The 222608-nt window shown below is 31.5% G+C and overlaps 7 protein-coding genes across 10 annotated transcripts; 2 read left to right on the top strand and 5 right to left on the bottom strand.

Annotated features, from left to right (window-relative positions):
- Positions 1–891: 891 nt before the first annotated feature.
- On the bottom strand, positions 892–10871 carry LOC145328278 (ER membrane protein complex subunit 8/9 homolog). The gene is made up of 8 exons (XM_080171904.1): positions 10737–10871; positions 5631–5721; positions 4386–4454; positions 3255–3311; positions 2482–2568; positions 1707–1794; positions 1340–1392; positions 892–1002 (listed from the first exon to the last, which is right to left on the bottom strand). Exons 1-8 carry the CDS (start codon positions 10847–10849, stop codon positions 955–957), a joined length of 606 nt encoding a protein of 201 aa, XP_080028030.1. The 5' UTR covers positions 10850–10871; the 3' UTR covers positions 892–954.
- Positions 10872–11184: 313 nt separating this feature from the next.
- Positions 11185–27325, bottom strand: LOC145328277 (uncharacterized). Its single transcript, XM_080171903.1, has 13 exons — positions 27139–27325; positions 18493–18876; positions 17957–18062; positions 17347–17471; positions 16854–16896; positions 16152–16215; positions 15284–15336; positions 14602–14648; positions 13991–14037; positions 13254–13323; positions 12710–12816; positions 12318–12411; positions 11185–11912 (listed from the first exon to the last, which is right to left on the bottom strand). Exons 1-13 carry the CDS (start codon positions 27262–27264, stop codon positions 11802–11804), a joined length of 1377 nt encoding a protein of 458 aa, XP_080028029.1. The 5' UTR covers positions 27265–27325; the 3' UTR covers positions 11185–11801.
- Positions 27326–29229: 1904 nt separating this feature from the next.
- On the bottom strand, positions 29230–50194 carry LOC145328276 (uncharacterized). Of its 3 annotated transcripts, none has more exons than XM_080171899.1 (15): positions 49652–50194; positions 48639–49135; positions 48086–48246; positions 47452–47659; positions 45942–46066; positions 45302–45347; positions 45056–45119; positions 44401–44453; positions 43014–43060; positions 41123–41169; positions 35838–35907; positions 34268–34374; positions 33862–33952; positions 29910–30653; positions 29230–29490 (listed from the first exon to the last, which is right to left on the bottom strand). In XM_080171899.1, the coding sequence occupies exons 2-14, from the start codon at positions 49081–49083 to the stop codon at positions 30540–30542; spliced, it is 1578 nt and encodes a 525-aa protein (XP_080028025.1). In that variant the 5' UTR covers positions 49084–49135; positions 49652–50194; the 3' UTR covers positions 29230–29490; positions 29910–30539. The 3 variants fall into 3 exon arrangements, with proteins under 3 accessions (XP_080028025.1, XP_080028026.1, XP_080028027.1); XM_080171900.1 differs by having other exon boundaries at positions 48639–49126; positions 49652–50122; XM_080171901.1 differs by lacking the exon at positions 29230–29490 and having other exon boundaries at positions 29910–30090; positions 30344–30653.
- Positions 50195–51599: 1405 nt separating this feature from the next.
- LOC145328274 (centromere protein L-like) lies at positions 51600–55822 on the top strand. Its single transcript, XM_080171898.1, has 4 exons — positions 51600–51758; positions 52339–52550; positions 53451–53663; positions 53990–55822. Exons 1-4 carry the CDS (start codon positions 51640–51642, stop codon positions 54727–54729), a joined length of 1284 nt encoding a protein of 427 aa, XP_080028024.1. The 5' UTR covers positions 51600–51639; the 3' UTR covers positions 54730–55822.
- On the top strand, positions 55809–74335 carry LOC145328273 (uncharacterized). The gene is made up of 24 exons (XM_080171897.1): positions 55809–55862; positions 56217–56435; positions 56820–56997; positions 57243–57332; positions 57681–57741; positions 57931–58027; positions 59209–59323; positions 60794–60877; positions 61405–61575; positions 64609–64710; positions 65057–65217; positions 66116–66234; positions 66799–66924; positions 67406–67509; positions 67897–68006; positions 68216–68282; positions 69248–69682; positions 70167–70361; positions 70878–71050; positions 71602–71718; positions 72027–72200; positions 72456–72540; positions 72957–73087; positions 73471–74335. Exons 2-24 carry the CDS (start codon positions 56223–56225, stop codon positions 73738–73740), a joined length of 3378 nt encoding a protein of 1125 aa, XP_080028023.1. The 5' UTR covers positions 55809–55862; positions 56217–56222; the 3' UTR covers positions 73741–74335.
- A 7783-nt stretch (positions 74336–82118) lies between these two features.
- On the bottom strand, positions 82119–139593 carry LOC145328271 (uncharacterized). Of its 2 annotated transcripts, none has more exons than XM_080171894.1 (13): positions 139376–139593; positions 137573–137740; positions 129613–129694; positions 121017–121129; positions 110392–110474; positions 109843–109919; positions 106422–106479; positions 98980–99075; positions 98454–98561; positions 93592–93715; positions 87586–93415; positions 86805–86937; positions 82119–83730 (listed from the first exon to the last, which is right to left on the bottom strand). In XM_080171894.1, the coding sequence occupies exons 5-13, from the start codon at positions 110455–110457 to the stop codon at positions 83632–83634; spliced, it is 6591 nt and encodes a 2196-aa protein (XP_080028020.1). In that variant the 5' UTR covers positions 110458–110474; positions 121017–121129; positions 129613–129694; positions 137573–137740; positions 139376–139593; the 3' UTR covers positions 82119–83631. The 2 variants fall into 2 exon arrangements, with proteins under 2 accessions (XP_080028020.1, XP_080028021.1); XM_080171895.1 differs by lacking the exon at positions 139376–139593 and adding an exon at positions 138449–138568.
- A 39901-nt stretch (positions 139594–179494) lies between these two features.
- Positions 179495–190043, bottom strand: LOC145328272 (salivary protein Tsal1-like). The gene is made up of 20 exons (XM_080171896.1): positions 189964–190043; positions 189239–189299; positions 188956–189011; positions 188192–188258; positions 187676–187754; positions 186914–186992; positions 186471–186500; positions 186336–186388; positions 186038–186147; positions 185867–185926; positions 184994–185108; positions 184724–184765; positions 182554–182598; positions 182242–182300; positions 181626–181734; positions 181152–181276; positions 180833–180882; positions 180467–180531; positions 180002–180149; positions 179495–179644 (listed from the first exon to the last, which is right to left on the bottom strand). Exons 1-19 carry the CDS (start codon positions 190022–190024, stop codon positions 180018–180020), a joined length of 1398 nt encoding a protein of 465 aa, XP_080028022.1. The 5' UTR covers positions 190025–190043; the 3' UTR covers positions 179495–179644; positions 180002–180017.
- Positions 190044–222608: the final 32565 nt, after the last annotated feature.

Genomic DNA, 222608 nt, shown 5'->3' with positions numbered 1-222608 from the left:
AAGTTTGAAAATTGGACCAAAAACACCAAATATATGGGGAAATATTTAAAACATATAAAAATAGCCAAAAACCTGATAAAAGGCAGTCTGACCGCCATGGTTGTTTTCTTTAAACGACGGGAAATTTAATTTTGATATCTATAACTGAAAAAATTTTGAAAATCGGACCATAAACACTGAAGATAAGGAGAATAATGTGATAAATACAAAAATAGCCTAAAACCTGCAAAAAGGCAGTCTGGCCGTCATGGATGTTTTCTTTAAACGACGGGAAATTTAATTCTCATATCTATAACTGAAAAAATTTTGAAAATAGGACCATAAACACTGAAGATAAGGAGAATAATGTGATAAATACAAAAATAGCCTAAAACCTGCAAAAAGGCAGTCTGGCCGTCATGGATGTTTTCTTTAAACGACGGGAAATTTAATTCTCATATCTATAACTGAAAAAATTTTGAAAATTGGACCATATACACTGAAGATATGGTGGAAATGTGAAAAATACAAAAATAGCCTAAAACCTGCAAAAAGGCAGTCTGGCCGTCATGGATGTTTTCTTTAAACGACAAGAAATTTAATTCTCATATCTATAACTGAAAAAATTTTGAAAATCGGACCATAAACACTGAAGATATGGAGAAAAATGTGAAACATACAAAAATAGCCTAAAACCTGCTAAAAAGGGGTCCGACCGCCCTTGCTGTGTTATAGTTAATTGTGCTCCTTAATAATGGGAATATTGTCAAACAATTTCAGCTGTCTATCTTTAATAGGAGCCAAGAAAATCACGTTTCCCCTATTCTGTCTTACACGGACGGACAGACGGACAGACGGACGGACGGACGGACGGACATTTCGAATTATAGAGTAGCTTCGCTACTAAAAAGGAAACAATAAGAATTTAATCTCGAATAAGAAATATAAATAAAATGAGTAGGAACAAATAACAAATTACAAGCAAGAATCAATCTTCATGTTCAGCTCAACGTTGATGTAATCCTAAAAACATAAAATTCATTAAGTAAAAAATTAAATACTTCCTAGTCATATATCAAAAGTTTTTTTCCCCATTTTTTAGAGGTTTTAAATGTGTCTTTTTTCAACAACTGTGAGCTTTCAATGATTTACACATCTCACCAAGTAGCAATAAAAAATCCCATTGATTGCACGGAACTTGCCTCAAAGTTTTCATCGTTTTTGACAATGAGTTGCACCTGTTATCATGTCTATGTGCCCCATCCCTCCATCTTCATTTTTTGTCACGTGTATGTAAATGCAGCAACAGCATGTAAAAATTTTTAACGTCTTTACTATGACAGCAGGAAGAAATCCTTACCTGTGTAATATCGTCGAGATGATTATCAAAATCAACCAATTCACGAAAGATACCTGAATTGAAGAGAAAATGTTAAAACAGTTTCAATAAGTGTGAAAAAAAGAAAAATATTTTGTAAAAACTTTATATTTAGGTTTTTTGATACCATAAAAGTTTTATTAGTAAAAATAATTTTTAGTAGGAAATTTTCAATAAAAAATATGACATCTTTGATCTTAACAATTCATTTCTTAAAAGTCTTAAAATATGATGATAGCAAAATATTTCATGTTTTTTTAGTTTTGGTAATGTTCTGCGAGAGCCGGACGGACGGACGTACGGCCACACTCTAGCTAGGTGTAGAGTAGCTGCGCCATTACAAACTGACCTTCTCTAACAAGAGCCGAAGCACAGGCCAGTGTTATTGATTCATGCTCCAATTTCAACTTCTTTTCGTTTATTTTCCAGTTTCCCTCCTAAAAAAAAATAATGAATCAAAATGGACTAATCATATCGAGAGGCAGTGTTGGTGGTGGGGGGGGGGGGGGGGTGGAATGTCTAAAAATCTCATTCTTGTTAACACCAGAAAGTGATTTATTCCTAGTATTCCTATTTTGATAAACTGACTAATAATACATGCAAGGGGCGTCGTAGCTTTGTGGTAACGCACTGAGTTACGGTGATGAGAGTTCTAATTCTAGTCCCCATGTGGCAACTCGAATTTCTCAGTTGAATACATTCACGCAACTTCCCCTGGTTGTGTAAGAAGGAGATTATTGAGTAAGTTTGGATACTTAATAGTCACGTACATAATATCAGTACTACCCTTATCCCAAGCTCCTCTGCGGAGAGCGTCATTCATTACGGTGACTTAATTTGGGACACCTGCCATACTCGGCGAGGTTGAGGTAATAGTGAGTAGCTCTCATGAGACAGCGGGTCAAGTCATAATGTGCTTGAGCGTGGATCTTGATAGCCCTAGTAGCTATACAAAAGTGTCTCAGCCTACTCCATGACTACTTAGGTCCAAACCCTGAGAAGCTTGGCTAATCAATCAATCAAGTTAAAAATGCTCCATAATGTTGGAAATATTACATAAAAAGGTTCAGCCATCAACAATTTCAAATTAAAGAGTAGCTTCGCTACTAAAACATATATTTTACCGTATTTCTATGTCTGACAATAAGACCATCATTCTGAATCTTTAGAGCGAGTCTCTTGCTATCCACAGTTAACAGCAGAGCTCCATCCTATAAACATTAATATTATGTAATATTTGGATATTGGCATTGCAAAGTGCCTAGGGGCTTAGGACAAAATCTTAGTACCTACTTAATATCATTTGTTGTATCTTATTTGTTTTAAAAAGTGCCCATTCAGCCCTCTCTCTTATATAACATTTAGAAAAATGAAAAAGGGGAGTGGGGTGTATATTCTGCTAAAGGGGGGGGGGGGGGAGGGGTAAAAAATATAAATTAAATATGTTTTTGGTGAAAAAAATGAAAAAATTAAGAGAAATGTAAACATTTTTTTCCATTTTTCTCCCCTCCTTGGTGAAAAATTAAAATAATGCATGTAAGGGGGGATAATATAAATAAAATAAAGATTTCTGATTTTTTTTTCAAGTTTTTGCCCCTCACTTGCTTGAAAAAGACCAGAAGGAGAAAAAAAAAAAATTGCAGCAGGGGAAAAAATGAATCTTGTGCAGAATATAAACGTATAAACCAAAAATAAAAGTTGCGGCACTGAAATTTGTCACAGCCATTGCTTTCATATAATATAATATTGAACCGTGAATTTTAAATTTGAGACAAGTTTCTTTATTCAACAACCTTAATTTTCACTTAACACTTGTAATTTTTTGTTACGTATTTAAAAAAAAATATATTAAAAATTTTTACCTAGTTTATTGTAAAATAAAATGCTGAAATAGTACCTGATTATCAGCAACTTTATCGGCAATCTTTTGTGAGAAAACATCTACATGGTTATCCTGGATAAGATAAGATTTTAACTTTTGTAAAATAATAAGTATTCTAGTCTAGTTTATTAACTTAGGTACCTAGACAATTAAAAACAAAGATCGATAAAAAGAAAGTATCTGCGTTCCTTTAACACAAATATCAGTCATGGTAAAAAATATAATGATTATTTTGCCTAGGTATACCTACGTGGGTGGGTAACTTAAAAATTTTTTTTTTGAAGATTTTTATTGTTTGAATTGTCACATATGAAATTTTTTTTTTTATACATGTTTACATTGACTGGAAAATTGGTAAAAATGTATTAAGGCAAATAAATCAATATTCAATATACACCCCCCCACCATGATGATATACAAAACTATCCCCCCGGCAGATGTGTCACTTTTTGAAACCAAAAGTAAAACGCCCATGTTCTCAGCCCATAAAAGAGTTACAGCTCTAAAAATCAGCACAGCAGTTGCTTTTGTGGAGAACAATAAAAAACAACTGTGAAGAAACGGCGGCGGAACCGCCGCTCCCGCCTATAACCGCCGAATTTATTGCCTTTCCTCGCCATAATTGACAATTTTCAATCATCTGAGATAAACTTTTTTTCATAAAAACTCCCCCTATATTTTCACTTTTAATATTGACATGTTTGAAATATTACGTGAAAATATAGAGGAAATTTCTATGAGAAAAAAAGGTTATCTCAGTGTAATTTGGCAAAAAAAAGCAAAAAAAAAATTCGGCGGGAAACGGCGGTTTCGGCGTGAGCCGCGGTTCCGCCGCCGTATCTTCACAGTTCCATGTTCTTCTTCACAAAAGCAACTACTATGTCGAAATTTAGAGCTGTAACTCTTTTATGGGTTGAGATCATGCGTGTTTTACTTTTTGTTTCAAAAGTAACACATCCGCCCCTCCCCTTATTGTTTGGAAAGATTGGATACAACTAGTTTGGAACCAATCATTCTAAATTCAATAAAAGTACCCAAAGTTTCTTGAACCAACGATCAGATAACGTGGTTATATAACTTTGGGTACCAGTAAAATCTACCGTTCAATATCCTCTCCTTCCCTATGTAAAAAATATTTTTCTCTACCTTCAAATTATCATGAGCATGATAAACTCCAGATATTACAAGACCTGCCGATTCAACCATTCCAGAAATCTTAATATAAAAGATACTTGCTTTTCGGCCAATCAAATTGATCATAATTGAGACAAAGTGTACTGTTTGTATTAATCTCATTATGTCTAGTAGAAAATAAGGGGGGGGGGGGGGTTAAATGCAATTATCTCGTAATCAATGTGTAAATGGTACTTAGAATTCAAATTTCGATCTGAAATTTTGCTTGAGTAATCCTTCGTAGGTCTATTTTCCCTAAATCGAACAAAAAGTTGGAAAAGTAACGGCTACTGGCTGGAGGCTTAGCCGATTAGCCATTTTTTGGCTATTTTCAAAGCAAATCCATAACGAAACCTATCTCCACATAATACTCTTTGCCGATCCAAAACGTTTCCAAACGGTTTTAGCCGGTAGTTGCTAGTACTAGAAATATAAAAAAATGTTTTTTTTTTTGTATCATTTCACATGATTAAAAGCAAAAATATGTTGCAAAAAGTTAATTCCTACTTAACTTATGACAGATTTTCCCTAAAAATAGCCAAAAAAAAACGGCTAAACGGCTGAGCCGTTAGCCGTTACCTTTTCAACTTTTTGTTCGATTTAGGGAAAATAGACCTACCAAGGATTACTCATGCAAAATTTCAGATCGAAATTTGAATTCTAAGTGCTATTTTCACATTGATTACGAGATGGCATTAACCCCCCCTTATGTTTGTAAGAATCTCTAATTTGTTATTGGCGAAGGAAAGTTAAAAGTTCAATTCTCCTCAATCTACATTCTTTCGATTAAACCAAACTTTTGCAAGAAAGTTGTCGTTATTTTACGCAACGACAGTTGTCAGTAAGACAAACACTATTATAAAGAGTAGCTGCACTGCACTGTTTATATGAATAAAAACACAGAAATGAAATTTTAAGGGTTTAATAAAAAATTATCAGTAAGGCTTCGAATCCGATTGAAATCCGCTGGATTATAACTGGTTCTGAGCCCAACGAAAAAATCAGGTATTGTATTGTATTATAGACAATTTTCCACGAATAATAAAATAATTAATACGAGTTTTGCTTGCCGGGGCCTTCGGAATTAATCTTATAATTTTTCATTTTACTATCCACAAAAAGGGATCTATAATATGATGTAATAAATAAGTATATTTGAATTTGGCACGTTGTATATTAGTCGAGAGAGAGGAGGAAGATAAGATTCAAAATTGGTACCTGGGCTAAAGCAATCTCTGGAACCAAACTCAATCCAGTATTCAAATGACACATGGGCACTGCATCGCTAAACTTTGTCGGCTTACCATTCCTTAACAAACAAAGGTAGAATAAGTTTTAATATAAATTAGCGTCTACGCCCCTAGAGTTCTCTAGAGACGATCGACCCTGTAATTTCAGTTTTATAAAGAAAAATATTTGCTTTTAATTAGGTATGGGGACCGGGGGGCATTTATTCCTAGTGCAATTTCTCATGGGAGGGAGGTTGTAACCTATCCCAATCTGGACATATGAGAAGCTTTATTGTAAAGAAAAACAATAACAGTTCAGCGGTTTGCGACAAAAAAGTCTGAAAATCTATTATATTCACGGTTGGACCCTCAGATGTCAAAACTTTATTTTAGTGTTTGGCCAAAATGACTTTGCAATTGTATCTGTAAGTACGTCTAATAACACCCTTTGCTATTTTTAAAATCCTAGAAAATTTTTTTTGCAAGAAAATTGCATAAATTCGCAACCTTTTTTAGAACCACTTCATAACTCGAGTTTTAAAACTTTTTATATAAAATCCTTTTTACAAAAAATATCAATAATTACTTAAAATTAAACCTGAAAGAAAAAAAATCTCATTACACGTGTTAATTTGCATGTTTTAGGTCTTTTTTTGAGGAAAGTATAACTTCCACATTTTTGACAATAAGGGGGGGGGGAAGTTCTGCCACTTTCGCGTAAACAGTGTGCTGTGGACTAGGTATTGATTTTATATTATAGGTTATTTAGGATAAAAGTTTACTTTTGGGTATTAGTTCACGTATATTTAATCATTTTTTGAATTGGTCTCCAGGTTCAGGTGCTGCAGGCTGGAAGGTCGTTTCTGGACAGGTAAAAAAATTAAAAATTTTTTGTTTGAAGAGTTAGAGAGCAACTTATAAAAAAAAATATGCTTCTTTTTGAATGTTATTAACATATCTGCAGAAAAAATTAAATTCGGCCTCCAGGTTCAGGTGCTGCAGGCCTCCAGGTACACTCTGGACAGGTAAAAATTTAAAAAAATTATTTTAAGAGTTAGAGGTACACTTATTAAACCAAATATGCATCTTTTTGAATGTTATTACCATATTAGAAGAAAAAATGACAATCGGCCTCCAGGTTCAGGTGCTGCAGGCCTCCAGGTACACTCTGGACAGGTAAAAATTAAGTTTTCTTATTTGAAGAGTTAGAGGTACACTTATTTAACCAAATATGCATCTTTATGGATGTTATCATCATATTTGCAGAAAAATTTAAAATCGGCCTCCAGGTTCAGGTGCTGCAGGCCTCCAGGTACACTCTGGACAGGTAAAAATTTAAATTTCTTATTTGAAGAGTTTGATGTACACTTATTTACCCAAAGATGCATCTTTTTGGATGTTATTACCATATTTGAAGGAAAAATGACAATCGGCCTCCAGGTTCAGGTGCTGCAGGCCTCCAGGTACACTCTGGACAGGTAAAAATTAAAAACATTTATTTGAAGAGTTAGAGGTACACTTATTAAACCAAATATGCATCTTTTTGGATGTTATTACCATATTTGAAGGTAAATTGACAATTGGCCTCCAGGTTTAGGTGCTGCAGGCCTCCAGGTACACTCTGGACAGGTAAAAATTTAAATTTCTTATTTAAAGAGTTAGAGATACACTTATTAAACCAAATATGCAACTTATTGGATGTTATTACCATATTTGAAGGTAAATTGACAATCGGCCTCCAGGTTCAGGTGCTGCAGGCCTCCAGGTACACTCTGGACAGGCAGTTATAATATTTTTTGATACTTTTTGATTTGGACACCTTACCTGGATCCTGGTGACCACTGGTGACTGCTTGTGGCCGCTGGCAAGGTAAATTCCAATAAAGGTAATATTTGATATTAGAGGAAAGGTTTTTAAATAGAAAATTATTAAAATATAATAATATGACAAAATTTATTAAGTAAGTCTTCTATTTTTGTTCCAGGCAGGCTCTAGGTAGCCTCCAGGAGCCTGCTGGACAGGTTTAAAAAATCAATTTTATAATTTGTTTTATTTAGATGAAAGGTGGCCTCCAGGAGCCAGCTAGATAGATCTGTATTTATTACTTTTTGTTTATGTATGGTTTTCCACACATATGCAAAATATAATTCTGTCTAAGATATAATATTACAGATACTCAGAATGGGGAATGCAATTTCAATAGGATTCAGATTATAAAGTATAGATGCTAGTGAAATAATTTTAAAATTACTACTGAGAGAGGTTAATTTTATCCAGATGTCATTCAGAGCTACAGATTCTCCATCCAGGTTAGTAAAATATAAAGAAATTCTTAGATTGTATATTCAATCCACGTCTAAAGAAAAAGGCAGGAATTCCTGACACTTTTTGTACATATTTTAAAAAAGATAATTTGATCTGTAAAATATTTTTTTCAGAGTTCTAAAATGAAGAAAAATTTATTGTTCACTGGAAATAAGTAAATGACGAAAGTTATGTGAATATTATTTAGGATAACATTGCAAATTTTATGCTCTAATTTTTTATTTAAAGTTTCTTTTCTATTTCTACATAGTATACCTTTCTTTTAAATAAAAGATTACACATTTGATTTACCTGTCCAGCAGGCTCTTGGAGGCCGCCTACAGCCTGTCTGGAGCCTTAAATGCTATATTATACTAAATTATTATAATTTAGCCATTTTCTTTTTAGACACCATTCCTATAAATTCAAAAATAACCATTTAGGATTTTTTTAACTGGCTACCAACAACGAGCAGTCAACAGGATCCAGGTAAGGTTTCCAAATTAAAAAGTATTAAAAAATATTTTATCTGCCTGTCCAGAGTTGACCTGGAGGCCTCCAGTACCTGAACCTGGAGGCTGATTGTCAATTTATCTTCAAATATGATAATAACATCCAAAAACACGCATATTTGGATTAATAAGTGTACCTCTAACTCTTCAAATAAGAAATTTTAATTTTTACCTGTCCAGAGTGTACCTGGAGGCCTGAAGCACCTGAACCTGGAGGCCGATTGTCAATTTACCTTCAAATATGGTAATAACATCCAAAAAGATGCATATTTGGTTAAATAAGTTTACATCAAACTCTTCAAATAAGAAATTTTAATTTTTACCTGTCCAGAGTGTACCTGGAGGCCTGCAGCACCTGAACCTGGAGGCCGATTTTAAATTTTTCTGCAAATATGATGATAACATCCATAAAGATGCATATTTGGTTAAATAAGTGTACCTCTAACTCTTCAAATAAGAAAACTTAATTTTTACCTGTCCAGAGTGTACCTGGAGGCCTGCAGCACCTGAACCTGGAGGCCGATTGTCATTTTTTCTTCTAATATGGTAATAACATTCAAAAAGATGCATATTTGGTTTAATAAGTGTACCTCTAACTCTTCAAATAAGAAAACTTAATTTTTACCTGTCCAGAGTGTACCTGGAGGCCTGCAGCACCTGAACCTGGAGGCCGAATTTAATTTTTTCTGCAGATATGTTAATAACATTCAAAAAGAAGCATATTTTGTTTTATAAGTTGCTCTCTAACTCTTCAAACAAAAAATTTTTAATTTTTTTACCTGTCCAGAAACGACCTTCCAGCCTGCAGCACCTGAACCTGGAGACCTATTCAAAAAATGATTAAATATACGTGAACTAATACCCAAAAGTAAACTTTTATCCTAAATAACCTATAATCTAAAATCAATACCTAGTCCACTGCACACTGTTTACGCGAAAGTGGCAGAACTTCCCCCCCCCTTATATTTTTTTAACATTTCAAAGTAAAATATAATAAAACTTAAACGATTTTTCTTGAATTATCAGTTGAAAATTTCATCAAACATGCAATTTAAGTGATGAAAATTTAATAAAATCATTTTTTGAATGTTTAGAATTACCAATTTTCTACATTTAAAACAAAATGTTAACAAAATTTAAAAACATTTTAACATATAACTTCAAAAATCAATAACATTTTATAAAAAGATGTTTCAAAAAATAAATCATTAAAAGGTATTAAAATGCATTTGAAATTACTTAAAATTAAAACGAGAACATCTTTTTACACTGTATTCTGTGTGATAGAGTTTAAATGACATGATTATTGAATGAAATATTTCCTAAACTCATTAGGCCTTTTTGTGACTATATTAAAAATAATTTATTTTGTTTTGTATTGTTTTTTTATTCAAATATTTGCCAGATTTTCCCTACGTCAATAAAATAAAGTCAGTTTTTTACTGTTTCCAGGTTTTTCTTTATAATTATAACAATTAAATATAATATAAATCTTCATTATCTTTTATTTGAATTATCATACACATTAAAATGTAAAGTATAAGCTAGAATAGCACTTTTTTCAACGAATATTTTAATGACATTATATCAAAATAATTCCTCTTAAATATCACACAACATATGATTGGGAAGTATAGCCATTTCTTGGAGGTATAATATTTACAAAAATACCATTAATTCTGTTTTTATCAGAAGTTAAAAAAATTGAACAATTCTAAAACAATAGTTGGCTGTCTAGATATTGAGTACACTAAGACTACGGCTCTGTTCTATTGAAATAACGTTGCAAAAAGAGGGGTTCTGAAAGTAATCTACCTAATTATTTTTAAAGAACCAACAAGTACTGTCAGTATCTTTTTTCTTGTAATCTAGCAGACAATCAAATCATAACACAATTTTCATGATAAAATATTCAGGTTTCTACTTCACATTTTAAAAAATATACTAATCAATAAAATGTTCAAAATTTTACTTTGTACTAATTGAAAAAATATGTTGTAATTCTTATTTTAAAGTTACATTTTTATCCCTGACAAAATCATAGACGACTTTTAAAGGCATCTTATCTAAACTTTTTGAAGAAAAACTTAAAAACGTTAATTAAGTATTAAAACTATTTTCTTCGATTTTTCTGAAGTTATTATCGCATTCTATGGGTTTTTTATTATCATTTACTTAAATCGAAAGTGCCAAACATTGTACCCTAACTTATTCATTTAATAAAAAACCAAGCGTGTATTGTTAATCATTTAAACCCAATGTAATGAAATGAAACTTACTTTAAATCAGATTTATGGGTTAGCAGGACACCATTCAAGCTACAGCTGGGATACTTGGCACAGTGCATGATAATCTTACAGTAAGCACGGGTGCAAATCTCAGTCTCGTCCATTTTATAATTCTTCTATGTATCTGAAATAAATAAATAAACAAGATCAGTTCTCATGAAAACTTGCGCCTTTTTTAATTAAAAAATATACCGTCCTTTCATGCACTAACAAATCCTATAGAACGTTTAGAATGTGACATTATACTAATTTGTAATATACATACATTCAATTACTACATGAAATTAATAGGAACAAGTATAACTTTTACCTAGAAAGTCCGGTGTTAATCGGCTAAGAATTAAGATTTGCCAAATCAATGTACATTTTATATTTTATAAATAAGTTTCATAATGTAAAAAGACAAAATATTCTAAAAGGAATGATTAAATTAAAAACATTTTAACATTTGATATATCTAATTCATTATCCATTATATGTAAGGCACACATTACTGACAATAAATCACATAATATTTTAGATAAAAGTATACAATAAAATAGATATTATGATAGTGGATAAATGATATAATGAAAGTTAAATAATAAAAGGATACATATGAAAATGAATAAATGAGATGACAAGAAGCATTTATGAAGTAAATTTTGATTTTATATGTTTTTTGCATTGCATTGGATTAAAATTCTGTGAAACCAACTTTCTCTTAGTGATTTTGTAAATTTGTATGCAACCTCATATTTTAGACACCAAAACGAACATTATTCATAGTAAAAATGTAATAGATACAAGTAAAAATAAATATTGTGTAAACACATGAAATTTTTAAGAATAAATTGAAAATAAACATCCAATTGATATTATGATGATGATAAATAAAGTGATAACGTAAAATAAACTTTTTGAGCATAATTCCCAAATATGATTGTGCAGTATAAATATCTAAAAATGATTTTTATTATTTTTTCAACATTGAAGCAAGAAAATATAAGCGGATTATAAATAATATCTATCTTGACTACATGTCTATTGTTTGACTAGGACAAAATGTTGCCAAGCTCAAAATTGCAATTCATCAAAATAATCTAGCTCAAGTTTTTGTTTCCATTCATTTGCTGCGGTTGAATCCGCTCCATAACTGTGAATAGCTACGCTTAATCCACGTACGACCTAAATAGACAATCTTTATATATGATTTAGATACCACATTCTAATATAAAAGTAACAGGATAAATGTCCATTAGATTTTTTAAACCGCTGGACCGATATGGTTCTCCTTTTCAATGAAGCTTCTTATAGGTCTAGAAAAGGTTAATAAGTAGTTTAATTAGGAGGAGGAATCCCACGAAGAAAATTCGCCACTAGAAAAAATACCCACCCACCTCCCAAACTATTTTACTTTAAAAAAAAGTTAGAGTGGAGGGGGTCTACTTACCACGACATCCTTTTCTCTTAAGTGCCCCTAGAGGTCTCTAGGGACGTACCCGCCAGTATCATATAGAGTAGACAATTAGGTAAATCAAATTTACAACACCATTACACAGCGTAGCTATTATAGGCATTAAGTATTTCTACCTGATAATACCGTTCTACTCTATCAAAACTCTTTTGACAAAGCTCCTCGATAATACACAATTCGTAATAAGGCTTCACTGCAATCTCTTTGCACCTAAAATATTTCAATAATACCTAAACACATACATAACTTTTCCGCAAGTCAAATTGAATGAGAGTCAACAATTTATCATATTTTTTTTTGATGATAATGACAAAAAATTATTATGAAAAATGAAAATCGAAGTATGCCAAACTTTAAAAAGTGTGTCACAGACAAACTTCTTGCAGACCATTGTTCTGGAGGTCCTTGTGGCTATTCAAATGACGCGAAATCATTAGATATAGTTTTGGGGGAATTGGCGACAAATACAAAAAAATAAACTGTCATAACTTTAAATTAAAATGCTTACAACTTCAGTAAATGTTCCAGCTCATTGGTTGAAAGATTTTCAATACCAACACTCTGCGGTTCTTTAATTTCTTCTCTTTCAGCATCATTCTCTTTTAGTGCATCGCCCTGAGCAAATAAAGATTAGGAAAAAAAGAAAATAACATTTAAGTCAAAATACACATCATTCAATTTATAAAGAAACTAAGACGTTTTCTGAAAGTATCATGTGCAGCACAGAAACTCCCTCTTTATTTTTTAAAAATTATTTGATAAAAGGGGGTGGGTAGTTTATCGCTTGTTTGTTTATTACTTTAGGTCACGTTGTGATATATTGGGTACTGTGTCTGTAACCCCGAATGGTTAGAGCATCGCCTATGCAGGCCCCTCAGAGTTAATGCTCTCTCTTAGGGGTTAGGTATAGCAAAAGCAATAAACCCTCCAGTTCAGTGCTCGATAAGCACTTTGAGGGAAAGCATATAAAAGTTTTTTTTCTTAAAAAAACGTTTCTTTAAAATCTTAATAAAATGCCACATTTTGAACTTGAAGATATTTAGTAACTATACCTGTAAATTGCATTCTATACAGGTGCAGTCAAAACCCCAGCAGGTCTTCAGTTTCTTTTGCCTTCTTTCTCTAAAATATTTACATCATTACGAATTGATGTACTTTTGAGTAGTGATCATTTAAGGGACGTCCAAAGGGGGGGGGAGGGGTAATTACTCCCCAATTTTTGAAAAATCTTTTACCCACCCCCCCGAAAAAAATTTAAAAAAATAAAAAACCTTGGACGTCCTTAGGTCCTTCAAAATTTTGTAGAATATGATGAATATAGGTTAGCAATAAAAATATTCGAAAGAAAAATTAACTTTTACAAGGCTTTTTTTGAGTTGATATTAAAAAAATGTCTAACTTTTCTTTAAATATTACTAGGTATTCCAGGAAAAATATTTTAAGCCTAATTTACAAGAAAGTTGTGTAACATTTAATATTTTAATTTAGCACTAGGAATAAGCATAAACGAAAGAGTGTCTGCTTGCTGTTGGGTTCGAGCCAAAACAAACATTTATTGTGATGCCTTGGTCCATAAACAGGCGCACCTCATTACCATGAACAGTTAGGACTTCTCAGACAAAGGTCATAAAGGGTTAGTTGTCTGTTGGATGTTACTTAACCCAATATCCTTGGGTGTTAGAATATTACAAGCAGATGATGCTCTGGATTATCTCGATGATCACTTAAAAATCGGAAAAAAATCACGTCCATACGAGGAAAAAAACTATTTTAAATAAAATTAACAAACCTAATATCTGTTCCTTCCTCATCGGATGGCAAGTAAGAAATTGTAATCTTAATACAAAAATAATCATTTTACATGGGAATAATAAGTTTAAATCTTTAAACAATATAAAAGTATTTGTTATGAATAATATAACGATTAATGAAGTTGATAGCAATATGAAAATGATAATGATTAAATGTGGATTCATATGAAAATGATTAAAAGTGGATTTATAAAATGTATACATGTAAATGAACAATCTCAAGGTTTATTTTTCATTTTTTAAACTTTTATTCTTTATGAATTTTCAAACAAAGTAAAATTCATTTTATTAAATAAACCTAAAGATGAAGCCTTATGGAAAATTTAAAAGGAAATGTAATTGCCATAAAAATATTTCCTTTTAATCTTTCAATATGTATTACAAGGGTGGCCATTGAAATTAAACAATCAAACAAATTTTTCTGACTTTATGTCTAGTTTAGAAATGGCGAACCTTATAAAATAACATGAAAATTAAATGTTAAATAAGCTGATATTTATAAAAAATACTAATCCATCTAAATCTCAAAAATACAAACCCTTTTTTATTCTATTTAATTTCGATATTATACAACACGAGTTTTTTTTACCTCTTCTCCTTTCTCAATGATAGACAAAGCAACTAAATGTTGTTCTCCTAGGGATTACAAAACAAATGCAGGATTAAATTACATTTCATCAGTAAAGGGGTAAAACTTTTAAGCAAAGATTTGAGCACTGAATGTTGGACATCATAAGTTGCCTTAATTTTTCTTTTTGTTAATGGGGATGGGGGGTATGGATGGGCTAAAAATTGGTCTAACATAATAAAACATTAAAGGGTTATTATTGCAGAAATTTCGCAATTAAGTTATGAAGAAAAATCTTTAAAAAATTCAAGTTGCGAAATTTCTACAAAAAAAAACCTTCTTATAAAAAAAAAAATAATAAAAAGTTACTAAATGAAATAATGAATAGTGAAAATTTATATGCTATTGGGCATATTTTAAAACATTAGATTAAAATGAAAAGTAATATATTAAAAAATCTGCCCAAAAATAAATAATCAAATGAAATGTAAATAATGAAATAAATTACCTAATGAACGAATGAAATGATAAATAATGTAAAAAGGTGCAAAAACAAAGTAATAAAATGTAAAAAATGATAAAAAAATATCTAATTGTGAAATAAAAAAATAGAAAGATACCTACTTACAATTTTTTAAAATTTGCTATTAAAAAATTAAAAATTGCATTAGAAATTATTCTATTTTTAAGAATAAATGCTTACCTTGTTCTTTACAAGTATAAAAATCTGCATTAGGGCGGCATGAATGATTTGTTCTGAAAGGAAAAGTGTGATGATTATATAAACCTTGTTTTTTTTTTAATTTAAGCCAGGTATATTTTTGTTAGCGAAAATACTCTACAATCAAACATGTCTGTTAGTCCATATAATATGTCAGCTACGTTTACTCGGCTTCTTTTCAAAATAAATTACACAATTTGTTTTGTGAAGATTCCCTATATCAATGAGAATCCAATTTATGAGAGTTATTCAATTTCTATAAAAATAGATTGATTTACTCAGATGCTATTATAACTACTTGGATGATGAATTTTTTGTGAAGCTTCTCATGACCAATGTGCATCTACTCCGTCCTTCAAGGTCTGTAATGCACAAGAGCACATACAATTTCTAAAGGGGAATCTTCTGCTATTTAAGGCACTAGCGGCTTCCCCCCTAGCCTCTAAGGGCTTTGCACCATGAGGTAATAAAAAAAAAAAAAATTCTGGTGCTGCGCCCATAATTTATGGGCAGTACCAAATTTTTTTTCTTTTTTTTTTGGGGGGGGGGTTTCAATTTTGGGGGGGTTGATGATGTCCCACCACCCAAGAAAATAGCTTAAAACCACCACAGGACCAATAGGTACATACCCTGACGAGTAGAATCCGATCGGTTCAGTGGTTACCGAGATCTTAAGGGGCGGACGGACGGACTGACAGACAGACATCGTTCTACTTTGTATTATAGATAACACTGACTTTTTCTGTAAAATTTATTCAGTCCGATTCGCATCTACCCAACTACATTTCATTTCGTCCGTAAGTCTATCGGTTCTGCTCTAAAATAATTTAATAAAATAAAATAGACAAACCTTGCCATAGTAGGACAAAGGCAGTAATCACCATCCCATTCCATATCGTTCGTATAGAAACGGCCTACAATGAAATGCTATTTATTTTTTATATCCAAGTGTTTAAATAGATAAGAATTGTTAGCTTCGCTTCTTTGCAAATGAAAGGAAATTATTCTGAGTGTAAACCACAGTGCGTTCGAAGGTGCTTTGACTTTTGTGTCAGCTTTGTCAGTTGCTTTGCTAAGGTCACGGAAATTTAGCCTTAAAAAATCATACCTATATAGAGTGGTTTTATGGAAGACTTCATAAAAGCAAACTTGTTTAAAATTTTAAACAAATAATCTTTGCTTTTCTTGTCATGATTATGCGCTAACTCCTAAGGGATAAAAATTGAACTTGAAATTTTCAAATCTATTTCTCAAAAACGGCTGCATTTTAGATTTTATTGAAAAGTGAAATGAAGTTACCTAACCTAGGGTAATGAAATGCACGTTTTCCCAATTTAGGTTCTGACACAAAAGTCAAAGCACCTTCGAACGCACTGTGATAATGAAATGAAGAGAAAAAGATACAAAGTTTTTAGGAAGTAAAAAAGGGTTGATTCAATGAAAATAGTCAAGAAGGTTACACAAGGATTTAATGATGATTGATGTCTAGAAAAATGCACTGATAAGCATTAATATTTTATTTTAACTAATTAGCGACTAACTTAAAACTAACCTGTATAAGAATTTTCATTTCCTCCATAGGAACATGACAAAAACTAAATAAATATTAAGTGTTTATAACAGGAAACATTTTAAGTAGGTAGGGGAAAAAAATTCAATACTGATTTTTAAAATATAATGTAATAATGTCTTTTATCATATCTATTTGAATAATAAATATCATAGCACCATGAACAAATATTTGCACTATGATTTGATGTATATCATTTGATTATGATTTTAGAAAAGTTCATTGTTATCTTTTGAAAAAATAACGTAGTAATAAATGTTAAGTGATAGCCTCAGAATCAAAACCGGTTCTCAGTCATGTTAAAAAAACATGTAGCGCATATATTAGACAATTTTCTATGAGTAATAAAATGAAAATCATAAAATTGATACCAGTTTTGTTGTCCAGGGCCTTCGGCCCCTTAGAGCTACCAAAATTCATTATTACATCAGCGGAAAGCTGTCAATAATACGATACAACAAATAAATATTCTTACCCTCATTCTATCTTCCATTGACATTTTGTCCACAACCTTATCAAGATATCTCTCGCACTTGTCCATATCATTGAATGTAGCGGCATTCATTGTAATCAACGGGATTTCCCTCAGGATTATCTCCCCTAAAATAAAGTAATAATGAGTCATGTAATTAAATTAAAATCAGATAGGAAAATTTATTTATGGGACATTGGACCATATATTATGTGACCCTTAAGCGTCTAAACTTTTACTATAATGGAATAGGGCATCAATTTAACAAACATTTTCTTATCCCTTCTAATCCCTCAATTTAAACCAAGAATTTCTGTGGCAAAAGTAAACAATTTTTTATTTTTGCTGATAGTATGTCATGTCTATTGCAAAGGATCTCGAAAACCCCTGAACTTATATAATTCTCCTTTACATTGCCGAAAGTTTAAAACTATTTTGCGGTTGTGTACCTCCACCTTCACAAGAAAAGTAGAACTTACGTTTTAAAACATTCTCCCTAAATATTTTTACTTTAGATGAACTAAAATTGAAAGTAGACGGTCAACTCTTTCAAAAGTACCCCAAAGAATCTTAGTCTATAAGGGCATAGCCACTTGGCAGAAATAAATCTAACCTGGATAAATTCTCCTAGTAGAGAACATCCCCTTGCCCTTGCCAACAATATCTTTGATTACAAAGCTTTCTTTCTCCTCCCGCGTGTCCTTAACATTGTAGCTCTCCTGCAAAAACAAATTATAATTTAAATGTGTTTGTTGTGTACCTAGTGATAAAATTAGTGTATGCATGCTTAGGCATGAGAAACAACCAGAAGCGTGCACGTTTTTTTGTCATGATGGTTTAAAACTTGGGAGAGAGAGGGTGGACAAAAGGGAAAAGCAGGCCTTATAAATTTCAATGGATATAACTGAAGTATCTTAGGCTCTTAGGAAAATAAAATTTCTTCTAATATCATAATGATAGTCTGGTGGTTTCACTAACTGTGCCTAGACGATCATAAACACCGTCCCTCCCCCCCCCCTCCATGAACTACGAAGGAACACAACTATAAGCTTTTATGTTATGAAGGTTGCAGATTTGAGCAAAATAACATTAAAAACTTTTGCATTACCACCCATGAAAAATATTGAATGAAAGGAAAATTAAAGTCACCTGATCATTAGAGTAATATCCTTCATCAGAACCAGCATAATCAACATCAGCAACTTCAATCTGATCATCAACAAAACTCAGATTCTTGAAATCATCAATCAGTTTTTCTATTTCATCAATACTATTCTCAAATCCATGAGAATTGTTGATTTCATTATTGACAACCAAATTATCTATGAAATCTCCATATTCAGCTGGAGCAATGATCCCAACAGCAGGACTCTCAATGAGAACAATTCCAGAGTCTGTGAGAATAGCTGCAGCACCGTCAAGTCCATCAACGCCAATAACTTCTTTAATATTGCTCTCCACAGCCAGAGAAACTCCATCAACCACTGCTACTCCTTGCTCAACAATATCTTCAACCGTTCTGTTAATGATTGCTGTCTTAACCTCTTTTCGAGGAAGCTTTGTGTTTATCAAGTTCGAAATTAAATTCCTTATCATTAAACCAAAAACAAAGCGCAAATGTCGTCTTTTAGGGCTTTCCTTTCATAATGTGGCGCGGCATAGAGTGTTTGTTTATTTTGGATGCGCACGTTCTTTACTTTTGAATGAGATATGAGAGTGTGAAGATTTCGGAGAACAAAATTGGGCCTATCATTGGTCTCATTGTGTGTGAACTACCCTAGTATACCAGGGATTTGAAACCATAAGAGCTTCAGGTAGAATTTGTTAATTTGATTAAGAAGTATGGTGTATAGGACGATTATATGTAGTTTTAAAAAGGCTTTAGCCAGCTAAGCATGAAACTTAATTATGTTTAATATATGTTTTAGTAATTTTTATGTGCCTTATTGTTGCATTTAACAATGATTTATTAAACCAAATAATTTTCCTTTAAAGCCAAAGTTTCCAAAGATTTTTACCGTAGAGAAAAATGATTTTTAAAAAGCAAATAAGATTACGTGGTTATAAATAACTGGAATTATGAACTAATTGATATTGTAATTTCAGGTCTTTGAAATAATTTCATCAATAAATCTATATTCAAACCTGCTGTTGAAACTTGATGGTTCCTGGTATTGGGGGTTTGTATGTTCGCCAACTGATCTCGTGAATTTCCCGCTAATTCGGAAGTCAAGCTCAACCAAAGTGTCATGGTTGAGACAATTTCAAAGTATCTGATGAATAGGCGTTAGCATTCATCAAGAGATCAATAGCATCCAGTGAATTATTGATGCAATAAACTGTGACAATTTTTCTGTGAAATAAGTACCTAGTGAATCAATATGCCACTAACCAAAAAGCAGAAAATTGAGCGAGCTATCGCTATTGGCAGTGAAAGGCTAGAAGTTTTTGATGAACAGTTAAAAGTGTTTTATGACAATCTAAAAGCCTGCCAAAGTTTTAGTTCATGTGAAAATGTGACTGTAAAATCAATTCGTGACATTTTTAGTGAGGTCAAGGACCAATCTGACCTAATAAAAAGTCTAAAACCTGCCGTGGAGACTAGTGAGCTGCGCGAGTTCAAGCGTGATTTGGATGAAGCTAGTGAGCAGAAAACTGTTGCAGATAAAGTTTATGCGTCGTTGGAGCAGTGTACAAAAATTCTGTACTGGCTTGACAATGATTCAGATGACGCGAGGTCAAGCACTGTCGCCAGGAACCTTGACGTCATTGAGAAGGTGAAGATGGACATGGGAGTGCTTAAAATTTCCGTGGAGTTGCGCCAAGAAGTACGTGATATGTACCGAAGGCTTAGAGAGATGGAACATCGTTCATCTAATCTGGATGAGAGTGGGACACCTGCCATGCTCTCCAGAAGTATGTCTGCTGTGGATATTCGGAGTTCCAACCCGCAGTATGGGCGCTGGGACAACAGTTTGTTGCCGTCGTTCGACGGTACTGACACGGATTACCCAAACTTTAAACAGGTCTTTAAGGATCTATGCTCTGGTTATGGATTTGCTGACCAGAGGTTAAGTCTGATGTTGTGTATGGAGAAGGTGATAACCAACCCGGAACTACGCAAGCAAGTGTCAGCGATTAGAGATCACAATGAACAATGGGCGTTTCTTGACCAGATGTTTTTATCAAACACTCGCCGGTTCATGAGGATTTTAACTAAGTTGAACAAGATGAAACCTGTGGATAAACCTGTGGACGTGGTTAGCGCAATTGCTACCTTCAAGAGCATGATGCAGGAGGTAGAAGCCATCGTTGGTTCTGCAGCTAAGGATTACAACCACCTAACTCTCATTCATATTTTTAAAGACAAGTGCCCTGAAAATTTGAGAGACAAAATTATGATGGAGCTAGGTAGCATGAACCAACCAAACATCCCGAAGATTGTTGAACTGCTGGAGAGGACCAGGGGTGCCATGTTGGCCGGTGATATGTCCTATGACAGTGGCGCCGGCAAGAGAAATCGTGACAGAGCTGCCGCCGCGCAAGTATCTGGCCGCAGCGACAATAAGAATGGAAAGGCTGGGAAGGACAAGGCTTCCAAGTGGAACAGTGCATGTCCTGTGGAGAGCTGCAAGGAGAAGCACCCGATTTTCCGTTGCCTCACGTTTAAGAAGATGGATGTGGTTGACCGAAAGAAAGTTGTCCAGCAGAAGAAGTTATGTGAACTCTGTTTGTGCGACGGCCATACTGCTGACAAGTGTAATAAATCTGATAAGCTTGGTGTTTGTGGTACCAATAATTGCGACAGATACCATTCCAGGTTACTCCATGAGGCTAGTGCTGGTGTGAATACAGTCTACAAGTCAAGTTCTGCACCCAGCCCCTGTACCTTCTTACTTCAGTTAGTTCCTGTTGTAGCACCTGGCGGCGGCACCTGCCACGCCACGGTAATGTTTGACTCCGGGGCAAATTTGCCACTTGTGTCTGAGAAGTTATCCAACAAGTTGAAGCTGAAATCTACTGGCAGATATACAACTATTTCTGTAGCTGATGGCAGTGAGTCTTCCTGCCGCAACGTTGTGTTTTATCTGAAGGATAGGGACGGCAATCTGAGGGAGTTTGAGGCAGCTGTCATGCCTACCCTCGGCGGGGCCAACGAGATGCGCTCGGTCCACCCCGAAACTGCCGCCGAGATATTTAAAATGCCGCCAGAAAGGTTTACATATATTAGTGGAGGCTTAGATATCATCATTGGAAATACACATCCTGACGTGTTTCCTTCAACCTACCAGAAAGTGGGCCAGTCTATGTTGTGGCGAACCATTTTTGGTAGTGGTTTTATCTGTACGAGTGCTGATGGTGGAGCTGGAGATCAAAAGTCGGCTTATAAGGCTGTCAGTGTCAGTGGAGGCACTTTGCCAGACTTTCTGACGTCTGAATCGTTTGGCGTACAGCCGCAGGCACTTTGTCCAGGATGTACTGCTTGTCAAGAGTGCAAGGCTATGGCCGACGGCACTACCTGGGACCAGCGTGAGAGGCAGAGGATAATTGAGGCAGGTTTAACACTAGACTTGCAGTCCAACAAGTGGACAGGTCAATATGCTTATATTGAAGATCCTCACACTTTACCTTACAATGAGAGTTTAGCCCGCAAAATTGCTGAAAAGGATCGTGCCAGGATGGTCAAGGAAGGTACCTATGGAATGTATGTGGAGGTATTCAACGACGCCATAAGAAGAGGCGTTTTTCAAAAAGCCACGCCTGAAGAATTGCAGTATGAAGGACCTAAGTCTTGTTCATCAATAGTGGTTGCTTTCAAGGAGGATTCAAGTTCCACACCCATGCGATTGTGTGCAAATAGTTCTCTGACGTTCAAGGGTACCAGTTTTAATAACATAATGCTGGGAGGCCCACCGCCAATGCAGAAGATATTTTATCATTTGATGCTTTTCCGCGGTTACAAGGTTGGTATAACCGCGGATATCTCCAAGTTTTATAACTCCATCCTGGCCACAGAGTTCGACAGCCAGATGAAGAGAGTTTTATTTTCCCCGACGCCAGATGGTCCACTTGAAATTTACCTGACCAAAGTTGTAAATTTCGGCGAGTTAGCTGCGGGAAATTTGGCAGTTACAGCCCTGAAGTTGACATCCCGCCTGTTCGGCGGAAAGAGTGAAGCAGAGGTCAAGGAGATGTATGGAGAGGGACAAATAAACGGTAGTGAAATTGTTGCCAAACCTGAATTATGGAAGGAGCCACAAATACCTACCTACCCTGATGAGGAATTCAAGTTACCTCAGATTCCAGTTGCAGTCAAGCTTGAGAAGCACAGCTTCATAGATGACGTTATTTCGGGAGCAGGATCGAAGCCAGAAGCCAAGGAGATGATGAAAGAGGCCGACAGGATTATCGGCAAAGGTAGTTTTTCCTTCAAACAAGTCATTTATTCTGGAGATGATTGCCAGCCTACCAAGGTTCTCGGGCTGATATGGAAGCCAGCCACCGATGTGTTGTCCATCGCCACAAGAGTCAATCAAGATGGTAAAGTCAAGGGAAGGAAGGTGAAAGAGGATGCTGATTTGTACAACCTCCAGGACGCCTTGGACGAGAATCTGACAAAGAAGATGGTCCACAGGTTCGCCGCCCAAACCTTCGACCCGATCGGGCTTTGCAGCCCTATTCTGTTGAGAATTAAACTTGTCCTGCGGAAAACATGTTTGCTGAATTTGGGCTGGCAAGATTTCATTCCAAAAAGTCTACGGGATGAACTTGTTCAGTTGCTGGAGGACAGAGCTGAGGTCGCTAAATTGGAGTTTGACCGTTGTGTGGTCCCGGATGAACCAACTGGCCTTCCATCCTTGATGATGTTTTCGGATGGGTCATCAGAGGCTTATGCATCTAATGCATATTTGAGGTGGCCAACTAGACAAGGATTTGAAACGTTTCTGCTAGCCACTAAGTCAAGAGTTGCGCCGGTCAAGTGTGAGTCAATTCCACGCCTTGAATTGATGGGGTGCCAGATGTCCACAAGGTTGGCAAAGTCCGTCAGAGATGCCCTGCCCTTTGATGTTATCAGAGTGATGTACTTTACTGATTCATCGTGTGTTTTATCACAAATAGTTTCCAACAGTGCTATGTTGAACACATTTAATTCTCATCGTATTGGAGAAATTCAATCTGCGACCAACAAGGATGACTGGAGGTGGGTCCCCGGGACGCAAAACGTTGCAGATTTGGGCACCAGAAGCACCTGCAAAGTATCAGATTTGGGACCAGGTTCCAGGTACAGATTGGGCCCAGAATGGTTGCGCCAGGATGAAAGTGCGTGGCCGGTGAAAACTGCCGAAGAAGTCAAGCAGGTTTTACCCCCAGAGGAGTTGAATACCAAAATGGTTAAGTTATGTTCAATGAAAGTTGCCGGAGAAGCCGCTGAAGATGTCTTTAGGTTTAAGCACAGGAGATCATTTGGACAGGCCAAACGTATTATGGCAGCTGTCCTGCAAGTTGCGAACACCTGGTTGAAGAAGCTAAAGAGCAGACAAGAAGGTAAGGCTACAGCCGCTGGTAGTCATGTAGCAGCCGCAGATTCTGTGTACAAGCCGTCTTTGTACAATTTTATGGCGGCGGCGGAACTTTTCATTGTGTCACGAAGCCAAGAGGATGAGTGGATAAATGACGCTAAAGGCAATTATGCGTCATTAAATCCATTAGTGCATGAAGTATCATTGACCTGGCCTGTCGTTGGTCCAGGTGGAAAGTATGTGACCAGGGAGATGAGGATTCTTAAGATGGTTGGTCGTGGACAGCCAGTCATTGACGCCATTACTGGTGGCCGTAAAATGATATTTGAAGACATGCCAGGTTTAATAATTTTGGAGCCTGGTAATTGGTTAGCTGTTGTTTTTATGAGAGAAGCACATGTTGAGCTTCACTCTGGTGTCCGTGGAACTTTAGCTGAGAGCCGCCGTTGGTGCTGGATTGTGAAGGCAAGGAGGTTGGCCATCATGGAAGTGAAGAAGTGTTGGCCCTGCAGTGTTGAGAGGGCTAAGGAATGTCGTGCTACCATGAAGGAGGTGTTACCTGACAAGTTGGTCCCGAGCAGGCCTTTTGAAGCTGTGCAAGTCGACCTGATGGGTCCGCTGGTTACGAGGAGAGCTGCCGCCAAAACGAGGAGTCAGACAGCAACGAAGAAGGTGTGGGTGTTCGTGGTGGTCTGCAGGTTCTCAGGGGCGTTGTGGTTAGATGCCTTGGAAAAGTATGATACCAGCAGTATCCTGTTGTCCCTGCGCAAGTTGGAAGCTGTTCATTGTCTGCCGAAGATCATAGTAAGCGACATGGGCACACAATTATCCGGTGCTCGCAAGGTTTTAGAGCAGAAGTTGGGCAGCCAGGTAGAGTTTTCTTGGTCTCAGATCCCGGCCCGAGCCCACCATTATATTGGGCAGGCTGAGAAAATGGTGGGATTAACCAAGAGATTGCTGTCCAAAAAGTTGGTGAATAGTTCTGTTAATTTCAACGAGCTCCTGGTGCTGTTGGCGGAGGTCAGCAAAATTATGAATAGCAGACCACTGACGATTGAAGCTGCGAACGACGTGGAGAATTGGCGGCTGATTACCCCTGGCCAGCTGCTGGGAAATGTTGACCGCCAGCCGTTGTGCAATGTGGCGATGAAACCGGAGGACCAAATTTCCTCCAGGTTGAAGTTGTTGGAAGATTTATCTGCCCAGTTTTGGACTGCCTACCGCCAGGAGATCCTACCGAAGATATTACGGATGTCCAAGTGGAAGGATGAGATGGCGGAGCCACTAGCTGACGGAGATATAGTTCTGGTTACGAGTACCAATCCACTGATGAGATGTTTGAGGATGGGCCGAGAATTGAGGATGGAAGAAAGACTGCAAGAGTCTTGTTCAGACTGACAGATAAATCTCCCCTAGAAGAACATGCTGTATCAGTCAGGCAGTTGTTAAAAATTATGATTAATAATTGATTCTTATTTTATGGAAATTGAGTTTTTTTTTTAGTAAAAAGCCACATTTTTCATATGCCTATTTTATGCCTAAAATAAGAATCAAATGAAATGCGATTAAATATTCTTCTATTTCATATGCTCAAATTTAATTTTATTGAGTTTAATTTCTTTTCAAAAGTACAATTCATTTTAAAACTTACCTGAAAAGTTTAACAAAAAGGAATAAATGTGTCGAGGTTGCGTGATTCGATATTTATTCTAAGAAAAAAATCAAGTATTTTTTTAGCAGATTTTTTTAAAATTATATATGAATTTCAATCAAGTAAAACATTTTTATTTAGATCAAGGAATGATTGAAAATTCATATTTAAAGTCTCATATTTTTTACAAAGAAAAATTGGTATTTTTTCATAATTTCAATGAAAATTCTAACGAAGATATTATTTTGCTATTCTTTAAGTATTAAAAAGTTTTATTGTTGATTAAGATATTACAGTTCTTATTCATTAGGTTTGAAAAACTTTCTGCCCAAGGATTTTGAAAAATTTTTTCTTACTACTCTTTTTGATGCTTAACAAATTTAGTTTTAAGTACCTATAAATCTTAATTTTCTTGTCTAAGATTTATTTCGTTTTATTTTTACCATTATTGTTTACATTTACATTTCAACCTGATTTCGTAGGTACTTATTGATTTATTAATAATGATTTATTACCTATTGATTATGAAATGATTATTATTAGTGTAGTTGTTATATTTACAACATCATGATTAATAGGATTATCCATTTTAGGATTGTGTATGTGATCTTGTGATTGTCATGTGCATGGAATGTTGTATGGTACAAACCAATCCCCATCCTTCTATCCTAAAATGTGAGGTATTATGAGTCCTAGTGAGGAGTATAATATTGTGTATGCATTTCACGGGGTTTCATTTAGTTAGGAGCAAAATTGTCACGTTTTCGGGATGTGGCCATTCTCATGTGATTATGGTGAGTTGAGTTTAGTGAGAAATGTTGCTAGTGCTCAGCGCGAAAAAAACCTTGAATCTCGTTAAGGAAGTTAATTTGACTTTCAAACGGGGGGTGTGTCTTAACCTCTTTTCGAGGAAGCTTTGTGTTTATCAAGTTCGAAATTAAATTCCTTATCATTAAACCAAAAACAAAGCGCAAATGTCGTCTTTTAGGGCTTTCCTTTCATAATGTGGCGCGGCATAGAGTGTTTGTTTATTTTGGATGCGCACGTTCTTTACTTTTGAATGAGATATGAGAGTGTGAAGATTTCGGAGAACAAAATTGGGCCTATCATTGGTCTCATTGTGTGTGAACTACCCTAGTATACCAGGGATTTGAAACCATAAGAGCTTCAGGTAGAATTTGTTAATTTGATTAAGAAGTATGGTGTATAGGACGATTATATGTAGTTTTAAAAAGGCTTTAGCCAGCTAAGCATGAAACTTAATTATGTTTAATATATGTTTTAGTAATTTTTATGTGCCTTATTGTTGCATTTAACAATGATTTATTAAACCAAATAATTTTCCTTTAAAGCCAAAGTTTCCAAAGATTTTTACCGTAGAGAAAAATGATTTTTAAAAAGCAAATAAGATTACGTGGTTATAAATAACTGGAATTATGAACTAATTGATATTGTAATTTCAGGTCTTTGAAATAATTTCATCAATAAATCTATATTCAAACCTGCTGTTGAAACTTGATGGTTCCTGGTATTGGGGGTTTGTATGTTCGCCAACTGATCTCGTGAACTTCCCGCTAATTCGGAAGTCAAGCTCAACCAAAGTGTCATGGTTGAGACAATTGCATTTGCATCAAATTGATCATCATTAAATCTAACTTGCTCAAGTTGTACAACCCCAGCGCCCTGCAGGGGCTGGGTCAAGTGGATATTTTCGGCTATGGCCATTACTACATTGGCTGAGAGAACCATGTTGATCAAGTTTAATAATCTTATATAATGTGAACTAAATTTCTAGAAATCAATATTAATTTCTCTTAGGTATCTCCTAAACTTTCTAATTCTAGTTAAATATAGGTATAAGTATTTAAAAATACAAAATAATTTTCCTAAAGCCAAGCATTTTAAAGACTACTTTCGTCTACAAGAAAGTGTACAAATTATCTAAAATAAGGCCCAAAAGTGTACAATGAAAAGGCTGGTTTTAGGAAACTAGTTTAATATTGTCATTCAACAACTTGTACATTTAAGAAAGTTGGAATTGAACAACTCTTCACCGTACTCTGTGGTAAATCAAATTTTAGGAATTTTTGAGAATTTATATAAATCTTAAATCAAAATAGAATGGACCCAATGAAATTATATGATTACCTAGTTAAAAGAGAAATTTTCCTGTAATGGTATTTTCTTCCTTAATAGGTTTGTATTTCTTAATCTGTTTTCTTTTTCTTTTGATGGTTTGCAATCTTATAGCTTCAGTAATATCACAAAGTATCACAACAATTTTAAATATTGATATGTTATAACTTTTTAAAGATATAAAGTACTTAAAATCCTTTCACTATGATTAATAAAAATCTTTGAATTATTTTTCACTATGATAAAGGATGTAGTGGATTTCTTGTTGGTTGTGGCATCAATACCTCCCATCATGAGTAGCACAAAACTTGAAACTTCAATAATAAATAAAAGAAAACTCTTGGTGGGTCTGTAGATTTCACCACTGTAATTTGGAATCCTAAAAATATTAATTCTATGTAAAAAAAAAAAAAAAATGCTGAAAAAAGTCTTAAACTTGCAGAAAACTTTCCCTAACATTTTTTTGCGATTCTATTGCTTAGAATAGGAAGATTTTATTTGATGATAAACATAGAGGGATTATGAAATAAAAATCTATTTTCTAAATTTGTTTTATAGCATGAAAATCTTTAAAAACTAGCACCAAACCTACATAAGGACAATACAAAACTTTACCCTAAAAGGGGACTATCCACGAACAAGAGCACGTGATTTTAAGTACCTTCCAGCATTGATCCTGAGTATTTTCTTTCAGAATATAATAGGTCACTATGAATAATTAATATATTGACGAGAAAATTTATGTTTCACCACTTCAGATTGGAGAAAAGTAAAAAAATGTCCAGCATTTTTAGTCAAAATTATATCAAACGTTTTGTTGAGTTCGGGGTGTCTTTAATTGTCCATGTTGTCAAATGATAAAAATTTAAAAAAGTCAAAAGCACATTTACTATATCTCATATGTATGTTTAGATAATGCTAATATGGATTAATTTACAATCTATATAACACGAGTATTCGCATATGTATCATCATATATCCATTTCTTAAAAGAATTAGCTTCATAAAAGTTTTCAAAATCAATTAAAATACCTAAAAAAAATCATGGTGAAACATAAATTTTCTCGTCAATACATTAATGATATATGGTGACCTATTATATTCTGAAAGAAAATACTTAGGATCAATGCTGGAACGTACTTAGAATCATGTGCTCTCGTTCGTGGATAGTCCCCTTTAGAAAGTTTCTTAAAAAGACTTATCTATTATAGTAGTAAGCATTTATTGTCTATAACAAAGGATCTCGCTTACCGCTGAACCAATATGGTTCTCATTTATAGTGATTCTTCTGGTTGGTCTATGGAAGGTTTTTTTAACAACTTTGAGGGAAAATCTCCACCACCCTCTCAATAAAAAATGAAACCCCAACCCGAATTTTATAAAAAATTTCTTTTTAAAACTTCAATTATCAATGTTCCCCTAGAGGCCTCTAGGGGCGTAGCCGCTGGTATAAAGAAAAACGTAAAAAAAACTTTAATATTTAGATTAAAAAGGTACCTACCCTTACAAAATTTGATATTAGAACCAGTCACAAAATTCTAGCAATCAACACGTTCATTTAGAATTCTAAAAATAATATCTGAAATAAAATCAAAGATTAGACTTACTGAAAATATTTAGGAATAAGCAAATAAAATAAATTTCAATTTGTGTAAAATGTAAATAAATAATCTTCAACAATATATTTGAGCTGGCAATGAGTTTAGAAAATGAAAATTTTATTGATGAAAAATGTTGAATGAAAAGTAAATTGATTAATATGAAAGTGAACCTAAAAATGATATGGAAATGATTTTAGGCGAAGTGATAATGAAACATGAGTTAATGTATTTATGGGTACTTACAAGATTTAGGTTATTCTTAACAACTTTGCCTTTTGAATTTAAAAAGTAATCTTTGAAAATATTGTGCACCTATATAAATATTGTAAACTACCTATCCTTTTAAAATTGGACAAATGAATGTTTTGGCAAGGAGGGAGGGGACATTGGACTATAAATTACATTGGTACCCAAAGTTTTATAACCACGTTATCTTATGCAATGGCTTAAGGTAATTATTTTTAAATACTTAGTACCTAGTGTCCAAACTTTTGAACCAATGATATTGATATTAGGATAATTATGTTTATAATAATTTGGGATATATGTATGTTAGTTTATCGTCCATAGTCTTATCCCTCAAGATCCCTTATAATTTGGGGACTGAAAATACAAGTTTTTATGGGCTTAAGGTGATTAAGAAAAGCCTAATCTTACAAGACAGATGAATAGTAAATACACTTTGAGTCTAAATCACATTAGTTGACAGTTATCACAACAAACTTAACTTTTCAAAAGCTGCTTTCAGTGCTAATGACATATTCAATAATTAATTAAATCAAATATCCAGCAGTATGTCTCAAACGGATGGACCAATAGGTTGTTCTCTTCAAGAAAGCTTCATATAAAAATGATATAGTTTTAGCCTCATTTGTAAAACATATCTTCAAATGCTCAAAAACCTAGAGGCTAGTGGCGACAAACATTCATAATACAAAATAAAAATGTATTGGTAGCAGAAGAGATCTCTAAAAAAAATCTAGGAAAAATAATTGCAGAGAAATTACATACTGAGATACCATATTACTTTGCAAAAACAAAAATGCTCATTGAAAAAATAAAATTACAAATTTAAAACTATATCATCATACAGTCTACAGTTCAATGCTTAGATAAATAAAATGATTACTTTCAATTGTGAGAGGTAATTTTTGCGCTTTTATTTTGAAATAATATTTAGCATTTTTAGAGTTATTTTAAAATGTGCAAATAAATTCTAAAATTTAAGGCATTTTCGGCAATAAACGGTGTTCAAAATATCTTCAAGCTTTAGGCAATATTCTGTGCTTAGAACTCCAAGTTGTCAAATTCATCCAATTCCAATTTTTCTTGCCAATTTTTGGCCACGCTTGATCCCTCTCCGTAGCTGTGTAGGGCCACACATAAAGCTCTGACACACTGTAGGATGAAATACACATTTTTATATAGTAGTACTAGTAAGGTATTTATCATCTTTCAATGATGCTATACTGAGGCCCAATTCAAAGAAAAATGAAAAACCATTGTGCGTGGCCTACGCTCTGAAAAGAAGAGATAAATGGCGATGATGATGATGACTAGTAAGGTATTTTTTGTCCAATGCTTAAGATTTCAATAAGTACTGAACAGATTGAGTTCTCCATGTTATGGAAGCTCATTTAAGGTCCCTGCATAGTTTCAGGCTATTTAATTCTTATATATAAGTTTAGTTTTAGGCTATTTTCCTAATTTCATTACTCCTTCGAATAAATAGATCCTAGATGCTAGTAGTGCAGCCGCTATTTTTTTAAAGAGCAATACTTTTTTTCATTATTTTTTGTCTAAAACTTAAGATTTCGTAAATTATTTGTATGATCTTGTGATGATTTAAAAGGAAGATTTATAAATGTTTTTGGATGGTTCGTGGCTATTTATTAAACTTACAATCTCCCCTATAATTTAGGAACGAAGCAGAATTTTGAATAAATAAAAAGATCTGATTCTAAGGGATTAATTTTTTTTATTAATTTGAGTTTTTATTGGATAAAACAAATTACCACCGAGCTACAGCTCCGAATTTTACGCATAATGAAATTAAAATGTATTTTTAAACATTTAAATACTTAGCGTACACTTTAAACTATTCAAAAGAAAGCAAACTTTTTTAATCATTTAAAAAGTTAAATTCAATAATGGGAAGAATGGAAAATTCTATTCCAAGTTTTTTGATTACATAAGCCAAGGTAATACTCATCTCATTTTCCAGATAATTGTAGAAATGAGATGAAACCAAAAGTTTCTAGGGAAGTGCATACTCATAGTAGATAATACAGGTAAGGTGTACAATTTTAGGCACTTTCCCATAAAGACTATTAAAAATCAACATAAGCCATAAAGTACCGCCGTCCTGCGGAAATTAAAATATTTACGACTTTCTCATCATTAGAGTAAAACACTAGAGGGAGAAAGGGTTAAATATCTGAATCTCCCCATCGCAACCACCTTGTGCAACTTTTCTATTGGGTCATTGAAAATCAACCAATGGTGTCGCTTATATTAACACAGCTAAGTAGCAGAAAATAATTTAGAAGCAGACGAAAGAGGTCTTTAAAAAGGAAGGGAGGTAGTAGTCTGTATAGACTTCTATACTATAGATCTGTTTTGTCATCTCTTATTAATAGATAAAAACCTTCCCAGGACCAATGAGAAATATTGCACAGAAAAACCATATTGGTTAAGCGGTTAGCGAGATCCTTCGGTACAGACAAACACAAAGAGATCCTGATACTTTTATATAAGGATAAAGCAACCATGCAATGACTTCTACCAAATTTTCCTTGGAAATACCAATGTTCTTACAAAAAATACCTTTCAACCCACATCATATTTCCTTTGTTTCTGTGAATGCATCACAAATTCCAGCCTAAGATTCTTCTAGCAAAGAGATGGGTACTATCCTTCAAGTGCGTTTTGGACACCTAGCCCCCCTCTGCTTATTTTTTAATAACCCCTTTGTAGGGCCTAACCCTGCGGAGGGGGAACTATCCATTGTCCAATATAACCTAACCTAGCCTTACCTAAAGTAATAAACAAAACAAAAATGAAATGAAAAACTACGCTTATTTACCTACTATTTATTTTCAAAATAATGGAGGGGGCGTTTTGATACTCAACAAGATACTTTAAGAAAACTGCCAAGAGATGGTCTACCAGGAAAATTAAGATTTGAAGGTAACTTGTAAGTAATCTTTTCATGGTACGTCTTACGTTACCAAGAGGTAATTCTTTCAGATTTAATTGCCGAAAAAAATATTCATTTCACGTACATTTTAAAGGGGGGGGGGGGGGGGGTTAATGCAACCATCTCGTAATCAATGATTAAATCGCACTTAGAATTCGAATTTCGATCTGAAATTTTGCATGAATAATCATTGGTAGGTCTATTTTCCCTACATCGAACAAAAAGTTGGAAAAGTACCGGCTAAAGGCTGGTGGCTCAGCCGTTTTGCCATTTTTTTAGATATCTTAAAAGCAAATTAGCCACGAAACCTATTTCCCCGAATCCACATAATACATTTTGTAGCTCAAAAACCTTATCAAACGGTTATAGCCGGTAGCTGTTGGTACTAGAAATATAAAAAAATGGTTATTGCTATGATTTAACATGAATTAAACCAAAAATATGTTTTAAAAAGTTGATTCCTACGTAATTTATGATGAATTTGCCCTGAAAATAGGCAAAAAAATGGCTAAACGGCTGAGCCGCCAGCCGTTACTTTTCCAACTTCTTGTTCGATTTAGGGAAAATAGACCTACCAAGGATTACTCATGTAAAATTTTAGATCGAAATTCGAATTCTAAGTGTCATTTAATTATTGATTACGAGATGGTTGCATTAACCCCCCCCCCCCCCTTATATGATTGATGTAATCAATATAAGACGACATGCAAATCGCTTAATTATGAAAACATTTTTTTAACAAAAAACTTTCTTGTTATATTCAGACACTCAAATAACTCAATGTTTTTATTCTTTATCTATAACAGAAGGTATCTTTGTTTTTACAACCGTTTTTAAGCATATTATAAAATTTTTTTAATGCATCCAAAAAAATATGGAAATTAACTCTACTTTGCACTTGAGATGATACATAATGTGTTTGAAAGTTATTGTTTGTCTTTTGGATTAATTTTAATAAATGCAAATATAATGGGTAAAAGAAAGGGATATAAGAGATTAATACAAGAATGAGATATTCCACAAACGCTGAGCTTTAAAAAACTATACCTCTCAAAATGTAACAAGGATGACAAAATTTACAAGTGGCGAAGCACTAGAAGTTATTGATGAGCAAACGGATAAAGTAAGTGAAATAACAGATGTTCAGTAGTCATAAAAAAGGGAGAAATCTTTAAACATCAATGCATTCTTTAGAAGCATGACCGACAGACAGACAGACCAAGTAAGCTGTATGCTTGATGCTCTGGTAAGGGGTATCTTCAGAAAAGAAGTCTATATTAAATAGCATGCAAGAAAATCACGTTTCTTACATAGCTTTACCGACGGACTGACAACCGTACAGAAAAAGTTAATTAATTTTAATAGGTTTGAAATCAAAGGGATAATTCTAACTCAATGTGTATTTCCCTGATAATATTTATCTGCTCTGGCTTTACTCTTATTGTAAATCTCCTCTAAAATACACAACTCATAGTAGGGCTTCACTCCTACCATCATACATCTAAACAAGATATAAATTATTCATAAGTTAATTCATTTGTGTAGCGCATTCTATAACTATAAAATGTCAATCAAATCATTTATATTTTTGCTTGTTATAAAAGAAAGAGTACCTATCCATCTATGGATTGGGTACACTGCTTGGTTCAAACTAACAGTGCCCGAACTTTTCAACCACTAACTAAAATCTAAATAATAAGTAAATTTGCCTCCCTAAAATTTTTAGCGATAGAAGCCGCCATTTAAGAGATCTTACAGGACAATAAGACAGTCACACATACAACTTACTACTATAGGATATGAAATAAATACTTACAGCTTATACAAATATTCTAGCTCTGGTATGGAAAGATTTTCAAGTTCAGGACTTTGTATTTCTTTTATCTCTTCTCGGATACTTTCATTTTCTTCCAGTTCTTTATCCTGTAAAGAAAAATACAATTTTTAGTGTCTAGCAAAGATACTCTATAATTCAAAATACCTTCGGTAAGCTACGTAATCTAGACTGTTAGTCAAGAAAGACTGCTGATTTTTTTAAAGATTGCCTTTAACAATGAGCACCCATATAAATATAGGAAGGGGGGGGGGGGGTTAATGCAACCATCTCGTAATCAATGAGTAAATAGCACTTAAACTTCAAATTTCGATCTGAAATTTTGCATGAGTAATCCTTGGTAGGTCTATTTTCCCTAAATCGAACAAAAAATTGAAAAAGTGACAGCTGGCGGCTCAGCCGTTTAGCCGTTTTATTGTCTATTTTAGGGCATCATTAATTACGTAGGAATCAACTTTTAAAACATATTATTGGTTTAATTCATGTTAAATGATAGCAATAACCATTTTTAAAATTTCTAGTACTAACAGCTAGAACCGTTTGATAACGTTTTGAGCGGCAAAGAGTATTGTGTGGAGATAGGTTTCGTGACTAATTTGACCTGAAGATAGCCAAAAAATGGCAAAAGGGCTGAGCCGCAAGCCGTTAGCCTTTACTTTTCCAACTTTTTGTTCGATTTAGGGAAAATAAACCTACCAAGGATTACTCATGCAAAATGTCAGATGGAAATTCTAATTCTAAGCGCCATTTACTTATTGATTACGAGATGGTTGCATCACCCCCCCCCCCCCCCCCTTTACTTGTTAGGCTATGAATTTGAAGTAAAAACTGAACAAAATTGTTTTAACATTTGTTGTATGCATCTATAAATGCTGTTTTATTGAATAGCAATAGTGCTTCTATGCATAGGGATGAGATACAATGGGGATGTTGCCGTTCCTGCAACTGGCAGAAATACAGTGGATGTATTTTTGTCAAAATTGTTTGTCTGGATGTAAATTCGACAGTAATTTGCTATATATCGTAGGTATGCTGACAAATATACATCTAACACTGGCATTTAAACATCCAAAATTGTCAATTATACATCTATTTCTTGCCAATTTCACATCTAAACTTTTTTATATGTCATAAATACATCCTGTACATTTCAAGACGATTATTTGAGAAAAAAAAGATATTGGATCCCATAATTTTTTAAAGAAAAAGAGGCAAAATTATAATTATGTTTTAAACAAAAGTAATGAAATTTTTAAAAAATACAGAAGAAAAGGGAAGTGAGAGACAGGGACATTTAATCTTTAAAAAATAAAGAAAATATTTAAGCATAATGTTAAATCGTGTATTGTAATAAACCATGATGACAAATCTGACAGGTGCCACAGTAAGGCGGGAACTCTAACCTTCACAGAATAACAACAGGATATTTCTAAAATCTTATTTTTGCCCCTGAGGATATTACTAAGACTAATATATGTCTTTAAATATGCACCTTTTTATCATTCATTACATGCAAAAAAAAAACTCAAAATGAAATTGATTAGGTAGGTACCTTTAAAGTACATTCTATACAAGTGCAGAGAAATCCCCAATAGGTCAACAAGTAGTTTTGTCTTCTTGATCTAAAAAATAATATTTCTTTTATTTCTATTCATTTATTTATCAACTATCAGCAATTGAGGATTATACATTGCAGTATTTGAAAAAAAGAAAAAATTATGGATTCTTTTGTTTGGGGGAGGGGGGTATTTTTTTCTAGTGGCGATTTCTCGAAGGTTGTTGAAGGTGACTACAATAGTTTTTAAAAAATTCCTAAGCCAATAAGAAGCTTCACTGTAAAGGTGAAACATATTAGTACAGCAGTTAGCGAGATACTTCGGTACAGACGCACAGAAAAATAAACAAACATCCTTGTTACGAAAGGAGACTTTCCACGAACAAGAGCAAGTGATTCTAAGCACCTTCCAGCATTGATCTGTAGTATTTTTTTAGTGAATATAATAGGTTTATGTTTAATATTTGCTTCATCGACAAAAAAATTAGGTTTCACCATGGTTTTATATGAAAAAAAAACTTTGAAATGTTAAGCATTATTTGGTGCAATGTCATCAAATGTTTTGATGAGTTCAAACTGTTTAAACAACAGTGTTGACACAAAAGTATATTATTGTGAAGAAAAATGTATATTTAGAAAAAGAGTTGGTAACTTGTAATATTGTAAACAGTTTACTTAATGTACTTTTGCAAATTACTGCATTTGATGCTTTTCTGTCGTGTTATTTTATTCAATCCTTTGAACTCAACAAAGCATTGGATGATATTGCTTTAAAAAATGCTTTACATTTCAAAGTTTTTTTCATATAAAACCATGGTGAAACCTAACTTTTAAGTCGATTAACCAAATATCAAACATAAAACTAGTATATTCACTAAAACAAGGATGACAACATCCATAAGTAGCGAAGCACAAAAAATTGTGGATGGGAATACGTAGAAATAGATTTAAAGTGTATTTATTAAAATCAAGAATAGATGTATTGGAGAAAATAAACACGAAACCTTGTTTTATTTTGTATGATGAAGACGGTTAAAGTAAATTACATACTAGATGCACATAACAATGGGGGAAAAAATTTGAAACTGTTAATGCAAAAAAGTTTTAAAATTGGACCAAAAATACCAAAGATATGGGGAAATATGTCAAACATAAAAAAATAGCCAAAAACCTGCTAAAAGGCAGTTTGGCCGCCATTGTTTCTTTTCTTAAAACACCAGAAATTTAATGTTAATATCTTTAACTGAAAAATTTTTGAAAATTGGACTATAAACACCAAAGATGTGGGTAAAAATGTGATAAATACAAAAATAGCCAAAAACCTGCAAAAAGGCAGTCTGACAGTCATTGTTGTTTTCTTCAAATGACAGGAAATTTAATTTTGATATCTTTAACTGAAAAAATTTCGAAAATCGGACCATAAACACCAAAGATATGGGGAAAAATGTGAAAAATATAAAAATAGCCAAAAACCTGCAAAAAGGCAGTCTGACCGTCATTGTTGTTTTCTTCAAATGACGGGAAATTTAATTTTGATATCTTTAACTGAAAAAATTTTGAAAATCGGACCATAAACACCAAAGATATGGGGAAAATTTGCAAAGTATAAAAAATAGCCTAAAACCTGCTAAAAAGCAGTTTGACCGCCATTGATGTTTTATAGGGTAGTGCGGGGTTATTCCGGTCAATTTTTTGCTTCAACTTAAAAAAAATCATACTTCCCAAAAACTTTTTCCGGTTTTTAAGAGTGCAAATGAACGATATGGCAATAACGAAGAAGCCTGTCTTGGTCCCATTAAGATCTTGTAACTAGAAGTCGGTCAAAAATCGGTTTTAAGGGCGGCGGTTGGCCTATACCGGAATAACCCCACCGGTGGGGCTATTTCGGTCAGTTGACTTTGGGGGGGTGGAACACCCCCTTAAAATATTTTTTTTTAACATTTTAAACTATGAGTAGAAAGCTGAGGTCATTAGCTTTCTAACGGTACTAGTCGCATGCAGATCAGACAATTTTTTGACCACATTTTGCCCATTTTAAAAAAGTCGGTAAAATCGCAAAAAAAAACATCGATTTTTTTCATGCAAACTTTTTAAAAAAAATCATAATTTTTATTTTATGATTAGGTTTTTTTAAGCTTTATACATAAATTAGAGGCAATTTCTGATTCGCAGGTCTTGGAATTTCTTGAAAAAAGTGATTTTTTCCCAAAAAATTTTTAATTTTAAAAATCCTGCCAGTTTTGACAGCAGTTTTTGATACATTTTTTCTTGTCTCAAATTGGCTAGGATTGACCTACAAGGGTGGTTAAGGTGTCTAAAGATGCAAAATTACATGCCTGACAATTAACTCGAAATGATATGGGGTCTAACTCTAATATTTCAACACATTTTATGCAACAGGAATTTTGAAAATGCAAAATCTTGAATATGTACTCTAAATCTTGGAGATAGAACCCATATCCTGGGGAGCTTTTGTTAGGACATGCAAAGAGCTTTCTATAGACACCTTAAACACCTTTCTAGCTTAATCCTAGCCGATTTGACATAAAAAAAATCCAAACCGCGCAAAAATCGCGAACACCCTCTTATACGAAAAAGATGCAAGGGTTTCATATGGAATTTTAAATCTTCTAGCAGTCTTTCTAATAGACATACCCCTTCTTACATGAGCCAATGCAGCTGATACATCTTCAGGAAAATATTTAAGGCGTTCCTTTGGGTGATATACTCTTCCCATTACTATAAAAATGTGTCTGAAAAATTTTTAATGTCTTTACAAATTGAAAAGCTTAGGCAACAAAACATGACATAATACAAGCAGTAAAATGACTAGTTATGTACATCACACAACAGGCAAGGCAATGATTAAAGCTTAGGTCATGCATTTAGGTTGTTTATGCTTCCAGATCACCTAAATAAAACATTAGGGTATTATACAGTAATAAAAAAAAGTAAAAAAAGTGACCGGAATAGACCCTTTTTTTGAGACGAAAAAAAAATTATGAAAAAATCAAGTTAGAACAACGCCTCCAATTGCAAACGATAAATGAATGCCATATCTTTCATTTTACAAAAACCCGGGGGTCGATAGGACTTACCATTTTTTCACAATTTTAGATTGAACATGGCCTATTTTGAAATTTTTTTTTGCAAATTTTTTGCAACTTTTTGAGGGCAAAAAAATCATAGAAGGAGTGATCTGACAAAAATTTGCTGAAGTAAGAAATGAAAGTATAGGCAATAAACTACAACTTTTCTGAAGATCTCTCGCAAACGTTAAGAACACCGTTAAAAAACGGTTTTTAAAAAGTTGGTCGAGTGACCGGAATTAGACCCCCCTACCGCATTAACCCCGCACTACCCTAGTTAATTGTGCTTCTTAAAGATGAGAATGTTGTCAAAAAATTTCAGCTCTCTATCTTTTATAGGAGCCGAGAAAATCACGTTTCCCCCAATTCATTAATTACGGACGGACAGACGGACGGACAGACGGACGGACGGACGGACATTGTGAATTATAGAGTAGCTTCGCTACTAAAAATACTATGGATCAATGTTAAAAGGTGCTTAGAATCACTTGCTCTTGTTTGTGGATAGTAAACTTTAAATCAGCGGCGTGTCGGAGCCGTTTAATTTTGATGCGGCTCCGGCTCCTGCTCCGGCTCCTACCTTAAAATTAATATATTAATTTTTGTTCATTATTGAATTTGATAAAATAAAATAAATAATATAAAATATTTTGCTTTTATTAAATTAAAGCTATATAAAAGTAGAAGGATGTGTGTCTATTTGTTAAATAACAATAGTTTTTCCGTTTATTATATGGAAATAGACTATTGTCAAATTATAATATTACTTTAAAAAATCATTTTTAGCTAATCTGGAGCCGGGGCCGTTTTAAACGAAAAATACGGCTCCGACTCCACTGAAAATGTTGCTGCTCCCGGCTCCGGAACACTGCTTTAAATAGATAACCAAATGGTTTCACAAAAGTAAGATCACAAAAATTCGATTCAAAACTGTTGAAGCATCATTTTTTAGACGGCGGCCAATAAACTTGATAAAAAGTTTAATATTCAGTTTCAGACGTATGTATATGGAACGAAGAAAGATGTTTTTTTTATAATATCCTTTTTAAACAAGTATTACTAGTTTATAAATATACAGGGTTGTCAGATCAAATTGGCGCGAATTTGAATGCAAAAAAGTACCTAATTTTTTATATCAGATCTCTTGGTTAACTTTATTATTAAGATATTGATTCACAAAACTTTGTAATTTACTTCAAATTTATCTGTCTGAAGCAGTGTTGCGGAGCCGGAGCTGTAATTTTCGTTAAAAAACGGATCCGGCTCCGGACTGGACAAATAAAGAGATCTTTTATAAAGGGGGGGTTTTTTAATGCAACCATCTCGTAATCAATGATTAAATGGCACTTAGAATTCGAATTTCGATCTGAAATTTTGCATGAATAATCCTTGGTAGGTCTATTTTCCCTAAATCGAACAAAAAGATGGAAAAGTAACGGCTAACGGCTGGCGGCTAAGCTGTTTTCCCATTTTTTTTGCTATCTTAAGAGCATATTAGTCACGAAACCTATTTCCACATAATACTTTATCTCGCTCTAAAACCTTATCAAACGGTTCTAGCCGGTAGCTGTTGGTACTAGAAATTTAAAAAAAACTGTTATTGCTATCATTTAACATGAATTAAACCAAAAATATGTTTTAAAAAGTTGATTTCTACGTAATTAATGATGAATTTGCCCTGAAAATAGGCAAAAAACGGCTAAACGGCTGAGCCGCCAGCCGTTACTTTTCCAACTTTTTGTTCGATTTAGGGAAAATAGACCTACCAAGGATTATTCATGCACAATTTCATATCGAAATTCGAATTCTAAGTGCCATTTAATCATTGATTACGAGATGGTTGCATTAAACCCCCCCCCCCTTATAATTTGGTAACTCATGTGCAAATGCCCCTTTTAAGTTTTTCAAGTCCATTTTTATCAAAAATTGAACTTTTAAAACCTTCAAAAGTCAAAAATAGACGTAGGAAAAAAAATATGTCGAATTTTTCTTGATTTTAGATCGGAGCCGGGGCTGGAGCCGCCATCATAACAGACGGCTCCGCAGAGCCGGAACCGGAGCCGCACCAAAATCTAACGGCTCCGCAACGCTGGTCTGAAGATATTGATCTTAATTTATGTGAGAGTTTTGGGCATTACTGTCTTTAATGAACATAAAATTGCATTGACCATTAAAGATATCAAAAATACAAACCTAATATCTGTTCCTTGATCAGCTGATGGTAAATATGAGATAGTTATCTAAATAAAAATAAAAATATAGATTGAAATTATTAAAAGGGGGCCATGTACGAACGAGAGCAAGTGAAGTAAAACACTTTCCAATATATTTAGTTTCCGTTAAATAGGCCTATATGGACGGGGAAAAAACAAGGTTAATACAGTAATCAAAAAAACTCTAAAACGTAAAACGGGTTGCGATTATAAATCACTAGGTAAATGACGTAAGATTAAAGAACTTTTGACATTTTTTGACATTGTCCTTCGTATTCACATTTTGAACTCCTCCAAATTTGATAATATTTCATCAAAAATCGTCTAACATTTCAAGTTTTTTTTCATATATAAATTCGCTGTGGAACTTATTTTTTTTGTTTATTTAACAAAAACCTAGTAGTCACCAAAAAAATACCCAACATCACTGCTGGGAGGTGTTAAACATTACTTGCCCTCGTTCGTGCACATTCCCCTTTGATAATGCTTTGCAATGAAAATTAAACTTGTATCTAATACACTGACAAAAAAAGTGTTTAATACAATGTTTAATATTGATTAAGTAACACTTGAAGTATTAACTGAATATTTCTGGTAATTTTAGGTTTCTAAATGCATAATGATAAATTCTAATTGCTTTAATGACAGAATCTTTATTTATGTAATATTTGTCAGCAAAACCTATGTACATATTTTAAATTTTAAGTTATGTCATAAAATTTGTAAATATTCATTTCAAACTAGATATAAGCAAAGTATGATTTTGAAAAGGAGAGAAATACGTTTCTGCCATTATATCTCTCCTTTTAAACGAATAGGTAAGTATTATCAATGGGAAATTACAATAAAATTATAATTTATAATTTTAATCATCGATTAACATTATTAGAGGATTTTCGGGGTATTTCTTACAAAGTGATTAAAATTAAATGACATCATAAATAATTTAGCAAGTAAAATGGTTAATTTACGTATATTGCTGTGTACATTATAGAAACACAACCGGAGATGGAAATATTGAAAAAAAATCCTAATTTTAGGACACTAATAATTATCACAGAAAGCCAAAAGTTCTTATACAACTTGGAATAAATAGAATGACAAGCACTCTACAACAATAAAGGGGGGGGGGGGGGGGCGGATGTGCCACTTTTTGAAACCAAAACTAAAAGTCAACAAAGGAACTAAACTAAAAAAAGAGTTACAGGTCTGAGATTTTGCATGGCAGTTGCTTTAAAGGAGAACAATATGAAACTGTGAAGAAACGGCGGCGCAACCGCCGGAAACCGCCGTTTCCCGCCGAATTTTTTTTTGCAATCTCTCGGCGGTTTTCGGCTGTTGCGCCGCCGTTTCTTCACTGTTCCATATTGTAACCCTATAAAGCAACTGCCATGCAAAATCTCAGACCTGTAACTCTTTTTTTAGTGGAGTTCCTTTGACTTTTAGTTTTGGTTTCAAAAAGTGGCACATCCGCCTCCCCCCTTTAATTTTGGTACACTTTGCAAGAAATACCCTAACCTCCTCCACTCAAATGATAATGGTTATGATATGTGATGATGTTTGGTGTTTTCCAACAAATTGCTTATCAAGCACTAACACCCCTCCCCCCTTATTTTTATAAAAAAATATGAAAATCTTGGCGGGGGGGGGGGGGGGGAGAGTTATTTTTTTCTATGCCCCACCGTTACGGGGCATGATATATACCTGCGGTGCTGCATAATATACTTAACCTAACCTAACCTAAAGAAACAAACAAACTAAAACCTAACACCACTCCCCTTATTTTAAACTACTTCTAAATAAGCAGGGAGGGGTGGGGGGGTGTTTCGGTGCTCAATAAGCAACTTTAAAGGAAAACGCCTGATGTTTACCTCTGCTCCTTCCTCAATGATAGAAATGGCAACTAAACGCTGTTCTCCTAATAAGCACAGACAGGTACAATTTTGGTTAGGGGGCAAACTTGGGCATTTACAAAAACTGTTATCAGTATATTTCAAAGGGTTTAATATGTGAACCACAGAAATCACCTCTTTGTGAGAAAACAAGCAGGTTTCCAACCCGTAGCCGGCCAATTCTAATACTTAATAACCTATAGGTATTAAGGATTTAAAATAGGTTTTTCACTCTCAAAAATCAAAAGGGTAGATTTTGTTGGTTCACTCATTGAAACTTAGAAAACTGCTAACTGTTTTATACATCAATACTTAGAGATTGCTAATGTTAAAATGTAAAGGGAACTATCCACGAACGAGAGCAAGTGATTCTAAGCACCTTCCAGCTTTTTTTTAGTGTATATACTAGGTTTATGTTTAATATTTGGTTTATCGACTAAAAAGTTAGGTTTCACCATGGTTTTATAAAACTTTGAAGGGTAAAGCATTTTTTGGTGCAATATCATCAAATATTTTGATGAGTTCAAACTGTTTTTTAAAAGCTTTGACACAAAAGTATATTATTTTGATTAAAAATGTATATTTAGAAAAATGGTTGGTAACATGTAATATTGTAAACAGTTTAATTAAAGTACTTTAAGCAATTTACAGCATTTGATGCTTTTCTGCCGTGTTATTTTATTTTGATCTTTGAACTCAACAAAGCATTTGATGATATTGCATCAAAAAACGATTAACATTTCAAAGTTTTTTTCATATAAAACCATGGTAAAACCCAAATTTTTAGTTGATAAACCAAATATTAAACATAAACCTAGTATATTAACTAAAAAAATACTATGGATCATGCTGGAAGGTGCTTGGAATCACTTGCTCACGTTCATGGATAGTTCCCTTTAGAGGGTTTGTTTAACCATTGGTAAAAAAATATTAGGTAGTTTTTCATTAAATAATAACCCTATCAGCAAAAAATGTTATGATACTGAATGGCTAAACTCTATTAAAGATACCTAATCAATATTGTATGATTTAAACTAAAAATGTAAATGAACATAAAAAGTCAAAATGTTACAATTAAAGGGATGAAAATATAATGTAGTTTTTAGAGCATATCTTACTAAAAGCTTACAAAATAAATAATGATAATCTAAAGATATGCACTAAAACGAAAATGAAGCAAAATGCATCAAAAATGAAAAAATGGGTAATAATATAATGAAACAAATGAAAAAAAAAGATAGTAGGTAAGTCTTGACAATATAGGTTTAAAAATAAAAATCATACTTACATGTATTAGGTTCATATAATAAACATCATTAGTTATATAATATTTTTTCTATTGTTTAAATTTTGGTTAAATTATTACCTAACTCTCTTCTGGTGTAGAAATCAGCATTTGGACGGCAGGAATGGTTAGCTCTGAAATTTGTATATCAATAAAAGGAATCTTAACAAAGTTAAGAATGTTATAAAACCATTTAAATAAAAACAGGATCCATGAAAAGGACAACATTTTAGCTGCTGGACATAATAATCCTAATGGATATTGTATAGGATATACGTGGATATTTTGTTGCTATTTAAGCTTGCTAATATGGACCTCATTTATTGGTCAGTTCGTTCATCCAGTAGGTGGGGAGATTGGGGTAATGGTACTATATAGGGGTATAGTTATTTGAGCTAGCTGCGATTATCACTTTATCAGAGTACATGAAAATCTGGTGCAACATCCAAGTAATAAAATATCGATTGTAATCCTTCAAAGTCGAAAGATTAAGATTAGTCTAGGTTGGATTTGATGATGAATAAAACCGATCGAGTTCTCCATTTTCGGAAAGCTTCAAATAGGTCCAGGATGGTGTTAGGTTATTTTATTTTAATATTTAAGTCTTCGAATAGTTTTAGGCTATTTTACTGCCTGTCCATCCCATTTGGCCCTTAAGTGCAAGGGTCGCAGTCCCTAGTTATCAATAACACAAAAAAAATATAATAGATAGGTATCATGAGAATAAGTATAATACCTGGCCATAGTTGGACACACACAAATATCTCCATCCCAATCCATATCGTTGGTGTAAAAGCGACCTTAACATTGAAAATACATTTTAAGGCAAAGAATTAATAATAAAAGGGTTTTTTGAGATAGATTTTTCTTGAAAACCTACTGCTTGACTTAAATATCATTGACATAAGGCTGTATGAATGTGTCTATAGTTACACTATACAGAATAGACATAGCTTTACGTTTTAAAGGTTTTCTATCTTACCAAGATAAGTTGGGTCTTCATTTCGTCCATCCCACAGTGACAAAAACTGAAAAATATTTAGATTTAATCCTAGTTTATAAAGAAAGTAAGGTTTTTTTTCTAGTCTGAAGATTAAGATTAAAAACTACTGAACTAATCGAGTTCTCCAATTTTAGAAAAAAAAACTTCGTGAATCATATTTTGATAATTTTAGCCATTTTTTTTTTAATTTTAAGCCTTGGGATGGTCTTAGGCTATTTTTCTGCTTTTTTGATTAGTTCCTAGATGCTAGGGGCGCATCCGCTAGATTATAATATAAAGGAACTTAAATTCTAAAAGAATAAAATGAATGGAAAATTTTAGATAAACAAAAGTGTGCAGCATGGGGTAAAATTTAATCTTGTGCAGAATATACAACCCTGCCGTAAACCGTGAGTAAAATGGTCTAAGTATTGAGCTAGAACTTTACAAAATAATACAAAAGCCTAGTCCAATAGGTACTACATCTAAAAATACAACAACAAAAAAATTTAGGTTAGGTTAGGTAAGAAAAACATTCGGAAAAGGGGCTTTTATGCCTTTTTTGGTAAATCTTTGTTTAGGTAGTACACCTGCCATATCCAGGCTAAAGTTAAAATAAATAGGTAGGTATTTAACTTACCCTTCTTCTCTCAAAATCATTCATTTTGTCCACAACTTTATCAAGATGTTTTTCACATTTTTCTGAATCGGAATAAACTTCATCTGGGACAATCATCAAAGGAATTTCTCGCAAAATTATCTCTCCTGAAATATTTTTTATCATAAAGATTTTTAATTAGTACCTAGGTAGATTCTAGGAGAATCAAAATGTCAAACCCAAGAAAAAAGTGATTATTATTCAATAAATGGGGGGGGGGGGGGGGTTAATGCAACCATCTCGTAATCAGTGAGCAAATGGCACTTAGAATTCGAATTTCGATCTGAACTTTTGCATGAGTAATCCTTGGTAGGTCTATTTTCCCTAAATCGAACAAAAAGTTGGAAAAGTAACGGCTGGCGGCTCACCCGTTTAGCCGTTTTTTGCCTATTTTCAGGGTAAATTCATCATCAATTACGTAGGAATCAACTTTTTAAAACATATTTTTGGTTTAATTCATGTTAAATGATAGCAATAACCATTTTTAAAACTTCTAGTACCAACAACTACCGTCTAGAACCGTTTGATAGCGTTTTGGAGTGGAAAAGAGTATTATGTGGAGATAGGTTTCGTGACTAATTTGCAATATAGATATCCAAAAAAAGACAAAACGGGTGAGCCGCCAGCCGTTACTTTTCCAACTTTTTGTTCGATTTGGGGAAAATAGACCTACCAAGGATTACTCATGCAAAATGTCAGATGGAAATTCGAATTCTGAATGCCATTTGCTCACTGATTACGAGATGGTTGCATTAACCCCCCCCCCCCCTTATTTGACGTTGCTACTAAAGACTTTTTGTGTTAGACTACAGATCTTTGAAATGTTAGGTAACTTTATTAAATTCATAAAATGTACAAGGATGTCTATCTTTACAGTAGAATCTTAAGATCTAGTAAACTGCTGCACTAATTGAGATTTTACGTTTACAGTAGGTACCTACTTATATTTATTTTATTTAAAGGTTTTTATTTATTTTGGGTAAGGTTGTTAGGTATAACCTTTAAAAATTAATAGCCTTTTGAAAATCAACAAATTTAACTTTTTATCATAAAATAAAATCATAACTTAAAACAAGTTGTTAAGTAGATTAACAATTTACTTTGAAATCATTCATGATATCATTGCTTTATTATATGTAATAAGCAGGGTTGTATATTCTGCACAAGATTTATTTTTTTTCCCCGGCTAAAAATTTCTTTATTTTTTTCCCCCGGCTACAAATTTCTTTTTTTTCCCCCCTTAGTTTTTTCTCACCAAGTAGGGGGGAAAATGGAAAAATATTTAAAGAACTCTATATTTTATTTATTTTATCCCTCCTACTACACATTCTTTAGTTTTTTTACCAAGGAGGGGAGGGGGGAAATGGAAAAAATGTTTTCAGTTTTCTTAATTTTTACATTTTTATCCCTCCAGCCACTAATTTTTTATTTCCCCCCCCCCCCCTGAGCCGGGGATCCCATGTAGAATATACACCCCTGGTAATAAGCTAACCTGGATAAATTCTTTTAGAGGCAAACATTCCAAATCCTTTGCCGGAAATATTCTTGATAACAAAGCTTCTGTCCTGCAGACCTTCAACTGGAATCTCCCAACTCTCCTCACAATATTTTGGAAGGACAAATGTACTACTGCTTCTGCTGGTATCTTTTATGATTGATAATTTGACATCTGTTGTTAAGATGTTAGCGCTGCTTAAATCCTGAAATACAATGAGAGTCAAACTTTAGTCATAAAAAGGCAAATCTACAAGTAACAAAACATTTTGATTTATATCATATAAGAAATTGGAGAGTTAGAAACTAGAACAAATAAAAGAATAGGTATATAATACCTATACAGTATTATTTAAGTAGTACCTAAGGTATTTGTCCGTTAATATCTCACTATCAACTTTGATATGAATTCTCTATGTTATTGAAGCTTCATTTAACTCCAAGGATGGTTTAAGGCATTTTTTTAGAGCACCTAGATGCTAGAGGCGAAGCTACTTTTGACAGATATAGTATCAAGGGAAATACCTTGAAAATAGATCACACACATCATTCTTTATTAAGCAGTTTCACTTTAGATATCTTTTACATATAGAATATCTTAATTTTATTACATAAAATAATAAAGAGTAAACCTGATCAGTTGAGCAATAGCCATCATCGGAAGTAGTACTCTCAACCACACCAACTTGCACATCATCACTCTTGCTGCCATCAGTATCAACACTGTCAGGTGTTGTACTGTCAGCCTCAGATATTTGGACATCCACACACTTTTTAATCACTTCACAATCCCCTTTTGTCCGGAATATAAGATTATGTAAATGGGTTTGGTTTTTTTCAGCTTTTCAGGAATAAACCTACTGGTCTTACGAAACTTTAAAGTTAATTTCCAAAATGGTGAGACATCCTCTCAACTAAAAAAATGTACAAACGGTCCAACCCCGCCCCTCTCCCCCCCTAAAAAAAAACATTTTCTTATACAAAACAAGTTGGGGGTGGGGAGGTCACTAGAAATTCATGTAACACTTGTGTTATGTTTTGAGAGTTAAGAATTTGTCATCCAACTGAAACACCACTTCTAAGGATGATTTATAAAAAGGAAACAGAATACCTGTCCTAAAGTATTAATAGGATATAATTATTGTTTTCCAACTACTGCATTTTTTTTAAAACTTATATTCCTGCCTTCAATACTTTCAATCTCATCAATACTTTCAACAGATTGAGCAAGATGCACACCCTTGTTATTCTCAGCATTGTTGGCAGACAAAATACATTCAGTAACATCCTTCCCAGGCTCTGCTGCTGATATAATACCCACAGTCAAACTCTCAATGACGTTAATGCCTGAATCTGTTAGAATAACAGCAGCACCTTCCATAATGTTAGCCACAGCACCCTCATTGTTACCAAGAGCTTGATGGATATTAGCTGCACCAGGTGCAACTCCATCAATGACTGCAACTCCCTCCTCAACTAAATTGACAACAGCTCTGTCAAGAACTTGGATTCCAGCCTGGGCAGGGTCTAGGCCAGCAACTTCCATTTGGACAACTCCAGCGCCCTGTTGAGGTTGGGTAAGGTTGAAATTTTCGGCCATGGCCAAAACTTCATTAGCTGAGAGAACCATTTTGCTTTATTTTTATTCTTTTCTTTGTTCTTTTTTCTATATTCTGAATGTTCTATAAATTTCTCTTTTAATACCTGATAGATTGTATATTAAAATTGAAGACGTATTCATAACTATATTACTTGATTCTGAGAGAGATGAATGTTTTCAAATATCCTATAATATAAAGTAATAAGCTTTTTTGTCTGTAGCCAAGGATCTCGCTAACCGCTGAACCGATATGGTTCATTTTTTCAGTGAAGCCTCTTATAGGCTCAGAGAGGGTTTTAGGCTTTTTTTTTCAAATAAGTCTGGTTATTGTTTAAGGCTATTTTTGTGCCCTCAGAATATAGAGCCCCTAAATGCTAGGGGCGCAGTTGCTAGTTATTTAATAAATGTACAAGTGCAGCGCTGCAACAGCAAATATTCATCAAATGGGGTAAATAATTTGATTAGTCGGAAGTGGCTAGGTACGCAATTCTGACATCCTCATTTAACAAAATGGGTTCAGTACGTGGTTATAGCTAATTCCATGGTACACAAAGACAATCAAACATCCTGTTACTTTTATAAAAAAAGAGAAATTTACCCTTCGATATTAGCTGCTTTCAAATGTATATTAATTTTTTTCTTTCTATATGGTGGAATTTTGGATTAATTTAGGTATCTTATATATTGGAACTAATTTTTGAGCTTATATGACACTATCACTTAATAATGATTATGGGAGTAATGAGATATATTCTTTTTTACAATGAATATGATAACTGATGCATGGATATACCAACTTTTTTGTTGATATATCTAAAAATATAAAGTACTTAAAATGCTATTATTTCTCACTGAAAAAGGTTTTGATATAACATTTTTTGTAGCTTCAGGATTGAAAAAGCTCATCATTTATTTATTTTAACAAGATTTCACTGGTTTCAAAAGGCTTCGCCTGCAACAAAAGTGCTGAATATGGGTTTTTTCAGTTGGTAAATTAAACGTGGAACGAACTGTCACTGATATTTTTGTTGAATTGAAAGTACAGCTTGTATACGGATTAGAAACGGTTTAGTAAAAGGAATTACGGCCTTATTTTACCTCAAGAACGGATAGCCACGAATCCGTTGCGATCATTGACTATGAAACGAAAAAAGTAAAGAAAGCAGACATGCTTTTTGTAAAATGATATAATATAAAAATGTTTTAATTATTTTAAACTAAAAAAAGATACAGGTTTACTAAAAGCCATAAAACTGGTATTTTGCTCAAAAGTTCTCCATCTTTATCTTTCCAAATACTTTTATTATTTTTTGCTTTCTAAAAATAAGAATGTTAGTAGTTTAAAGTTAAACCCAGGAAGATCATCAAGTATCTGAACCCCATATGTAAAATCCTCAAGTATAAATTATAAAGTTTTTTGCCTGAATCTAAAATTGCTGGTCATAAATGGCTACTTTTCAGGGAAGCTTTTTAAATACATTGGGATAGTTTTGGGCCATTTTTCTTATTAGACGCCTGCGGCCTTTCCTTGTCATCTTCAAGAGGGATGAAGCAACTAGTAATTCTAAAAAAAGTCAATGGTTTACATTTAGAAAGGAAAAACAGTGAATAAAGTTTTTGTCCAAATAATCCTTAGTAAAGACGACATTTTCAAAATAAATTCTGATGCGGCATTCATTTAATTTTTTCGGTTATGTTTGGAATTTGTTTTCTAATTTATTGTTTACTTTCTAAAATTATGTTTTAAGTCCAATTTTGAATATTATTCGTAATTTATAAATGAAATGAATGTGATTTTACTTTAAATTTTTTATTTAGATATGATTTAAATAGAAGAAACTTTAAATTAAGTCCTGTTGTAAGATCTTATGAAGTGGCCGGATAAAAAGTGAGAAAAAAAAACATTGGAAAGTTGTTTATTGATAAATTATAAATTGATTTTTTGAAACTGCTTTTTAATAAAGAAGGTTACTAAATGCACCCCTGTCTTAATGAATGTATTAAAAATAATTTAACATTGCAATATATATGATCTGAAGAATGAATGTTAAAAATTGATCTTACCGGATCGTAAATCTTTACGTTCCTTATAAAAGCGACGCTTTTCCACTAATACGGTGTTCCGTACGTCTATCCGTTTTGTATAGCTCTTATTGTTAATTTGGACAAGTTAGAATTGACCTATCTTTTTGAAACTTGGAATGTTACAGTTCAAGTAATATATATCTATGTATATATATGTACGATTTAGAAAGCGGAGTAGCTCAAAAATTAACACAAGAAAGTCTGTACTTTCATTTAAAACATGTTTTTTTAATATAAGTATTCTGTATTTAAGTAGTTTTGCAACAAATTAAATTTCCATTTTGTTTAGACCTGTTTTATATTTATAATCTGCTTATTCAATTGTGACACTCTAAAAAGTGTCAATATTCGTTTGTCATACCGTTTTAGAGCTTCGCTGTTATGAATGTCTATTTATTATTTTACTTGAAGACAGTTGCTAGGGTTCGATCTTGACTCAATCTTCCTAAAGTGTGGTGCTCATACCTAATTATTTTTTCCAGATCATCTGAGATAACCAAAATGAGCCATCTTTCTGAGTTTCGGGCTCAAACTGCCATGACGCCGGGCCCCAGAAAAGAGGGTATTAACACGGCTTGGGATTGCTACACGACTGCCAGTAAAACAGCCAGGGCTTACAGGTATATTCATGCTTGAATAGGAAAGATTCTTTGGTATATTTTTCATTTTAATGCATAATATAAAAGACATTTATTAGGTATGTTACTATGATTTTTGGTTCTTATAATAATACTAATGAGCCTTCTACACAAAGTAAAAAGCCTTAGAAGCAGGGTGTCGGAGCCGTTTAATTTTGATGCGGCTCCGCGGAGCCGTATCTGGAAATACGGCTCCGGCGCCTACCTTATAATAATACAAAATATTTTGCTTTTATTTCATTAAAGCTATATAAAAGTAGAAGGATGTGTGTCTATTTATTAAGTAACAATAGTTTTTCAGTTTATTATATGGAAATAGACCGTTACCAAATTATAATATTACTTTAAAAAATCATTTTTAGCTAATCTGGAGCCGGAGGCTTTTTTAACGAAAAATACGGCTCAAGCTCCGGCTCCACCAAAAATGTTGCTGCTCCGGCTCCGAAACACTGCAGACTACCAGTGATACAAATAACCAAACGGCTGAATAAATCTGCAATCCTTTCTCTTCCTAAATATATAAACGTGTTTTTTTCGTTTTTATTATCTTAAACTTATTTAGATCTATGGCAAAAAGTGTCAACAGACAGATATCCTATGCTGTTGACCTAATCGCAGCTAATGAGGAAATGGACCATCCAGAAACATTACAACTCATCACCAACACGGAATGGTCCGTCCATAGGGTCAGCCCGCTGTGGAATGTCCAGTACAAGAATAAGCACAACAAGAGAGGCGCAACTACTTTAGCCAATGAATCTGACTTCACACTAGGTAAACCATTGTTTTCAGACAAAGGGGTGATGGAGTGGGGGGGGGGGGGAGGTATCTACTACACCCTCCTTAAATAATATATTTGGAAGAATGGTCTTTTTCATTTCTCTCCTGGTTGGACCCTGTTCATGAAAACAGTTTCAGATTATAAAAAAAATTAAACCCCATTTTAAACTAGCAATTTACATAAAATGGACTCCTATAATTTATGAACATAGATTTAGCTTAAATTTAAGTATTTAAACATTACTTATTTGAAAGATGTATAATTACATACTTGTGTTAATCCAAAGTACATTCTTTGAACTCTTTGTTTTTACAAATGTAAATTATGCCACATTCCACCATTTCATTGTTTTGTAACTTTTTGTAATCTAGAAATTAGGGATGGGAATCCGTCGAATTTTTGGGCCGGATTCGGATTCCGGATTCTGAAGGAATCCGTCAAAAAAAGTGACGGATTCTTGCGGATTCCGGATTCTTATTTTTGGCGGATTCGGATTCCGGATTCTAGCAGTATTTTAAAAGGCCGTCCGTCACAGAGGGATAGCTTTTTTCATTAATTTAACACTATGTTACTTGGTTGAAGCCTTGATTTGTTTAAAGTGTTAAAGTGTTAAACATTTACATCACATTAGTAATTTTTAAAATTTGTTATGTAAAAAAAAAATTTAAGAGGGAGTTGTAAGAAAAAACTCAAGACGGTAATTTTAGCCTACCAATTTAGAATCCGGAATCCGCTATAAAAAACGGATTCCGGATCCGGATTCGGATTCCAAAATAGGCTGAAAATTGGGCGGATTCCGGATTCGGATTCCGGATCCGGATTCCCATCACTACTAGAAATAAGATAAATGTATTTATTCTAAAGTTAGAATTGAAATGCTATTTATTTTGTAGGTGAGAAGCCGGAATATGATGAATCTGCTCTGAAAAGATATGCAGGAATTATTCGTAGCTTTCTGATGAAAGATTGCTCCGACGTACAAGATAACCCTTGTTCTGTACAAATTAAGCCACTGAAAGGATTGCGAGGTTCAAGAAATGACAAAGATGCTCTGAAAATTGAGGTTCATTCTGTGTTGGGTGATATGAAAAGAAATGTTTTCTTAGGTAAAATATCATTTTTTAACTAATGATTTACCTAGGTATCTTAATTATAATATGTATTTTATCCACATAAAAGTAATAGTATGTCTGTCTATGTGTGTAAAGAAGAATCGCGCTTACCAATGAACCGATATGTTTTTTTTTCATTGGGGAGCCTCTAATAGATACACGGAAGGTTTTTAACTTTTTTTGGGAAAGGCAAATCCTCAAGAAAAACCTGTGTTTATATATAAAATAGAAAATATCGTTTTTTTTGGGCTCATTTTAAATGCTATAGATCATATTCATAGGTATTTAATGATTTTATTTTGACGTGATGTTTTGCCTAGGTATTTTGTGTGGTATAGAAGTATCAGAACTCCAAATCTCCGTGAATGATGCTACCTGCCTACCCGTGCTATTAACAAATGGAGTCGTCGACATAACAGACAGAGTAAAATATGGATTAGAAAAATGTTTCGATTGTGTTATTTCCCCACTTCTATTTCCAAGATATGAACTATTATACACGGCAGCTTTGTGGACTGGACTTGCGTCCGCACAAAACACTTCAGATTTTGACTGTAGCATTCAGCCTAGACCATCCCAAAAGAATGGCAATAAACCTGATGGTTCAAACAAGGAAAACTTACTAAATGACACAAACAAGGACGGCAAAGGTAAAAAATTGGGGGACGAAATGATATTTCAATTTAGGATTCCAGAACAATTTCCAGAAATCCGAAAGAAAATCTCCTCCCTCAAAATATCCCTATCTTTTCCTGAAATTAAGGACTTATGGAATGCCATCCATGACTCGAAAGAAAACACAGTCACTGAGCAAGAAATGGAAATTTTCCACAAGGTTATAGAAAATCAAATATGGCGAGCCCTAGGTCTCAAACTGGAGGCTCTACATCTGGAGAGCGTAAGACTGCCAACAATATCCATTGCTGAAGGAGGAAGGATAAAGATTATTGAGGATTCACAAGTTAAGATTGTCCTAAGAAATCTGACTGCCATGTGTCATGGAGATATGCTAGTGGCGAACCCTTCACTTGGAGTAGCTGATGATTCAATGGGCGAATAGCAATTACTCTTGATAACGCCTAGAGATGAAATTTTACCAGAATAAGCAAGCTGTAACCATATTTGATCGATATAAAAACAATGCTTTAATTACCTTACCCTTCAGTTATCTGTTTGTATTGATTACATACATTCACCCATACCCAACAGTTGTAAAAATAGCAAACACCTCCAACATATAAAAACAATGCATTTATCTAAAATTTAAAAAACATATTAATCAATTGCCAAATGAAAATAATTTTATATTTCTAATTAGTGAAATAGTTAAATAACATTTATACTCGCATGAAAAAAAATGATAATATTTTAGACGCATTGGCGCTTTCCCTTAAAGTTCCTAGCGAGCATAGAAACCCCCCTGTTAAATCACACTGTTCACAATTTAACCTATCCTAACCTGACCTTAAGTGGAACACTTTTACATGAAAAATAAGGTGGATGGGGAGTTTCTATACTCGACTTGTCCTATGAGGGAAACCGCCGGTGCCTTTATATGTCTTCAGATTTGCATATTGTAAAGTATTTTTGAGATTATATTTGAGTTTTTACTTTTTATTTTATTTTTGTATACCTACATTGAAGTTTTTAAAGTTACCTAGGTAGTTATGTTTCACTTTGTTAGTTGGTGAAATTAAACCTGAAATTATGAATTGTTTATAACACGTCACTAGAAGCTTTGTCACAAAAGGGATATTTGTATCCTACTAAAACTTTGTTTTTCTTTCCCCGATTCTTGGGTAAAAATAAGGAAATTATAATAGCCCCCCCTCCCCCCTGAAAGCAATAGCCAAAATTAACTCTTTAATTGAATAGTTTAAGACATTTTAAAGGACAAACTGATTACAATTTATCTAGGCTAGCTTTCAAATAAGACTATTACCACATGTTGTGTACCTGATAAAAATTACGCTTTCTAAAGTATCATATCATTTAATATGTAAATAGGTTATTTTATATGTGTATAAAGTCATTTATATGTAATACTAAGTAGTATTTTATTGTTTGCAAAATGTTCGTTCTAGATTCTGATTCTGCAAAGAATTCCTAAAACTAATATTAAAAAAATGTTTTTTTTATAATTTCAGAAATAATGTGATAAATACTTTTTAGTGAATCTATTATCAAATTAAAGTAGGTAAGTAAATTAAGAACATATTATTTAAATTAATTTCAATCACGTTATATTGTTGCTAAACCTGTTTCATAATAGGAACATGAGATCTTTTCCCTCGAAAACTTATAAAAGAAAAAAGTAAGAAGGATATAAAATTCAAGAATCTAATTTTCTTCTCATGGGTATTGCTAAATACCTGGCTTTTAAAAATAGGGAAGCTTCACATAGTCTCCGGAATGGTTTTAGAATTCTTTATTTTAAGATTTTTAAGTCTTTTCTGCCGATTCTTATCCTTCGAATACGGAGCCTCAAAATGCCAGGGGCAGAAAATAAAATATTCAGTTACCTAATATTTAAATCTGTTAATATAGGTCAAGATGAATTTTCTAACCCCTGAAATCACGATAACCCCAGTGAACCCAACGCCTTCAGACTACGAGGACAATGATGGGCAAGAAGAATATGATGAAAATCCTCCAAACTATGCCAGCATGCTGGAACAACAATATGATGAGAATCCGCCGAATTATGCCAGCATGCTGGAACAAGTTATGTTTGAACAAGGAGTCATGCCAGACCCCACTAAAGAGGTTAGTTTTAATTATAAATATCGGGTGCTTTCCCTCAAAATTTCTCTCGAGCATTGTAACAACCCCCCTTCCTCCCTTATGCCCTTTTATGAGAGAAGGGGGATATATGTTTTTCTATATCTAACCCCTGCGGCGCCGAAACTGTGTTGGGCAACATAGTTCCCTAACCTCACTACACCACAAGCAATAAACAAACAAACGAAAAACTAAACTATTTTAAATTTCATAGAGTAGGAAGGTTACCTAGGTAGTTTCTTTTTAACACAAGTGCTGATTGTTTATAGATAACTAATATATTTATATGTGACTCAGACATCAAATAGAACTACTTCAATAGGTATCAAAAAAGAATTATCCCTTATTTAAAGATTATTCTATTTTTAGAAACCTGTAAAAACGAGGCCCTACTGTGACATATGCGACAAAGATTTCCGAGATAACAGCAAACTGAAACGACATATGCTCATACATACAGGAGAGAAGCCCTACTCATGTGAAGTATGCAATGAAAGATTTGTCCGTAAAGAGGCCGTGGAAAGACACATGCTTAATCAGCACGAAGGTAAATAAAATTATTTGTAAGTCAATGTACAGTGTGGCAAAGACAGTAGGTAATAAATTCGCCGATTTCTGGTTGAACTAAAATTCACATTTAAATAAAATAACTTTCAATGTTTTATAAAAAATATTGGATAGGTGATTTCTTTTCAGCTATACCAAAAATTGTTTACCTTGAGTCACAAAGTTGCATGTAAAAAATGCGCCTAATACCAAACTTACATTCTAAACAATTATGTTACTATTTAGGAATAGAGAAACACCCATGTACAAAATGTCCGAAAGTTTACCTAGCAAGACAGAATCTGGAAGATCATCTCAGACACCACGAAGACAGAGGAACATGTTGTTTTAAAATTGACTTTAAAAAATTGAACAGCAATTGTTTTGTTAACAAAAAAAAACTTTTTTTAAAGAGTAGATACTCCCATTCCCGCACGAACTCAAAAATCCAGATTTTAATGCTTTATTGCATTTTACTGATCAAAAAAACTTGTTGGTGCAAAGTAAAATAGATATTTATATGAAAAAAAAATTTCCTTAGTTGTTACCTACATAAAGAAATCATTGAATAAAACTCAATTATTTTTTAAATTGGATTTAATCTCTTTAATATTTTAATAAAATCTTGCTGCGATGCTCAAGTGCAATTAACCTAGTTCTAACAACATCCTGTTACCTGTCCAGATCCTGGTCCTGACGGTCCACCATTTGTTTGTGAAATTTGTGGCAAATCTTTCAACTCAAGGAATAGAATGAATCATCTTTTAGATTCCTATGACAATATGATGAAAGTTGCTGTATTGTCAGTTACTTAAATTATTAAAAGTTAATGTATTGGCTTTAAAACATCACTATACAATTTTTATGGCACTATTTTTTATGAATCGAGGTATATTTTCTACTGAAGTTGAATTCATTCTATAATTTGATATAGAAAATTCAAAGCGAAGCATAAATTCAGCCATAAAGAAGCAATGGAAGGAATGGACCCATGCTGTGAATTTTGTGGGGTTTCTTTCCCAAACCGCGCGGTAAGCTAGGCTCTTCATGAGTTTATTGGTGCTTTTTCACAGAATCCCCACCTCCATTATTTCTGATAAGAGGTCTAATTTTTTTATGCCTAATCTGAGTTTACACATTTTATGTTTGAAAACAACGCCATAAATATAGAATTAAGTATATTCCTGAATATTCAATGTATAGTAGGTATATACTTTTGAATTACATTTTTGTAATAGCATTGGATTTAGCTATTAAAAAGCTTCTAAATTTTGGTCTTCACTCAATTATTTCAAGTTCAAGCTTATCATGCTTTGTGGGAAAATAGAAATATCTTAAATAAAGTTTATTGTTCACGAATCACGTATATTAAAAAGTAGAACGATATCTGTCTGTCTGTCTGTTTGTTTGTACAGAAGGATCTCGCTAACCGCTAAAACGATCGGGTTCTCCTTTACAGGGTAGCTTCTCATAGGCCCCGGGAAGGTTTATAATTATTTTCTTAGGGGGGGGGGACACCCCAACCCCCCAAAAAGGAAAAAAATTAATTAAAATTAGAATAGTAGGGTCGACTACCCCCCCCCCCCCCCAACCAAAAAAAAATGTCTTTTAAATCTAAAGTACGAAAGATTAGGTTGATTTTTTGTTGTTGTTGTAGCCATGATTCTCTGAAGTTAGGACTCAGATGCACACGGAGATTGGAAGTGAGAATCCTTTGGCCAATTTTTTTTTTAGATTGGTAAGCTTCGCGCACAGCTGATTGTATTCTATGTTACATTACAAGCTGACCCGCAATTCTCGTGGAAGCTACTCAATTATTACATCACCCTGGCCTAGAGTTTTGGCAGGTGTTCCATATTAAGCCACCCTAATTAATGGCACTCTCATACGAGGAGCATGGATGAGGGAAAGCATAGTTAGAGCTGCTTGATTTGTAGAATCCTAACTTCCTACAAATCTCCCCCCTTACAACCCTAGGGCATCTTAGGGAAGGTTGCGTGATCATAATTTGACAAATTGCGACAGCATTTGTCAACCAAGTGCAAAGTCTATGTGGGGACTTGAACTCGGCTTCTCCCAACCACAACGTAGTACACTAACCACAACACTATGGGACACCCTTAGATTAGGTTGATCAAACCTCATGGGGCATAGCCCCAAGAGGCGTGGAGCAAAGCCGTTAGTTCTTACTAATGCAACTGTCATATTTCAGGAATTACAAGAACACAAGAAGACAAATCATGTTGACTCCAAATACACATGTAATATATGTGAGAAAACATTCACAGATTCTTTCAGACTACGCAGACACAAAAACACACATCCAGGAAAATAACAATTTTATTTAACCTTTAATCCTTATTCTATACTATAAAGCAGTAATGTTTTTTTTTTAACCCTTACAGATCGGGGGGGGGGGGCTCAAAGAGCCCCCCCCTCTAGTTTTTTCAATCTCATTTTTTTTGTAGGTAAGCTGGAGAGTTGTAACTTCATGACTTTTTAAGTTTAGTAATTATACGTCGGCAAGAGTTGATTTTATTAGGATATCTGGTCTGTGTCGGTCGTGGTGTCCGGTCAAAGTCGGTTGGGTAGCAAAAAAAATTAGAAAAAATTCTAAATAAATCTTAATTTCTACATTATGACTTTTGTGTATAAGGTAGAAACCTAAAATTTTTTTGGTGAATACTTAGATATCAATGACTTTCTGAGAAAAGTGGTGTTATGACCGTTTGACCGCTCCCTGACCGACTTTATGACCGATTTTTGTCCGGCTTTTACTACAGATATAAATCATGAATATCGTGGCTTCTATCACAGCTAGAGACCTATAATTTTTTTCGGTAAATCCTTGAGCAATAATAAACAGATAAAAATATTAATTTGCGCCGCCAACCGCCGTTTTACCGCCGAAAATGGCGGTTTCCGTTATTTGCCGTTTTTCGGCGATGATCAGAAAAAGTATTTTTTTTGTTATGAAAAATAAAAGTTCGTCCTAAAATTTGGTCATCCTAGCTGCAAAATTGGCCGCTCTACAGCTGTTTTGAAATTTAGCGGCTGGCCGCTAAAAAGCGGCTAAGGAGCGGTCTGACTGCTATGACTAGAAAAAGTAATTTTCTCTAAAAATACACATGATCCACCAGAAAAAAAATTTACGTCTTTATCTGTACCAGGAGCCGATATAGAGGGGGGGACTGTTTGAGCCCCCCCCCCCGGGCCCCCCCCCCCCCCCCCCCGATCTATTAAGGTGGGAATTGGGGCCCGATCTGTAAGGGTTAAGCTAAAGATCTTAGAATAAATGGTTGTATTTTTCTGGGAAGCTTTATAAATGTGTTTTGGTGGAATTAGATTTTTACAACTCTCCCCTAGAGTCTACGGACTAAGCAACTTATAGTATACATACAAAGTTATAAAGTATCATTGTCTCTTTTTGGGTAGTTATCAAAAATAATTTAAAGAAATATAAGTGTTATGAAAGTGATAGGTTTGAGTTCCGGCACAGACTAAATATCCTAACTAAATACGCCAAAAATATTGATAGGTGTTCGATATCAATGATTTGGGGAAATATATTTGCCTATGAATATTAAACAGGCGTAAATTATAAATGAGCTTGGTTAAGACTTCCATAAAATGTCGTGTACGAAAACCTCTATTCGTCCTATGAAATATGATAGATAGAGACTAAATTCTTTAGATATATATTTATTAATTCTGCTAATTATATATAACAAATTATATATTGGTACATTACATTAAGCTTATACATATTTAGTGAATTGTTATGTTTTGTTTTGAAGATGGCAAAGATTACCCCTGTACGGTATGTGATAAAATTTTTAAGAATCAAGATGCTTTGATTAGACACATGAGAATTCACTTAGGTAGGTATTATATCCATTTTCAGTTACTCCCCTATTTTTAATTTTGATTGAAGAAATCTTTTAATACAATTTCTTACTGAAGGGTTCAGGTTCTCTGACATAAGATGGTTAAAAGCCTTCCTAGGACCTTTTTATTGTAAAAGAAGGTCAATTTGATGCAGCGGTTAGTGATACCTATGTTTCCTCAGTATTTTGATTTTTTTCTCGTGTATAGGAATGAGATACACCTATAGGGTTGGCTTTTCCATAGTGGCTAGGAGCGAGACAACTAGTTACAGTTTAAAGACGTAAAATTCACGATTTTAACCGGATCTGCGCATTTTACCAACCCTCGTCTAATTTTGGCAAGTGTTCTACCATAGCTAAAAAATATCCTATTTGTAAACAATAGGTACCTTCCTAGCTTGTAATTTAACTGTTAAAACAATAAAAAGCTTTTATCGTTTGCACATTGCACTGCACATCTAATGTTCTTAATATACCATTCATAGAACCATAGTTCTTCTTAACACATTATTTGTATCTAGGAACTGGATTTGCATGTGATTTATGTGATGCAGTATTTACGGAGAGATATAAACTAGCTAGACACTTTACAACCCACCAGAACAAGATAGCGGAGACCTGCAAGGTCTGTGGCAAATTTTTCATCTCTAGCACAATTTGGAAGAAACACATAAAGATGCATGTTAGAAAAGGTATAAATATTTAGATTTATTTAAAGGGGGGGGGGGGGGAAATGTGGTGACTCGTGCCACGACATACCAGCAATTTTATTTTGGGTGCTACTCCCTTAGTTTTAGAGATAATTGGGTGAAATCTTTTGGGCTGGGTCACTAATTACCCCAACTAGAGGTATCCAGGGATAAGGGATGGGAAACGTAAGAAAATATTATTCCAGGCCTATTTTCCAACTAGGCCTAAAAAACTAGTTTCGGGATGACGCAGTAGTTAGATTTGAAAACTATGAACAATGATGAAATAGCTATTATATGAATGCAAAGAAAAAAAGTATAGAATAGAATTCAGGTAGTTGATTTCACCAATCATAAAATATAATAAAAACTTTCCAAAGAACCAATATGTTAGTGGCTTTAAGTAGAATCCCGTTATTACTTCGCCAACCCCCCCCCCCTCCCCCATTTTAAAAAAAAGTTTTTTTGAGATGGTTAAATCTGATTTATTTTCAAACATTTTAAGGGGGGATCTACTTCACCCCAAAATTTGTATTTAGAAATAAACACCGCTTTAGCCCCCCAGCTTTAATAAATAAATTAAGTAGATTTAAATAAGTACATGGGTAACATTCTATCAACTAATTGTTCCATAGCATACATATAAATTAAGAATTTTTAAAAAAAATTATTTTACGTTAAATAATAACAGAAAAGTTCAATTAAGTGTGCAATAATTTTTACCAAAATTAATGAAAATTTTTTTTTAACAAAACACAGTACACTTTTATTTACATATTGAACTAGTTTTGTATTTGTAATCATTTAGGTGGGTTATCAATTCCACATGAAATGTAACTTTTAAATTGTCTAAAGACAATGAGTTTTTCACATTGTTCTAAAGTATAAAATGTTGAATCCTACTCAGTCTTCAAAAAACGATCTCTCAATTTATGTTTTGCTATATGGACATTTATTAATGTGTAGATTTAATAATAAGTTGATGTGATTGAACGTCATATATATTGTTGTCCTTCTGATAGCAGAAACTTTCCATTGTTGTCTTTCTAATAGCAGAAATTTATGTTTGCTTGAATTAATTTAGCCAATAATGAACTGGGGGACGCGTTTGTTATTAATAATTGGTTAATGCTAAAAGCAAGTTTCAGGCTATTGGATATTAGCCTACAGCCAATAATGAACTGGCGAAAATGAGTTGATTTTATAGGCAAAAAAGAAAAGTTGCCCCATCACTTTAAAAAGGAGGCTGAGACCTAATTTTCGGTCAGGTTTCCCATCCCTTATCCCTGGAGGTATCTTTCAAAAAAAACGGCGGCGGGTCCGCCGCTCCCGCCGTTCGCCGCTATTTTCCGCCGCCGCCAAAAAAAAATTTTTTATTGCATTTCTCGCCGAATTAGGCAATTTGGAATCATTTTTTTCAAATTCTCGTTTATCAAGGTATATCTTAAATTCAGTGCCTCTCCTAAGCTTTTAAAGATATTGAGACAAAACCTTTTGAGGTAGATCAGTAAAAAATATTTGAATAAAAAATGGCGGCGATACCGCCGCTCCCGCCGTCCACCGCCATTTTCCGCCGCCGCCGCCAAAATTTTTTTTATTGCATTTCTCGCCGAATTAGGCAATTTGGAATCATTTGAGACCATGTTATTTTTTTCAAAAATTTTTCCCCTTATAACCAACCCTGCGGGGGGACTTTTATCAGATATTGAGACAAAACCTTTTGAGGTAGATCAGTAAAAAATATTTGAATAAAAAATGGCGGCGGTACCGCTGCTCCCGCCGTCAACCGCCATTTTCCGCCGCCGCCAAAATTTTTTTTATTGTATTTCTCGCCGAATTAGGCAATTTGGAATCATTTGAGACCATATTATTTTTTTCAAAAATTTTTCCCCTTACAAGCCGTCCTGTGGGCGGCGGAAAATGGCGGTGGATGGCGGGAGCGGCGGTATCGCCGCCATTTTTTATTCAAATATTTTTTTGCTGATCTACCTCAAAAGATCCCCTGCAGGGTTGGTTATAAGGGGAAAAATTTTTGAAAAAAATAACATGGTCTCAAATGATTCCAAATTGCCTAATTCGGCGAGATATGCAATAAAAAAAATTTTGGCGGCGGCGGCGGAAAATGGCGGTGGACGGCGGGAGCGGCGGTATCGCCGCCATTTTTTATTCAAATATTTTTTACTGATCTACCTCAAAAGGTTTTGTCTCAATATCTTTAAAAGCTTAGGAGAGGCACTGAATTTAAGATATACCTTGATAAACGAGAATTTGAAAAAAATGATTCCAAATTGCCTAATTCGGCGAGAAATGCAATAAAAAAATTTTTTTGGCGGCGGCGGAAAATGGCGGCGAACGGCGGGAGCGGCGGACCCGCCGCCGTTTTTTTTTAAAGATACCTCTAGTTGGGGTAATTAGTGACCCAGCCCAAAAGATTTCACCCAATTATCTCTAAAACTAAGGGAGTAGCACCCAAAATAAAATTGCTGGTATGTCGTGGCACGAGTCACCACATTTCCCCCCCCCCCCCTTTATGATTTACCTTGTTACAGGTATTGAACGGTATCTGTATTTTATGTCATTTGAAAATAATTTTTAGCGGTTTTATTTTATTTTTACGTTCTTATACATGAGTAAAATTACTTACAGATTACTTTACGTATAATTTAAAGTACCTACTGCTGCTATGTCAGATGCACGACATTTATTATTTATAGTAGAAGTAATGCTTTGGCTTAAACATTACCATGTATATTACAAGACTTACAGACAAATGTGCAATTAAAGGGTTGGTTTTCTGCAACAGTTGGGGTGTTAGTGGCTAAGGGCCTACGATAGGGTTCTGGCCTTTCGTTGTTATCAACTTTCTCTAGAGGTATTGATAAGGATTAATTTCCTACAAAACGTTTATACGAATTTTAATGTGTGCAATTTCCCAATTTCCATGTAAAATTCATGTACTTTGAATTTTTACTAGATAGGTTGGTTATGTGTAGCATTAGACTTTATAAAGTTACTCATAAAAATTATTTTGTGTAGGTCATCTATCTGCAGCGGATGTTACTGAAGAAGTTTTGAATCCCCCTACAGCTCCTATTATTGCTGCAGGCACAGATGATCTTTTTGCAATTCATCCTTCAGGTATATTTTCTGAAATATATTATAATGACAATTTGTGGATGTTATCTTTATCTATTATACTTAGTAGAACGATGTCTGTCTGTTTGTCTGAAGCTTAAGATCTCGGAAACCGCCGAATTGACTGGGCTCTACTTATCAGGGTATACAGAAAATGGTTTTGTGGCAGTTTTAAATTTTTAATGTTTAGGGGTGGGACAATCCCCCCCCCCCCCCCACGCTAAAATATACTTTTTATATCCCACTCCCAATTAGTGTATAACTCAGTAAAAGTGAACATTTTTTCTAACCTTCAATGAAGATTACCCTTCGTATGGGCAAAATATTAAACGGAATAATATCTCTTTAGAATTACTAGAGGATGAAAGTAACTTGGACGGAAGCAATATGAATAACAGCAATATGGATGGGAGTGGTATGGATGTGTCTGATACTGTTGATAATGATGGTGGAACAGATCAGGATGATGGAGAGGGCCAGGGATTCATTGACTGTGGCAGCTTTTTCCAGGTAAATAGCTTTCGGGATGTACGATCACGCAGGGATATTTTTCAGCTGAGGAAATAACCCCCCGCCCCCCCCCCCCCCAACTTCGCCGCAAGTCCACTAGATTATTCACTGTTTTATGCTAACATTTTCTTATTAAAGACCGACAATAGAATATTTTATATTTGAAATTTCTTAAACGTTCAGGGGTGTATATTCTGCACAAGATTTATTTTTTTTCCTCGGCTACAAAGTTTTTTATTCCCCCCCCCCCCCCTAGTTTTTTCTCACCAAGAAGGGGGGAAAATGGAAAAATATTTAAAGAACTCTTTATTTTATCACTCCTACCACACATTTTTTTTAGTTTTTTTCACCAAGGGGGGGGGGGGAATAGAAAAAATGTTTTCAGTTTTCTTAATTTTTACATTTTTTTCCCCTCCAACCACTTACTTTTCTATTCCCCCCCTCCCCCTGAGCCGGGTCAATTTTGAAAATATACACCCCTTTGCACGTTTGAATGTTGAAAAAAAATTTCCCGAAAGTGCCTAGCCGAGCACACAACCAACCCCCGCCCTTCGTAAATAAATTGAAAATAAGGGGGAGGGCAGTTTTCCATTATTTATATTTATTACTTTTAGAGAGCCTGCTGTAATTGTTAATCATAGGGGATTAAATTACCTCCCCTTCTAATTTCAAATTCATTTTAAAAATAATGGTAAGGTCAGGGGTTTTATTGCTCAATAGACACTTTAAGGGAAAACACTCATTTTTTTCTAAATAAAGTAATTTTAAACACTTTTTGATTGAAAAATGACAAAAATTGCTATAAAAGCTCCAGTGACTAAATTTCTCAAACCTTAAAAGTGAAAAATCGTACCTATCATGGAATTTTCAGTATTTTCTTTTAATTTTGTAATTAAAGGCTGAAATGGTTGAGCTAAACAATGATGATGAAGCTAATAACGAGTCTGATGAAAACAATGAGGAGGAAACTAATGATAATAATGGAGAACAGGGGGAACATCCAGAATTAGATGAAGGAACACATGTCAAAAGTAATCATTATCGCAGCTGTATCCATCAACTAAATTAATTTTAAAAAATATTAATAAAAGTTTTGTTATTTAAGCAAACTGCACCAGAAGCCCCAAATAATATTATAGAATTAATTCACCTATGGCTATCCAGTAGCCTTCAACAAATGAATTAATTCGCAAAAAATAGTTCTAAGTTTTGTGATTTTGAGCAACTTTGGGGGGAAAAGCCTGTAGTAGTAGGTATATAGTAATGCCGACCTTTTTATCTGCACTGCAGCCCCAAATTCATTATTTTTTTTTTTTTCGCCTGTTGGCTTTAACTTATTAAAAATGAAGTACAAATATTTCCTTCTCCCAATATTTTCTTTTGTCATTGTAAAAATAATTGTAAACATATTGGATGTTTTCATCGGAGGATTTTTTAAAATGTTTTTTAATTAGAAGATTTTTTTCTTACAATGTTTTGGGTTTAATATTTTGATTTTTTTTGTTAGTAGTGAAAACATTACCTCAATTATTGTGACGAGTTTCTAAAAATCACTTCTGACTTGTGTGATGATGGCTCAGGGCAAGATGATTGGGACGACAGGTCTGAACTTGGTGATCTAGAAGGAGTACACAGCTTAACAGATGATGAGGAGAATAGTCAGCAAGTCAACCAAAGCAATGATAAGAAGGCTGCTAAAAAAGCTAGGAACGTAAAAGTTTTGAAATTTTGTCATTTTCAAAGAAAATAATATATTACCTAGTTACAGACTTTTGTCTGGTCATCATGTGCCTATCTTAAAGATTTTTTGAAATTTTTTTCATGATATTACGTACTTCGGTATTTTTTTTGATAATACAACTCCATTTTTTTGTTTTTATAGCACATGCAAAGAATGAAAAATGCTAAAAATGTAAAACATAAAGGATAAATTAACTTAGTATTGTGAATGGAATGGATTGGCCCGAAAAAGGGACCAATAGTTGTTTACATTAGTAGTTGGTACTTAAATTTCAATGTAATGTCCTAAGTGTAGGTTGTTTTTGGTCTCATTTCAATAAATTCCTTTGCTGTTAAAAATAAAATCATGAACCTCGTATTTCAGTTCCAACCCCTAACTTTCTTTAATAGCTAAGATAACATAACACTTTTCATTTTTAGAAATAATCTTAAAACTTTTTCTGAACAGTTTGAGTGGAAGAAATGAATACACTAATTTATTTCACTGTGACGACTGTGATAAAACATTCAAACTAAAGAAAAGCTTAACTAGACACAGGAGAATTCATACAGGTAACATTAAATGAAAATCATCATTAACTTGACTATTAACTGTAGCGCATATACCCATAATTAGAATGTAGGGAAGAGAAGCTGACTTTAAAATTAATAGATACTTACCTTTCCCGATAAAGGTTAACATCTACTAAAAGACGGGAATTAAAAAATAAATTAATTGGTAAAAATCCCGAATGAAGATAATCATAATTACCCTTTTAAGACATCAATTATGTTATTGGCTTGTTAGTACTATGCTACGCTACAAGATAAACCACAAAGTTACAGGGGTGTATAATATGATTATGCACTGTATATCTTTCATAAACACCCAACCCTCCTACCAAAATGTTTATAATATACCTATCTCATATAAAATATTAATGTAAGTTCTTTATTTAGGAAACACTTACGATTGTCCAACTTGTGGGACGAAATTTTTAGAAAACTGCACACTCAAGATTCATTTAGAAAATGTTCACGGCAAAAACAAAGAAAAAAAGCAATGCCAGGCATGTTTATACAAAACAGCTATCACAAATTTTAAAATATGAATACGATTTATTTTTAATGGACCACTACCAGATAAGCATACACACAAATGGGCCTCCCCCCCCCCCCCCCTATTTTTAAAAAGAAAATAGTGAAGATATCGTTAGGATAATTTGCTACAAAAAAGCCTTATTTTATTGGTTATGTATAAACATTTAAATTTCTTTAGTTGTGTAACAAGGTATTAAATACTGTTGGTTTGTACACCAACCATCTACAAAGTCATGTAACTAAAGGTAACATTTTTACAGGGGTGTATGTTCTGCACAAGATTTATTTTTTTTCCCCGGCGACAAATTTTTATATTTTTTTCCCCCCCTAGTTTTTTCTCACCAAGTAGGGGGGAAAATGGAAAAATATTTAAAGAACTTTATATTTTATTTATTTTTTGCCTCCTACCACACGTTTTTTTAGTTTTTTTTCACTAAGGAGGGGGGGGGAGTGAAATGGAAAATATGTTTTCAGTTTTCTTAATTTTTACATTTTTATTCCCTACAACCACTTATTTTTTATTCCACCCCCCCCCCCCCCCCCTGAGCCGGGGATCCCATGTAGAATGTACACCCCTGCATTTTTATTTTACTGAAACTGTTTATAGTGCTCATATAATATGAAATGAAGTCATACTGGCCTGGTCAATTAAAATGTACACTTGCCTGCCATTGGTAATTTAGTATGTGTATTAGCCTATCATTTGTAGATATTTATCACATGAAGAGAAAAAAAAAAGTTGAAAATTCATAAATATTCGGTTATTTACCTGCCTGCTACTCTAAAACCACATTTTTCCGAAAGCGTTATCGAACTTCTGCATGAAACAATGGAGATGGTCTCAGTTGGTTTTGCTCAAGTACATTGTACATTCCCACAGGGGTGTATATTCTGCAAAATTGACCCTGCTAAAGGGGGGGGGGGGGATAAAAAATATGTTGTTGGGGGGAACAAATGTAAAAATTAAGAGAAATGAAAAAAAAATTCCATTTTTCTCCCCTCCTTTGGGAAAAAACTAAAGGGGGGGGGGGATAATATGAATTAAATAAGAAGTTCTGAAAATATTTTTCCATTTTTCCCCTTCCTTGCTGGAAAAACCAGTAGGGGGGAAAAAAATTTAAAAATTCAGCTGGGGTAAAAATGAAAAATGCAGAATTTCCTTGAAAAATTTCTGTTCTTTAAATTAACATGCTTTTTTTTCTTTATAAAGGACAGCTTACTATGCAGCATTATCAAGAGATTTTGTCGACTGGGAAACTCAGTGATGAAAAGGAATTGATTGAAAAATACGAAGCAAGTCTTGCCCCACCACCACCAACACAAAATCAAGATGTTGCTGAAAGCGAGTTTGCCGCGGCACATCAAGAATTTCTGGCGGGAAATTGCGAAATTGCAACAACAGCTGATGAAGATAATTTGGCGGGAAACGAAGACGTGGCTGAATCAGAACAAGACGAGTCAATTCCTGATTTTGTTGTTGACGGGGGTGTTGCTGTCAAACAGGAACCTCCGGAAACCATGCCAGCAAGTAATGAGGCTGTAACTAAACCTGAACCTGTCCCGAAAATAAAACAAGAACTTCCAGAGCTTTCGTCCAGTGTTGAGCAAAATCCATTTTTACAAGACACATTAAGTCCATTGCAAGGTATGTAAAATGTTATTATATAATATACTAGCGGCTACGCCCGTTGAGGGGGAAGGGGATGTTGACCCTATTCGATTTTCAATTATAGTAGTTTTAAAAAGAAAAAGTAAAAGTAAATTTTTTTTTTTTTGGGGGGGGGGACATTTTATAGGGGCGATTTCTCCTCGTAGGGTGATGGTTTCCTCCCTAAAAATAATTTAATTATAAAACTTCCCAGGATCTATACATGCTACATGTTGAAAAGGAGAACCATAACGGTTCATCGAAAGCGAGATCCTTCGGTACAGACAGACACCCTGTTACTTTTAAGTAAGGATGGCATACTTTTTCTTCAAATGGTTAGATTTTAATTGTCATTTTTACTCAATTTTAAATATGAAGTCAGTGTTTTAGAATTAACAAAAATATCAATATGACTCTTATATACCTACCTAGATTTATTTTCATTCTCTATTACAAAAATAACATTTTACCAATTGTTTAGTCGCCAGTCTACTACAAATAACACCAACAATAGAAGAGGGCAAATTAGGTTCAATGAGGGGAAATAAAAAAGGTTCCATAAGAGGAAAATATAAAAAAAATAAAGTAAAAATTCCTGGACATTTCCCATGTCAATTATGTGAAAAGAAGTTTACCTATAGAGATGGTTTTGTCAAACACATGAAAATGCATACAGGTATGAAATACATCCTATCATAGACAGCTTTCCGCGGATATTAAAATGAAAAACTTTAAGATTTAAACAGGCTTTGTTAGCCCCGAGGGGCGAGCCCGGAATAACAAAACTTGTTTAAATTTTATGATTTTTATTTTAATATTTGTGTAGAATTTCCGTAATACGATGCTGTACATGATTTTTCAGTATGGCTGAGAACCGGTTCTAATCCATCGGATATGAATTGGATTTGAAGTCATGCTGGGTTAGGTAAAATTTTTCAGCTCTGTAATCATTACTAGAAAGTCTGTATTGTATGTCTATTTTTACTGATTCATAGAACGATTAGGTTCAATGTTGTAAGCAAAAAATTTCTATAATAAAGTAATAAAATTCAAGTATTTCCAAATTAAGCACCAAGTATTCAAGTTATTTGGGGATTTATTTCTACAGAATTTTCATTCAGACTTTTTACAATCTTGTATATTTGTTTCTTAGTCGCATGTCTGACCGTTGAGCTTCGCTTTTATGTTTTAGGTGAAGTTTTACAATGTGATAGTTGTCCCAAAGTATTTTTAGAAAAGCACCACTTAGAGAGACACAAAGGGACACACAAGAACCTGTTTTTATCCTGCTGTGTTTGTAATGGAGCAGTATTTAAAAGTTTATATGTTTATAACAAACATATGAGGAGACATGAAGCCAAAGGAACATAAATATGAAAAAAAAAATAGGATTTATCTAAATAGTTTAATTTTTGTATAAGAATAATTCATACATAATCATTAATATTTTTAAGTTGCTCTTCTTGAAAAGCACTTTTTAACTTAATATAGTTAGGTATCAATTCTTCAAAAGGACCAAAATTAAGGGATACGATATTTATCGATAACTCGACATACACCCCAAATGATTAGAATAATCTATTGGTAATTTTAGACAGTGACACTACTAGCTCTGAGTTAACTAATGAAAATTCTATTAAATTCCCAAAGTGTTATATCAAACGAATAACTTGATTATAAAACTTTGGGTACTAGTTTAATTTACATTCCAATGTCCTATTTCTCCCTGTAATCATAGACTTCCACAAATGTTTCATAATATTAAATTATCATAACTGCACATGACTTCAACAGTACACTTTGCTCCTTTATTTGCATCACTTATATTTACAGTCCAATGTCTCCTCCTTACCGGTAAAAAATGCGAATAACATTTGAATACTTTTCTTGATATTTATGACGTATTACCTACAGGACAAGTTGAATTATTGCAAGAGAACGAGCAAGGGGTGTTGGAGGGCAAGCCCCTCGTACAACTAAAAGTTGACAGAAGGTATCTTGTGTCCAAGCCTCCAGCAGGAGAAATCAAAATGGTAAGTTCCTCTTCCCTGAACTTTAAAAAGTTAAATGACAGTGCAAATAGGATAAAATTTAAGATATTTCATTGAAATGAATTATGACACATTTACAATTTTCTTTGAATTATTAATACATTTTCTAATACTTTTTCATGCATTTTCTACGTAATTAATGGAAGTCTATCTGCTAAAGTAGTTGTGTCTGTTAAAGTGAAATTTTGTGTATTTTGACCCTCTTTTTCGGATTTTTAGACGATGCATGCATATAATTTCACTTAATAAAGACATCAGTATTTATACAAACTAATCTTGTTCCGTTATAGGAACCTAAAATTGAGCCTGTAGTTGAAGAAGGTGAAACTGGACAGAAGCTGACCAAGGCCCAGCTAAGAATATTGCACAGTCGTCCAAACAGAAAAGTTCACGTCTGTGATGACTGTGGGAAAGTTTTCATGAAGAAGGAGTCTTTAAACAATCACATGAAATTGCACACAGGAATTTTGATGTAGAATATATTATAATCAAAAAGTTTTTTGTGTAATTTCCGTATGGTTATGTAATCGTCAAATGCGCTTATTAAGTCAAACTGATCTGAATCATGACCAAATGTATATAAATGAAATGTTCATAATTAGAACAGTTAGACTTAAAAAGAGCATTTGACTACAAGCCAACACCCAACTTTACGGAATTATGAAAAATGGCTCTTATCCTGTATATATATTATACATCAAAATAATGTATTTATAGGACAAGGACATGAGTGCCCCCTCTGTTCTGGAGTATTCACAGAAAATTATAAACTCAAGAGACATATGAAAATACATGAAAGAGCCAGTAAGTGTTTTTAGAGATAGTAAGACACATCCTAAATGAATGTGATGTAATTTAAAAAAAAAGAAAACAAAGTTTTCAAACAGTTTTTATATACTTCTGGTTGTCTCAGAAAAAAAATCTTTTTCTTTCACTGAACGTGTCCTGTCCAGATTTCTTGAATTTTACAATGTTGTAAGGATAATGGATTTATTACTACTTAGATCCTACAACAGATGATCATGTAGGTACTCTAGTAAAGTAAAACTTGTAGTTTGCTAAAATAAAGATACCCCCATCTCCACCCCCTTACCCCATTTACGAACTGACCAAAAAGTGATGTTCATGTTAGCAACCTAAATTAACGACAATTTTTCCCTTGTCATAATATCCACGTATTTTCTATTTCCATTGTTTTCCAACGTATCATGTTTATTAAGGTACTCAACTAGTTGGCCATTCCATGGAGTCTATGGGTGACGTAGACCCTATGGAAAATGCGGGAGATGATTCTAACATGGATTATGGAGAAGAAGAAAACGGGGAAGAATATTCAGAAGGTTACTATCAGGTAACATTAAGAATGTATATTTGTATCTTTTATAAAGAAATTAAGAATGTGTAATAGGTATTTCATAGAAAAAAAATGAGGGATAGAGAAATCTATAGGATAACATATTATTGCCACTATGTTGAATTGGTCATCCGTTTTATTTGTTTGTCAGTTAAAATCTCGCCAAACACTGTCCTGATAAAGTTTCTAATTTTAAGGAAGCTTCATTTAGCTCCTGGTATGGTTTTAGGCTATTTTATTTCTAAATTCAAGTGTTGCTGTCAGTTTTAGGCAATTTCTACCTACTTTCACTTTTCTCCAATTTAGAGCCCCCAAATGTTTTTTGCTTCCCAACTTATTGATGTTAACAACCTTTTTTTAACCAATTTATATTTTTTTAGGATGGCATCAATATTGAAGAGGGGGAATACAGCAACGTATCATATCAAGAAAACAGTGAGATGGACTCGGAACAATATCAGGATAATTATGAGGAAGGAGAGTATCACGAAAATGGCGAAGAGTATGAAGCTGAAGAAAATCTGCAAGAGTATGATGATGATAACGAAGAAGGAGAATATATTATTAATGATATGGAGGATCCATTGATGGTTCATGAGGACGAACAAAATGGCGGTGTTGGAGTTTTTATTAAAGAGGAGGAAGATTAATAAAAGTAGTCTTAATATCAGAGGTTTAGGTATAGGACAATGGCCGATATTTAATCTTTTCCGTAAATTCTTGGTAGCCAATAATATTGTAAAAAAAATAATAAGTTGTAGATTAATATAACAGCCATTGCCCTTTCCTTCAATCTCTGATTAATATTTATTTTCTATTTATGCATTTTGTACCAAAATGTCAACAATAACTTAATTTTTAGTCTTAAATGTAGTCCGTATGCAAGACATTTAAAAGAAGTGTTCTAAATGTCTTTTTTTATATATATTTTAATTACTGTATTATATGTTTTAAGGACATATCTAAAAGATCTTCCAATAATTAATTTTTTTGCAACAGCTAATTTAGTTTGCATTATGTCAGGTTCTATTTTACTAATCAAAGTTAATTACAAACCAAATTTCGATTGATAATGATATTATTTTTAAGAAAGCTTTCATAGAAAAAACGATATTCCATTGATTAGTTTTAAATATTTCTCTAAAATGAATTCTTAATAATTAATAGTTTATACAATTGTAATTACGATATGAACTCTTATAAACAATCTGTGGGCAGGAATCAAATTTGAATTTAATTATTTTTCATTCAGGGGTAGTTCCATGAAAATTAAGCTGATGTGATAATTGAACCTTAAGCAGGGTTTCGGATCCGGATCCGCTGAAAAAGGATTCTTACCTTTAGAATAGAAAATAAAGAGACCACGATTTTGATTATTTAGATACGTTTTATATGTTTTAATTAGACAATAATAGAATATTAAGATTGTGAACATTAACTTTAGCTAATTCGACATTAAGATTGTTCTAAAAGAATGCTTTAAGGTGTCTGAAAATATTAAAAGTCAGTCATAATTAAATCAAGCAATCCTTAAAAGCATAAAAAATCACAAAGTAAATTATTAATCACAATAAGAACAACATATTTATAATCATTACAAATCAGCTATAGACCTTTCACATTGGAACTCCGATGTCAATTGAATGTACGTCAATGTAAACAAAGATCAGCTGATGGAAAAATGTGGTGTGCATACATACATGTGAAGTCAAATGTCGTTTTTTGTGTTGGAATAACATTATAATAAATTAATAACTTAAACAAATATAATTTTGTTACATCCGCAAGGATCCGCATATTTTTGAGTCCAAGGATCCGGATCCGCAAAAAAATGCGGATCCGGATACTTGGACTCAAAAAAATGCGGAAAAAATGGAAAAATCTACCTAAATATAAAATCTCAGACATTCTCTTGATGAGAGCCAATCTTTAAGGTTTAGGTTCAGACTTGAAAATTAAAGGTATTTTTGACTTCGAATTAAAGAATAAAATTTTTTTTGAAAAATTTGGTGATTTTATTTTTATTGTCAAGGATCCGGAACCGGATCCGGATCCGCACTGACCAAATTTTAAGGATCCGGATCCGCATACAATCAATGCGGATCCGAAACCCTGACCTTAAGTATGAGTCTTATTTTGACCTATATAAGCACATATCTTATTAGTTGTGTAGGGGAGGAGTAGGTTGCGCTTGAAATTCGTAAAGGTGTGAGTTTTAAGGCCTAAAAATAGTAGTAGAACGATAATACTCACTAAATATGTGTATTTCTTATTGAAAAGAACTATAGACAAAAATTTTTTTTTAAAGTTAACATAAATTTTTATCGTTTTACTAGGTACTGCTTTTAACTTAAAACACACAACCTTTACGGATTTTTAGCGCAACCTCTCTTTATACTTATAAATTATAATACTGCAGTAAATAGTAATTTTTTGCTGACAAATTATTTTCTAAAACGGTAACCTTAATAATCACAAGTAATATAAGATATTTTTATATCCTACTATACCTTATGACCATTGGCGTGTACAGTACAGTGATTCTTCAGGAGAGAGTAAAAAGGTGAAGGCAGTCTTACCAATTTCAATTTTATAGGGATTGGGTCACATCCTCTACCGCACTCCGTACATATCATGGAACTATCCCTTAGGAATCAATTTTAACAGCAAAAAGTCTAATATCTAAGGCTAATAAGTAATTTGTTTACGTTTTAAATTTGCGTTTTTGCAAATCTTCATTGTTACATTTTCTTATCTATTTATTTAATCGGAATTACAAGGTTAACAAAGTTTAAGTTTTGTTAAATAAATTCATCTTAAGTGGATTATGTATTAATCAACTCATTAATTGTAGTTATGAAGTTTTTTTTTCTTATTTTTGTATTATGATCTGATTTGTTTTATTATTTCACGTTTATCAACTATGAAAATTGAAAATACACTTATGCACTTAAACACTTTTTTATAAAAAAAATTTTCAATGATTTTGTAAACTTTTATGCGATGTTTTATCAAGCTTCTTAAAAGCAAAGATTTTCTGTAATAAGGCTCGGACGTAATGGATCATAGTTGACTTAAACAAAGTATACGTGTTGGGAGAATATCACTAATAAATAAGATATGCACTAGGAAGGTGTTGTGAGTTTAAATCTGCTTTTGGTTAAAATATAACATCTCCTTCCTTATAAATAATTTAAATATACTCTCCCCAAAACATATTCTGTGTGTAATTCTGATATTGGATGGATAGCTCTTATTTATTTATTTCTATTTATTGTCTGAATTATACCAGATGTCCGCGTAATCTATAATACAAAGTAGAATGATGTCTGTCCGTCCGTCCGTCCGTCCGTCCGTCCGTCCGTCCGTCTGTCTGTCCGTCTGAAGCTTAAGTTCTCGGTAACCACTGAACCGATCGGATTCTACTCTTCAGGGTATATACCTATTGGTCCTGCGGTGGTTTTAAGCTATTTTCTTGGGGGGTGGGACACCCCTAACCCCCCCCAAAACAAAAAAAAAAACCATTTTTTTTTTCGTTTAAATTTTACGAATTTTTTACGAATTTTACGAATTTTTTACGAATTTTACGAATTTTACGAAATCTACGAAATTTACGAATTTCACGAATTTCGCGAATTTAATCGCAAAATGTTTTCCTGCTGGGTAGGTGCGAAAATTTGTGATCCGTTCTGCTGGGTAAGTAATAGAAGATGTAATTATACCTCTTGGGGCAAAGCCCCTAGAGGCTAGGGGCGAAGCCACTAGTCTATAATTTAAAGTAGAACGATGTCTGTCTGTTTGTTTGTCTGTCTGTTTGTTTGTCTGTCTGTTTGTTTGTCTGTCTGTTTGTTTGTCTGTCTGTTTGTTTGTCTGTCTGTTTGTTTGTCTGTCTGTTTGTTTGAAGCGATGAATCTCGCTAACCGCTGAACCGATCGGGTTCTCCTTTACAGGGTAGCTTCTCATAGGTCCCGGGAAGTTTTATAACTATTTTCTTGGGGGAGGGGGACACCCTCAACCCCCCCCCCAAAAAAAAATTAAAATTAAAAATTTAAAAAATTTTCTTTTAAATCTAAAATACGAAAAATTGGTTTGATCAAATCTCTTGGGGCAAAGCCCCCAGAGGCTAGGGGCGAAGCCGCTAGTGTATTTTATAGCAGCTATTCCGTCGCTGTTGTTTTAGCGGCATAAATGTGTGTAAGCAGATGAGCTTTAATAAAGCAGAAAAGAAATTGTGTAGGATATATTTTTAAAACGATGCTAATTTTTGTCCATGAAAATTGATGTCTTGATTATTTACTTTTATCCTCAAGAATATATTTTCAGAATTGATTTATTGTAATCTGAAGTCATCATTATAAATATTCTTTATCTATTTTATATAAGGTTATAGAAATAAATGCAAAGAAGCGTTAGAATAACATATTTTGATAAGGCGATCGTAAAACTATTTGATGATACTAGCAGCTGTGCATCTCTATTTTCTGTATTGGATAGGGAAAAGACGAAAATTAGCCAGAAACCATTAAATCTTTTAAGAAACTTTATTTTAAAACCACCGTTGAACCTTAGTTGCTTCACTTCTAGGGGGGGGGGGGGAGCCTAATACCCCCCCCCCCCCATGTCATTTATGAAGCTTTCCTGAAAAGTGCAAGCATTTTCTAAGATTTTTGGCATCAGATAAAATATATAGTACTTCTTTTATAATAGGACTAGATGCTTTGCCCCTAAACTTTGAGGGAGCGGTGGATTTCATGAAAATAGCTTAAAACCATCCCAAGATGTATTGTACATTGTATATGACGCTAAAAATGAAAAACAAAGAACTTTTCAGAATCTGATTCGCTGTACGTGTAGGAAGTAGGTGTTTGCATTTTGCCCGGATGAAATGAGTTAGTTTATTGGCAAAACAACGTCAACTATATATCTCCAGGGAATACAGGGATAGGGCAATTGTAGTTAAATTATACCCTCTCCCCCAGTGTCATGATTTATATTCTAATACTGCAGTTAGTTTATATTCGAGGTAAGAAAGTATTGTAGATTAATTTGTCATTATGCTTACTCCCAGCTAATATGCGCCCATAAAATGTTAAAAAATGAGTTAACACAGATTGAATAATTTGTTGTTGAAAGAATGAATGGATTCTCATGCAAGATTGTATTTAAGGGATGGGAGTGAGGTAAATTCCCCCCCCCCCCCCCCCCCAACGTTTTAAAAGTTTTCTGGGGTATCTTCATGTTTACTTACTTGACTGATGGTTAATTAAGTAACCTTATTTATAAAAAATATTGAACAATTTACAGAAGCAAATGTCCAGAATGGCCATATTACAATGATATTTTACATACCTTATTTTTTTCCAAAATGGCTTCAAACAGATTAAATATTGGCTGGATTAGAACAGGTTCTTAGTTATACTGAATAATCCTTACTCGTATACAATTTTCTCCTATTAATAAAATAAATAATGATAGACTTCGGCCTTTGGAGTTAACAAACCTCTTAAAGTTTTTAAATTTTATTATCCGCGGAAAAGTGTCTATAATACGTTGCGATAAATAAATATCATCTTTTTTTTTCACGTTCACATTTTCTCATTTATCTACTTGCATTTTACCTTTAAATAATTTTTCTCCTTTTTAACCTGCTTTTCTCTCAAAAATCATAGTGTTTTTTTACACTAAAATGAAATACATGATATGCCCTTATATTCACGGCTTAAGAGAGCTTTTTTTACATTCTAAACGAGCAACAAATTTTCCTCATTTTCATAATTACATAATTAATTTTATGATTCAGCTATCTATCTATAGTAAGCATGTTGGATTATTCACAAATAAATCACATGTCAGAAATGGGACAGAAATTATAATATTTTTCCAGTATGGCTTACAAACCGAGTATTACCCGCTGGATTAGAACCGGTTTCAATACTGTAAAATCATATAGCATCGTATTATATACAATCTTCCACGAATTTAAAAGAAAAACCATAAAATTAATATTAGATTTGTCAGCCTTATCTTTCAGACCCTCGGGGTAACCAAACTGTTTTAATTTTATAATTGTTATTTTAATATCCGCAGAAAGGTGTCTACAATACGATGCGATGAAAAAAGTAAGAATAATAAAATCTATTTTATTGACTCTTGTAGCCGAGGTTATTGACAGACTTATATTTTAAAGGTTATGGAAATGGATAAGATATAGAATACACGTGGATATTATTATTATGAAAGAGGTAAAAATGTAGTCAATTTAGTCATCCAGTAGGAGGGGAGGGAGTGGGGTAAAGGGCATTGATGAGGGGTATCGTTTTTTTAGCCCGCTGCGAGTTTTGCTTTGTTTGATACCATGAAGATCTGGTATCACATCCAAGTTACGTAAAACTTTAAAAAAAGGATTATGATGAGTAATTTACTGATCACATGAAACAGATTTAGACAATAGTAAAATTGAGCTTAGGTTTCATCTTATTCACTATGATATCATATTCTTTGTATAAATCTAGCATCTCTTAAAAAATCTTCTGATTAACCCCTTACAGTCGGGCCCCTTGCCGCACTTTAATCGGGGGGGGGGGGGCGTTCAACGCCCCCCCCTTATTATCTCAGTTCCTATTAGAGCTAGAGGTCTAAATTTTTTTGTGCAAGTCCATGGTTTGATAATGAATTTCCGACCTTTTATAAGTCTAAGTCAATTTTCGCTTCCTTCACCATTTTATTTAACAACCTTTGTTTTAGGTCTTTTTTTACTTAAAAATTTCAAACGGCTGTAACTTTCTTATTTTTGAAGCTAGAAGAAAATTTTTTTTCCAAAATATGTTTATTTTTATGTAAATTTTACATTAGAAATATCAAATATAAGTTTCAGCGGCCGCAGCTGTACTTGGCAGCTCCCAGCCGCCGCAGTCGGCGGTCGGCGGGAAAACGGCGGCGGATCTTCATGAAATTTTAATACGTTATGTAGACATGTAAGAAAAGCTTAAGTTTAAAATTTGAAGTCTCTAAGTCAAAAATTACGGCCACAGGAGCCTTTTAAAGATTTCTGGAGACCTGTAGGATAAGGACCTGCAGGATCATACCTGGAACCTGAAAGTGACTTGAATACCTGTATTTTATATAAGGATGTACTACTAGAGGATTTTTTAGTATTTTGGTATGATAAAATGCTTTGTTTTAGTCAAAAAAAAACATTTTTGCTCTTTACCTGGATGACCCTGCCAGGTTTGCTGGCATCCTGTGCCCGCCAGGAGATATTCAAAAAATTCCAACTCTCAGTTATGTGTCATACCCATACTTAAAAAGTCAAGCAGTTTGGGCTCTATCTTTCACACACAGAAAATGAGATAGAAAAAACCGGATGGGGGGGCGTTCAACGCCCCCCCCCCCCCCCCCCCGACCGTTAAGGGTTAATAGATAAGAAAATAATAGCTTAATTCTTAAGTTCAAATCTATATATTTTTGTTGATTTTTACATTAAATTAGATTGAGCCTCTTATTCATGAATCCCTATTAGTAAGACTAAGCTTTTTTTCCAGGAAATAATGTCATTTATATGCATCTAGGGTTCTGCAGCCGTACATTTTAGAGCAACTTGTGTGACAGCGGAATGGATTGCTGTAAAAAAAGAGACTCTGCTGCGACTGCTTTGACCTATTGGCGGCTTAAAATCATATGAAAGCAGTTATGACAAATTCTAAGACTTGAAGAGGTTTAGAAAATAAAAAAATGTAGCTGCTGATTCTTTAAAAATATCTTCGGTTGCCGCTTGCAATTAAAACGGCGGCAGAATAAGGATGCAGCTGCCGTGCAATGCATTCCTCATTTGCTCTATAAATTAATCACATTGACATGTTAACTTTTTTCCTATATTTTTTTTAAAAAAAGAAAAGTAGATTCATTAGATGTTATATAATCGGACATTCCTATTATTCATTTGATTCATTCTAATTCCTATTAATGATCCAAGTAGTTTAAACAGGAAAAAACTGTTTTTATTTAAGCTACCATAGGTCAATTATTTTGACTACGATAAACTCCTTCATTTCTTTTCTATGGCTATAAATAGCGGCTCATATAGTTATATATAATATGAATTCAGAAATTTAACTCGCAGTTAATCAACCATTCGACTGAAGGGTCATCTTCCTTTTGTTTAATTAAGCTACGGTCTAGGCCGATCTGCCATTCGTTGGAGGCCCTTGATTGCTCTGTATAAAGTACATGATGTGTTTAAAACTTTTTGACTAAGTATGATCATAATCTACATAAGGTGTTATTGTTTATTAGGGAGATTTTTACATCAATTTGAAGACCATTGTCCAAGCCCTGAAGATCTCTGAATTTCCCATTAAAAGTAGTGACATACTTTGAAAGTTTACTTACAGCTGCTTATGTAGAATGTGTTGCACTAATAATAGTCAGTGCAATACTGTGTTACATTAACAGGCGTAAGTCATACAACACTAGGACTTACAGTCAAAGTCGTGAAACAAAAGTGTTAGTTGTCATAAACATGTTCTTTTTCCAAATATAGAAAAGACAACAGTGCATTTCTTAATTCTCCTCGGCCCTTGGACCTGGCATGCTTGCTTAGAGCCAGAGCAGAGACATCCAAACAAAAAACGGCGGCAATCATCACTGCACCTGACGTTGTTAGCACGCCCATACGCGAAAATTTGCGAGGAATCTTAAATTAAAACTAGCGGCTACTTGAAGTGGTGGGGGTTGATTTCGACCGCCCACCCCCCATTTTTAATTTTAATTTTTTTAAAAAAGTTTTAAAAATCTACCTCTCAGAAAATGTAAAATAATTTTAATTTATGGACTTGCTTCGTCCCTAGACTCAGATCTAGTAATGGGCAGGATATGTCAGGAAAATAGCCTAAAATCACTCAAAAACAATTATAAAGCGTTCATGAAAATTACAACCAATTTAAACCTGTAGTTTCCGAGATATTTAGCTTCAGACAAATAAATGTTAATGTCATAGGATATACGTTTTCAATGAAAAAAACAAAAGCTCTTCTGTTATATATAAATTTATTTTCTAATCACAAGATTTCTAAGGATTATATGCACTGTGGTTACATATACCATGATAATTCATTTTCAAAAAAATCACATTTTACATACAACAATAAAGAATAATTTGTAAAAAAAAACTTTATAATTGGGTTTGTTAATTTCAATTAATATTTGAATTTTTATATGGTAAAAAGGGTTTAAACTTTTGAAATGTTGTTGAAAAAATTATTTTGGACAAATGCTTTTTTGCTGGTACACTGTAGAAAAATATTACCAAAATTGAATCTTCTATTATTTTTAATTTTTAAGCTCAAGGTAAAATCCTCTATATGTACTTCAAAGTTATTATAATCATAATAAGAAAATATGATAATCATAACTTTTAGTCAGTATAAAGAGGAGGAAAACTTTATGTAAAGAAAAAAATTTCAGTGTCATAATCTGTAATAATTTTTATACAGTGCAATTTAGGCTCAAATAAAACCCTATTAATATGGACTTTGAAATCTAATGACTTTTTTTGTTTCCTTAAGAACCAAATTTTGAATGGAATGTAACTTAGATAGATATTTTAAGTAGCAATTCTACTCTATTTTGTTTTATATGTGTAATTTTATTTCGTTGCAAGGTTCGTTTTTTTTCATGATCTTAAATGTTGCAGTTGCACTATATAAATCTATATTTGTATATATCATATGAAAATATATACACTGTAAAATACATAAATGAACATTTCTATTTTCTAAATAATTTGAACATGCATTGATTTTGCTCTTGATTATAATAAAATATTATTTTCTCTAAAAATCTAAGACATTTTATATACATAAAAAGAACAAAACAAAATCAAATGTATATTTAAAAATAAGCCAAATAATAATTCCATCTTGAGGACATAAATTTTGAATAAATACACTTCAAACAAATAATATATGAATACCAAAAAAATAACTAACATCAAAAATAATTTCACAAAAAAAAGATATGATTAATAATTATTCAAAAACAAATCATGATCAAAAATTTAAATAATTTAATAATTATTTAGTATGAATATCACCAATTTTCACCGTTAAAAGAATCACTTTTTCATTTTATGTATTTTCATTTGTTAAAGGTACACTTCACCATTTAGAAATCATGGATTTTTTTAGGTTTTTCATGATCAATTGTTAAAATCTGACAATATCGACGGTTATAGACAAATTTGTAAAGTATCACTCGATTTTCATTGTTTTTTTGTTTGTTTTTTTCACATCAATTGTTCTTTTTTCATCTGTTTGTATTTTTCTCTGTAAAATTCACCTTAAAAGTGTTTTTTAATGTATAATTTGCGCAGAAGGTTTGTAAAAAATGACCCAAGAAGCCCAGATTTCTTGAAGTTTCATTTTCAATCTCTTTCTAAGAAGTAGGACGACATTTATAAATTCAATGGTGACACCCAAAATAACAACGACTTTCTAGACATGTTAAAATGTTCTGTTGTTTTAAGGTAAGTCATGATAGGAAGATTAATAGAGGCCCAAATACTTTTCAGGACTTGTTCCCCTGCTCTTCTGAATTCCAAGTTTCACAATGTTAGCGCCAGCTTGGAACAAATGGGCAGCAACCTGCAAATTATAAATTAGAATTAGTTAAGGAAATTTTAAAAATTCCATACAGCTATTTGCTTTTTCTCGACAGCTGCTGAAGATGGACAGCTGGAATTTTCAATGAAGATTCCTAAGACATATACGCATATAGTCTTTACATTGTTTTGCACGTCTGTCTATTGGTCATGATACAAAGTGTATAAACCTTAATTTTTAAAGGTTTCGGCAGGGTTCGGAAGCCGCGCCTCAGCCGCGCATAAGCCTCAGTTTTAAACCTGGTTGTGAGCAGAAAAAAAAATTTCAGAAAGAAAGATTGTCTGCTAAAGAGCAGTTTTATACATCCAGCTGAATTTTATAGTGATAAAATGAAGATTTCACTGAGGCTTACACGCGGCTTACGCGCGGCTTCCGAACCCTGGGTTTCGGGATCTTCTTTATTTTTTTCTCTTTTCATATTAAATCTCTTTTTTGGTTACCTATGATAACTCAAACCCTGCTCTTTAATTTACTTTGTCCGTTTGTCCATCCTATGAATTTCATACTTCCCTATTATGAAAGTTGTCATTGTTTAAAGTGTCTTTAACGTTACTAAGAGATCATAATTATGTACAATTATCATGTTTTATCAGAAAAGAGGAAAAAAAAGCAATACATTTATATATTGAAAGTTTTCCTCAAAATCTTTAATAGTCTTTAACATAAAACTGCTCATTAGCGTATTTTTTTTCTCCAAATACATTAATCTAATGATGGCTGATGTCATTTTAGCTTAAAGGTCAATTTGTATTAATTAAAAATTAGAGCATTTTGAAATTTTACAAGAAATATGTTATGTACATTACAAACTTTGATATCAACAATTTAATAGATGTTAAAATTATCTGATGATGAATTAAGAAAATGAGAAATGTGTGAACATTTTAAGGACACATATGTGAAAGAAAAATATTTGTGATATCTAAAAGAAAATCTGCGAAATACTTTTATGATTGGATAAAAACAGAAAAATGCTCCTGTGTTTGAATTCATTGTTGTTTCAAGGTGACCAATGAACTTAGCAGCATTATTGTTTTTATTTTGTGATATTTTAGTCTCTTAGTCCATAATTTTTACATCCAATATATTGTATTTTAGAAAGAGTAAAATTGACCTATGTTTTTTATCAATGACCCGTTTATATTGTTTCATAGATATCTTTATTATAGAAAGTCAACTATAAAAGTTTTTTAAAAATTCAGAAAAGCCCATTGCTTTTTATAGGGAGGGAGGGAACATTGGGCTGCTTATTACACTAGTCCCCAAAGTTTTATAATAAAGTTTTCTTATTTGTTGGCTTAACAACTTTTGAGACTTTTAATGAATTTTGATTTGTTAATTCATTAAGTTTAGTGTCTAAACGTTTAAACCACTTATTGTAATCTCAGATGGGTTAATTTTGTTAATTTTTGCATCATTAGGCATATTCATAAATCTATCAGCCATTGTCTTATCCCTTTAGTTCCCTGTTTTTTATAATTATAGCTACTTTTATATTTTATTTTTGAGATATCATTTTTATATGTAGAAAAATCTATACAAATTAATCCTAGTATTATTTGTTAAAAAATCACCTTTGCCTGTGCTCCTAAATATTCTTTTTAACAATTTGAATGAAATTCTTTAGAGCTTTCCCTGCTGTGTGTGTGTGTGTGAGTGTGTGGCCGAAGATAATGAAAATATTAGGTAATAAATTCTAGGGATATGCTAATAGACCTGGTGTTGTATATTTTCATTATTAATCAGACAACAATAATTTTAAATATTACATAACAGTTAAAGTTTTAAATGTTCATAAACGATTTTTTTATAATGTGTAATTAATGTAGTTTTGACTAAAGAAAAACATTTGATAAAAAAACCTAGTATACTCTTTTAATGTGTTTAAAGATGTATTACAGTTTTGAGTTGTATTATCGTTATAGATTGACCCCCCCCCCCCCCAAATAAAATTTTATCTAATGTTAAGCAGGCATACTTACTTGTAGAGTTGATTTCAAACAAATACGGGGAAAAGAGAAAAGCTAATGTAAAAATAAACGGCGAAAGACGGTACTTTTTTCTTTAAATAATTTAAATAAGGTTATCTTTAAGGTTTAGACATTCCGTTAAAAGTTCTATCTCACCCCAGAGGCTATACATGTAATTTTAGATTTAGTTATGGGTTTTTTTTGTGTGGTCCACCGAAAAATAAGGAATTTTACCCTTTATCTCTCTTGACAATCAGAATAAAGGAGCAAAAAATTTGCTCCTAATTGTGCACTCTAATTTTAAGACACTGCAAAAAAAATTTCACTTTAAGATTTAAGATGTGTTATGGTATCTAAGGGCTTTGCAATCGGTGGGGTACGAATTAGTTAGAAAAAAAAAGCCTAAAACCATCCAGAGGTCTATGCGAAGCTTTCACAATCTTAAGCATTTTACAAAGAAAACCTTACTACTTTACATAATGGGATTTCAAAATGGACTTTACACGTAATTTAGGAAATTTACAAACACTTTTAAAAGAAGGTGAAGTTGAAATATAAATAGACTACAAAAGAAATGTTTTAGGAAGATAGAAATAAAATTATAACTGCTTTAAAGCCTTTTTCGAGTGCTTTAGATGAAAAAAAAAATATTTGTAATAACAAATATGCTTTTTAGGAGTGAAGCAGTATCTACTGCAATTTAAAGGACATGATTTGGAAAAATACCTTTCCTTTCTCCTTTTTTGTCCACGTAACTCTAATTTTATATCTTAACCTTTTGATGCGTTGAGAGATATAACAAGTAACACTTTATACAAAGAAATATATTGTCTGTACTAAAAAGAAATAATTCAGTAAATGCTATTTAATGTATATTTTTTTATGTCTTTTTGGAAAACAATTATTTAGTTTTACCTTTATAAAAAATGTAAATACATATATATTTTTATTTTTTATTTAAAAACAAGGTCTCATAAAACTTATCCTCAATGTTAACAGGTCATGTCTTTCTTGAAATATGACTAACAAAAAAATTAATATTCGATAATAAATTTACTGAAACAACAACAAAAAATAGCAGGTTACCTGTGGTCGGTCCATGAGTACAATAAGCCAGTCATTAACAGTGACAATAACATCTCCAGGCCTGACACCTGACTCCCACGCGGGACAGCCTTCAATTACGTCCTTCATTATCAGATGGAGGCCATGGTTCTTACTAAAATTAATATAATCAATTTGGATTACTTTTCTTTCTAATATCATTAGCATTTTTACGAAAATTTATTAAAGTTGTTCAAAAAGTATGTATGTATATTCTCTTGAATTTTATAATTTTATTGTGTGTGTGTTTGTTTAAATTTTGTGTGTCTGAGATTGCTTGCGTGTGCATGCTTCCTAAACGGAATGTGTTCCTATCTGCAGACTCTAATTTATTGGCGAGGAATTAGTGAAATATGCAAATATTTTCTCATTGTGCCCGTGCTTCATGAATTCCTTTTAAATTTACAAATTTCTTATAAATTTTGTCTGAATAATGATTACTAAAAATCGAAGATTATCAGAAAATTGAATGTTACGTTTTTTTTTAGCTGACTTTATTTTTTAAAATTTGAAATAAAAAAATAATTGACGAGACCTCTGAAACAACTCTATTGTTCTGTCTATTTAGTTGATGAACAAATTACATATGGCAGTGTAAAAATTAGATTGTTTAAGCATAAAATTTGTGTCTCGTGACCATGAATGTTTTTTTCAAATTTATTGTACATATTTTTAGTATTTTCTTTTTTTAACACCTATTCTTTTTTTTATATAAATCTAAAAATACTTTACAGTCCTGTTTTATAAAATTAAAAACACCCACCTGAATGTATATGTTAAGTTTATTCCCCACTTCTCCTTGGAGTATGTCCTCTTGAGGTAAACTCTAGAGTCGACCCTGGCGTCCGCCTTCAACTTGGCCACCAGTCTAGACTCAGATATTGTCTCTCCATCTCTCCTCAGGAAATAATCAACAATCTCTTGTAGACTTAATCCCTTGTATCTAAGCTCATCAAATTCCTTAGCATAGCAAGCACCCATTCTACTTCTCATTAGGTCAAGAATTTCTCTGTGTGTTAAACCTTTGCCATCAATAAGCATAAGGACTTTTTCAAAGAACATTCCAAAGATGTGAACTTTGCCAGAAGGGCTCATGAAAGGTAGAATCTTTTTGGCTTCATCTTTGTCAATGAGATGGAAAACGTTTCTGTTCTTATGAAGATGGGCATCTGGGGGTTCATCAGGGAATTTCAGCTCCTTGATAAAGAATTCATCCTTAACCAGGCTGTTTAGGTTATCACCATATTTCATAAAGAGGTACATGATATTCTTTTCTGTTAAACCATTTTTCATCAGTTCTTCTACCATAGAAGCAGCCTCCTTGCCAAGATTCTGTTTGAGCATTTCAACCTTTTCTTGATCTGTTAGAGTCTTTTCATCAAGTAGCTGGCTCATTCTTCTCTTGAAAAATTTAGTTTCCTGTTCTTGTGTCTTACCATGAGTCATAACATGTTCAATAATCTCATCCAGGGAATAACCTTCTCTCAACATATCATCAATCTTTCTCTGTGATAGAACTCCAACCTTATTCTTCATAACCTCAAGTAGTTCTTCCTTGCTCATATCCTTGTTACCAGTCAAAGCCTTCATTTCCTGTGCAAACTCATTGTTTTGATCACCATGTTTCATGAAATATTTAATAACATCTTGCTTGGAGTATCCCTTCTTCAGCATTTCTTCCATTTGTTGTACAGATTCATCATCAAGTTCATTTTTCATCAGGTCCAGAATTTCTTCACTGCTTAAGTTCTTACCATCCATTAGTTCAGTCATTTTCTTTTCAAACAGTGTTGGTTCACCTTCATCATCAGATACATCTCTGTTCATGAAGTGATTGATTATTTCACTGGGAGAGCAGCCTTGTCGCAGCATCATTTCAAGTTGAGCTTTGTCCTCATCCCCCATTTGCAGCTTGAGGATGGCTAAAATTTCTTCATTAGATAAGTTGTTACCATCAATCATTTTGTGAAGTTTCTTGCTGGTCTCTCTCTTAGCCTTTTCCTTTTGTAGTTCTTTTTCTTTGTTAGCCTCTTCTGGAGTTTTACCGTGCTTGAGGAAGTAATCAATAATATCTTCAAGAGGATAACACTTATTGATCATATCTTCCATTTTCTCAACAGATTCAGGATCAAGATGACTCTTCATTAGTAGGATTATCTCTCTCTTGCTCATTTTTGATCCCTTGGTCAATTCATAGATCTTCTTGCCAAATTCACTCTTTCTCTGTCCCTTCTTGTTGTTTTCTCTAGTCATGAAATGCTTGATGATCTCTTCCTTGGTGGCTCCTTTGCGAAGCATTTCATCAATTTGCAGTTGAGTGGTCAGATCAAGTTGGCTTCTGATCAGGGCCAGCATTTCATCTTCACTTAGCTGCTTCTCTCCAACCAGCTGCTTGATTTTCAGACCAAATTCTGTCTCCTCTTCCTTCTCTTCAACCTCAGGGGTATCAAGGAATAGCTCAATAACGTCCCTCAACTTGAATCCCTTCTTTAGCAGATCCTCCATCTTCTTTCTACCTGCTTTGCCAAGTTGATTCTTAAGCAGTTCAAAAGCTTCCTCCTCAGACATATCACTTCTTAAAAGATTCAACATTTTTTCAGCAACCTCTTTATCTTTCTCATCTTGAGTCTTGCCATACTTGAGAGCATGTTCAATCACATCTTGGACAGTGTAACCTTTTTCAAGAAGTTTAGGAATTTCATCAAGTAGATCCTGTGAGGCATTGTCTTTGATGATCTCCAATAAATCAAGAGGATGCATTACCTTGCCTTCAACAAGTTTTTGTACTCTCTTGAAAAGTTCAGTCTGATAGTCAACCATCTTTCCTCTGTTGAGGAAAAGATTAAGGATATCTGGGGTAGAGCAACCACATCTCAGCATTTCTTCAACTTGAGCCTTGTCATACTTGCCAACATTTTCCTTGATTATTTCCAAGATTTGTTCTTCAGTCATCTTACTAGGATCAATAATATTGCTCAGCTTTCTAGCGATCTCTCTGAATTCCTCATCACAAGTCTTACCCTTGATCATGTAATATGTAATAACATCATCTTCGTAATATCCTTTGTCAAGCATACTCTCAAGCTCCTCTTGACTTTCTTGTGTAAGCTGAAGCCTTATGATATCAATGATTTCTTTCTTTGTAAATCCTTTGCCCTTGGAAAGCTTTCTGACTCTCTTTGCCATCTCAGACTTTGATCTTTCAGGCGAAGATCCTCTTATGAGGAAGTGTTGAAGAATTTCATCATAAGTGCAACCATGAGCAAGCAAAGCAGACATCTTAGCCTTGTCAGCTTCCCCAAGATTTGTTTCTAAAATATCCTTGATATCTTCCTTAGATAGTTTTCTCTTCTGAATAAGCTTTCCAATCTTTTGTGAAACTTCTTTGTATTCTTCATGCTCAGTTTTGCCATTGACCATGAAAAAATCAATAATTTCTTGGCTTGACATGCCTTCCTTGACCATTGTTTCAAGCTTAGCTCTACCTTCCTCACCCAGCTGTTCCTTTATAAGATCAAGCATTTCAGCATCTGACAGAGATTTTCCATTGGAGAGTTTCTTCACTCTTGCTGCTAATTCAGTTTCTCCATCCTCTCTTCCACGACATTTAAAGTAAGCAACAACCTCCTCAATAGAACAACCATTCTTCAGCATGAATTCCATTTCTCTCTTGTCAGATTCTGACAAGTTTGCATTGAGAATGTCCTTTATTTCTTCATCTGACATGGTGTCCATATCAATAAGATTGTCAAGCCTTTTAGTAAGCTCAGCATGATCAATATGCTTAGCAGTTCCATTTTCCATAAAATACTTAACAACATCCTCAAGCTGCATTCCACTTGCAATCATTCTTTCCATTTCCTCTTTCTGTTCATCACAAATGTTTTCCTTGATCAAAGCATACATTTCCTCAGTGGATAGCTTTCTATTTCCTGACAGCTTTTTGATTCTATCACTAATAGTTTCCATGGTATTTGCTTCAGCACACTCTGCAAGCTCTTTCAAGACTTGTTCAATAGATTTGCCAGCCTTTAGCATTTCTCTGACTTGTTCTTGTTCCTGTTCACTGAGATTGTTGTCAAGAACATTCATAATCTCTTCTTCAGACATACCTGACATATTTTGCATCATACCAAGTTTTCTGCCAATAGCTCCTTTTTCTTGTTCCTTAGTTTTGCCCTTTTCAAGGAAGTACTCAACAAGATCTTGAGGGTTGAATCCCTTTTGCTGAAGAGCCTCAAGCTCTCTTTTGCCCGCTTCACTGAGTTCACCCTTAATCAGTTCAAGCACCTGTTCAGGTGGAAGTGGTTTTCCATTAGAAAGCTTCTTAACTTTCTTGCTAAGTTCATTGACAAATGCATCCTTTGTACTCCTATCAGAAAAGTGTTCCAGAACTTCTTCCATGGAAAGACCACTTGAAAGGAGTCTTTCTATTTGTTTGATATCAGCTGGCATCAATACATCTCTGATTAATTCAAGCTTTTCTTTAGGAGAACATTCAATGCTAGATATGATAGCTTTAATTTTATGTGAGACCATTCTTCTAGCCTCTTGAATAGTTTTACCATTTGATAGATAATGGTCTATAATTTCTTGTGGAGCAATGCCTCTTTTGAGCATATCCTCAAGCTCAAGCAATGAATCTTCATCAATTTGACCCTTGATAATGTCAAGAATTTCCTCCTTTGAAAGATCTCTACCATCAATCATTTCATGGACAGCTCTAGCAAGCTCAGTATCACAAATGCTTTCAGTGCTCTTGCTCTTTAACAACTTGCTAACTACATCATCAACACTGCCTCCATCCTTAAGAAGAGCTTCCATCTGGGCAAAATCCTCCTTGCTCAGTTGATTTTTCAGAATCTCAAGCTTGTCCTTGTCAGTCATAGAGCTATCATTCATTAAAGCTTTTATCTTGTCAGCTGTTTCTTGCATTTGCTCTTCCTTTGTTTTTGCATTCTTCATGAAATAGTCAATGACATCTTGCTTAGAATATCCCTTAGCAAGCATCTCATTCATTTTCTCCTGTTGCTCGGGATCAAGATTTTCAGCAATCAGTGTAAGCATGTCATCTTGGCTAACTGCTTTGCCTCCAGTCATCTTTTCAATAGACTTGGCAAAAGCTGACTTTTCAAACTCAGGACTCATAGCTCTGTTCATAAAATGTTGAATGACTTCCTCAATAGCACAACCATTCTTGAGCATCTCTTCCATTTTCTTCTTATCTTCAGGGCTGAGCTGTCTTTCAAGCATGCTGATTTTCTCTTCTTCAGTAAAGTCATTCTCATTAAACAAGTTTGCAAGCTTTGCAACTTCTTCTTGTTGTTTCTCAGCTTCTGTCTTGGTATTCTTCATCATGTGGGCAATGATGTCCTTCTTGCTGTAACCCTTGGCAAGCATCTCAGCAATCTCCTTCTTTCCTTTTTCATCTAGCTGTCCACGCATAAGAGCAAGAACCTCATCATCACTAAGATTTTTACCATCAAGGAGTTGCTCCATCTTTTCTTGGAATTCAGTTTTACCAATGCAAGACTCTTCATCTTTACCTCTGTTCAAGAAATGTTCAATAACTTCCTGCTTGCTGCAGCCATTAGCCAACATTTTCTCCAATTGAGCAAGATCTGCTTTGCCGAGTTCACCTCTCATCATGTCTAGAATGGCATCTTGATCCATACCTTCTGAGCTCTCAAGAATCTCTCTTAGTTTTTCAGATTTTTCCTTTTGAGCTTGTTCAACAGTTTTACCTTTCTTTAGGAAGAACTCTATTGCTTCATCAAGTGGGAGGCCATTCTTAACCATTTCCTCCATCTTTTTTCTAGATTCTTCATCCATCTGATCCCTAATGAGCTCATACATTTCATACTGGCTCAACTCTTTGCCTTCAGTCATCTGTTTGATCTTTCTTTCCATGTCAGTCATATTGTCAGCTGGCTTTGATTCGTCAATAATATCTTTAAGAGCTCCCTTCAGTGATTTGCCAGATTGCACACTCTTCTTCAGCTTACCCTTGATATTTTCGTCAAACCTTTCCTCAATCATATCCTCAGCTTCGCCATCTGTTAGCTTAATCTTCTTTTTAGTTTTCATCAAATGATTTAGAGTTTCAGCTTTCTCAAGCATTTCTTCCTCCTTTGTGTTACCCTGATTCATCATTTTCTTAACAACATCTTTAGCTGACTCGCCAGAAGCTAACATTTTTTGCATTTCCTGGATAGAATCTTCACCCATATGATCTTTCATCATGTCTATTAATTCGTCCTCTGACATTTCCTTCTCTTTCATAGCAACATCCATTTTCTTCCTCAGATTAAATCCACCATCCTTTTCAGCCTCTTCCATGAAATGGTTGACAACATCATCATGAGAAAATCCCATCTTCAACATTTTTTCCATCTTTTTCTGCTCCTTCTCTGACAAGAATCCTTTCATCAATTCATACTTTTCTTGTCCAGACATCCATTTGTTTCCATCAAGCGCCAGGATCATTGATTTTCTGAAGTCTCTCTTACCAAAGAATTCCCATTTGTGTTTGTGAAGCATGTATACATCGGTGACAGGGGTTTTGTAAATTTTCAGGTCCTCATCGTCCATACCTAAATAAAATATATGAATTATGATTACTATTTCATGGGATTGCTATTATTGTATAGCAAAATTTAACATTTACCATCTATTATTATAAGCTATAGTATCTCCAATTCTTTTCATTAAATTAAAAATTACATGGAAGAAAATGCAGGCTTCTTTAAATATTGTCTAAAATACTTACTAAGGTTTTCATTCCACTCCCAGGTAAGGAATCTATCGACTGAGTGGATGGGTACAGTTGGAATATGGTCGCTGATCTTTCTGGGCACCAAAACCATCAATCCATTCCTCATCACCTCTTCCATCTAGAGAAAAAAACATTTCATTAATAATTTTAACATTTTAAATTCTAATAATTAAGGTGGTTTGAAAAATTATAAGCTTATGATCATTTTTGCTTTGAAGGTAAGCCTAGTTTGTAACAAGATAGGGGTAACTTACATTTTTTTGTAATCTAACATTTAGATTAATCTTTATTAAAACTAAATAAAGAGGCTCTGTTTATGTTCTAAATAACATAAATTTCTAAGTTCAAATATGCTTTCTTAAAGTGACACTTCCTTAATATCAATTTACAGTTCACACACTTTCATTTTTAAAATTGTGTTAGATATTGGAGATTTGTCAAAAATGTAAATTTTATTTTAGGTATGTTATCAAAGAATTTAGTAAATCAGATATATAAATAGTTTCCCAGTTAAGAAGGAAAGACCCAGCAACAATAAACATCCCCAACTGAAGAATAGCATATTTAATCTTGTACTATCAGATTTTAACTTTGGGATGAGTTTAGATCTTTTTACCCAAATTTTGATATGTTGTTATCCAAGTATGTACAAATTCCCCTATCCCAAATGCTGCCCCATTTTTAAGGAAAATAACTAACCTAACATTTTTTTATGGTGGGGGGGGGGGTGATTATTTTTTACTTTCACAGGGTTTCTTTCAGCCTTTTACTAGAAAGGTGAGGATATATTTATTGATGACACTTAGCAATGTTTCCTTGACCTAGAGATATGTTAAAATGCAAAGCTATCTATTTCTATAGCAGTCTCTTATCAATGATACATTTATTTTAACTTCAAACCAAACTGAAAAAAAAATGTTTTCATTTAAACAGCAAAATCATCATTCACATAAAAAATTATTTGAGATTTTGTTTATTGTTTTTGAATAGCATGAAAGCTAAGTATATCCATCAACTAGAATTACCTTTGTAATAGATAGGCCTTTGAATTTTAGAAAATCAAATTTTTTAGTAAACAATAGCTATATATTTTCATTTTGTTTAAGTATGTCAAGTGGTTAAAATCTTTGGCACAATTTTTTCTTCACATCAAAGACATAAAGCTTTAGTTATTTTAGAGACAATATTTTATCTCTTTTGAGGGAACACTCATCGATTTTGCATAAAACTGTTTTGGGAGGACATCTGTAACAACCTTGGGTATATTGATACATATTTGTACAGGATTTTCTGTTTCTAAATTTATCAGGGAAGGTGAACTTTGAAAATATTTCTTTTGTTTGATCTGTTTAATATAATATTTTTTAAAAATCACTAACAGATATTTTAACCAAATTTTAACCAAAATTTAATCTAAGACACCATTGGGATATATTTGGGTACATAATATAATTGAAATATTTAAGTAATTTCATATATTATATTTTTAAATTCTGACCACCAAAGAATTCAATAAAATATACCAGAAAAACAATACTGTTACTATCAAAGTTTGAGGTAATTAGATTTTCCTTTAATTCATATATCTAACTCCTGAGTTTATACATCATTTAGAATGTGCTAACATGTGTTATCTTGATATCAAGGTTAAAAGGGACAGTGTCATTATTTTAATTTCAGATGTAAAAAAACACAAAAAAAAACAATTGCTTTGACATACTAATATTTGAAATTTATAGGTAATCAATAGTAAATAAAAATGTTTACTTTATACAAAATGCAAATGATGTAATTGTTATCATCAACAAAAGACAAAACAATACATTAATGGAACTGTTCACTTTGACAAGAGGATTTTTAAAAATAGCTGAACTCTGTTAGATATTTTACCCATTAATTTAAATAAAATCAATTTAGAATTTTACAACAACAAAAAACTATTAAAGTATTAATGTCATATTAATTTTGAATTAAGAAAATATGAAAATATGCAACTGAAAGTATGTTGATAGTATAAAAATTATCAAAATTAGGGCAACTGATAAATATTTTAGAAAAATCCACATTTTAGCAATTTTTCTTCCTCTTATCAAAGCATATAATTTGAGAAAAAATGCAAAAAAAATGTCTCAGTTTGCTTAAAATATTAGAGGCACAAAAATGCACAAATAGAAATATATTTACATTCTTAATAATTGGAAATGTGAACAAATATTTTAGTCCTAGAATTCTAATGAATTAAAAATATTTAGGTATTATCATTATTTCCTTATTTTTTTGTTGTTCTTTATGATCAAAACTTATAAAAAGTAAAGGAAAGAAATTTTAGAAAATTAATGTAGAAATAACTATACATGTGGTTGAACCCTTTGCATTTTAAAATCAACTTCATTTTTTTCTTCAAATTAAAATAACTTTGCAGTAGCCATATTTACAGCTTGAAACAATGTCTTGAAATAGAAAGAAAAGAAACATTTAGAGAATCTATGTAAGTATCTAAAAGTTAGAATATCATATGATAAAATATCTGCATTTTGCATGTTATCAGGGATATGACAATGTTCAATAAATCTATCTATCAAAGAAAATATAATAAGTATAAAGTTCTTTCTTTAGTTATTAATAATTAGTGGAGATATAAAAGTAAATAAGAGCCCCATCACTGAATTATCCCTGACAAAAATACAATCTGAATACAATTATCTAACAAAGGTCAACAGAATATAAAAATTTCTTAAAGAAAAAAAAGGTAGTAATATTTTAGGATATAAAAACATGTTTGTACCTAGAGGTATGCATTGTAGAGTTGCAGATATGTATTCAGAAAAATAAATAGGTGGAATTGTTATATTTGTAAGTATATTTATTAAATTCAATAAGTTCTGTTTTGATAGTGATCATATTTAAAAAAAAACAGTAAAAATATTCTCTTATATTTTGAATATGACCATTTCAAAATTACAAGCTTTCTTATTTAATATTCAAAAGGAGTTTTCTCAAGTTTTCTCGATTAAAATTTATGAGAATGCTATTTTAATATAACCAAAAACTACTTACAATAATGACACTTTTCCAACTTTTAAAAATAAGACCGAGAATGGCAGGTGTCTCACTATAACTTACTTTCATAAATCTTAACCTTAACACGTATTTTCTGAAAATACATTCCATCCTTGTACATAAAGGGATTAACAAGTTGCAGTATCGAGATTTAAATTCTTGTTACATTTCTAAAATGCATGATATTTCACTGTACTTTTATTAAAAAAGAAAAAAAAACAAATGAATATTTTTTGTATTGTTTTTCGAACCTTTAATATTGGCTTGAAAAATCGTTAATAAAATGATGCTTAAGATGAAAAATAATTCCATTTGAAAGAAAGAAAAAAATTAAGATAACAAAAGGTGTATTCTTTTGTAAATTCTGTTAAATTTGTAAGTCAAAAGTTTATGTTGACAATGTGGTATTAATCTAAATTAGCTTTAGCTGACATATACCAGTTAGGGAGTTGAATCCATTTTTATAGAAGCAGAAATATAATCTATGATTATGGTTTGGACCCTCTAAAACTGTAATCTACCCTTCCACTTTCCCCTCTCTTGGTGAAGATATCTTCAACGCCAATACGATTTTTGAAATATAAGATTCCACTTTTATCTTCACCAAGAGAGGGGAAAGTGGAATCTTACATTTCAAAAATCGTATCGGCGTTGAAGATATCTTCACCAAGAGAAGGGAAAGTAGAATCTTACATTTCAAAAATCGTATCGGCGTTGAAGATATTTTCACCAAGAGAGGGGAAAGTGGAAAGGTAGATTACAGTTTTATAGGGTCCAAACCATAATCATAGATTATATTTCTGCTTCTATAAAAATGGATTCAACTCCCTAACTGTATACACGAGCTACTTTGTCTAATATTTACGTCAACATTACATCTATCACAGATAAATTGAACAGTAATAATAGACTTAAGACGCCATAGTACAAGAACCAAAGCCTAGCACGGAACAATGCTTTAAACAACAAGTTGCTCCATTCTCATAAAACAATTAAAAGTTATTTTGCAATGTCTATTAGGCAGAACTGTACCTAACTAATGTTTTTTGTAGCACTGCTACTCTTTAAATTGGATATGCCCGTACGTTCTTCTAATTATAATTATAGAAATTTGTTGGAATATGATCAAAATTGCCCTTGTTTTACAATATTTTCATATTTATATTTTCAAAACTATATCATACTTTTTTCAAATATTAGTTGCTTTCTTCCGCCTTAGGGGAGGAAGGGGAGTTCAAAAAAGCCTAAAACCATCCAAAGACATTTATAAAGCTTACCTGAAAAGTCCAGCATATTAATACTAGAAGTTTCTGAGAAGTTTAGCTTCAGACAAGATAACAATTTTATTTTACTAGTTTATATAAAACATAATCTTTGCTGCACTACTTTTGGATATTATTGTCCTTGTTTTGCAATGATTTCCTAATTATAGATTTGTTGAAAGGTGTTAAGAGTACATTTGTGTTTACTTTTGGTTACACAAGTCTAAAATAAACAGTTACTATGTCTTGTTAGTAAGAAATATATTACTTTAAATCTTAAAAAGGATCACCTAATTTTATAAAATCAAACAAGCTGTATAATTCTTATGATAAATTTTCATCAAAGCCTTTATGAACCGATAAGTTCCAAATAATTCTGATGTTTTTTTTGTGATAATTCCTCTTACCAATAAAAAACTTCATGCTATATAAAATTTTTTTTGTGAAGAATCCTTTTACCAATATAAATGTGTAAAATACCTATTTTAACAATTTAATTTATTAGGGGAAAGAGAGGAGTGTAGTTTTATTTACCTCGTCGTCCATCTTGAGATACTCCAAGCCCGCGGGGGACACCTTCCTGCTCCATATTCCAGAGGATCTGTTTGAGCGAGGAATCCTGGGCAGCCGGGTTGTTACAATCTAAAATATATAAAATGATATATAGCAGTTCGCCTAAACTGAAAAAGGATCACTAAGTTTTAAAAAAAAATTTTTAAATGCTTATTCTATTTGTTTAGAAAAGTATATTAACTATAACTGGATTAAAAATGTCGTCAGGGACCTCGTAGAGACTTAAAATGAGGAGGGAGGGGGGGAGGACGGCATGACTGTTATCAACCTAATTATTAGTGGCTATACCACCATAGGCTTCTATGGGCAATTGGTTGAAGGGGAGGGGGGTCATATAAAGTAGAAACATATTAGTCAAGCGGTCACCGAGAACTTAAGCTACACACAAACAGACAGACATCCTGTTACTTTTATTTAAAGATTGCATTATTTATAGCAAGATGGAAAGTATTATAAATATTCTGTGCAGGGTGCTGAAATGTTTTACCTGTGGGTGCTGTTGTCCATTGACGGTCATCAGTGTCGGGGGCTTCTTGGTGACCATGTCTATTCCACTTCTTCTGCGCTTGGATACTTCTTTTTCCTAAAATAATGAAAATTATAATATGGTTACTTATTGGAGAGGAGGGGGGGGGGGGGGCGAGTTTCACCCTTATAAATTCAAAACAAATAAAAACCCGAAACAAATGGAGGTTCTTATATCATAACTCGCAGAGAATTGTTTTCAAAATTACATTTGATAATAACAATTCAAATAACTAACATTAGTTTTGATATATTCAAAGCATAAATTACTTTCAACAAATTATTTATTATCAAAAAATTAACAACAACAGATTTTTAAAAATCAGAAAAAATAGGGGCAGCTAAAATTGAAGTAAAATAATATTGATCTCTTATTTCCAGACTTCCTGCTATCTAAGACATTCATATACACCCAGCCATATATTTATTTGTAAGGATATTTAGGGAAAGAAAGTGATATAGCTCTTAAACAAATAGCATATAATTTATGAAATTTTATTGAAAGAAGTTGTATCAACTTTTTTGCTTTTTATTTAAGATAGCTAGCCAGTTCTTTCAGTAAGTAGTAGATGTAAAATTTTTCATAGAATTGAGATATGCAATCGTTTTTTTTTGTAGACCTCTTATTTTTTAAGTAATTTAAGTTTTTTAAAAAAATAATTAAGTCGGTTTTAAGGTACTAAAACGCAACAAAATAAAAGAAGAAAATGGCCAGTATGAACAAAAATAGTAAGATCTTTAATTTGACACCTTACTTTTAAAATTCTGTTGAGTAATTATTGAAAAAATCAATTTTTTTAACCTCGGTTTAATAAAAACTTTAGACCTAAATATTTTCTCAAACAGACATAAAAAACATGGGTTCATTTATACCTTTAGAATCAGAAAAATATTACGAATCTATTCTAAGCAAAATTGAAAAAGTTTTATAAAACTATTATAAAAAAAATAAGTTTATTTTAAGAATCATAATTTTCGGCTTTAAAGGGTTAGCTTGAACCAAACCTGAACAAAACCTAAACAAAAGACAATGCAATGTAGCAGATATTTTTTAAACGCAAGAAACAATAATGTATTTTTAACTGCATTGTTTTGAAGTTTATAAACAGACTGATGCATATTTGTTCATAATTTTTCATTCTTTACATGTTCTTTAATATCACTATATTTATTGTAGTATCTATTGTATATATTGTATGAACGTTCTCCTTTTTTTCTGGCAATTCTATAGGTTAATTTTATAGATTAAGCTTCCCGATTCGTCAATTTTTGCGATTTGTGATTGGCTAGTTTAGTAGTTACAATTCTTAAAATAAACTTTTTATTTTTTCTATTTTTTATTACAATTTTTTTTAACTTTTTCAATTTCGCTTAGAATGGATTCATATTATTTTTCTCATTCTAATGGTATATATGAACCCATATTTTTTATGTCTGTATGAGAAAATATTTAGGTTTAATGTTTTGATTAAACCGAGGTTAAAAAAATAGATTTTTTCAACAATTACTTAACAGAATTTTAAAAGTAAGGTGTCAAATTAAAGATCTTACTATTTTTGTTCATACTGGCTATTTTCTTCTTTTATTTTGTTGCGTTTTAGTTCCTTAAAACCGACTTAATTTTTTTTTTTTAAAAACTTAAATTACTTAAAAAATAAGAGGTCTACAAAAAAACCGATTGCATATCTCAATTCTATGAAAAATTTTACATATACTACTTACTGAAAGAACCGGCTAGCTATCTTTAATAAAAAGAAAAAAAGTTGATACAACTTCTTTAACAGGATTAAAGATACTTCGTTCTGCATACAATTAAACTTCTTGTTTTTCTGCCATGTCGTTTTTTTTGGAATAACATAAAACAGCATAATGATGTTTGCCCGGACAAAATGCTGCGACCTGGGAACGAACCAGGAAACTCAATATTTTTAGTCTAACTCTCTCTGTCTTTGAATTTGGGAGGGTGACAATACAATTTATAGGAAGGAACATTATTCTTGGACAAATATTTATACAAAATATTTTCCGGGTATTTTCTTTTAGCATTGTCACTCTATAAATCAAGTTGTCGGTATGTCCAGAAGTTATATATAATACATGTTTCTAGTTAGGATAATAAAAGTATAATTAGTTTACTTGTCAAAAAAGTTTTAAAATTAAATTCAACTGGAATACTAATAATTAGGTATAACTAAATCAACACAGGTTTTCCTAAATTCAACACAAACTAATATTGACTTTGACCTTCAAAATTAAGTTATTAAGACTTTTCTTAGAGTTTTTAATTATGAAAATTATACTAATGATTTTTAAACAAGGAAAAAATGGGTTAATATATGTGTCTGTTTTTTTAAAACTCAATTTAAATTTTGTATGTTTTGTCATACTTTTTAAAAGTCTGAATTCTATCATCTTTAATACAAAAATTTGTATTATTTGCATTTTTGCTTACAAAAGACACGAAACAAGAATGATCTGAATTGTACTTAATAAATGGTATGAACAAAATTTATGCTATATTGGTATTTGCTTCTTCTCTATATGTCAAGAAAGGTCATTAAAAAAAATATCTTTATAATACAATTTGTCTTAATATAAATCGATTTGCAGATATATGATCTTGGCTTTTAAATATCTATGCTATCTTAATGATAGGATTTTTACCTTTTGTATTTAATATTTATGTATTCATATATTATTTGAGATTTCTTATAATCTGAATTATTTTTCTTGTGGTAGGCAGACACACCAATTCTTAGAATTGTTGGACAATTAGACAACAATGTAATACAACCTTAACCTATATTTCTTTCTTAGAATACTTTTCTTTTTTAATTATGTAAATACTCAATGATAATAAGATAAGTAATCCTAATTTAATCCTGTATAGTAAAGTGGGTGTATGTTTGTCAGTAGGTTAGTCCCTAACAGGTTTTCAGCTGAGTTATTCAGTTTTTTTGAGTTTGGGTTTAAAAGTTTTTCTTTGATTAAACATTTGTCTTTTGATATTTGGAAAAAAATTTAAATATTTAAAATTATAACGTTTACACCATAATTCTATTAAATCTTTGTCATCTCTGCTTTAATATTATTTTTTAAGATTTTTAAAAAAAGCATAAGAGTAACTGAATTATAATTGAACTAATTGTTTTCGTGTTTGGCATATTTTACTTTTATTTTTTAGTAGTGCAGCTACTCTATATCTAGAGTATGTCCATCTCACGGACAATAGTATAATTTAAACAAATTTTTCTAACTTAAAATTGATTTTACTTCTGTAAACGTCCAATAAAGTTATCTATTCCGAGAACAATATTTCCAGTTTGGCTTCAATTTTTATCTTAATATCCGCGGAAAGCTGATAGATGACTATTCTGTTTACACTGCACATTTCTTTACTTTTTTCTTTCTCATATCTATTCTATCCATCCATTATAGCTTTGCTACTTATGGATCTATGTATCCTTGTTCTTTTGAATATAAATTAATTTACAGACGTTTCAAGGAAACAAATAAGAAAGATAGGAATTTACATACATTTTTCTATAAGATACCGCGTTTTTATTTGCTATTTTGTACTCTGTATATATTATACAATCGCCCTCGCCCCAAACATTTAGGGGATTTATTTCTGTCTGATAGTCATATTTCCTTCTAAGTGGAATTTAATATAACAACAAAAACCTATACAGAGTAGGCTAGTATATAGCCTCACTACAAAAAAATCTATTTTTTTTTTATAATTTGTAAAAGACGATAGATGAAATACATTTATGTAATTTCTAAATACTAATTTAAAAATGCTTTGAATTTTGTGTCCGCAATCAATTTTTAAAACGAAGAATCTCTTTACTTAGTTAAGATGTGTACGTCCTTCAGATTATCACTAAAATTGTTCTAAAACTAATTATTATGAGCACTAATTCTTAATGTTTTTTTTTAAATGAAGGTTATGAACATTGTTATTGCTCCGCTACTTATGAACCTGATTTATCCTTGTGCTATTGTATTTAGGCATTTACAATATGTTAAATTGACCGCTGCTTGTCAATATATGTAAAGCATATACAGGGAAGAAGGAATAAATAAAAATCAAGGACAATCCAATTAATGGTAAATTCATTAAGTTTTAGAAAAATGTATAAATCAATAGAGACACTTAAAAAGAAGTAGCTGAACAAAGTGTCTCAAAAATCAGCCTTTTGACATCATAAAAATGAGGGATTATCCATCTCTTTTTTTTAGGGGTTTTCCTTCCCACTTCACCTCTCATCTCCCTGATTTTTATGTCGTCTCATGGTTGATTTTTGAGACACTTTGCCCAGCTACAAAATAACCTTTTCTCAATTGTTTCCAATTATACGACTTCTGTATTTTGTACATCTTACAGAGAAGTATATTATCAAAAATAAAAATAAATAATTCTTATTTTTTTGGCACATTTCTAATCCCACTATCCCTGAATAATAACACCTCAAGGTACACTAAAAACAGGCTGCTAATAGATTATGTGATTTCCAAGGGCTGTTTATAAGACAATAATATTAGTGTACCCCTAGCTGTGATTTTACTGTTATAGTGCAGATACAAAACACATATTAATGTGTTTACAAGGATGAGCGAAAATAGCCAATGATTTGTGACAATTTCATGTAGTAAGTATTATATAAGAGGTTAACTCACAAACAAATATTACATATTAATTCATAAATTACAAATTGTTTCCAGCATGTTTGCTCTCAATGTAATATATCTATAATAAATAGAAAAGCACCTGCTGTTAAATATCATAATTTGAATCAAAAGCTTTGGTTAAGTCAAACTGGCATTTAATGTTTAATTTTGTCGAAGTTACATTTTGGATAATGATGGTCAAATTATTATACACACAATTCTTTTGGCTTCTCAAATAACTACTAGCCTACAAATACTGATTGAGGAGAATTTGTTTCATGCTATTTAATCTTTCCATCCTTGGATTTTCCTGCTTAATATTTAAAGGCTTTGGTTAAAGTTATATTGAATTAACAATTACCGAAATAATTGTTCTTTTCATATAGGATGTCAGGGGTTTAAAGTTTTAAATAGCCCTCTAGATATCTGTAAATTTAATTAAAATAAAAATATTTGAATAGACCTAAAATGCCCTTTGAAATGGACAAGAAGCAAAAATCAAGTTTCATGTTTAATCCCATTTTTGACCTTCAAATAACTTTTTTTCTACCTTTTGCTTAGATTTTTAGTACTGTCTAAATAACATATTTAAATACTACAACAATTAATTTATTTAAAGATTTATATTTTTTATCTAATTATGCTTACAAGTACTGAGAGGATTTCCTTCCATTTTACATATATTTGAATTAAATTTCCACTTTAGATCAAGAATGGATACTTTTTTTTATAAATACTAAATAGTTGTATATAATCATGATTGAGACATAATACTTTCTTTTTCTGTATTTTAGTGTATAATTTCATGATTATTATGTCAACCAAAGAAAAAAATTACTAAATTAAACTATGTAAAACTTTTGACTTGCGAAAAATTTAGATACAAAACATTTTTAGGAAATTATTGTTCTTTATTCAAGACTTTATTTACTATTTATCGATTATTTTATTTTTTAACCCTTTGACATACAAGAACTATGCAATATCTATAACAAATAATAAAATTAAAAACTCATTTAGTTATATAAAGCTTTACATCATTAAATTCCTGCAAGAAAAAAAATCCGCAGGCAAAACATTTTGATGCAAAAAGGTCAGTTAAAGCTTTCAATATTTCAGGACTATATTGAGTACTAGTTGCTTCGCCCCTTGAATCTAGGGGAGGGCAAGTAAGGTAAGGAAAACCGACCCATTACAAGTAAAAGACCGTCGGACCAACAATTTGGGAATTTTATTACTTTCTATTATAGGATATAAAAAGGTTTTATCTATTATCCTGTCTGTAATTACTAATGAGTTCCTTTTTCCAGGTATAATATCTATTGATCATACTATGGTTTTAAGCAACTTTCTGGGGAATTAGACTGGTTACACCCCTCCAGTAGTCTTAGTCTTAGAAGTGATGCTTAATATTGGTCACAATGAAGATTTTAATGGTGAAGCTACTATTTAAGTTGGCCTGTTAGTTGGTCAGCCGTTCTTTTTGCGATTGTTTGGATTGCTTAAATGCCGGAAGAAAAAAAACTTCTTACTATTTACTTTCTATTAAATTATATAATTCATTGACTATATAAATTTACAAATATATTAACATTATATACCTGATAAATGAACATTTACAAGAATGCTAAAAATGTAACTCTGTCTCTTGCAGTTAGATTCATGGTTGAATTGCTTTGTATTGGTATAGATAATGTACTATATGAAGTCTTTTGTGTATTAATACCAATAAGGCTAACATAAGAAAATAAATTAACTTCAAATGTTTTTATACAATTTTTAAAATGATGCTTAATCTTTTTTCACACAGAAGTGTAAATAGATTTATGTACAACAAGGCTTCCAATACACAATAACCCTTTCTTGTACCTAACTGTCTCTCTGTTAAATAACGTGTCTGGTGTTGAAAAGTAAAGTTTTGGAAAACAATTAATTTTTCCAATTTTTCTTCTCTTTTCCTTGATTGTTTTGCGATAAGAAATAAATAGTTTGTTTTTGGTCGCGAAGCTACTCAGTAACTTTGTGTATGCTCACTTATCTGTCAGTACATCAAAGTGTAATATGCGCTAGTGTTTAAAATATCACAGCAATCGAATTTATAAGTGATGGTTTATTGTTTTACAGGGACGATTTATTTTAGGAGTGTGTAGATAACCTACCCCAAAATAACTATAAACTTTATCAGGACCTATCAGAACCTTTACAAAAAGGAGAGCCATATCGGTAAAGGTGTTAGCGAGATCTTAAGCTGCATTCGGACAGAACTCATGTTACTTTTATACTTTTATGTTGAAACTTGTTTTTTTTTGCACATTTAATGGACAAATTTGTTCTTGTTTTTGTAGGGAATAGCATCACGCTTTAGCAATTTTTAACAAACCCTTTTGTTTCAAATGTCAAATGGTGTTTAGAGAAGTAATACAATCTTAAATAGATTTCAATAAATCTACCAAAAGTAATTATAAAAAATCTTCCAATTTGATGGATTAAAATATTGACTATTGAAGCAACACTATACTGATGTCTTTTTTTACCTATCGCCTATGCATTTGTTTTTATCTGTATACTTTCCTTTCCAAGGATATTAAAATAAAAAAAATATAAGATTAAAACCCCAAAGGAAAATTGTCTGTAATACATCGCTATACATGATTTTTCAGTATTGCTGAGAACCGGTTCTAATCCAGCGGATATCAATTGGTTTGAAAGCCATACTGTTCATAATGTTACCTTTGTCTCATTAATTTCTGGGCTGAATCTGCTTCCTTGGCTGGACACGGAGGTTTTCCTTAATAAAATATAAGTTGTAAAAAAAGCGTTACAAATTTACGGACAGATATACTTAGTGAGGAAAGCCAAGCTCGAAAAACACGATTTAATTGTAAAAGCTGTTGGAAAGCTTCTTATGTGACAGAGGGTGGTTTTTATCTGTGGGAGGGTGGTAAGGAAAACCCCTTCGAGTTAAATAGCCAAAATGTATTGATAGTAAATTATCGCATCGTATTTTAAACAATTTTAAAATCAAGTTTAAAACCAATATTGTTAGCCCCGAGGGGCCAAAGGCTTTCCATGTTTTTTTTTAATACTAGCGGCTTCGCCCCTAGCATCTAGGGGCTTTGCCCCAAGAGATGATAAAAAAAGGTGAAATTCATAAAAAAATAAGAAGGACCAAGGAAATCTTCTACAAAAAGGCAAGGACTACAAGAAAATAACCTAAAACCACCACAGGACCAGTAAGTATATTCCCTGAAAAGTAGAATCCGATCGGTTCAGTTGTTACTGCGATCTTAAGCTTCAGACGGACGGACAGACATGAAGCTACTTTGTATTATAGATGGCTGAGAATCATAATCCAGCGAATGTTAATCTGTTCGAAGACATAAAAGTTACCGTTCGTGAGAATAAAAATATGGATATTTTTTTTATATAATTTTTTAAGGTGTATGTAATACTCCAAAAACATAATGAAGCTTAAAAATAGTATAGTAATCTCAAAACTATGCGAAACGTATGTCATAGTATTTTTTTTAAAAGGGGCCAAAAGGTTTACATACTTAATTATGTACATTGTACACCACATGTTTCAAATACCTAACAAAACTTTTAAACTATTCCCCATCAATCATAAGAAGTAAAAATGTGTAGAGAAATGAAAACTAAATGAAACGTAAATACTATAGTTGGTAAAATGAGTGGACTTTTAGGTACTTATGCGGGTTTTCTACTACCTTTGTTTACTGGTAGTTTCGACCCTATTGTTATCAGTCACATATCAATATTTCAATAATTTTTCAATATCCTTTAATATAAAGTAGTAAGTTTTTATCTGTAACTTAAGATTTCTGTAATTGCTAAACCGATTGAGTTCTCTATTTTAGAGAAGCTTGACATACCTTTGAATAAAAAGACTATAGATGCTAGGGGTCATGACTGATAATAATAATATAGAACAAGAAAAAATATAATCCATTTCATACCTAATATTAAACATCTAAAAAATAAGCTTGAATGGACTGCAATAAACTGAAACCTCCAACTAATGTAGATACCTACCTATGTATTGTACAGTTTCAGGTATTGTGGGCAAATTCCTTAACTATTGGACAATTGGCAAACGAAATTTTGTCTGCCAAAAATAGAAGAATCAATAGAATGATAAGTTTCTCAATTGTAAATGCTCAAATTCAATGCACTAATTAATTGAGAATAGGGTGTTTTAAAGTACTACCGGCTCCGCTTCTAGCATCTAGGAGTCTGGATTTGAAATGTTAAAGTAAGGACAGAAAAATAGCCTAAATCCATCAGAAGACATAATTATAAATGTAAAATAGCCTAAAATCATCGAGGGACATATGTAAAGCTTCCATGAAATGAATAACTCAATCGATTCAATGGTTGTCTCAATCCAAAGCTACAAAAAAAAATCTTTCAAACTTCAAATAGGATTGGTTATTTTCTTTGAATTAAATGGTTCAAAATTATTGATTCGATTGAAAATCTTTTCAAATGTTAATATCATTCCTAGCAACAGAATCCACAAGAAAAATCAAAACCAATAGAAAGGAAGTTTTTAATTTAAGACTAGGAACTTTATGTTTTTGCTGAAACTATAAAAAATTTAAACCTTAAAATAAATAATAAGAAAAGGTACTTCATTTAATAAGAAAAGGTACTTCATTTAATTGTTATCTAAACAATCTTTTTACTAATGTTTTTTTATCACTCAAAGAAATATCTATAATCTATAGTCTCCATGTGCTTATTTTGAAATGGTTACCATGTGTGTTGTGTCTGTAAGATATTATTAAAGGGTAAATCACTTAACATTTTTCTTGAGTCTATGACATTTTTTAGTCTCATCAGTTTGATATATTAACCTCCTTTAAACCTAAACTTTAAACGCATTACAACTGTAAAAGTCTACAGTTTACTATACTGGTTAGCCTTAGCAATATGGAATGTGAAACATGCAATTAATTGGAAGAATAATGATTTTAAATTTTAAAAAGTAAAACCCAATTTAAAAATTTCTATGATTGATCTTGGCTTACTTATAAAACATGATCATAGTTTGAAAAAAAGCATAAAAATATCATGTTTGTCTATATATTAAATTGAACAATATCATACGTTTAAAAGCCTTTTATGGAGGTCATAAATGAACATATTGAAAGTTTTAAATGAATGAGTAATTGTTACTAAGGCTTAACTTAACAAATGTTCAATTAATTTTTCATATTTTTTAGAGTTTATTTCTTTACACATGCATACTTTCAGTTATTTTAAGCCATTAAAGATACAGAAACCCTACACACACACACACACACATTGTGTCAAAAATGAGGAAAAGAATACATTAAAAGTAAAAATGCTTAGCTTCAGTTTTTGACAACAAAGCGGTCATCAGTCATTTTATTTTTACTCGTAATGCTAATATTCTAAACGTTTTCAACGTGTATTTTATTTAAATTTTTCTTTTTTCTACTTAGACTAGGGGAGCAGAATATTCTTGAGGACTTGTTTCGGGTATTACGTTGGAAATTTCCCTGACAATTTCACCCCTGACATATAGCTTAAAACCTTCCTTGGCCTAATAACATCAGAAATACAAGATACCCTAAAAAGCATACAGACTAACTTTCATATTGTTTGGATTCTTTTGCAACTTAAACAATTGTTATTAAATTCGCAAATAAAAAGGACAGAAATGTTCATGCTTGCTTTGCCAAAGACAAGCTTTTTGCTTCATTGATACACGTGAACAAATTTTGCGCCTGTTTTACACTTTATTTTAAAGATTAGAATTTACAAATGCAATTTGAGTTTCGAAAAAATGAACAATAATGATAACAATGTTATTGCACAATAACTTGTAACAATTAAAAAAAAGTTAGAGAACTCAAAGTTGGGTTCTTAAAAAACAAGAATCTCTGAATCGGTTATGGGCAGTAAAATCACCAAAAAAGCTAACAAAATTGGATGATATCTTCCGTCGATAATTTTATATCATTTTTTTTCAATTTGTGTTTTAATTTTAATATGTTTTACAAAATAAAATTTGGTAATTTGGCTACCCATTGCCGATTTAAAGATACTTTTAAGAACTTAAAAAAAACCGCCTCAGTTGAATAAAACACTTATTTTTTCATACCTGGAGCTGCAGGATTCCCATTCTCCAAGTCCGGAGTCAACACGGTTACTTTCCTCTCCTTTGGTGTAGGCACGATCCTGGTAAGTAAAATATCCTCATTATCTTGCACTAAAATTCTTAATATAGAAATTAATCTAAATTCACTTTGTCTGTCCATCATTCCGTAACGCTATGATAATAATGCTGCCATCCCTGATGGACAGCTCAAATTTTTAGGAAGATTTTCTTTACCGTCAGTGTGTCAGTCGTGATACAAAAATGTAAACATTATAACACAAAATAAAACTGTATAAAAGGTTTCGTGATCTAATTGATAACGAAATAGCATATTCAATTATGTATATCCCTAATGATGACACACAAAATTACTCTTTCTGTATATTACAATTAGCGGTTGAAACGTTAGAACACTTAACTTAATGAGTTAACCAATCAATATTGAATAAAAGTTCCAAAAGTTGTTAAGTCAGCGAATAAGAAATGTCATTATGTACACTTTGGGGACTTTGTAATAAACAGCCCAATATCTCCTCACACCCATATGCTTACCTCAGGAATATCGTCCAAAGATGAAAGATCCAGAGAGCGACGGTTTGACTCCATTGTTCCAACCATTATTTTACAACTTTATCCTGAAAAAAAATAATTATTGAAAAATTTTGTTGCCTCTAAAGTTTCTGCCATTCAAAAATTATATTTTTATCTAGCGGAAAATATGGAGTCGAGAAGTTATAACGAATATATATATATTGCTTTCTGATTTGCCCTTTCGAAATGACAAAAATTGATGATTTTGAGATGAAAGCAAAGCAAATTGCATTCTCAATTATTTTTATGAGCAAAAGAAACGCCCAGACCCAATATTAAATAGATAACAATATACAATTTATAAATGCGGGCTTGCCAACCGCCTAGAGTCTGACTTTAGGAGAAAATCATTCTTCCTTCAACTTATTCAGCAGTCAAAATGATTATAATTGAATGTTTTATTTATATATTATTCTAACTTTTGCTATATTCCTGTCTATGGATGTGATAGACAAATAAAGTGATAAGGTACCAATATTTGGCGGTATTTTGGCGATTTGTTAGCGTCTGCAGAATCCTGCATTTTAAAGATTTTCCAGCAGACTCGATACTTGACCTTCAAAGGTTGCACTAACTATTTTACACACAAAAAAAATCGTGCACACACAAATACACACACACACACACACACACACACACACACACAGAAACTTAAAATCTGTATAAATTGTGTGAAAAATGTTAGCTATATATCTGTAGAAAAAAAAGTAATGGCAAATATATTTTTTTCTTTTGCTGAATACTATTAGGAGAAGATGTTTAATCTAAAGAAAAAATACAACTTTTCTGAAATTAAAAATGATTTTTTTTAAGGCACAATGTTATTGAATTAGATAAATTGCTATTACCAAAGGTGATTTTGCGTTACATTTTCAAATTTGAAAAAATTGCAGTAAAACTATTCTTTCTTGAAAAATTATATTTTTGATAATTTGGGGCAAAAATAAACCTGTATTGCCTCTTAATTTTCTGTTTAATTATTAAAGAAATTTACAAAAGTTTACAGCAGTTTTCGTTTGTTTATTAATTTCTTTAAGGCAAGTTACTTTAGGTTTTATTCTGTAATAGGTAGCCCCGTAAGTATACATCCCGTAGGGGTTAGGCATAGGAAAAATAAGTGGTGAGGGGTTTCAGTGCTCCTCAAACACTTTAAGTGAAACGAATCCCTGTATTACAAGGACATGTTTCATTTTATTTTGTCACTTAGCACCAAGAAGTAAGTTAGCACCTAGTTGCAATAAATCTATACAAAAAAATATATGCCAAACAAAAACACATAAAAGTAGATTTAATGACAATTTTTTTTTATTTTTTAAATTTCTGATCATTTGCCTATGCAAGTTTATATTATATAAATATTTAAAATTTAAGAAGTACTTTTCTGTTATTTAATGAAAGTAAATTTTTAATAATTACAGAAAACAGTTGTAAATTATTTACTACTTATAAAACACTACCTTTACATTAAGTTTGAAAAACGTAGCTAAACTGTCATTTAGTAAAAGTGACAATATCTTAAGAATGCTAAACAGATGGACATCAAAATTGACAGAGTGCAATTAAAATCTTTTACAAGTTCAGGGTCGCCAGACTTGTGATAATGTTAAGACGCAAATCTTGTTCTATTTTTCCAGTATGGCTTCAAAACCTATTAGTATCCGCTGGATTAGAACTGGTAATATTGATACCAGTTTTGTTTGTCCTCTTCGGGGCTAGCAAAACTGGAATTATTCTTATTTTATTTTACTATCCGATGAAAATTACCTATAATAGGATTTAATAAATAATTTTTTCATCACAATTTATTTATAATGTAAAACTTTTCTATATTTGTTGTTTATTTTTTTTTATTGAAAAAGTAGGTTTATTCCTTAATTTTTATTATTTACGCACTTTTAAGGCGAATAAAAAATATGTATTTTATATTTTATTGTAGAATTATATATGTTAAATGATAGTAAAATATTTCTATGGCACGCTAAGTAAAACAATAATCAAAATGAACAAAAAATAAAATTAGTATCATATTGCCTAGTTACAAAACTGTATTTTAATTGCTAGATTTCAAGAATTAAGATGTTTACTTCTTTCGTTAGTGGACCACCCCTCCCCCAAACCGGCCCCCATAATAATAGTTGTTTGATAGTCTTATAGTGGAGCACAACCATTGTATTACACAATCTGACCTAAAAGAAGCCATTTAAATATAATTTTAAGTATGAAATCAATTTAAAAACTTAGTAGTAAGGGAGGGGGGCCGGGGGGGGGGGGGTGGCCCACTTGTGAAATAAAGAAAATTGCCGAGGAATGTAACTCTATCTAAATTCAAAACATAAGCTCACGTTTCATATTTTTGCAAGAACTGGGATATGTATCTAAATATTTAATGGAAATGTCCCTCAAAGTGCTTCGTCGAGCACAGAAACTTCCCCTTTATTTTGAAATAAAATGAAATTATGTTGTTTATTTTTTGTCTGTCTAATCCTTCAGGTTAGGGTAGGCTATATTAAGCACTGGTTAAAAACGCAGGGTTAGGTCCCTATGTCAATGTATAATAACTACATTTTCTTATTTATTGGCTTAAGTACTATGGGTACTTAAAATTTTTGATTGAATGGAGGTGTCCAAAATTTCCAACTAATGAGGGTAATCTACAGAAGGGGTATCGTTGTTTATCATCACTAGGGATATACATCAATTTATTAACAGTTGTTCTTTCATTAAGATTCCTGTTTTAATGCTATGGGAGCAAATGTGAAGATAGGATATTTTTTTTTATCAAATTGTAGGTCTTTAAAATGCTTAAGAGACATATAATACATTACAGATATTTTTTAAAAAATTGAAAATATTATAATTTACTATTAGTTAAAATAATATAAATCAAGTTTTGAGACTAAATTTTTACAACCTTCTATACCATAGTGCCTAGCAAGAGACAAATTAGTGACCATAAACCAAAAATGTGCAAAAATTTTGTTGCAAATTTCATAAATGTGCAATTCTAACATTTTTCATTGAAATATAAAATGCTCTGAGCTGCAAATATGAAAGGATTTTATCTCAACATTGATCTTTCCAATAGATCATTGATTTAATGTCACTTTGAGTTAAACAAAACGTTTAAGAATTTTTTCTTAGCACAACAGATGACCAAGCTTTTTTATATATATATTTTTTTTTGGGGGGGGGGGGAGCGGGGGGGTAAAAACGTGCAAGATTTTTTAATTCGGAGGGGGAGGGTAAAAAACTTCAACGGGAGGGTAATTTCGTAAATTCGTGGGGGGGTGGGGGGGGGGGGGGTGATTATCCTTTACCCTCCCATTTACGCGCCGAATTTGGTTATCATTTAAAAATAGAATAGAAAAAATAGCATTATGACTAATATTAACTACATAAATTATTTTATGTACAAATACCCAAAAGGATTAATTTATAAATTAATTAAACCAAGTTTAAAGAAATTATACAACTTAAATGATACTTATAAAACAATGTAATTTAAACTTAATAAATGAGAAAAAAATATCTGTTTAAATTATCAATTTGTCTATAAAAGAGCTAATTTAAAGCATTTTTTAGATTTGTGACGTGAATAGGTTTATTTTATGAGTCACTCCTTAAAAAACTAAAATAAATGCGCACCACTTTATCTGCTATAATGACAGTATTGGAATGTGCTATTTGTATTAATTACATAACCAAGTCTATACCTGAGGCCGATTCTTAAAAAGAGAGAAAAAATCCTGAAATTATATTCATAGAAAATCTTCCAAAATTACGCTACAAATCTTAAAAATCAACTAGGAACTTATAATTTTAAAACTTTTTTGTAATTTTAAGAGATATTTTAGTAAAGTAACTTGTTGATTATCATATCAATTTAAGATTTTTAAGAATTGGTCTCTGAAGATTTAGGAATCAATTTATAACCTGTTCACTCTAATCAAAACACATTGAGGAATTTTAGCAGACAAAAAGGAAAAATTAAAAAGGCCAATTAATGGATGATGCATGGATATTAAATATCTCTAAGGCCTACGAGAAGATTCACCAAGGGCCTTAACTACAACGTACTAGAGACGTTAAAATATTAGATAGTGAAATAAACAATAGGAATAGCTTTTCTCGTATTCATTCGAATCCTGTGGATAGGAACCGGTTCTCATCCATACGAAAAAACTATGTCTAGCATCGTATTATATCCAGCTTTCTACAAATATAGAAATGTACAATCATAAGATTAAAACTGCGGAAAGCTGTTTATAATACGATACGAGAAATAACTATTCCCGTTAAAAGGCGCAACTCACAAAAAACTACTAGGAAATTATGCACGCTAAAAAATTTTGTTGCCTGTAATGCTGTTTACTTATAAATACGAATCATATTCAAGCAAATAAGAAAGCTTTATAAAAAAGGAATTTTATTTACACTTTACATCTCCCCTTTTTCTAAGTATTTAAAAAATTAAGGAAGGTAGATAGCAATGTAAATGATCATTTGTGAGTTAAAAATACTTGAACCTGACCTCTAGACAGGTACACGGACATAATTTCCCTCCCCTCCCCACTATATTGATGGGACAAATAGGCAATCATGTCTATTACACATCGATCTCAGGTGATAAAATAGCAGGCATATAAGAAAGGTAAAATATCATTTCATAACTAAATCTTCTTGGGAGAAATCTTTTTCAGTTGCAAAGCTTCTTTACAAAGATTTTTATGTCGTCACGGCCCACCGTACAAGTGTTATTGCCTAAGTGAATGTACTCAAAAGGCAGAAAAACAGACTTAAACCATCCCAGAACTTAAATCTAAAAATCAAATAGCCCAAAACCTTCCAGGATTTATGTGAAGAATTCAATCGGTTTGGTACATATATATATATATATGTTTTTTCGGGAGAAAAAAATTTAAAAATCCTTTTTACTCATTTCACAATCACTAAATTCTGTAGTAATATAAGTATGTGTATAGTTAGTTAATTTTGTTAAAAAAAACTTGTCAATGCTAGGAATGCTAGTATACAATTCAAGGCTAATCTTCTTTAGCAGTGCAGCTACTCAATACCTAGTGTAAGTCTGTTTGTCAGTTCTCCAATCCTTTCGTACGTCATTCTATCATATTAAGGTAATGCAACTTACTGTTTGAAGATCAAATTTAAAACACTATTATCATATTCTCAAAAGTTCATTGATAGAGTTTGAAACATTCATTGCTACTCAACTTATAAAAATTATTGTCCTTTTTATCTATTCAGTTCCCTTGATTTAAATAAGCATTTCTTGAACAAATGTAGATTTAAGTTATTTCTTATTTAAAGTTAAATATGACTCATCACATGCCCACACACAATTATAAAAGATAAAAGAGAAATATGGTTTTCAAATGATAAGGCTATATTATGTTGAGTGGCTTAAAATTACCATTAAAACTTAAATTTTACAATAATTTCAGAAATCCGAACGTTTAGCTCATGATTAAGCGGCTGCGCTCCAAAAATTTCTGCTTTGTGAGTTTCGTATTTTATTTTATTTTGCTACGTACTGTGTGTTGTAGTTATTTATAGGTAAAGGTTATTTCAACTATAAAGACAATAGTTTGCATTAAAAATGTGCTTCAAGTCTTTTGAAAAATCTGCGAGAAGAATTTTCCAGTATAGCTTCAAAACCGAGTATTATCCGCTGAATTAGAACCGGCTTCCAGCCATTCTGAAAAACCATGTATATCATCTTATACAGGCAATTTTCAACGAATATTCAAATAAAAATCATAAAATTCATACACGTTTTGTATGAATAGCCTAGGCTAATGTTCAGCATCGCGTAACCTTTGTAAATAAAGAAAAATATATCTTTATAGACTGATGGACTTAGTAGAGTTGTATATAGTATACCCAAGTGGTATCTTCATTAAAAATCTTCATTATATTTATTTAAATAGCAGCAAAACATTTCCCCAATAACTTTACAGACGGACTTAAGGATTGACGTACGACAGACAAAGATAATTATGGAGAATGTTAGTTGTTCAAGAATGTAGACAGTGATCTGAAGTAATCTAGCGCCAATACTTTTACTTTCCTGAATAACAGGTAGGTACATGAAAGGATTATAGAAAATTGGAAGAGTCTTATAATATTTTTCTTTTACTCATTCAAGGGTGAGTTCAATATTTGATGATTGGTTAACACCATGATCAAATTACAAAGTTCTCAATTATAATTATGATTATCTTATTTGAGTACTTAAACTAAAATTAATCTTTCACATTTTCAATTTAGATAAATACTGTCTTTGGTAACTTTTGATTGATCAAAAATTATTAAGATTAAATTTGCTCTTAATTCCTAATAAAAACCAAAGTTTATGAATCATATATTTACATAAAGGTGAGTACTTTCAATACAAAGTAATCCATTAATTTACCCATCTGCATTGTGCATATTATGCCACAACAAAGCTTTAGAGATATATCTTTGTTTTATAGGCTTGTTGCGAATAGCTTCTATTACAAACACAGGAGGTTCAAAAGTCAGCTTTTTTAATAAAACTTTTTTTGATAAACATTTTTTTTCTAAAAGAAGTCAATTTATTTTGTAAGGTCAAATGCAAGAAACGAGACTTCTATTTTTAATAGGTTATTTCAAATTATAAAATTGACTAATAACTCAAATCTTTCAAAAAAAAGTATTTGAAAAAAAATAATGAAATATAGTTGAATGATATTGGTGGATTTGAATATGTTTTAATTCATGTTAAAAATAATATGTCCTAACAACAAGAAATAAAATATTTTGAGAGTGTAAAACTGATGACCTCCTCAAAGGAAGACAAATCAATATAAATGCATAGAAGTGAGCCCAGAGCTGATATAAAAATACAAGGATAGAGCTATCAATAGAATTCTGTATTGTCTAGGGTCAGTTTGCAAATATAACATCAAATTAAAAAAAATTTTTACATATCATATATAAACAGAAATAACTAAAACTATATAACCACTTAACCGATAACTTTTTGGGGAGGGTACCACCACACTCCCAAAAGAAATTAAATAACCCCTAGATAAAAATGTAAGTGTTAAAAATTATGATTTTTAAAACTAAATAAAACAAGTAAAAGAAAATAAAATAAAGTTTTTAAAACTACCCTTATAAGAATGTGCACAAATACCGCGCACCAAATACCTATCTAGGCATTCGCGCATTTTCCAACACGTGCTCCATCAATATGTACATTTAAAATTCTACCCAGCATGCAAGCCGAAGCTCATATTTCAATTATCGAAACAGTGCCAGAATATATCTGACATTTTTCAGGTATTTAAATTTGCGGAAAAAGGTGGTGTTTATGTTGCTAAATGCCGAGGAGAAAATGCGTTTTGTTCAGATTGAGTGCAGGCCAGGTATTTATATGTGGCTAGTTGACCTGCATAGCCTGCCCTATGCCCCTGGTGGGTACTATGGAATCATGACAAGTTAAGTATTGCAATAAATCAGATATTCCCCTTAACCTATGTTAGGTAACAAACAATGTAGCGGTAAATGCAGTTCATGACAAAGCCTCACTTGTTGTGTAACAAACAAATATGATATTTTATGCAGGGAGGGAGGGGACATTGGGCTGTTTATCACGCTGGTCTCGAAAGTTTTATGATAACATTTTCTAATTAGCTGGCTTAACAACTTTGGGGAATTTTATTAAATTTTAATTGGTTGATTAATAAGGTTGAGTACCCAAATGTTTCAAATATGAATTATTATTTATAAAATTAATTATTTTGTGTATTATCATTGCGGATAAACATCAATTTATTAGCCATTGTCATATCTCTTTAGATCTCTGTATGTTATGTCATAAATAATAAATTCTCCTCTTTTATTTTAAAGATTCTTTAAAAATTTGATGTTTACAGTAGCCAGAAGAAATTTAAATAGAAATTTATTATTTATGACCAACAAAAAGTATTTTACTACAAAAATTGCAAAGTGAGAATTATTTTTTGTACTTTAAGAAATAAATTTGGGATTTGCGAATTTTTTCTTTACAGTTGTTTTTATATTCGGTAATATCTCAGGAATTTGATAAAATAACAAAAGTTGTATTCATTATAGAAGAACTTTAAGTACATGTTGTAGAAATTGTACTTTTGAGAATTTTCATAGCTGATGACACATTTTCATGAATAAATAATCATGATGCAAAAATTAATCCACGAAATAGCTTAGATATTCATAGTACAATCTGAACAAATTATAAATTTTCTTTGGATATGTTCACATGATTATTTTTCCAAATCAATTTTTATTTGTGATAAACGATCTTTTACATGAATATATTTTTAGTTTTTTTTTTAAATTCAACAAACATAAATAAAACTTTTAACACACAAAAACACATTTTAACTCAATACCTACACAATGTTTCATCATCAAACTTTTTTACTTGCAAGTTTCACATGTTAAACAATATTTTTATAGCTTTTTTAAGTTGAAGTAACTTTTTTCTGTCACTATTGAGCAGAATGAAATAATCACACCTTTCTGTACATCTAGTTTAAGTGCACAGATAAAAAGAATTGTTGAAGGGCAGAATGTAAGTTAATTTGCAGAAAATTCATTATAAGAACAAGGATGACAACATCCATAAGTAGCGAAGCACAAAAAATCGTGGATGGAAATACGTAAAAGTAGATTTAAAGTGGATTTATCCCAAAAAAGTTTGAAAATTGGACCAAAAACACCAAATATATGGGTAAATATGTGAAAAATACAAAAATAGCCTAAAACCTGCAAAAAGGCAGTCTGGCCGTCATGGATGTTTTCTTTAAACGACGGGAAATTTAATTCTTATATCTATAACTGAAAAATTTTTGAAAATTGGGCCATAAACACTGAAGATATGGTGGAAATGTGAAAAATACAAAAATAGCCTAAAACCTGCAAGATGGCAGTGTGGCTGTCATGGTTGTTTTCTGTAAACGACAGGAAATTTAATTTTGATATCAATAACTGAAAAAATTTTGAAAATCGGACCATAAACACTGAAGTTATGGATAAAAATATGAAACATACAAAAATAGCCTAAAACCTGCTAAAAAGGGGTCTGACCGCCCTTGATGTTTTATAGTTAATTGTGCTGCTTAATAATAGGAATGTTGTCAAAAAATTTCAGCTGTCTATCTTTAATAGGAGCCGAGAAAATCACGTTTCCCCTATTCTGTCTTACACGGACGGACGGACAGACGGACGGACAGACGGACGGACGGACGGACATTTCGAATTATAGAGTAGCTTCGCTACTAAAAACATGCCATTAATACCATTTCATTTGTAACTGATTAGTAAATTGTGTTGTAGTACATATTTCAACAATTGTTTATTCTAGCTAATCTAAATTTTGCAATTTGTTATTGATTCATCTTTCCAATTAACCACAAATTAAATTAGAAATATTCCAGAAATATAGAAATGACTTGTATTAATGTATTTTAACTGAAATGAAGGAAACTGAAAGTATTATATGGTAAATTTAAACTTGAGTACAGTTTATCTCAATGACATGAACTTTTGGGTTAAAAAATCCTGATGATCAAGCTTGATGATAAAACTTCTCATTTAATTCTGAGAACTGTCCTAAGATTCAGAAGAAAATGATAAATTTAAAGACAACTCTTTAATGAACAACATGACTTGATAAATATTCAAAATAACCTTTTTGCAACTCAAAATATTTGCTAATTTTATCCAAATTTTCACATACATTTTAGCAATAAATCTGCTTAAAGTGAAAGTTTGAGTTTGGTGAAATTTCAAGGTTTGAACTAGATATAATTACTAATTAGGTGTAAATGAATACACAGATTTAGCAATAGATAAACCTTAATGACTTAAATTGTGTTATTCTACCCTTTATACTTTTAAAATATTGTTTAGCACAAAGTTTTTTAACATTACTTTCATTTACGTTAAGTTTGTAAAAGAATTGATTTTTAGAAGAAACCAATAATATTTCAATAAAATATATTTATAATAAGTAAGGTTAAATATTTTTGGTTATTTTAGTTACCAACAAAGTATTTATTCTACATAAAGTACATTCTTCTCAAATTACTCTTCCAATTTATCCTTGCACTAAAAATCTACAGACATAACCTAGAGGCAATTTTTTGCTTATATTTACATAGATGCAGACTTTAGCGAAATATGTTAAGAAAAAAACATTTTTCAAAATTTGACATAAGTAGGACATACTACATGAAAGTATTTTGTAATTTACAAACTTCAAAAGATTGCTATTGCAGAAAAACAAAAAAGCTTTATTAATTATTGTTGGGTGTTAATTTGTTCTATTTTTGTTAAGCTTTTGTTTACATGTTTTCAAATCGCGTCAGTCAATGACTTGCAAATGAAAAATTATATTTAGATTAACGCTGCTTTTCAATTTTTGTAATGTTCAACCTAGGTTTGAACCTCTTTCATATTTTTCTTAAATTACTAAAAAAATATGAATAACATGATACTTGTATTAATAAAAAAAAATTCAACCTAACTACAAAAAGCCAGACAAGAGTTCTTACCTTATATGCAATTGATGTGAATTAGTTTGGATAGGTTTTGTGTATTTTTTTCTGGATTTTTACAAATTTCTTCTCAGACCTTCTTTATCTTCTTGCTCTCACAAGAAAATGATCTAAATGAAAAAATAATTGTTAGAAGCATTTAAATCTTAATTTTACATGAAATTTAAATGCCCATATATCTGTTAAAAGGTAAAACAAACTTTTGTTTACAAATAAAAAAAAGTTGTAGTTCAATATGAGTTTACTTATATCAATATTGCCACCCTTGTTTTATTAGATTGAGTGAGGTCAATTTAAACGCTGTCAAACGCTTTTGCCATATCAAAATAACTCTGCGTAATCTTAAAATTAAAAGGTCAACTTGTGTTTATTACGGTGAATAAACATATTTGTGCAGAAAAAAAGAGTTTGCAGTCCTGCTTTGGCCTGTACATATAGTCATTATAGCCAACAAAGAATTTTTATGAAGCTTGTAAGAGTGTGTGTGTAGTGAAAAATGCTCCTTTATACATTGTAAATAGGTTTTACAAGAGGGACCTGGTCGGTGCAGTTAGTCAAAAATAAAGGCATTTTAAGTTTATAACTATACTTTTTGCAAGCTTCACATAGGTCTTTGGATGGTTTTAGGCTATTTCATATTTAGATCAAGTCTTGGTATTGTTTTAGTCTATTTTTTTCTGTCCATCCTTCCCCTTCCAATAAGGCACCCTTAAGTGCTAGGGGCACAGAAGCCACTAGTGTTTCAAAAAAAAAGAATTAATAAAATTAGCTTAAAGAACAGCATATTGGTAATGATAAGTATGGTCAATTTAAATTCTATAACTATTTAAATTAGAATGAATGTTAAATCCCAAGTGATTTTTTATTGTTTCATAATTTCTATATTCTTGACTTTGTATAGGCTAATATATTGAAAGCTTAATAGAATATTTCAAGACCTTGAATATTGAAACAGACTGAAGCTGTTCCTAAAGATGATCTGTTACAGTATTAGAACAGGAAACTTACTGTATTATAGGTTCTAAAGCTACTGTGACAATAAGGAACCAAAAATTTATAAACCTGCCCAATAGACAACTATTTTGAACGCTTTGTTCCGCCTTGATGAGTAAAGCGTCAGTCAGGCTGCCAACTTTTAAATTGCAGCTCTTTTAGCTGCCAAAATTGAATCAAAATCCTGTAAGTATGCGAAATATCTACTGACTTTAATTTTTAACAGCTAAGGTTTTGCTTTATAGCCAACAAAACATAGCAAATAGCTGCCAACCTTCAATTTCTATCGACTAAAGGCTGCCAAAAATACGTTCGATTGGCTACGCCACCAAATCAAAGGAAAATTGGTTAAAACCGATAAAGAGGGGATAATTTGGACAAAAGGTAGGCCTTAAACTGAAAACACTTTTGTCCATAAATTGTTACAAGAAAGCAGCAGGCCTAAAATTCAATATAACACTCTGTTTCCCTATTTTTAACTATCGAAAAGTGGCAGAATTTTTTGAAAAAAAATTTGCAAGCATTTTTAAGGCCCAACAGCTTTTAAGTGAAAAGTAAAAAAATAATGCTTAAATTAAACTTTTTCGCAAATCAAAATTATCACTATTATCTTTAGTCATTATTGAAACAAAATGTATTTATTTTCCATCTATCCCTATTTTACTGCCATTCAGCAAGAGAATATGCTATTTTACAAAACCGCTAATTAAAAGAATCCTAGTTTCTAAAAAAATAAGTTGTGTGTTTGTGTGTATCTTGAGAACAACTGGAGTTTTTTTCTTTTTAACACCCCTTTCCTAAAGAAAAAAATCATTCACCCAAAACAAGTTTTTTTACCCAAGAACTTTAAATCATTAAGAGATTTTCGAAAAAAAAAAGTTTTTGCGGATTTTCTGCTAAATTGCTAAAACTCCAATGAATCTAAAGTTCTAGACTTGGAATGTTAGGAATTTGTGCGTGAAAAAAAAGTGAGTAAAATACCATGGAGGGTGGGGACAGGGGTAGTTTAATTAATAACATCTCTTTGATTCTCCATATAATTATGATAGCACAGGACAAATTTACCAATTAAGAATTGAAGGAAGTCTAATTTATTGTCTAGTATCCAATCCGTGTATTCCTGGTGAAATACTCACCACCCAACTTTTATACCCATACTAAACCCTTTATTAGCCTATTTTGATAATATTTTAACTTTTTTTACAACTAAATATTGTATTATACATGTATAGTAGTCAGGTTGTATTTGTAAATATTTGATAGTATTTTATTATTGTACAATTTTTAGTAGTTTTTTATACTATGATATCATCTTGAAAGATTATGATATAGAAAAAAAACAGAGAATAAATTTGTGTTCAAAAAAGTTGTATTGTTTTGAAGAGTTTAATAACTCTAAACTTATAGTCAAGGCATTTAATTTCATTGGTTTATGGCGACTATACCTATGGCATTAAGAAAAGTGGCCATGGCTTACATATTATGGGTTTATAAGAATAAGGAGTTTTTTTCTTCGCATGAATCTAAATTTTCTTCAAATATCATCCTTATTGGTTTTGGATATTATTCAGCTAACTAGGTTTTACATTACTACATATGTTCTATGTTTTCCTTTGTTTTTAAGGAAAGTTTATCTCTGTCCATGCAGATAAGGTCATCAGTAAATAAAAGATGTTTTTGATTTTATATCATAACAAGGACAATTATATACAAGTTATGTAGCTTATAAAATGGTCTTCATATTTTCAATTGTTATTTGTTTCTTATATTTTTGTTTTGACTGTATGGATTGCTATGAGAATTAAGTTATTTAGTTCTTTTGTTTTAAGTTATGCCTTTCATGACATAATACATTAATACGTCCCATTTCTAACCATCTACTATACTATTTAAAGTGCCTTTTAGGTATAATTTTGGTGAGCTTTTACTCTATTAATGAAGCTTTGTTTTCCTAATTTAAAATTGTTCTTGTTATGTCTTTAAAAGTACGTGTCCTTCATTGTTTTTTAGTTCATTCTGTTTCTTTAACGACCAATACAAAAAAATCAAGATTAATCCAATAAAAAGTTGCATTTTACCTTTTCAAAACAAAGAAATTCTAGAGGTAAAGGAAAAAGTTAAACTTTCCTGAAAAGCTAAACTTAATCAATTAAGCCATTTTAAGATCCTGATTTATTTTGGAATAAACAATCTTTTTGCACTTGAGCCAACTATATTGTTGAAGATTATACATTTCTAGGTTTAATTCAAAAGTCAGAATTGTTATTTATCTTGTTAATATTTTGGGCATCTTTCCACGGATAGTAAAATAAAAACCTGCTTTAATCTAACGGATATTATTTGTTTTCGAAGCCATACTGGAAAACTGGATATACTAATGGAAGGGTTAGGGCAAGTTTCTGACTTATTTACTGATCTTTTCATCTGACAAGAAAAACAGATTGAAAATAGAATGGAAATTGATTATAAAAATGTGATGAAATGAGGTTTAGATTTTTAATGTACATAGTGACCAATCTGTTTGCGTAATATTGTTTAGATTATCTATCTGTCCCCCTAGTTCAATGCTTGAATGAATTTATATGTGTTTGTGCCCTTCTATATTGTGTATGTTTGTATGTTACAAGGATAAACCTTCTAAAAATAGGAAATCGAATTTAAACGCTAAATCATTTATATGCTTGTATTGCAAAATTTGCCTTCACAGTGCTGTAGGACATTTATTCTAAAAATCAAGGACAATTATGACCATAAAAACAATAGCAAAAATTAAGTTATATTTTTAGCAGCACAAATATAATCTTATATCTAGGGAATGTAAGTCAGTTTAAGCATTAAAGTACTTCAAGTTACATACTGTTTATTCTAAAATGAGGTAAAGATGTTACTACTAAATGTTATATTTTTTATAAAGCTTTTTTTCCTAAAGCATCTAGTTTCTATACCTTAATTCTTGTTCGTACTGTTCAACTATTATTTTTGGGATAACAGTCCTTTTAATTTGCTTTGCTGACTACTCGATTCAAATGACCTTTGGCCAAAAAGATAATAATCGATGTCAATTAGTAATACTAGGCATTTCTTTAAATAGGGCTTAAACTTTTAAAATAGCAAAAAAAGCTTCGAACAAGCTTCGAACAATGGCAATTAATTGGTTTACTTATTAACTTTTTAGTAACGGAGCTAATCTATGATTAACTTTGCTTGTCGCCCGTCCGTCAGCCTGTTAATTTTTAATGATATTCTGAAAAGATGATTATCTCAAATACTATTTGAGATAGACTTTTGTTTTTTGGTCTGTCGATCATGCTACCAAATGCATGTAAATATATCTTTTATGAAAGTTTTGTGATTTTTATTATTTGTCATAACCTTCTTTCTCTTTCCTTTTTTATGACCAATGAATATTTGCTTTATACCTCTGTTTGTCCGTGTGTATGTAAATCCATGATTGTTTTGCTTTTTTAACTTATAGATGTAACTTATACACGTCAGACTTGTACTTATACTTGTCAGAGTAAAATCTCAAAAACTTCTAAGCTGGATCTTTAAATCATTTTAGTGGTGAGCCAGATCGGGGTGCGCCGAATTTTAGCTAATCACAGCGCGGAATTTCATAAAATGTTGTGCTCTCATTGGTGGAAAGTTGGCTTACTCCAATCTGGCGCACCACTAAAATGATTTAAAGATCCAGCTCTAGATAATAATTTAACTCGATTGTGAGGTTACCCTTTCCAGATATTATTGTGAGATATGCTGCACTAAATTTAGAAACACAAGGCTTTGAATCATTTATTTGAGTATTTTAAAGGGAAAAGTTTGTATTTTAAATGGAATTTATAAAGTAAAGAAAATAATAATATTGCCCCTAACTATCACATTAAAAAAAATCATGTATTGCGAATTTTAATAATAATATCACATTTAGATGGAGAAAAAAGAGTTATTCTTCGCGTATTTATACTTTTACAAAATGTTTTTCCTATTATAAATAAATTTTAATCTTTAGATGTTGTCCCTTTTTCAAAAATGCTAAATATCATCCAAAAAAATCCGCGACAATTTTCGCATCTTGACAAAAACAAATTTGTAAACAAGGAAAATGAAAAAGGGTTATAGTGAGAGAAGGGGGGAGGGATGACTAAAGTCGAACATGCAACAAAATTGTTCAATATATCAAATTACTCGTTCAAAATTGGATTTAAGGATAAGTATATATATCTTCCTGTAAAATATAGAAGTAAAGTTTTGCCCTTTTCAGGAAATTATAGATTTTAGGCTGGATTTCAGCTATTTTCCCTTGACGATTAATATTGTTATCTTTTCTATGTAATAAAAAAAACAAATTTTGTGCCAATTTTATAATTATTTTTTACTTGGAGGTAAAAAGATGCACAATAAAAAGCAGTACAAAAATAGCTGTACAATACTTCTAATGCCAATGGGGCGTACATCTAACAACTATTTAATTGACTTATTACTTTATCCTAAAAGAAATATTATATTAACAATACTTAACACTTTTGTCTATTATATGTTACTTTAGCTCATTTATGTAAGTACTAAAAACTTTTACAGGTAAAGTGGAAATTTTTAGTATATTAAGAATCATTTTCACAAAACGGTTCTAAACCGCGATGAAAAAAATATCTGTATGATTTAATAATAGATATGCAAGGAAAATCAAATAAAATCAAAAGATTTATATTTTTGTTGGTTAATATCAACTCCCCTACCCCTTACTAACCCCTAGACTTAAACATAAAAAGATACTAGAAATAAGTATCTTTATATTATCATTAATTAAAATGATACAACAGCTTAGCTTCTAATAAAGTAAGAGTTAAGAATTTAACTTGGCAAAAGAATCTGACATTTTTGTAGACCTTTCTTTGGGACAAAAATTTAGCAGATTTTTAGTCCCTCTTTATATTGGACTGGGGGCAAGACATACATTTTACAAAAATGCAGACAATTCCAATTCTAAGTGGGGCTTTTAACATTGGACCAGCTGAAAATTTTATAGAGCGTAGCTTCTCTATAACTTTGATTTCTATATTATGATAAACGTAATAAAATATTAAAATTAAAAAAAAAAAATTATTCTAGACATGTAGACAAACATCATTTTACTTTGATATTCTAAACATTGAAGAAAGTTAAATGCGAAACAGTTTTATAAATGTGCATGTTAATCTAGATTCTGTTTAACCTAACCTAGATGTTTTAAAACGATTTCATTTAAAAATTTAAGTAAATAAATTACATTGAACAATTATTACAATATTTTTTGTTTTTAAATTTGTTGTTTTTAAGCAAGAAATTTATATTCATAAAAAGTTTAATATTTTCATAATTTATTTGTAAATTTAAAGCAGTAAAAACTGGACAAAAAACTATATTCAACACGTCATCAAAATATCTTCAAAATTAACAAGAACATCAAACTCCAAAATAGATATGAATTGAAAGATAAAAAGTGAGAAAAAAGACTTAATTTTTTAAGGGTTTTCTTTTATAAATTTAGAGTATACCTTCTTACTGATAAACCTAATTTTGCAGTGATTTAAAGAGAAATTTGTAAAAAGTAGTCAAAAAAAAGAAAGAGAAATCCTGAGCCGTTAAAAACAAATCTTGTGGAGCAAAAATTAAAAATTTGAAAAATAGATGTTGATACAATTTTCCCCTTATTTACACTTCGTCGCCCACGCTCAGCTTCCTACATTTTCTCCCTTTTTCCTTCCCGCATTTACCTGAAATCTTAATATTTTCCCCTTTTTTTTATCCTACGCCACCTTTTCGTGTCCATTAGATGTGATGAAAATGTGACAAATTGTAACAAATTGTTGTCTAGTTTAGTGCCAACAAAATATGTATTTCATTCATTTTAAATTTGATTTTTGATTTTATAATTTTTAAGTTCAAGCTTTGAGGAATAGAGTGGTAGCTTTTTTCATGCTTTCCTACGAATAGCTTAAACCTTATCTATGAAGAGTTATCGGTCTACATGTTTGTGAGTTCTTAATCGACAAACCACCAAATTGAGGAGCTTGTTTTTTTATTTTATGAAAATTAATAAAATTTATGAAGTTAATTATTCCACTATACTAAGATGGGTTAACTTTTGAGGTAGAAGGGTGTATATCTAGAATATAGGTGAATTCTTATTGATAAGAAATCAAAGGTTTTGCTTAAGTCTAACTGTTTACTATTAAAAGAAATAGAAAAACTTTAATTGAATAATTTAATTTAATATAAATCTTTTTGTTTAACTCAAATTGTTTTATAATTCAAACAGTTGAACTTGAAAAATTCATGAATAGAAAAAGAAAATATTTATTGTGATAATATTTCTTTGACAGCAATTATGAAACATATTTTGAAAATTCTTCGGTGTAAGATAAGACAAAAAGCTTTATATTCAAACAAGAATAGTAGGATAAGTAATTTGATTTTAAAAATACTTTCCTGAAAATTTTCCTTGAAATAGTTATTTTGATAAATGTGCAGCTATTCAATAACTAGAAAATGTTAGTAAATCAACAATCTGCTATCAAAAATGAAAAGTAAAAATCTATTATTCTCCCCCAATTTGTTTTTATGATTCATAAACAAAAACAAATGTTTTTGTATATCTATTTAACCGTACAACCCTGATTTAAAGGATTAGAGGGCAGACATGATATTAGAAACAACAACGGCTTCTATGTTCAATTTATCACACACAAGAAAAGCAAAATTTCATTTTTATTGCGTTTTTTTCTAGATGGATAGGGGGTGATTGTTACGCAAACTTTTATATAATCGTACACCAGTAAAGACATTATTTTTCTATTCTTTATAAAACAACAACATACAAAAAGAAAGTGATTTTATTTAGTTAACTATAATAAGTTCAACAAAAATCATTGAAGTTTACCAAGTAGTTTTTTCATAGCAATAGATAATGATTTAAAAAAAACATGAGAATGATTTTGTTTCACAAATAATTGATTGTTTTAAAAGCTTATATTTGTTTAAGAAAAGTCAAATTTTCTTATAATTACCTTTATGACTAATTAAATATAGAATTGGGTTTAAAATGTAGTACCTATAAAAACAAGGATGACAACATCCATAAAAGCGAAGCGCTGAAACGATATGACAGACGAACATTAACTTTTGTTGAGTGTCAGAACTGACTATACAAAATATGAAAATATTAGGTTTGACAAAATTATACGTAAATTTGTTGCAAAACTTCTTAAATACAGAATTCTGTTTAAGGACATACTGACATTTTTAATACTTAATCAAAAATCAGATCAATCGGATGATTTTATCACATAAAAATTTGTTATTAAAAAAGTAAAAAATCAACATGTTTAAAATTGACGTACGGTCATTTTGGTAACGATTATTGAGTTGCTACGCTTTCTAAATCGTACCTAACTACTACAAGAATCACCATGCAAAGTTTGAAATCGATAGGACAATTCTAACATGCCTAAATTAATGAATAAAAGCTAACTTTCTCGGACGGACGGACCGACCCTAATTATAGAAAAGCTTCGCTTTTAAAAAGTCTAATTTGAAGATATTATAATAAAATGTGACTAACCTGTTCTGATATGGGAAAGAATGTAAACATGAAGTGATGACAATAACATCTTTTCCTCCACAAGGTTTTTACAAACAAAAACCTAAATTAAAAAATCATTTACAATATAATTCTGTTAATTTTTCATTGTCTTTTTCAAGTGATCATGTAAAATTGATAAAGAATCAATTTAAAATTGCCTAGCACAGTAACACATTTAAAATTTCAGGAAAATTTCCTGAAAATGAATTCTTAACAAAAAAATGTTCTAAAAATGAATGCTTCAATCCTTTGATTGTGGCTTTAGATTGTTAACCCGAGATGTCACTTATAGTTAGGTATTTATAAAAATAAATTAAATCTTTCTAAGGTTACATCACAGATAGCAATGTTTTTGTTTTTAGTAACTCATTTAAGTTTTCTTAAAATAATCAGGTAACTCGCTCTGCTAAACTTTCATGTTTTTATTATATGAGAAGCTTTTTATTGTGCCTATAAAAATGACGTCATACTGGCTTATCATTGGTCAATTAAAATGTATAATGGTCTGCCATTGGTATTTATTCTGTGTATTGGTTCATAATTGTTCACACTTGTATTGTAAGACGTCATTTTTTATAGGCACTATAGAGCTTCGTCAACCTAAGACTTTAAATATAAAGTTTTAAAATCTGCCATGACCACTTTTATTATTGGTACATATATATAGTCAAAAAAAGGGCCAAAAATGTCTATTTTTTCAAATCAGTTTTGCAAAGTGTAACCAAAGGTGAATTCTTAAAAAGATTTTTTGGCTCGCAGTGAGGCAAAATTGTGTCACATAATTTTTAACGAGCCTGAGCAAAAAGTTTTTAAGAATCCACCTCAGTTTACAACTATCTATTTGCCAATACGGTATACATTCATAGTTTCTATATGTAATGTGTAGATCTAAAAATAACTATCGACAAAGTACATAAATTACTTTTTTTCTGCTAAATTTATGCAGTAAAATTGTGTCGTCCTAGATTCTTACTTCAAAGATTAAAGATAGATTGCAAAATATTGACCAAATTACAGTTTGGGGACAGGAGCAAATATTCTGATAAATAAATACATGTATTTTAAAAGAATATAATAATGCTTTGATAAACCGACGTTTTCCCTTAAAGTTCCTTGTAGAACACTCCCCATATTTTATAATGAATTAAGAAAAGGGGGATGAGGAGAATTTCGTTTATTACTTTAAGACATGATATGTTAAGTTATATAGGGTAAAAGGTATCCCCGCAGGGTTAAGGCACGTCAATTATAGGCTCAGCATGGATATAGCTCTCCATTTGAGATAAACATAGGAAAAAAATACAACCCTTTATTTTCAATTGATTTCAAAAATAGAGGGGGGGCGGTTTAGTGCTCCACTGGCACTTTTTAGGGAGAGAACCATTTAATCTTTAGAATTTTAGAATAATCTTTATCTCTACCCTGATCAAAATAGACTGAGACAATGAGTTCAGGGAAAGGGATATTGCAATTGGAGGAAAACTTCTTTGCTCCTAACTTTTACTTCATTACAAATGAACTATTTAATCTATCAAAAGGCTAATTCAAAATGTTGAGTCTTACTAATGATCATTTTTGAATAACTTTAGTTTGAGGAATTTAGTTTTATGATGCCATAACCCTGTCCTTGAATGAAAGAAATAGGTTGATAAATGGGCTATCTATCCTACCCCCCCCCCTCATCCTTACAGAAGGGAGTGGGTCAATTATGCATTTTTTATTTATTGGGAGAAAGGTGTATTTTTAAGGGAGGGGACTAAAAAATGAGGAAAAGGGAGGGAATGAGTTTTTGAGATTTTTTAGGTAAAGTATTTAGGACGATAATGTTGTAATTCTTCTATAAATAGAATTTCTGTGCTAGTTAAATTATTTGTGGCACTTCGGATAGTTCAATAAACTCACCCAAAATTAAAGGTATTGTATTTTCTTCGTGGTAAAATGGAATTTTTAGTAAGGAAAGTAAAGCAATGTTAAAGTTACTCATAAATAGTTGGATAATGATTCATATTTTTAATCTTTAAAAATCCCTCAGATTTATAAATTGTATGATTATTACAAAATATAAACATAACGAAACAATAGAGGTCTTAAGTAGCACACAAACAACAATTTTGATAATTTACTGTCAATTTGGTTATTTGATTTAAATATTTTTTAATAAAACCATAAAAATATAAATGTTAAGTACTTAAATTCAATTGCTATCCTATAATATCAAGTAGTAAGTTTTTTTTATATGGAGTTAAAGACCTCGGCATAGCTTGTCCAAATTGGTTGTAATTTACAGGGAAACCTTATAAATATCATGGGTTGGTTTTAGACCTTCTTCCTGACATCCCATGCACTTTTCTTAAGGCTAGGAGCGAAGCAACTATTATGTATATATATTATATAACCCAATGTTATAAAAAACACGTTTTAGCACTTAAAGTTTGTCATTAATAAGAAGTGACATTTTGTATCTTAACAATATTGTAACTACAGATTACAAATACATACAAACTAACTCAAACTGATAAGGTTTGCTAGATACAGTGATATGGCACTACAAAAGTAGTTATGTATCGCATCTTATTTAGACAGCTTTCAACGGATAGTAAAATTAATAATTTTTAGATTATAACCTGTTTTGTTAGCCCCAGATTTTAGTCATATAAAAAGTTCTTTAAAAAAATTCATATATAACAATAGGAATGACAGCTGAAACGCTTATTGCACTGTTACAGTGAGAAAAACAGTAGTGAATTGTTTTACAAAATTTTCCGCTGCTAAGATTAAATTACATTTTGTGTTTTCAGTTTAAGTTGCAATTTTTATGTTTTCATTATATTTTAACTTTTTATTTTTGTAAGAAAAACATTTTTTCATTCAAATGAGTATTTTTAGCAATTTCAAAAGCGGCTGGTTGGTTTAGCCAGCAAATTTCTCAGATGACAAGGTTTAGAAAAGAATACCACCCCCCCCCCTCCTATCCCCCAGTTGTATTTTAGGAGCTCAGGTGGACTCTGTATATAAAATGTGCGACACCAAAAAAGCTTCAGATATGTTCTTAGTCCTGTCAAACAAATTAGCTTACCAAAATTAAATAGGCTAGACCAAGTTTTTGTTTATAGTGCAAGAGTGCGTGCTGTAGTAACACTGTCAAATGCTTTATTGAAATCGAACTGCTGTAAAATCATCAGAGTACATGTAAAGTAACTCTATCAAGTACTTTGTTAATGTCAAACTGCTGAAAAATTACTTTCAAAAGCTTTGTTGATGTCAAACTGCTACAAAATCATTATGAATATCTACTAAATTGGGTTGAGAAAGATTTATAACTGAATAGTTTTCTACTAAAGTAACACAATCAAAAGCTTTGGTGAGGTTAAACTGCTGTAAAATCATCTGTTAATAAAATAAAGCTGTTATAAAGTCGTTATGAAGTCATTAATAGAAACAGCTTTTTTTCCCTTCAAATGTGAAAAATTGCAACTTACAAAAAAATTAAGGAACGGCATTTCCTAGTTATAGAGAAACTGCGCTATAGAAAAGGCTGAGACATAAGGAAATATTTTACATAGATTAAAATGTTAAGAACTTTATATTCTAATTTATATGACAGGATGGAATCTTTTTCTGTCACTGGCAGCAGACAAAAAGACAACATTATTATTGTGTATAGCCCCCTTAAGTATTTTTATGCACTTTCTATGTAGCAGAGCAACTCTGTGGGTTAAATTTTAATGTCAGTATGTCCATTGAAAGAAACAAAATTTAACAGGAGGTGGGGTATTTTTTCTGGGGCAATTTCTCTTGGAAGGGTATATGCACTATCCTCCAAAATAGTTATAAAAATCCCAAGGACCTATATGAAACTTCTATGTAAAGGAGAACCACTTAGATCCTGCGGTTAGCGAGATACTTTGGTGCTCACAAAACGCCATCATGTTACTTTTATATAAGGATAAGCAGAGAAATATTTAGTTTGAAGAAAATTATAGACCAATTTAAACTGATTGCACTGTTTTATTTTATACTTATATAGTGTGTTGAATTGTTAAGAATAATATTGTTCTTGATGTATATAGCCCCAAAGTATGTTGGGACAATAAACATACATGTAATTACAAAAAGTAGTTTTGTTGGAATTTATCCAGTAAGGGGATAATTTAAGAAGGAATATTTTATCCAAAGTAAAACTATTCAGTCTTCATAAAAAGATATTTGTTTGGTAATAACTAAAAAAATTGTATTATATGTTAAACTTTTTTAATATGGTTTATTTTGATTGGAAAAAATCAATGGCAAAATAATTTGATATGTATAAATATCATATTTTCATTAAACTTCATATAATGTAAACGTTTAAGCTTATTATTCAAAATCGACCAAAATTTTTAGGCGAATTATTGACTTCATGCTTTGAAATAAAAGATGGCATTACAGAATTTTCATAACTTTATCTGAAATACGCAAAATAGATGTAACTTTACATATAGAGACAAGGATGATTTAAAAGATTTAGATAGCACAGCTAACTAAATCAAAATATTGTTTATGTTTTGACATATTTAGCATACCACTAGAACAAAAAGATTTGATAATTTCTGTTACATGTTTGTTCAAAAGTTAATGTTAAAAGTTTAGTAATCTGGATAGACAAAACAATGGGTAATAAATTGATATACACCATCAATGATCACAAACAAAATTACCCCACATGTGTGTAATAACTATTGGTTTAAAAGTTTGGACACGACTGTTATGGAATTGAACAACAAGAATTTAATAAAAGTACCCAAATTTTATAAATCAATGAATAAGGTAACGTAGTTTTAAAACTTTATATACTATTATAATTTACAGTCCAATATTCCCTCCCTCCCTGCACAAAGTTAAAGCAGTTTTGACGTACAGACTTATCCTTGGTATAGAATAGCATTGCTTTAACAAAGGCCACATAAAACGTAGATTGCAACTGTAACAGAAAATATGTAAATTCTTTTTTTCTTTTTCTATTTTTACTTTTCATGCATCCTGAAGACAGAGGGAATCAAATTTCAATGACGCTGAGCTAAGATGACCCCCTAGAACGCATTTTTCAGCGTGGTTGCCATTTTGTTTTGTACATATGTCAAGAAAAACGATTCAGAATGGATTCTTATTAAAGGGTTAAGTAAGATAATCAATCAGTTGCAGTTTGTAATGGCGTTGTTAACATAAGTAATCTGCTTATAAATTTAGCTTAAAACAGAACAAGACAAATAGCAACATTCCCTAGAATATTAGAAAATTGACATAATTGCTATATCATCTATAAAACCTTAACCTAGTGATGTGTGTCATTGTACCTATGTTAATCAAATAACAGCATTTTAGTTTATATTAAATTTTAATCAAAAAAATTATTATTTTATTTCAATGTATCTAAAATATGGCAACCCTTAAAGTTTACGCTAATGATTGAATTCTTTCGATACCTAAAAAATAGGAAAAAATATGTGAAACAAATTTGAAAATTTCAATTTTTTTAAATACTATGAAGTAATTTTTTTTTAAATTATAAGGCACCAAAGAAACACTTCTTTTCATGAATCGAGAAAATAAACTTTAGTTCCGATTAAAAGTTTATCAGTAATTTTCTTCTTGTCTATTAGAATAAGTATCTCTATACTAATTGATGGCTAGCGGATAACCTAACCTGACATAAATACTTTTTCTCTCATTATCAACCAACCCACAAGGTTAAGGCCGCTTTAAAAAAACTCTTTTAGTTAATTAGAAATTATATTTATTTTGTCATTAACAAAAAGTTTAAGCCTAAAAAGAAAAAATTTTTTTCATTGCATTGTATTATAGACAGTTTTTTTTGCGGGGTTTAAAATGAAAAACTGGTATCAAATTAATGATTTTTATTTTATTATTCGAGAAAAATTGTCTGTAATACGATGATATTCATGATTTTTCAGTTTGGCTGAGAACCTGCTCTAAACCAGCAGATATCAAGCCATACTGAAAAAATACCTTAATTATTATATTTAACCTTTTATTACTTCAGGACAAACATCGTGCAATTAATGGGTTGTATATAGGAACAAAAAATGGCTTTATTCATTTTCCATTCATTTAGATATACCTATCTTATGCTAGCATATAAATTGGGCATTTACAAGCCTTACCTTGCCCATGCAGTTAGTTTTTTTATAGAATTTGTCTTCATTTAATTATTCATATAATTAATTCATTAAAAATCTTTATGAATATTTCCAAGTTTGCACTGAAAACACACAAAATAGTAGCTTTATTAATAAATTTCCTCAATAAAGTGTAAAATTTAAGTCTGTATCTGTCTAATTATATTTAATGTGTTTGTATAAATGTGAATGGATGTGTGTGTGTGTTTGTGTGTGAGATAAAAATATGAAATGCTTATTACATCAATGGGATTATATTTAGGGTTAATAGTTATCCTTCTTTCTATTTCAAAAATTTGTCATTCACTTTTACCTTATACATAGACAATTACAAAGATATTTCTGGTTTCCCTTATGCTGTTATCATATCAAAATAATGCTATCCTATAACATTAAGGCATTTTATATGTAGCTTAAGATTTTGATAAATACTAGTCCGATTGAGTTCTCCAATTAAGGGAAGCTTTGTATAGGTCCTGTTATGTTTTTAGGCTATTTTTTCAGATTTAGGCCTTGGGAACGTTCTAGGCTATTTTTCTACCCTTTCCTGGCCACTTTTTATACATAGCCTCTAGATGCATATAGATAGGAGAAGCATTGCATTGTAGATAAAAGTTTTTAGTAGTAGTTATTAATATTTAGAAATAATGCAAATGTGAATATCAGAAAAAAGTTTTAATTTAAATTAATGTTGTAAGCTTTGTGTCGAATCAATGCATTTATTAATTGGCTATTGATTTTATATCGCATAACTTAATAAAATAACATAAAAAATAAGAATATTAACTTTAATTTAAAATTTAGTACCTACTATTACATTTGTTTTAAAATTTTCTCACACTTCTAATTTTTTTCACAACAGGATTTTTGTTTATTTTTTTTAGTTTTAATCATATGCACGACTGAATCTCAGCTATTTATTTTATAATTTCACTAGTTGTAAAAATATAATTTTTTAGTTACAGTACATTTTTATATATAAAAAGTTAAGGAAAAGGTAGTTTAACTGTTTCAATATCCTAATGAACATTTGTCAATCTTTAATCTTTTTATCGACATGCAGTTTTAAAAGTAGACATTATGGTCATGACTGAAGTATTAGCGACATTCAATAATACCATCATAAATAATAATACAGGAGAAACTGTGTCGTTAATTGAGGTTGCTAACATAGACATAATTTATTGGTCAGTTCGTTTATCCAGTAGGAGGGAGAAATGAGTGAAGCCAGCTGCGAGTTTCACTTTATTAGAGTAAATAAAAATCTGGTGCAACATCCAATTAATAATATAATGGATTACTCTATATAAAAGTTGTTATAGCAGAAATTTTGGCAATAAGCTATTTTTCTAATGTGGACAAAAATCCTTATACTAAAGTAACAGGATGTTTGTCTGTCTGTGTGTCTGTCTGTGTGTCTGTACCGAAGGATCTCGCTTACCGCTGAACCGATCGGGTTCTCCTTAACAGGGTAGATTCTCATATGTCCTGGGAAGGTTTTTAACTATTTTGAGGGAGGGTACTACCACCCTCCCAAAAGAAATGACAAAAAAATTGAAAATTTCTGAAAATCTGGGAGACTTCAACGTAACATTAAGAGGTATCCGTAACATAAAGAATTATCGTAGACTTTAACAAACAAAAACATTTAAAGTGCCACTAGAGGCCTCTAGGGGCGTAGCCGCTAGTGTAGATAAAAGTGGTTAAGGCTATTGTGCTTTGTATTGCTTTTTGGATGTTTTATTATTATTAAAACCTTCTACCTGTAAAAGAATTAAAGAGATGTCTTGTTCGCAACTTCTTGTTTGTTTGCTGAACTTTGGAAAACAGAATAATAATATTGCTGGAATATTATTAATTGCTTCTGATATTGTGATACTTGCTACAAATATTCAATTATCTCGCAGTATTGAAAAGTATGTGTGAGCGCACTGAAATAGGGTTTTAGTTGCAAAAAATATGTTTAGATCAAGATAACACCATTAAATCATAAAATAGTTATTTCTCGCATCGTATTATAAACAGCTTTCCGCGGATATAGAATGTACAATGATTGAACATTTTTATATTCGTAGAAAGCTGGATATAGTATGATGCTAGACATAGTTTTTTTCGTATGGATGAGAACCGGTTCCTATCCAACCGATTCGAATGAATACGAGAAAGACTTATCAATGGTTTTTAATCTTTATTATTACAAATAAACTAGAAAAACAAGGTATGAGCTATTACTAAAGAACATGTATCTTATTTAATAGTAATACATAGCAAATTAAGTATTATGAACTTTTTTCTGTAAGTCTTTCTTGTATTAGGACTACCTATAGGTATAACTATCTAATTAATTCTACAGTTCCAGTCTAATATTCATTTTTAATTTCTAACTTCAAATATCTACATACAAATTAAAGTTTACTTTTTATCTAGTATTAAGGACTAGTTAAAATATCTCATTTGATCTTAATTACCACCTTATAACTCTACCTAATGATATTCTATTTTTAGTAACTAACTTAAGTTAAAATACTTAAAAATCAATCAACAAATATATTTTGGGAAGGTCACTTTTTATGCTGTCTCACTCACTCACTGAAACACAATGACTAAAACTAGCATCAATACAAACCAAAAAATTTAACCTTTTTCCAAATATGCACTTGCAGTTGACTTTTTTTTCAGGGCTCGGCAGCTGCGCATAAGATGCAACTGATCCTCAAAATTAAACCATTTTGTTTGCTTTAAAAATTGTTTGAAAAAAAGGATTGACAAAATTGAATCAAGTTTAGACTTCCAGCTGATTTTTAAATTGTAAAGTTTGATTTACTTGAGGCTTACAGGAGGCTGTTGTGCGGTTGCCGAGCCTTGCTTTTTACTATTACTAAGAGCACAATTAAACAATTACTATCACCGAAAAATTCGTTAAAAATTTAAAAACTTATCCCCTAAAAAATAACTGCAAAAACGGTCAAAACATTGCAGCAACTCTAAACCTGTCCTCCTTCCAGAAAAAAAGTATTTCTAAAACCTTAAACATGATTTTTTGCCTGAAACTATGTATATGCTTCTTTTCTAATAATTGTTCAGTCTATTAATATATTGTATATTAGTGTGGAATATTTAAAAACACCAATTTAATTGAGCAACAATGTATATTCATAAGATAAGCCTTATTTTACTAACATTATAACTGCTTTTAAAGATTCGCTATTCACTATCTTACGAAATGTATCTTTTTTCAATAAGACTTAAAAACTAATTGTATTTTCACAAATTTCTTTAAAAGACAAGGTTATAATTATCAATAGCCGCTAAAGTGCATAGTAATTCCTTTAAATTCCACATTGTCTATTTGTATATATTACTATAATACCCCATGTGGAGTGAAAGTTTGTGCAATTCTAAATAGCGTAAATATAGGTCAAGAAAATCCGCATACTTTTGCTACAAAAAAAATCCGCTAATGTCATAATTTTTATTTTTGGCATTTTTTTATTTTGCTCCAAAATTTAACTTTTTTGTTAATTATGAATTATTTGGTATGATGGTTTATTTTTTGCAACTAGTGCCTGCTTGTATGTGGTCACCGGCTTGATAGCTTTACTATACTGAAAATAATTCACAATCATTTCCTACTCTAGGCGCCTGCACCCCCGCCCCATTGAAAAATCTTCCCTTTTCATATATATTAAATACATATACACATTCTCTTACTACCTTTTAAGATTTTCCCTTTGTGCGCTTTGTGAGTCTGTTGAGGCCGCAACTCCCCGCCTCTAGCCGACCCGGTCATCTTGAAGAGCCATTAATACCTTTTATAGAGTTCAAATAAGCTGACCCAAACTCTCTCCACTCCTCTATGCTACCCCATCATACCACAACTCTATCTCCTCTACACCCCCATCCCACATTCCCCCCCCCCGCTTTTTCTCCCCCATACCACACCTCTCCCTTCACTCGCCACTAAAATTTTCATTGTTGACTCAGTCTTTTTTCTCTTTTATACCCTTTCTGCAGCTTTATCCCCATTAATGTTGTTCCCATTCTCAAAAGAGTGACTTAACCTTACCCAAAAAATTGCTTCTCTCCCTTAAATTCATCAATAATAAATAAAAGCCTAAAAGGCAAAATAAATTAAAATTACATATTTTCTATATTGGCTTTTTAATTCAATGAAATAAATCCCCCAAAAATTAAAATACAAATTTAAAGCCATATGACTTTCCCTTGTCCCTACCCCAGAATTTTACACTGGTCAATACTAACAATGCTGTTCCTTCCCTTTTGGATAATTTCAAGCCCGCGTTCCCCTTTGTTTCCTCTTTTAAGTGATTATCATTCTTCTAAAATACCTTCTCTTTTTACTAATGTCTTTCTCATTTTCCAAAGTACCTCTCTCTTGTCTATTCCTTTACCTTTTACAATTTTTTTTAGATTAGACCCTCAGCTACTCTTTTTTACAATTCCCCATTAAGGTGATCCTCTTTAATATTCTTATGTACTGTATTGCAACAATCACTTTTGGGGGGAGGATAAATCATCTCCTCCTAGACCCCCCCCCCCACCTCCCACTAGTATCAGCCCAATAGATTTTAGACGCCTTTATTTTTTTGTCCAAATAATGATTAGGAAAAAAATGTTGTTCCTTTCTATATTACTATAAAAGTGATTAGCTTTCTCAATGACTTTTTTAGGTGAGCTTAAAGTTTATTTTTCACATTCTTTTTAATTAAAAAGGTTTACTATGTAGTACTATGAAAAATACTGTCTTATAATAGTCGGATTTGGAAAGTCTTTGGTTCAGAGTTGCTACACTTTAAATACCAATATTTTTAACCAAAAAATATAATCATTAAGTGTTTTAAAAAAGTAGAATGATTTTATTTAGTCCTGGAAAATGCAAATATGTTAGCAAAAATAGTGTGTTTAAAAACTGATTTAGTGATTGGAGGAAATAGTAAACAGACTTTACAATTCTTCTAAATTTACATACCTTAACTTACAATTATACTTAGTAGAGTTTACTTACTTAGATTTTCATATCTACTTTTACTTTAAACTTTAACTTCATCAATCGATAACAGTTACTTGGATGTTGCACCAGTTTTTCATTTATTGTAATAAAGTAAAACTCGCAGCTGGCAAAAATAACGATGCCACCCATCAACCACCTTTACCCCATTCCCTCTTCTTCTACTGGATAAACGAACTGACCTATAAATGAGGCCCATATTAGCAGGCTAAATTGACGACAAATTTTCATTATTCACGTACATTCATCCATTATTTTATCTGAGATTTGTAATACAGAAGAATTTCAATTTCTAATTTACACATTGCACGAGGATTTCTGAAACAATTAGGGATTAATCATAAGTTGCAGTGTACCAAGAAATAAGAAAGAAATAAAAGATAAAAAATAACATGATATAAGATAAAAATTATAAAAACATTGAAGACAAAGTACTTTTTTGAGGGGGGGGGGGGGTAGTTTTTTCAGAGATGGTTCTCTTGGTAGGTTAGAAGTACACTTCCCCCTACTCTCGACCATTAAAAAACTTTTCTGTACAAGAGAACCATTTCGGTCCAGCGGTTTGCGAAATTTTTGATACACACAGAGGAGTCATCCTGTTAATTTACAGATAAGAATCACAGATTTTATAATTAATTTCAGTCTACAACTTATCACTCTAATATTTAGTCAAGCATTAAGTCAATGAAGTGTCCTTATTTTTTTACTCTATTCCATAGAATAATATAGATACATAGTCAAGTATATAATGAAGTATCTCTATTTTCTACTCTACTCCAAAGAATAATATAAATAAAAAAGTCAAGTATATAATGCAGTGTCCTTATTTTCTTACTCTTTTCCATAGAATAATATATATACATAGTAAAGTATATAATGAAGTATTTCTATTTTCTACTCTGCTCCATAGAATAATATAGATACATAGTCAAGTATATAATGAAGTATCTCTATTTTCTACTCTACTCCATAGAATAATATAGATACATAGTCAAAAATTTAATTTATCTTTGTTATACCCGTTCAACGTTTTCTTAAAGGGAAATCTGCGGGGGAAAATCGTCGTTTTTCAAAATGGTCCTAGTGAAACAAGGGTATATATCAAATGAACATTTCTTTACTTTTCTCGTATTCATTCGAATCCGGTGGATAGAAACCGGTTCTCATCAATACGAAAAAACTATGTCTAGCATCGTATTATATCCAGCTTTCTATGAATATAGAAATGTACAATCATAAGATTAAAACCAGTTTTTTTAGCACCTCGGAACTAAAAAAACTAGTTTTAATCTTATAATTGTAAATTCTATATCCGCGGAAAGCGGTTTATAATACGATGAAAGAAATAACTATTCTTGCATCTAAAAACTTTATTAAGATGAGAACAACCCCCCCCCCCTTCCCCTTCAAAATAGGGTAAAAAATAATAATATTGCATAATATTTTGTTAAACTTATATATTTTATTCATATAAAATGATTAAAAGAATACTATTATTGTCATTTTTGCGCTCTTTTTTAAAACGTTGTTCTACCTTCTTAGTTTTCTATGTTACTATAATAGACTATCTAAATTCTACCTAATTATAGTAAGTTAAATAAATAATTGAAATATTTTAAAGTTTTTTTTTTTTACATTTCCTTAAATACTATTCTGCACGTTTTAGGACATATTCTTTTATTTTAAACATTTTATAATAATTTCAAATAAACAGAGATAAGAACTCTAAAAATTATTTGATAAAAGAACAAGGATGATGACAACATCCATAAAAGCGAGCTCTAAAACAGTAGGACAAAAGGGCATTAACACTTGTAGAGTTACAGAACTGAATAATCAGCATATAAATGTATGAGTCGAGGTAAAATTGTAAGTAAATTTGTTGAAAAACTGCTGGATACAGGATAATGTTTATGGACATACTTTTATTTTTAGAACTTTATATTATTATTATAGAGTTGCTTTGCTTATAACATTAAACTTTTATGTCCCAGGAATCTATATACCAAAAATCAGATCATTCGGATGATTAGATCACATGAAAATTTGTTGTTAGAAAAGTAAAAAAATCGACATGTTTAAAATGGACGCACGGACATTCTGGTAATGATTATAGAGTTGCTACGCTTTCTAAATCGTACCTAACTACTAAAATAATCACCATGCAAAGTTTGAAATCGATAGGACAATTCTAACGTGCCTAAATTAACGAAAAAAGCTGTCCGAAACGGACGGACGGACCGACCCTAATTATAGAAAAGCTTCGATTTTAAAAATAAACTATTTGCTAAAATCAGTAAAGTATTCTAAATTAATCAAATCATATTTTAGAATGTAACATTTTGTACATACAGTGTGTTTTTTTTATGAGAACTTTTTTGAAAGCAGTTTTACCCCACTTATAGTTATCAGAATTTAATGATTAATGGCTTATTTTCTTTGTTTTTTAAGGCAATTAATAGAACAACAACAAAAATATTTCAGTTTTTATTTAAAAAGTACAGTAAAATCTAAATTTCAAAACTTAGGTGTCAACATATAAAAATGGTTTTAGCGCATTTTTCTTTAAAAAATGGATTTTCTGTTGCCGACTTTGGGGGGCCAGTACTCCCTCCCTGGTTAAGATATGACCTTCAAACTTTGATATGTTCTAGTACATGTCCCTAATAGTATCTGTATACATTTTTAGCTCTATATCTCAACTTTGAAGTGTTTGGCAGCCATTCTTGCAAAAGGTTGATTATTTGAGCATAAGAAAAATGCGCTAAAACCATTTTTAGATGTTGACACCTAAGTTTTGAATTTTAGATTTTACTGTACTTTTTAAATAAAAACTGAAATATTCTTTGTTGTTCTATTAATTGCCTTAAAAAACGAAGAAAATAAGCCATTAATCATTAAATTCTGATAACTATAAGTGGGGTAAAATTGCTTTCAAAAAAGTTCTCATAAAAAAAACACAGTGTATATAAATATTGTATACACTTACGAATAAATAATTTCTTAGGTTATTCCTTTTTAAAAATTCTCACGGTAAAAACAATAGATTGGCGTTAGTTATATTTTTAGCTAATTGCAAATTTTTCCGCATAGCGGCGTTTTTTATTTTATTTTTGTCGATTTCTCTGGGAAGGGTGGTTGTACCCTCCCCCAAAATAGTTATAAACCTTCCCGGGACCTATGAGAAGCTACCCTGCTAATGATAACCCAATAGGTTCAGCGGTTAGATCCTTCGGTACAGACAAACAGACAGACAAACAAACATACATCCTGATACTTTATTATAAGGATAATAGTAGCTTTGACTCTTGCCTCTAGGAAATTGCGGGGTAAGTAATAAAATAGCCTAAAACCAACTCATTCATTTATATAGCTTCCCTGAAAGTACAACCTCTTCAGTAATTTCCGAAGAAAAATATATCAGAAATAGCTGGTTCGATAGAGAAACCTCATATATATCAATAGTGTAATCTTCAAAAATATAAACAAAAATGCCCTACAATACAAAATTTGTGAATGAAAGAACAGCCCAAAAAATCTAAACTGTCTTTTACAATCATCTAAAATTAGCCACAACTGTAAAAAGCTTTAAATAAATCTGGCTAACTTTATAGAAGCTTAATTTGAAGTTTACTATCTGAATCCATTAGATGAAATTTTATTTTTTATATTGTATGTTTATATTTGATAAAATAAATTTTTTTCTGCATTCCTTAAAAAAACTATTCAATACATTAGAGTTTATATAATTTTCAAAACAAATCATGAATAGAGGGAATAATGGGGTCCTTTTCGTGGCAACGCCCCATAAGGGGCGTTTTCGTATTTTCGCAGTAGCTTTTCTCCTATTTCTAGCCCAATACGGGGCCAATCGCCTAACCCTGCGGGACAATAATGACTTTAACCAGGAAATTATAGAGTTAACATTATTATTGTTAAAATTGGAACATCATGCTATTAAGAAAAAAAGTAATTATGAATCAAAATGACCGGAATCACGGCAAACTTTAGAATACGTCTTTGATTAAATAAATCAAATAAACAATATAGAAGTGTCTGTTGGTTAAAATCAAATATACATTTCGTTATTACATGATTCAAAATGTTTCTCTTTCTTATAAGATTACCAAATTACACCAAACTTTTTGATTAATTAAAATTTGAATTATATTGTTTTTCTTTTTAACCAACCCAAAATTTTTATAAACCTTCACAGGACCCAAAAGAAGCTACACTGTAAAGCATAACCATATCGGTTCAGTGGTTAACGAGATCCATTGGTACACACACAGACACACAGAGGTCCTGTAACTTTTAATGATAATTGTGCAATAAGATGCACAAATTTATTTTGTCACAATAATTATCATTTTCGATGGCAGAATCTTTTTATGATAATGTGTGTATTTTGTGATTTTCAACCTGGTTGTACTAAAAAAGTTAAATGTTTTAAAACCAAGTTACAAATATTTCAAAGTTTGAGGAAGAAATGTAGTAGTTATTTATCGCATCGTATTATAGACAGCTTTTCATTGATATTTAAAAATGAAAAATTATAGAAATAAAAACATATTTGGAAGCACCGAGGTACCGAAGGCCCAAGCTAACATTTTTATTTTAATATTCATGAAAAATAATCTGTAATTTGGAGCTTTAAATGAATTTTCAGTATAGCTGAGAACCGGTTCTAATCCAACAGATATTAATCAGTTTCGAAGTCAAAATAGAAAATAAATTACATTTCTATCAATAATTGATTATTTCTAGTTTTTTTTTATTTTCCAATGAGCTGACAAATGAGAAGTTGAATTATTTTACTTTTTTTGAGCTAATTTCTTGCTTTCTATTTATCTTTTTTATCTTATATTGTTTTTTTTTCTGTGCTTTTTTATTCTTATAGGCTTACCTCATCTAATCAAAATGTGAGGCCCGGCCAGGAACATTTCAGTAAAACTGATTATTCTTATATCAAGTAACAGGATGCATGTGTGTAGCGAAGGATCTCGCTAACTACTTAACAAGTCTTATTTACAATCAAGCAACTCATAGATACAGGGAAGATACAATTTTGTTTGTGTGTAGCGAATGATTTCGCTAACTACCGAACCGTGGTTCTCCTTTGAAGTGGAGCTTCTTGTAGGTCCAGGGAATATTTGAATATCATTGCAACAGCAGCCTACACTTACTTTCATTCCACTGGAGGTGCAGTAAATCTCAACAAAAAGGCAATTATTTTGTTCGTTAACTATAACATTTTCTTTGATTAAAAATCAATTTTTAACATAAAACACTAGAATAATAATATTGTTTATATCTAATGGACTTATCTAAATGACTCTGTCCTGGAGAATAGGGGCGCAGTACAAATGTTAAAACAAAAAAAAATAATAGTTTCTTGCACGTAATAGACAAGATCCTAAGGCTTATAGTAAAGATGCAGTAGTTTGGTCAGCTTCAATATGTAGTAAAATAGTAGGGTTTTAACAATTGTCCAAATAAAATAATGCCTAAGATTTAAGACTAAGAAATTTTTTTAATGAAAACATACAATTAAAAATTCTTAAAAATGTAAATCTTAGAACAACAAAAAGTTTTTATTAATATGTTTTTTTTTGATTGGAAAAACGTTGATTATAGACACCTAGACATAAACATAGTGTTGGATAGGTAATGATAAAGATATTCAAGGATCTTTAGAGATCAAAAATTTTAGTCGAAAAATAGAACACTGAAGGTTTAATAAAAAGTTTCCAAACTTTTAAGTTTTAAAGTAAACGAATGAGAGTCGTGTTTTAGAAAACCTTCTTGTAAATCTTATTATACAAAGTAGTAAGATTTTTTGCTTAAGCAAACGATCCACTAAATTACTGGTCCAAATGTGTAGTAGTTTTTAGGAAAGCTTTATAGATGTCTTGGGATTGTTTTAAGCTATTTTCCGAACCTCTCACGGTCTCACCTAGAGGTTAGTGGCAAAGTAACTAGTATAGATATATTGTGTAAATGCATCTATGTATGTATAGTAGATAAGTTAATGTAAACTGTTTAACTTTCGGATAAGAATCCTTTTTTCCATTCCAGATATCATTTATAAAACTCCGCATTTTTCGGCCTAACCCTATATGCCGTAAAATGTTGAATAAACAGCAATAAAAATGAATCTGTCGCCAATAGTAAATACAGGTGTAAGGCAGTTTTCACTACTCTAAAGACAGGGAGTTCTTTTAAGAAATATACAAGAAAGTATTTTCATTTTTAGGCTATTATTCCATCTAATGTGAATATTTTTCTAGTTTTTATTAAAACCTTTTGAAGATTATTTGATGCTGCGCAAAATGGTACAAAAAAATTGACGTCATATGATAAAATAACCAATGAGAGGTGAGTATATATTTTACCATTGGTCAATTACAATGTATACTGGCCTCTCATTGGACAACATTGTATGACGTCATTTTTTTGTACCATTTTGCGCAGCATCGATTTTTTTATGGAAAATAATATAATTTAAATATTATTTGGCTTTGTCAAATTACTGCCAATTGAAAAACAATTTTTTTATAATTCTTCACAAACGGGGAAAGATAACAATGTTATTAAAAAAATAAAAATTATTTACAAGAATAATTGTCTTTACTCCATTAGAATATTATATTACTACTCGTAGTAGGAGGACTAGTATTTTAGAGTATTAGTTAGCAATAGCGTGTAGAGGTATCACCTTTTGAACAATTTATGCCTTTTATATAGACATTTTATTCGCCATATAAGTGGTTTCATAATACCAAATATGGACCATAAACAAACCTTTGAAAAATGTTTTAAACATTATTTTCGATTAGATTTATTAGGGTGTGCTTCACAGGGAACATACACTAAAGGGATTGTAAATGGTTTCCTATTGTTTTAAAATTGAAAGTAGAAGAAGGTGGGTTTCGTTGGTGCATATATTGGTATAGGATAAAGAACTCTACATATTGTAATGAATTGTTCAAACGGACAGACCCTTTTTATAGATTGGTTGTGATCTAGGAAAACATGAGAACTAACAGTGACGCATTCACCCTAATTATAAAGAGCATATTACACCCTCGTTGAGAAAAAAGAACATACTATCTACCCCTCCTAAATAAGAAAGGCTCAATTCAAAAATCTGTTGCAAAAAAGGTCAATGAGTGTTTGTTTGTATGAAATTGTGCTTTTTCTACACAGATTTAAGGCATAATGCAACTGCAGAAAAATATAAATGTATTTATCACATCGTGTTACAGACAGCTTTCCGCAGATATTAAAATAAAATTCAAAAAATTAAAAGCACTTTGTTAGCCTAAGAGGGTCCGAAGAATCGGGCTAACAAAAAAGGAATTAATTCTATGAATTTTTTGATATTCGTGGAAAAATTGTCTGTAATACGATGATATACATGATTTTTCATTATGTATGAGAACCTGTTCTAATCTAGCGGCTATTAATCTAAATAAGCAGCAAAGCAACAGAGTTTGTTATCTAAAAAGTTAATAAAAGCAATGAAATCACTAAAAACGCATTTCAATAAGAAACTAATTTAACTTTAAACACTTTTGCATTAATCAACAAAACAAAAAATCATTTTGAACAGACATTCATATAGTCATTACTAAGAAATAGAGTAGCTGAACATTATAAGTTGATAAAGAAAAAAAAAATTAAATGAAAACAAGTTTTCTTTTAATGTAACATCCCTTCTTATTTCACTCATCTTAGCACTCTTACATAATCTATAATAATATACAAATATCAAGAAAAAGATTTGTTCATATTTAATTATATAACCCAGTGTTTTAAATATGACAAAATTTTAGTAGTGGAATTTCTCACAAACAACTTTTTTTATGGTCCCCCTTCAAACCATCTGCTTTTACCCAGTTTATATCAACTTAACGCGAGCAAAATCAATTTAATTATAAAATAAGGACAAACCTCAAATAAAGAAAATTTCATAGTGATAGTTTGATTAATCGATGTAGATAACTCTCTACATTTGAGTATATTTATATCAATTGTCAAAACTAAATTTTTTTGACATGGGGTTATTTAATAACTAAGTTTAATTTAGATAACAAAAAAATTATTTGTTCAGAATCGGGTTTTTGGTTTTTCAATAAATTTGTTACGTGAAAAAAATGAGCGAAAAACTTGAATAACACAAGCACTGAAGCACTGAAAAACAAATGCCATTCTCATTAAGATTTAATGGAGCTGCAGTCTGTTTTTCAAACAATGATACTTTAGTCCATGAGTCATCAACAAGAAACCTTACTATAAAAGTAACAGTATGTGTGTCTGTCTGTGGGTATCGAAAGATCTAATCCTACAACCAACATAGTTCTCCTTTACAGTGAAGCTTCTCATAGGTTTTGTGAAGTTTTATAACTTTCCAAGATAAACCGCCACTAAAAACCCGCCAGTATTAAATACATTAGAATTCAATGGATGTACTGACAAAACCTTAATACAAAGTAGCTGCGCTATCAAGCATATATTGTTACACTTCCCCAATTAAGACAAGCAAAACATGATAAAAAGATTTTAAACAAATAGGAAATAGCATTTTTAGTATTTTTTTAATATAGAAGCTACTCCAAACTTACCTAGTCTTTATTTATCGGTTCAAACGATTAAATGAATATTGAATAGATAGTTATTTTAATGTATTTTCTATAATTTCAAGTGGCGAAATATTGTAACCTAACTTTTATAAAAAAAATCATAGTAAAATCAGGGTTCGGCATCAGCGCAAATAGGGAAATCAACATTTTACAATTTTAAAAATCAGCTGGAAATCTAAACCTGACCCAAATATTGCCATTTTCAAAGCATCAAAACGGATTTTAATTTGAGGCTCCGATGCGGCTGACAATCGGCTGTCGAGCGAAAAATAAATGTCAATATAAAAATGAAAATATGGGAAAGAAAAGACTCTGTTATTTTTCTTATAATTAACGTTGCCATAATGTTAATAAACGTTCTTGTCTTGTTTCTATTTTTGTTTAGAACTTTTTTTCAGCTGCAATGAGGTGTTACAAGGTATATTTTTAGAACTGTCTCTAGTGTTATTCTTAGCAGTAATTGTGACTTATTTCAATATTTCTTATGAACTTGTTTCATTCATGGATAAAAAGGGGTCAAGTTAGTCTTAGAAATTTGAACTATTTTCCATGGAATATAAATAAAAAATATTATTAAAAAAAGATTGGATTAATACTTTTGAAAAAATTCTTACGTCAACTTTTCGCATAAATATTCAAAAAAAAATTTCTTTCAGTAAACAGTTTGTTTAAAATTAGGCTAAACAATTAATTTATTGTCCATTTATTGATCCTTTAAACCTGGCAAATCTATGGATAATACACAATAATCTACAGGCTAACAAAATATTATTAATTCTAAGTTCAATCAACTGTATGTACAGAAATAAAAAATAAAAATAAATCGTTAATTAAAATTTTCAAACTTGATTACAATTGACTCTAAATCAATTGATAATAGCCTGAAGAACATCTAGTGTAACTGAAAATGCCCTTAAAGGTTATTTTTATGTCTAAGCTTCATTGTCTTTCATTGATTTTACTATTTATTTAAACACAAATTATTTTATCAGGTTTTTGCCTAATTTTTATTGCGTCATATGGCACAATTTAAATATTTAACAGGATTTTAAAGGTTAATTTAAGTGTTTATTTTAGTAATTCTTTTATTCTAAATAATTTGTAACATCAAAGGAATTTTATTTTACTTAAATATTGTGCGTATACAAGGTTATTGATAATTTTGAAATAGTGCAATGTACTTCAAACCAGTTATTAGCAGATGTATTAGTAAGAGAATTTAGAGAATGTCATTAAAATCTATTGAGATTACATTTATTTCAAACTAATTTACAGTAAAAAACCTATTAAGGTTCTAAGTTTAGATGTACTCTTTATTTATACTATTTAAAAGATAAAACAATTTAAATTATAGGTTTGGTTTTAGATATTTTTGATGCATATTATGTGACATTTAAATTAAACAAAATGACATAGAATATGTAAGAATTCTTGTACAAATATGAATCACTTTATCAAATAAAAAAGAATTTATAAAACATGTCAAAAAAGTTATTCTGATCTTAAAAAATAATTTGTTAGTAAATTTATACCTAGCAAAATTACTTTTATCTCATGTTTGTTATCAAAAACATTTTTAAACTTTTTCTAATCTTGTTAATAGGCCAAAATTCTGCCTTAATATGTTGATTTGTAGAATATAGGGCAGGAAATAATTTAGATTTAGATCAATGAAATATTACAAGGACATCCCTCTCGTGAAAGAAAGAAACATATTTCAATAATTAAATGTCTGTGTTTAAAATGCTTGAAATAGTTGTACTTCCTGATTTGTAATTTATTTCCAAGATATTTTCATTATCTTTGTAGGACAAATGATTAAAGAGTATTAGTAAAGTACTCGAAGTACATCATATTAAAAAGCTTTTCAAAAAGTAATTTTGATAAAAATTAAATACAAAATAGTAAACAACATCAACATACATATTGTCATTATAGTTTGGTTTAGAATGAAAAACTGAAAGAATAATAAACAATTGATTCTAAGATTAAGAAACAATTGACCTTTAAGATTTACTTAAGTGCATAACCTGCTTAATTATAATTAAATTTTAAGTATTGTAGCTCTTTTCATACTTTATTATTTTGTACATGTAATGATCACTGTGAAATTTCCCCATATAGTTTACCTTGAAATATTACAATTTTATCTAATTAATATTATAATTATTTAGTTTTAATTATTAACATCAGGTTTACTTGACGCGTTGCTCTGTTTTAATTTATTAATTTTTGAACATATCTAGCTCAAGGTGCAATAATAATATTTTACCAAGTTTTCTTTAGTATTAATGAATATCTCTCAATGCTTCGAACATTTAGGACCAACTGGAAAATTAAAATACCCTATCATTTAATACACAATATTTTGTACAAACAGGACCAACTGTGTAAATCCAATTGATCCGTCAAGTTTACTTGAGCATGCTCTGTTTATATTTCTCAATAGAAAATTATCGCAGGCAAAGTAAAAGTAAGTGTTAAATAATAGACTTAAATTAGATACCTCATTCTCGATTTATTGAATTGGGAAACACCATAAAGCTTTTACCTTTTCTAACCATTAAAAATTGTTTTTCATTCTTATACTTTTCTACCGTATTTAGCACTTTAAAAGGACTTTTAACTTTGACTTTTAGTTTTTGGTTTCTATATATTTCTTTAGTTTTCAAGATTAGAAAAAAAATCAAATAATCTTTTTGATTATTCTACGTTTCATATTTTTAAATATAAAATCACAAGGTTTCCCTAGAAACTATGACTAAGATATGTGTCACTATAGTGGCGTGCGGTAGGTGGGTGTTAACACCCCCTTAAAACAAAAGACTTTACTTTTGTCGCCTCCTAATGGTTACACCTCCTCGTGGTGAATCGCTGTGTATCTTCTGATTTGAAACATATTGTAAGTTATTCTATGCCCTAATTATAACCATAGATCTTCAGTGGCGTGCGGTAGGTGGGTGTTAACACCCCCGTAAAACAAAAGACTTGCCATTTCTTTTAGTAACCACCTAACGATTTCACACCCCCTGGTGAATCTTTGTCTTAGCTTCTGATTTGAAACATTTTGTAAAATTTGTTATACCAAAATTATAAGTATAGTAATGTTATGTTTTCATTTTTATAAACCCTGGTGGGCGAGAGTTTTGGGGATTTTCAAGATACTTATTGCAAGGGTTGGGGCCTTAGGGATATCAAATTAAACCCCCTAAAAAATAGAATTAAAACAGGCGCAAATTTTTATGAAACTTTCTTAAATTAATCTAAGTTCGAAATAAAACTATCAAATGTGTTTCTAAAGTCAAACATACAATTATTCCAATAAACAGTAGTTGTCCAGGGTGGGAGAAGACATTGGACTGTTTATCATTCAAGTCCCTAAAGTTTTATAATAACTGTTTCTTATTTGTTAGCTCAACAACTTTGAGGACTTTTATTGAATTTTGATTTGTTCAAAATTTAAGCTCTAATTGTAATCTACAGAAGGGGTAATTTTGTGTATCATCACTGGTGAAGTACATAAATTTATCAGTCATTGTCTTATCCCTTTAGATCCCTGGTAGTTTTTTTCTAATAATGTTTTATTGGTCGAATTTTGATCCTGATTTGTTCAGACCCTTGCTAAATCTGTACACAAAAAAACAATGATTAAAAGTATGATTTAACTGTTAGAGGCCATTTCAGGCAAACCATGATAATTTTATTCTTAATGGCCCATTAAAACGTTTCATTAGCAGGTAAAATGCAGTTAAATCATGTCATAACCACATGACATTGTCTGCTAACATATTTATGACATTTATAGTAAGTCATAGTAAAAACAAGGATGCTAAAATCCATAAAAACCAGGGTAAAACTGGGTGTTAAGGCTAGATACATTTTTGGATAGGTTTTATTTTAGAAAATGGTCTTTTAAAGTTTACATAAATATTACAAATGCATAACAGATGATACAATACTGAAGCTAGCCGTCAATGACAGACGTACAAAAATATGTTATTAAATAATCCGCAACTAATGCATTTGAATTATGAGCGATGATGGTCATAGTAAAGAATTTCAGCACAAACAATTTTACTCCTTACAATTCTAATTTTTGTAGCGTAACTTTTAGATTAGGAGGGACTTTACGTCTTTTTCTCCGTAATGCTTTTTTCATTTGTACATTGTAGAATTATTGTATTGACATAGAGATTTTTATAACTCTAAGTTATACATAAGAAGGCTAAGCAAATAATCATCATTACAGAAATACAGTACGTCCATTTTAAAATATTTCGACAGTGTTATATATTCTTTTTGATTTTTTAAAATAGAAGCATGGTATTTTTTTAAAATTATGATTATATGGTTTGTATGATATTTGTTTGATTCGTTAAGCGACGTTTTTATAACTGCCTTCATCCTTGTTATTTAATTCTTATCATTTTAAACTTTTAATAGCATAGGAAAAGAAAAGAGCGAGGGGTATGCTAGAAATAAATGGGTAGACGCACAGAGATGTATGGAATGTAAAGGGTTAGGCCCCTAACAAAGGAGAAAGAAAAGACTTACATTAATCAAATTCAATTCGTTCTGGCATAGCTCAGTCAGCCGGACAAAACAACAATTGTCATTTATATAACAATTTTTCAGTGTCAAAAATACAATTTAAAAAAATTCATTTTAAAGGCTTATTTAAAACATTCTGAAAACTTATTTTTCTACAATTGAAAACATTGCTTGAGATAGCAATTCTAGCTTTGATTGGTTTAGTTCAGCAAAGTTTTAGGAAAAATTATTGTTTATTGCGGTGGGGATGATTTTTGCTAGTTTTTAATTTGCCGTCTACCTCATTCTACAATTGTACACAGCTTTTGACAGGACAATTCTAGCGGAAATGAGTTTATCTTGCAAACAAATGTTTGTAGTGCTGAGTTGTTAGTAGCGAAGCCTCTGCATAACTTTACTATGGCTATACGACACGGTCGTACTTTACACGAGTCTAGAGAGTAGCTTGTAAGTCATTTATGATTTATGCTGATAGTTATTGAATTTCTTTTTCAAATGGTTTACATGATGCAAAATTAGGGTTTTTAACCAATTCTTTTCACCAAAGTACAAGAAACGTAATAGAAGTAAGGACGTGCAGTTAAAAACAAACAGAAATAACGAGTTGACAGCTATTATGAAAAAAACACATTAGGATTAGGATACTTTAATTTCAAAAGAAAAATATCAAAAATAAACTTTTATATAAAAAGTATTTATGAAGATAATGATATTTTGATTAGGCTAACTAAAGAAAGAGTCTTAGGACCAGTTAAATGTTAACAATGAAGATTCAGTTAATATTTTTAGAAGTATGAGAGCATAAAATTGTTATCATCCTTGTTGCACCTCCCTTTTCCACTTAATATCTCCTCCCCCAGAAGCGCGGGCACACGTTGTTGCTGATGGATTCAAGTCAAAGTTTTGTCGCAGAAGCATGTGACTGTGGATTATAAAATAGATTCCAGCATGGCTTTGAAACCGATTAATATCCGGTGTATTAGAACTGGTTCTAAGCTAAACTGAAAAATAATGTTTTATAGCGTATTATATGTATGAATATAAAAATGTACAAACATAATATTAAAACAAGTTGTGTTAGTCCGTACTTTCGGCATCTCGTGGCTAACATTTTTTTCTTTTGATTATACATTTTTATGTCCGCGGAAAACTGTTTGTTATACAATGCGATAAATAAATATTCTACAACTTTGTTATTCGGATACATTGCTGGAATTTTTGCATACTCTATGAACAAGAGGTTTTACATTTATCAGTGGGTTATTTATGTTTACCTTTTAAAGAAAGAAATATGAGTTTACATTATGAATTTCCTTGGTCTCGGTGATTACCCTCAAAATTCCTATCGAAAACTGAAACCTAACCCGATGTATTTTAAATAACCACCACAACTAACCAGGGAGTAAGGGAGGGGACAATGGATCGAATATTCAATTTTTAGGAGTCTCAGACTTTGCCGCTACTCGTTATGTATGTTTTGAATATTGCAGACGGGGAGAAGGGATAAGGGAAGTGGGGGCAAGGGAATTAAACACTCGTTGTGTTAGTTTGGAATGTAGCAGACGGGGAGAAGGAAGAAGGGAGGTGGGGGCAAGGGAAATAAACAGAATAAAAAGGGGCAGTCATATTCTTGCTAGCAGCTGGCCGGGTCCAATAATCTTTTAATATAAAAATCACACCAAAAACCTCAATATATTTCATCAAAAACAAGTTGTGATTTCACTTTACATGACGCTATGGAAATCTACAGCATGACCCTCGAAAAAGTATTTTTAAGCATCTGCAGCCCTTATTTCTCAATGAATTATTAAAAAATGCATATGTCCTTGTTCTCCATAGTATTCCACGTAAGTAGATATAAAAATATTTTTTTTACCACCATTAACACCGGAGATTTTTAGAGCTAAAGTTTTGAAAAAGTGACTGAGAAAAAGTATTTTTTTTTGTTTCTCTTATTTTTTGGATGGTTATAATATGTTTTTCTGGCAACTGAATAATGAGACACAAAGAAAAACAAGTTAACTAAATATTTCTTTTTTATTCCACCAAAAAATATAAATTTTTAATGGCAAAAAATACTACTGAATGAATTGATTATTTGCAAATTTTAGGTTATTTATTAACCCTTATTTATAGAAAAGGATTAATTATGACAGTTGCTCCGCCTACTTTTCTGACATCTCAATTATTTAATAGGGGGTAAATTAAGCTTTTTAGACTAAAAAATCATTATGTTTATTTTTATTTTCTTTATAACTTTTTTGTTATTAAAGTTAGGATTGTGAAACAAAAACAATTTTCCTGCAATATTCATAGAGATTTATTTGGTTTTTTAATCTTAAACAATTTTGCCTAATAAGTAAGTTTTTCAAAATATCATTAAACTAAAAAGACTCAAAAAATATGTGTAAAAAAATGCTTTTTACTCAAAAACTAAATTTTTTATTTCATTTTTGTATAAAGTTTCTGCTAGTAACAAAAATAAAAGGATTTCTAGCTTAATTTTGCTAAAAAAGTCGTTTCATGTTAAAAGTTACTTTTTCCTCAGTCACTTTTTCAAAACTTTAGCACTAAAAATCTCCGGTGTTAATGGAGGTAAAAAAAAATATTTTTATATCTACTTACGTGGAATACTATAGAGAACAAGGACATATGCATTTTTTAATAATTCATTGAGAAATAAGGGCTGCAGATGCTTAAAAATACTTTTTCGAGGGTCATGCTGTATTATTCAATTAACAATCCCTTTATAATTTCCTACAAATTTATTGGATTAAACTGGATTTCATGCCCTTTCTTTGATAACTCTTATATTGAATTAATTGCCCATTGTCCCCTCCCTTACTCCCTGACAACTAACCCTCGGAGGCTACCAGTGGGCCAGTAACCTATAGAAGCTGTCTTGTCTCGGTGATTACACTGAAAATTCCTATCGAAAACTGAAACCTAACCTTACGTATTTTAAATAACCACCACCAATAACCCTCAGAGACTACCAGTGGGCCAGTAACCTATAGAAGCTGACCTAAAGTAACAACCAAATAAACGAAAAACTTCCCAATTTCATCAATTTATTTCAAATTAAGAGAGGGGAGGGGGGTAGGTTCTGTGCTTCACTAGGCCCCGAGATGGAGAACTAATGAAGTTTTAAGTTTAATAATTTAAACATGAATGCGAGGAATGGTATGAATTCATGATTTATTTTTAACTATCCTTAGGATAGAATTGCAATAAACTGTTAGTGTTCAAATTTCATTGAAGAATATAATAAAATTACTGACAAAAAATGGGTTTGCAGCTTCATAGGGAGGCTTGGGAAGGTTTTAGGCTATTTTATTTTTTATTTTAACTCTAGGGATGGTTAACCTTTGTCCTCTATAGGCTACGGCGCAGCCACTAGTTATTTCAAGAATTATACATATATTTGTTTTGATTAGTTGCACTGAAAAAAATGACATCCATAAAATCTAAATTTATAATTAAGGTAAAACTTTTCCAAAAGAAACTCATTACCAGTGAGGAAGGGGGCATGGTATTTTAATTATACTCTTAACCAAAGTTTAATAAAAACGCTCGGACATTCTTTTGCTTTAAAACTTTGGGTGCCTTTACTTAATCTTGATTGGTTGTTTTAAACTTGAAGTGTTAAAAATTTTAACCAATAGTTTTAATCTTCAGAAAGAGGATATTTATTATCCTTTGTCTTATCCTTTAAGATGCCTGTTTATTAGCCTAATCTATTGTGAGACGCAAACAAGTTTAAAAATAACTTTTATTATCCTAGAACGCATGTTGTAACCTTTACGACACCACTCAAAATTAGGCAGCTTCTTGCATCCAATATATATAATAGATCTAGATGCCTACTCAGGAAATTGAACGAATAAGAACAGAGCCTAAGAACAACCCGGCAATATTATCACCTAAATCGTGTACATTTTTTCATTTTATTCACATATGTAAATCAGAAAGAAAAATATATAGTTGAAATTTTAGTATAAGGCTAGCTTTCGTCCCAAAGTCACCCCTATTATTGGAATTAATTGGAAAAAATTATTGGAAAAAAAAAGGAATTAATCATAAAGAAATAGTTCGAATGCTACAAATTTCTTTTTAGTTTTACGGATCTGACTGTCCATCTAGGGTTATACATCTATTTTGCATCCCTTCCCAACAGGGTTAAAAGGATAAACAAAATAATAGTTATTTCTCGTATCGTAAAAAACTGGTTTTAATCTTATGATTGTACATTTTTATATTCTTAGAAAGCTGGATATAATACGATGATAGACATAGTTTTTTCATATGGATGAGAACCGGTTCTTATTCACCGGATTCGAATGAATAAGAGAAAAGTAATTACAATAATGACATACGAAAGCTGAAAATAAAGGAAAAAACAATGAAAGGTTTGCAGGAATTATCAACAAACCACGAATACAACATTTTCAATAAATAGTTCATTTGATATTAAACAGCTAAAGCATGATTTCCTTATAAATCATGTATTTTTTTGGGGGGGTTAGATTAAGTAATAAGAGATCCACAGGGTTAGTACCTCGTAGGAATAGTGAACTGTGAGGCTAAAGCTCCCCTGAACTTAGGGAAACAGCTAAGAAATCTGAGAACATAATTTTTAATCTTTAATTTTATCCCTTTATGTTTGTTAGCCTCAAACCCCATTATTATAATCCTCTGATTGTTTAAATTTAGGTTTATTTGTTTACTACAAAGTTCAGGCTTAATCCTAGTTTTCTGAACATTAAAATTTAATTTAGATGTTGCTACCACAGACATGAATTTAGATTCGAAATTCTCATTTAAAAGTAACAGTATCTGTGTTTGTCTTTACCTACCAAAGGAACTACTGAACCTCTGTAGTTAACTTTTACAATTTAGCTTTTCATAGGTCCTGGTAAGGTTTATTTAGGTAAGGTTACCGCTACCCTCACCAAATGAATCGAATCTAGAAAAAAATTCAAAGCTGGTAAGGAGTCGACTACCCCCCCCCCCCCTTCAAGTTACCTCTAGGGGTGTAGCCGCTAGTATGTATATATTTCAGTAGGTATTTCTTTGAAAAACAAGGGAAGGGAGGTCCGCGGGTTCTGTTTTTAAAATGAAGCCATCCCCCTAAATTGTTTTAGTGAATACTTTAGAATTCTGATACAAATCCATGATTTTTCTATCGTAATGATCAAAAATTATTAATAGATTTTTATTGGCAATTCATTTTTTGATTTTCCTCACAAAAAAACAAATATCAAACTTTTCAAGGAAAAGACATGAATATTTAAATTGCAAAACTGTAAATAATATGAAAGAAGGTAGGGTGTTTATTTTACAATTAATACCTCAGAACGACTGAACTTAATATTTAATAAATTTTGTACTAATTAAGATCAGGTTTTAAGCTATTTCTTCAGGAAATGAGGGTTGTATAACTTGTACTGTACACAATACAAAAATCTCCATAATACACTTTTTGTGTATTACTTTTGTTAAAAATAAACTCATATTTGTTTTACAATTGTAATAAATGTTAGACTTGATAAGAGCAAATTTGTTTTATGTTTTAACAACACGTTTGTTTTTTGAAAATAAAGTTTTGAAACTCGATATTAAATATACATTTTAGTTAAAATTGTTAGCACTTGTAGAGTGGTAATTCATAGATTTAAACAAGGATGACAACATCCATAAAAGCGAAGCTCTAAAACAGTAGGACAAACGGACATTAACACTTGTAAAATGTCAGAACTGAAAAATTAGAATGCGAATGTATAAGAGTCAAAGCAAAATTGTAAGTAAATTTGTTGAAAAACTGCTTGATACAGGATAATGTTTATGGACATACTTACATTTTTAGGACTTGATTATAGAGTTGCTTCGCTTATAATATTGTACTTTGTTGTCCCAGAAATCGGTATGCCAAAAATCACTCAAATCGGATAATTAGGTCACATATAAATTTGTTGTTAAAAATGTAAAAAAATCAACATGTTTAAAATAGACGTACGGACATTCTGGTAATGATTATAGAGTTGCTACGCTTTCTAACTCGTACCTAACTATTATAGGAATCACCATGCAAAATTTGAAATCGATAGGACAATTCTAACATGCCTAAATTAACGAAAAAAGCTATTTAAAAAAGTAAAAAAATCAACATGTTTAAAATGGACGTACGGAAATTTTGGTAATGATTATAGAGTTGCTACGCTTTCTAAATCGTACCTAACTACTAAAGGAATCACCATGCAAAATTTGAAATCGATAGGACAATTCTAACATGTCTAAATTAACGGAAAAAAGCTATTTGTTACGGACGGACGGACGGACCGACCCTAATTATAGAAAAGCTTCGCTTTTAAAAATATAATTTCATTTTAATTGCCAATTTGCTACAAACTTGTTATTTTGGAACTTTGATATAAAGTGCCGGTTATGCACTGATATCTCAACCCCCCCCCCCTTTTTTTTAAGTAAATTAAAAATTAGGGGTTTAAAGGGACTGTGAGCGTAAATTTTTCTCATCTTAATATCAAATCTTAACATTATCTTATTCATAATATCTCACAGATAGAGCAAAACGCGCTTTTGTTTGCTTAAAAAACGGCTTTTTCCGACGATTTTTATAAGGTAAAGGGAAAGGAAGAAACTTTCCGTATTATATAAAATGTGCATTAAATTGCTTTTTCTCCCATTATAGCTTAAATTAAACTTTTTCACATAGTTCTTGATTTTCCTAACTGTCAAGCTGACTTTTAACATAATCCTTGCTTTAAACCAATGTATAGTTACTTAGAAATTGATAAAACGTTCAGATTTTCCCTGTTTTTTCCTTTTTCCCTCCCAAAATACCATAAAATCAAGGCATTATTCCTGGATATTTTTTTTGATAGGACGGTTTTGGTTGATTAGTGTAGTGAAATGTGCTTAGAAAATGTTAAGATTTGATAATCAGATGAGAAATTTTTACGTTCACACTCCCTTTAAAGTCGACAAACTCATTTTCAATTATCCTATTATATAAAGTAGTAAGCGTTTTTTGTCTGTCCCAAAGGATCTCGCTAACCGCTGAACCGATATTGTTCTCCTTTACAATGAAGCTTCTTATAGGTCCTGGGAAAGTTTTAAACTATTTTTGGGGAGGGTGTCTTCACTCCCAGGATCTATGTGGTCTTCTGTAAAGGAGAAACATATCGGTTCATCGGTTGTCAAAATCCTTCAGTACAAACAGACACACACACAGTTACTGTTACTTTTATATAATCATTTGCTGGCTAATATGTTATTGAAAATTTAAACTGATCTTTTAGTGTCAGTTAAATAATCTTTTTTATTAAGTTTTACTAATCATATTGTGATGCTTAAATATGTTAATGATTCTTAGTTCATGGTAATTGCTATAATCACAAATAAGATACTTAACAATGTACTTTCAAATTAAAAAGCACAGCTTACTATTCTACGATTTTACGATTTGCTACGATTTCGGAGAGTTGTCAGGTTCGAGTCTGGAGACGTCATACAGGAGACGTTAAAAAAATTACCTATTGTTGCTGCTGCTATGTCTGGCACTTACACAAATATTGAGATTAGGGAGAATGTCTTAGTTCATAAACAGGCGCAACTTATTATTAAGTTGGGAATTCCAGACTAATGTCAAGCAACCATAGGGTTGGATTTCTGAAGGATATTACTTAAACAATTATCCTGTTAAGGTATTGCATCCCATTACAAGCAGTTGATGTCTTTAATCGAAGGAGAACCCCTCCTAAAAAAGGTATAAAATGCTTAATATTAAACATAAAATAATAAGTATTTATTAATGTCATTAATAAAGTATATAGATTTCTAGCAGTAGCACACTTTTCCTCAACAGTTTAGCGGATTTAAAACCAACACGCAACAAGCGGTCAATGGATCCTATAAATAGACATATTTGCTAAATCAAAACTGGTTTTACCTAAATTGTATCTGTTCCTTCTTCAGGATTATAGAATTTCAAAGATTTTAACTAAAAATGTGCGATGATTTGACTTTAAAATAGCATTTAATCTTAATGTTCATGACTTGTTAATATAAGTTTGTCATATTTGTTGAGGTTTTAAAACAATATTTCTATAGACAATTCAACAATGCATATTTAGGATTTATAACAATGGTTATTTTAGGCATTATTAGTGATATAAAAAGTCATATCAAAAGTACTTTTTATATATTAATTCTAATTGTTTAGATACTTAAAATATAAAAGTTTAGAATATAAAAGTACAAGAGTCAAAGCAAAATTGTAAGTAAATTTGTTAAAAAAAACTGCTTGATACAGGATAATGTTTATGGACATACTTACATTTTTAGGACTTGATTATAGAGTTGCTTCGCTTATAATATTATACTTTGTTGTCCCAGGAATCTAGATACCAAAAATCAGATCAAACGGATAATTAGATCACATAAAAATTTGTTGTTAAATTTGTTGTTAAGTTATCAACATGTTTTAAATGAACGTACGGACATTCTGGTAATGATTATAGAGTTGCTACGCTTTCTAAATCGTACCAAACTACTACAGGAATGATCATGCAAAGTTTGAAATCGATAGGACAATTCTAACATGCCTAAATTAACGAAACAAACTATCTATCTAGAAAAGCTTCGCATTTAATAATTATAGAAAAGCTTTGCTTTTAAAAAGTAAGTAAGTTAATATATGACGCAAAATGTTTCATTAAAAACATTATTTTAAAAATATATACTTAAATTTTAAACTTTTAAAATTTTATATAAATTGAATTAAATTTGGCAAAAATGTTATAATGATCCTCTGATATGTACTGATATGTCTGTAGCTTAAGATTTCGATAGCTGATTAAATTCTACACTTCATTAAAGCTTCACATAGGTCCCAGGATGGGTTCAAGCTATTGAATTTTAGATTTAAGTCTTTGAATGATTTTATGCCTTACCCCTTAGAAAACAGACCAACTAGATGCAGGGGCATAATCGCTATTTTTTATATTGAGCTAGTATATCTTAATTAAACACCAAATTATTGTCTTGTGTATTTAAGATTATTTAGCAATTGAAAACAATTATTATTTAATTTTGTATCTTATTTAAGACATGGCAAAACCTTTTTCAAAATGTGATCATAATCTAAATAGGTCAAAGATTTTGGTCCTTGTTGATCTATATTATATTTTTTTTACGTTAACAAACTAATAAAGGTTTTCTATATTTATTGTTCGTCTGTCAGTCCATAAAGGATAGATCTTATCGTTAACTTAGGCATTTTATAATTGTCCTATTGATTTTTTACTTGGCATGGTTGGTTATTTCTGTAGTAGTAAGGTACGATTTAGAAAGCATAGCAATTCTACAATCGTTGTCTATTTATAAAAAGTTGATTTGAAACATTTTTATATTCCTACTACAAAAAGGTAAAATGTTATAAACAAAGCATATCAAAAATGTAGGAATGTCCTTAAACAGTATCCTATATTTTGCAACAAATTTACTTACATTTTTTTAGACTTATACATATATATTTGGTTATTCAGTTATGACACTCTACAATTGTTAATGTTTTTTTGTCCTACCCTTTCATAGATTCACTTTTATGGAAATTGTCATCCTTGTTATTCATTAATGTATAATGAACTATTAAGTTGTTAACTAATTTGACTAGGTATACTTATTAATAACAGTCCTTTGATATAATCAACTAAACATAAACAATCTATTGTTTATGTGGTTGATAACTCTATACTATCGTGTCTTTTTTACATACAAAATTAGAGTGTCAATGCTGATTGTTTCTATATAAACAAGGATGACAACATCTATAAAAGCGAAGCTATGAAACCGTAGGACAAACTGACATTATCATTGAGCAGTTTAAAAAGTGAATAATCAGAATATAAAGTTATAAAAGTCGGACCAAATGTGTAAGTAAATTTGTTTAATTGTTTGTAATTAAAAAAACTGTTTAAATACAGGATAATGTTTAAGGACATAATTACATTTTAGGACTTGATTATAAAGATGCTTTGCTTTAAACATTGAACTTTGTTGTCCTAGGAATCAGTATTCCAAAAATCAGATCAGTTAGATAATTTTTACACATAAAAATTTGTTGTTAAAAAAATTAAAATCAACATATTAAAAATGGGCGTATGGACATTCTGGTAATGATTATAGAATTGATACGCTTTCTAAACCGTACCTAATTAGTACAGGAATAACCTTGCAAAGTTTGAAATCGAATTCTAACATGTCCAAGTTAATGAAAAAGGTAATTGTTCCACCTAAAAAGCTAACTGTTACTGACGGACGGACAGACTAACCGACCCCAATTGTAGAAAAGCTTCAATTTAAAAAAAAAGTATATGTTGTAAATCAACTGTGCCAGTATTTTTAGTTAAATGATATGTTGATTTTTTATTACTGTTTTTACTTTCTAAGTTTAGAATTTCACGGTAATTTGAAGAAAAACAAGCATTAATTAAAGTCAGAAGGTACCCCCGTCGACAATTTTATGAGTTATAATTAATCTAAAAAAAAGGTTTTTAAAACAACTACTGCTTTCATGTGTTAAGTGTAATATACAGCATCTATATTTTACATCAAAGGCCATTTTAAAGTCAAATCATCACACATTTATTGTTAAAATCTTTGAAATTCTATAATCGCGAAGAAGGAACAGATACAATTTAGGTAAAACCAGTTTTGATTCAGCAAATGTGTCTATTTATAGGATCCATTGGCCGCTTGTTGCGTGTCGGTTTTAAATCCGCTAAACTGTTGAGGAAAAGCGTGAGAAATAACAAATGTTAATCAAACATTTGTAAGATAATGTAAATAATTTAATAGTTATTTCTTTCATCGTATTATAAACGGCTTTCCGAAGGCACGGGCTAAAAAACTGGTTTTAATCTTATGATTGTACATTTTTATATAATACGATGCTAGACATAGTTTTTTCGTATGGATGAGAACCGGTTCCTATCCACCGGATTCGAATGAATACGAGAAAGATATTTTATTATATCATTTACTGCCTATCCAACTTAAATCTCATGAAACAGCGATATGTAACCCTAAATATATAATAAGCTTTGTCATCCATAGTTTTTGCTAGCTGCGCTTCTTCTATACATAATTATCCTTGTCGTACTCTATTAACACAAACATTAATTCTAAATGATCTTTAATTTGTGCGCTGAAATTTGAAAATAGATGCTTAGTATGTACTTTGTAAGAGCGATGCTTCTGAATGATTAAATCATGTGCATCCCACCTATATCCTACAAAAAGAACAACTGTTTCTTTCTTGATTTTTGACGGATTTTAATTTGGCAGCCACAGTCACAATTAGCCACAAGGAAAACAGACACTTTACTGTCAGCTGCGCGGCGTCGTAAGCCTAACTGTTAGCATCGTGGCTTTCTAAGCCACCTAGTAAGTCTAATCCACAGCCGCTTTCTCAATCAGCCGCAGCCACTTTTAGCAGTTGTAGCCTTTGTGATAATTATTCAAAAACAATACTGAAGTCGCAGCCGCTAATAACAGGCAGATTCTATAAAGCTGGGCTGCTTTGATGAAGTATCAGCCAACCTCAGCCTCAATGAGCTGCAGCCAGCCTAGCAACTATGGGATCTATGGGGAGAAAGAAAGTTGAAAAACAAATAACATGAACCACTACAAGACTAAAATTTATAAACTATTCCGGGACCTATATGAAGCTTTCCAAAGATAGAGGGCTTAATTGGCTCATTGGTTATTTTTATAATAAGTTACAAATCCTTATTTCTTAATTAATGTTTTATTTGAATTTTTTCTCTCTATGTTTACGAATCTTACCCAACTTATATATAATCATATTTTATCTTTAAAGATGCGTTACTTATGAAGATTATGTTTCTTGTATTTACCAATTACAATATCTGTAATTAACTAAAAATAAAGGTTTCATAAGTATACTTGTAAAAGGACAAATATTTATATCTTTCAGGGAAAAGGGCAATTTTAAAAATTACGGAAAAATTATTTTTAATTAAGTCAAAATAGTTTAAGTCTAATCTGAACTTTAAATGTTCGCTCGTCCATATATTAAGGGAAGATTCCATGAAAGATTATTAAGCAAGCTACCCTATAACTATTAGTCGGTCTGTACATCCGTTTGTCCGACTAAGTTCCATAACAAAATATATTTTTACATTCCTTTATTCCATATATATATTTGTGAGGTAAATTGATTTTAGTCTAGCGTGTATTAGGTGTAATGTAACAAATTGTTTTTTGTTGTATAACAAGTATTCTAAGCCACATTTTTAACTAAGGGGATAAGAAGAGCTTACGAAAAATAAGTACTTAATCCTCACCGGTTGTATTGAATATCAGAATCCTGGCGGGTACAGGATACCAGCAAACCTGGAATGGGTCATCTAGGTGAAATGCATTAGGTGTTACTTAGGTGTTAAGTTCTTGATAACATACAAATTATTAATCATAATAATAGGAAAGTTTTGATAAATACTTTTTGTAAAAAGAGGCTAAATACGTGAAGTCTCACAAAAACAAAAAAAATAGAAAAATTTGTTACAAAATGTTAAAATGTGCATCAACTTTTCTTAAGTATTTGAAATCAGTAATTTGCCTTTTCTCTAGTAATTATTACATTTGTCCACGGAGTAAAGTAAATACAAAAGATGGAATAGTATAGATTGTTATTTTAGTGGGTATTTAGGACGTAGGTTTAATGTAATGCTCTTTTTCATGAAACTTGTTAATTATTGGTCAAGGCAGTTCATTTTTTTGTTGAGGTTTGTATAAAATCTCGATAGGGAATTGGTAGTTCCTTTCATTTGAGGTGGGTAAAATGATCCGCTTAAGGGAAGGGGGGCAAACACCCTTAACACCCCACCCCCCTTCCCCCTTGGACGTAATTGGCGGAGCCTATAACTTTGTATCGAGTATACCCTATTCTACATATTACCATGAAAGCATTTACCTTCAGAAATAAACTATATAAAAATGGATGTTCTGTGCTTGACTAGGCACTAAACCCCCCCTGTTTAGACTATACATCATCTGCACAAGTTTAGATTCTTTTATTGCTTCGCTATTTCTAAGTGAAAACATCCTTGATTGTACTAAAAGGATACATTTATCTCGAATCAGTTTTTACTTTTTTAAGTGTTAGGATTACCAGTAAGGTACATGCACAATAGGATATAAAAGTTGGAAGGATTTTTAATGTTAGGGAGATTTGAAAACTGCCTCAAATTTTAAGGATTTTTTTTATAAAATTCGTTTTTTGTATAATTCTTTATCTAAAAGCGGAAATACAATTTAAGTTAATTAATTTTGAAATCTGTAATTGGTGGATTGAAAACTATCTGCGCTCTGATTGGAGAAGCTTAAGTGTCTTACATCATTCACCCAATTAGAGCGCAGGTAGTTTCTAATCCACCTATCCTATTGGTCAAAATTAATTAACTTAAATTGTTTTTCCGCTTTTAGATAAAGAATTATACAAAAAAACGAATTTTATAAAAAAAAATCCTTAAAATTTGATGCAGATTTCAAATCTCCCCCTAACATTAAAATTCCTTCCAACTTATATATCCTAATGCATAATCTATTCTAACACATCTATTGTAAAGATAATGGGATAGGAAGTGTAGAAAAAAATAGAAATGAGAAAGGAGAAAATAAAAATGATTTTCACATTCGTAGATGTAATTCTATTAGACAATGCAGTTCATGATCAACAACTCTTCAATTGCACGACCTTTTTCTAAGTAAAGAGTTTAACTTTCTAAGGGCCAAAGACCCCTCCTCCATCCAACTTTATATGTCATGCATCTGACATAGAAGCAATAGGAATAATGTTTTAATCTATTGTCATATGTCATTGTTCAGCCGAGACTCGAACCCCTAGCTTACCGACAACTAGCAAGGTTGCCACATTAATCATCAAATTCCTACGGAAACTTCTACTAAGTAGTCTCTATTGTATATGTAAAGCTAATCAGTTACAACCATTAATTAACGTAGACTCGTAACTAAGATGGTGGCTAAAACAAAATATCACAAATCACAGCAGAATACAAACCATGTCATAAAAAAAATCTTACTGTTCTATTAATGTTTTGAATATTGCTTGGAAATATCTTTTAAGTTGTTATTTTTGACATTCAAATATTTAATTTTAACTTATGCAATTGACTTCATGCAATAAACGTTTTGTTTAAGGAAGCGAAGCAGCTCTATAATCTAAAAATGCTTACATCAATTTTGTGAAAGGTAATCGTTATTCTTTGAGATACGAAGCTTTTGTTTTTATTTAGTTTTGATGAAATTTTTATTTGTTAACAATAAATAGATATAAAAAGTCTAGATAAATAATCTCTTATTTGAGCCAATAGTAAGAAAGGTTGGGCATAATAAGACCACATTCTATATTGGGAAGTGTACACAGTCTTACGAAAAGACTTAATGGTTTAATTTATTTAGATAAAACTTTGCTTGGGGAGATTATTTTTTTCAAAAATTCATTTGATCTTTTATTGAATTGAATCATATGTGACTTAAAACAAAAAATATTTGTGTACTTTAATGCCCAGTTCACAAACTACTTTTAGAGGTCGACTGATTTATTCTCTAGGTCAACCTAAACAAGTACAACTAACAAATGCCTATATAAAATCGGAAAACCTAAAGCTTCTTTAGATCGACCTAAAATTTACAAAGGTCGACCTATGTCTTTTGTGAACTAGGCTTAAATTCCTTTTTTAGTTAGACTGATTATTGAATATGATTGACAATCTAGGGTTATAAATGTATTATGAAATAAAAATAATGTTCGTGACAATTTGCTTGTTCCCTGTTGCAATAGACATAGTATATCTAGATAGTCCAACTGACCACATCTTTCATCAAAATTTTAGTTAGGGAATTTTTGCACACTGAGCTGCTGTTTATACATTGTTATATACTAGATACTGGCAACAAAATGTAAGACGAATTTATTCGACAATATTATTTTTAGAAAGCTAATATCATTTAAAGAATTTCATAAAAGGGAAGAATTTTTAAACCAATTAATTTACCCAGGAAAAGCTTAATCCTAAAATATGCGACAATTTATAGCTGACTCATAATACGAACAAAATGAAAAAAATGCCCTTACGTAACAAATGTGTAAACAATTTCAACCAATGAGATCTCTTGTATGTTCCTTAGTATTCTCCTATTGGTGGAATCAGACAGTATTTCTCTGGAGTAACTTTATGCAATCACAATTTTACGTTTTTGAAATAATACCCAAACGAAACGTTTTCAATGTGTGGCTTTTGCCCTCGCCCCAAGCATGCCTTTCTTTTTGAATGGCTAGGAAGTGGGAGAAAAATAACCTGAAACCATTTCAAGACTTAATACAAAAAAAGCCTAATCTATTGTAATATGAAGAATTCAGCTATTAACGAGATCTTAACAGACAGCTCGTAAACAATGATCAGATTAAAAACTTTGGGTACCTTTATTGAATCCTTACCAGAACTTTTGTTAATTGGGTCCAACTGTAAGTACTAAGATTGGAAAAATAAAATGTTCTCTAAATTTATGAATTTTCTGGATTTCAACAATATTTTTTTCTGTAGTCCTTTAATCGTACTGTATATTTATTTTAAAAGGAATAAGTACGATAACGTCAAATAGTAGCGTACCTAATTAGACTTACAAAACTAAACATTATAGCATATATTGAGCGAGAAGGTTTTGAGTTGAAATATCAATATTAGTGTTTGTATTTATAAGTTAAAATTTATCTAGTAATGAGAAAGACATACATACAGACACAACTAATTATAGAACAGATCCGTACTGAAAATATGCAATCAGCATTTTTTCCTTATCTGTTGTCCTAATAATAGACTGTCTGAAAATTTGACAAATCAATTAGATATTTTTTGCATTTCAAGCAATCCTATTTCTATGTATTTAATTACCCATCATCCTTATACTAAAGTAACAGGATGTCTGTTTGTCTTTTTGTGTGTTTGTGTATTTGTGTGTTTGTGTGTCTGTCTGTGTGTTTTTACTGAAGGATCTCGCGTACCGCTGAACCTGTCGGGTTCTCCTTAACAGGGTAGTTTCTCATAGGTCCCGGGAAGGTTTATAACTATTTTGGGGGAGGGTACCACCACCCTCTCAAGAGAAATCACAATTATTGGTCAGTTCGTTTATCCAGTATATGAGAAGAGGGAATGGGGTAAAGGTGGTGGGTGGGGAGGATCGATATTTTAGCCAGCTACAAGTTTCACTTTATGATAGAACATAAAAGTCTGGTGTATAAAGATAAAAGTAAAAATTAAATTGCACAAAAATTATTAGTTCTTATAAATCAGTCTTTATTTTAATCTTACCTGCCTTAAATTTTTTTTACATGTAGATGTGTCCAGCATTTTTATCTAATTCTATTTAGGACTAAATAAAATTATATGAATCCGGTTGAAACATGTTGGGGTGGAAAAAAAGACAAATGCGAACAAGAAAACTAAATTGATGTACATACGTTTATGCTAAATTCTTTCTCGATTTTAAATTAATAAAATTAATATTTTTGTTAAAAAATCTAACTAACTTTCAACTTGTTAGTTTTGTTATGGCAATAAAATATTTGATTTCTTTTATTTCGAAAAAGATTTGTTGATTTTAAGTTAAACTGCATAATTACAAACATTTGTTAGTTAATTTTTTCTTAATTGATTTCAGTAAAAGCGTAGTAAACCTACAATATGAATTAACGTCTAAGCTATTTTTCCTAGCTATTGATAATCCAGTTTATATTCCAACTTAGTTTGTTGACACCTAAGTTTGCTTTGTGAAGTTGCAATTTTAATGAATTCTGCCATTAACAAAAGGTTATTAGTCTCCACGTTTTTACTTATATCCAGGGGCTGTGATTCTGCAAATTGATTCCATTTGAAATTGCAGAAAATTTTGATATTTTAGTGGGGTAATGTTGGTGTAAAACTTATTTTTTGCTGTAACTTAAGGGAAGTAGATAAGAAGGGGGAGAAGGGAAGGAAGTGGATTGTTGGGAGAATATTTACTTAGAATTGTTTGTCAGAATCCTTGTCCTTTATATCAAGCTTTTAAAGTTTTTTTCTGTACAAACTTAACATATAAAAAGAGCAATGCTTTTATAAATTTAGAGTCGGTTCGTCCGTTTGTCCATCCGACACGGAAAGCTTTGAGCGTTAATTTAGTCATCGGTAGATTTCTGAAATAGCAACTCTATTATCATTATTTACGTTTTTTACGTTTTCGGATTCTGAGTTCAAAAATTGTCTAAAAATTGGACGGATTCCGGATTCGGATTGCCAACCCTAATTGTATTAAACAGTTTGGTAATAAAAATAATTTTTTTTTTGCTCTCGTGATAATAGTCATTTTTGAAAAAATATAAATTTTATTGGTGAAACTACCCTATTATTCGAAATGTCCATATGTATGTTAAAAATTAATGTGGGAAACGTAAATATCTCTACTGCTTTGTAGATAGACAGGTGATTTTTAAATTAATTAATCATCAACCTTTTTTTAAGCTTCGCAACTTAAGGATGTTGTCATTCCTTTTTTAAATAACAAGGATGACAAATTAATGAAAGCGAACATTAATAAATCCGAGAAACAAATATTAGTTAAACAATTTCAAAAATCATATATGTATGATAAAATGCAAAAAATACAGAGTAAACCTATCATAAAGAAATATATCTACAAGGTTTGTAATCAATATGATGATTTTAACCAGCTTAACACACACGGTAATAATTTAGCACAGTTAAATTTGCTTTAAAATTAAGAGTGCTAGATAGAAATGTGCGAATGTTTGTGACAATTCTAATTAGAATATATTTTTGCAAACAACAAGTTGATGCAAGTGTAACCAGACAAAAAATAGTCAAAGTCATAAATGCGTAGATCTATATAAAATTATATGAATTAGCTATATAGAAAGATCGTCATTTTTTTTGCCTTATTCCGTAAAATTGGGTGCCAGATCCAGTAAAATTGGCCCACTAGGTCAAACTGTACTTAATTTTGGCTAATGGCATAGTATTATTAAACGAATAATTAAGAACAGTTTGACCTAATAAGCGCATTTGACAGGAAGCTTGCAACCAATTTTGTGAAATATTGCAAAAAATGACGCTCTTTTTAAGAAAATGTACAATCAAAAGATTAAAACCAGTTCTTTAGCAAAACTAGTTTTAATCTTATAATTGTACATTCTATATCCGCGGAAAGCCGTTTATAATACGATGCGAGAAATAATTATTATTGTACAACTACAACCTATAATAAAAAGTACCAAATAGTTAATTTATTCAGCCAAAACAAAATGGGATTGATTGAACAAGTTAGAAATTGGCATATACTCTGTTAATATGTATATTGTATACTCTGATAGCGGTGTGTAAAATTCTTAGGTAAGTTGTGAGTCGGTGATACAGTCAGCCAGTGACGGATGCGGATACTTATAAAGATGCTACGCATATAAAAAAATTTAGGTATTCAACGTACGCATTCTAACTAACTAAAAATAGCTACAACGCAGATGTAAATTTTACTTTAATTTGAAATAAACCCCCTAAGAAAATAAAATGTTAGAAAAGTTATTTTATTGAGAATTAGTATATCATTGTTCACCCCTAATTATGTTTAACAATTTACCCCTTCTATAGATCAACACTATTAGTTTCAAAAGTTTAACGCTGCTGGTTTTAAGCAGGATTGAACAAAAATATCAAATTTTTTTTAGCCAAAGAATGAGAGAACGTGTAATTTACATATCCTCCATCAGGCATGCAAGTAAAAGCATTTCCGACAACTTTACTATCAGGTTATTTGAACCTTGTGGTAAACTTCTATAGCTGTTTTTAAAGGGGGGGGGGGGGGTTAAATGAAAATGAAATTGTTTATTCACCTTTAGTTTGTGCTGATGAATGATTTATCAAATTAAATTGTGATGAGGGAACTATCTATACTCTGAGTGGGAGGGAGGGGACATTGAACTGTTAACTTATCTAGTACCCAAAGTTTTATAATCACGTTTTTTATTCGTTGATTTAAAACTTTGGGTACTTTCATAAAATAATAGTTATTTCTCGCATCGTATTATAAACGGCTTTCCGCGGATATAGAATGTACAATTATTAGATTAAAACTAGTTTTTTAGCCCCGAGGTGCTGAAGGCACCGGCTAAAAAAACTGGTTTTAATCTTATGATTGTACATTTTTATATTCGTAGAAAGCTGGTTATAATACGATGCTAGACATAGTTTTTTTGTATGGATGAGAACCGGTTCCTATCCACCGGATTCGAATGAATACGAGAAAATAATTTATCGTCAATTGTCTTATCCTGTAAGATTCCTGATCTATACCTAATCTATACACTTTTTACACACAAATTTGTATAAAGTGTACACTTTACTACATCTGTAATTGTACCTTTTCCTTCATTTTAAAATGTGACTTCTTGTAAATTCAATCCCAGTTAATTTTTTTCCTTTCTCTTTTTGAAGCTAAAGTGCCAGTCTTCTTTCTACTGTAAATATTGAATCTCGGCTTAAATTACGATTTTTACTATTCCTAAAAATTTAATTTTGTTATCATCAGTATTTAGATTTATTTAAATTTTGATCAAGTACGAAAACTCATGTTATATAGTTTTAGTTTTCACTAATTCATAATTGTATCTAAGCCATTTGAACAAATTTTGCAAACCCTGTTATGTGCAATGTAACCGCATGTTGTCAGCCATGCAGTCAACTTGATGGACACCCTGTAATGTGCAATGTGACCGCATGTTGTCAGCCATGCAGTCAACTTGATGGACACCCTGTAATGTGCATGTGATCGCATGTTGTCAGTCATGCAGTCAACTTGATGGACATCCTGTAATGTGTATGTGACCACATGGTGTCAGTCATGCAGTCAACTTGATGGACACCCTGAAACATGCAAGTGACTACATGGTGTCAGCCATGCAGTCAACTTGATGGACACCCTGTAATATTTATGTGACTATATGGTATCAGTCATGCAGTCAACTTGATGGACACCCTGTAATGTGCATGTGACCGCATGTTGTCAGTCATGCAATCAAGGTGATGGACACTTTGCGTAGCAATTAAGAGACAGGTTAAGTGTAATATATACATGTATGAGGGTTGCGTTTTCATTCACAATTTTTGTTTTGCTGAACAAATATATCCTATTATATATATGTAATAGCAAGATATTTTTTCTGAAGTTTTAGATTTATATATTTACTGAACTGATTGAGTACTGTACTGTACATGTGACCAGTTTTGCAATTGGTTTGGGGCTATTCGTCAACTTATTAAATTGGCTGCCTCTGCTAATTTTAAGTCCCAGATACAAAACTATTTTTTTTTTTTTGGGGGGGGGGGGGAATTGCGTTAATTTTATTAGGTTAAAAGGTAGAAAAAAACTACGTGAAAACGTCATTTTACTTCTGGTTAATAAAGAAGAAAAAATTATGATTATGTCTCTATAGTACAAAATGTTGAAACTGCGCATAAAATGACCATTCCTTGGAATAAATATGTGTTTAGTACTGTTTTATGTTAGCAATAACCATTTTGCTAACATAAAATCATATCCATAATTTTGACAGGTGTGTCAAAATTATGCTGTTAGTAATATTCCATAAATGCAAAAATGACAAGGTCCTACCATTGTTCATCAGCAAATTTGAGGACTGCATACTTTTCCAATAGCAGAAAAAATGTACTAATTTGAGATCAATTCATCCAAATTGTTTTTTGTGCAATTTTAAAACCCGCTGACTCCAACAATTTGCTGCTTTGTCATTTTTTTGCCTGTTTGTTGATATTTCTGGTAAAAATGCATACTAAATTTAATTTTATCAAATTTTAACTGTCATAATAAAAAATGAAAAAAATCGAAGACTTTTTATAATTTTTAATTTTTATGTGGGAATGGTTCTATAAAAATGAAACCTTACATGAGAATTCCTGTACCAATTAGGTATAATTGGCAAAGCTGTAATTTCATAATCCTTATGAAGTCGGTGAATAAATGCAAACATGATTTTTTCAAAACTTTTTGTACAAACTTATAAAAAAAATAATATTTCACAAAGAATAAATTTTAAAAATCTTTAAACAGAAATATATTTTGTGTATGTATAATAAGATATTCAATATCATCATTTTTTATGTCTAAGAATTGAAACAATTTTGCAGATTGTTGCAAATGTGTAAAAATTGTATGATCCAACAATTTGTGCTAAGAAATTGTCCGCCTCAATTATTGTATGATTAACCGCGGAGCCATGGCCCATGGAATCTTAAACATATATCATGTGTACATAGGGCACCCATCAATTTGTGTAAGTTGAAATTTAGAAAACGGATCGATTTAAGAACACGGCTTTTTATGTTTCAGACTTTTAACTAATTTAACAACAAAAAATATATCGTTTTTGGTAAATAAATGAAATTTTGTAATTTTTTTAGGTACAGGTACGTCCATGTTTTTTTTTTATTTTGAGGGGATGAAAAACACCGATTTACCACCACCGTTAGAGTTTATCCTTAGGGCTATTTATGTCTGAGATCAAAAGAAACTTTAAATACTAACATAAAGGCTTAATATATCGAACTTGAGGACTTTTTAATTTTTACTCGTGTAATTTGAAGGTCCCTTTTAAATATCCAATCACAAAAATTCCTTAGGTGTCAAAATGAAGACATATTCTACTGCAATTTTGTCTCTAAATTTAATTCTTTGCTAAATTAACTCAGGACCCCCAATTTCCCTCAAATTCCTTCCTTACCCAGAAGAATTTTATCGCATTTTTAGCGTCTGCGGTATTCAGTTTTGGAAAGAAATGAAGTAATGATATGTTAAGAACTTTGATGGCTTTATGTAAGTTTGATTGTTATTTATAATTTTAATTGATTGTCAAAGTCATTTGATATTGCACAATAATTGTCGCCGTATACAAACAAATATTTCAACGATGCTTTGATTTTTAGAAGCGCAACTACTCAATAAGTACTTTAGTACGTCACAGTACGTGAAATTACTTTTAGTTTATTTTTGCATCCATGATACGTAACTATTTGAGATTGAACATTTTTAAAGATTTCAATGCTGAAAACATTGAATATGATTAAAGTCCTTCCACAGATTATGACGTCATACGATAGAATAAATAGCTATTGAGAGTCCAGTATACACTGTAATTGACCAATGGTAAAATTTATGTTGGCCTCTCATTGGTAATTTTATCGTATGATGTGATAATCTGTGGGGGACTTTAATCATCATCAAAAAATTAAAGAAATGAAGAAAGATTAACATAGCCCTTCAATAATATAATTAAGTATTTAGGTTTTGCAGAACCCAACCATTATTATATCCTTACTTTTACAAATCAACAAATCCAGTGTACTTTTGCTACTATGTTATTTTTACACTTCTGTGCTACTTTTGAGCATAATTGTACTTGATATTTTGATAGGTTTACATCATATCAATTTACGTTACATATTCTCTACATAACTATTGATAGTATATGTACAAATTGAAATTGTGTTTAAATTTAAGCTTTTGATTCATTTGAAAAACGATTACGAATGTAATTGTTAAATTAATATCGTTGTCTCAAATGTTACGCTAAAGTCAAAGACACATAAATTACCTGTTTAATAACATGGCAACTCATTTCATTGATGACGCAACATCTTTATTTCATTTCACTTGTGATACATTAAATAGATGTTGAGTTTGAATAATAAAAATTTTATTATCATGCACTTAATAACTCAATATTTAGTTTTTAAAAGTTCTACAAGAACGTTTATTCACGGGTTTGCATTTCTTAGATTCGAATGCACAATATAAATAACTTTCATATACCTGTGGACAGACGAACGTAATTGAAAAAAACTATTCAGTTATAAATCTTTCTCAACCCAATTTAAAAGGAAAAAAGTCTACTTCATCATTCCGAAATATATTTCAAGTAAAAAATACTCATTATCAATCGCATCTGGAAAAAAAAACAACAAAATAAGTATATGATAAAACATTCTTTAAGGGTAAAACATTTAAACCTAACTTTGATAACAAATAATTATGATAAAAAGCAAAAAAAAGCATTATATAGGTACTAACAATTCACTAGGAAAAAATATGTATGACTTTACTATAAGATGGTTGTACAAAAAATGAAGGGGGAAGCGGTCAAAATAATGTGAATTGAGAGGGGAAGGGGGAAGGTTTGAGTTTTGTGGGGTGTCTATAGTAGCACAGCTGCTCTATAACTGGTGATTTTTAAAAAAAATTGCAACTGCATTTTGACTAACAAATTTACATTCTGCGATTTAACAAAGGTTCAAGTTTTCTAATATAAAATTTTTCTCTGGCTAATCTTACCCAAGGATTATTGCTTTTAATTTGTTCAAAAGGAATAAATTGTAAATGACTGAAATTATGGCCACTTTCTGAAAAATGTTGGCCAACTGCTGTGATTGCGTTAGGTGAAATTGAATTTTTATGCTCAGAAAATCTTTTGACTGCTTTGCGGCCAGTCTGTCCAATATATTGTGGGTGTGTTTTACAGTTTCCATTGTCTTTGGTACATGTTATACAATAAATTACATTCTCTGAGTCACAAGTCAAATAAGATAAAATTGGAATAGTTTCATGTGTTACAGATGATACAATATTATTAACAAATTTAGGCGAAAATTTACATAACATACAATTGAAACCACATTGTTTAAACCCTAGTTTATTTCTGGAAGGTCTATTGTCTTTAGGCAATTGTGCTCGAATCAAAAATTCTCTTAAATTTTTTGGCCGAGACCAGCACACCATCGGCGGTTCTGGGAAAACTTTTTTCATTTGGGGATTTTGTATCATAACCTTCCAGAATCGAAATAAAATATTTGAAATATGGGGAAGACGGGGATCATATTGTAAACTCAAAATTGGCCTGTTTACAACTTTTTTCTCAACTTTTTGAAGTGCTGTTGTTCTGCTGATTAAAGATACACGTTCAAATGCTTTTAATATATAATTAAGTTTATAACCACGAGATAATAATTTACATTTCAAAAAATCTAATTGTTGTACAAAATCTACGTTTAAACTACATATTCTTTTTAATCTAAGAGCAAGTGAATAAGGGATGTTCTCAGTAATGTGCTTTGGATGTGAAGAAGATAAAAGTAAATAAGAACATCTTTTGCCAGGTTTTACATAAAGATTTGTTTTTATAAAACCATTTGAATCAATCGAAATTAGAGTGTCCAAAAAAGCTACAGATTTTGTCTCAAAATTATACGAAGCTTTAAATTTAAGAAATGGGTGAAAATTATTAAGGTGTTCTATAAATTTTAGCAACTCTTGTTCTGTCCCATTCCATAGAAAAAATATATCATCAATGTAGCGTTTATAAAGGTTAGGTTTTAAACCTTTCCAAGATTTTAACATCATATATTCAATACAGCCCATAAAAAGGCATGCAAACGTAGGGGCAACACGGGTGCCCATGGCAGTTCCAATAAGCTGCAAATAATGTTGACCATTAAAAACTAGAACATTGCATTTAAGAACTAGTGTTAGAAGTGTTATTAGGAACACTGTGGGGACACTTTTATCACTACGAGTGTCTAAAAAGGCAGTAAAGATTTCTATTCCTTGAGCTAATGGAATATTAGTGTAAAGACTTGATACATCAAGGGTCACAGGAATGGATCCTGGAGGTTGTGGCCCTTTTGAATTTTCTTTCTCAAAACAACGTAACATATCTGGTGTGTCTGCCCAATAACTAGGTAATGATTTGACTAGATCATTAGAGTGAATATCGACAAAATGACTGGCATTTTCGAAAGTTGTACCACTAGCTGATTCGACAGGTCTTAAAGGTGGGGTTGTTGTCCCAGGGGGCCATTTTTCGGGATCAACGTGGTCTTTAACAAGACCATAGAGTCTACCGGGAATAGGCTCATCAGGTACAAGCCATTTGGCAATATCGCCATCTATCCATTTCATGGATTTTGCTTTACTAACCTCAGATTTTAATGTTTCAAAATCATTAAATTGTATCTGTGCAGCCTGGTTGGGATCTAGCTTTTGAAAATAAGGGTGATCAAAGCCGTCAGAATCTGTATGTTTAGCTAACAATAGAGATTCCATAGAGTTAACATAATCTTCTGTATTTAATACCGAACAACCACCTGTTTTATCATTCGGTTTTATACAAATTTGACGAGATTTTTGAAGTCTAATTAACTCATTCATAGCCCGTTTTTCACATTCAGGTAGGTTAGTGAACGTAATTGAGTGGTTTCGTTACAATAAAAAATCATTGATGGATTGCTATAAATTTATTTTTGGTAAAATATAAAAATATATATGAATAAAATAGGTTTGATATAGAAATATATTATTTTGTATATATGTAAACTAGATAATTTATATTTAGTTTATAAAATCAACTCGATCAAAATGGTAGGTCCTGTAACAGAAAAAAAAGTATTCTTAAAAAGAGAAAAAAGAATAACGTCTAAAAATTAATATAGAAATTAAAACGTTTAAGGACTTCAAGACTGTAGAAAATTAAAAATGCTTATCAAAGGGATAAGAGGAAAGGTAGGTTGCAATAGTTGTATAAGCGACACTCGCAACCCCCCCCCCCCCCCCCCCCCCCCCACCACCACCTCTGATTTTTTTTCTTATGTAAGTATTTTACAATTCCCATGATATTATCATACCCTTTCTGAAAAGTTTATAGCAAATAGATTTTCTATCAAAATAATTACTTTACTTTTAAATTCACATCTGCAATTTTATTTTAGAATACTTGTTCCGTTCCCTGTGATAGTAATCAGCTGATTATTTTCCCGCCAAATCACACTTGCACGTGCAGCCACCGCACTGTCCATCTCCCTGGATACAGGTACAGGTACATGGTCCGTCCACCATGGTGTAAACGTTGCTGTTGGTCTTCTGGATCAGCTTCGCGGGCTGAAAAAAAAGCATTATTATCTTTAACTTGTTCTAATTATATTTTATATTATCTAGTATTAAAATCTAGTTTTGGAAAAAAACAAGCATGCGATTATTGGAATGCATAATAAGATGATAAGTTTAGTTAAGGGGGGGTGGGGGGGGAGGTAAATTTAAATTTATTATGGAAAGTTTTTTTAAGAGGTTTGTCTAAATAAGTTTTAACCTATTGGGACCAAAAAGTTTCACTGTCTTCCAAATCCAACTTGTATGTCCTTACAAACAGAAATATAATGCGCACTTCATTTATAAGACTTTAAGATTATTAAACTTACGTTGACATCAGGGATAGAAGGAATGGCCTCCCTTGCACTCTCAACTGAGCAACAGTACATATAACCTAAAATCAAAATAAAAAAATTACTTAAATATTGGATCATTTACTGTATATTTAAATTAGAATACTCTACCAATATACTATAAATCTATCACCAATTCTAATCGTTTATAGAAGTGCCTGGTAGCCGCAAATCTGCCGCCTGTAAGCCTTAGAGAAATCAACCTTTTACATTTTTGAAAACCATGAACAAGACCCCAATATGGCAATCCTTTTTTTCAAATTTAGGCATCAAAAAATAGTTTTAAATTCCCATCTTAGTCGCGGCTGCCGGGCCATAGTTTAAAGTTCCTTTTTAAAGTACCTGCATCAAGTTCAGCAATACTCCAATCAACCCAGGACATTTGGGAACACCTTGGAAAAGAAAAATAATCTATATGTTTATACAAAAAAAAAAAAATGTTTTATTTATATATAGTTGTGATGTCAAATTTCTATTTTGTTGAAAATTAATTATTAATATAAAATTGGATAAAGTCATATAAAATTTTTTTTGAAATGAAAGTAATTTAAATTTCCTATACATTAAAAAAATTATTTATCTGACATTGTAGGCAAAACAAAGATAAAAAGATCTTTTGAGAATAATCAATTTTGTTTACTTTATGTAAAATAAATCTTACACATTGTCACAGAGTTCATTGGGGACTTTAGTGGCATGAGGGTCATTCAGACCAATGAAAGCTACTCCGGAATCTGTGGAACTATCATACAGAACTTTCCAATAATATTGGGGAGCTGGAATGTACTAAAAAAAGGAAACTTTGTTGTTTTCCAAATATTCTTATAATAAAGTAACAGGATGGAGTGAGAAATATTCAGATTTTAGAATTAGAGACAGCTTTCTGCATATATCAAAATGTAAAATTATGAGATTAAAACCAGTTTTGTTCCCCTGAGGGGCAGAAAACCAAGGCTAACAAAACTGGTATTAATTTTATGATTTTTCATTTTAATATTTGTAGAAAGTTGTCTATAATTTAATATGATGCTATGCATGAGTTTTCAGTATGACTGAGAACTGCTTCTAATCCAGTATATATTAATCGGTTTTAAAGCCATACGTTAAAAACTCTTATGGTTTGTTGAAAACATACCTGAGTTTCACCATCTGTATACAGATAGATATCAACCAAATTACCAGATTTATCAGCATACTGTAGAACTCCATGGGTACCAGTCCAGATAGACACATCATGACCCAAACTAATAAATAGAAGGTAATTAATAATAGATAGATAAAATTGATATTTGATTTGCTTCCAGTCATTTATTTTTAGCATCTTGTTACTAGAATTAACTTAAGATATCATATATTATTTTTTGATAATCAGAAATGTATTAGTATTGAATCAATAGAAGCGATCAAGAGATAAAGAGAAAAAATGAACGCATAGATACCACTTGTGTTATAGATGTAATGCAAAAGGATGAAATATAGTTTTAGTTTGTCAAGTAATTCTTTTTGTTTGAGCTCTAAATAACATCAAAATGATCTGTCAGACCCAGATTCTTAACAATATCTTATATATAATTACATAGTCTTTCTCTTGGTAAGGCATGATGAGCTTTACTTTAATCCATAATACTGAATGAAATCTAACAGTTATGTGTGTAAGGGTTTCAAAGTATTTTATTATTGTAATGCATGGTTAGACTCGATATTTCTACCCCAAGAATATTACAAACTGGTGATGAATTAAATAAGGTTACCTGGCAGCAAGATCTCTTGTGTTCATCTCAAGGGCTTTCCAGTTACCATTGTTGAAGGACTATATTTGTAAGAAATTGAAAATAGAGATTTTTTTTGTAAACAAATGCAATTTTAGAGATAAATAACAGTATTAGTGCAACTATTCTCAGTGGAGAATTTAATCTTCATAATTACTTCCCTTTTGTTTCATGAAAAAAACTTCTTTTTGCCAAAAAAAACCCCGAAAAATTCTAGATATTGTTAACTTGAGTTACTATGCTGAATCCTGGTCCAAGGATACACGGTATGAATGCAAATGGATTAATATTTACCTGGAATTGAGGAGCTACATTCATAAAGTAATAAGTGGCATCCTGTTAGACAAAATTTTACACATAAATTACAGATTTGTCAAATTTTATTGATAATCAGTTTTAATCTTTAAAAAAGGATTCAGTGATTTTTGAAATGTAGTTTACTTAAAATGTTCTTTCTTCATTAACTATAACAAGGTGCGATCTTTTGCCAAAAAACGGAACATTTAGAGTAGACAAAAGTAAACTTCAATAAATAAGCTTGTATTTGAAGAAATGATGTAATTTCTTTTGCTTTAACTCGGAAATAACTGGAAATAACTTAAATTTTGCCTCTGTTAACTTCTAATGTGCACTTGGTAAGTACGTCTTGCTGTTTTGGAGGAGCGAAACTACCCTATTTTTAAAAAATCTCTAAATCTTCATAACTTTAGTTAGGATAGGAATATTTTAACAAAGTCAACGTCTATGTAAATATTTCTTCAATGCAAACAATGTTTGTGAACAAGAGTATAGCGTCAGGTTCACCCAGTTCGAGTCCCGGCATTTTTAGGTAGGTCCAGTATAAGTAAAATAGGACACTTATAAGGCATGTTTTCAAATATTTTTTTTTCAGATATAAACAACAATAACATAATTTTCAAAACACTTTTGATTTTGTGTTAATACCTTTATTCTAGGTCTAGCTATCTTCATTTAAAGTTTGTATAAGAATATAAACATAATTACTTAAATTATATTCTCTCTCAAGAGTATATTTCTCTCTCTCTCTCTGATGCGTATATAATGTTTTTGCAATATTATAATTAATCTCCAAATTTGAATTTCTGCTGGGCCAAAACCAGTTAGAACTACAATTTTTTTTAGAACACATGAAATTTAGAAAATTTAATTGCTAAAATAAAAGTATTTATAAGTGATCTTTATTTAACGACTCCTTTATCCCTTAAATGTCCATTAAAACCGCGAGAACGGCAAAAATCGTTAAAAATCACGCCAACGGCGGCAAATAACGGCGAAACGGTTCGCCAGAGGCAAATAATGCAGAAGTAAACAAAGATCCGCCTCAAAAAGTTTGAAAATATTGCAGAGATGACTTTGGGCTCTAAAATGACTCCTTCCCTCTCTAACGGGGGAATTTGAAATTAACAAGAACGAAATTGTTCAAATCATGCAATGTAAAATGCTCATTTACTCAAAAACGGACAAGAGGCCCCAGGTTGTGAAAACTGTTTTATACACAATACATGTTGTATATTGATATTATTATTGCAAAACCCAGGGCCTCCTGTCCGTTTTTGGGTAAAATGGAGAAAACTGATTTTTTGGGGTTAAAAATCTTAATATTCTTGGTGAAATTTTCTCACAAAATGTCAATTTACAACACCAAAAAAATATTTTTTTAAATTTTTTCTTTAATTAGACATTGGTACAGGTATCTGAAAAGTACCTCAATACATGTTTTTTTTCATAAGATGAACATAAATGTATTTTTTGTTGCTTTGAAAAAATTGTGTAAAAAAATCTGGAAAATCATCAAAACTGAAAAGAAATTTTTCACTACTTTTTTAAAAAATGGCATAAACCCGCCAAAAATTAATATTTTTTAAAAATTTCTTTTCTAGCTGTCTACTTACAGCCATTATAAGGTCCTAGGATAGATAAAAGTCGATTTTAGATTTTTTGGATGTCCCGATTTTTTTCAAAAGATCCCACTGTGCATAAGACATATAACCCGCGACCGTGGCTCAACATGTAGCGCATCCGCTCGTCGTCGGGAAGGTGATAGGTTCGAATCTCGGTCCGACACCGCATCATAACTAAAGATGTTAAAAATGGTTCCCACTACTACTATGTCAGATGCGTGACGTAAATAGTTAGAGTGGGGGGAATGCCTTGGCCCAAAACAGGCGCAACTCGTAACCATGAACAGTTGGGACTTCTCAGACAAAGGTCGTGCATCTCAGAGAGTTGGTTGTCTGATGGGTGAATGGACGCTTTACACTGCAATCATAAGCGAAGTATGTTTCAAGGTGCGTGGAGAAGAGGTCTAGTACCCGAAGCGACACTTAGCCCCCTAGAGTCTTATCTTATCTTAACTATAAGACATAGTTTTTAAAATGAAAAATATACTCTTATTTCATTACATTCTCAAAAGAATTTAGTGTATGTAAGTTTTAAATTCCTGGTTAATATTGTAGATGAATCCAGCATCTGGTGACAAATGGCCCTAGAAACAATATAAAAATTTTACTAAAGTGTAAATGATGTATAAACAGCACGCTAACTTTTCTAGTTCAAAATAAAATGTTTTGGAAATGATTTGACAAAAATGATATAACTTAATAACTGAACTAAAATGATTTTAAAATTATTCTTTAAACTCCAAAATCCCTTATTTTCTTTATCATATTCATGACTTATATACTCTACATCAAAAATTATAATAAATCAAGACCTTAGCAAAATAGTTGGTTCCACTGGTACTTGTCTCAATAATTGGGTTTCCATTGATTGTATTATGACCCAGCAGCTTCATCATTGTTTCTTCTTGGGTATTCTTAGAGTAGTAACTAAAAAATTGCTGTAATTTTTATAAAATTTTGGATTGCTTCCTGTAATGTTCTATTAAAATTTGACAATTGGAGCCCATTTAGTTACCAAAGAGGAATAATTAATAACATTCTAAAGTGCTAAGCAATTTTTTTTTATCAATAACTAGTTAAAGTAAAATGCAATGCAATTATTTACGCTTGTATGTAGATTTAACTACAACAATAACTGCTTTTTGGTATTTACTTAACTAATTAGTTTGATTACTCTTTCATTTCCACTATCTATAATACAAAGTAGCTTGATGTCTGTCCGTCTGTCTGTCCCCTAAGATCTCGGTAACCACTGAACCGATTGGATTCTACTCTTCAGGGTATATACCTATTGGTCCTGCGGTGGTTTTAAGCTATTTTCTTGGGGGGGGGGGGGGACACCCCCAACCCCCCCAAAAACAAAAAATTCCCCCCCCCATTTTTTTTTTTTTTTTTTTTTTTTTTTATTTTTTTTTTACAAATTTTACGAATTTTATGAATTTTACGAATTTGACGAATTTTACGAAATTTACGAACTTTGCGAATTTAATCGCAAAATGTTTTCCTGCTGGGTAGGTGCGAAAATTTGTGATCCGTTCTGCTGGGTAAGTAATAGAAGATGTAATTATACCTCTTGGGGCAAAGCCCCTAGAGGCTAGGGGCGAAGCCACTAGTATAACATAAATATTTAGATAAAAATCATTTCCTTGAGCAACTACATGCTTACAGAAAATAATTATACTTACTCATTCATCTTAGTACTAGTTGTCCAGGTGAAGAATCTTTTTAGGTAACTGTTGTCAATTCTAAATAAAGGATGAAACATGTTAAACCTTTATTTTGGAAAAAATATTAATATTTGTAAAAGTCAAATTATTATAAGAATTAGGTAGACAGACTTTATCTGTGATTCCTACCTAAATGATGGCCTGCCAGAGTCAATGTCTCTGAAATTGATGTTAGCCCCCAGAACTGTATGGTTGGTCCAAATAGTTCCATAGGTCTTCTCATCCTGGCACAATCTTATCTAAATATGAATTGTATTAGCTCGAAACCATCTAGTAACAGAATGTTTAGATTTAAAATTTTTAATTGCATGTATACTCTTATTCTGGTAATATACCATCTTTATAGAAATTCATAACCATCTTAGAATCTTAATAAGTTTGTTTGAAAAAATCAGAACTGTTTGAAAATTCTGGATATAATTCATACCTGCTCAACAAAAGTCTCTCTAATCATCCATCCAATTTGAACCAGGTACAACTCTAAAATGAGTCCAATTATATATTTTTAAGCAATGAGGATTTATAATAAAATCAATTTTAAATATAAATGGAAAATAATTACCAGATAAGTCAGATGTTCTGCCATCAGCACCTAAAACCAAATTAATAAATTGATTAATTGGTTATGCTTCTTATGATCAACTTAGGATGGTTTTAGGATATTTTACTTTGCTCCCAGTCCCGTCTTTAGAAGTCATCAGATCCTAGGGTAGGGTGCTATTAATAGATTCAAAGATTTCCTTGTAGTTAATCAACAGACTGACTATACAGATTTGCTTTAACACAATCCGAAATGTGCTGAACTAGCCTAAACCCCCTCCTTAGCAGAGCTGTTTTTATTATAGGCGCACCTCCCCACTTAAATTTGGTTAATCGGTACTTCTAACGATGGATACTTTTAAAATTGGCTTTCTAAAATGTGCATTATTTTATCTGATGCATTCTGGACTGTGCTAATTGCTGATTATGAATAAAACCATTTTTTTGGTTAAATACAAATGATACCAATAGAAGAGCATTCTTCCTGTGTCTTCAATAGTCTTGGCTCTTGCCTTCTGTTACAGCTAACTGATTCTACATCAACCTAAGATAAAATAAAATGAGCTTTCTTTTTTATTAAAAACAAAATGATGGCTTTCCTCGAAATAGGCCTGGTGAGCACTTAAATCCTCCTTCCCTTTATTTTTAAATAAATTGAAAATGAGTGAGGGGTTTGTTTTTTTATTATTTCAGTTTCAGACAATTTAGGTTAGGTTGGGTCGGGAACTGGGTAGCCCTACAAGTTCAGGGTACCGTAGGTACAGGCCCGACAGGGCTAGGGCCACATGTAGCATCTAAAAAATCCCTCTTTTTGCAAAATAAGGGGGGTAAAGTCAATATGCAATTAGAGGTAAATCGACTGTTGAAATTTTCCCTTTATACTTATTTTACAACTGCGTGATTGCTTGTTTTATGACAAATAATTAACAGCACTTGTGAGAAGCAATAAAAGCATACACATAAATTGATTCGTAGTACTTTTTTTGTTTAGTTATATTGGAGCAATTAGATTATTATCTAATTGTTCTATAAGACTTAAATTCGCACAATCTGATTTTGAATCAACTTATACAATAAGGCTTGGCTCACATATTTGGCTTATTAGTTTTATAAAGCTTTCAAGTTTCCAATTAAGTTCTTAAATATATGTAATTTTCTAGACTAAAAGCTTTTAATTGAGCAGTTTAAAAATTTGAACAATGATTATCAAAATTAAGAATAGCTAACCTGTTTATTATCAGGTGTAAGAAAAGCTCCATCTGTACATGTGAGTGATGCTGAAGTTTCTGCTGGCAAGTTTGTACCTCTAAATATAAAAAATCTACTCCAGATACATTAACGGAAAAGGTTTCAAGCTTTCACTTTCATTTAGCTATCTTAAGGGATGAAAATAGATGATTTTAATCTTTTTAGGTGTTGCTAAAAAAGACCTAATAACATAAGACTTTATTACAAAAGACCCAAAAAACAAAAAATCTAATCTTACAAAAGACCTAATCTGACAACAGTTAAGTTAAGTGAGGTTAGGTTAAGATTATTGGATATGAATTTGAGCATATCCAATAATTATATGTCATTTAGGTCCTTTGTAAATGCGTCTTTTGTAAGGTTAGGTCTTTTTAATTAGGTCTTATGTAGCAATGCCTTTTTACACTTACTCTAGGTAGGTATCTTTACACTAGAAAAAAGGACTTACTCTAGGTAGGTGTTGTAGGTATCATTACACTACAAAAACAAACTTACTCTAGGTAGGTATCTTTATAATATCTGATACTTCCATGACAGTACAGTTCCAATTCATCACCAGCCTCTAAACAATGTGATTCATAATTATTTGAAATACAACAATTTGTGAAGTGAAACTTGTGTAAGAGTATGTAAAAATGTTTGGGTATGGTAACTTTCGTGACAACACCTCTTAAGTGAGCTTTTCTCCTAATTCTAGCACTTGTGGAGGCTCTAACCCTGCGGGGCCAATTGGTTAACCCTACGGGGCAATCATCTTACCCAACTTAACATAACCTAACCTAGAATAACCTATCTAAAGATGCTGTAAAAATACGACGAAACGCCCCTTAATCACGAAAGGGACGATACCCAAATGTTTAATAAAAATTGTGTTTTCCCTTAAAGTGGATTGTTGACCGCAGAACCCCCCTTCTTATATTTTTAGAAATAAATCAAAATATTTCCTTCAATTTGGGTATATTGGGTACTGGGTAGTCAGACATAGCTAAGGTACCGCAGGTAAAAGCCCCTTACATTGGTGAGTCATAGTCAAAGCCCCCGCCCCCCTTATTTTCAATTTAGTTTGAGGGTGAGAGTCAGTACTCTACAGGTACTTTGAAGGAGACCATCAAAAAAATATATAATTAATTATTATGTGTCTCAAACTTTTTTGATTGAAAAAAATAGTTTTAAAATTGAGAATCCTTCATAAAAAAGTGCAAATAAGCAATTAGTTTTTCTTTTATTATTTTTGGAAATTTCTGAAAATAAAAATTTACTTATGATAATGAATCTCTTTTCATCCGCGGATTCACCTTCAGGATATACAAAATCGCTATAACAATAACAAAAAATATAACATATAATAAGTGTAATTACTATACAAGTTAATTTAATCTCATTTAGATTTTTTTATGTTAGTAGACTATTAAAAAAGGCAAACTATATAACTTATTTTGCTTTTTGACAAATTTTTTTAATTTGGCTTCTTAATATTTAAAGACATATTATTTTAAACGGAAGTATTAAAAATTCCTTTGTTATGCTTATTGAATATTTCACCTGTTTTGTAATAACAGAGGTGGATATTTTCCAGAAATGGAATCCAACTGAATAGTACAATCTTAACAAAAAATGCTATAACTAATCTATCTGCTGTCCATGACACTCTAACGTTAATTCCAACAACCAAGGAGACCTTCTCTCCTTTTCTGTCCAAACACCCAGGGTATTAGGCTAGGCAACACCCAACAGACAATCAACTCTTTGATAACACGATCTTTGTCTAGAAGTCATAAGGTTATGAGTTGCGCCTGTTTTGTGCCAAGGCATTCCCCTTACTCTAACTATTAATGTCGCACATCTGATGTAGGAATTATTTTGAATGACTTTAGTAATGACGCAGTGTTGGGCCGAGATTTAAACTCATCACATCCCCAGCGACGAGCGGATGCGCTATGTCTTAAGTTACGGTCGCGAGTCCTAAAGGCTGATAAATCTACGTGCTTTGAAAATCTTTGGTATCACACAAAATAAAAAATAATACTTTTATACTGGTATTTAGAATATTAATTATCTATCTATCTAACAACACAATGCCAAGCAAAAAAAACAACTTCAACATTTAATTATAAACATAACTTATCCAAAATTAACATGTTCAGTAGTAGTAATTTAATGAAAAACTATAAAACAGATACTGATAAAAAATAGTCAATTTTTTAAAAATATGGAGGATAATTATATTTAAAAATTTTTCAAAATTAAATATTTGTTATGAAACTAACCATTTGCGCCATAAATGGCGTTTAAATTGGCAACAAATGCCAAAAAGGAAAAAGCTTTCATTTTGTCTACTTTCTAAATTTCAATAATTATTTATTAAAAGAAGTGATCTTTAATGTATTACTAGTTTATATAAATATGAATTAAAAAGAATAAAAGTAAAGTACATATATATACATGCAAGCAAACACATAATGTCAAATAATAAATAAACACTGAAAACTAACATATATATGCTAACATTTTATATGTATAAAACATTTTTTTTACATACATACAGGTGGTAAAATGTAAACGATACAATGACGGATGAAATTAAAATAAATAAAAAGGTTTTTTTGTTTACTTGCGTCAAATGTTATTTTCCATTTTTATTTTTACTTTATCAAAAATATATTTTGAACATTTAAGTACTTAAAATATAAATTTTTATTTTTGATTTTGTAAAAGGCCAATCTGATTTGATCCTTTACTGTGGAGGAGACCCTCCCCCACCCCTAGTAATAGATAATAGAAAATAGATAATAACTGATTCTTTAGTTCATTTGCATCATGACATTATTTTACTTTGTCTACCTTTATAGAGCTTCTTTAACTCAGATTAAATAGTTCTAAACTGACTTTGGTAAGTGGCCAAGGTTTTATTATAGTTATCTATACAATTTTAGATATAAAAAACAACCTAAACTTGTAAATTTTTTTAATTTTTCTACTCTATGTAAATTTATTCTTGATATTTTCACACTTTTACATTATTGAAAGCGAAGCTTTTCTATAATTAGGGTCGGTCCGTCCGTCCGTCACAGACAGTTAGCTCTTTTCGTTAATTTCAACAGGTTAAAATTGTCCTATCGATTTCAAACTTTGTATGATGATTCCTGTAGTAGTTAGGTACAATTTAGAAAGCGTAGCAACTCTATAATTGTTACTAGAATGTCCGTACGTCCATTTTTAACATGTTGATTTTTAACTTTTTTTAACAACTAATTTTATGTGATAAAATAATCCGATTGTTCTGATTTTAGAATACTGATTCCTATTACAACAAAATACAATATTATAAGCGAAGCATCTCTATAATCAAGTCCTAAAAATGTATGCATGTCCTTAAACAATATCCTGTATTTAAGCATTTTTTCAACAAATTTACTTACTATCTTCAACTTTTATATTAATTAATTTATATTGTGTTAATTCAATTGTGACACCCCATGAGTTTTAATTTCCTTTTGTCCTATCGTTTCAAAAGCTTTATGGATGATGTCATCCTTGTTATTATCAACAAATAATAACATATATGAAAAAGTATTTTACAGTCTATATCTGAATATTGCTCTATATATAGTCTTTGCTTTCTAGGAAAATTATGTATTAGTTTCTGTCGGGTTTCATCATGATTAACTCAATTCTAAACAGTTTTTTTGTTTGTTTACAACAATGTTGGACTTCTTTTTGATAAAAATGATATTATATTTTTAGAATAGAAAGTATAGATATCTTTTCGCGTATAGTAAAATAAAAAGTTAAAGGATCAATTCCAGTTTTGTTAGCACCGATTAGATTCTATTTCATATTATCTATAAGTAAACAAACTAGGTATGCTTAGATTTTATGAAAATTCTTCTTCTGAATGATATTTGAAAGAGATAGTAGAAATAAATAAGATATTTTATGGAAGGTTATACAAAATCCTAAAAGGACACTAAACAGTTTGATAATTTTTAAGCACTGAATATAAACTATTATAGCTTAAATTTATTGCTATTTCTATCATCATTAAAGCTGTCTTATTACAAGGAAGATTGCTAAAATTAAATTTTCTTCTAACTTCATTTTAGTTAATTAAAAATTGTTTTAATAACATGCAGGAATCTTAAGGGATGGGTAATAGGTGATAATATAATGAACCCCCAGGAAACCAAAAAATTACTATATTAAGAATTTTACTTACCCCCAAAAGTTTTAAAGCTATTAATAGCAGAACGAGTTTGTAAATATCGCGACAAAATTATTTACATTCCATTGTCCTATCACTCCCTGATAATATTAGATTAAGAAATATCTTTTAATTTGAGTAGAATGAGGAAGCTTAAAAGTACATAAAATAAATAAATTTTCTTTGAAAAGTCATGGTTATCTAACATAATATAAAGAACAAAAGAATAATAAAATTCTTTCCCTCTTATTTTCAATTTGTTTGAAAACAAGTGAGGGGATTCCTTTGCTTGACTAGGCACTTTGAGGGAAACCACCTAATAATAAGTTTATTTAGAGAGAAAATCAAGTAATAATGAAATAAATATTGAACAATAAAAAGAAGATATATAAAGCTAGTGGAAAATTAGACAGATCTAATCATATTTTAGTTCACAAGTTTAGTTCTTCTAATTAGTAATTAGTTAATAATCTATTGATTTTTGCAATCATTTTTTGCGCTATGGGATGTCCCTGAGGGTTTTATTCAGGAGAAGGAAGATAAAGTGGTTTGTAACTATTGTAATCAAAATAAATAATGACGAAAGAAACTTCCCAAAAAGATTTTTAAAAAATGGACACAACCCAATCTTTCCAGATTTTGTATAATTTTTGAGGAACACGACGTCCAGTGACGTCATATTTTTCTTCCCCGAAAAAGGGAAGGGGGGAAGAAAAAAAGAGATGGGAGAAAAGGGGGTTTTCCCCATATCTTTTGAAGAGATTTTCTTCCCCCATTCCTTTTTTCGGAAAAGAAAAATATGACGTCACTGGACGTCGTGTTCCTCAAAAATTATACAAAATCTGGAAAGATTGGGTTGTGTCAAAAAATTCATAGATAGATTGAGTAGTGTTTAGCCCTTTCTGCGAAAAACAGGTTGAATATAATTTGGGGGTAAATCAATATAAATAGTATATGTACACTATTTTACTACCATTTAAAAGTATAAACCCTAACTTTTATCTAACTAAATTTTCTTTTTTCTAACAGCAGTATAATTCATAGTTGCAAAAAAGTTACAAAATATTAGCAGCAAACAAAGGCAGGAGAAAAGTATTTTAGAAAACAAAGAAAAAGGTATTTTTTTAAAAAGATTGTTTAATCTCATGGGATCATAGGGGGTAATAATTACCCCCCAATCCCACCTAAATTTGGGCCTACCATTGCTTTTATGTCTCATTTTCTGTGTGTAATTTTGGACAGAGTAAGAGGGAATTGTTTTTTGTAATAACAAAATCCTGGCGGACTAAGGGCGAGAGCAAACCTTGCAGGGCCTTATTCTGACTTTAACAAAGAATTAAAACTTTAAAATCCCATGAAAGTAAAAAATGACATACATTTTGAAATTCAAAGCCATTTTTAGTTTCAAGTTATTTAATTAGTCTACATGACAAATTCGAATTTGTTTTTCAGGATACTTCACTCTATCCCTGAACTGAAATGAATCAAGAATGAATTTTAGAAACTTTAAAAAAGCAAAAGTGTTAAAATTCAGATGGGTGTGTTGTTAAAATAATTATCTGCAGATAGTAAATTTTAACAAAGCTTAATGACTTAAATTAAGATTGAGATTTTTGGCCATTCATAGATATAAAATTTTTCTTTACCAATTGTATTTCTCAATATGTTTGCCATATTATTAAAGTAAAAGAATAGATGGGCATGACCTATATGTATCTTGGTCCACATGGCGGGAACCCTGTCCCGATTTTAAATTGGGAATTGGAAATCGGCTAAGTCGGATATATAAACACAGCAGAGTCCTTACAAAAGAACAGACAGCAATTTGCTTGAAGACTTAGTTGTCTGGATTATACATCTATAATTATACATTCATTGCCATATTAAAGGGGAAGGAGACCACATTGGACTATGAATAATACTGCAGTTTTTATAATCAAATCTTTATCTTTTTATTTTATAATTATTGAGTTGTACAAAATAACAGTGTCCAAACTTTTCCACCACTAATTCTATCCAAATAATAATTAATACTAGCGGCTGCGCCACTAGATATTTCTAAAAATAATTTAAAGAGAGGAAAGGACCGACCCCCCATCTCAAATTTTAACTTAAAAGAATATGCTTCTCTACTACGATATTGTCAAAATCTTTTTGAATATTTAGAATATTGCTAAAAGAATGCAGGTTTATGCATATAAAAATGTTCGGGAAGCATAAATCAAAAATTGTTAAAATGAATATATTTTCCTCCTTACATAAGGACAAAATATTTATTATTTGTTGTTGACGCGAATAAACGAAAAATTGATAAATATAATAGGGGGAAATCGATGTATTATTACTTGGATGTTGCACCAAATGTTCATGATATAGTGATGCTCGCTGCTGGCTAAAATAACTGACCAATAAATGAGGTCCATATGGGGGGATGAGGGGGGGGGGAGATACTTTTTCTTAGGGTTATTTCTCACCAAGAAAAAAATATATATAATTGCACATGAACAATATAGTTAGCTTTTACACATCTATAAATAACTATTCATCATACCTATTTTATATCCTATTATAAAACGTTTTTTTGTCTGAGTCTTAAGATCTCAATAACTAAGTACCCGATTGGGGTCTCTATTATAGGTAAGCTTCATATAAGTCTTGTGGTGGTTTTAGACTATTTTGTTTTCAGTCTTGGGATGGTTTTAAGTTATTTTTCTAGCCCCTCTCTGCCCCTTTCAAATAGAGAGCCTCTGGATGATAGGTACATAGCTGCTTGTTTATGTACATTTTTGTAAGCAACTATTAAAAAAGTTTCATTTTAACAATATTTGCTTATGATACAGGTAAAAGTACATTTATGTTAGGTGTTTAACAATCTTTATATAAATATGTAGCGAAGCTATTCTAAAATTCACTATATTTGTCTGCCCGTCTCTCAGTTAATGGAATCATAACGATATAAAAGAAATGTGATTTTCCCAGCTGCTATTTTAGATAGTCTGCTAGAATGTTTTGTTATGATTTTCAATGCAATGAGCACAAGTACATCATTTAATCGATTAGTCGGTCTGTCTGTCATACTACAAAAATATTAATATTAACACATTTATAAAAAAAAACCTTGAAAGAACTTTTAGATTATTTGCAATAAATCTATTCTTAATTTATGACTACTTTTTAAATTTATTTTTCCGTATTTCAGTCAACAATTTTATTGTCTCTACTTATGGATGTTGTCATCCTTGTTTTATATATTACAACGTAGTAAATAAAAGGGATAAAATAACACAGCTAGCTATAACCAACAAGCGAATTAATTATTTAACCCTATTTCACCATACTTGCTTAAAACCTGTTTTTTGGAAGATTCAATTTTTAGCATTAAAACAGTCCAGCTATGGTAATTGATATATTATTATATGGATGTTGCACCAGATTTTCATCTACAATTGTAAAAATCCACTGTCAGCTGGATAAAATAACAAAACCCACCATCCACCTCCTTGACCTTATCCCCTCCCTTCCTACTGGATAAACGAACAGACTAATAAATGAGTACCATATTAGAAGGGAAGGAGAGGCCATTGGACTGTTTATAACACAAGTCTTATTTCATAATAACGTTTTCTTATTTGTTGGCAAAACAACTTTAGTGATTTTACTGAATTTTAATTGGTTGGTACATAAAGTTAAATGTCCAAACGCTTCAACTACTAATTGTAATATACATAAGAGATTATTTTATGTAGCATCATTTGGGATATATATCAATTTATTTGTCATTGTCTTATATCCCTTTAGATCCCTGCATATTAGCAACCTAAATTAACGACACATTTTCCCCTGTCAATATATCCATGTATGCTATATCCATTGCAATGGTGAAGTACGTGGTTATATCCTATTGGGTGCTCAATGTTAAATATAATCTAGATACATAATCTATAAATAAGCCAACAGGAATAATCAGGTTAATTAATGGTTAGAAAATGAACAGATAAAACTTAGGCTAAAGCATTTCTTGAATTTCGTTAAAAGTCAAACATATAAGAAAACAAATATAATAAGATGTGCATAGTTTAATTTTTAATGATAAAATATCTTTCAGGAATTTATATAGCCAAAACAATTATCGTTTGTATTAATGGAGGCACCATCCCAGTTGAGGAGTGAGATTCTACCCCATGTGAAAAAATAAACCCCCCCCCCCCCCCGCCATCTGTCAAAATAAACCCCCCCCCCCCCGGCATCATGTGATATTGTACCCCATCTTAAATTTTGGTCCCTGTAATTTTCAATGTATAAAACAAAGCTTGGTGGTAATAAACTATGAGTTATAGGGGTATAATATTACATATGGGGTAAGTATATAAAATATGGGGAACAAAAATCACACATGGAGGTCCAAAAATTAATATGGGGTCATTTTTTCATGATGGGGTGTCAAAATTTGATAAGGGGTATTTTTTTCATAATGGGGTAGTTTCAAGTGCTTATATCTGGAGAACCGTAAGAGATAGAGGCCTAGTTGCTTGACTGTGATAACTCAGATTTACATAAGGAAGCAATTTATGCACATGGGGGACCAAAATTTGATATGGGGTACATTTTTTCATGATGGGGTTAGTTTCAAGTGCTTATATCTTGAGAACCGTAAGAGATAGAGGCCTAGTTGCTTGACTGTGGTAACTCAGATTTACATAAGGAAGCCATTTATGCACATGGGGGACCAAACTTTGACATGGGGTACATTTTTTCATGATGGGGGTAGTTTCAAGTGCTTATATCTTGAGAACCGTAAGAGATAGAGGCCTAGTTGCTTGACTATGGTAACTCAGATTTACATAAGGAAGCCATTTATGCACATGGGGGACCAAAATTTGATATGGGGTACTTTTTTTCATGATGGGGTAGTTTCAATTGCTTATATCTTGAGAACCGTAAGAGATAGAGGCCTAGTTGCTTGACTGTGGTAACTCAGATTTACATAAGAAAGCCATTTATGCACATGGGGGACCAAAATTTGACATGGGGTACATTTTTTCATGATGGGGGTAGTTTCAAGTGCTTATATCTTGAGAACCGTAAGAGATAGAGGCCTAGTTGCTTGACTGTGGTAACTCAGATTTACATAAGGAAGCCATTCATGCACATGGGGGACCAAAATTTGACATGGGGTACTTTTTTTCATGATGGGGGTAGTTTCAAGTGCTTATATCTTGAGAACCGTAAGAGATAGAGGCCTAGTTGCTTGACTGTGGTAACTCAGATTTACATAAGGAAGCCATTTATGCACATAGGGTGTCAAAATTTGACATGGGGTACATTTTTTCATGATGGGGGTAGTTTCAAGTGCTTATATCTGGAGAACCGTAAGAGATAGAGGCCTAGTTGCTTGACTGTGGTAACTCAGATTTACATAAGAAGCCATTTATGCACATAGGGGACCAAAATTTGATATGGGGTACATTTTTTCATGATAGGGGTAGTTTCAAGTGCTTATATCTGGAGAACCGTAAGAGATAGAAGCGTAGTTGCTTGACTGTGGTAACTCAGATTTACATAAGGAAGCCATTTATGCACATGGGGGTACATAAATTAATATGGGGGTCATTTTTTTGTGATGGTGGGTAAATATTGATTATAGCGGCCAATTTTTTATGATGGGGTGGGGGGGTGAAATTAGGTTAGGTTAGGTCAGATCAGGTCATGTTAGGTAAGGTAATATTGAGGGAAAGGGAAAGGCCCCCTTGCAGGGGTTGGGATAGGTTGAAATGGGTCAGGTTAGGTTGAGTTAGGTTAGGTTAGGTTAAGATGGGTTAGGTTAGGTTAAAATGGGTTAGGTTAGGTTAAGATGGGTTAGGTTAGGTTAAAATGGGTTAGGTTAGGTTAAGATAGGTTGGGTATGGTTAGGTTAGGTTAGGTTAAGTTAGGTTAGTTTAAGATTGCCTAACCCAACCTCCTGAAGGGATTAGGAAATATTGAGTAGCCGGGGGGCCCTAACCTTGCAGGGCTACTCAAAATTACCTAACCTAACTTAACCTAATTTCCTCCATCATAAAAAAAGGCCCCTATATTTAATATTACCTAGGGTCTCCTGCAGGGCTACTCAAAATTACCTAACCTAACTTAACTTAATTCCCCTCCATCATAAAAAATGGCTCCTATATTCAATATTACCTAGGGTCTCCTGCAGGGGTTAGGTAATATTGAGTAGCCCTGCAGTAACCTAATTCCCCACCATCATGAAAAAAAAAAACCCCAAGCAACTAGGCCTCTATCTCTTACGTTACTCCAGATATAAGCACTTTAAACTACCCCCATCATGAAAAAATGTACCCCATATCAAATTTTGGTCCCCCATGTGCATTAATGGCTTCCTTATGTAAATCTGAGTTACCACAGTCAAGCAACTAGGCCTCTATCTCTTACGGTTCTCCAGATATAAGCACTTGAAACTACCCCCATCATGAAAAAATGTACCCCATATCAAATTTTGGTCCCCCATGTGCATAAATGGCTTCCTTATGTAAATCTGAGTTACCACAGTCAAGCAACTAGGCCTCTATCTCTTACGGTTCTCAAGATATAAGCACTTGAAACTACCCCCATCATGAAAAAAAGTACCCCATATCAAATTTTGGTCCCCTATGTGCATAAATGGCTTCCTTCTGTAAATCTGAGTTACCACAGTCAAGCAACTAGGCCTCTATCTCTTACGGTTCTCCAGATATAAGCACTTGAAACTACCCCCATCATGAAAATATGTACCCCATATCAAATTTTGGTCCCCCATGTGCATAAATGGCTTCCTTATGTAAATCTGAGTTACCACAGTCAAGCAACTAGGCCTCTATCTCTTACGGTTCTCCAGAAATAAGCACTTGAACCTACCCCATCATGAAAAAAAATACCCCATATCAAATTTTGACACCCAATCATGAAAAAAATACCCCATATCAAATTTTGACACCCTATGTGCATAAATGGCTTCCTTGTGTAAATCTGATTTACCACAGTCAAGCAACTAGGCCTCTATCTCTTACAGTTCTCCAGATATAAGCACTTGAAACTACCCCATTATGAAAAAAATACCCCTTATCAAATTTTGACACACCCATCATGAAAAAATGACCCCATATTAATTTTTGGACCTCCATGTGTGATTTTTGTTCCCCATATTTTATATACTTACCCCATATGTAATATTATACCCCTATAACTCATAGTTTATTACCACCAAGCTTTGTTTTATACATTGAAAATTACAGGGACCAAAATTTAAGATGGGGTACAATATCACATGATGCCGGGGGGGGGCTTATTTTGACAGATGGCGGGGGGGGGGTTTATTTTTTCACATGGGGTAGAATCTCACTCCTCAACTGGGATGGTGCCTCCATTAATACAAACGATAATTGTTTTGGCTATATAAATTCCTGAAAGATATTTTATCATTAAAAATTAAACTATGCACATCTTATTATATTTAGAACATAGAACATAGAACATAGAATAAGTTGGTGATTTAGTACAAAAAAAGTCTTAAAAGAGAAATAAAAAAAATAAATAGAGGCATTTTCAAATTTTATTTAGAATATAGCAAAATCAAGAAGAGTGAAAGGCATAGCTTCAATACAGTGGAGCATGGTAGTTTTTTGCCAGCCTATTATAAATTCTTTTGCGCGAGGCTCACCTCGCAAACCCCTCTAGACTCTCCCCTCCCCCCTACCCAGATTTTATTTCCCCTTCTGCCAATCATGCCCCCATCTATCAAATCAGACCCCACCTTCCAATTCTGGCCCATGTTCAAATTTAGACCCCATCCTTCATTTTTGTCCCCTGTTCAATAATTTATCCCTTCTCTGACATTATTTTGTTTCTCTTGGAGAGGTACAAAATATGAAGATGGGGATCAAATTACATGATGGGGACAAAATCACACGATGGGGTATAAAATTTCATGATGCCGGGGGGGGGGGGTTATTTTGATAGATGGCGGGGGGGGGGGTTTATTTTTTCAGATGGGGTAGAATCTCACTCCTCAACTGTGAAATTGCCATTAATGAAACAAAAAGGTTTCGTCTGCTTAGAAATGCATTGTTTAGTTTGATGGAATAAGAGGCCATATTGACCATCTAGATCTACTATATCTATCTACTCAAATTACAAATCTAAAACTTGAATTTGTACTCTCAATTAGGACTGTACCATAGGAAAAAAGAAATTAAAGTATATCTTAAACTTTACACATATAACTATTGCTTTCTGTTCGGATTTTATATTGACAGCATAGCAATTGAAGCCATTTAAAAATTTGATCTCTATTATATTATCCTGCTGGTGGTATATAGCGCCATGAGAGGCAAAAACAAGAGAGTAAACTACACAGCCACCACTAAAGAAGCACAAAAACAGGTGGGACAACCTAATGGTTGGAGGTCAGACTTTTCAAAAGGATTAGATCTTGATTCTGTTAATATATATAGTATGCTTAAAATTTTTTTAAAAAAAACTTCCTGTGGACAGTCCTTTTCATTCTTATAATTCATTCTTGTCTGCTATTAAAAGATTGTTTTGGTTATTGATGATGCACACAATGCCGCGATTACATATATTTTATCTATGGTGAAATACAAATTTTGCCCCCCAACGACAGCTGAAAAAGGCAATATAATAAAGGTTGCGTTATTTTGCCCCCCAAATCAATTTTCGAATTAATTTGCTTGTTGGTTATACCTTATTCCTGAAAATAACACATAATTTATTACAAATATTTAAATATATGCATATTCTTTATTATGGTAACTTCTTGACGTTACTCAACCCAACCTAAATCAAGCATCAAAAAAAAAATTATTAGATTTTGTATAAAAGTATCTAATGTACAAACATAATGTTGTATCTATAAGTTATTACTTCTACTGTATTGATTTCGTACATCTGTGCACCTTTGATTATAATTTGATTAAAATACTCAGGTATTAAAGACTGGTAAATTACCTTGAAAAAATCTACCAATGCTTTACAAATATCTTCCAGCTAAATAGGGGATATGATGTTTAGGGGGCTTGGTGTCACTTTGGGTTCAAGACCTTTTCACGCACAATGAAACATACTCGTCTTTATTGCGATGAAAAGCCGTATAAACAGACAACCCTTGTCTCATAATTCCTAACTGTGCATGGTAATGAGTTGCTTCTGTTTTGGCCAAGGCATTCTCCTTACTCTAACTATTAATGTCACTCACCTGATATAGGAACAATTCCTAACGTCTTTAGTTATGACGCAGTGTTAAGCCGAGATTCGAACCTACCATCTCTCCGACGACGAGCGGATGCGCTGCCTGTTGAGATCGCGGGTTTAAACATTATAGGATAGTTTTTTTGTATTAAAGTAAGGGATACATGATCTTGTTATGAACTTGAATTATATAAAACAAAACTGAATACCTTAATTGTGGTTCTAGGTCAATTTATCATCATTGACTAATCCCAATACTTTGTGTAATAAAAGTCAAATAGAATCTATTTTTTTTTACATATATTAATTATACATTTATCTGAATGTGTATAATATATCAACAAATTGACTTTTTTATATGACAGAGCTTGACAAAATACATTTAAATATTATCGGTAAATTTCCAATCAAATTCCATAATTCGCAAATGGAATTCTCTTCATAATTCCCCTTAAATTTAGTTAAATAGAATTTGTAAGTTAGTTTTATAAGGTTGGGTTAAGCATAGTTCAAGGAAGCTTCAAAAACTTTTAATGAAGGTAAGCTGCCTCTCTAAAAGAATTATTATAAGCAATTTCAAGGGTTTTATATCGACTAATGGTCACGGCTTACATAATATTGAAACTATTTACTAAGTATATCTGCGATTACTTTTATTTAATAGATTTTTCCAATTTTTAACATTTACAAAAGGGCCTGCTTTATTGCTTCAAGATCCATGTCAGATCTATATAGGAAATAAATGTCTATAAACGAGCTCAAGTTTTCCAAAGAATAAATGTTTAAAACTCATAGTGCTCCAATAATCCATAATAAACTCTCATTGCCCAGAACTATAAAACCCAATATTTTACTTTATTAAGAATAAATTAATTTTTTTTATTTCATCTTGCTATTTACATAATATTGAAGTATTTTATTACTATTCTTAAAAAAGAAAATTTAAATTCATAATATAGTAAATTTAAGAAAACTTAGTTTTAAAATGAGTTGATTCTAGCGCCCCTCCCTAATGTGTCCAAATTTTGAAACAAAAATTAAAAACATTTTAACCCTTTCCTGACGGTTATAAAAAAATATATATTGGAAAATAAATTCCGTAATTTAAATTGCATTTTTGAAAGAATGAAAATGGCTTTATTATAAATACGTATTTGAAGATTAAATTAAGAAATCAAAAGAAAATGGAAGAAAAAGCAAGTTAGAGAGAGTTTTTTTTTTTAAAAACAAGAAAACGCTAAGGCAGAATGTTAATACGTTCATAGTATCAAAGGCTTTTATTTTAAAATAAATAACTAAAATCAGCCGGACAGAAATTCTATCGTAAGTAGTTGAACTTGAAGTAATCTTTATGTGTAAGTTAATATATTTATCTCTTTCTATTCTAAATGCATAAGAATATTTTAAACTAGCGGATGTGTACCTAGCATCCAGGGGCTCTCAATTAAAAGGGGCAGAAACAGGCTAGAAAAAATAGCTCAAAACCATCTGAAAATGAAATAGCCTAATACCATCATGGGACCTATTTAAAGCTTACCTAAAATAGAGAACCCAATTGCTTCAGTAGTTATTGAGATCTTAACCTTCATAAAAAAGTGGAAAAACATATTTTTGCAGACAGACTGACGGGCCAATTGGAATGCAGAGTAGATGCTCATCAACCCTGTAAAATTTTACCAGGGAAAAATTCATCTTTCTATCAATCAAATGACAATCAGAGCATTACCGATAGACTGACAGACCAGGTAAATTATATAATGGATGCTTATTTGTAAAGGAGAACCATATCGATTCTGCGTTTATAGAGATCTTTTAGTACAGACAGACACACACACACCAAGATCCTTTTACTTTATTTTAAGGACTATAGGCTAGACTTTTATTTTCAATAGAAGAAAATGCACATTTCCCTACAGAAATTGATGTCATCTGGAGGGTTACAGACAGACTAACCGACTAAATAAGGTAGAGAGTAGATATTCATCTATCAGGAAAATCTTCTCTAGAAAAAATCAGTAGTGATCGTCTATCTAATTTAGAATTTGATAAATAATTTTTTTACATTTCAAATTAAATGCCTTGCAGGGTATTTCCGACAGGCTGACGGAATAAGTAAATCACATATTGGATGCTTAAAGGTATAGGGTATATTCTCAAAAATTAAAACCGTTTATCTTTAATAGCAGATGGTGAATTATGTTTTACCCTCAGACAGACATTTCTAATTAAAGAGGGGCTTCGCGTAAAAAATATTATATTTAATAAAAAAGCAAGGTCAGCCAAAGTGAGGATTAGGGTGCTTTTCCATATCGAGTGCATATCGAGCATTGAAAATACACTTCCATATTTTATAAATAAATTGTAAATTAGAAGGGATAGTTTTTTTTCACATAAGCCTAACTCTTGCAGGGGGCCCTAACCCACCGAGGTTTACACTTGATGTGCCTTTACTCTTGATAAGATATTAATTATAGAACATATAGAATTTCTTAGAAATTTTAAAGCTAAACAAGGATGACATCATTTATAAGTCCTTAGTAAAGCTAATAAACATGGAAATCTTTACAATAGAATTTATATAATATCTTTGATAGCAGATGAATATCAAAGCATTCCAACAGACGGACGGACAAAGTAAGTACATCAGTATGGGGATGTTTTTAATTCCAGCCATTGATCTTTTATAACTGAAGAGAAATTGACGTTTACTTCTTTACGGTTTCTTTTAGACAGACAGACAGACATATCAATTAGAGTACCAAGAAACATATGATAACATCCATAAACTTTGTGAAGTTCATAAAAATCTAATAAAATAGACGGACAATATGGTTAAAACATAAGATGTCAATAGAAATATATACAGTAAACTTAAAACATAAAATACCATAAAATATAATTACTAAAACTTTAGCATAATGGACGGACTGGACTGACTGACAAAGTTAATTAAATATATATGATGCTTTTTAGTCAGCGAAATCCTCACAGACAAATTTGCTTTTCATTTTTAATTTTAAGTAAATCATAATTCTGATTTTGTACCAGACAGACATACAAAGTTTAAGTAAGATTTTCTGCTAAAATATTTTTTAGTAGAGAAGCTACTCTATAATTTATAATATAATAATTTTTCCTAATAACTCGGACCCTAAGGCGGCCTGAGGCCGCTTCGTCATATCTTAATAACTGCCTTCTACCTTTCCAGTACGGATATTTAATATTCTCAAGAGCATTACAGACCAGCGAACAACGTGAGTTGTAGGCTAGTACATTAATATACTACATGCATAAATTGATGTAATACCAACTTGTTTGATAATGATTGTGGGGGGGAGGGTATATTGATACTAACAAAATAAGGGATTAATCATAATCTTATTTACAAAATGTAAAATTAGAAAATATAGTACTTTAACATTCAAAATATTAGGTTAGTTTCTTCAGAGATTTAAAGGGATAAGACAATGACCGATAAATTCAAGTACATCCTAAAAGATGGTACAAAAAAAAAAGTTAGTGGGAAAACATTTGGACACTCAACTTAATGAACCACCAAATAAAAACTATATAAGAGTCCCCAAAATTTTTAAACCAACTAATTACAAAGCTTTGGAAAGAGTGCAATAAAAAGCCAAACGTCCCCTCCCTCCCACCTCTTTCTATTGTAAATAATTATTTGAAAACTATAGTGAATAGGTACCATTTTTTTACGTATTGGAAAGTAAGGTTAGAAATTATACATGTCAAATGATAAAGATTAACTAAAATGACAAAAAATAACCATGAAATATATTGCATCAAGTTTATAAAGGGTTGATGGCTCACTTGTGAAGTTTAATCAATTCATAGTAACTGAAATATCCATCTGTTTATTCTTTTTTCCCTAAATGTACAATTTTAACATTTATTTAAATCAATCATTTATTCTTTTTTATCATAATGTTATTTAATTTTATTTTAATTAAGTATTTCCTTTTTTTCAAATCATAAGAAAATGGGCGTTACAATGTTAATATGATACGCCTTTTTATTTCAATAGAAAAAGAATGACTTTGATTTTAAGAATCTAATTCTTTTTGTAAAATTTTACTCTATTGCTGAGGCACAAATATGGATTTTTACTACGAATATTAAGAACATTAGTATTTAAGATTTAGATAGCCCTAAAACGTGGATATATTAACGGGGGAAAGTTCGTCGTCAATTTATATTGCTAATATGGACCTCATTTATTTGTTAGTTAGTGCATCCAGTAGGAGGGGATGGGGTTAGGCAGCTGCGAGCATCACGTTATCAGAGTACATGAAATTCTGATGCAACATTCAAGTAATGATATATCCATTCTTGGCGAGCGAACATAATAAAGTTCTATAGTGGCTATACAAAATTAAATATTTCAGAAAAATCTGCTAAAAACTTTAAATTTTACTGCAATTTTTCTTTAGATTATAATGCCTTGTTTTTTTAATAATAATAATTCGAATTTAACAATTCATCCTGTTATTATAACACATTTAAATGTTTATTTAGAAATTATTTATGTATGTATATGTAATACATTTATTTATTATTTATACATTATATATAACAAATGTTTTACTTAAATTTTTTGTTTTAAAAAGAAAAAGTAAACAAATATTTGTAAAATAAATGTAAATTGTAAAATAAAATCCCTCAAAATAGTTATAAAACTTACCAGGACCTATAAGAAGCTAAACTGTATGGGAGAACCATATTAGTTCAGTGGTTAGTGATATCCTATGGTACACACACACAGAGAGATACTGTTACTTTTATTTGAAGTAACAGTAAAAATGTTTGAAATGGACATACTGATGTTCTGTTTGTAATTAAAGAGTTAGTACCTACGCTTTTTAAAAGAGAAGCTTTTGAACCTAGTAATAGTGTCTAACTTTTTATCTCTTTTTTATGGGTTTCCTTTCCCACCTCCCCTCTCATCCTTCGATTTTTGTTACGTCACAAAGATAAAAAGTTAGACACTATTACTAGGTTCGAAGCTTTTCTATAATTAAGGTCGTTCCGTCCTTCCGTAACGGATAGCTTTTTTCGTTAATTTAGGCAAGTTAGCATTGTCCTATCGATTTCAAACTTTGCATGATGATTCCTGTAGTAGTGAGATACGATTTAGAATGCGTAGCAACTCTATAATCGTTACCAGAATGTCCCAACGTCCATTTTGAACATGTTGATTTTTAAATTTAAAAAAAAAATTTATTTAATATAATCATCCGATTTATCAGATTTTTGAAGTATAGATTCCTATTACAATAAGATACAATATTATAAGCAAAACATCTCTACAATCAAGTTGCAAAAATGTCAGTATGTCCATAAACAGTATTCTGTATTTAGGAAGTTTTGCAACAAATTTACGTACAATATTTTCAAAACTAATATTTTGTATATTCAGTTCGGACACTCTACAAGAAATAATGTTCGTCTGTCACATTGTTTCAGAGCTTCGCTTTTATTGATGTTGTCATCCTTGGTAAATTATACCTAAATTGTTCCTAAAAAGCAGTTTAAATCGAAAGAAAAAATCTAATATGCCTAAATTAATGATAAAACGGGCGTAATCTAAAAGTACAAAAGCTTCCAATAAAGCTTTAGAGTAAGCTAGTTGCTTCTCCTCTAGGCTCCAGGGGAGGGCGATGGAGGTCAGGAAAATAGCCTAAAACCACCCAAAAATAATTATGAAGTTGAAACGAACAATATATTCGGAGAAGTAGTTTCCTAGATCTTTGGCAAATAAACCCTTACTACTTTTTATTATAGTAAATGAAAATATGAAACTATCATGAAGGGTAGATAAAGCAAGATTTGAGAAACAGAGATTGTCAAACGTTAATTGCAGAAATGTTCTTGCAATTAATTAACAAATACAAAACTTTAGTGTACAAACAATACAACAGATATTCTATATTTTGAAATTAGCTGCTGGATAATTAAAGTTTCTTAAATACTTTATTGCAAAATCTTTGTCTTGAGGTCCTTAGTGTACTTTTAGTTGGCTATGGAATTCCCCTTACACCAAATATAAGCCTATTCAGAGGCCTCATAAAATTTATTCATTTATTTTGAATTATTGTCACGTACCTGACATAGTACCTGTACTTATAAAGATCAATGTTTTTACAACGCAGGCTATGACGTACTTTAAATCCACCATTGAAAAATTTTTGTTGTTGTAACTTTCTTGACGGTTTTGAAAGCAGAATCCTGCATTCCTTATTTTATGAATAAAACTCGTGTAGTCCTGTGTATGGACCTGTGGACAGAGATAAATATTATTGAAAATATTCTAACAAGGATTACAACATCCATAAGTTATTAAGCACTAAAAAATCTTGGATGGAAATACAAAGAGAATGATGTGTATCTGTGTGAAGGGAAGGATCTTGCTAACCGCAGAACTGATAAGGTTCTTTTTTAAAGTAAAAATATTTCATTTTAGGGAAGGGTATCTCCACACTCCCAAGAGAAATCGCCCCATAAAAAAATACCCCCAAAATTGCACAACTGTTTTATGATTAGGTTTTTCATGCACGTCTTTTTTATCCGTCATTTACTGTTTAGACAATAATAAAAAGGCATTTGTCTAATAACGGATTTGATTATTTTACTTTTAATTCACATGATAATTAATGACTGAAAGATGTTTATTTTTAAAAGCGAAGCTTTTCTATAATTAGGGTCGGTCCGTACGTTCATCCGTCTGTACATCCGTCACAGATGGATAGTTTTTTTCGTTAATTTAGGCATGTAAGAATTGTCCTATCGATTTCATGGTGATTTCTTTAGTAGTTAGGTACGATTTAGAAAGCGTAGCAACTCTATAATCATTACAAGAATGTCTGTACGTCCATTTCAAACATGTTATTTTTTTTTTCTTTTTTAACAACAAATTTTTATGTGATCTAAGCATCCGATTGATCTGTTTTTGGATATGTTGATTCCTGGGACAACAAAGTATAATGTTATAAGCGAAGCAACTCTATAATCAAGTCATAAAAATATAAGTATGTCATTGTCCATAAACATTTTCCTGTATCAAGCAGTTTTTTAACAAATTTAATTACAATTTTGCTTCGAATCTTATTTGTCCTACCGTTTCAGTGCTTCGCTCGTATGAATGTTGTCATCCTTTTTTTTATGTTATTTGTCTGTATGCTATGCTAATTATGGACATAATAAGACTTCAGTTTTTATGAACCTTATTCCCTGTTTCTGTTTTGACCAGGTAATAACTTTTAACATTGTGACTTTACACTGCAAAACAAGAAAACAGGGATGATAATATCCATAACTCTGAAAAGAAATGGGGTATTCCTAAACCAAAAACTGGATAGGAATATCATTCTCATTTAAACAAAAACTCATTTTTATGCTAAAATGTGGTTTAATTTTGGTTTTTAAATTTCATTTATTTCCCTGATATTATTTTTCTTTCTTTTAGTAATTAATAAAAATTCTAAAATCTTCAAAAAAAAATTAAAAATCTTCTAAAATTGATACCAGGGATATAACTGATCATACCGGGGAAATAAATGAGTTATTTAAGCAAACAAAATTTAGCATAAATGAGTTATTTAAGCAAACAAAATTTAGCATAAATGGATATTTAAATCTCAAGGTATTAAATGATCGAGCGTTAGCTCAATCATTTAATACCTCCATTTATGCTAAATTTTGTTTGCTTAAATAACATTCTATTGCAACAAAAAGGTGATGTTAGCAAATAATTTCTTGAATAAAATCATAAAACGTTTTTTTCATTTAATTTTCATTTTTTTCACTGTTGTGTTTTTATTTGACATTAAAAATAAAAATCATAAAAAATCTTCCAAATCAAAGAGAAAAAATCTTTGAATTATTGGTCAATTTAAGTTCAAAGATTTTTTTATTGTAAAAAGTTAATTTTTTAAAAATATTTTAGAAAAAAAATCTTCTAACAAAAAAAAAATTATCATAATCCAAGATGGCGTCAATACATGTAAAATAATATTTTCAAAACAAAAAATTAAAACTTGAATATCTTTTTTCACAGATTGAATTTCAAAAATCGGTCTGACAGTTTTTCCAAAGTCAGTATGATCTATCGAATGAAAAAGGTTTGAAACTGATAGAACATTTCTTTATACTAAAACATATTTTTTCTTCCGTTTTTTCCCACACTTCCAAAAAATGAAATTCAATGAAAATTAAATGGTTCTCACGTTAAAAAAATTTTCTCACGGGTCCAAAAAATGAATTTAAATGAAAATCATATGTACCATTTAAATCAAAATAAATGGTTCCCACATTCTAAAAATTTTCCCACGCTTGACATTCTTGAAAAATGCTAAATAAATGGACATTTAAACAAACCAAAGATCGCGTTTTTTGCAATGGAATGAATATTTACATCCACTATTTAAGGGGTCGTTTATATGGGAATGATAATTTACACTAAAATGATAAGATTGAGCGCATTTACACAAAGTTGAGCAACCCCTCACCCCCCCCCCCCTAAATTGAAAAAATAAAAAGGGAGGGGGAAAATTTTTTTTATTGTGTATTACTTCAGGTCAGGTTAGGTTAGGTTATATTGGACACTGGGTAGCCCCGCTTAACAGGCAATTTTTGGGAAATCAACCAAGAATCTAATACAAAGATGGGAACTTTTTATCCAAAGTATTATAAACGACAACTAACCCTTCATACGACCTTTGTCAACAAGTCCAAACTGTGCTTGATAATAAATATACAAATCAGAGCAAGGGCATTTCTACAACTCTTACAATAAACTTTACCTATCTGACATAGAAGCATATTTTAAACGTATTTAGTTATGCCGCAGTTTGGAACGAGTTTTTAATATTTTCATGCAAAATTTAAATACAGTCAAAGTTATTAATGAACAGCTGTGTCCCTAAAAAATGCAAGAGTGCTCTATCACAAAGCATTTTTATGAGAAATGGAAACACTACACTGTGATAAATAATTTCCATGTTTTAAACTTTATTACAGTTTCATGTTATCTTTATGTCTGTTTTCATATCTACAATAAGCTTTTTATTTTTATTAGCAGGTTTAATTCTTTGATATAAAATTCGATAAATGGAAAGGGTTCTTTAACAGATAACTACCAACAACCCTTTTTTCATATCTTAAGGGGGAAATGGGCAAAAGGGAGAAGGGATCCTATCTTTCAAGGGACGGATCCGTAAGATCAGTAACATATGATTTAAACAAAATTGGGAATCATTATTTACAGTGTATTTAAAATTAACTGGAGAAAAATAGTTATTTATCGCATCGTATTATAAACAGCTTTCCGCTGATATTTAAATAATAAATTATTAGATTAAAACCAGTTTTGTTAACCCCGAGGGCCTGAAGTCCTGGACTAACAAAATTGGTATTATTCTCATGATTTTTATTTAAATATTCGTGAAAAATAGTCTTTAATACGATGCTATACATAATTTTTCAATGTGGCTGAGAACCGGTTCTGATCCAGCGGATATTAATAGGTTTCAAAGTCACACTGGAATATTAAAAAAAGAGAAAGAATGTGTAATTGCACTTTTAAGTTTACAACTTCATAACGTTTTGTTCAGGATAGCGGTGCAACTCTTTAGTTTAACTCGGACGATTTTTTCGTTATTGTTTTAGGACAATATTGCTTATTTTGATTTATAAAACACTAACGGCTACGCCCCTAGAGCAACCCCTCCATTTTATTTTAGTTTCTAAAAGAAAAAGTAAAAAAATTGGAGTACACCACACCCCCCCCCCAAAAAAAAAAACCTTCTTATGACATATGAAGAGCCAGGATATTGTTCAGAGGTTAGCAAGATCCTTCGGTACAACAACAGACAGAGATCCTGTTACTTTTCTGTAAGGATTTGGAAGTTAGTTACTTATGCTGCGCTTTAAATGTTCATAATTGTTCAAGTTTATTAAATTTTCAGGAATAATAGGGGATAAGACAATAGAAGATAAATTTTTATACATCCCCTATGAAATATACAAATTTACCCCTATTGTAGACAAAAAATTAGAAAAAAAGTTTGGATACTTCTAGTTTAAATCAACTAATAAAAATTTGATTAGGATCCCATAGTTTTAATCCATCAAATAAGAAACGCAATTATGAAAATTTTTGAATTATAATTTAAAGATCCAAATTTTAAAGCTATAACTTTTAGAAAAATATAATTACAAAAATTTGGATTCCATTATGATTTCTTGCAGTCCAATGTCCCCTCCCTCCCTGTGAATTACGATCTTGCGATGTACTTAATTTTAGTTTCCGAAAGTGTACTTAGCATCCGCGTCCTATCATAATATTTGCTACTAGCTAAAAAAGCTTCAAACTTCCCAAAAAATATCAAAAATTTTGAATGTATCGTTTATACATTATATCGCTTTTCCTTTTGGCCGGAGTAGCTGAAAATAGGGTTTGCAATAATTGGGTTATCTGCTGTACACATTTGGAAATTATTGAATAATTAGGCAATCCATTTTCAGCACATCGATCTTGCAATAAAATTAGTCAGATGTTAGTCCTGTTTTACTTTTTCATATAACTAGCTGCATTTAATTAAGGCAGGGTTTATATGAAACAACATAAAAAATTAAATAGCAAATAAAATTATTCAACTTTTTGATACCATTGCAAATGCTAGTTCCTATTTTTCATTTTTTTAAATGAAGCCTTAAGGCAAAGAATAAAACAATTACTATCATAAAAAGAAGTAAAAATGTTTTTTTTGCTGAATTTGATAAACACTAATTTCTTAACTTTTGATGAACTGAAATTAGTTTCCGAATGTGAACGCATTTTCCTAGGTGTTTCCCAATCCTATCTCAATATTTGCTACTAGCCAAAAAACCTTCAAACTTCAAAAAAAAAATCTAAATTTGAATGTATTAACGATTTATACATTATACATTCAAAGTTTAAATTTTTCAAATTTTGATTTTTTTTTTTGAAGTTTGAAGGTTTTTTTAGCTAGTAGCAAATATTGAGATAGGATTGGGAAACACCTAGGAAAATGTGTTCACATTCGGAAACTAATTTCAGTTGACCTAACTTTTGTTTGATTATCACACTTTGGCCTTTGTAAGGAACAAAAAAAATATTGTTGGTATATTTACAAATAACATAAGTATATGGATTGTTTCATAATTAAAATTGAGTATTACATAATTTGTAATATGATTTTTGTATAATATACTTTTTCTAAAACTGTATTAATAGAATAATAGTAATATTGAATTACATAGTACCTAAAACTATCATAAAAAACACATTATGAAACCAGTACAATCTAGAATTCAAATACACACTTATATTATTTTCTGTACTATTTTAATTTTAACATAAAACATTGATAAAACTATTGAAGATATTAAGTTCACTTTTATTCACTTGTTTCTTGACTGCAGAGTAAAGAATTACATAATCAAATCATTTCAAAACAAAATAAAACAAATTAGCACATTGGCTATCTTATGTGCAAAACTATTTAAAATCTATTTTGCACAGCAGTTTTTTTTTTTTTGATAATCATGTACCTTTTTGTGTTTTTTAAAAGGGCGATAAGAAAAAATATTTGCCCTTAAACTTTCCACCTAGCCAAAATAATGATTATCAAAACTATGTGATGTCTATTATTTAATTTATTCCTGTAACAATGCTATAATTGTTATCAATAACCAATAAAACTTAAACCCCCCGCTAAAAAAAAACCTAAACAATTATTTAATATAAAAGCTCTTTTTTTAAATATCTAGACAATTTATGCAAAAGACGGTTTTTACTCTAGCTCGCATTCCTGTATTTTTATTTTTACCCTTTATCTCCATTTACCACACCCCCAACCTTAAAATAAAATTTTGGTTCTCCTTGATTCAAAATCATATTTATTTGCTTGAGAAAAAGTTAGAGACAAAACAGTAATTGTTTTTGTGCATTATCCCTAATAAATGTCTATAACATTATAGATAAACTTACTTTTCTTATCAGATGACAGTCGGTCAAAATGTTTAGATATACTTTGCTTAATTATTATTTTTACCTCTTATCATATTTAATTAGCAAATACCCTTTCGAAATGAAAGTATGAGGCGACGTATAATAAAATGACTCTTTAAACTTAAAAGCAGTAGCATGTACAGCGATTATCGAAGAGGTGCGAAACCATTAAAGGGCGAAAAACTGGGCTGGTATGCCTTTCAAATATAAATAGAGGGGGGGGGGTGTTGACACGCCACGAAAAAGTTTTTATGATTGACATATTTTTGACACGCCGTTGATGTTTTGAGGAGTACTTTTAAAAGCAATAATTTGCTATATTTGATTTATATTGTGTTTATGGGGTTTTACAAATGCAAACAAATTGGAGATATTTAAGTTCATTATTTATTTTACATTTTTTTACATAATTATTCTTCATCAGTCGCAATTGTCTAAACAAGATAAACAATTAAACATCGTTAAAATTCTCCTCAAATTGCAACTTGCGTAAAGCGTAATTTCCCATCTCTAAAGGACAATCATAGCTTTAATTTTTTTAAAGATTTTATTAGTATCATTGTCAGTATTACCTAATTTTCATATTTTCTATATCTATTTTTGCTTTAGATGGCTGCGACTGATGATGAGAACGGCTGATTCTTTCTCCAGGCAGTCAATCTTTTCTAAATCTTTTCGGTTATTTGCTGCTACTACTTCTGTTTTGTCCAAGCTTTTACAAGCTGCTACAACTGCTATGGAAGCCGCTTGTTCTGGCGGCTTTGGCTGAGGGTTGCTTAGGCTGAATCTGAATTCTGGTCGCTAAGACTATTGAGGCTTAAGAAGGTTTACTGTGGCTTCGGAAAGATCTCTTTTACAAACTAATATATTTTTAGCAAATATCTGTGAATCCAAGTTCCCTTTTAAAAACGCATTTCAATTAAAAGTTAATGAAATATTCTCTTGAAATGTTTACCTAATATGGATGGATACATGAATGAATTACATACACTAGGCCAGCTAATATGTTTAGTATAGTTTTATCCATGATAAATGAAAAGGTTAAAACTTAACATAAACATAAAAAAGGGCAACTACAAAACGATTATTTATGAAAAGCTAAGGAAATTGGAAGTGAAGGGAAAAGAAAAATTAAGGGAAGGGGAATGGCAGTGGAATGGAAGTGTTGGGGAACAGAATGGGAAGTGTTATTGATAAAGAAGGGATGGGGATAGAAAGAAGAGAGAAGGGAATTTAAAGGAAAATACGGGAATAGTCCCTTTCGTAACATTGCCCCATAAGGGGCGATTCGTCGTATTTTTAAAATGGCTTTTTATAGATTATTTTAGGTTAGGTTAGGTTATATTGAGTTAGGTGATTGCCCCACAGGGTTAGGTAATTTGCCCCGCAGGGTTAGTGCCCCCCGCAGGGGCTAGAAATAGGAGAAAAGCTACTGTGAAAAATACGAAGAATCGCTCCATAAGGTGCGATGTTACGAAAGGGACTATACCCGAGAAAATACTTATAAACTAGCTTTGCTAGTAGAAAAAATCAGCTGATCAAGTACACACTACACATTAATCCATTCGCGTATCTGGCCGCAATTCCGACAAATCACACAGATAGATAAGGATAAATTATCATGTGACAATTTTTCTTGCCAAAATATTCAGAAAATCTGCTAATTTTTCTCTGTAAAATGACAGCTAATGAGGTTGTTCAACTGTGATGGACATATTTTTGTTGACTTAATATATGATCAAACATTTTGGTTTTATTTTATTGTAAATTTAATGCGGGAATTTTCTGCTAGTAGGGTGTGGTGTGTCTGTCTGTTTCTACCAATTTAAAACTTTAATAAAGATCATGCAACGGTGAGATATTATGAATAAAATCTTTATTTAACTATGTTGACATAAAATTTTTTTCATATAACTATTTACCAGTCAAAATATCCAAAGTCAAAAATGAAAAATGGTAGTAGGTTTTTATGTATAATAAAAAGAAAAATTCAAGAATTTTAAAATTCAAAAGTTTTTGTCTTGTTAATAACTCTTACAAATTTTCATTCATTGTAAACTACATGAGTAATTTCTGACGATATATTGCTTGGAAAAGTGTAGAAATAGGACAGGTAGCTAAGTTTGTCTTTAGTATAAATAAGGTTTAGATTAGAATTAAATGTAATTTCCATAGAATCTGGAATTAGTTATTAATTGGGACCCCTTAGTCTAATAACAACAAAAAGCTAATTGATATGGTGTTAAAGACACTCATAATTTAGACCTTAAGGCACATTCCTTCTTTAACTTTAACTATGAAAGTAATACGCCTGATAAAGCAGCTCTGATTTGTCAGTTTTTTTAGTTTAGTTTAATTGCATTTTTTTTCTAAAATGGTCCCTGTTTAAGGCGGTTACCCTAAAATGTCTAGTGAAGCACAGAAACCTATTAATCCCTTTTTAAATCAATTTAGGCAATTAACTAACTTATTATAATTCATTTCAATAATAAGAAGTAAGGGTAAGCACACTGTTTTAAAGACAGGATCTATTTTAAATCTGTATCTTTATTATTCTGTGATTGTGATGAAAATATAATTATTTTTAGCATACTACAAATTAAAATGTTCTTGTGATATTTCCTTCATTTTGTACTTTGAATTACAGCAAGATATATCTATAAGCAAGGCTTTTGCGTCATTAACATACTTTAATTTGCTATTATTTTTTAACAATCAAACCGTGTTATATATATAGCTTAGGATTCCTCACACTTTCTACTATATATAACTCTATCAACAGGAAAGGTAAACCTGTCTCGATTTTGTATTGGGTTTTTGCATAGTTGTCTGGATTTTTACATCAATACATTTATTGTAAAGCTATTAGAGTACTCTTAGAGTCAAAATGCCTATTTTTATGCCCCTCTCTTTTTTCAAACTTTACTTTTCGTAGATGATATACATATATTGTGAAAAAAGAAGGTTATAGACTATTTAAATTAACAATTGTCTTTATTATAATACTTATTAACAAAATCAATGAAATAATGTTTCATCCTTTTCTGCAATGGATTAGCAGAATAAAAAATGTCCACAATAAAGTCAAATAAACCAATAAAAGAAAGATTCATCCAAAGGCTAAAATTTCCACCGACTTCAGCAAAAAGATTTAGAATATTGAAGCTGGATCTCTGTGATGTGTACTCCACCTGAAATTTAATATTTATTTATTTATCATTAAATAAAACAAAAACATAATATATAAATATAAGCATGACAACATCTATAAGTAGCGTAGCAAGAGAAATAATGAATTTACAAATGAACAAATTGAGTTACAGAGCAGATGTTCCGTAATCATTAAAAGTAAAACAAAAACAAAATAAAAAAATAAATAACAAAACTATATAAGAATACTTTTCTTTTGTAGTATGACCCAGGAATAAAATATAAGGAAAATAAATCTAAAATGTTTTTTGGGGGGAAGAAAATAAGGTCAAAATAAGGTTATATTCTAATAAAAGTGTTGCCCCCCTCTCACAACAGCTGAAAATAACATACAGGTTTGGTGATTTTTTCTTGAATTAATTTCGTTGTTGGTATAAGCTGGGCATGACCGACAGACCTAGTAAATTAACAAGTGGATGCTCATTGGTTCAGGGAATCTTCACAAAAATCATATATTCAGGAAACTAATAAATTAATTAACTTTACCCCATCCCTTCCTCCCCAACTACCAAAAACTGAGGATCCTTGTAGCAATCAAAATTGACGACAAATTTTCTCCTGTCAATATATCGATTCTTAAAGTACATCTTCGATGTACTTTGTTTTCTAACAATATTATTGCAAGTAATTATATGTCTGTATATCTTATTTACTTATTGCAAATAATAACGATATGGATACATGTAATTAATGCAAAATTCCAAGTGTAAATATTTAAGATTAATAGTACGAATGAAAAAAAAGAGAAAGAAGTACAAAAAAAATTTTTTAAGGTTTATCAAAATCTTCAGGAAGGTGACAATTGAAGATACATTTATGTACATCCTCAATGATGATATAAAAATCACATCTTCTGATTTATGGAAATAAACATTACTTAATTAGTTTTATCGTATTCATTTGAATCCGGTGGATAGGAACCGGTTCTCATGAATACGAAAAAACTATGTCTAGCATCGTATTATATCCAGTTTTCTACGAATATAGAAATGTACAATCATAAGATTAAAACTAGTTTTTTTAGCCGGTGCCTTCGGCACCACGGGGCTAAAAAACCTAGTTTTAATCTTATAATTGTACATTCTATATCCGCGGAAAGCCGTTTATAATACGATACGAGAAATAACTATTCTAGTTTATTTATGTATGTAAAATTATGTCTTTGGCAATAAAAAAATGTCGATGGAGGATTATTTGAAGCTTAATTTTAACATTTGTGTCCTCTCCTTTATTGGACATAGGTGTAGCTTCGGTGGGGAAAAATACAGGGCTCAGAAGGCACAGCTGCATCAGAAAGCTTCTCTGAAGCTGCAACCAACCTAATTCGCTCAGCTTTAATCATAACAAACCTTGCGGCTTAATGTGCAGCTACCGACCCTTTTGTTGAGACATAAGGTATACATTCCCTCGTGTTAAGATTTCAACGAACAAAAAATGATTTTGCTAATTTTACTTGCCTTATTGTTGATCATAATTTTGATCCAATGCCTTTCCTTGCTTCCACCATTATCAGCCACTATGTTCACTTTGTAAGTTGTTTGAACACACAGCTCTGGACAATTCAACTAAATGTATAATATCAGTTTTTTTCTGATTTTTAACTTGTTTAGGATAATTGAACTTTAGATATTAGATGTTCTCGTGTTTGTTTAATTGTAAATAAAATGGTAGTAATGAGATACTTTGAATTTCCTTTTTTTCTATACATATATTAATATTTTATGCTTTGCTACTTATGGATGTTGCCATCCTTGTTTTACATCTTAATGATATTTTTAGAAAACTTGCATTTTACACTGAAACATTTCCATAAAGTAGGGTGTTCTGTAAAACATCCCAAACCTCCCAACCCCTCTCCCCTCAACTGTCCCTAAACATACAGAGACAAGCAATATCTATTTAGGAATGATACCTGATTAAATTGACTGCTTGAGTAGTTTTTCCAAAAGTAGTAAATTTTGTCTCTTACTGTGTTTGGTACATTTTCAATAGTCCCATTGCATTCTAAACAAAACAAGGTTTTTAAAATCGCGAGAAAAAAATTTAAACAATACGCAGCATACAAATAGTAATCAAATCAGCAGAAGTATTAATTTTGTTTATCATAAACGGGGGAATGATTTTCAATTTATTGTCCTTTGTATAGTCCTTTAAAATTAGTCAGGGTGCAATAAAAAGATTTGGGTCATGAAGAGAAGACGAAATTTTCCAAAAAAGGGCAGACATTACTTTATTAAGATTTGCCCTCAGATGGGCTAGGTATGAACTAAAATCAATGATAAGGTGTCTATAGAAGCGTCGTGGAGTTCTCTACAAAAAAAAAATCAACACAACCTAGGGTCTATTTATGACATTTTAAGTACTTTGTACGGGTAAACCGTCTAAAAATTTAGCTTTAAGCAAACAAAGTACTTGAAATATCAGAGAAAGGATGTGTTAAGTTATTTCTAAAGCATGCGAGATGCTTCTATAGCCACTTTAACATCGATTCTAGCTCATCTGCGGTAAAATCTTAGACAGGTAATTTCTGTCTTTTTCAGAAAAACTTCGTGTTCTTTACATGATCCAAAGATTTACCTAGTTTAGAATCAATGTCTGGATGATACATCTTGATGAAGGGAGGAATACACCGTAAGTCCCTCAGTGTCTCTTCTATAAACTTGGCATCAAAACAATTTGCAAAATTATCCTTTATTTTCATCAAGTGTTTATTTAAGAAGAAGGGCATCGTTTAATTCTAAAAGATCCAAAGGGGAACTAGGTTAAGTTGGATAATAACCTCTATTTCTTTTCCTTTTGCTCTCTCATACAATGTGTGTTTATATTAGGGATAAAAGGTCATAAACAACAGATATTTTGTTTTATATTGCAACCCAGAAGGCATCAGAGCCTTCCAGATGTAGGGTAAAATATTTGTTTGACTTTAGCAAAGCATTAAAAGTAAGGAAAATAATCCTAAATCCGTTTAGAAAATCTCCCTGTCTGTCTGTCTTTTTATAGCGAAGGATTAAAATTAAAAAGGGTTAATTTTGGTTTCTCTGCACTTTCTTAGCTAGTGTTATTGTGGGGGACAGACTTATTTGAAGAATGATTGCGCTCCCCATGATAATAATGTTCTTGTTCTTGTATTTTTATATTTTAGGTAAATCATATTTATAACTTTGTATTATCTAGTGTGTTGTTTATTATTTCCCAAAATATACAAATATTTAACCCATCCTAATTCTGTAGATATTGCATTTAATATTATTGTGCTTGTGCATAAATAAACTGTACATAGAACCTCTTTGTTATTTGGATTGAAGCGAAGCTTCTCTACAGTTAAACCGAGTAACGTCACTCCGTTGTGTTCCGCCGCTCGCCCTTGTCACGCTAGATTAAAACTGCCGGTTTTAAATAAACTATTCCTGAGTATCATAATGTTTACAAGTGTATTGATTTGATTCTGATTCAAATTCATGAACTGTCACTTCAAATATGCTTGTTACATAACCTTAAATATATTTATAATAGATTAAGCTTGAAAGAGGATCTAAAAAAATTAGGAGAAAAGATATATTCATTAAAACATTTTGTGCTTTCTCTCAAAGCGTCTAATCTATTACACAATTCACCTTCTAATTTGAAATATATTTATTGTGGATAGTTTTGTATTATGCTTTAGACCAGGTCATATTGAGTTTAGCCTCGCAGGGTGAGGGCAACATAGGTATAGGTCCCGCAGGAATTAGGCATGAATTATAAAAATTCTCCCCCCCCCCCCTCATATATTCAATCTATTTCAAAATTAAGAGTGGTTTCCGTGCAACGCTTAGCATTTTTTTTCATTAACTTACTAAAAGCTTATTACACAAAGTGTAAGATCTTGCTAGGAGAAAACCTATACACTACTTACCATAAATAGGATATAATTGAATTTGTGGGCCAGACATTATTCTTAAATCAATCATCTCTACTTTAGGATCTATTAGATAGACGTCAACATCTAAAAAAATAACATTTTTAAAATGATCTTCTTTTTTGTTGAAGCTTCCCTGTCTATTAACCTATTCCGGGAGTAGCTGCAAATAAAATTTATTTTGGCGCCTTGGCACCGATATTTACTAGTAAAAAAGGCAAAAAGGTAGAAAACCTGAAGGAATAAAGTTTCAGAAAAGTTTTAAATTTGTGCCATTTAAGAAGTCAGAAAATTTTGTATATCTATCATTCATATGAGAGACAAAAAACTGAATAGGGTTAAACTGTACTGTAAAATTATGAGATATTCCAAATGACTTAAAGCTCTGAACCGATAGGAATAACGAACATTATATTAACAGAACTGAATAAGCGGAATATAAATGTAAACAAAATTGTAAGTAAATTTGTTGCAAAACTGAATAAATACAGGATACTGTTTAAGAACATACTTACATTTTTAGGACTTGATTATAGAGATTGCTTCGTTTATAATATTGTTCCTTGTTGTAATAGGAATTAGTATTCCAAAACTCAAATGAATAGGATGATTATATCATACAAAGAATTAGTTGTCAAAAAGTAAAAATCAGCATGTTTTCAAGGACTTTCTCAAAATCGATAGGACAATTATAACATGTTTAGATTGACGAAAAGAGCTAACCGTTCCAGACGAAAGGTCAGACCGACGCTAATTATAGAAAAACGTTGCTTTTTAAAATACCTGCTTGTGATTTGATAGTGATTGCATCTTGATATTCTATTGTTCTAAAACATTTTCCTTTGTTCAGAAATTTTGCACTCTCAATTGTTGCTGGATATGCCTTAAATTTAACAATTATTAGATTTTTTACATCTTTCTAGTATTTTCACCCATAGCCTCTAGGGGCTTTCTTTAGTACCCGTAACCACCGCTTCTTTTATTTTTCATTAGAAAAATTATATGGTGTAATTAGTCGGTGAACTATCTCGAAGGGGGGGGGGGGGGTGACGTAACTTTTTACATAGCATAAAACCTTCCCTGACTAAAGTAAAAATTGTGGAACGTTCTATCTGGCATACAGACACACATCCTTTTACTTTAGCATGTAGAATTAAAGATAAAAGTCTAGATCTAATATTTCATAGAAGCACAGTCTCTAAGGCAGTACTTTATTGTTATTTCTATGTTTATCACACAAGTACATAGGAGATGTACGTACAGTACATAAGTTCATCGCGGATAGTCTTATCCATTTAGATTAAAAACATACCTTAAAATCATCAGAGTAGTTTGTATCATAAAGTAGCTCAAATGTTTCATATGGGGAGAGTGTGGCATTTCCTTTACAAAATAATTTTAGTATTGTTGATGATATGTCTGTTAGTCTGTAAGATAGTTGAGGGGGGGGGGGGAGAGGTAGTTGCCCCTCGTCATTTTAGATTTTAAAAAAAGCAAAAAAAAGATTGGAGGGCTGTTTCTTTCTAAGGGCGATTTCTCTTGGGAGAATCACAGGACCTATGAGAAGCTACATTGTAATGGAGAATGATATCGGTTCAGCGGTTTCAAGATACATGCTGACACCTTATATGAGTATTTCCAGACAAAGGTCTTGCAATCAAAGGGTTGGTTCTCTGCAGGATGTTTGACCGCGTAATCATGCAATTTATTAGCAAGATTTGGTTAAAAGATTCTATAAAAGAGAAATTTATTAAAGAATCCTAAAAGTGAAAGATCACTATGACTTAAGAGTGTAGACTAAATTAAAATCAGCGCTCGGCAGCCGCGGATCAGCCGCCTGTAAGCCTCAAGGAAATAGGTCTTTAATCATTTTAAAAAAAAACAGGTGGGAGTCTTAACCTCAGCAAAATATAACAATCCTTCTTTTTTAAATTCAAAGCATCTATACGGGTTTAAATTTAAGGCTGGCGCGCGGCTGCCGAGTCCTGGTTTATACTGTGTAGTAAATATATTTACATGTGGACTAATATTAGTTATAGGTAACTTCGCTACTAAGATATCATATTTTTAAAATTAATTTCCTTTCCACGATAAACCATTGGGAGTGTTGTTATTTATGCCGGCCAAAAAATCTGCCAGGCCTTCAAATCCAAATTCAGCGGCTAAATCATAATTATATTGCTTCGGTGAACATATCACTATTCTGGACAATAAAAACAAGTTTTGAAAATGTGTTATTTTGTTGATTGTAGAAATGCTCATTTTTTGCATCATTTATTGCATATTAGATGATAGGTATCAACATATTCATAAA

This window comes from Acartia tonsa, chromosome 9 (genome assembly GCF_053477335.1).
Source record: "Acartia tonsa isolate MP-2025a chromosome 9, ASM5347733v1, whole genome shotgun sequence".
Classification (NCBI taxonomy): Eukaryota; Metazoa; Arthropoda; class Copepoda; order Calanoida; family Acartiidae; genus Acartia; species Acartia tonsa.
Note: the sequence above shows the minus strand (reverse complement) of the source record. Positions and strands in the feature narration are given on the sequence as shown.

Excerpts from the sequence above, each read along its gene's own strand:
- LOC145328277 (XM_080171903.1), bottom strand. The coding sequence starts at position 27,264 with ATGGTTCTCTCAGCCAATGTAGTAATGGCCATAGCCGAAAATATCCAC. Across the intron at positions 17,472-17,956 it reads TACTAGGAGAATTTATCCAG|GGGAGATAATCCTGAGGGAA; the intron begins GTTAGATTTATT and ends ACTTTATTTTAG. Across the intron at positions 13,324-13,990 it reads GAGGAAGGAACAGATATTAG|AGAAAGAAGGCAAAAGAAAC; the intron begins GTTTGTTAATTT and ends TAAATATTTTAG.
- LOC145328274 (XM_080171898.1), top strand. The coding sequence starts at position 51,640 with ATGAGCCATCTTTCTGAGTTTCGGGCTCAAACTGCCATGACGCCGGGC. Across the intron at positions 51,759-52,338 it reads AAAACAGCCAGGGCTTACAG|ATCTATGGCAAAAAGTGTCA; the intron begins GTATATTCATGC and ends AAACTTATTTAG. Across the intron at positions 53,664-53,989 it reads GAAAAGAAATGTTTTCTTAG|GTATTTTGTGTGGTATAGAA; the intron begins GTAAAATATCAT and ends TGTTTTGCCTAG.
- LOC145328272 (XM_080171896.1), bottom strand. The coding sequence starts at position 190,024 with ATGAAAGCTTTTTCCTTTTTGGCATTTGTTGCCAATTTAAACGCCATT. Across the intron at positions 189,012-189,238 it reads CCTCTGTTATTACAAAACAG|CGATTTTGTATATCCTGAAG; the intron begins GTGAAATATTCA and ends TTATTGTTATAG. Across the intron at positions 188,259-188,955 it reads AAAGAGATTCATTATCATAA|AGGCTGGTGATGAATTGGAA; the intron begins GTAAATTTTTAT and ends CACATTGTTTAG.
- LOC145328271 (XM_080171894.1), bottom strand. The coding sequence starts at position 110,457 with ATGGTTGGAACAATGGAGTCAAACCGTCGCTCTCTGGATCTTTCATCT. Across the intron at positions 93,716-98,453 it reads ATCTCAAGATGGACGACGAG|ATGGAAGAGGTGATGAGGAA; the intron begins GTAAATAAAACT and ends TTTTTTCTCTAG. Across the intron at positions 93,416-93,591 it reads GGAGTGGAATGAAAACCTTA|GTATGGACGATGAGGACCTG; the intron begins GTAAGTATTTTA and ends TATTTTATTTAG.
- LOC145328278 (XM_080171904.1), bottom strand. The coding sequence starts at position 10,849 with ATGGACGAGACTGAGATTTGCACCCGTGCTTACTGTAAGATTATCATG. Across the intron at positions 4,455-5,630 it reads CAGAGATTGCTTTAGCCCAG|ATTTCTGGAATGGTTGAATC; the intron begins GTACCAATTTTG and ends TTTTATATTAAG. Across the intron at positions 1,003-1,339 it reads ATCTCGACGATATTACACAG|GATTACATCAACGTTGAGCT; the intron begins GTAAGGATTTCT and ends TTATGTTTTTAG.
- LOC145328276 (XM_080171899.1), bottom strand. The coding sequence starts at position 49,083 with ATGGTTCTCTCAGCTAATGAAGTTTTGGCCATGGCCGAAAATTTCAAC. Across the intron at positions 46,067-47,451 it reads CTCTAAAAGAATTTATCCAG|GAGAGATAATTTTGCGAGAA; the intron begins GTTAGCTTATTA and ends AAAATATTTCAG. Across the intron at positions 45,120-45,301 it reads TGAAGACCCAACTTATCTTG|GTCGCTTTTACACCAACGAT; the intron begins GTAAGATAGAAA and ends TTCAATGTTAAG.
- LOC145328273 (XM_080171897.1), top strand. The coding sequence starts at position 56,223 with ATGAATTTTCTAACCCCTGAAATCACGATAACCCCAGTGAACCCAACG. Across the intron at positions 61,576-64,608 it reads AAAGATGCATGTTAGAAAAG|GTCATCTATCTGCAGCGGAT; the intron begins GTATAAATATTT and ends TATTTTGTGTAG. Across the intron at positions 72,201-72,455 it reads ACATGAAATTGCACACAGGA|CAAGGACATGAGTGCCCCCT; the intron begins ATTTTGATGTAG and ends GTATTTATAGGA.